The sequence below is a fragment of the Schistocerca piceifrons genome, chromosome X, assembly GCF_021461385.2.
Source record: "Schistocerca piceifrons isolate TAMUIC-IGC-003096 chromosome X, iqSchPice1.1, whole genome shotgun sequence".
Lineage (NCBI taxonomy): Eukaryota > Metazoa > Arthropoda > Insecta > Orthoptera > Acrididae > Schistocerca > Schistocerca piceifrons.
Genome location: NC_060149.1, coordinates 505476753 through 505765110, shown reverse-complemented (window position 1 = coordinate 505765110; position 288358 = coordinate 505476753). Strand labels below are relative to the sequence as shown.

The following is a 288358-nucleotide window of genomic DNA, read 5'->3' as shown; positions in this document are numbered from 1 at the left end:
TCTCTCTCTTCCCCCAATCTTCTCATTGCCACCTCATTTCTCACTTTGTCTACCCATTTTATCCCTTCCATCATCCTCCAAATCCACATCTCAAATGCTTCTATTCTTCTTTCTTCTACTTTCCTCAGAGTCCGTACCTCAGCTCTGTACAAAGCCATGCTCAATATCCAGCACTTTGCCAGTCTCTTTCTGAATTCCCTGACCATGCACCCACATACAAGTCTCCTCTTATTAAATGCCTCTTGGCAATTGCTATACATGTTTTCACCTCCTTACTGCATCCCATGTCTTCTGTAATTATGCCCTCTGAGATAATTGAAAGCACTAACTTGTTCTGTATCTTCCTGCCCTATCTTTATAGTAATCGTTTTCCTGCACTTATTGCTAAACATTTTGTCTTTTTCTTACTAATTCTCATTCTGAATTTCTCACAGGTCTCATTTAATTCTTTTAAAATTACAATCCTAGTCCTTTCACTCTCTGCCAATAACACCACATCATCCGCAAGTCATCCTCCCACCACCAACCTGCTCTCCTCTTTTTCGTCTCAAACATTTCTGAGTAATATACTACACATACATTTTACACAATACTGGGGAGAGACAGCAAGCTTGCCTCATTCTCCTTCCAAATGTTCTTTCCTATGTCATCTCACTCCCAATCTGCACTGGTATCGTCTGTTATAGGTATCGATATTTAATCAACCTTCTATCCCTCCAGTTGACTCCAGTCTTCCTTAATATGTAAATTAATTTATTCCACTGTACTCTATCAAAGGCTTTATCCAAGTCAATAAAAACAGTCTAAACTTCTCTTTCAATGTGTCTCTCAACTCTAATTCTCAACAGTCAAACTGCATCTCTTTTACCTTTCCTCTTCTAAATCCATACTGTTCCTCTGCAATACTTTTTGCCAGTCTACTGTGAAGTCTTCTGTTTATCACCATTAGAACTTTTGCTGCATGAGAAATCAAACTTATGGTTCTAAAAGCCTAACCTTTCTTGCCATTGCTTTTCTTCTCAGTTAGTATCATTAATGCCGAGATAAAGTCATCCGGCCATTTACCTTTTTCATTATCTTATTATCTATGTAAGTTAACTTTCTCACACCACTACTCCCAAGGCTCTTTATACAACTCTATTGGTAATCCACCAATTCCACTTGCTTTATGATTCTTTCTCTTTCTTAAAGCCCTTTCTACTTCTCCTTCCAAGAAACGGCATCATTTGTCCTGTTCTGTAACTCTCGTCTCTTCTTCTAACTCAATATTGTTTGGTTTTTCCATCAGCCTTATATATGCACTCTATGTATTCCTGGCACCTGCCCAACACTTCCTCTGGTTTATGATCCATTACACTGTAACTTATTTCTATTTGGATACTTGTCCTGCTTTTCTTTGCTTCAAAGACTAGGTCAGCAGCTAATCTATACATTACTTCATATCTTCCTCCCTTTTCTAGTTTCTCTATTTCTTTACATTCCTCTTTCATCCATGTCTTCTTGCCTCTTCTGTTTCTGTTCTTAATTCATTATTCCGCTTTCTGTAGATTCTTTTCCCTTCCTCAGTTCCTAATGCCTTACATCTTACCAAACAGTGTCTTAGTGAACTATTCCTTCCTTGTTCTTTTGAACTTCCACGCCTCTCTAACTACTTCTGCAGATTCCTTCAGGTGTTGTCTCCTCCTCTTCTATTTCTAACTTGCACTCTCTTCTTTGGATCCTCTATACCCTTTTGAGAAAAGTGTTTTCCAACTCAGCTCGCTTACCTTCTTCCTTCAGTCTTTCTCAGTTAAATTTCTCTCTTGGCTTTCCTCCTCTCATTCTCTTCAACTTTATTTGTAAGTCCATCACCACCAAGCTGTGGTCCAAATCTGTTGGCTCCTGGATATACTCTGACATATTTTATGCAGTTTTTGTACCTATATTGAATTATGATATAATCAATTTGGGATCTGACCTGCTTCACCCTAGATATCTACATACATCCTCATCTTCTATGATGTTCAAACATTGTGTGTCACAAGAGATAATTCTCTGTGGAAATTAACCAGCCATTCACCCCTCTCATTGCTGTTTCCCAATCCAAATCATCCAACCACATCCCCTTCTTTTCCGTGTCCTACAACTGCACTCAAATTTTGCATTAGGACGATGTAGGCATTAATTTTTTCATTATTCATAATTTCTTGAAGCTTTTCATTATATTTCTCTGCTTCTTCAATGTGTGGGCTTGTTGGTACATGTATTTGTATTAAAACAACATCGTTCTTGTCACATCATCATCATCATCATCATCATCATCATGTCCTTCATCTATGTACTCCACTTTCAATACATTTTTCATCTGCCATTTTCCTATCACAATTGCTACACCACAGCTGTCACTGTTCTCTCTGTTCGAGTAAATAATTTATACTCTCGACAACCCAATTCTCCTTTACATGGGCATCTCACTTCACATGCACCTGATACATCCAGTCTATTCTTCATTATTTTCTGTTTGACATTTTCCAGCTTATCGGTCTGAAATAGTGTGTTCCAACCCTTAAATTCTCTTTTCTCATCTTACAATGTTTACTTTTCCTTCTTCATCCTCCTCCAACGCTTCTGCATTTGATCTTGATATAATCTCCTCCCAGAGATACGACAATTATACAAATGAATATTACATGACAATATAACAATGGCTATGTAAAAAGAGACAGAAAAGCCATAGAAGATTGTGAAATAAACAAACCTGACATGAAGCCAGAGACTGCAGTAGGAAATGTGTCAGTGTGTCAGATCTGAAGAGATGATGGCCTTGGCCACACCACACACTGAACAAATAAACAAAGGAACTAAAAATAATGTTGAAGTTGGTTTGTTAGCTGGTTTGGGGGAACGAACCAAACACTGAGGTTATCAGTCCCATCGAATTAGGCAAGGATGGGGAACGAAGTCAGCCATGCCCTTTCGAAGGAACCATCCGGCATTTGCCTGAAGCAATTTAGAGAAATTACGGAAAACCTATATCAGGATGGCTGGATGCATGTTTGAACCATCATCCTCTTGAATGAGATTCCAGTGTGCTAACCACTGCACCACGTCACTCAGCTGTTGGATTAACAGATCAAAAAGAAAAGTCAATAATGGTGAAATTGATACATGATGCAACAAGAAAGCTAATATTCTGAAAAATTTGGAAATACCTAAATGTGGAAACACTATAAAAGATGCATCAGGAACTGTTATGTAAGTGAAGGTTCTGGATGTAAACGAAGCAAAACTGACGGAACTTGTGCAGCCAAGCGTTCTAAACCTACAGGCTATGAACACGCCTCTCCAAGGAAACAATCAATGAAGGGCAACAGGTAGATTCCACATTTCTAGATTTCCAGAAAGCATTTGACATGGTGCCCCACTGCATGCTGACAACGCAGGTACGAGCATATGCAATAAATTCACAGATATGCAAGTGACTCGAGGACTTCTTAAATAATAAAACCCCCGTATGTTGTCCTCGACATTCAGTGTTCATCAGAGAAATGTGTAGCGTCAAGTGTGCCCCTGGCAAGTGTGATAGGGCTGCTATTGTTCTCTATATACATAAATGATTTGGCGGACAAGGTGGGCAGCAATCTGCGATTGTTTACGGATGATGCCATGGTGTACAGTAAGGTGCCGAAGTTAAGTGACTGTAGGAAAATACAAGACAACTTACACAAAATTTCCAATTGGTGTGATGAATGGCAGCTAGATCTTAATTTGGAAAAATATAAGTTAATGCGGATGAGTAGGAAGAACAAACCTATAATGTTCAGATACAGTATTACTAGTGTCCTGCTTGACACAGTCAAGTCACTTAAATACCTGGGCGTAACGCTGCAAAGCGATATGAGGTGGAACGAGCATGTGAAAACTGTGGTAGGGTAGGTAAATTGTTGACTCCAGTTTATTGGGGTAATTTTAGGAAAGAGGAGGAGACTGCGTATAGGACGCTGGTGCGAACTATTTTTGAGTACTGCTTGAGTTTTTGGGATCTGTACCACATCGAATTGAAGGAAGACATCAATAAATTCAGAGGCGGCAGCTAGATTTGTCACCAGTAGGTTCGAACAACACGTAAGTGTTAAGCAGCTGCTTCAAGAACTCCTATGGGAAACCCTGGAGGGAAGGCGACATCCTTTCCAAGAAACACTATTGAGGAAATTTAGAGAACTGGCATTTGAAGCTGACTGTCTAACGTTCTACAGCTGCCAACACACATCGCACATAAGGACCACAAAGATACATGAAACTGGGGCTCATATGGAGGTGTACAGTCATTTTTCCCCTCAGTATTTGCAAGTGGAACAGGAGGCAAAATGACAAGTAGAGGTACATGGCACCTTCTGTCACGCACAGTACGGTGGCTTGTAGAGCATTTATGTAGATGTACAAAGTTGTAAGTGGAGATACAAGTATTAAATTCATAAGGAAATGTACTTTTGTACACAAAATACAAATATGGTCTGATTCCCACAATCAACAGACATAAAAAAACAGTGGTTAGTGAGATGTGATACAAAAAATTCTTATCACAGTCCTTGCTTACTAAAACTAAGCCAGCAGATACTAGACAGAGGCAAGTAATACATGCCTTCATGAATAATAAACACCTGCCTGTTTTAAATGACGCTTTCAATGGAGCAGCTGCCTTCGACGAGATAGCTGAGAACCTTTTGAAGTAATAACGTAAGATCTGGGTTTCAATAGCAGTTGGTGGTGTGATTTTGTGGTCATTGTTCAAAAATTTGTTGTACACATGAAAGTTTTTCCAATAAACAAGACCAAAATTACTGCGACATTATTCATCGTTATCACTTAACAAAATAGTGAATAACCAGCTTCGTAAAACCAAAGATAAATGATGTGTCTAAAGGTTAAGAAGAAGTTTGCTGTTTGTCCAATGAGTCGTTTTATTCAGTGCATAAAATTAGTGTTCAACTGTCATAAAAGTGGTGATGGTCATAGATAAGGTCAATATTCAATCACATTAATATTATGTGGGAAATTACTTCATGTACTCAGCAAGTGTGACTAGAAGTTTGAATCAGAATCAGTACTACACGTGGTTCAAAAGAAAAAGAAGTAAAAACTAATTTTATACACATAATATAAAATGAAATAAAAGTCAACAGATTCAAAGGAAAATACCAAAATTACAGTGGCAAAATTCTTTCACGAGGAGGAGGAGGAGGTGAGTACACTCCACTCCTAACAAATTAACTGCTACAGAATGAATTAAATGGGGCTGTTTAGAATTGCACATCACAATATTACAATGGCATCCAAATCAGTTTTTATCACTTTATGTACTATGGAATTAAATTGATTGGGTTGAGAATAAGTATTTACACTGAATCAACAGTAGAATAATTTTGACAGCTGGGTCAGTTCAAAAATTGCATATTCACATGCAGAAACACACCAATTTCTAATTCCGTACATTTCAGGCATCCTTCAATAACTCTAACTGAAGCAAGCTGTTAAATGAGCCCAGTACTACCTTACTCTAATGCCACTATGATCACTTTAAAAAAATATTTATGTGGTACATATCAGTTTCAATATATTGGCACATGTAGATATCACACATGAATTCATAGCTATACATAATCAATTTCTGTGTTGTTCTACTTATTTTCACTACTGTACAAGATGGAAAGAAAGACAACACTGTGATTCACCTAAAGAGCAAATGAAATGGCTGTGTATTTAACTCTGCCAGTTAAATAGACATTATCTACAAAATGAAAGAAGACGCAGTTTGTTAAACAAAGTTAATTTGCAATGATTAATACAATATGGAACTATTTTACAATTGCTTCATCCCTACACACTGTCAATTGTGTCATCATCATAAAATTTGTTCCTGTAACAAATCGTGTACCACTGTTTATAAACCAGTTCATTGCAAAATATTTTTCTCCTTCTGTATGAAAATATTTAATCAATTATATTATTCAATAAGTTATGCTCTAGAATACTTGCTCTCTCTCTCTCTCTCTCTCTCTCTCTCTCTCTCTCAGTTTCAATATATTGGCACATGTAGAAGATATCACACATGAATTCATAGCTATACATAATCAATTTCTCTCTCAGAGAGAGAGAGAGAGAGAGAGAGAGAGAGAGAGAGAGAGAGAGAGAGAGAGAGAGAGAGAGAGAGAGAGAGAGAGAGAGAGAGAACATGACGAATTTACTTCTTTACTGCCGGACTCATACCTATCATCAATGCTATCTTATATACAGGGTAAGTCAGGAGGAAAGGTAAATGCTTTGAGTACTGGGGATTCTGAACAAAAAATTTCACACGGACATACGCCCTATTCTGAATGGTTTCCTTTAATGTCAGTCTTTAACCATTTTCTTGAATAACTAATACCATGGCATCTAGCAAATGTGTGTCATAGTAAAAAATAAGATTAAATTTTCTGCAAAAAAAGGTCCTTTTTATTTATTTTTTCTCTAGGGCTAATAGTCTGTGTGATGAGAGCGAGAGAATAAGGAGAATCAATCTCAACGCACATGCACTGTACCTTAAGTAGTTTTTGTACGTCTATTTGAGGTACTATCCCAATCTGATAGCCACAAGTGTCCTATTTCAAATTCTTCATCTCAAATTCCCCTACATTACTGTGTTATATTTTTAACAATGACAATGTACTGAATAATGTAGAAAATAAACAACAATGTACATCAAATATGTTTTGTCTCTGAAACCATTCGCATTAGGGTGCATGTCCATATGAAGTTTCCGTTCAGGGCCACCAATACTATCACCCTTCAAAGCAAGTATCTTTCCTCCTCACTCACACCGTGTATAGTTTTCTTTGGGTGTGCTTTCTGTGAAGAACAATGCTTTTCTTGGAGTGCCTATTGTTGAAATATGCTGTGCATTTCTGTGGAATTAATTCTGGGGTATTATTCTGAGTTTTCCCTCAATTAACTGTTTTTATATATCCTTGCTGGACATGTATTTTTTTTTCTTTCTCTCTGAAGGGTATCCATTCTAACACACATGCTCACCAGGCTTACAAAGATATTTCTCTGACGTAAAAAATCCTAATGTGCACAATTCATGAACTATTCTAACCAAGAAGCTGCTATCTGTGCACTATGTACACCTTACCTATTTAGAGGGCCCTACAGTTCTCTAAACAGCACACCAGGTCGACAAATTTGCACTCAAGAGTGTCAGAGAATCAGCATAGCCTTTGCTTTAAGCCTTCTATGCAGATCCGAATCAGAGCCATCCACTTGGTCCAGGATACAGCACTACTAATTGTTAGCTAAACTACCAAACCCCACTGGTGATGGTAGTCGTCAACACTTCAGCCAGCTACTAATATGAACTAAAAATTACCTTAGAACACAGGCTCAGGAATCTTGGTAAAATCATACAACTAACATTTGTTGTTGAAGTATGCAGGAGCAGCCTGGTAACTAGTATCCCACGTTCACTATTAACCTGTTGATGTACAATCTGTGCATGGTTGCCACTGACACATGGACAATGGCAATCCAGATTTATGAGGCACACTTGGATGATGAAGCAGCATCAGTGCTGCCAGGTAACACCAATATAATGAGCTCGCCCCCATTACAATGTAGTGCAGCAATTTGTAGCCTATTAACTGTACCTACTGTAGCTGCTGAATTTATGTTGCTATCAATACAAGTAACTATGTCTGAGAGATTTAAAAGGTGTCTCATCTGATCTGAGACTGACTAGTACTGAATCACACAAAAAAGTGCTAACTTTACTACAGCTGGCTGAGGTTCCAAACACTATTAAGGTTTGCACACATGGCCCCATATGTCATGAAACACACGAATAAGTAAATATGCCAGGCTAAAGAAAAATCTTGAAGGAGTATGTAAATTAGATTGCATACAACTACCCTATGCAAAAAAGGTAACTATATGAGTGTCATGAACACGCACAGACAGCAACAAGAGATTAAAAAGCACCAATGAACAAATAAAAAAAGCTTGTAACTATTCACTTCACACACAATCATGTAATAAAGTGACTAAATGTATTGCTCTGCACATTTTAAGCACTATGACTATTATGACTGGGCACTTAGAGCTTGATTAATTTTCTTCCCTACACAATATCCACATGCATAACAATCCCCAGTTCAATAGATTTTGTTGTTCTGTCTTGCACTGTGCGTCTCTCGAAAGTTCCTTCTACACAGTCATCAGGCGGCAGAGAAATGACTAACCTAGGCATAGACAATATCAACTATTCTTTAAATTTTGAACATTCTTACTTTTTCTATATGAATCCATAAATGTTCATTTACAAGCTGTAAGTGCAATACAGCTGAACTGTTTTGATGTACTTATTTCCCAAAATGAAAACAAAATAATAATGAATATGTTTTTGCCTTATCCATTATCTCTAAACTATTTACAAAAGAAGGAAATCTACTACCTTAAAACTCAAAAGTGCCTAAGCACACAGCTACCATGTAATAAGTAAGTGTGGTATTTAAAAACTTTGTCTGTGACATGACAAAGCACAAGGATTTAGTTCAAAAATTTTTTGCTAATGTCAAACTCACCCTCTTATTCTTTATAAACCATATGAACAGTGCCATAGGTGCTGCAACCAATGCAAGGCCATAGAATGAAGACTTTGGTGTTGGGCGAAAATGTTCATATTGCGTAGCACGCATGGCCATAAATCTTTGCACTCCTGTATCCAGCTGAAAAAAAAAAAAAAACACATAGCAGAAATTCTTATAACTGGCAATCAAAGAACAGGAATAATAAGCATTTATTCAGTGCGTACAGAAGCTAAATGAGTCAAAATACTATAACAATACTGGTTTTTAAAACTCAACTCTACATTGTACGGAAATGTATTTTCTGAAATGTTCCTTTATCTTTGGAACAAGTAAACAATTAATAAAATTGGCAGCTTTTCTAATTAAGTGTCAATTTCCTGTATCAACACAGATCAGAAGATACTCCGTAAATGTTTAAAATATGCAAGAACACATGGTTTTCAGTAAGAAAACTACTTTCATTGACAAGAATGCTCACTCAGCAAAGGAATGGTTATCCATTCTTCACTCTTTAACTGGTGACCTATGTAAGACTTTCGACCACTGATTTTTGGCAGATGACACTTTTACAAAATTATATAATTCTTCTTAAGCGGCATTACACATGAAACAGAGGTGAAAATTACACTTCAATATATGACACGTCATCTCCTGCAGACTATTAGTTATCTTGAGAAAGAAGTGCCAAGTACAGGCAAGTTATTTTAGTCATTGTAATTTATTTAACTGGGCATACTTGATTAAACATTGTAATAATTATACCAACTCTCATTTTTCTATATAAAACTCTTTCATAGTGTAGGAGTGTTCTTTACATAAAATTTACCATACTATTTCTGCTCGTATGCCTAAGAGCGTCAGCTATTTGATACTCGCCAATAATCAATATCACGTTGTTCACTTCTTTGGCTTCACCTCTTGCTAAATTTCTCAGGTGCACTTTATGTGGATTACATTCTAATATGACCACATTAGAGTTATAAGGGTCCACCAAATTTGGATGAATTTCCAGTGCTGATAAACTGTCCGGACCATATTTTACCCTGGCATAGCGTTAAAATTTATCCATTTTAACAAAACACAAGCAGCATGACAACTTTAAAAAGTAGTATAAAAACCATTCTGCAAGTCACAGTGATACTTCTGATACTGTACAACACGTATCAAGGTGGCAAAATCAATGTCATTGATATACACACCATCAGTCAGGCAGAGTACTTTCATAACATTTCCTTCATTAAATACTGCACACAACTGTTAAGGGGAAGACTAGTCTTGCCACATATTATGTGAACAATAGACCTGTATGTGGAGTATTAGTCCAGTCAAAAACGGAAAATTAGGAAAAAAATTCGTTTAAGTGCAAATTTTTGTAGTCATAGGAGGGAATGCCATCAACAATATACCAAAAATCCTGACTGATGGGGTACAAGCATTGGGGTGTGTTTAAAGGTCACCTCCCCCCCCCCCCTCTCTCTCTCTCTCTCTCTCTCTCTCTCTCTCTCTCTCTCTCTCTCTCGCTCATTTATCTGCAACTTCTGTTCTGACAAAAATGTTTCCCAGCATAAAATTAAACTACATCAAATTTACTCCAAAAGTATGATTTTTCTCTGGGATTATTGAAGAGAATGTTTTAATGGCATAAAATTGATGTTAACTGTTAAATGATGTGGGTTAAGATCAAACATTAAATGTGCGTACCCCATCTCAGTGAAGTTGAATCATATTAAGGGATAAATTGTATTTAGGGGGCATGACAGGCTGGACAGTGATAGGGGTATTGCATTTGAAGAGACTTCTGTTAATACACAGACTAATAGCTTCTGGGATAGTGTAATAAAAGACACAACTGAGATAAAAACTTGTGACAACACCCTCAACAAAGATGGCAGCTTGCAGCTAAGCAAGGCTTGGAACCCGCCATTAGAAGGTTGAAGCAAATGCGTAACGAAAACATTACCTTACATGGCGCTGGAGCGAGTGCCAAAGACATTGCAAAAGGCAGCACCGCTATACAAGGATGGTAGCAGCAACCAAAAGACAGTCACCACTTGAGGTGGGTGGAAGCTGGAGAGAATTTTATCAACGGTTGAGAAGTGTTTAATTTGTAAGTAAGCTGTCGTCAGTGGCCTATGTAGTGTTGGTGGAAAAGGGACTGGATTATTAAATGTGGCCCCTAGTAGCTGGCTATCATTTTGTATTGTAAAGCAGTGTAAGTGTGTTTGTGTACTTGATGGTCAACTAATAAATTAGCAGAAATTTACTCCTTTTCTCTCACCATTAATTGTGTTACTGGTAGACTTCATAAATCTATTCCCTTCAGGAACTCCTAGTATATGTATTGTGGGCTGCACTGAGTGGAGCCCCTTACTGCCCAGCCACAGCTTATTCAGAAATGTGGATCTGAATCTGAGTGACGGAATGAGGCTGAACACATCCAAGTATAAAACATTAATCTTCTGCCAATGATTTACTTGACTTACGCTGAAATAGCTGAAATTCAATAACACCTACGTGACCTACTTCCACCACAGAATAAGCCAATTTAAGGCTCTGGGCCTCTTTGTATCTTCGGAGAACTGAGGCTTGGGTGATGCATTTGACATTTCATACGCTGTGGAAAGTATTCAAGCCAGTGGTAATGGAGACAATGAAATCAACATTGTTGAATACATTTTGACAGCATGCTACAAATGGATAGACTCTTTAGGGTGGTAGGCAGTTGACAGATACAGCTGCTAAGCTTTTTTTACATAACAGCTCACTTCACGACTGCAAATAAGTACCACTTAATAAACAAAAAAACAAAAAAAAAATCACCATAAACGTATGAGCTCACTGAAGTTATTTTATGCATTCACATAAAGGAATTGGACAGGAAATGCCAGTGAGGTATAGTCAGTCTGTAAACTGAAAAGAGAGCACTGCTTGTGGTGGTGGAAGAATACTACCGCTGCCACGCAGGATGACAAGTAATCAATTCCCCCTTTAGCAGCGTAAAACAGTAGGCAGAGATTTACATTGATTCTGTCACATGCTTTTCTTGTGTTAGTGTTATTAGTTACTCTTACCTGCATTGCATGTAGTGTTAATGCACTTTCTGGAAAATAAACACCCCCTATGCACATCTGTGTCCGCCCCTCGTGGTCTCGCGGTAGCGTTCTCGCTTCCCGAGCACGGGGTCCCGGGTTCAATTCCCGGCGGGGTCAGGAATTTTTCCTGCCTCGAGATGACTGGGTGTTGTTGTGTCGTCTTCATCATCATCATCATCATCATCATCATCATCATCATCATCATTCATTCCCATTACGGTCGGAGGAAGGCAACGGCAAACCACCTCCATTAGGACCTTGCCTAGTAAAGCGATGCGGGTCTCCCGCATCGTTCCCCTACGCTCTGTAAAGAAGCATGGGACTTCATTTTTATTTCATGCACGTCTGTACACTGTGTCCCAGCTGAGCTGCAAAAGTATTGGTGTAACTTTGTCAAACACCCTGTATTTACTGCCTGTGACAAGAGTCAGGCGGAGCGAGTGCAGATTCGCCTGCTCCTCTTCAGTTTGCAGTGTATTTGGGAAGTGCATGACCATTATCTGGCAACCTGACTTCCATCACACGTCTATACACATCACCCGCAGTTTGTCACACTTCCAAAACACCATTTATCCCATACGCGGTTCTACTGCACATAGATGGGGTACATACACATTTAATATTTGTTCTTAATCCACTTTGTTTAAGTTAACACTAATTTTATACCATTAAAACACTATCTTCAATTATCTGCAGTTTTTTTCCATTTTCCATCTCCTGCAACGTGGGAATTATTGGTCATAGAGAAAAATATGAATAGGACCTTTTTTGCAGTAAATCTAGCGTAGTTTAATTTTGTACTGGGAAATATTTTCGTTGGAGGTAGCGGTTTTAGAGTTATTCCAGAAAAACACAGTGTGACCTTCAAAATGCACCACCAACCCCACACTCACATCCCAGTCAGTCAGTATTTTTAGTGTATTGTTCATGGCAGACCGGCCTACCACTGTACAAATATTTGCGACTACACGAATGTGAGATTACACGAAGCTTGTACAGTACTACTGTATTACTTTATACCTTAGTTATTCACGTCTACACAAGGACGCAACTTTTAACACGAAGATTGTGTAAGCCCTGACTATGATGAAAGACGTGATTGTTGTTCCTTTAAACAACGGTTTTACCCGGGAAGGTAAAAAATTGCAAAGAAATCCGCATATTTTCTGCCAGTTTCAGTTGACTTTTAACACTACGTGATTACATGACGTAGAACAAAAGGTATGTGTCACTAACATTTGACGAAATGTTTTAGGTAATCTAGGCGAGTGAGAAAGACAAACTCTATGGGAGAAATAATGTTGGAATTAAAATATGGTAAAACACACATTTATGAAACTCTAAGGAACGACGATAGGATACGACATGAATGAATAAAGAAAGAAGAACAGGCAAAGAAAGGCGAAGACGTCGGGAAATGAAAGTAACGCGATAGCGTGGGAATGGTTCGTATGTGTGCGGGCGAGTTTATCTTTGCCTGGACCCATGTTGCAGAGTGTGACCTGAAAGCCGCTAACGAATACTGCACAACCCAATTGCGAATTATGACACGAAAGGTATGTTCAGTGTCGACGAAGCAGGACTGCTTTATCGCGCACTGCCTTCAAAATCTTTAGCAATTCGAGGTGAAAAGTGCAGCGGCGGAAAAATGTCAAAGTAAAGACTCACTATACTGCTGTGTAGAAGCATGTTTGGTGAAATGGAGAAGCCACTGGTGATTAGGAAGGCGGTAAAACCGTATTGTTTCAAAAATAAAGACTTCACTTTGCTTCCAGTCAGCTGGCGAAGCGATAAAAAGGCATGGATGGTCTTAGTAGCTGATCTCTTTCGAAGTCAAAATAAAAAAATAAAAATACAAAACACGAAAGCGCGAAGTTTTCCTTTCCCTAACCAATGCAGCTAGCCACCCGAAAGTCTACTTTTCAAACGTGAGACTGGCTGCTTCCCGCCAGGTTCAACCAGCCTCACACAACCCATCTTACAACTTACATATTCCAGTCACATTATGGGCGATTTTTGATGCAGTCTCTTATTCTTATAGTTAGTGTTACAGCCGAAAACGCATTTGCTCTTATACGATTAGTTTCTGTCCTGGATGCAGTAAACTGAACTGGCTTAGCAGTACGGGAAATAAAACCCAGAACTGAACTGTCACCAAGTGCCTCACAAAGGGGGGATTGGAAGTGATGAACAGGAAGCTTCTGTACTCATAGCTCAAGAAACTGCCGCAAAAATTGCTGAATTAATTCAAATGTAAAGCATTTCATGTAGTCCACATGACTACATTCGAGATGATGACTTTCTGTCAACTCACTGCACTTTTACTTCGGCAACATATCTAATGGAAATCTTCAACAAAGGGGATGATGAGGAGGAAAGAAAGGAAAAAAAGAAGAGAACCAAAATGGAATTCCCAGAAAAATTAATGCGCCTGAAGAAGCAATTGCATTCATGAACGATGTTATGCAAGTTTTGTCCCAAGCTGTTGGAACTAATGTATAGAACACAACATTCCGTAGAAAGAAAAGATTTTGAACAGGAAATTCGAACAGGTTTCCCCTCTTGATATGTGACGACGAAAGTCAAATGTAAGCCAAATTAACATGTGAATAATTTGTGTGTGCAACAATACAAGAATTTACAGATACACTAAAAATACACACACACCGTATTATATATCAATTAGTGTAATAGTCTAGTGTCCTATTGTACAGTGGACAGTAAATTTACGTCTACTCTACAGGAATAAAGGTACGTAAACACGTGCATAATTTCAAATTTATTCTTTTGTGCATCATACCGGACATATTTCATATTTCATGTATGTAGCGTAGTGCGTTTTGTGCAATCCGGAAACTTGTACAATTTGGAAAATCATTTTAGTCCCATGCGATTCCGTTTTGAACAAGTTTTACTGTACTAAATTTGTTGTCTTACGTGATTTTCTGAACGGGTAATTCTACATTCCAACAAAAATGTCTACGCTGATCACTTACTGAAGTCAAGTCATGAAATATTGGACGATAACAGTCTGTAATGATACTGACTAGTAGTAAGGGTACCAACAATCAGTCGCTGTGGAATCTCTAAACTATTATGCTGGTGCATACGTTCGCACCGTTTTTTCACAAGTTTAATAAGCACAAAAGATACACATCGCAGAGGCTTTAGTCATCAGTAATATATTCTCCTTGACTATTTAAAACAGTCCGCCAACGCAGGGGTAAATTTCCGATTTAGAAAGAGTGAGGTGAAGAACTCCTCGAGCCACTTTTGCAGAGTATTTTCATTCGGAAAGGAAGTTCCTTGAAGGTTGTCCGACAACGAGCGGAAAAAGTGAAGATCTGAAGGCGCAACATTAGGTGAATAAGGTGGGTGCGGAATGACTTCCCAACCTAACTCCTGTATATAGTTTTTTGTCGGTCTAGCAGAATGTGGGCGGACGTTATGTGGAGCAGCATCACTTCACGTAGTCTTTCTGGTAGTTTTTCTTGAACTGTGTCTACAAGACGTCTCATTTGCTGGCAATAAATGTCAGTAGTGGTGGTTACGCCTCGGGGGAAGCAATTCGTCGTACAGCACGCCGCCGCTGTTCCACCAGATACATATTATTATCTTTTGTGGGTGTGCGAAGGTCTTTGTACAGGGAGTCGCTGCTTTGTTTAGTTTCAATTATTCCTTTATGTTACCACAAAGACACCATTTCACGTCACCAGTAACGATGCAGGAAAGAAATAGTAGTAGTTGTTCACGATCCAATTGACGATGAGCAAGAAGATATGCACGTATTGCCATCACTGATTTTTATGATTTTGGCTTAGAGCATACAGCATCCATACACCTGATTTTTGGACCTTCCCCACTGCATGCAAAAGGTGGTAGAATGACCACAGGTCGTCACTTTTTCCAGTTCTCGAGTACACGAACATGGATCATTGTGGATTAATACGTTTAAATGATCTTCATCAAACCCTGCCTGAACGGGAAGGATCACTAACGTCAAAACGAACTGCAAGAAAAACCATTTTCTTGTGGTGCTCAGTCCAATGGCATTGTCCTCATACAGGGAGCAAATGTTTCTGGCTGCCTCCACTGAATTCAAACAGAAGAATGTATCGGAAATGTTCCGATTTCCCCATTTGGCACTCCATTTTCTAGCGTCCACAGCTCCACTCATTATCTCCAAATGACAAAAGACAACTTATAAACTCAACAGCAACAGTGAACTGCAAATAAAAAATTACAATGGATAAATAAACCCATAGCAACGGGAATACCAACATGCAAAACAAAAACGCTACGAACCTATGCGTCAACCTAATATTCCGTTATTCATCATGAAGCTAATAGTAAGAGTGCCCGGTCCCCCACAAAACCGCATGACCCCAACTGAGATCCTGGATACGCTTGTGAGTAGTGAAAGGATTTTAAGGTACAAATTATGTTCAGAAAAGGGGAGAAGTTCTGAAAATACATGCAGAAAGGTGCAAACAAAAGTGCTGATGAAATGACTTTATTTGGGCTTAAACCAGGTACATGAACTTTCCTGTACCATTTACATGGTTCCGTTATCCTGGATCACTCACATCATTTCAATGTTTATGACACGCGTAATTCGCTGGCGCTTTGAGCTCAACAGCTCCTTATATGCGGAGAAACTCTGCTACGCATGCACACAAACCAATGGAGCATATCTTGTCAGCACCCGTAAAGGAAGTTCAGTCATAGTTGCAAAGGCTTCCACATCTGGATTGTTATTCCAATTTAATTCGAATTTGTCCTTAGTATATCCATCAAGGATGTCTCAAACACTCGTCAATTTCTTCCACAGTTCCTCCTCCTCCATATCTTTTACCAAACTCTAAACCACACCATGCAAATATTTGGAGCAATACACTGCAAAAAGTCACAACTCTAGGTCTTTGTTGTTGACTAACTGTTGAGCCTGCTTGATAGCTGCTGCGTATATTGAGCCTAGAAATATAAAGTGTGTGATTTTACCGAACTTTTCGCACAAGAAATTTACCCCACCTTGTGACAACAGGGAACTGTAGAAGGTGGAGCCCTGACCCTTCTTTTATAAAAAACTTGGTGCGACTGGGAGCCTTTACCAGAATCTTCTTCAGAGCAACACTGAAGTCATTTACCCTGCAGTAATTCTCCCTGATACTTTCGCAAACACGGAGCAGACCAAGCGTGTCCCATCTGCGGCCCATGGGCCGCATGCGACGCCAAACCACGTATCAATTTGAAACTCCCGCCACACAATGCTATTCTCATTGGTCCATCTTTTGTTTTCTTCTCAGCGTTTATTGCTAGTGTTGCGTATATTATGTGCGGCCCAAAAATACTCATCTTCTTCGAATGTGGGCGAAGTAAGCTAGAAGGCTTCCCATCCCTGGTGTAGACCTTGTGCAATAAACGTCACATGATTCAAGTTGGGGTACATGCAATTCAATTGCTGGAAAGCCGGAAGCGTGTAGCGTGCTTGATTAATCACCACAAGCACGACTTTTTCGTCTTGTAAGCTCCCCGGCCACAGGTTCACATGAGTCGTAGAATGATTGCATTATCGTTCAGGTATTTGTTTTCTTCTCGAGTTGGTACATTTTAACAAGCATAAATGTTTTACCCATTACCAGATAATGGAAAAACCAACACATTCAAAATATGTCTTTGCAGCTCATCAGTAGTTTCAACTAAAACGAATTCCACTTCATGTTTGCCAACCCCCCCCCCCCCCTCCATATTTTCTCTAAAACGTTCTCATAAATTAGCTGTACGTAACTTTTTCTCAGCGTGCTCCAACCCGGTGTTGACCTTTGTGTGTACTTCTCAGGAAATGATTTGACTGCAGGATTGTTTACCTTATGGATTGTAATTCCTGACTGGATTAATGTCAAGGTAAGATCCGCACTAAGCTCATTCAATGACAGTTGCTTTTCAGATCCTGATGCCAAAGCGTGTCATAGTAGTTTCCTTAGGTTTCGACTTGCGAAGATCAATGTTCTTTAAATGTTTGTTGTTCTGGATGTGCTGGTTTAATCTGTTTCTTTGACGCTTGTCATCGATTGCAATATTTACCTCACAGACGACACATCGAAGAATGATGCAATCCGTTTCGATACACTGAGACCTGAATTCTTCTGAAAGTGCACACAATTTCTCCTTCACAAACTTCGGCATGATTTTGTTGTGAAAAATTCGTTCTGGTAAAACACATGGCCAACAAGATGACACACAGTCGACAGACAGGAACCGTTAAATTCATACCAGCGTTAACTGAATTTAGGTTTCAACTTGTGCAGCAAGACTGTCAACATTTTGATTTCACAGCTGCTGGTTGACCATTGATGCTGAGGTTGGCCATTGTGCTAGGGGTATAAATAAATGCTAGTGCTTTCCATAAATTATATTTTAATATTTATTGACCATTGTTGACTTCTGATTAAACAAAATCTTAAGATCCTGTCCTGTCCAGAAGAGACGAAAATTCTATCTAATCTATTAAAAACGCAGATAAAAATAGGGGAAAGGTGCTTAAGCTTGGAATAGAAGGGGAAAGGTGCAAAACTTAGTAACCTCGAAAAAAGTGCTTCTTTTGCATCACATCGTGTCCCCAAATTGACCTGTCTGTGCGAAAATAGCTATATTTTTGCAAGGGTGCTGCACCTTAAAATTGTTTTAGTGATGAGTGCGTGATATGTTACTACAGAAATTGAAAATCATTAATGTAGACCATCAAAGATCGTAATATGTCGTACCAAATAGGAGATACATTGTGCTTTAATAGATCAACAAGGTTTTGCTGTGTGATGACAAAGAGGCTGCGAAACATGTGCAACTTTGATCTCTCAATTGGATTATTGTGGTAACCAATGGATAAACAAATATACTGAGTACTTATATCGCTGTACTCTAGATAAATCATGAATCACTAAGTAATCAAATTACGATAGCTATGAATCATCGCCTGCGACTCACTGCTACTGTACAGATTATGTCTCTGAAGATAAAAGGGGAATCCCCCTAATATCATCTCGCATAAACCAAGCAGCAAGGAAATGGGGGAACCCCCGAGTTGACAAGTAACGCTATTAATATACTGTGAGCAGTGTCGCAACTGATATGCTCTCTTATCCGTCGGTCCGTAATGCGATCCCCTCAACTTTTTTGGTATTTATAATTTAAAGTTTTTCGGCTCAAGTAAATAATATCTGCACAACTAACACATTTATTTGGAATTTCTGTAGCATACGGTAATCTATATTCGAGGAAAATATCTTGCAAAGCTCTTAAGAATTCTGAACTGTTTAGCTATTGTTAGTCTCCTAGGTGCAGAGATTACATACATCCCTTCAATTTTGGGTAAGACAATCACACGAGGGGCATTCAGTAAGTAATGCAACTTATATTTTTCTGATAGCAGCTTGGTTTTATTCAGTATTCCAATAATCATATTATTCCCCACTCTTTTGGCTAGAAAACTATTTTTCCAACACAATCTCCGTTCAATGCGACGGCCTTACGCCACGTTACTGGGAGGGCCTGTAGGCCCGCATGGTACGACTCTACGGGTCTTGCTGCACCAATAACCTCTCCATCATCCACGTACTGCTTCCCGCGGAGTGCGTCCTTCATTGGGCCAAACAGATGGAAGGCGGAAGGTGCGAGATCCGGGCTGTAGGGTGGATGTGGAGGAACATTTCAATGAAGTTTTGTGAGCTCCCCTCGGGTGCGCAGCCTTGTGTGATGCCATGTGTTGTCATGAAGGAAGAGACATTCGTTTGCATTTTTGTGGCGACGAACTTGCTGAAGTCGTCTGCGCGACCTTCTTGCGATGATGACAGATGCATTGCTTTTCTTCTCTGCCAGGTCTCCGTACAAATTCCGCAAGCGCCTGTGAGTGTCCGTGATGCTCTGGTTTTCCGAGGACGACGTCCCACAAATTCCACCTTTTTCCGCCGAAATTGGCCGAGGAGAAAATGTGTTGAATTACTTATAGAACACCCCTCCTACATTGATGGCCAAGTTCGCTTCGCTGACTGAGACAAGTTAGACCTTAAGGGGGTTCAATATTTATTGCGCAACATTGAGCATTACGCAATAACATTGGGCGTCTGAGACCGGTATTGTCGGTTCGCAAAATTTAGTGAAAAAGACTGCAGAGTTTAAAAAAACACTGACGCTCGCTTAGGATATTGTATCGTGTAAGGCCGGTATTGGGCAGTAAAAGGCAGTTCCTGCCTACACCGAGAGAAATTCAATACGCTCCGATCGGTTTCTGCAAAAAACTAGACAAAATGAAAAGATCAGGAAACGGACTGGAAGATGTAAATAAATGCACCACTCGGTGCGCTGTGAAATGAAATTCCTAACTGATCAGGAAACGCCAGATACTACGTTGTCCACAATAGCAGAGCAAAATTAAGTACGAATCTTTGCTGCCGTGAATGATCTCCTGGCCCACTGAAATGGCCACTGGGAAGTTTTCAGACTTGTTTCGCCCGTTCTGCATAATTTCTGCTTGTGTTTTGCAAGGCAAGCAACTAAGTAGCAATGCATGCGAGGTACACATCGTCAAGCGCCGACATGTTCGCTATAAAGACAGACGTCTAACTGAAGCTCCATGGAAATGCTGCGCAACATTATTGTGTTGTTCTTGGCCTCACACACCCGCGCAATTTGTTAACAATACTATGTTGTGTTGTGTAGCACTAAGCCTGCATCAAATGAACAACATCCGGTGTTGATATAAATTAATACGAGACTCGCTTCGCAACACCGCTAACTCAGCTGTCGATACGGTTATGGCGCTTCGACAACAGATATTAATCGTACATACACGGTATTGTTGAAAGTTTCGTGTTGCTAAGATAGAAAAAAAGAAGCAGAAGGAGCACTTTTCAAACTTCGCCACAGCCGAAAAATATTTACTGTGGGAATCGTCTTTCAGCATAAGTGTTAGCAGTGGCATGCAATGTGGCTGGTTTATTTTGGTTCTTTGGTTTGTTTCAGTAGATGTTCTCTCGGTCTTACAAGGGAAACTCCCCGCCGCAGCCCCCTCACATTTAGTGGTAAAATGGCCCAGTGGATAGCCCGCCAAAAACTGAGCACAAATCAAACATGATAACAGGAAGACGGTGTAATGAACTGTGGGGAAAAAATAAGCAAAATAGAATTTGTGAACGGTCCAAGATCAACATGTGCAACACAGAGCGACATTGAATGACCGTGGCATCTTTGTCAAGTGGTGCTTGTGTTAAGACTGCGAAGGGGGAGATCTGGGTTCAAATCTCCCTCATGACTTTTTTTTCACGAATTTATGAACTGTCCGTGTGGTCATTGACGTGTCTCTTCTGCTTCTGTAGTGTTGGCAATTGTCATACTATACAATGGTTATAAAAAATGAGTCATGAGGTAAGGTTATATTACCGTCGCAAGTAAATGTGATTAATAGTGACATAGACCTCTCACAGAAATGAAAATAGCAGATAAACGGTTGTGAACTATGTAACAACGAAGGAATTCAGAGTCAAAACTTCCAAAACAGAACGCAAGAGGCATAATATGTGGTACTGGTGTACAATGAAGAGGTACGTACGTCTGGAGGTCCTTAGTTACACGTCGCTGTTGTGAACGGACGTTACACCACGATAAAGACACAAACTTGAATACAGCGAACAGACACGTCAATGACCGGACGTAAGGTTCATAATTTCGCGGGAAAAAAGATATTGGACATGAGGGAGATTTGAACCCAGATCTTCCCCTTCACAGTCCACCATCGTGATCACATAACCACAACTCTACGGTCGTACGAAGTCGCTCAATGTTGCACATATTAATCTTGGACCGTTCACTGCTTGTACTTTGCTTCTTTTTTTCTCAGTGCATTATATCATCTTTCAGTTTTCATGCTTGATATGTGGTCAGTTTTTGACTAGCGATGCAATGGGCCATCTTATCGCTAAATCTGAAAGGGGGGGGGGGGGGGGGGGGGTACGATGGGGAGTTTCCCTTGTTAGTTCTAATCATTGCACCATACTTTTGACCAAGTGAAAGGCCTGGAGCTGTCCAAATTAAAGTCTAATCACTCTGAGTTCGAACATTGTTTCTCTAAATTACTTAAAGCTAAAGTTCTTCAAGAGAGCCACTACACTTTCTTCTTCCGAAATGTCGAAACTTGGTTCTCTGCTGTGTTCCATATCCAAGAAACTACAAGTATAACAAAGAAAATCACAAAAAAAATTTATTACATAAGTTTTTGAAGACACTGATGTGTCTGTAGAACTTAAATTTGAAACACACAAGTTATTTGTGCTACAAGAGTGATTAAACTGTTGTACTAACTACAGAAGAGGATTTTGCAGTTTCTGGGCACGAGGTAATGTTATTGCCAGTCATGCACGACACTGATCGTGCTCAAAATTCCCTTAAAATCTATTGTATTATTGCGTAAGGTATCATTTTTCTCATCAATGTCCTAATAACTAATGTTCCAAAACAATGGCATTTTCACAGACGCCTATTCCGTACGTTTATTCTGAACAATAGCCAAGTGGCAACTAACTGAGGCTACTGGTACAGGTCCGGAGGTGTATTTTGATATCTCAGTTGGTGAGATCGCTATACGTGAAAGGCAGGGGTCCTGGTCCTAGTTCCGTCCCTGCACGATGCTTTAATCAGGCAGGAATTTTCTTAAATTATGCTGATCTTAAGAGAAACTGGATACACCATAGAGGTCTCATAATGAAAAGCATGACATCTGACACACATTAACTTAATCACAAAAGCAATTGTAGTACTTCAGACCACTGGAACTACATTACTAGGACAGAATCTCCGTATTTGTAAAACCACGGTGAAGAAGTACAGTAAGAACTTCTAATAGTTCCATTTGGTAGGAGGATAGCTGGGCTTGAAACATGAGAATTAAATGTCTCTGGTTAATTATTAACCATCCCATTATGTACACTCATGAGTGCAACAGTAAAAACCACACTGAAAATGATCAGCTGCAGAAATAGAGTACAGAAATATTATAGTTTCACGGGAATAATATATTTTTGGGTCACGCCTACATTTGACCACCATATATATGTTTATAACACTACAAACATAATATAGTTACAGTATTTAGAGAAACCCCAAATTCTTCAGAATAATTTAATGTTTAATGAAATATCACACTTTCTGTGTTAGCATCACGGGCTCAGTTTTTTGGGTTGTTAATGCTTTACAGCTTTGAGGCATTTTCGAGCAGTGGCATGCATGCGTTTAATCAGGTGTTCCAGTGCATTTTTTGCGGGCAAGAAGACGTGGTTGCGGTGGTATGGTACACGCAGCTTCCACAAAGCGTGAACAACTCGGTGGCTATTTGTGCGCTTCATGTAGCCTTTCTTAGCTCCAGTAACGTGTCATGCAACATTTATCGGCAATGTCTAGAGTATAGCCTTTGCATAAATTCCGATAAACGACTTTAGGCACTTTTTACGATAATACAATGTTCCACGCTCGGGCCCCTCGAGTTCTTTGGTGAAAAGTAAATGTTCATTTTAGATGCGTCAGCTATTATTTGAGGAGATGCACCATTCCACTACATTTTTAGCTTCTTAGGTTATAGAGTCGTCTGAGATTTGTGTGAGCTGTGGGATTAAGCTAGAGAAGGAAATACTTCGGCGTTCGCACTTGCCAAACTGCAAACATGTACGTTGTCTGATCGGTGAAATACGAGGTGGAATTCAAAATTTTCGGGACTGGTGCTGCCATCTGGAATGTAGGAGTAGTAGATCTTTGCACCGCTAGGTGGCGAGAGCTGCATATCTGACGAGCCAGTGTGCAGAGTGGCATTCTGCTGGGAGGACATGTTGCATGTCCACTGTGATTCCCGTAATTCTCTGTGTTTGGTGTGTAGCGATTTTAAGATGGGTCCGCGACCAGAACAAAGCCTGTGTATCAAATTCTGTGCGAATCTCGGGAAAAGTGCTACGGAGACCCTTGCAATGATTCAACAAGTGTTTGGGGGACAGAGCATGAGCCGTACGCGTGTGTCGAGTGGCATACTCGGTTCAGGGCCGAGCGTACAGACGTCGAAGATGATGCTCACGCTGCAAGGTCCGTTAGCCGCACAACGCCAGACATTGTAGACAAACTTCAACAACTGGATCGTGCGGATTGACGTCGAACCATTCGAGACCTTGCAGATGAAGTGGGTATTAGTTATGGGACATGTAAACGAATGCTGACTGATGAATTGGGCATGCATCGTGTCGCCGCAAAATTTGTCCCAAGGCTCTTGGCTGCCGATCAGAAGGAACAGCGTGTTGAAGTGTGCACGGACCTTCATCAGACCGCATCTGATGATCCAACTTTCTTGTTACGAGTTATCACCGGCTACGAGAGCTGGATTTACCGTTATGACCCAGAGACAAAGCAAAAATCGTCCCAGAGGAAGAGCCCAGGCTCTCCAAGACCCAAAAAAGCGAAACAGGTGAAGAGCAAAGTGAAGAGCATGATCATCGTTTTCTTTGTCCGCCCCCGGTAGCTGAGTGGTCAGCGCGACAGGATCCTAAGGGCCCGGATTCGATTCCTGGCTGGGTCGGAGATTTTCTCCGCTCAGAGAGTGGGTGTTGTGTTGTCCTAATCATCATCATTTCATCCCCATCGGCGCGCAAGTCGCCGAAGTGGCGTCAAATCAAAGGACTTGCACCAGGCGAACGGTGTACCCGACGGGAGGCCCTCGTCACACGACATTATTATTTATCGTTTTCTTTGATACCAATGGAATTGTGCACAAAGAATTCGTCCCACCCAACCAAAAAGTGAATTCCGCGGACTACTGTGACGTTTTACGATGGCTCCGTGAAAACGTGCGGCGGCGAACTTTGGCGTCAAGGGAACTGGCTGCTGCATCACGACAACGCGCCCTGTCACACGTCATTTTTCACCAGGACCTTTTTGGCAAGAAACAACATGGCAATTGTGCTCCACCCACCGTACTCGCCAGATTTGGCACCTTGCGACTTCGCGCTATTCCAAAAACTGAAAATCAAGTTGAAATGCCGTCGGTTCGACACACTGGAGAGGATTCAAGAAGTATCGCTGGCGGTGATAAACACCCTCAAAGAACAGGACTTCAAGAAAACGTTTGACCAGTGGCAGAAGCGCTGGGCCCGGTGTGTACGTGTGGATGGGAACTACTTAAAGGGTTATGGTAACCATTAGTCCAAAGGAGGTTTTCAACAAATGGCAGCACCAGTCCCGAAAATTTTGGATAGACCTCGTACGTGTCAAATGGGTAACTTACTGAATCAGCTGTTCCTCTACGGAAAGGGTGGGTTGTTATTTTTCAGAATATATACAGTCGTATGTTGCCATGACAGAATATCTGGAGTGTGCTGAAGGTAGCGTACCACATAAGTTTCATTAACTTCCCATAAATAACCGTAGTCGTTGAGAGTATCTATAGTTGGCAGCAATCTATCTGAGCAATGATACCCACACCATAACGCCTGCCATCATTTAGGATTTAAAATTTACTAAACCACAACATTCACCATAGTTTCGTTTGATGAAACTATTCAGTTGTCCAAGCTAAAGCGAGACGCTCATGTAGACCTGACCCATTTCCACTTATCAGGATAGTGCTCTTGCTCATGGCCGTGTAGCACCACTACCCTCAGATGGCTTTCGAGTCCAGCATGAAGGAATGCTTCACTGGGGAACATGTCATGTCTCTATGACGTTTTCATTGTAGTGCTACCAACCGAGAAACTGGTCGGTCCATCACTTCGGTCTGGTATTTCTGCAGCTCTCTCTCTCTCTCTCTCTCTCTCTCTCTCTCTCTCTCTCTCTCTCTCTCTGTGTGTGTGTGTGTGTGTGTGTGTGTGTGTGTGTGTGTGTGTGTGTGTGTGATGGGTTGCGCAGTGCATAATTCGATACCCTACTTTTTCTGTATAACTTGTGGCAAGTTCTCTACCATGGTGGTCACAAGAAATTCATGGCCATCAGAAACAGACGAGGAGTAACACAGTAAGAAGGACGCGTTTCTCCGCTAATAATCTAATTTTATGTAGACGTACTACGAGCAAAAGCACACAATTTCATCGGACAGCAGAAACAGAATTACAGGAACAGTATGTCGTTTCATTGAAGGTACATACAAAGGAATCCTACGTCTGAAGAAAACAGCGACGTACCATCGGACATTCCTAGCCGGAATACCTGGAATTTTAGACCGAGGAGTACGTCATACCAATCCTTGTGATGTAAGGGAATTACCGGGAACGTATTGTGATGAAATGTCAGCTTCAAACAGTTTTCACTTAGATTTTATTCTACATCGAATTTTAACCGAACGTAGTACTCTAGTCTTTTTAACACCCGGCAGATACAGTCCTGTAACACCACTTTCACAGGCTGATAATTCAACAGTACGCTACCATAATGCAAAGATACCTCCCCAGATTCAGATACCACACACATGTAAATGTTTCATCATCTAGTAACTATAACAAAGGATCCTAATGATGTTTAACGAAATGTGGCAAGAGGTAGTTTTCCCCCACTGAATGGACAAAGTACCTTTGGGCCACTGTTTAAACGTGGTAAAAAAATAAGTAAATAAAATATAGACGGTTACACAGACCGATAAGATTAACGGCGTGTCTATTCAGACACCTGAACCGGATGGCCAATCAGTCTTTGTTAGTGTCTGGGAAAAAGAAATTTCCTTTTACAGTTTCATATTCAGATTCTGACGATACAGATCCACAACAGGCTACCTTTCACGTCTTCGTCCGCTGTCGGAAAGACATTTGCTCTTCGTCGACACCCGATGGTGGTCTTCCTAGACTTAAAAATGTCATTCAATACCAAGTCACGTCGCCGCATCTTAGCTACGATAAATAGATGGGGCTTCCGAGGCAGTGTACCATTTTGACTTACACAAATTATTCCATCTGCATTTCCTAGTTACTTTTGGTACGGCCATTATTAATCAAGATTTACCGGAAAACGGGCTCCCACAGTGTTTAATCTTAAGCGCAGCCCCCTTTGCAACTGCCATAAACAAAATTGCAGCCGTTTAAGGATAAATTATATCCTCAGCCATACCTGCCAACGACTTTCGTTTTTACTGTAGTTCTGCAGTACAGTGCTCAGCATAACGTCTTCTTCAAACGGCCTTTCAGAAGATATTGGTATAGACGTAGTTTTTCGCCTATAGAATACCGAGTCATGCACGTCTGCAGAATTCGATCTGCTCACCCACACCCTTGGATAATCGGCATCTGGAAATATGCCGTTAAGAACTCATTAAGGGTATACGGGATGCCCTATACTTACAATGTTAAACTGTGCCAGAACGTGGGAACATTTTCTCACTAGTTACTGGGCCTATACTCTTCTTTCATAGCATGCGGACGTATGTTTCGCTTTTCTACTGAATTAACCATTTTCGAAAAAGAAAATTACCTTTCTGAATTTTATTTTTCCTAAATGTTAAAGTTACACTTTTTTTTAATTTGTGGTAAGTTCCTATGGGACCAAACTGCTGTCATCGGTCCCTAAGCTTACACATCTGCTGTCATCGGTCCCTAGGCTTACACACTTCTTAATCTAACTTAACGCTAAAGACAACACACACATACAACCATTTCCGAGGGACGACTCGAACCTCCGATGGGGGAAGCCGCGCGAACCGTGGCAAGGCGCTCATAAGACCGCGCGGCTAACCCGCGCGATTTACACAGATTACATTTTAACAAGTGTTTTAAAATACCATTCCTTAACCCAAAACGAATTCACAATTTTTTTAAATTCAAATATACTCGACGTTAAGGACAACTCCAGAAAATTTCATCTATCTTCTATAAATAGACTCTGAAAAAAATGTACCTTGTATACGAAAAAATTATAAGTTATGGGAAATGAGCTTCAAACTTTTTACTTCGGTGCATACCTGCTCCATAGCTAGTATCATCACAACTGTCCAACAGCTTCCTCTTGATGGTTCCCCTATGCTGTCTAGTCATCTCTGAATAGATTTTTACTGCATTATCTAAAGACCTGACCTGTTCCTTGTGCAAACAAAACATAGCTGGTGCAGCTCGTAGTCCTATGGAAAGTGCCACCTTCTGCAAGACTTTGCACTTCGTTGTACTGCCCTGATAGAATGAAGAAACAGCATCATAAACGCCAAAGTGAAGTGTGTTTATACCTGAAAACGTAATTTCGGGTATACTTATATGGATATGATGTCTGTTCTTTCGGATAGGTCCGAAAGAACAGACGCCATATCCATGTAAGTATATGGTTCTGGCAATACTGGCCATGACCTACCTCTTCTGTGCGGATGCACACATATTACCCGAACTCTTACGGGACTTGGTAAGAATGTCTTCCACGAGTAGTGAGTGTGTTGGGTTGGGACACTACGAATGTAATGTGTGGACATATAAGATGAGAATTTGGGTCTCGCGGGAGGCGTGCACGAGATAGTCCCTGCAGTCGCACTATCCTCTGTGCCCTCGGTGGCTCAGATGGATAGAGCGTCTGCCACGTAAGCAGGAGATCCCGGGTTCGAGTCCCGTTCGAGGCACACATTTTCACCTGTCCCCGTTGATATAAATCATCGCCCGTCAGCAGCTGAACGTATTATACATAATTCTAATTTCCACACACACACACACACACACACACACACACACACACACACACACAGATTTAGATTCAGATCCTCAATGTCTATGAATGCCTTGGTCACCGTCTCCAAAATAGTTTATACATCTAACGTTGTACCATTTTAATAATAAATACTTCCTACTCCAGAAACTTCGATACTACACTTGAACCATAATAATTTGCTTGAAAAATGGCATAGCGTGCCACACCGCATTCGAAAGGTTGGCTGTGACTATTGGCGGATCTACTACGATTAACTTAAAGAGTTTCAAAGTGAGTTGAGAAGACGCTGAATACGACGACGACCGTCCTGGGCGCCCCAGCACATCAATTTATAACACAGTGGCAAACGCAAAGAAAATGGTTCTGGAAATTCGCGAATCACTATCAGAGAGGTTGCTGATGCTGTCGGCTTATTCTCTGGCTCATGACAAGCGTTTTTCAGGTGTTTTGGGCATGCAAAGTGTAGCAGAAAAGTTTGTTCCGAAATTGGATTTCGACTAAAACGTCGTCGCGTAGACATCGCTCAAAAATTGCTGAATGAAATCGACAACGATCTAAAACTTCTAAAGGTTATAACACGTAGCGAAACAAAGGCCTATGGGTATGACATCGCCAAGGCACAATCTTCCCAATGGAAATTGGCTGAAGAGCCATGACTGAAAAAAATTCGACAAGTTCAATCACATGTGAAGGTTTTTCTCACTGTTTCCTTCGATTACTCTGGGACAGTGCGCCATGAGTTCCTGCCTTATGGTCTCATGGTCAATGAGGAATATTACCTGGAAGTTACGTGCCATTTGCGTGAAGCAATCCAAAGGAAACGACCAGAATTATGACACAAACACTCTTGGAAATTGCATCACGATAATGCTCCCGCTCACACATCAACGCTTGTTAGTGCTTTTTTGGCAGGAAACAAAACCGTTATGTTGCCTCAGCCACCGTATTCGCCAGACATGGCCACCTGCGACTTCTTTCCATTCCTGAGGCTGGAGAGAACCATGAAACGACGTTGTTTTGCCACCACTGATGACATAAAAACAGAATCGCTGAAGGAGATGGAACACCATAACGGAAAGTGAATTCCAGAAATGCTTCCAAAACTGAAAAAGGCTCTAGCACAATTGTATTATATCTGAGGGGGGTTACCATGAAGGGGACAGAGCTGATGTTGATGAATATAAAGATTCTGTAGGAGAAACAAAACTTTCCGTTACTTTTGATCACACCTCTATGTTTGTTTTCAGTGGAACTCCACATTTTCCACATTGTTTGCAGGACACATTGTTCACCGAAACATCTGATAGTACACAAACATTAATTATCTCATATTTTGTACTCCCAGCATTTAGTTGCTTGTATTGGTCTTAAATTGCAACTGTTTCTCTTTTTGAAGCACTTTTAGGTGTAGTAGCAGCCGCAACGTTGAATTTATGACTACTAGTGTAGAAGTTAAGACGCTGCTGCGATGTCAAGAACTGATGCAGATGATGAATCAAACGAATTCTGAGTACGCTTTACTTTCTTGCGCCAATGAACATGCTTTTAAATTACTTCAGACTAGATCTTGGCATGATAAAGGCAAGAAACTCAATGATTTCGCCAAATATGACGTTAACAACAAGCACATTGATTTATTCCTAAGGAAACAATATAAATTGCGCAAAATCGACTGTCAACTGTCTTGCAGTGTAGCAAGGCAGGCTATATCAAGGGAGATTTCTTGCCTCAAACATGGTGCGGATCATCATATGCCCCAATAAAACAAAATAAAATAAAAAAGATGTAAAATACTTCTATACGCTTAATCTCGGTATTTTATACACAGTTCTAAACGGGGGAATACAATTTCCCAAAAACCGATTTTCTCATTGAAAAATTCATTCCGTATACCCTTAATTAATTCTGCTGCTGAGATTTATTTTAGGCAATAAAATCCACATTATACGATACTTCCCCTGAACCCATATGTCTATCTCATCATGAGTCGTTCGACAAGACGGAGGACAGCAGCGGTTACACAAACAGATACAAATCCGGAGCTTATTTCCACGCGATAACTCTAGTGCCCACCCCCAGACGAAGGAGCTTCACCCATAGTGTATCCTCAGACCAACTGTACGAATCAACTTCTGGTGTAGCATTAATGATTGCACATGCCCTAAAATTAGTCGCCGTAGTACGCAGACCATCCATGAATGGGCAGCCATAAGTCTGGTGTCCCAAGGACGATGATAAATTTGCTTACGAATTTATCGGAAAAAGTTTATGAATAACACTTCCTTTCCACCATAATACAGTATGCACACGGCGTAATTTGTAGCGATCCACAGCACTCTCACACAAGTAAAACTTCATCCTGCCAAAAATATTCTCCTATTCTATGATAACCTCAGTTGTACAAAAGTGATTATTACTCTCCGACTCCACCATTCACGAGCTTTTACACGAGCTCCATATTACAGGAACCTCGGTGGTATTCATCTGGACACAGAGCAACATGTGCCTCGCAGGCAATGATCATGCTGTCACATTAGCTACGGAAGCCTCCACAATGGACCTGCTGCCAGTGTACACTGAAATGACAAGAGCCATGGGATAGCGATATACACATACACAGACGGCGGTAGTATTACGTACACAAGTTACAGAAGGGCAGTGCATTTATGGAGCTGCCATTTGTACTGAGGTGATTCATTAGAAAAGACTTCCGACGTGGTTATGTGGCCGCTATTAACAGACCCTGAACGCGGAAAGGTAGTTGGTGCTAGACGCATGGGACATCACCTCACCACAGACAACACAGTGGGCCGACGGCCTTCATTAACGGCCGAGAGCAACGGCGTTTGCTTAGAATGGTGAGTGCTGACAGACAAGAAACACCGCGTGAAATAACCACAGAAATCACTGTGGGACGTACGACGAACGTATCTGCTAGGAGAGTGCGGCGAAAAATCTCGTTAATAGGATATGGCAGCAGACGACCGACGCGAGTGCCTTTGCTAACCGCCCCAAAATACACGGAAATGGTTGGTTAGTTAGTTGCATTCCACAGTATAATTGTATATTATTATTATTATTATTTCTTTCTTGTCTCAGACGTTATGTCTGGTTAAAAATGGAAGGTGACGCGGACCTTGATCAAGCGTGACTTCCTTTTAACTGTACGGTATATGTTACATTGCATTTAGGAACTTTCGGGTAATTGAACAAGTGTCAATAATTACAGATTTCTGTAGTTGTACATATAAGTTTGGATGTAGCTGTACTGCATGGATGTACTGGTGGATATTGTGTGGTATGACTCCTGTAGTTGATAGTATAATTGGTATAATGTCAACTTTATCCTGATGCCACATGTCCTTGACTTCCTCAGCCAGTTGGATGTATTTTTCAATTTTTTCTCCTGTTTTCTTTTGTATATTTGTTGTATTGCGTATGGATATTTCGATTAGTTGTGTTAATTTCTTCTTTTTATTGGTGAGTATGATGTCAGGTTTGTTATGTGGTGTTGTTTTATCTGCTATAATGGTTCTGTTCCAGTATAATTTGTATTCATCGTTCTCCAGTACATTTTGTGGTGCATACTTGTATGTGGGAACATGTTGTTTTATAAGTTTATGTTGTAAGGCAAGCTGTTGATGTGTTATTTTTGCTACATTGTCATGTCTTCTGGGGTATTCTGTATTTGCTAGTATTGTACATCCGCTTGTGATGTGATCTACTGTTTCTATTTGTTGTTTGCAAAGTCTAAATTTATCTGTTGTGGTATTGGGATCTTTAATAATATGCTTGCTGTAATATCTGGTGTTTATTGTTTGATCCTGTATTGCAATCATGAATCCTTCCGTCTCACTGTATATATTGCCTTTTCTTAGCCATGTGTTGGATGCGTCTTGATCGATGTGTGGCTGTGTTAGATGATACGGATGCTTGCCATGTAGTGTTTTCTTTTTCCAATTTACTTTCTTCGTATCTGTTGATGTTATGTGATCTAAAGGGTTGTAGAAGTGGTTATGAAATTGCAGTGATGTAGCCGATGTATTTATATGAGTGATTGCTTTGTGTATTTTGCTAGTTTCTGCTCGTTCTATAAAGAATTTTCTTAAATTGTCTACCTGTCCACAATGTAGGTTTTTTATGTCGATAAATCCCCTTCCTCCTTCCTTTCTGCTTAATGTGAATCTTTCAGTTGCTGAATGTATGTGATGTATTCTATATTTGTGGCATTGCGATCGTGTAAGCGTATTGAGTGCTTCTAGGTCTGTGTTACTCCATTTCACTACTCCAAATGAGTAGGTCAATATTGGTATAGCATAAGTATTTATAGCTTTTGTCTTGTTTCTTGCTGTCAATTCTGTTTTCAGTATTTTTGTTAGTCTTTGTCTATATTTTTCTTTTAGTTCTTCTTTAATATTTGTATTATCTATTCCCATTTTTTGTCTGTATCCTAGATATTTATAGGCATCTGTTTTTTCCATCGCTTCTGTGCAGTCGCTGTGGTTATCCAATATGTAATCTTCTTGTTTAGTGTGTTTTCCCTTGACTATGCTATTTTTCTTACATTTGTCTGTTCCAAAAGCCATATTTATATCATTGCTGAATACTTCTGTTATCTTTAGTAATTAGTTGAGTTGTTGATTGGTTGCTGCCAGTAGTTTTAGATCATCCATGTATAGCAGATGTGTGATTTTGTGTGGGTATGTTCCAGTAATATTGTATCCATAATTTGTATTATTTAGCATGTTGGGTAGTGGGTTCAGAGCAAGGCAGAGCCAGAAAGGACTTAATGAGTCTCCTTGGTATATTCCACGCTTAATCTGTATTGGCTGTGATGTGATATTATCTGAATTTGTTTGGATATTAAGTGTGGTTTTCCAATTTTTCATAACTATGTTTAGGAACTGTATCAATTTAGGATCTACTTTGTATATTTCCAATATTTGTAGTAACCATGAGTGGGGTACACTATCAAAAGCTTTTTGGTAATCAATGTATGCATAGTGTAGGGACCTTTGTTTAGTTTTAGCTTGATATGTCACCTCTGCATCTATTATCAGTTGATCTTTACATCCTCGTGCTCCTTTGCAACAGCCTTTTTGTTCTTCATTTATAATTTTGTTCTGTGTTGTATGTGTCATTAATTTCTGTGTAAACTTACGTCAGAAGAAATCCGTTTTCTGTATTTTTCCGAGCACTTTTATGAAAAATGAGAACACAAACCGAAATAATTAGATACTACCGCCATCTTAAGCAAAGCTCCTTTGCAGAGCTTCATAATGGAGCCAGAATCATCATCATTATTATTATTATTATTATTATTATTATTATTTATTATTATTATTATTATTATTATTTTGTATGATAATTACTGAATGATCAGTTTATTTATTACAACAGTGACTATTTCAAAATTAATTATTTTAGTCCATAAAAAGAAGCCAAATGTACGAAACACATTTTGAAATGGATACATACTAGTGTATAAATCCTGCTTCTAAAATCTTTAAAAAATGACCTAAGAGCATTGGAGCACGAAGAAAACTTTTACTTCCGCCAGATATAAAGTTCACCTCTGAAAGGGTGAAAGACAGGCGCGAGAAATAGACTACGATGTGACGGTTTGTCTAGGAGGTACAGTCAACAGGCAACCATATCAAACAATAAACATTCTCGCGAAACAAAATATGGCTCTCCAATTCGCAGAATAAATTTTATGAGTACCTTCAGTGACTTGCGAAGGTTCAACTTCGACTAACATTCCAACAGCAGGTGCTGTTTCTTCTCCACCGGAGTACATGGACTGGATTGATTTACTCTACGGACGCTCCCACACCGATACAGAAAGGCACTGCTACCGTAGCACAATGTCAACAAGAAGTTCTACCAACACCATATCAAAATTTCCCAATTCCCTTCCCATTATTATTAATTCGAAATTAACGTTTTATAGCTATTATTGTTATTTTTATTTTTATTATTATTATTCAATGGATTTAAATACTATTCATTTAATGTAATTAAACGTTCATGATCTTGTTACGTTACCATTGTACTAACAAAAAATAAGATATAAAAAATAAAAACTACGATAGTTGGTGCAAAGGTCGAAACAACCCACAGCTCTTTAAATCAAAGTCTGGCCACCCCAGAAATGTTTTCACGGTGTCCCTAAATCACTTCCTGAGACTGCCAGGATACATTCACCAACACAACGTTTTAATCTTCTTAACGTTAGTATTCTTCCATGCCTATAGAATCTCAAAGCCTCTGGATTAATACTGCCACGACTATATTAAACCGTAGCACCACGCAATAATTTCGACATTTCATGACATAACGTCGCAATTTGGGAGGAGAAAAGGCCTATGTTAAATAGCGAGAACCACCTCTCTGCGTTATACCTAAAGAGTATAAGACAAGTAAGCTTACGTCAGAAGAAATCCGTTTTCTGTATTTTTCCGAGCACTTTTATGAAAAATGAGAACAGAAACCGAAATAATTCGATACTACCGCCATCTTAAGCAAAGCTCCTTTGCAGAGCTTCATAATGGAGCAAGAATCGTCAGTTGTCATTGACGCATGGTCCTCCTCAGCTGCACATTGATCTGAAGATGACTGAGGAGGTCGCAATTGGTAATCGAAAAGATAAAGGCGAATTTTTGTGGCAACAAAAATCATTTAACTATAAAAAATTCTCTGATGTCTTGCAACTTGTATATATGGCGGTTGGAACAGTCTGAAAAGCTTGTAAGGCTGTTGCAGGGTAGGTTGTGCTGAAAAATAATTGATGATAAAAAAAAATTGATTGGCTAACTTCAATGCTAATTAAATCGGAAACGGCACAACGTATCGAATTTTTTCCGAACAATTATTTCTCGGCACAATCAACCCCGCAACACACCCACAAGGTTTCCTGTCCGTTTCTGACCACCTGTAGGAGGTTCGCCTGCGGCTGCACGAGGCGGATCTGACGGGATGACGTAGCTGAACCTGCAGCGCCTCTATGAATGCAGTACTCAAGGATACCTTGACCTTGGCAACAGCTACCAACGGTAGCTTGGCTCAAAGGCTCACCGTGCCCTTCGGTGTGTTTCTCTTCAGCGCTCTCTCTCTCTCTCTCTCTCTCTCTCTCTCTCTCTCTCTGTGTGTGTGTGTGTGTGTGTGTGTGTGTGTGTGTGTGTGTGTGTGTGTGTGTGTGTGTGTGGGCGCAGGCGCGCGCGCGCCACAATAACATGGTCAAGAGAGTGATTTGAAGTCATAATCCTTATAAAACTGTGTTTTTTACAGTTGCTGCAAAAAGAAAATACAGCCAAAATTACTGAGGAATATGAGTGAGTCTGTGTATAGCGACAGTCTCTCACAAGCAGTTCAAATATCGCCAACAAATTATTGTAATGAACTATAAAGCAGAATGTGATGTAATTCCCATTTGTTTGCATAACACTCCAAACTGACCGCTTTTAACACAGATCCAGAGGCGCTCTATCGCGTGGGCGAAGTAGGTAGAGGCCTAGGGTAGCGAAATTGAAGGTGGTGGGGGCGCCAAATTTAGACAAGGTTCCAGAAAATTCCAACGAAATGAGTTATGTTCGATACGTTATTAGCGATTTAGCCACCAAGTCGGCATGCTCTCAGTATAAATGAAAGCCCTTGCGGCCACGTAAGCACCATCCACTAGCAGTTCCCATCGACACTGACTCAGGCCGGCCAACAATGTCCTCATCATAAACAGCTGCGATAAAATGACGAACTTCCGTTCTGCCTCGCACTAAGAACACCGCAACCCCCAAAGAAAATAAAAACGGGATAACCTACGTGTGAGAAAAGATTCTTACCCGTCCCTTCACGTCATACCTGCCTTGCCATAAATCGTTTTTCTGTTGATGAACGCGAAGTGTGTCCATTTAAACTAGTCGTTTAACACAAGCGGATGTGTTGTCACCGTCAGTCAGGCAGTGCCCTCGCTGACAGCCTTCATTTCCGTATAGTTTCGTATGCCTAAGCTACTTGAGTTCTGTACACTGTGAGCAATGGAAATAATTACGACAACGGAAGAGAAGTTGTGTCTTGTCAAAGATGGTCATAGCAACCGGCTGCACACAAAATATAACACCTAGTTGTGAGTGAATTTTGAACGGGTATGTGTCGAGGCCGTTTAAAAACTGGTAATGGCAGTATCATGGCTGAACAGCAACATTCTTGCCCACCTGACGAAGTAGATGTGCAGATTAACAAACGAATGCGTAACTGCAGAAAAGGGGTTCACGAAGAAAAGACAGTGCCTGTTTCCCAAATTTTTAACGAGGAATTTCAAGATCAGAGGGATAAAGGTTTAAATTTCGTCTCAAGTATGCCAAATGATGAAAACTCCAAGACTGCAGTGCGTAAAGCAACAAGGGAAGCTACTGGGACGACCCAGAACCCTGGCACTAGTTCGAAGATTCAAGTGAGCGAAGACATTTTGAAATCCAATTAAGGTAACACTTAAAAAAAACCGATAGGTCTGTTCCTCACAAAAGACTCGTGTGAAGAAGCGAAGAAAATCTCGTGTCAAAATGGAACTGTTCCTATGGACGGGAAATTTGACACTTGTTTGAAACAAAACAACTGTACGCCAGACATGTTGCTATTGGAAGCAGAGAAAAAGAGATGAAGGTATTAGCTGTTTTATTCGCTTTGCTCCACGACAAACGTCAAAATACATATCAAAGACTTTTTTCTGGATCGAAAAATACCTTGCCTGGCTGGATACCGCCATCTGCAGTGCTAGACTTTGAAATGGCTACAATTAAAGCCAAGCAATCAGTGTTCTTAGATATCGCCGTTTCCGGTTGCAATTTTCACTTGAACCAATTATTTGGAAGAAAATACAAGAACTGGGATTTCAATACAGTGGTAGAGAAGAAGTCAGATTGTTTTGCCGCATGTGTGCTGCACTGGCACATCTTTCCTCAAACAGTATCGATGAGGCTTGGATGCTAATAATGGGGGAAATGCCCAGTGGAGAAACGGTCATAAACTTGGCAGACAATATGGTTTATCAATGGACAGAAAATCCCAGTATACCAATTGAAACGTGGAATGTTTTTAACCAGTGGCACAGAACCATAAATGCTGTCGAAGGATGGCATATGAAACTAAATTCCACAATAAATCAAAATACATGCGAACAGATACTTTCTGATAAACAAGCTGAAGGAGCAAGCAGTAAAAAAGATGCAATTTGCCTGCCTTTTCAAGAAAGAATAAAAAGGTACATAGAGCTTAACAAAAAATTAAAAGAGGTAAGACGATGTAAAAACTCAGTTTAAAATCCCTGGCTATCTCACAAGAAGTTGAGTGAGAAATTAAAGTTCATGAAAAGTTATCATTTGCTAGAGTAATGTTGCAGAAAGGACAAAGGTAAATATAAAAAAATGAAAATAAAGGCAATAACGAACAAACATTTAAAGATAGCTATGCGCTATGTAATAGGTGCACAGCCAGTCATAAAAATGGCTCTGAGCACTTGGGACTTAACTTCTAAGGTCATCAGTCCCCTAGAACTTAGAACAACTTAAACCTAACTAACCTAAGGACATCACACACATCCATGCCCGAGGCAGGATTCGAACCTGCGACCGTAGCGGTCACGCGGTTCCAGACTGTAGCGCCTAGAACCGCACGGCCACACCGGCCGGCACAGCCAGTCATAAGTCTGGATAAAACGTAGAGGGATGTATGTCCCGCTAAAATATTTGTGATCGGAAACACCATGCTGACGTCACGGGTCGCAAAGTCCACGACACCGGTATACCGGAGACGTTCCACAGCGCTTCCGTTGTGGAATATTACTGGAGGCGAATTAGCGTACTGTTGTCCTGAAAGCTGTGTAGCCGCACCAGGAAAAAAACTGCACGTCAAGATTTAGCAAGACATTCTTTAGTTTCCACAACTATTAAAATATTAGCATATACCTACCAGAAAAAACTAGTTATGGTAATGACAAACAAACAGTAGCGCAAATGTTACTTGCGGTAACTTCGTATATACAAAAAATGAAAGGGCCAGACAACTAATAATCATTGACAGCTGTCTATTTTGCGACCTTTTTCAGTTATTATCGTGATGTTTGCTATTTCAAGCCGGCCGGTGTGGGCGAGCGGTTCTAGGCGCTTCAGTCTGGAACTAAGCAACCGCTACGGTCGCAGTTTCGAATCCTGCCTCGGGCATGGATCTGTGTGATGTCCTTAGGTTAGTTAGGTTTAAGTAGTTCTAAGTTCTAGGGGACTGATGACCTCAGATGTTGAGTCCCTTAGTGCTCAGAGCCATCTGATTTTTTTTTTTTTTTTGTTATTTCAAAGTACTCCAAATACCCCTCGTTTAAACAGCATTTATGATAACATGTAACTGCAATGTTCTTTGCAGCTATGAGTACCTTCATTCACGACCATTTACGCTAGATTTGACGGAGGGAGTACTGAAAACTAATGCCTTTTTAATTAAAACAAACTTTATTAACATTCTACATATTTATTCTTCTTGTCAACATATTTGCGGCCCTTTGCCGCTAGAAGGCTCTGAATTGTTGCGAGTAACACGCCGGTGTGTAACCTAACTATGACTGTGCAAGGTGTAATCTGTCCACACATCGAGCACCATCTCCTTCAGCAAGACAACGCCAGGTGAGACGCGAGCGCTGCGACATCTGCAACAACCCGACGCCTGGGGTTCACTGTCATCGATCATCCTCCGTATAGTCCCGACATGTCCCCATCTTATTTTCATCTATTTTCAAAACTTGGAAACACCTTCGAGGACGTCAATTTCATAGTGATGACGCGGTGCAAGGAGAGGTGAGGTTGTGGCTCTGTCAATAAAGTCAAACACTCCACAGTGGCGGTATCAACAAACTGGTTCCCTCGTCATGAGAAATGTGATAGTCGCCAGGGTAACTACGATGAGAAATAAATACGTAGACATTACAAATAACGACGTAGAATGTTAAGAACGTTTGTCTTATTGAAAAAGGTGTAAGAGTTTTCACACAAAAATTCGGAGCCATTAATTTTCAGTACGCTTTCGTAGAACTAGCCTTCGGATGGAATGAGAACGGCGAACTGAATGGAGATGAGCTACATCTTGACTTTGCGATTAATCTACAGCAATTTTATGTACTGCGGGAAAAGAATTCGTATCCCCGGCAGTCCTATACCCTGTCATCATATATTCATCTAAAGCTGCAGCACGAGAAATATCTACTGTGTTTTTCATATGGTTGAATAAAACCTCGATTCGTTCACCAACAGTAACCACGTTCGGCTAAGGCCAGGAATTTCTCATTGTCACTGGCTGCAGCATTCTAGCTTATCAAATCCTCTCTTTATCAGCCTGGATATTGTTACAGAAGGGCCGCACCGAGTCTGACGCAGAGGAAATTGACTGCAGACGCTGCCGGTTCCGACAGGCGATCTGCAGTGACTGCAAGACACCGCAAGAATCTGCAACGTAAATGTTAGATATGCCATGTCATACCATACGTGTGCGCACATCCTCACGACGACTCATCCTTTGACATTAGACTGCCCTAAACGATCTCTCAAGCTATGTAAAATGGATTTTCAATTTTATTATTAAAACAAGTCCTCCCTTTGCTTTTCACCACACATTATCTTCATCAGGCTGATTTCTAGGTACTTGGACCACACTATACTACACGGAGAAGTTGCAGAAGTAAATGCTGAAGCTACCGATTGCTTTGATTCAGTCATATTGTATTTTAGATAACTGACGTTACAACGCACAAGAAAATAACCACGAATTTCTGAGAAGTGATGCAAAACTCAAGGCTTCTAAAACTGCGACTGAGACAGACTAAGAAGCCTGTTCAATTTCTAGCACTTTCTGTAGTGTCTTATACTGAAGCTGCAAATAGCAAATTCTGCTCTAAATAAAGAAAATACCAATGAGGAAACCATGAAAGTTAATAACTGACTAAAATGGTTAATAATACCTACGACTTCTGCAAGCAATATTGATTACACTCTTAAATTGGCTAAAGTTCGTTTACTCCTACTTATTTCTACACACCTGCTCACCTAACAATAAAAGGTGAACAGATGACAAAGCATGTCAACTCATTTGACAGCTATCCCGTGCCATATAAAATAATCACTATTGTCTGTCTCTGAACTCCTGACCCAAAAGCGCTGCATCGCGCAGCAGAAACAAGTATCATAAAAGAAAAATATTTTATCCAACAATCGTTTAAAATCTCGGAAAAAGTTACATGCAGACAGAGAAAACATGAAGCACGCAAACACATAGGGCATAACACTCTGAGGTGACAAAAGTCATGGGATGGCGATAGGAACATATACAGATGGCGGAGTATCCCGTACACAAGGTATAAAAGGGCTGTGCATTGGCGGAGATATCATTAACACTCAGGTGATTCATATGAAAAGGCTTCCGACGTTATCATATGAACGCACGACAGAAATTAACAGACTCTGAACGTGGAATGGTAGTTGGAGCTAGACGCATGGAACATTGCACTTCGTAAATCGTTAGGGAATTTAATATTCCAAGATCCACAGTGTCAACACTGCACCTAGAATACCAAACTTCAGGCATTAACTCTAGTCACGGCCAACGCACTGGACGGACGGCCTTCATTAACTACCGAGATCAGTGGCCTTTGCGTAGAGTTTTCAATGCTAACAGACAAGCAACACTGCGTGAAATAACCACAGAAATCAATGTGAGACGTAAGGTGAACGTATTCGTTAGGACAGTGCGGCGAAATTTGGCGTTAATGGGCTACGGCAGCAAACGACCGAATGGAGTGCCTTTGTTAACAGCACGACATTCCCTGCAGCGCCTCTCCTGGGTTCGTAGCCATATCGGTTGCACCCTTAACGACTGCAAAACCGTGGCTTGGTCAGATGAGTCCCGATTTTAGTTGGTAACAGCTGATGGTTGGGTTCGAGTGTTTCGCAGACCCCACGAAGCCATGGACTCAAGTTGCCGACAAGGCACTGTGCAAGCTGTTGGTGGTTCCATAATCGTGTGGCTGTGTTTATTTGGAATCGACTGGATCCTCTGATCTAACTGACCCGATCATTGACTGGAAATGGTTACGTTCGGCTACTTTGAGACCATTGCCGTCATACATGGACTTCATGTTTCCAAACAACGACGTCATGTCGCCGGACCACAATTGTTCTCGCTTTGTTTGAATGATTTGGCCACCCAGATCGCCCGACATGAATCTCATCGAACACTTCTGGGACATAATCGAGAAGTGAGCTCGTGCGTAAAATCCTGTACCGGCAACACTTTCGCAATTATGGACGTCTATAGAGGCAGAATAGCTCAGTATTTCTGCAGCGGACCTCCAACGACTTGTTGAGTCCTTGCTACGTCGAGGTGCTGCACTATGCCGGGAAAAAGGAGGTCGGACACCATGTTAGGAGGTATCCCATGACTTCTGTCGCCTCAGTGCATTGACTACAATGGAGTGAAACAGTCATTACTCCACCTGAATGTTAACATTTGTGGAGGATTTTATCGTATTGTAATAGATTTAAGTAACATCGTTGCAAGCTGCACCACAAGGTCTACAATCTCTTGATTTTCTTGTAATATTTTATTCTTTTCCTTCCGTGATCATTTTTACTCTGGTGAAGGAACATTGGGGCATAAAATTCCGTGGGCAACGAGGTCATTACAGCGTGAGCACAAGAGAGGGTGGGAAAAGGATGAGGAAAAAACACGTCACGGCGCAGGAGGTAGCCGGTAGCCGGCAGAGAACCATAGTCCCTGCGAGAGGCCCGCATGGTGGACTGCCACACATTCGTATTCTCCTTAATGGCACGCAGTTTGTTGTGCGTACTGAGACTATGCCATTCCGTCTCCCAAAGCCGAAAAACCTGGCGACGTAAAAACGAACGCAGGTCAGTTATTGGAATGCCGATATGCATAATCGGTTTCCGTGTAGCCTGTCTGGCCAGTTTGTCAGCAAGTTCGTTGCCTGGGATTCCGACGTGTCCTGGGGTCCACACAAACACCACTGAACGATCGGAACGTTCCAGGGCATAGATGGAATCCAGGATGGTCGCTACCAAAGGGTGACGAGGGTAGCACTGATCGATAACTTGTGGCAGTGAAAACACTGCAGTCATCGGGCAAGGAATGCTGTTCAATATGTCCTCCATGGACATACACAAAGCCGACGTGACCATCAGCCAACGAGCAGTCAGTGTAAATCACTTCATGGCCTCGGTACATGTCGAGAATAAGAGATGAGGTGTCAGAGGAGAGCCGCGGGGTGAACTGAGTCCTTTGGACCATGTGAAAGGTCCAGGCGAAGCCGCGGCCTAGATGTACACCATGGAGGAGTTCGCGAATGAACCTCCAGTATAGGTGGTAAAGGCAAGGACTCTAGTTCGAATAGAAGGTATCGGACGCGAACTGCAATTGTTAGCCTTGACCTGGGCCGCCGATGCGGGAGATGAACCGCCGTGGATGGGAAAAGGAGACGGTAATTCGGATGCGACGGAGAACTACGAACGTGAGCAACGTAACTGGCGAGCAGTTGTGCGCACCTGACCTACAATGGAGGGACTCCAGCATCCGCCAGGACGCTGGTCACCGGACTCGCCCTAAAAGCTCCCGTCGCTATTCGAACGCCACAGTGGTGCACTGGGTCGAGTAAACGAAACGCTGAGGGCGCCGCCGAACCATAAACCAAACTCCCATAGTCAAGGCGGGATTGAACAAGGGCTCTGTATAGCTGCAGCAGCGTAGAGCTATCTGCACCCCAGTTGGTGTTGCTGAGGTAGCGGAGGGAATTGAGATGTTGCAAGCACTTCCGCTTAAGCTGTCGAAGTTTAGGAAGCAAAGTCAATTGGGCATAGAAAACCACTCCTAAAAATTGATACGTCTACACTATAGTGAGGGGATCGTCAGTAAGGTAAATTTCTGGTTCCGGATGAACGGTACGACGCCGACAGAAGTGCATAACACACGACTTTGCGGACGAAAACTAAAAGCCGTGGACTAGAAACAACGACTACGCCTTGTGGATGGCTCCCTGAAGGCGCCGCTCAGCAACAACAGTACTCGTGGAGTAGTACGAAATGCAGAAGTCGTCTGCATACAGAGAAGGTGAGACGGACGGCCCTACAGCTGCTGCTAGACCGTTAATGGTCACTAAAAATATACACTCAATATGGAGCCCTGCGGGACCCCATTCTCCTGGATATGGGGCGAACTATGGGAGGCACCAACTTGGACACGAAAGTACGAAGCGACAGGAAATTCTGGATAAAAAGCGGATGCAGGACTAAGAAACCCCACTCGTATAATGTGCCAAGAATATGATGTCACCAGGTGGTGTCATTTTTCGTAAATAATAAAAAAAGGCGACAAGGTGTTGGCGTCTGTAAAAGGCTGTTCAGACGGCAGACTCGGACCCAACCCAACCGCCGACACACCATACGTTCAAGCAGCTTACAAGGATCGTTGATGAGGCTGATGGGCCGAAAGCTATCCACATCAAGCGGGGCTTTGCCGGGTTTGAGCACTGATATGGTGGTGGTCTCCCGCCAGTGCGATGCAAAGGCGCCATCGCACCAGATCCGATTGTAGATGACTAGGATACGTCGCTTGTAGGCACATGAGAGATGTTTAATCATCTGACTGTGGATCCGATCGGGCCTAGGAGCTGTGTCGTGGCAATGTGCAAGCGCACTGAGGAGCTCCCACTCTAAATGGGGCGTTATAGGGTTCACTGTGGCGTGTAGTGAACGAGAGGACTTTCTTTTCCATTCGCCGTTTGAGAGTGCAGTGGTGGCAATTCCCCAACGGAGAGGCGCGAGCATAGTGCTCAGCAAAGTGCTCGGCCATTGCGTTTGCGTCGTTAGATAACACGCCATTTATGTTAACACTGGGACTGGTACCCAACAACTCGTTTGATCTTTGTCCAGACTTGGGAACGTGACGCATGGCACCCAATGGTCGACACGTACCTCTCGCAACACTCTTGTTTCCGCCTTTTGATAAGGTGGCGAACGCAGGCACGGAACCTTTTGAAGGCTATGAGGTGCTCCATGGAAGGGTGCCACTTATGCCGCTGTAGAGCCTCGCCGACGCTCCATAATTGCCTCAGCGACTTCCGGCGACCACCAAGGGACTGTCTTTCGCCGGGGGCACCCAAAAGAACAAGGGATCGCGTTTACTGCCGCAGAAACGATTGTTGTAGTTACCTGCTCAACCACCACATCGATGTCACCGTGTGGCGGAGATTAAACGGTGACATCAGAGGCTAAAGTTTCCCAGTCCGCCTTGTTTCAAGCCTATCTGGGCAGACGACCGTGGGCCTGACGCCAGGGCAGTGACAGGAAGATGGGGAAGTGGTCACTACCACACGGGTCGTCATGTGCTCTCTAGTAGATAGATGGGAGAAGGCCAGGACTGCAAACCGAGATATCAATGGCCGAATACGCGCCATGTGCCACACTGAAATGGGTGGGCCACCTGTATTTAAGAGGCAGAGGTCGAGTTGTGACAGTAAATTTTCGACATCTCTGCCTCGGCCAGTAAGAACTGTGCCACCCCACAAGGGGTCGGCGTTAAAATCTCTCAAAAGTGGGAAAGGTTTAGGGAGTCAATCAGTGCAGCCAATGCGTTCACGGGTATTGCACCATCTGGAGGAAGAGATACGTTGCAGACAGTTATTTCCTGCGTCGTCCTTATCCTGACAGTCACAGCTTCAAGAGTGGTTTGAAGGGGCACAGGTTCACTGCATACTGAGTTCAGGACAGACGCAAACTCCACCTGACACACTATTATAGTTGCTACGGTTCCTATAATATCCCTTATAGCCACCTAGGGCAGGGCTCCGCATTGCCGGAACCAGGTTTCCTGGTGGGCAATGCAGAAAGCAGGTGTACAGCTTAATAGCTGCCATGGCTCAGCCATGTGGTGGAAAAAACCGAGGCAATTCCACTGGAGGATAACGTTATCGTGAGGCTGGGAAGGCATGAAGCGCACAAGGAGGCAGGTTATGCCTCAGGGTCACCTGCTGCCTCCGACTGAGTATTTGTAGCCATTTCTATGGTGGATGAGGCATCAGTGAGATCCAGGTCCGCAGGGGACACTACGATCTTCACTGCATATTCAGATGCAGAACTGACAGGGAGTGGTGGTGTTGGGGCCACCAGAGGGTCCTGTTTCTTAGCAGACTACTACTTAGTTTCCTTGTTCTCTATCTTCTCTTTAGGGTCTTGCTGGGAAGATTTCTCCAAAGCAGCTTCAGACACGGAGGAAGACCGTGAAGCTCTTCGTCCAGCAGCTTTTGGCTCGTTGAGCCACTTGCAAGTGTCTGCCATAGCATTAGTGGAGACCTTGGAAGAGAGGGCCCCAAGGGACCCTTTCCACACGAGAGGAGCTGGAGGACGTTGTTGCTTCCCCGGCCTGGGGGAAGGGACCGATATCCCCCGTATTTGGGGAGCCTTGCTCCTGAAGTAGGTGCTTTGGGAGCAACAGAGGAAGATTTACCCCTACCCCCATTGGGCGGATGTATTCTGGTGGCTCAGAGGGTCCACTGTTCGTGGCACACAGTGAGGAACCACTGGCACTTGGGACAGCGATGGTGATGTAGCTGCAGCTTATGTTGACATCAACCGAATCTTTCGAATTTACGTTTAGCCTCTGTGTAAGTCAACTGGTCCAATGTCTTGTACTCCATGATTTTGCACTCCTTTTGGAGTACTGGGCAGTCTGGTGACCAGGAGGAATGATGTTCTCCACACTTGATGCAAGTGGGAGGTGGCGCACATGGAATATCTGGGTGCAGTGGATGTCCGCAGTCGCGACATGTGGCGCTGGAAGTGCAGCGGGAAGACATGTGCCCGAACTTCCAGAACTTAAAGCACTGCATATCGGGAGGGACGTATGGTTTAACGCCACAGCGGTAAACCATCACTGTGACCTTTTCAGGCAATGAATCACCCCCAAAGGCCAAGATGAAGGCACCAGTAGCAACCCTGTTGTCTTTGGGTCCCCTGTAAAAGTGCTGGATGAAATGAACACCCCGCCGTTTTAGATTGGCGCAGAGCTCGTAATCAGGCTGCAAGAGGAGGTCGCAGTGGAAAAGAATCCTCTGGACCATGCTGAGGCTTGTAAGGGGAGTGACGGAAACAGGAATATCACCCAACTTGTCACAAGCGAGTAACGCTCGGGATTGGGCTGGGGATGCTGTCTGGATCAAGACTACGCCATTTCGCATCTTGGACAGCGCTGTCACTTCTCCAAACTTATCCTCAATTGAGGCTTCGTCGGTATAAAAGTGTCCCCATCGGTTCTGATACAGACTACGAACCGAGGCGAATATGGGTCTTTCCGTTCTGTAGCTCTACATTCCTCCCAGAGTGTAGCAAGGGAGGGAAACGTTTTGGGGTCATACCCGTCGGCATTGTATTCTATCTTGCCCTTCTTAGACACTGCTGGTGCCGTACGGTCACCAGTAAGAGATAAGTTAGTCCGCTTCATTGCGGGTCATCCGCCCTGATGCCACCCACTCTGATCAGGGGCTCTCCCCACGGGCGCCACCCAGCCACAGCAAAGGCCAACTGGTATGATGACCGTTGCCAGGAATCCTGATGCCCCAGGAAGACAGGCATGTACTCGTTGGCATACGTGGGGAGTTTACAGCTCAGGCATCAGCAGTGCGATCCCTGTGTTGTCAGGGGGCTACCACCAGATGGATACATGACGGCCCCACCACAACAGACTGGCTACCGTGCTGGATATTGGGCAGAGAAATCCAATATTGTCATGGGGCGAAAGGGGACAGGAAACAACGGAAGAAGACGACATACCCCGGAAAGTGTCCTCGTCCAAATAGTTGAATCGCAGGTGGAGACGCAAAGCCATGACAAGAGATTCAGGAGATCGAATCTAAGGGTACTCGTGCACCACATAAGGTCCGCACTTTTGGAGAATTTTGAAAGTGGCAAGTCAAACCATGAAATGGAACTCATAGGGCCGAAAAGTGTGAGACTCCTTTTAGTTGCCTCTTACGACAGGCACGAATACCTCGGGCCTATTCAACCCCTGGAGCCGAAGGGGGGCAGGGGAACATGACTTTGCGCGTCTCCCATACTCCATTGAGCAATAATTTAGGACTGGGTAGGTTAACAAAATATACCTCTATCTTTCAGAAATTAAGTACACAACAAAACATCATTACACCTTCGATCGTTTACACAAAAAGAACTGAAATGTTCAACATGTGTCGGAAACAACGTGGAAACCATCATTCATCCCGTCATCCTGGGTGCTTTTCATTGGACTTTGATACCTTCAATGACGCGTATCCCCTTCTCGAGCTTTTATCACTGCCTGACATCTTCGCGGCATATTCTGTACAAGTCTACGGACGTTACCCTTTCGTATCCATTCCCATTCTTCGACGGCAGCCCATGTGAATTCTTAGAGAGTCTGTGGTGAAACAGGACGACCCACATTTATCAAGCGTGTCCCACATATGCACGATGAGGTTTAGGTCTCGCAAGACATCCCTGTTGACGCCCGCAACATAATCCCTGGCATTAGAAGGACTTCAGGCAGCCACCGTATTCAGCAGTTACCCCATGTCCGAACTGTACCTGTTCGATGCACTGTATGGCGGTAAGCCGACCACGGACGACGACAAGATCTGTATGGCTATAAACACTGAAGCCTGCCCACATCGTCACAGAACCTTGGCAATCAGTCAATTTCCTGGATTACAATTGGCAGGTACTGCTCACTACGGCGCTCCAAATTCGATCGCGGCTATCACCTTGCGTCAGAGGATATCTGGACTTGTCTGTGAATAACACGTTTCATCAATGACGAAGTTGCCAGGTGACATGGTAATGGCGGAACTGAACGCAAGCTGTAAGATGTGTGAAGTGTTGTTCTCGTAAAGGACGTGTGGGTCGTAAGGCCCCTCCTCGCAACCTGTTCATTGCCGTCTGATCGAACACAGCGGCTCCAGTGGCCCTGAGAGCATCTTGCAGAGCTCTGGCAGCATCTGTACGACGCCGCCAACATAGAGATGGCCAGATATCGGTCTTCAATGCGTCGACGGCCTTGTCCAACTCATCTTGTGTATGAGCTGTCTTTCAGTAGCGTGTCCACAACCTATGGTGACACATGGAGAGGCGTTGACGTCTGCAGCAACACGACCGAAAGTCCTTCCTTTCTGGATCGAAAGACCACCCTTGCAACTTGCACTGCATCGAGATGTCGTACTGCAATACAACGCCCATAAATGACAACTGCCATCTACGTAACTCAGTAGAAAACATTCGCACACCAGTACTCACTTTCTTCTGGGGTGTCACCTGACACTGTAATGGCGTACACAGGCAATATGGCAAATGATTTTAATTGTTGCCTGCACTGAAAGTAAAAGATCTCAAGCCATGCAGTAAGACCACAGGTACAGCTTGTATCAGAACACATTTAACATACCAGATTTTGATACACGTATTTCCCTAATTCTTCTGAACAGTGTATTCTTAAGATTTTATAACTGCTCGTGAGAGCAGTGCACCATTACTGAGAGAGGTCTACGAGACTGCACTCTCTGAATTGCAAGTGAGATGCACATTAATGATTTCCAGGCGTCTTCGACCTAGTTAAACAGAAAATGTACAAAAAAAGGAAATCGCACAATTACGTAATTAACTTCAAGTAAAGGCGTAGAGGAGATGTTGATAGAGAAATTTGTTGCTGACATGAAAATGAAACTTCTTGTTATCCCTCACTTCTTGTGTATAAATCCATAAAGCCTATCAGTCAGGTTTTGTGCAAGAATTGAGTGCGAACAAAACTAACATTTCCAGTGAGTAAGGTCAGAGTCCCTTTGTAGTCGATGAGTGCTATGACGAAGTCATAAAAAAAAAAAAAATAAATAAATGCCAGTGATAACTCTCGTCGGTGGATTACTGTTTCCGCAGCTTCACATCTGTCTACAGGAACCTCAAGACAAATTAGGAACAAGAATTAAAAAAAAAAAAGGACTTGAGCTGCAAAATTTTTTTGCAGTCGGCATACAAAAATCTGGAAAATAGGAGACAATAAGTTTAAATATTACATCTGAAACGTCTTCTTACCAGTTGCAGAAAATTATTCATTGCTTTTATTGGACGCTTGGCCTGGACATAGCCCATCTGTCTTTAGCTGCACCCCGAAAAGACAATATACAGTATTGCGGACTCAGGTGGAGTGTGATTCAGCCTCGCAATAAAGATATTTTTCAACAGTGTAAAGCATTTTTCAGCAAGTTGTCAGAAAATATAATTACCGATAGCTCTTTGTCATTTCCAGCTTATCAGCGGAACAGTATTCTTAAACTTCAGTCATTTGTACGTTGTCAGTATTTATCACCACGTTTTACGAATTTGATAAAGCATGTCTCGTCTGCAGCATATGCAGAATAATGGCCATGACCATTTCTTACTGACTGAGTTAAGTCGTCTGTAATGTAACATTATACAACTGATTTTATTTTCTCTATTAGTCACTTGTGTAACAACTACATCTGCAACAGTTTAGCTGTCGATATGACCTGCAAATATATCAAAAAATTAATGATTTGAGGGAATTTGTAACGATTTAAGTGCTTAAAATTCGTTTCTGCACTTTGGACTTGGCTCTACGTTCTCTTGTAACGGCTGCGTCTGCTTATTCGGCGACTCGTGCGCTAGGCACAGAAGGGTTGTACAAAACCACTGCTATAAACGATTCTTCGTACAGCAAAAATGAGTAGCTTTAACTTTTTTTTTAATACTGGCGGTGCGCCTTAGCAGGTACAGTTTTGACAGCGGTTTCTTTCAGGGTACTCTTCCTGTGTCAAAAATTACACGGTAGGGTTCGACATATCAGCTTGGATCATTCCCTTGTACGAAACCATTTCTCCTTGGACGGTTTAGGTAATGAGGTTTGGGGTTAACTTCCCATCGACGACACCATTACAGACGGAGCAAAAAAATACCATTAGTGGAGGAAAAAAAATCAAATGGCTCTGAGCACTATGGGACTCAACAGCTGAGGTCATCAGTCCCCTAGAACTTAGAACTACTTAAACCTAACTAACCTAAGGACATCACACAGATCCATGCCCGAGGCAGGATTCGAACCTGCGACAGTAGCGGTCGCGCGGTTCCAGACTGAAGTGCTTAGAACCGCTCGGCCACACCGGCCAGCCCATTAGTGAAGGATGCGAAGGAAATCTATCTTATCCTTTAAAACGAACCTTATTAGCAGCTGCATTTTTTGAGATTATTAATTATAGATACGTTAAATATTACGCCGCTTTCAAGCTTTGATTCCGCAGTAATGCCTTAATACACAATTCTTCGAGCACTGTACCTCCTCTACAGAGTAACACATTCTTACACACACTGTGTAACGAAAACTGTGCTGAATTAGTTTTTCCGGCCAGTCGGTTTCGCCTCCATTTTCTTCACTGGGCAGATACTCTACTCGCACTCGAGAGAGGCGAAGTTCAAATCTCCGCCGGGTCATCCAAAATAAGGTTTTCAGTGATTTCTGTAAATCGTTAAAGGCAACCTGCAGGACTTTCGGCTTGCAGCCGATACGACAGTCGTCAACGCAGGGATTGTAGAAGTTATACATCAGCTGACTGATTATTAATCCTAAAATGCAGGTTGTATTGTAAGAATTTTCACGGGACTTCACTCCCAGTGAGGAACGCAAATATACTGAAGAGCCAAAACGTTATGACCACGAAACTGAATGCCGTCTGGTGGCGTTATGAGCACGTGTCGCAATAAGGGAAGTAAGCTACTGTCTGTAAAAAGTGAAACACTCAGAATAAATGGTCTGCTACATGCCATTATATGAGGACGTGTAGAACAGCAGAACCATAATAAGTGATTTAAATGGCTGAGAGGTGGCGCGCACGTGGGTGGTACAGTGCTCTCTTTTGTGTACACGGAGAGGTCAGTGTTACGCAATGTTCAGTCGGTGCGAAGGCGTCATAAGATGTGGAAACGTGTAACCAAGTGTCAATATGCCTGGCCAATATCGCAAAGCGGAATATCGGCAGGCGAGTGCGTTCGAACAGGGCAGAATGATTGGTGTCCGGGAGGAGGCGGCTCAGTCGTTCTGTGATGTGCAGCTAGTACACGGCACGCTGCTTCATCAGAGGCGTATGTGAAACCAGTGGAGAGAAAAGGGCCGCACACAGCGCCAACAGGGTACTGGACGACACAATATGACAACGCGAGGTGACTGCCAACGCGTCCGCTTGGTTGTAACGACCCTACGGCAGACTGTGCCGTTAAGCCGTATAGGGGAAAAACGCAAAGTATGATGGGCTGAATGCCACTGCCTACAACACGTGATCTCACCTCCTACATCTTGAGGGCAATCCGAACAGCTAGATCAGGGACGTTTTACAACCCGAGGCACTATCCCTCCTATAGGCCATTCCACGTGCCGTATTTCATCACGACAACGCAAAGGTGTATGTGGTGAGGGATGTGCAAACCGCCTCCGAAGAACAATGGGTGCCACTGCTTGCCTAGCCTGCTTGTTTGCTTGACGTGTCGCCCATCGGACATGTCTAGGGTATGGTCGGTGTGCAACTTGTTCGTTCACGTCCTCCTGCAGCCACAGTTCATACAAACCGCGTGGCAGAGTATTCTCCAGCAGCAAATTCACGCACTCTTATTCCATGCCACGACTTCCAGCGGTGATGATTGCAGCACGTTGTGGCGCTACTCTGTACTGAATTTCCACAGCCATAGTGCATGTACATGTCTGTAATGCTAATTACTTGGGCAGTGTCATGTCCTTAATCGATGGAATAGATTTCATTATGATCGCATCTCTCAGTCTTCGTATTTCGCTTTTTCCAAACAGTAGTGTATGTAAGAGGAGCAGAGACGAATGGGGAAATAATTCTAGCAACGATACGGGCTGCAAATGGGAAAATTCACTTACAAGGAACGAACACCTCGGAAACGGCAAAGGTGGTCGGCCGTTCGAGTGCTACTGTCGTGATCATTTACGAAAAATCGTTGAAGGACGGGGAAACCAGGAGTAGGCGACAATGTGTTGGACGTCCATGCCTCATTACAGAACACGGAAATCAGATGCTTCCAAGCTCTGTAAACTAGGACAGGTGGAGTTCTATGGCAGGTATGACGACAGAGTACAATGGTGGTGCAGAAACAAGTGTTTCACAGCACACCATTAGCCGCACATTGTTGAGCATGAGGCTCTTTAGCAGACAACACTTTCGTGTTCCCATGTTGAGCCAACGACATCGTCTGTTGTAGTGCACTGATCATTCAGTATCGAGATTGAACCGTGGATCAATGGAAACCTGTAGTCTTGACGAGTCTTTTTCTTATTCCATCATGTCGATGATCTTGTCCGGAACAAGCACCCGCCAGGAACGCATGCCGGTGAAGGCAGTATTATACAACTGGGTGTGGGAGGGGTGTGGGGGGGGAGGCGACATTCGCTTAGTCTTCCACATCTGTTACAGTAATCGAAGGCGACAGCTGGGGTTTACGTGAACATTACTGCCGAGGATCTGTATCTCTTCATGCTTCATGTCTTGCCGACGGCGATGACATTTTCCGAAAGGATCGTGCTACCACCACCGGCCCGTTATCTACGGGAATTGCATGACCTATGGGTAGACACTGGTGCCAACATACATGTACCTCCGGAAACCTACCAAGGATTTATCGAACCCAAGCCATGCTGTATTGCGTCTCAAAGGGGAACCAACACGCTATTAAGCAGGTGGCCATACTGTTGTGGCTCATCGGTGTACTTTCTTGCACAATAACCACTAAGGCAAAAGAGACGTCTGTATCAGCACAAACCCATACAGATACATAGATCAACCAACGAGACAAGAATATGTACACGCAGTGTGACAATTCACTTCCATGAGCAGTCACTGGAATATGTCGAGAATTATTACCGATAGTTACAAATATTATTTCAACCGTACTCCGTATTCCGGTTCTCACTTCGAATGGCAAACTTCACAAAGTTGTCAATTGCAAGGTAACGACTTTTTCGTATGGGTAAACGGCTACGGTGCAAAAATGGGCGATCACGTGATACATCTTTGTGTGAGCGTACACCAAATCACCGTAACCGAGGTTTAAGAAACTACAAACGATTACAATTAGTTTTTCCGTGCTAAGTGTTTCTTATATTGTTTTGCACCAGATGTATGGATAGTGGTTGCAAAATTTTATTAGCGAGTTCCAAGAAACCGTACTTCAAATTCTGCTGCACATTGCACTTAACACATTATAAAGTTTTCTGGGAACCAATCACTGGCCCACGAAAACTGAGACTAGATTCAGGGAGATCCCATTTCCTCTTTTACTTTGGCAGGTCGGTTAGATGTTTGTGACAGGAGACAACGTTTATACCATATCTCGTCATAAACACATATTTCCAATTTTGTAGATTTTTAAAAAATATAGCCGATGTACGAATGAAAACCTTAAATTTTTTTTTAATATTATTTTTGTGCAGAAGTGGTACAACGCTGTATCACTTTTCAACATACTCTCCCCCACGCTCAATGCAAGTCCTCCAGCGCTTACGAAGTGCATAAATTCCTTTAGAAAAGAATTCTTTTGGTACTTCGCGCAACCACTCATGCACCGCGTGGCGTACCTCTTCATCAGAACGCAACTTCTTTCCTCCCATTGCGTCTGAGTGGTCCAAACATATGGAAATCTCTTGGGGCAAGGTCTGGTGAGTATGGTAGATGAGGAAGACACTCAAAATTCAAGTCTGTGATTGTTGCAACTGTTGAACGAACAGTGTGGGGCCTTGAATTGTCATGTTGCAAAAGGACACCTGCTGACAGCAACCGACGTGGCTTTGATTTGATTGCAGGCAGCAGATGATTTTTTACGACATCTGTGTATGATGCACTGGTGATAGTGCTCCCTCTAGACATGTAATGCTCCAAACTGACGCCTTTTTCGTCTCAAAAGAGAGTCATCATAACCTTCCATGCTGGTGGTTCTGTTCGAAATTTCTTTGGTTTTGGTAATGAATGGCGCCATTGTTTGCTCGCTCTCTTCGTTTCCGGTTGGTGAAAGTGAACCCAGGTTTCGTCCCCAGTAACGATTCTTGCAAGGAAGTCATCACCTTCTCGTTCAAAGCGCCGAAGTAGTGCTTCACAAGCATCAACACGTCGTTCTCTCATTTCAGGAGTCAGCTGCCGTGGCACCCATCTTGCAGACACTTTGTGAAACTGGAGCACATCATGCACAATGTGGTGTGCTGACCCATGACTAATCTGTAAACATGCTGCAATGTCATTCAACATCTTCCACTGAAGTCACGACATTTGCGAACTTCCTACTCCATTCGTAGACTTGCTGCTGTGGTAAATATGCATCACCGTACTGAACCTTCATTCGTCGATGAAATTCAATAGGTTTCACACCCTCACTACGCAAAAACCGAATAACAGAACGCTGTTCTTCCCTCGTGCAAGTCGCAAGTGGGGAGGCCATCTTTATACTGATACTGCGACGGTGTGTGTGCATCGGCACTATGCTACCACCTACAGGCCATTCTACACGCTGCTTGTAGCGCTTACGCCTTACAGGATAACGGCGCGAAATGTCGATTTGTTATTACAAATTTAAGGTTTTCATTTGACTCACCGTCGTATATAAGGCGGATAGTGATAAAGGGCGGTACACACCGTTTTAGATTAACAAATGCTTACTACTTCACCTTCTCCCGAAACGTTGTCTTTTCGTTAAGCTATCAGAATACTGACGCACACGCGTGTATGTTTAAAAGGTAGCAATGCTCGTTTGTATACAACCAACTCCTTCCAACATTAAAAACTATGCGACACCGAACATTCATGTGATTATTACACAAAGAAAATCATGACGCTGAATAACGGCCACTGCATCAGAAATGACAGATACTTAAAAATTCTATGGTTGCTTTCTGTTCCGGCAGTCCAAGACAATCACTGCTTTAACAGATAAGGCCCTGATATAAGTGATTTTTTCCAACAGTCGCCGTCTGATAGGCTAAAAAGCATTGCTTTTCAATACTGACGCATCTGCAGTGTACGGAGTGAGGACCAATCTGCGACTGTTTGGTGATGGCGCTGTTATAAGAGACTGTAGGATGATACAGGATGATAGATAATTCCTAGTTGGTGTGATGAACGGCAGCTTGCTCGAAATGTTGAAGACTGTACGTTAATGCAGATGAGTAGGTAAAATAATCCTATCTTTTGAATATAGTATTAGAGATGTGCTGCTTAACAGTCACATCGATTAAATATGTAGGCGTAACACTGCAAAGCGATATGAAACGGAGCGAGCACGTAGGGACAGCAGTATGGAAGGTGAACGGTCGACTCAGGTTTATTAGGTTAGGAGGTTTTAGGAACGTGTAGGACACCTATGAAGGAGATCGGGTACGGAACTATAGTGCGACCCATTCTTGTGTACTGTTCAAACGTTTGGGATCCCCATCAGGTCGGATTAAAGGAACAACGTCGACGCAATTCATAGGCTTAATGTTATATTTGTTACCTGTAAGTTCTAACAACACGCAGGTAATACGGGGATGTTTCATGACTCAAATGGGAATCCCTGGAGGTTAGACAACGTTCTTTTCGCGAAACACTATTGACAATACTTAGGGAACAGGCATTTGTAACTGACTACAGCACTATTTAACTGCCACCAAAGTACATTTCGCGTATGGGCCGCGCAGATAACGAAATTAGAGCTCGTTTTTAGGTATGTAGACAGCCTTTTTTTCTCGTGCCATTTGCAAGTGGAACAGGAAAGGAAATGGCTAGCTGTGGTACACGATAACCTCCGCCATACACCATACGGTGGCTTGTGGAGTATATATTTAGATGTACATTCTCTAGCAACTAGCAAATCACAGTCTTTTGCTTTCTCCTGGAACTAAACACACCGGCCGATGTGGTCGAGCGGTTCTAGGCGCTTCAGTCCCGAACCGCAATGCTGCTACGGTCGCAGGTTCGAATCCTGCCTCGGGCATGGATGTGTGTGATGTCCTTAGGTTAGTTAGGTTTAAGTAGTTCTAAGTCTAGGGGACTGATTACCTCAGATGTTAAATCCCATAGTGCTTAGAGCCATTTTTGGAACTAAACAGGATTTCTATTTGTTGCTTGTATACGTAGCTGACGTTCACAAAGATTCATTTACGCCAACTTCTGTGTTAAATGATATCGGTGTAGTCCCGTAAGAAAAAAAGAACACGAACTCTTGGTGCGCGAAGGCTGCATAAACGATTATCTGTCAGAAGCACGCTAGACTCGATAACACTGGTGACGTCGAAACAAGCGTTGTGCAACTTTACAATTAACACTCAGCGTCCAGGCGCAGCGGCTGTCCCGGATACAACAGGAATGAGACACAATGCCTCATATCCAGGACACTGCGGTTGCGGAATGTGTGTCGGATGCAAGCAAATCAAACTCAGCAGGTGCTTCGCAGGACAAGGGGCGAGGGAGGAAAACGCGGAGGGGACGGGTGTACACATCGATGTACATAAATACACTCCGCCAAACACTATTCAGTTTAAGGCGGAAGGTTCATGTAACTGTGTAAAAAGATATGAGAATTATTTGTAGGAACCAGGATTTCCATTTTGTAAACAGACCAACAGCAATGATACCAAGAAAGAACTGAAGTATGATTTATTATGAAACACTACAAATAACACCGACGGAAGTGCTAAGTTTGAAAAGTAACTAATCTTTTGTGAAGAGTGGCTTGGAGGGGAAAAAAAGTAAAGACGAAAAAATCTCTCTGCGACAATGGGCAGCTTAAGACCAGTCGTCCTATTAATTTCAACTCGTGTTCGCTAACTCAGTTTTTCTGTTATCGGATGGAGAAATAGGATAGTCATTTATTTTACTGAGAGCAAAAATAAAAAAAAGAGAGTAACACCTTCACAACCAGCGTGCATGAAATGAACAGTGACTTACAGAATAGGTAGTAGATGCAGTTGTAAATACAGTTTGTTTCAAGAAAGAAAACGACAAACAATTAAGTACAGTCTTCAGACTCTGGCTGAGTCTCTCTTGCCACAAGAAGTATGTCTCTACACCTACTATGTACAGTCAACCAGGAAACCTGAGAACGAACTTTCATACAGTTTATTATTCTGGGAAATAATTAGCCGACATTTTCATTACGTCGTCACCCATGTTTCACCTAGAGCGATTATAGAAATTACGAGAAAGTCCACATTACTGAGAAAATACTGGAAATTTAACTTGGGAACCCTTAGACAATGTGTTAAAAAATGACAGCCGGTATACTACTCCAGTACACAAAAAAATGTCCACTGTATATACGTATTTTTATTACATTAGCGCCTGTAGAAACCTGAGAGAGAATTTTTAAGAGCACATCCTAGAATGATGAAAAATCGTATAAATATGTACTGTACACTTCCATGTATTAACTACAAACTACATATCTACATAACACTAAGTGGAAAAGCTGTAATGTTCTCCTCGTGTTACAAGGCCCTTCCACCAGTTTTATCACTGCTACATCCTTATCAACAGTGATGCCATTGAGAAAACGCCTGCAGTATGTTTCGAACAAAGCGAACATTGAAACGTCAAAGGCTATCCTTTATCTTAGTACAAACAACGTCCTGAGGTCGTTGATGAAATAGACACTTAAGTTAGCTTAAGCTGCACTTCCATCACACAATTCTAAAGAGAACCAAAATCCATAAACTCACTAAACACTGTAAGTGCATTGAGGTGTGTGACTCTTCTCTATCTCCTACTCGTTCCTCAAAGAAGGACAACAAACGAGAACGGCTTTAAGCATATGTCGTCCAAAGCACCCGGAGTAGTCTACATAACCGGCTGACATTTCGAAACAGGAGTGCTGGCCATCGCACACAAATTCAAAGATCAAAATACATTATAACACCGATGCTCTCTCCTCTAAGCGACAACAATAAGAATCAGGAAATCCATAAAGCTTGCACAAGAAGCACAATTGTAACCGGCAGTCAATTAGTAACGTACATTAAGACTGAACTTAAATCTTGAGAATGTGAGGTATAAACTGTTCATGTTAGGCAGGGAGCAGCAGCGAGCACATTATTTAACAATGCAGTTTACATAGTTGGTGAGATTTGACGGTAACAAACCTCACTGTAAGGTCTAATCAATTCTGTACAAGTTAGCACCAGCCTAATGTCACAAAATGACACTGAAAGTAATATGAATAGCTGCCTTTGGCACGACATCTTTATCAGATACATACTCTTCACTAGGTTCCTCAATCCAAATGCGAGTTTGAAATGAATGAGAGCGAAACTGGGTCGTATAACATGTCTCGCAGACTTACGGAATGACGAGCATACAACATATTAAAAACTAATATGTCAACGCAACGGAGAAAATGGTTGTTGGACGCTTCTTTACAGGAAGAAGATCGTAAACCTGCAGTGGAGGTGGATAGATAACCTGCGAAAAGTATATATACACTGCTTTATAAAACTCAAAGTTCTAGCATAGTTTAATGCTTACGGAAACTGATGATGCGGATACAACTGAAATATGAAGAATTAAATACTTTTATATTACGACCAGTTACAGTCTTCTGGCCACATCACATATCATAAAACACTGAGGGCAGATTACTCGGAGATATAAAACCCATGGCGTCAACTAGCATGAAATCCATTATAAATTACTGTTGTCAAGTACATTTTATTACTGACAATGTAATATATTTTACTGTATTTCTTTGTTTTTACTACTATCGCCATGTAACCTGTATTAAACAACGTTTGATATCCGATGTTGGTCAGAAGCCAAACTGGTCGTAATAAAGAACAATTCATTATGAGCTCTTGGCGGTGAACTAAGACGTTTTTGAACATTTTGTGTAACTTGCTAACGGCTGCGAATCTTTTACATTATTTACGGGAATGAGATTAACAGCCAACCGGCAAATTATTAAGATCCCTATACGGCTCTCTTTCAGTTACGAACACACACACACACACACACACACACACACACGCACACACACACACACACACACACACGCACGCGCGCGCGCCTTTGAGTCACACGCCCGGGAAACCTATACATCAGAGGAACAAGCTATGTATCATAGGGCAGTGACCAATGCGGAAGCAAGTCGTGATGATTTCACAGCGCATGAGCGCAGAGAGCAGAGCAGCGAAAGTGAGATAGTGAGGTGGACTGTCTGCGACTAGTATTCTCAACACCTATTTGTTCTTATGTCCACAAATGACCATCACAAGCTGCGCCTCTTCTACCTACTTCAGGCGTACTGACAGTGAACTTATCTTCCACATCAACCAAGTCATGAGTCTCTTCCTGTAACAAATTCCACGGCTAGCGACAAGGAAACCACTACTCAGTGTTGGTTTTAATTGTTATCTGAGTAATCAAATCAAGTCTTGAAGGCTTATGATATCCCTGGAACTGCAACCTGCGGAGTATGAACAACGCTGTGTTTGATAATATCTACAGGAAAGACAAGATGAATCACTACAAAGCCCTTGTGTTTTACACAGCGCGAATCACGTTTACTTTTTTAGCTCTTCAACTTATAATGGACGTGTCTAATGTTAACGATGGTCCATGTTAGTATGTATATACCGCAAACCACAGAATAGTGGGTCGTGTGACTATTAGCAGCCGTCAGAAATGTCAAGGATTTTAGGCCATGTATTATTTATTTACATTTTACGTTCGTTTCCCGAGTGTACAAAAGAAAGTCTAGTAGAGCGCGCGATTAACAAACTGAAGAAAAGTGTGTAGTTTTACTTCTTGCTGGAGGTAATTTTGTTAGATAAAAACACATGTCGCAGCTAACTAAAAGAAAAGTCTGCAGTAGTACGTCTACATCAGCGTGACGCCAGTTCAATTTCTTACGGAAGTCAAAATGTGAATTCTGTTAAGAGGCGGTGCCTCTGAAACGCGATAACATTTGCTGCCCTACACAGGGTGTCTCTGACATGTTGCAATAAACTTCGGCGGGGTGTAGACGGTGTCTTTAAGAACAAATCGACGGCTGGAACCCGAGTCTGGGAACGTAACCAACGACGCTACAGAGCCTCGAAGTTATAGACGCCGGCGCCTGCCATCCCTTCGAGAACGTACGTGACTTGTACGCTGACGGACCGTAGGCGGAGCGTTTCGCAATGTTTGTCATTCAGTGGTCGCGACTGATTGCCGAGATCACCGGTGGAGAAGATGGAGCTAGCAACTGCGTAGACAGGTATTGTCACCTATGAATGCGATGCTATGTTGCATTGATGGATGACAGTTTCGGACACGAGTTCCATGTGAAGTTTATTTTTTCCCTACATACCGAAAAACATTGGAGATCTTAGAGGGTTCCGGAAAGAACATTAACTGCGGGTGGAAACCCTTGTACGAAATTTTCATCGGCCGAAGTAACAGAGCATCGCTTCCATACACGACAAGGCAATTCTACGCAGCAGCTAGCTCCATCTTCTCCACTGGCAATCGTGGCAATCCGTGGCGATCACTGAATAACAAACAACATAGCAAGACATTCCACCTACGATCCATGAGTGTACAAAACCACGTTTGTTGTGGAAACGAGTGATCTAATGGCAGGAACATGGGTTCCTATTCTCGCTTTGTTCTTCGAGACAGCATCTAGAACCCCTCCCTTTCGTTGCAACATTTCTCCGACACCCTGTATAATGTATTAGCGAACATGACAATGCTTAGCAATTGATAAATGAGAATTGCATACGCGTCCTAATCTCCTCCTCCCTCTCTGTCGTCCTCAGCCTCTCCTCTCTCCACATCCTTCTCCTTTTCTCTCTCCATCTCCTCGCCGCCGCCTCCCTTCTTTGTCCACCTCCTCTTCCCCCCCCCCCTCTCTGTGACCATGAACCTTGTTTATTGTTAGTGCAAAGGATACATTGATTGGGAATTGAAGTCGCTTAAAATAAACTGGCAAATCAGTGTGACAGTATTCGCATAGTTTTAATCTGCAAACTGGTAGGATTACAAAGTTTCGGATGATTCAGATTCCATAAAAATATTCTAATCATCACACCGATAAGCCATAAATACAATGTTCCTTTCTCTGTTAAAACCGACTGCGAGGAAGGAAACAAAACAGCAGATTGTAGCACGCACAATCTTTGATAAAATTATGTATAAGGCATAACTATAAATACACTGAAGAGCCAAAGAAACGGGTGCACCTGCCTAATATCATGTAGGGCCCCCCACGAGCAAGCAGAAGTGTCGCAACACGACGTGGCATGGACTGGACTAATGTCTGAAGTAATGCTGGAGGGAATTGACACCATGAATCCTGCAGGGCTGTCCATAAATCCGGAAGAGTATGAGGAGTGGAGATCTCTTCTGAACAGCACGATGCAACGCATCCCAGATATGTTCAATAATTTGCTGAAGGACTGCACTTCTGTCACGTTGAAAGATTCTCTTCAGTCGTCGTTGGTCCCGTTCTTGCAGGACCTTTTTCCGGCCGCAGCGATGTCGGAGATTTGATGTTTTAGCGGATTCCTGACATTCACGGTACACTTGTGAATGGTCGTACGGGAAAATCCCCACTTTATCGGTACCTAGGAGATGCTGTGTCCATCGCTCGTGCGCCGACTATAATACAACGTTCAAACTCACTTAAATCTTGATAACCTGCCACTGAAGCGGCAGTAACCGATTTAACAAGTGCGCCAGACACTTGTCTTATATCGGCGCTGCCGACCGCATTGCCGTATTCTCCGTTACGTGACCTTCCAGGGGGCGGGGATTCTTTTTTAAATTTAGACGCCTTAGAAAGTTATTTTAACGCCTTTTTTCGTCAGGGGTACCAGCACGGCGCACCAGTGCGCACCGTCACAAATCAAGCACTATGAGAGAAACAGTTCGTCTAATGGCTAAAAGGCCCTGGTACTGTAGTCGGAACTGATTGCTAGAAAGAAAACGAAACCGCACATTTTCACAGCAAAGCACAGCACAGCATTTTATTTCTCGCAGTCTGCTTTAACAGAAAACCAGTACATTGTTGCTAAAAAATTATTGCCTATGTCTGTACGAAAGTTAACAGTATCTTGTAAGAACTTAAAAGTAAATCGGTCAAGAACTTTTACTGATTTCTTGTAATAACATTGAACAACGACTTGTTTTTATCCAGTACGATACCGATTTCCACAGAAAATTGTTTCTTCTATTGCGTCTGACGTACAACAATAAGCGTGATAGCTTGGGAGAGAGCATTAGATTGGTCCTAACGAACCTTCACAAAATAACTAAGGTAGCTTTGTTGTGTGAGCCATGCCACTTGCACCGTGATTTAGGAAATTTATGGAAACCGTCGAACGGTAGGACCGGATGGGCATTCCAGTAAACTCAGACAAAATATTCAAAAATTTACTGCCGTATTACTTGAGAGGGCGTTATTTCACGTAAAATTCATACTTAAATATATGAGCGCTCGTAAGCGTGCAGCTAAGATTGTCGTGACCCGGTCAGGCACTTATCACGCCACGTGCAGAGGTTCCGCCACTGAACTTCACTGACCAGCAACTCAGGCTGTTTACGATTCTCTAAAGCAAGGATTCGCTCGTGGTCGTATCATGTCAAAACAGTAGTACATCAACTACGCCTTACACAGCAACAACAATTAATGTCGGTTCTTGTTTGTCTATGAGGAGAGTAAGATAGAAAGGAAATACAGTACACATAGAAAAGACATTAATACTCGCAGTGGGCGCTTTAAAAATGCGCTGGATTCCGGACGTGAACGCTAACAAGGAAGCAGCCGTGTGCCACTTTCCGAACAACTCGTCGTGGTCAACGGCTGTGCCATTGAAGCCTGAGCAAGTAGCCATTGTTTGCGTACGTGGAGCGACGGCTATCAGACACTGTCCATCAGCAACGGAAATTTTTCACCACTTTCGGAGAAGGGCCTGGTCCCGAAACAAGTCACGTAAATACTTCCTAAAACGCAAGCTACCATCAGTGAGGACGCTTGCTTGCAATGCAAGAGAGAATTAGATGATTTCAACAGATGTTAGCTTAAATGAGAAAATCTGAAATTCAAAATATCGTTCCTAATGACCTTGTTTTAATGCTACGTGCTGGAATAGCTGTCATCCCATTTACACGTCTCTACGGAGTGCCAGTGATAAGTAAACGAGGCTTGGTTTATGTCTTAGTTATAAGACATGTTTCCATCCCCGTTCTCAATTCAAATTAATATTGTAAAAGCCACTTTATTATTCATTGGAAGAGAGAAACTGTTACTAACGGCGAAGAGTCTATATGTAAAGCTCTTGTGCGACGAATAAAGGAAATAACAGAGTTGTTTAATATTTTGGCAACGCAAGACCTCTGCCAACTCAAATCGTTACTATCGATACGGAACTCGATCCCACGATCTCCGGCTTGGGCTTCAGCGACTCCATCCCATCCCACACACATCCAAGACAGGAAAAAGGCATTCTAATATCAGAACTCACCAACTTCCAAGCCCCATGACGCTTCGTGTAATTAAATGAAAAGTCAAGCTGTTAACAAGAACTTCACAAACTTGCCTCGATTAAAGTACCTAGCGTTGTTTGAGTAACTTACAATTCTTCTGAAACTTACTGGCAGATTAAAACTGTGTGCCCGACCGAGACTCGAACTCGGGACCCGCGAAAGGCAAAGGTCCCGAGTTCGAGTCTCGGTAGGGCACACAGTTCTAATCTGCCAGGAAATTTCATATCAGCGCACACTCCGCAGCAGAGTGAAAATCTCATTCTGGATACAATTCTTCTATTTGTCCCGAACTGTATAACTACAGAAATGAAGGGTTAACAGTCACTAAAATTTAGCTACCGATATCTACACCCACAAATGGTACATTAACTAACGTGATAGGCGAAACCAAAATGGTTCAAATGGCTCTGAGCACTATGGGACTTAACATCTGAGGTCATCAGTCCTCTAGACTTAGAACTACATAAACCTAACTAACCTAAGGACAACACACATCCATGCCCTAGGCAGGATTGGAACCTGCGACCGTAGCAGCGGCGCGGTTCCGGGCTGAAGCGCCTAGAACCGCTCGTCCACAGCGGCCGGCTAGGTGAAATCAAATGATAACCAACGAACCACAATTTTTTAAGTCTTCATGATTAAACTTTAACAAATCCTGTAACAGCAACTTTCCAGACACAAGGAATCGCGGACATGAGCGATGATCTGCTACTTTTAACTGGATTCGAAGGGTTTTACCAAAACAGAATGTCATGGCAACCCACGTGTCAATGCAGGCAAAATAAAGAACTGAGTTTGACAAACCACTGCCAGGTATAAGAGGAAAGATAAAATATTTTGTTTTGCAGTCCGCGTACGGGCGCTGAACACAGGAGCGCTTTGGTATTGCTTGCTATCGCCTTTCGGTGGTGTGACTAACATGAACCTTAAACTCCGCAGCTCATCCACAAACAAGGAAAACATCCTCCAAAATCTGTCACATGAGAGAGATAAACTAGCGCATTAGGCGCTACGTCAGAATACTCTTAACAATATATGCTTACACAATAGTTTCTTATTTGAGGGCACAACACGCTTTGTTTGTGACAGGAAGTGGCAGATGGCTACTATGTTTGCTATCAAACATACCAGACTGCTACTAATCAGAATGGAAAAGCTGTATCAGCGACTAAGACGGTTAAGGATACGAGTGACACAAACCAAATACTTTGGGAAAGACTGGCAATGTGACATAACATTCAAGATGCAAATGACAAAGCTACTGTTAACGCTAATGTCGCTGCAGATTCATGAGATCAAATCACGGATGATACGTCTCCTTCGAGCCTAGTAAATTTCGAAATATATAGTATGTATACTTCGAAAATACATGCGTCACTAACTTGCAGAAATAATACATGGACATGCAAAACTTAAGGACAAAAGTAACTTTCGCATTATGTTCAATATACCCTCGACAAGTATTTTCCGAGTAAGGTTTTAAGGGATGGGATCTACCATGGTTTAATAGCCATGTTAGAAAAGCGCTACGTAAACAAAGAGCACTTCATCTCAGATTCAAGAAAAGTAAAAACCTAGCAGGCAAACAAAAGCTGAACGAAGCGAAAATGAGCGTAAGAAAAGCAATGAGAGAAGCGTTCACTGATTTTGAAAGTAAGACGTTGTCAACCGACCTGAGTAATTACCCTAGGAGATTTTGGTCGTATGTAAAATCGGTTCAAAAATTGTTCATATGGCTGTAAGCACTATGGGACTTAACATCTGAGGCCATCAGTCCCCTAGACTTCAAACTACTTAACCTAAGGACATCACACACATCCACGCCCGAGGCAGGATTCGAACCTGCGACCGTAGCAGCAGCGCGATTCCGGACTGAAGCGCCTAGAACCGCTCGGTCACAACAGCCGGCGTAGAATCAGTAAGTAGGTCAAAATTATCTATTCATTCTCTCAGTGACCACACCGGCACCGAAACGGAAGATAACAGAGAGAAGGCCGAAATACTGAATTCGGTCTTCCGAAGTTGTTTCACCGCGGAAGATCGTAACATTGTCCCTCCTTTCAACCGTCGTGCAACGTCGAAATGGCAGATATTGAAATAACCGATCGCGGAATTGAAAAGCAGCTACAACCGCTTAATAGTGGAAAGGCTTCAGGACTAGTTGAGATACCTATAAGATTCTATAAAGATTATGCGAAATAACTTGCTGCCCTTCTAGCAATAATTTATCGTAGATCGCTTGAGCAAGGAAAATACCTAATGGCTGGAAAAAAGCGCAGGTTATTCCCGTTTTTAAGAAAGGCCGTAATATAGATCCACACAATTATAGACCTATATCGTTGACGTCAATCTGTTGTAGAATTATGGAACATGTTTTATGCTCACGAATTATGACGTTTTTGGAAAATGAAAATTTCCTGTATAAAAATCAACATGGATGCCGCAAACAGAGATCCTGCGAAACTCAGCTCGCTCTGTTCCTCCATGAGATCCACAGCGCAGTGGACAGCGGCGCTCAGGTCGATGTCGTGTTCCTTGATTTCAGTAAGGCATTTGACACCGCACCGCATTGCCGTTTAATGAAAAAATACGAGCTTACGGCGTATCGGAGCAGACCTCCGATTGCATTCAAGACTTTCTAGCAGATAGAACTCTACACGTACGTCGCTCTTAACGCAACTAAATCGGTAGATGTAAAGGTAATATCTGTAGTAAAACAGGGAAGTGTGACAGGACCGCTGCTGTTCATAATATATATAAATGATCTAGCAGAAAGCGTCGGATGCTCTTTAAGGCTATTCGCAGATGATGCAGTCGCTTATGCCGAAGTAGCAACGCCAGAAGATAGTAAAAATTTGCAGAACGACCTGTAGAGAATTGATGAATGGTGCAGACTCTGGCAGTTGACCCTGAACGTAAATAAATGTAACATATTGTGCATACATAGGAAAAGAAATCCACTACTGTACAACTACACTATTGATGACAAACAGTGGGAGACAGCGTATGTCGTAAAATATATAGGCGTAAATATCCAGAGCGACCTTAAGTGGAATGACCATATAAAACATAGTGGGAAAAGCAGACACCAGACTCCGATTCATCGGAAGAATCTTACGAAAATGTAACTCATCCACGAAAGAAATGGCTTATAAGGTGCTTGGTCGCCCGATTCTTGAGTACTGTTCATCTATCTGGGATTCCTATCAGGTAGGACTGATAGAGAAGATCCAACGAAGAGCGGCGCGTTTCGTCACGGGATCGTTTAGCTGGGGAGACAGTGTTACGGAGATGCTAAACAAACTCCACTGGAAAATGTTACGAGAGAGACGTTGTGCATCATGGAGAGATTTACTACTGAAGTTTCGAGAGAGCACTTTTCAGGAGTAGTCAGACAACATATTACTCCCCCCCCCCCCCCCCCGCCCCCCCATACATCTCGCGTATTGACCACGAGGAGAAAATAAGAGAAATTAGAGCCAATACAGAGGTTTACCGTCATTCTTCACACGCACTATTCGCGAGTGGAACAGGGTCGGAGGGGTCAGATAGTGGTACCCCTCCGCCACACACCATTAGGTGGCTTGCGGAGTATGATGTGGATGTAGATGTAGATGTTTCACTGCCAAGTAACATAGTTCAACGGAACTTGGCGCATACACAGAAAGAACAGCTACAATATAGTACAGAACGTAATTGACAGAAATATGGCCTACCGCCAGAACTCGTTACCAATATTGCGGCCAGCATGGAAAATGCTGCAGAGCATGCACTGCCGTCCGTCATCATCACACACCGTATTAAATAAGAATCATGTCCCGCGTTTATAAGGTCCAGGGTACCATCACGAATCGGGGTGACTTTAGTGTAAATATTGTCTTGAATAAAAATATAATTTCTGCTGTCCTCATTGCGCATTTCTTTCAGTTACAATCCCTACTATACTGTAGCAGTTCTTTTTATGTAAGGTCATTGTTTAGCAATGACACCATTGAAAGACTTTCGTAAGTTTTGCACACCCGTGTATATTACGCGTAAACAGGGGCACTGTTGTTTTTATGCCCCCCCAAAAAATTATAATCGTTCATATGCTTCATTACAAAATATCGCGCGCTAGATCTGCAAACGATCCGGGCATGGATGTGTGTGATGTCCTTAGGTTAGTTAGGTTTAAGTTGTTCCAAGTTCTAGGGGACTGATGACCTAAGATGTTGAGTCCCATAGTGCTCAGAGCCATTTGAACCATTTTTGAAAACGGTCAGCAGAACTTAGTTTAACATTTGTTTCCGTTTGTCAAATGATTACGGCTAAATTCATACAACTAATTTCTAAGGTTATGCCACGTTCATTGTCGGCTCTGTCCGTGGAACTGCAGTGCCTCATTACAGTGGCTGATCGTATGGGTGCCACTTTCTTTGAATCCATACAGACTGCTGCTATTAAATTTTCAGTTTCATCGCTCAACGTAGTATTTACCGTCGAGCAATGAAGTTTTCTTTTTCTAAAATGATCTACAACTTCCTTCCATGTATTTAGGTAACAGGAGGGAAAAAATGAATCTTTTTTTTTCTCTTTTACACTCTGAAGTCCTACGCATTGTGTCTTCTGATTACGAATTTGCCTCCTTCCAAGAGTCCAAATAAGGTTGCGATAATTAGTTATGGGTGATACGGTTGTAATCTGAGGGGGACACAAATTTGACCACTACAACTTAACACGAAGGAAAGTTGTCGCTCCTCTATCGAAAGTAAAAAAGGTTTTACTTCGTTAGATCTGACCAACACAATGTTCCAGACAGCCAGAATAGTATATACCATCCCTTTTTAAATTACAGTATACGGATTAATTTTCTTGCTTTGCTTCTTCTTACGAAGGGTATTATTGAAGATGGCGTCGTTTCTGTATTATAGGAACCAATATCAACCAAGTGGTTATCGACGTATCGTTGGATCTCCAATGATTCGTGTCTTTGTAAAACCTAATCTCTGTTTCTAGTATATTTCGTCGCCTTCCCCAACGGACTCCTAAGGGTAGCACAATTTCCCTGGCAGTCATAAATACTAGCTCTGTATGACAAAGATAGGACGTCTTCGCAGACTTCTTATTTCTTTATAATGACACATTATCAGACACGGCCGCCTGATACTTTTCGCTGTAGAGGAAGGCAGGAAAGGGGAGGGGAAGAAGAATGGTCAAAGAGAATAAGTATTTGAATCATGTTCACCTCCATAACGAACACTTCTATCCATTATGTGCACGTTATAATGTTACTCATCTTTCACCTGATGCGAGTACTTACGATTGAAAAAAAATTAATATGAAAAACAAGCTCTCGTATCTGCACGCAAAATATTTTCTGCGATCACTTTGTATGGATGAATTGTGAAACAACAAAAGGTGTAAATTTAGATTTGAACGCAGCGGTACTATGTCATGAGAAAGTATAGCCCAAAGTGCCTGGGGACCCTACTTAGATGTATTAATTTGTAGATGATAAGAACAGAACAGAAATCATATCAGCAAATAGTTAATTTACTCGTACTCTCCTATCTAATTGTTGGTAATAACAGTTATTTGCTCAAAAAGATCGCAACTAATGTTGTTTTACTGGTCTTCAGTCCGAAGACTGGTTTTGATGCAGCTCTTCATGCTAGTCTATGTTATGCTAGCCTTTGTGCAACTACTGCAACCACCATTCATCTGAACATGCTTACTGTAGTCAGGCCTGGGTCCCCCACCCACAAAGTTTACCTTCCACACTCGCCTCCATTACCAAAATGACGATTCCTGTAAGTCTTATCATGTGTAGCTAGGAATCGATACATTCTCTTAGTCAAGTTGTATCATGATTTTATTTTCTCTTCAGTTCAACTCAGTACTCCACATTAGTTATCCCATTGATCCATCCGATTTTCGACACTCTCCAATAGCATAAGGTTATAAAAGCTTCTATTCTCTTCCGTTCGAATACCATCAGAAAATACTTCCTAACATTTAAATTTATATTCCATTTTTAAAAGTCCCTCAGGCTCCCCTGGTTTATTTCGACTACATTACATTACCCTCATTTTACTGATGCTGATGTTCACCTTATATCTTCTCCCTGAACTTCAATTTGCCTTCCTTAGTTCTTCTTGGTTTCCTTTGCAGCATGCTCAATGTAAAGGTTGAATAACATTGCGGACAGGGGCGCGAGCGCGCGCTCTCGCTCTCTCTCGCAACCACTGCTTCCCTTTCATGTCCGAGTCTTATAAGTGCAGAGTGGTTTCTATGCAACTTACATATTATTTTCGCTCACTGTATTTCATCCTAGCTACCTTTATAATTTCGCAGAGTGCATTCCACTCAACACTGTCCAAACACTTTCTTTAAATCTATACATGCTATAAACATTGGTTTTCCTTTCTTCAAGGTCTTTTTTAAGGTACTTCGTATAATGAGCACTGCCTCGTGTGTTTCTATTACTTCTCTTCAACCTGATATTCCCTGAGATCGGCTTCAACCAGTTTTCTCCATTCTTCTGTAAATAATTCGTGTTAACATTTTGCAACTAATTAAACTGGTACCTTTTTAATATTCACACGTCAGCCTCTGCCCTCCTCGGAATCTGGATTATAGCATACATCTAAAAGTCAGAGTATTCCGCTCGTCTCGTATTTTTTGCACCAGGTGAACCAGTTTTTCCATTGTTGGTTCTCCCAAGCATACCAGTAATTCTGAGACAATTTCGTCTACTGCTGAGGCTTTGTTTCGACTTCTGTCGTTCAATGCTTTGCCACTTCACATATCATCTTCATTTGCTCCCCCTTTCTTTTCAATAACATTGTCTCAATTCCCCCGCCGGTTATATTTATCGGTGGAATTTCCTGTCAACACTTCACAACTAATGCGAAAGCCGCGAAAATAACAAGGAAACGGGATAATATCAGCACAATCAATAAATTAATCCATATCGCGCTCCATTACATCACACCCACTGCTCAGTTTCAGAGCAGAATGTAACGACAGACATTACACATTGAAACTCTTAAAGAAAGTTAAATTTGAACAATATAACTTTGGCGTTTATGTGCCGACCTCCGGAAAAACTTAAGCACAATTCCTAGATGTGAATAGCGACATGGGGGGGGGGGGGGGGGGGGGGGCAGCATGATTACAGTTCAACATTCTTGTTGATGTCTTATGTCACCTGACATTCTTCCTTCAGTCACCAGATGAGTCTATTACTCAATGAGAGAAATGTTGCCATGTACAATGCAGGTTTTCACATTTTGTTACTCCTGTGAAAGCATGTAAGTTATACAGACTGTGATTAAAATGCGTTTATTTACGAAAACTCATTGTTTGCTCACAGTTGGAGCATATATAGCATTTAGTAGAAGTGTGGGGAGGCACAGTCTTGCCGCATGGGGTAGCGGTGCGGTCTGAGGAGCCTTGTCACGGTCCGTGCTGCTGCCCCCATCGAAGGTTCGAGTCCTCCCTCGGGCATGGGTGCGCATGTTGTCCATAGCGTAAGCTAGTTTTAAGTTAAGAGTAAGTAGTGTGTAGGCTTAGGGCCCGATGACCTCAGCAGTTTGGTCTCGTAAGGCCTTACCACAAATTTCCAAAAAGCACAGTCTTGGCATGTGCTTCACCCAACATAGTCTCGATGCTATATGTGTTCCTCCACATTTACAACTGGACTGATATGTTGGTTTGTGACATGAAGCTTGATAGTTGTTCTAGGTTCTCATACATCTCATCTCATGATGATGTCACAATATACTTGAGTATGGTCTGTTTATGACAGAAACTGGTTGCTTAATAAAGTGACAAATGTAGCTGTTCGCAAACCATGATTTTTCAAAAATATTTCTGAGGCGTTGCTATCATTTATTTTCTTTAATAACGGCTATACATCACAATGCAGCAAGGTTATCACAGACGAAAGACTTGTTCTGTTATACACAGACTGACAAAGGAAAAACTCATTTCTGGCAAATGAATGAAGCACGCTCACATTCCCTTGAATCAAGATTACACGCAAAGACACACACATGAATACTCAGTCACTATCCTCACTGTCGCCAGAACTTGAACCTTCACCCTGATAAAGAATAGTATGCAACTTTTTCCAACATTCAATATCACTAAACAACATACTGGGGCATTACATTATTCTTGAGCCAGTTGACCTCCCTTTAATATTACTTGTTTGGAGGTACCAAGGATACGAAAGCACAAAGGACACTATGAGACTCCCAGTTCACTTGCAACATATAGATAAACTGGATTTCAGCAAACAATTATTTCAGCATTTATTACTGTCAAGCATGGAGACCCACCTATCAGTTGGTGTTACTAAGATTTCCTAAAGATCATCGTCCGAGGCAACCAAGTACATTACAGAGTTTGTAAAATTCAAAACCTCCATTAATGATGATTTGGCAGATAATATTAACATCACACACCTTGTGCACGATATGCTTAACAATTGTTAGTAATGGTGAGGAGGGGAGGGGGGGGGGGCGGGGGGAGCTGTGTTTGCTGCCGGACAGTGGCATGACTGTCTGTGACAAAAAAGCCAGAGGTGTCTTCAAAGCCCAAGGTTGGTTTAAACACTGCAGCACTTCATCAGTCCTCATTTCTCTGTAGGTGGTGGTCTCTTCTGGAACCAACAACAGATTTTGAATCCCAGCCGATAGTGCTCAAAGTTTCACACCCCCTTATAGATTGAGCCACCTGATCTAAAAGTAGTGAATTGTAAAGCTCTGACCACTGCAAAACTTACTGACAACAGGAGCAATGAGTTAAATCACATCATACAAATTCCTTAGAATAACAACACACAGACAAATTAAATAGAATGATCACAAAAATTTACTAGCCGCAGAATTAGGTTTACTTGACATAATACTGAGGAACTAGTGTTTAGGATATACATAATGCTCGAATAGTTCAGCACTTGCTCGCATATTAATCCCTTGCCTGTTGCAGAGCAAGGCTCCCAAATTGTCGTTCCATGACAAGTGAATAAATGCTCTGTGAAAAACTGTCAATACACGACATTTATTTTCAACATTTTGATGATTTCAATTATTTTTTTTAAATTTATTACGATTTATGTGTAATTTTGTTATGAGTTAAAATTGAAGTACTCACTGAATAAAACAAGTTTCTCTAGTTTTTTTTTTTTTTTAATTTAATTACCCTTCAAAACAAACAAGGTGTTCCATCACAATATCAGCATTCTCAAACTGACCTGTCATAGGAAAAGATTGGGAACCCCTGTAGTGTACGAGGGAGGGACGATGGTTAGTTGGGATTAAGGGACTAAACAGCAAGCTCACATGTCGCTCCATCAAGAGAGAGTTCATCTAGTATTAGTGATGTCAGGCAGAAATATAATGTAGTTGTGAAAGTATTAGGAGTGATAAAATCAAGGGCTTGAAAGTAGTATTGAAATCAGAGCTCTGAAATAATTAAAGAAAGAGGTAAAAATACACTGAAGCACCAAAGAAACTGGTATAGGTATGCATATTCAAATACAGCAATGTGTAAACAGGCAGAATACGGCGCTGCAGTCGGCAACACCTATATAAGACAAATGTCTGATGCAGTTGTTAGATCAGTTACTGCTGCTACAATGGCAGGTTATCAAGATTTAAGTGAGTTCGAACGTTGTGTTATAGTTGGCACATGAGCAATGGGACACAGCACCTCCGAAGTAGGGATGAAGTGGGGATTTTCCCATATAACCATTTCACAAGTGTACCGTGAATATCAGGAATCCAGTAAAATGTCAAATCTCCCACATGGCTGCGGCCGGAAAAAGATCCTGCAAGAAGGGGACCAACGAAGGCTGAAGAAAATCATTCAACATCACAGAAGAGCAACCCTTTCGCAAATTGCTGCAGATTTCAATGCTGGTCCATCAACAAGTATCAACATGCGAACCATTCAACGAAACATCAAGGACATGGGCTTTCGGAGCTGAAGACCCGCCATGTACCCTTAATGACTGCACGACAAAGCTTTGCACCTCGGCTGGGCCCATCACCACCGACACTGGACTGTTGATGACTGGAAACATGTTGGTTGGTTTAAAAGAGGGGGGGAGGGGGAGGGACCAAACTATGAGGTCATCTGCCCCTTGTTCCAAAGGAAACAATGCCACAAGAGTGAGAATAAGACAATGAGACAACACAAAACAGAATGAAAGGAAAAAATCGCAACAACGACTCAAGGGCAAGAAAACCACAAAGGCGCAAGAAACAGGTAGAAGAGGTTAAAACAAGAAAGCACGTTACCATGGCTGGCTGAGCGTGAGGATAAAAAGAAAAAGCCAGCTACTCTGCAACACATTAAAACCCCCACCCTGAAAGCACTAGGGTGGAGGGACAAGGACATGTGCTAAAACTTAGAGCAAATGATACAACTCATCCTGACGAATAAAACGTGAAACTAAAACTGATGTTGAGGCGTTGTCACCCAACACCAAAGGTAGGGTGCTAGGAAGGTTAAAAGTCCGCTGCAGAGTAGCTAAAAGTGGGCAGTCCAGCAAGAGATGAACGACTGTCACTTGTGAGCCACAGCAACACCGAGGTGGGTCCTTGCGACGGAGGAGGTAACCATGCATCAGCCACGTATGGCCAATACGGAGCCAAAAGGGAACCACAGAGTCCCTGCAAGAGGCGTACATGGAGGTCTTCCACACATCCATAGTTTCCTTAATAGCATGCAGCTTGTTGGGCGCACTGAGATTATGCCATTCCATATCCCAAAGCTGCAAAACCGTGGGGCATAATTCTGAACGCAGGTCAATTTCAGAGAAGGCGATCTCCATAAGCGGTTACTGCATAGCCTGACTGGTCAGCCTGGGATTCCGATGTGACCTGGGGTCCAGACAAACATCACTGAACAACTGGACCGTTCCAGAGCATAGATGGACTCCTGGATGGTCACTACCAAAGGATGATGTAGGTAGCACTGGTCAATAGCTTGTAACCTGCTCATGGAGTCAGTACACAGGAGAAATGACTCACCTCAACATGAGCGGATGGGCTTAAGTGGATGAGATATGGTCGCCAGCTCTGCAGTGAAAACACTGCAGCCATCTGGCAAGCAGTGCCGTTCTACATGTCCTCCGTGAACATAGGCAAAGCCAACGTGACCATCATCCATCGAGCCATCGGTGTAAAGCACTTCACTGCCCTGGTATGTGTCGAGAATCGAGAGGAAGTGACAACGGAGAGTTGCATTGTTAACCGAGTCATTAGGGCCATGTGAAAGATACAGGTGAAGCCACAGCCTACATGTACACCATGGAGGTGTTTGCGAATGAACCTGCAATTGACTCAGACTACTGGTAGGGCACCGTGAATCTTCATGAAGTGGCCAGCCACAGTCTTCACAGATCAGGTTGTGTGTACAGTGAGAACAAATGCTCAGAGTTCTGGCATTTAAAGCACCATATTGGGGGTGGGAAAATGTAGCTTCATATCAGTGGTAAACCACGACTTTGACCTTTTCTGGAAATTAATCTGCCTCAAATGTGTGGATGAATGTGTCAGTGTCAACTTTTTTGTTTGGTATGCCTCACATCGCACACAACATACAAAAAACATTCCTCGCCTCTACAAGTGTCTGGCTGGTTCTTTATATACCTGTAGCATCACATCCCAATGAAAATTAATTCCAGTACCACATTTAGGTTCTTATGGAGTTTTATGGTAACAAGTACATCACCAAATTATTTACAGGAGGGTAACGCCTAGAAATGAGTAGGAATTGCTGTCTTAACTGAGATGGAATCACTTCTTAATTTACTAAGGCAAGACATTTTGCCATACATCTTCTTCAAAGTCTGCACCTTCCTACAGCCATTCCATCTTGGCCATTTTGCACTATATCACCCTCACCTAATTCTGTTTTGCTTCATAATAAAAGAGAATAAGCAAAATAGTACTTTTTTTGTATAGTTAAGTGTAACTTCCCTACAGTAAGTATAATACTCCTCAAAACTAAGGATTGTAGTGTAGCTCTAACTGAGCTATTTCATTCACTCCCTTCAGTTTTCATTCAGAAGTCCTTAACTTCAGATCGGCAGTGAACCTACTAGATTCTGATACCTATTAACAATAGACCAAAACATGAGGTCACTAAGCACGCACACACACACACACACACACACACACACACACACACACACACACACACACACACACACGTTTCCCACAAAAATCTCTACACAAAATAGGGGACCCAAATAGATAGTTGCATAGCTACATGCAACCACCCCCCCCCCCCCCCACTCTACTCTAGCGCCGAAGATACAAACAACTCCACATACTCAGAACAATATGAGAACTGGAAGCTACAAAAAACTATCCTGCATTTGGTAATTCTGCATTTGATCAGTTTCAAAACATAACTAGTGCATGATAATTTTGTTTCAGGCTGACTGCTTGCATAAAACTTTGATAGTACCACGGACATGAGGAAACACATTCATTTATATTATCAAAATTACACTGCAAGGCTCAATTGCTGATATAGCTTTTGCGCTGATGCGGTAGTAGTAAACTCAAAGTTTGGTGGGCTGAAGCTCAATTGTAATAATAGAGCTGATATTCTGCGTATAGGAAACTGGATAGTAGATTTGCAGTGTGCATTTCATACTCGTCACACTCTGATAGCAGACAGGCAGGTTAAATCTCAAACATCCAGACACTGCTGCCACATTAGAAGGGCGTATGTCCATGACTGTATGAGGATGTTTTATGTGACAAGCAAAACTGGTCAGAATAAATAAAATGATGACACATTTGGCTGTGTTCTGTATATTAACAAATTTTAGTCCTATATGCAATAGCATTACACTTGGAATACATTATGCCAAGTTGGAGGAAAACTAAACAAAATCCACTTTTACTATGACCTCTTCTGATTTTTCAAAGAAGAATTGAAGTCCCAGATTGTGAAAATAATATACTGATATCCTTAATGAAAATATTTTTCAGGTTTGTCAGCTTAATGCTACACAAATTTGCAAGATGTTAAACCTTCCCTAGCATGAAACTTTTGTTATTTACATTATTCATAAATGACTAAGGGTCAACGGAAGCATCCAATTCCAACCATCTGCTTTGACCTGTGATGTAATGGTGATGTGGTGTGTGACGTCACTATGGAGCAGAGTTTTTTCGAGTTGGATATGTTTGTAGATATTGTGTAGTTGTATTTGATAGTGCCCTCTTGTGGTGGATATGGACATGCTGCGTTTAATGTGTGGTACCGGGTTCATTTGAGTTTAGGTCGTTTGTGTGACAACGTGGGTTGTGGAAGTGTTTTCGGTGAGTTATTAAGGGTTTTTGTGTGTGTGTGTGTGTGTGTGTGTGTGTGTGTGTGTGTGTGTGTGTGTTTGGCATTTTTGTTAGGTCTGATTAGTTCGGTAGTTCGGTATTTGTTCTGCGGAAAGAAGTCGAATTTTTTAATGATTTTTTGTTAGGTGTGGATATTACAGTGAAGTTCACAAGTGTATCATTATGTTCTGAGGTGAGTAATGATATGGTGTCTGTCATACAGATTCTGCAGATGTTTGGTCTTGTTGCTGAATATGTTAGGTCTCATATTTGTGGCAATAACATGAGGCTGACGTGAGTTCAAGGGACAGGTGGTGGTGGTGGTGGTTTTTTTTTTGTGTGTGTGTGTGTGTGTGTGTGTGTGTGTGTGTGTGCGCGCGCGCGTGTGTGCGTCCGTGTTTTGGTAGGTCAGTTGTGTTTTAACTGATGTAGTGAATATGGGGTATTTGTGTTTTTGAATTGTTGGTGGTTTGGTTCTCCTTTTCGGAGTTGTAGGTAATGGTTTTTGGTATCGATAGCTGCATTTGAGCTATATAGGTCAAGGGAAGTGCCTGATTCCTATGGTTTAGGATGGTGTGGTGTTCTTTTACTGCTGTATATTTAGCTTGTTCTTGCCCTAAACCTCCAATTTTCTGTGGTTGTCCTGTTAGTTTCATTCTATTTTTTGAGTGAGGCGTGTCATTTTTATTTTTGTTCATGTTCAGTGACGTGTGTATGTAGTGGCATTATTGTCATCATTTTGTATATACTGGAAGTAACCGTTTTGACATATTTATGATGTCATGGGTCAAAGCAGACGGGTGAATCTGACACTCCTGTAATCCCATGACTAAATACATGCAGAGCACAGTTTCTGTTTATATTAAATTACTTTTACTACAATCAGTTGCAATAAACAGAATTCTACCAGGTTTCTGCAAATTATAATATCTTCAGCATCCCCAAATTCTCCCATCTTTCCACTTGATTATCAATGTCCATCATTCATCAGAGAATCTATCACAATAGCTATACATCTGAAGGACAAATAAGATTTCACAGATAATTCCAATTCTCTCTTGTATCATAAGATAACTCGAATTAACCAGAATTAGTTATAGTATTTCTCAAATGAAGTGTGTCGCTGTGTCGCTGCAATAAAAATTATTTTACTGGCAATGATTTACTGAAAGTGTCCGTGGGTTTGTGTACTAGACAAGATAATTTTACTTATTGTTCTCTGAAGATGAATGATTAAAAAATACATGAAGTGAGATTTGTGAAAGATGACACACAATAAATCATGCCACCTTTCATATAAAACAGGAAAAGTGGATGTATTCTTGAAATAATGTGTGTTTGTTTTACAAAGATACACAACACCTAGCAGTAAGACTCCTCGTAGCTGTCCACTGGAACTCCAATTCCACAGTCTCTGAAGTTCAGAAATATAAAATATCTGAATTCAACTAGTAACATAGGACCATTAAAACTTATAATAGTATAACACCTAACTGAGCAGGAGTAGCAGGGCAACAAAGCAGCTCACTGAACCTTGAATGTGGAATCACTTGGGCTCTAGGTCTTTCAATACTCAACACACACCTGTTACTACACAACAGGCATACCTGTTTGATAAATTTTTATTAATGTAACATTAATGAAGTGGAAATAAGTGTGGAACAGACCTAGAACTGCTGGGCCCAAGACTAGATGGGAAGTTATCATAGTAGCTGCAGTGCCACAAATTCATATCCAAATTGACTGTTCCCATCTTTATTCTTAGACCAATACCTGTAGTACTGTAAGTACCATAAAGATGTTTTCCAACACTGATACAAAACTGGCAGTTGAATGTTAATTTTTCTTGTTCTGCTGGAAGCTTATTGAAAATTACACTGACATTACAGCACTTTTTTTTTTTTGTGCGATAAGTGAGAAAGTGCAATCCAACAGTCATGGCAAAATGTCCAACTTCAAAGATTGATGCACACGACAACCTTGTACTTACAAGGGAACCTCCCCATCGCACCCCCTCAGATTTAGTTATAAGTTGGCACAGTGGATAGGCCTTGAAAAACTGAACACAGATCGATCGAGAAAACAGGAAGAAGTTGTATGGAACTATGAAAAAATAAGCAAAATATACAAACTGGGTCGTCCATGTGCAATATAAGCAATATTAAGAGCAGTGCGCAACGAGGAGAGCCGTGGTCCCGTGGTTAGCGTGAACAGCTGCGGAACTAGAGGTCTTTGGTTCAAATCTTCCCTCGACCAAAAATTTTAACTTTTTATTTTCAGTTTATGTGACAAACCCTTATGTTTTCATCACTTTTTTTGGAGTGATTATTACATCCACAAGAAAACCTAAATCGGGCAAGGTAGAAGAATCTTTTTACCCATTCGCCAAGTGTACTAGTTAGGTGGGTCGACAACATATTCCTGTCATGTGACGCACATGCTGTCACCAGTGTCATATAGAATATATCAGACGTGTTTTCCTGTGGAGGAATCGGTTGACCTATGACCTTGCGATCAAATGTTTTCGGTTCCCATTGGAGACACACGTCCTTTCGTCAACTAATCGCACGGTTTTGCGGTGCTGTCGCAAAACACAGACACTAAACTTATTACAGTGAACAGAGACGTCAATGAATGAACGGACAGATCATAACTTTGCGAAAATAAAGAAAGCAAAATTTTCAGCCGAGGGCAGATTCGAACTAAAGACCTCTCGTTCCGCAACTGTTCACGCTAACCACGGGACCACGGCGCTCCTCGGCTCACAGTCACCTTAATATTGCCTATCTTAGGCATGGACGACCCAGTTTGTATATTTTGCTTTTTTCATGGTTCCACACAACTTCTTCCTGTTTTCTCGATTGATCTGTGTTCAGTTTTTCAAGGCCTATCCACTGTGCCAACTTATAACTAAATCTGAGGGGGGTGCGATGGGGATGTTCCCTTGTTAGTGATCTGAGGATATGAATTTAATTTGCTAAAAGTAGTTATCAATGAACTTATATATGCGATCATGCTAATAAAATGTTCCTACAAAAAGACAGCATTCGTAATTGAGTTGACAATGTCAGGTGTTTGTAAAAAGTTAATATTAACAGTTTTAAAACAACATTACCGTCTAAAACACTGTTAAACATGATGCTGCAAAATTCTAATCCAAAAACCAGTTCTACCCCCTAAACAGCTGTTTTAACACATCCTTTGAGAATAACCACATGATTTTTTCCTAAAAATCAAGTGTAAAAACAGAATACTGTTGCACATATTGAATATGTCTTTCAGTTACAACAACATACCGTCTTCACTGTCTTCCAAACTCCCACAGAAATCAATACTTTTCTCCCACAACTTTCCAGCTCCTAGCTAATTCCATTGCTGTCACATCCTATAAGAAATGCTAAGTTTAACAATCTAACTGCTATACAACACCAAATAACAACTAAACAAATTCTAATATATCTGTTACAAAAGAAAAAGGGGAAAATGTTTGCAAAATAAAACTAAACGAATCTGACCTCCACGATTACCATAAAGAAAACAGAACACTGTGGCTGTTCTCTAGGAGACATAATTGTCAGCATTCTGTAAGAATTTTACATTTTCATTTTCTATGTATACTCCTAACATACAGACACATTATGAGAAGTGCTGCCCTATTTTTGCCATCTCATAGTGTAAGTATGAAGCATATACATGAGATGTTATTCAAGCTCAAAATGTTTTAAATGACAATGAGGAGAAAATTTAGGTATTTGTGGATTTAAGTAAAACACTTATGTCCAATTATTTGTGTAGGCTGACATTATGAAATGCAGACCTTTCAAACCACAACAAGGCAATTCATTCATTCTCAAACCGAAGAGGCTTTTGTTATAGTCATCCCACGACTGGCGCAGTATATGCCCACTTTTACAACAGAGAAAAAAATTGCAGAAGAACAATTTGGGAATGACATTATGGAAACACATTAACCACTCCAAGAGTCACAAAATTAAATTAAAATTGTAAACTTTATTTTTAAAGAAAATAAATGAGAATTTAATTTTGTGATGCAGTGGGCTGCCTATTTTTTTTATGAAATAGAGGCTATTCATCTCTACTTTAAGTTCCTACAATGACCGGAGTTACGTTTCTGAAACCACAAATGCAATAAATCGTGAAGCAAATTGCATCATAACAAGTTGGTTTGTTGATTTAGGGGAGGGGACCAAACAGCGAGGGTATTGGTCCCATCAAATTAGGGAAGGATGAGGAAGGAAGTCAGCTATGTCCTTTCAAAGGAACCATCCAGGTATTTGCCTCAAACGATTTACAATTTAGGGAAATCTCGGAAAACCTAAATCAGGATGGCTGGATATGGATTTGAACCACTGTCCTCCTTAATTTGAGTCCAGTGTGCTAACCACTGCACCACCTCACTCAGTGCACTGTATTCTAAAGTCTCATGTTTCTCTCACATACTTCTGTACATGTATTTGAATATTTATTATACTTACAAATAAACAAGACAACTGGGATTGCAATGTCTTTGTCAGTTTTCCTGAAATAGAAAATATTCCAAACTCAAGCTGACAACATGAATATTTTCAACAAAAAAAGGGTGCTAAGGTTTCTGTCAGTCAACCCTTTATATGATTTAACATGAAAGTTGTCTCATTTCCACAACTCATATGACATAGGCCTACTGCAATTCTGAGATATTTCTGTTTTCTTTCCTCCACGGAAGTTGTCAAATTAGAATCTGTAAGAGTTACACAACACGAACGTTTGAGGAGTACGCCTACAGTGTGATTAATGTGTAGGCCTAACTAGGAACAATATGACACTTCTGCATAAGGGGCAATGAATTACGTATTGTATTGGACCGGACCGGACCGCGCCCCCCCCCCCCCCCACTCCCCCCTGCATTTTTGAATATAACGCTAATGGAAACATTAGGTTTCGCTACAGCTCAGTTTGTTAGCACAACCAGATTTCAGATTTCCTGCTGCCATATTCGTTGAATTCGCCAACTCTTGTCACCACAACACAGATTTCAAGGGGGCACTCTTTAATCAATTTTTTTTTTACCTTCATGATTGCAGTATGCCATGGAAACTAATATTCTTTATCTTCAAATGTGCACAACACACGAAGCATCCAACATAACCTCCTCCCCTGAGCAACGACGGACTTCTGTTCACCAACACCAATTGCAATAATAATTCCACAAGATGGGTTTGCACAACAAACGACTTTTGATTAAACCCTGTGCTGAAAATTCAAACTTAATTTTTGTTAAAAATCCTGGATCTTTTTGAGTGGCTTTGTAACCGTCAATTTAAATCCCAAACTGCATAACATTGTATTGGACAATACAAGATTACTGACTTAAGACAAATTATATTTTGTACTTAAATGCCTAACCAACAACTGCAAACAAAGTATCAATATACTTTAACACTTCAATGAATACGTGATAATAGTTTTTAACACGAACCTTACCGATAGGCTACATTGAGATTTCTACGTTACAGAAAACGTACCAGTACTCCTCCTTCTCCAGTTGCATGCCGATGTGGGTTCGTTGTTAATTTAATATACTCTTGGCGTAATAAGGCCCTTCTTTTTGCTGCCGCTTCAATTAGCTCACGATTTTCTCTTGAAACACCGAACTGTTGATCCGCCATTTCTTTTTACTAATAGCAAGCAAAGAGTTTTGCAATAGCGGACGATGCGTAGATAATATAATGAAGCGCAGTTTTTTGGAGACAAATGGCAAAGTATTTCTACTTCATTTCTCGCTGAATTACTTAACTTTCTCCAAATATTGTTTATTAATGAGAATACCTCTGTTTGTTGGTCAATATAAAAAACACTGGTCTAGTTTTGTATTTAAGTATTAAACTCGTACTATCCGTGTTTCACGAGTTTACAGCAAAAATCAGGTTCGATGGAATTATAACACGCTAAATTATGATATGACAACGCGAGCTTGAAAACTAGTTTTCCATCTGCTTAACCCTGATTGGCTGTTGGGCGGCATGGCAGTGGTGACAACGAAGAGTCCCGTGACTTCTGACATCGTGTGTATATATACAGCTGGTTCTGCCTTTGTGCTTTAGTTGGCTGATGGTTTCGTGCGGAAGTCAGTAGCTGTATTGAGAACTGTGAAGTTTTTCTATATATTTTTTGTCATTCCATTGTTGCCTTGTAAGTAATTCTCTGTTTTAAAATGTTTTTCTAGTTATAGTTAATGGAAGTGTTATACATGAAAGAGGGATTGTATTCAATCATTGTTTCGTTTTGCGTCAGAATTTCGAGGACGTTATTTTGTCGAACAAAAGGCTTGGAACCTTTTTGATATAATAACTTGTAGTAACTTCCAGTGCGTTGTTATTGTTAAATGCAGTAGTAACAAGAAAATTTCTTGTATTCAGGCCATGATGAAAGCGTACGTGATGCTATTATGTATTGTTGCGGGAGCGCAAGCAGTTGCGTTTTTCGATCTCTTTCTCGAAGAGTGGAATACTTTCAAGGTGAGGTTGGTTTAAAGGTAGATATAAAGTTATGTTACACATTTTCTGGAAATGAGGTAGGCCTACATAAAGATCATTGTTTCAGCTGAAACATGGAAAAAAGTACTTGAGTCCTATTGAAGAAAAATTCAGAATGAAAATTTTTATGGAAAACAAAAAAAGAATTGCCCAACACAATGCTGCGTTCGAACGAGGGGAAGTATCGTACCAGCTCGAGTTAAACAAGTTCGGTGATCTGGTAAGTTTGTTAATTATGAACACGGTTAAAAAAAAAAAATCCATTGCAGTGTGGTGACTGTTTGATGTGTTAACAGTTGGCCCATGAATTCGGTGCAACATACAACGGCTTTAATAAAACTCGTAACGCAAAATTAAGAGAATCTCTTGGTATAAGAGGATCCACTTTCATTCCACCTGCAAATGTAAATGTACCGCCCTACATGGACTGGAGGAAACATGGTGCAGTTACTGAAGTTAAAAATCAAGGATCATGTGGTTCCTGCTGGGCGTTCAGTTCGGTGAGTCTGAGATATATATATTACTTTGCAATGTGATTGTGACAAATATTACTAGAGTACTTCAGCTTTATATTTGGAAAAATGTGCCTAGTATTGTTTAACTTTTAATATCTTTCAGACATCATTCTAATTAGTGTATTTCTTTGTCATATAGACAGGTGCACTGGAAGGACAACATTTCAGGAAAGCAGGCTATCTGACTTCCCTGAGTGAACAAAACCTGATAGATTGTTCTCACAAATATGGAAATCAAGGCTGCAATGGTGGCTTGATGGATCAGGCATTTACTTACGTTAGAGATAACCGTGGAATTGATACAGAAGAATCGTATCCATACGAAGGTGATGTAAGTAATTGCTGCTGTTTTACGTGTTTATGAACAAGTTAGTGCATGAAATTTTGCTGTTAGCGTTTTGTTAATAAGCTAATATAGCAAACAAGTAGCAGTCACTGTTGTGATAAGTGTGTTGATTTTTCCATAATTGATTTTGACATGTTCCCTTCTTTCATTAAAGGATGACAAGTGTAGATTCAAACGCATTGATGTAGGAGCTGATGACACTGGCTTTGTAGATATTCCACAGGGTGATGAAGAGCAACTTAAAGTTGCTGTGGCTACAGTTGGTCCAATTTCTGTAGCTATTGATGCTGGTCATGATTCATTCCAATTTTATTCTAAAGGTATGCCTAGTGTTGTCACATTTCATGAAAACTTATTAGTTTGCAAATGCTGCTATAATGAATTTGTTTGCAGGAGTTTACTATGAGCCACAGTGCAGCTCTGAGAACCTTGACCATGGAGTGCTTGTTGTCGGTTATGGGACAACAGAGGATGGTGTTCAGTACTGGTTGGTGAAGAATTCTTGGGGACCAGAGTGGGGTGAAGATGGTTATATTAAAATGGCAAGAAACCGTGATAACAACTGTGGAATTGCAAGTTCTGCAAGCTACCCTCTTGTTTGAGAAACTGACAAAGTGGTACATGTGATTTGAATTTATTTAATGTGGCATCTTGGGAGGACAAGTAGAACAAACAATGTGAAACATATGTTTTTGAACAACTGAACTTGTGTTAAAGTATCATTGGATAGTTCTCGACTGAAGAGGGGTAATTATGCTGGAATACTGTGTAAAACTTGGGTATTGTGCCTGTTTGTCTAGTGAAAGCAATGGGTTCAGAGCAACATACTAAGTTTTTTACCTTTAGTGATAAATGATTTATTGTACAGTTTTCATAAAATAAAATTATTATCTTAAGTTGTGCCTCTTTCCTATAGTTTCACCCATTACCTCTGTCCTCACGAACTTTTGTGCTGAGCATGGCAATTGGTTTACACATATAATTACAAAAAATGGCTTACATAATAACTTCTCTGGAGTAAGAAATGACTGTACACAATAGAAATGCTTGGCAGGGTCAAAATGAATTTATAACAGTCTTTAATTTCTCCTTCGCTATTAATACAGAAGCGTTAACAGGAAATTTTTAAAAATAAGTGGCAGCTTTGTCTCAGTAAAAATTGGGAGTTCTGCCATATGCAAGAGTATTGCCATGTTACTTGGTTTTATTTGGAAGCTTCTATGAAAAATTTCAGCAGGTTAACATCTTGTGGAGGTTATATTGGCAGCTTAAGATGGTTACAAAGGAGAAATAATGGTTAATATTTTTGTTTACACATACAGCTAAAGAGACATGTCACAGATGTGAAGCACTAAATATTGTATGCTTTTTGTTATGTTGAAAATTCGGCCTAGGAAAATAATTTGAAAATATGTTAGGTATACAGTTACTCACTTGTTACAGTTTTTAATGATGTGATCTTGCTCCTCATGTTTTAAAATAGTTATTTCATTTGCTGTTGCAGTTTCTAGCAGCTACCAAAGCTTTTTATGTATTTTATTGAGGGGGGAAAAAACAAGGTTTTTGCATCAATTTCACCAAAAGATTATTTTTCCCAGTGATTCCCACTTGCTGGCCATAAAATGTTGTGACTGCTGTACATACTTAAACAAAAAAAGGGCTTTCAGGAAGCTGCAAAATTTTCTGATAAACATTGAATTATTCCACTTAATAGCATCAATGCTTGGGGGATCGAAAAATCAACATCTGTATATCTGCATGTTGGTGTTAACTGTGTTCAGGTTGTTGTATGTAGATTTAGAGGTTTCTGTTGGAATAACATATCTTCATTTCTGGCAGAGAGGAGGTACCAAATGTAATGTATTATTCAATGGTATTTACATGCCAAGTTACAATTGGTTGAATGCTGCACATGAATGATTGAATTTTTATGGAAACACATGTAAAGGAGGATCTCCACATTTCTTTCAGCTCTGACTATAGTATTTTTCTCTCCAAACTAAACTCAACTCTATGAAACACATCAAATTAACAGTGTAAGGAGAAGAAATATTGCTACTTACTGCAAAGATGGCACATTAGGTTACAAACAGGCACAACTAAATGACACACATCAGCTTTCAGCCACAGCCTTGTCAGAAAAAAATTGTTGCACTGATAGGCACAAAACAAGACTTCGAATGTTCACTAGCTTTCAGACTTAGAGTGTACAGATTTTAGCAATATTTTTAATTATCAAGACTGAAGATAAAGGAAAAGCTTTCATAAAAATGTAAGTTTAGGATCATGGCTAGAAACAAGTGTGACTGTCTTAATTATAAGAATAATATCCACAAACATAGAGATACAAGAGCTTGTTTACATTGCATATTTCCACCCTGTGATATCCTGTGGCATCATATTTTGGAGCAACCCTGTGCATTCACAAATAATATTTTAGCGCAGAAAAGGTTGGTCAAAGTAGTCCATGATGTCAGTTTGCCCCTAAATGTAGTTGTTGATACTTTTCTGAACAGACATAGATTGAGCAGGGTTCCATTTGGGACAGGATGTTGGTATGAGGGGAGGAAGAGGGCTGTAAAGCGATAAATATTTGTAAAGTGTAGCATAATTCTGGAAGTAAAACTGAGTGATATACACTAGGATGGACTAAATGGGGGGAAAAAAACATGAAGTAAACATGTGAAACAGTTGCAGGAAATGGAAAAATATTCACATGAGAAAGCTGTAAACGAATTTGTGGAAAATAATGTTAAGGTTTGGATAATAAAATGCAAGAGGAATTTGCACTGTGGGTTATAGGGTGGTTCTGTTGCATGCAGTTGTTTACACACCTGATCATAGTGCACAAGGAAAAAACTTGCCTTGTAATATTACATGAAATGTTGACAGGAACAATGTGTAGATGAAGGGTGGATGGATTTGGAGATAAAATGAGGTAACTGGCAATTTAGAAACTGTTGAAATGTGATCCACGGCTTGGGTAGGTATGCAGGCAGATAATATGTGCAGTCTAAGTGGCTGCAACCAGTGCTACAGAACATCATCATAGTCTAGCAATCCACAGCTGTAAGACAGATACTGATTAAATTGTCCTCTCTGTACACAAAAGCTCCATGATTGTCATGACAAAATACAGTGATTAGATGACAGAAGGTATCTGCCAGTGGACTGTCTCCTCCCCCTACAAGCACTGCAATACCGATCCCATCCCAGAAATTCAGCATAACCTTCAATCCCACTCAGATCCTTCGGCCCAACTCAGAACCTCTCGTCTGAATCCATCTCCCTCCCCAGACCAACTAACCCCCCCCCCCCCCCCCCCACACACACACACACACACTTCCTACAGGTTTCAAAAAACCAATAAATCTCATCATCTTGGCTTTGCAATTGTAGCTCCCACAGAAAGTATCTACACTTCCAGCCCACTGCTCGCAGCATTGTGTATCAAAGAAACAAAACACTTCCTTCACTGTGTCTCAACTATTCCCACGCCATTACTAACTTGACCCCTACTCAATTCTGTTGATGCCACTTCCTGTGCACCAACATCCCCAATATCCACTTCTTGTGTGCCACCATCCCCAATACCAATGGCCTTGTCACTATTGAATACTAATTCTCCAAATGTCCAAACGATTTCAAACCCACCACCCCATTCCTTATGTTTTGCACATCTACTTCTCATTTGGGTGCCTGCATAACAACATCCTACACCTACTGATTTGTGGCACATCTAAAGAATGCCTTTGTAGCCACCAAAACCCCTGTTTCAACATTTTCACTATCTGGACCTGGCCAAACCACACTGTCCTTTCCTGTTTGCTTTACTTGGACCTCCTCAGCTTGCTTTGGTTTTTTTGTCTCTTGGTTAAGGTAAAATACGCAGCACACACCTATGGTGATTAGGTTGCTAAACAAGTCATCTGGATTGGTGTGACACAACTGCAAAATTTACTAACTTCCTGGATGTTAAACTCCAATTCTAATGGCTCCATCCAAACCCCTGTCTATATCGAGCCCACCAACCATCAACAGTACATACATTTTGATGGATGCCATCCCTTCCACACTAAAATGTCTCTCCCATACAGTCTGATCACCAACAGCTGGCATGCTTGCAGCAGTATTCTTAAGGCTTTCATGGAGGTATTATCCCAAAAACCTACACTACACGCGGATTTCCCACGTGATATCCACATGTGCCCCAAATCCTCCAACCACCCACAGGGACAAGCTGCAAAGAAGCAGCCATCTCATTACCCAATATCATGCTGATCTGGAACAACTTAACCATATCCTTCACCAGGGTTTTGAATAATTATGAAGAACATTTTACCAACAACCTTTACACACCTCTCAAAGTGGTATACTGCTCTCCACTGAATCTATGTATATATGAGGGTGGTCCCATAAGTACCCAACCCAACAAAGAAAACACAAAAATTTTGGAAAAGAATATTTTTCATCATAATCTCCTTTTCCTCCCCCCATGAACCATGGACCTTGCCGTTGGTGGGGAGGCTTGCGTGCCTCAGCGATACAGATGGCCGTACCGTAGGTGCAACCACAATGGAGGGGTATCTGTTGAGAGGCCAGACAAACATGTGGTTCCTGAAGAGGGGCAGCAGCCTTTTCAGTAGTTGCAGGGGCAACAGTCTGGATGATTGACTGATCTGGCCTTGTAACATTAACCAAAACGGCCTTGCTGTGCTGGTACTGCGAACGGCTGAAAGCAAGGGGAAACTACAGCCGTATTTTTTCCCGAGGACATGCAGCTTTACTGTATGATTAAATGATGATGGCGTCCTCTTGGGTAAAATATTCCGGAGGTAAAATAGTCCCCCATTCGGATCTCCGGGCGGGGACTACTCAAGAGGGCGTCATTATCAGGAGAAAGAAAACTGGCGTTCTACGGATCGGAGTGTGGAATGTCAGATCCCTTAATCGGGCAGGTAGGTTAGAAAATTTAGAAAGGGAAATGGATAGGTTAAAGTTAGATATAGTGGGAATTAGTGAAGTTCGGTGGCAGGAGGAACAAGACTCTTGGTCAGGTGAATTACAGGGTTATAAATACAAAATCAAATAGGGGTAATGCAGGAGTAGGTTTAATAATGAATAAAAAAAATAGGAGTGTGGGTTAGCTACTACAAACAGCATAGTGAATGCATTATTGTGGCCAAGATAGACACAAAGCCCATGCCTACTACAGTAGTACAAGTTTATATGCCAACTAGCTCTGCAGATGATGAAGAAATAGATGAAATGTACGACGAGATAAAAGAAATTATTCAGGTAGTGAAGGGAGACGAAAATTTAATAGTCATGGGTGACTGGAATTTGACAGTAGGAAAAGGAAGAGAAGGAAACGTAGTAGGTGAATATGGATTGGGGGGGAAGAAATGAAAGAGGAAGCCGCCTGGTAGAATTTTGCACAGAGCATAACTTAATCATAGCTAACGCTTGGCTCAAGAATCATGAAAGAAGGTTATATACCTGGAAGAACCCTGGAGATACTAAAAGGTATCAGATAGATTATATAATGGTAAGACAGAGAGTTAGGAACCAGGTTTTAAATTGTAAGACATTTCCAGGGGCAGATGTGGATTCTGACCACAATCTATTGGTTATGATCTGCAGATTGAAACTGAAGAAACTGCAAAAAGGTGGGAATTTAAGGAGATGGGACCTGGATAAACTGAAAGAACCAGAGGTTGTACAGAGTTTCAGGGAGAGCATAAGGGAACAATTGACAGGAATGGGCGAAAGAAATACAGTAGAAGAAGAATGGGTAGCTCTGAGAGATGAAGTAGTGAAGGCAGCAGACGATCAAGTAGGTAAAAAGACGAGGGCTAATAGAAATCCTTGGGTAACAGAAGAAATATTGAATTTAATTGATGAAAGGAGAAAATATAAAAATGCAGTAAATGAAGCAGGCAAAAGGAATACAAACGTCTCAGAAATGATATTGACAGGAAGTGCAAAATGGCTAAGCAGGGATGGCTAGAGGACAAATGTAAGGATGTAGAGGCTTGTCTCACTAGGGGTAAGATAGATACTGCCTACAGGAAAATTAAAGAGACCTTTGGAGAGAAGAGAACCACTTGTATGAATATCAAGAGCTCAGATGGCAACCCAGTTCTAAGCAAAGAAGGGAAGGCAGAAAGGTGGAAGGAGTATATAGAGGGTTTATACAAGGGCAATGTACTTGAGGACAATATTATGGAAATGGAAGAGGATGTAGATGAAGATGAAATGGGAGATAAGATACTGCGTGAAGAGTTTGACAGAGCACTGAAAGACCTGAGTCGAAACAAGGCCCCGGGAGTAGACAACATTCCATTAGAACTACTGATGGCCTTGGGAGAGCCAGTCATGACAAAACTCTACCATCTGGTGAGCAAGATGTATGAGACAGGCGAAATACCCTCAGACTTCAAGAAGAATATAATAATTCCAATCCCAAAGAAAGCAGGTGTTGACAGATGTGAAAATTCCGAACTATCAGTTTAATAAGTCACAGCTGCAAAATACTAACGCGAATTCTTTACAGACGAATGGAAAAACTGGTAGAAGCGGACCTCGGGGAAGATCAGTTTGGATTCCGTAGAAATGTTGGAACACGTGAGGCAATACTAACCTTACGACTTATCTTAGAAGAAAGATTAAGAAAAGGGAAACCTATGTTTCTAGCATTTGTAGACTTAGAGAAAGCTTTTGACAATCTTAACTGGAATACTCTCTTTCAAATTCTGAAGGTGGCAGGGGTAAAATACAGGGAGCGAAAGGCTATTTACAATTTGTACATAAACCAGATGGCAGTTATAAAAGTAGAGGGGCATGAAAGGGAAGCAGTGGTTGGGAAAGGAGTGAGACAGGGTTGTAGCCTCTCCCCGATGTTATTCAATCTGTATATTGAGCAAGCAGTAAAGGAAACAAAAGAAAAATTCAGAGTAGGTATTAAAATTCATGGAGAAGAAGTATAAACTTTGAGGTTTGCCGATGACATTGTAATTCTGTCAGAGACAGCAAAGGACTTGGAAGAGCTGTTGAACGGAATGGACAGTGTCTTGAAAGGAGGATATAAGATGAACATCAACAAAAGCAAAACGAGGATAATGAAATGTAGTCAAATTAAATCGGGTGATGCTGAGGGAATTAGATTAGGAAATGAGACACTTAAAGTAGTAAAGGAGTTTTGCTATTTAGGGAGTAAAATAACTGATGATGGTCGAAGTAGAGAGGATATAAAATGTAGACTGGCAATGGCAAGGAAAGCGTTTCTGAAGAAGAGAAATTTGTTAACATCGAGTATAGATTTAAGTGTCAGAAAGTCGTTTCTGAGAGTATTTGTATGGAGTGTAGCCATGTATGGAAGTGAAACATGGACGATAACTAGTTTGGACAAGAAGAGAATAGAAGCTTTCGAAATGTGGTGCTACAGAAGAATGCTGAAGATAAGGTGGGTAGATCACGTAACTAATGAGGAGGTATTGAATAGGATTGGGGAGAAGAGAATTTTGTGGCACAACTTGACTAGAAGAAGGGATTGGTTGGTAGGACATGTTTTGAGGCATCAAGGAATCACAAATTTAGCATTGGAGGGCAGCGTGGAGTGTAAAAATCGTAGAGGGAGACCAAGAGATGAATACACTAAGCAGATTCAGAAGGATGTAGGTTGCAGTAAGTACTGGGAGATGAAGAAGCTTGCACAGGATAGAGTAGCATGGAGAGCTGCATCAAACCAGTCTCAGGACTGAAGACCACAACAACAACAACAATCTCCTTTCATCTCTATACACTTTTCCCAGTGATGTTCAATAAGTTTGATACCCTTTTTATATGGAGAACTGTCTAACTCCTCAAAATAGCCATTAACTGCCGACACATCTTCATTTGTTGAAAATCTTTGACCACTGAGCCATTTTTTTCAAGTTTGGGAACAGAAAATAATCTGAGGGACCTAAATCTGGCGAATAGAGTGCATGAGGTAGCAATTCAAACTTTAAATCATTAATTTTGGCCATTGCAATAACGGACTTGTGAGCTGGTGCATTGTCCTGAAGAAATAACACTTTCTTCTTGGCCAAATGTGGCTGTTTTTGCTTGATTTCTTCACCCAAGCGTTGCAATAAGTTCGCATAATACTCGCCATAGATAGCTTTCCTTTTTTCAAAGTATTCAATGAAAATTATCCCACACGCATCCCAAAACATGGATGCCATGACCTTGCCTGCAGATAAAATAGTCTTCGCCTTCTTTGGAGTCGGTTCTCCAATTTGTGTCCATTGTTTTGATTGTTTCTTTGTCTCAGAGGTGAAGTGGTGGACCCATGTTTCATCCATGGTTATGAAACAATGCAAAAAATCAGTTTTGTTGCTGCAAAACTTCACTAAACACTCAACTGAAACATCTTGACAACACTGTTTTTGCTCAAGTGTGAGCAAATGTGTCACAGACCTTGCACACAGTTTCCTCATGTCCAAATTTTCAGATAATATGCGATGTTCTGCACTTTTTCAAATGCCTACTATGTCTGCTAGTTCACACACTTCGTGAATTTTCTTCACCATTTGTGGAGTCATCACCTCATTTGGTCGACCACTGCGATGCTCATCTTGGCAGCTCGTATAGCCTTGTTTAAACTCAGCTACCCAATATTTTACTGATGTCAATGATGGAGCAGACTCTCCCAAAGTAGAATCTAGCTCAGCTTTCATATTGGTTGCTCTGAGGCCTTTTTTAAAAAAAAAAAAAAAATTAATTAAAAAAAAAAATTGCATCACATAACGATAACCAATTTTCTCCATTTTCATTGTTCACACACAACATTCAATATTAATGGCTACCAGACAAATACTAAACAATGTGCCATCTTCAAACTCGAAACATATGCTTCATAAATCATAATCTTTCTAATCCAGAGATATTTTTCAATAACTATTCCCATCTCTCGGTCAGGCTGGGTACTTGTGGGACCACCCTCATACTGCCTCAGCCTCAGGCTATGTCTACTTACAACCCCTTGCCAAAGGGTTCATACCCCTGTAGGAGATCCAGATGCAAGACATGCACTGAAATGCAATTAAAAGTATGACAAAAGTGTAGTTGGAGGTGCTCACTACATACCCAGTTGATATGTGAGGAAAATGTGTAGTTTTACCAGGTATTTATAGTATAATACAAACTAAACATGGATACAGGCGGACATTCATCGTAGTTAGCAGTCAATTTCTATAAAGAACAAATAGTTGAGTTGCAAGTTGGGCAGCGTTAGTTAACGGAACATTTTACCCTGTGATGTTATGAAGACAACGAAGTAGTTGATCATGTAATTTGATAAGCTCAACAGAAGCCAGTTTACACAGTTATTAAATAAATGGCATCTGGAGGTTGCAGCTTTTTTCAGAAATGTAACATCACTTTATTTGACAGGAAAAACATCTAACAAAAACAGAACATTGTAACATCTCAGTCATTATTAAACCTGGGTATAAGTCCATATAGCTTATATCATAAAATGTCAATGAAACTGCATGTATATAACTTTTCTTCTGACATCTTGACATTTGGGTCTGGCTAAGATAAAAAAGTAAACACAAGTTTCAGACTTCTTACGTAGTAACTCGTAATTTAAGAACAAAGTATTGTTGAATATGGAAACTGAAGAGTAATGGTATTTCATTAAATATGAGAGTCATCAAGAAAGTAATTTCCATTGATATCCACACACAGTACCAGAAGTTAAGTGCAACAGAGGCATATTTCTCTTTAATCTGTTGCAGTTACAGTACTGTGGACTTCTAATATACTCACTTGAAAACTGCACATTATGTGCTGTAATTGGATGTTGTGCATACATGGATGCAGATGATGGCATTGATTCACTGCCACCTGGTTCGTAAGCATGGAGCTTGTTTTGGAGAGGCCCTCTGATAAATATGGTAGTGTCATCTTCACGAGACCAAACATGAGTATCACATGAACCTTACTGACTGAAAGAAATACGACCGAGATTTTTTCAATGTGTATGCCACTTTTTGGCACAAGTTCTACATAAAAGGCTCTCAATATAGACTTCATATATGAAGAATCTACCAACTGCAACTATCAATAAGCAAGCTTCATCGCTGGGAACCACAAGTGCCAAGGTACATCTTGAGAATGGCAAAAAAATTGGAAACCTGGGCACAGACTTATGATCTGCATCAAATGCGTTATCCAAATCTGCCATCATCTTTGAACAGCAGTCTGTGGAAGAAAAGCTACAATGCATATCATATTTCTGTGTCATCCAAAGTTGCTGGAAGCTTTGTAAAGACAATTGGTAAACACATCCCATCTACTTTACATAGGCCTGGGATCTGCAAAGGGATGTCATGGTAGTGCCAGATGAGGTGCCTTCCATGCAAGGGTTTAATTTGCAGAAGACCAATTGGGAAGCTTCACAAGTGAGGTCAATATAGAGATTTATGAGACATTCATCAAATGCGGCCAGGGTGTTTCAAGAAGAACCATCCCAAGAGGTTGTAGAACAAGCTATATACTAGGACTGACTGGCAACATCAGACAGCTGATGAACCACTGCAAGAATCTTTTTGAGACAGACCTGTTACCTGATGACACTATCTACCTTGGTGAAGAATTGTTGCAAACCATCTCAACAAATCAATTACCTAGCTGGATCACGCTGGTAGAGAATCTTGACATGAAGATAAATAGTAGGTGGGCCTGGAACCTCCTGAAAAATGTTAATGGTGAGCCAGCAATATCCAAAAACTTGGCCACAACAACAGCAGACCAGATTTCAGCTCAATTACTCATAAATGGCAAGACTGCAGGCTGTAGAACACGGGAATAACTGGAATGAACCCCAAGATGTGAGAACCATCTCCTCAAAGAGCACTTGTGTTTGAATGAACTGGAATCTACCATCTCCTCTTTGAAATTGAATACAGCTCCTGGTATCAATGATCTCAGACTAGAAGAGATAAAAAAGTTTGGCCAGACCACACTGCAATGGTTGTTTAAGTTCATGAATGGGTGCGTAGATGAGCTTTATATCCCCAGGCCCTGGAGGAAGGCTCAAATGATTGCATTGTGTAAGCCTGTTAAGGAGCCAAACGACCCTAAAAACTTTCATCCATTACTATTGTGCAACACTTGAAAAATCTTTGAACATGGTATTCTTAACTTAATTAACAGCATCACTGAAGAAAAGTTCATTCCTCAACAAGTTGGGCTTCGATCTGGAGAATGGTGCTATGGTCGGATACTGAAATGCACTTAACAGATTGAGGATGGTTTCGGACAGGGTAAAATAACTGGAGTTTGTTGACTTAACAGCTGCCTACAACCACAGAAAGTAGTTGAAGAAAATTTACCAGCTCACCAGTGATTACCAACTAACATCCCGCAGAGGCACTCTCCTGCAGAGCAAAAGATTCCAGGTCTTTCTCCAGGGTGAGAAGAGCAGATGGCATATGGAATAAGTTCACAGATATGTGAGTGGCTCAAAGACTTCTTAAATAACAGAACTCAGTGTATCGCCCTCGATGGCGAGTGTTCATCAGAGACAAGGGTATTGGCAGGAGTGCCCCAGGGAAGTGTGATAGGACCACTATTGTTCTGTATACACACAAATGATTTAGTGGACAGGGTGGGCAGCAGTCTGCAGTTATTTGTTGATGATGCTGTGGTGTACGGTAAGGTGTCGAAGTTAAGTGACTGTAGGAAGATACAAGACAACAAAATTTCCAGTTGGTGTGATGAAGGGCAGCTAGCCCTGAATTTGGAAAAATGTAAGTTAATGTGGCTGAGTGGGAAGAACAAACCTGTTCTGATGTTCAGATACAGTATTAGTAGTGTCCAGCTTGACAGAGTCAAGTCATTTAAATATCTGAACGTGAGGTTGCAAAGTGATATGACATGGAACGAGCATGTGAAAACTGTGGTAGGGAAGGCTAATGGTTGACTTCAGTTTATTGGGAGATTTTTAGGAAAGAGTGGTTCATCTGTAAAGGAGACTGCATACAGTATGCTGGTGTGACCTATTCTTGAGTACTGCTTGAGTGTTTGGGATCTGTACCAGGTCAGATTAAAGGAAGAAATCAAAGTAATTCAGAGGTGAGATGCTACATTTGTTACCGGTAGGTTCAATCAACATGCAAATATTATGGAAATGGTTCATGAAATGAAATGGAAATTCCTGGAGAGAAGACAACATTCTTTTCATGAAACAATAATGAGAAAATTTAGAGAACCAGCATTTGAAGCAGATTGATTCCACTGCTGCCAGTGTAACATTTCACCTAAGGACCATGAAGATAAGACAGGAGAAATTAGGGCTTGTATGGAGGCATGGAACAGGAAAGGAAATGACTTGTAATGGTACAAAGTCCCTCCACCATACACCACATGATGGCTTGCAGATTATGTAGGTATTTATTGATCACCTCAATTGAGGTGCAAATGCAGCAAGCACAGTGACTGCTGATGAATTTGCATTGCGTACAGGGAATGGTGTGTTTAGTTAACTTGTTTATGTGTGTCTATTACTCAGTATTTATGTATACCTTACTTGCCTCCACAGCTGAAGTCACTAACATACACCTGTGCGGTGGTGTTTGACTCAGAGGTAAGCCGACTCAAATCCAGGTAATGGATAAAATATTCGCTGCCAGTATTTGGCTAGCAGAGGGAGGAGAAGTTGTGACATGAAGTTTCTGATCACCTGTCTTTGTCTAATGAAATGAGGGCATGTGACACTATTGATAGTGATCCATCCATTGGCTGGGGACATTAAAGTTGGTGGCCCCCTTGGTGCTTTTTGAAAGAAGTAGGCTACATGCAGAAACCAGGTTTCATCCTCTCCCTTCCCTTTATCCATAACAACATGAACCCAACACTGCACTCTACAAGCACTCATCACAGTTGTCCAGATGGCACAGTTACACACTTGACACTTCATAACAGGTCGGAGGAAGACAATGGCATACCACCTCCACTAGGAGCTGGCCACGAGCGGTGGTACAGGATTCCTGCATCTGGCCCCCCTATGCTCATTTTCTGAGTATGGGACTATTTATTATCATTGGGTATACTTTAGTTTTGTAGGAAATATACGATGAAATGTCCTTTAAGAACTGTTCAAAAACAAGGAGAACATTTTACTGTTTACATTTTTTGTATATTTCTTCAGCAAAGCAGAATGATTTCAGAGTCTTAACTAAAAAACTTTTCTTATCATGTTCTACTTCTTGCTGCTGCAACAGTTTAAGCAAAAAGGCAATATTAATTAGCCATTAAATAGATCAAATGCAACACCAGTATTTGATATTTATAACATTAGTTGTAATGAATCATAACCAGTATGTTATAAATTTACTATTACTGTTGAGACCTTTCTCATTGTGTGAAACATTGATCAGCCTGAACAGTGTAAACACTTCTGTGCTAAGTAGTGGGTGGAAGAATAAGTCTTATTTAAGTGACTTAGGCAAAATCAAATTATAATTGTCTGAGGGCTATGAACAGATTTCATGAAATGGGAAGGCTTATTTCATTTTAGTGTGCTGCAGTCGGTAGAATCTATCAAGAGCTGGTAAATGATAATGTAGCCATTATTAGATGCCATGGCACTAAATATCAATAGTTAATTAAAAGCTATGTTTCTTAGCAACTTGCCCACAATGTAGAGCAGAACAGCAGCAATTGGTGGTGCAAATGACAGTAGTGCACTATGATCAATTTTTTGCAGTATAACATTAATTTGATAAGCAAATGGGGTTCCACAACAAATCTGTATGTGTGTCATTGTTGACCAAATTGCGCTTTCATTGCTAACTTCCACAAGCATGGTAACATTGCAGTTTCCCTATATAAAAACAGAAAAATGTTGTGTAATCAAATATCTCATTTAATTCAAAAGAACATAGTGTTTTGCAGCCATTCTCAATGATGTTGAGTACTGAGACAATGTCATTTCTGAGAATCATCTGTTGTGGTCTTCTTCCAGCACATTGTCAAACTCTCACAAATTTAAGGATGGTATCTCCCATGCTCATTACTGTAAATGTTAATTGGCTGTTTGATGATGATACCATGACTGATGAAGCATTCAGCTGGGTATTAGTGGCTGGAAGGTGGGATGTGAGTGGCACCTTACATGTGTTTGTTGTTGTTGTGGTCTTCAGTCCCAGGACTGGTTTGATGCAGCTCTCCATGCTGCTCCAACCTGTGCAAACCTCTTTATCTCCATATAACTACTGCAATCTACAGCCTTCTAAATCTGTTTAGTGTATTCATCTCTTGGTCTCCCTCTACGATTTTTACCCTCCACACTTCCCTTCAATACTAAATTGGTGATCCCTTGATGCCTCAGAACATGTCCTACCAACCGGTCCTTTCTTCTAGTCAACTTGTGCCACAAATGCGTCTTCTCCCCAATTCTATTCAGTACCTCCTCATTAGTTACATGATCTACCCATCTAATCTTTAACATTCTTCTGTAGCACCACATTTTGAAGGCTTCTATTCTCTTCTTGTCTACACTGTTAATTGTCCATGTTCGACTTCCATACATGGCTACACTCCATACAAATACTTTCAGAAAAGGCTTCCTAACACTTAAGTCTATACTCAATGATAACAAATTTCTCTTCTTCAGAAATGCTTTCCTTAGCATGGCCAGTCTACATCTTATATTCTCTGTACTTCGACCATCATCAGTTTATTTTGCTCCTCAAACAGCAAAACTCATCTACTACTGTAAGTGTATCATTTCCTAGTCTAATTCCCTCAGCATCACCTCATTTAATTCAACTATGTTCTGTTATCCTCATTTTGCTTTTGTTGATGTTCATCTTATATCCTCCTTTCAAGACACTGTCCATTCTGTTCAGCTGCTCTCCCAGGACCTTTGCTGTCTCTGACAGAGTTACAATGTCATCAGCAAACCTCAACGTTTTTATTTCTTCTCCATGGATTTTAATTTGTACTCCAGATTTTTCTTTTGTTTCCTTTACTGCTTGCTCAATATACAGGTTGAATAACATCCGGGATAGGTTAAACCCTGTCTCACTCCCTTCTCAACCACTGCTTCCCTTTCATGTACCTCGACTTTTATAACTGCCATCTGGTTTCTGTAAAAATTGTAAATAGCTTTTCGCTCCCTATATTTTACACCTGCCACTTTCTGAATTTGAAAGAGAGTATTTCAGTCAATATTGTCAAAAGCTTTCTCTAAGTCTACAAATGCTAGAAATGTAGGTTTGCCTTTCCTTAACCTATCTTCTAAGATAAGTCATAGGGTAAGTATTGCCTCGAATGTTCCAACTGATCTTCCTCATGGTCAGCATCTACCAGTTTTTCAATTTGCACATAAAGAGTTAGTGTTAGTGCTTTGCAACCATGACTTATTAAACTGATAGTTCAGTAATTTTCGCACCTACGTTTGCCTATTCTGATGGTATCATCATAGTGCTGAGGGCAGGCAGTTATGCTGCTGGGAGCCTAAAGCCATCAATCCATTTAAAATATTCAGCCATTTAGCAACCTCGACTACATCTCTGACTCTCCATTTATATTGGTGTGGTGCTTTAGCTAAATTGTGAACAACAACCAAATGTTTCCCTATGCTCAGGTATGGCTGGCTTGCTAGGCTGCTTGTGATGCACATGTTGTTCTTGCTGTTTTAAATGTGCTTTAACTGCACCATCTCTCTACCCTATGCACAATTTTTATCACATTTGTACCTAATTTTGTACACCCAATCAGTCTGTAGCATTTCTTGTTGTGCTTAATTGGACTTACAATATCTTTTATTTTATGGTTGCTTGGGGAAAAAAAAAAAAAAAAAAAAGCATCAAACCCTTATTCCAGAGCATCTTCATGATGTAATCAGTCACATTCTTTATGTCTGGCAGAAACTCAAGTCATTATCATGCTGCATCCTCTTTGTGTTTCTTGCCTGTTACTTTCTTATGCTTCAAAGGTCTGTTTATGACTTTGGACTGTTTGTTACCAATGTTTTCCTTATATTACTGAATTCTTGTTATAAACTAACATTGTCACTGACAAAATACACTCTTGCTGTCAGTGTGCTGAGAGTTGCTTGTTTTTGTGCCGCATGGTTATGAAAATCTGGATATGGGTATCTCCTGGTATTTTTGGGTTTCCTATGTGCTTTGTGTGCTAATTTTCTGTTGGTTTGTAAACAAGGAAATGCAGGAATAACAAATAGTAGCCTGTCTTTCCACAGTGAAACTGATTTTATCATGGATACTGTTGGGATACTATAGTAAATCCTTTAGAATTTCCTCTCCATGTGGTCAGGTGACAAAAATAACATTCACATAACAGAGACAATGTGAGGGATTTATTGGTGTTCCTCCAAGAACCCTTCTTCCATCATCTCATTAAAAACATAAGCAGCCAAAAGATACAGAGGAGAACCCATACTTACTTCATATGTCTGTTTATAAAATTTGCATCATTGTTTGAAGCAGACAGACTGCAGGAAGTGTTTCACTAACTCTGCCATGTCTGGCTATGGTTTCTCCTCCAGTAGGTCTGAAACTTCTTGTGTTGTATCATTTGCAAATAATGATTTATGTCAATGTCAATAAAACTCACCAATATATCTGTTGAAGAACTCATTACCATCTGCAGAATTTGAGTGGTTGATAGGGATGTAAACAAGACAGAGAATGTTCCTAAGCCTTCAGACAATTTTTTTCAGAGATAACTGATAGAGAGTACACATACATGTACCTGCATGACTATATTGTTCTGGGTGATTACAGTGTACCAGCATTGCAACTGGTCTGGGATGAGTTGTTGTATTGGGTGAGGAGGAAAGGAAGGGGAGAGTGAGTCGGAGGGAAGCATGGCTAATGTCAGAGAGAGAGAGAGAGAGAGGCAACAAATACACAGGATACATGCCACAGGTGAGCTCACTGTGACAGAGGCAGGAGAATCTTGTGGGGTGTACAATGACATGCAGGAGTTGAGTGGGAGGAGTAGGACCTAAATACAACAGAGGAAACTGTGGAGAAGACAGTGTGAGTGTAGAATGAGTGAAGTGGGGAAGAGGTTATGGGGACGAGGATGGAGGTGGGTGTAGGACAGAGGCTAATGGTGATTGAAGCAAGGAGGATTGTGAGATCAAGGGATGTATTGTAAGGTCAGCTCTCTTCCACATACTTCAGAGAAATTGTATTGGGTGTGGGGAAGCCAGATGGCTTTGCTCATTGCTTCAGGTGAACCATTCACTGATTGCCAGACTGTATGAGAAAGACTTTTTGGTGTGGAAGGGATGGTGGTTATCAAAATGGAGGTGCTGTTGATTGTTAGTGAGCTTGATATGGACAGAGCCTTTTAAGGCCCCATCGGAGATGTGTTAGGTGGCAACACTTGCACAGAACACATGAATGGTCACACTAGTGTTCTATACTTTGTATCCTTTAGAGAGGAGATACACTTTCCTAAAATTGTCCCAATAAACTGAAGTCAACCACTCACCTTCTCTCCTAATGCCATTACGTTATCATTTCATTTTAAATCACTTTGCAGTGTTATGCCTAGATATTTAAATGACATGACTGTGTCAATCAGCACAATACCAATGCTGTATTCAGTCATTACAAGACAGTTTTTCCCCACTCACCAGCATTAACTTGAATTTTTCTACATTTAAAGTAAGCTATCATTCATCACACTAACTACAAATTTTGTAGGCTACTGCTCAGCCTGTCTGTAAAATCATCTATGTATACACAAAATAAGAACGGTCCTATCACACTACTATGGAGCACTCATGACAGTAACCTTGTCTCTGATGAACTCTCATTGCCGATAACAATTTTCACGTTCTATTACATAAGGAACTTTTGAACCACTCGCATATGTGGGAACTTAATCTGTATACTCAGACCTTCATTAAAAGTCTGCTGTGGGGTACCATGTTAGATGCTTTTGGAAATCTAGGGCTGCCTGTTGCTCTTCGTCCATGGTTCATAGGATAATGTGTGAGAAAATGGCAAGCTGAGTGTTGCATGTGTAATGCTTTCTAAATCTATGCTAATCTATGTCTTTTGGAAATTTATTACATTCAAACTCAGAATTGATGAACATAAGAGAGATGGGTTATATGAGAATCTCGGTTTTCTCACAAAAAGATCATGCAACATTCATCACACATTCATTCATGATTACAATGTAATTAAAGAAATAATAAAATGATACAACTCTTCACAGTACAGCAACAAATCAGTGGTGGATGACAAATATTATGAGGTACTGAAACACTGATTTGACATTGCCTTGTATGCATAGGTTGAACAAATCAAACAAGTCTAAACCAAAAATGTTAGCACTTGTTTCTAGAATATAGTAAATGGAATGAAACATGCTTTGTAACCTAATGATAAGGGAAACAGATGCACTCTGTCTAATTGAAATTTAACTTGTTTATTAACCACTCTTAACAGAGCAAAAAGTTTGTTCTTCTTTCTATGTACTACACCAGAAGATTTCTGCAAAACAGACAAGCCAGGCTTTGTTTGCACTGGCTTGGCTGTCAGAACATGAACTTGCTAAGAGCTACATTGTAATTGTGTGGTAGACTGGTACTGTGACTGGCAATGTTGTAAACAGACAATCTGGATATGACATTACTAACTACACTTGAAATGCTGTGCTTCATGACAAGGATAAGCTTTCCTATCACATGTGGAAAACCACTGAGGACATCACTTCCTCACCTTATTCTGAAGTGTGTACAAAATTACTGAATGGTTTATGTTTACTTTTAATCTGAGCCCTGTTTTTGTTCACTTTAACATTGACTGCAGATGGAGTGTCTTGTGCACTACAAACAAGAGAAATAGATGGAGCCTCAAAATGAACCTCAATTGTATCCACAATACCTTGGGACTCTATAACTGACGGAACTGTTTTCAGTTACAGATCTTGCAGTTTTAGGATAGCAACACATATGCATGCATCTCACACACTCTGCAGGATTGCATCATGTAGCATAACACCACTGTAACTTTGTCCACAAGAACACTTAAACCTCCAATGTCTTGTTAGCCTTTAAAGTACAGCAGTCCACTGTTTTAATAACTGTTCGTGGTGCTTCATAAGATAAAAAATTTTAAATCTTGCCTTGGTGACAAATTTGCACCTCATAATGCTCATCGATTTTCCCAACAAGTTCTCCGTAATCAACATCTTTCAGACAAGAGCTGGTAAACAACTTGGGACATTTAGTGCTGTGTGCAGGGCAGAGAGTTTCCAGTTGAGCACAGTATTCTGACTGTTCCTCTTCTTTGCAGTTAGACTGTGAAACTTTGGTGCACCCACTGGCTGTGGTGCTTTTTGTTATGACAGTAAGTTCATGATCTGTAGAACGCTGAGCAGTCTGCTGCACCTCAAATTGAATAACATGATTTAGTGATAGTTTCTGTGAGGGCTCAGGCATGGTTAAACATTTTATATGAGATACAATACACAAATATTATTGGTACTGAGACTAGCAGAAGACCAAGTACATCCACATAATCAGGTGAGATGGAAGTCTATTCAGACTTGAACATACATGAGAACATAAATTTTGCCATTTTTATGTATGCTACTCCAAGCCTATAAGGCAGTTCAACAGTTTTACTTCTGGAGGAGGTCAAGAGGGAGCTTCAATATATATATAAAATATTGGTTGAGTTTAGTAAAGCTATTTATCATAGAATACTTGGATGCAGTGCATGTCCACTTGAAGACAATATAGAGTTAGTACTGTCGCAAACACAATGATGACTCTTTATTACTTTGCATAGTATTGAATGGCAGTTGAATATCACATTAATTTAACTATAAACTTTGGTAAACAGTCCTGCATAATATAACAAATCATGTTCTGGAGACATACAATGCTTTGTTCACAAGTAAACTAACAGTCTAAATTTAAATTGCAATAAAGCAACATACAGTTTACACTATTCTGTTTCCACTGATATTAAACATTCTCATAATTGTGCTTTTCTAGCTCTGAACACAATAAAAGACACAGTCATGAGAAACCAACAAGGTCACGACATGAGAGCATAACCATAAGTAGGACAATACGGATTATTGAAATGTGCAAGACACATACAGACTTGTTGGTACATACGCTGCTATGGGACCTCACTCATCAGTCAACACCACAGAAAATATGCTTAAGGGATAGATACTGCAGTTCCTCTTCAACAATTTCATGTTGACAACTAGAAATCCCGTAAGTGATGAGATTGACTATAATGTTACCATAAGACCACTGAAGTCCCAAAGAGGAAACCTCGCTGCAATAGCCAACTATAAGAACATTAACATAAAAATATACAAGTAGGATAACAACATACCAAAAAAAGCTAGTGATTCTCACATCAATGATTATTTCCATCCTTACATTAACACTATTTCACACTTTCATAGAAACAGCAAGTATTTAAATGTGAGCAATTACACATATTTATTATGTCAGGGAAATATTAACTGTGCTTTTATTGTCAATGATTATAAACTCTTCAATACTGTAAAAACTATTGCTCAATAGCATGTTTTTTAATTCTCTTTTAAATATATGCGGTTTTGGTATTATTTTTAGTTCTTTGGGGAGAGCACTGTAGAGGATTTTGGGTTGGTATAGTACACTTTTGTGATACATAGCTGTTTTATGAATTTCTCTGTGGAAATCAATCCTATTCCTCATTTCGTAGTTGTGAAATTCTCTGTTTAATGTAGAAAATTCCTCATGTTCTTTTAAGAAACATATGCTTTCATATATGTATAAGGGTGGTAGTGTCATGATTTTTAATTCTTTGAAAGCATGCCTACAAGAGTCTCTATATCGTATACCTTTTATTATTCTGACTGCCTTCTTTTGTAGTCTAAATGAATGTTTTGTTATACTGTTGTTCCACCAAAACTGTACACCATATCTTAATAAACTGTGCATGAATGAGAAATAAACACATAACACTGTTTTAATATTAGTTAGTTAGTTGTTTGGGGATGGAGACCAGACAGCGTGGTCATCGGTCTCATCGGTTTTAGGGAAGGAAGTCGGCCGTGCCCTTTCAGAGGAACCATCCCGGCATTTGCCTGGAGTGATTTAGGAAAATCACGGAAAACCTAAATCAAGATGGCTGGACGCGGGATTGAACCGTCGTCCTCCCGAATGCGAGTCCAGTGTCTAGCCACTGCGCCACCTCGCTCGGTTTTTAATATTACATGAGCTTTTAAGCATTCTAAGTATATAGCATGTTTGACTTAATTTTTTGTTCAATGCTATTATATGCTTTTCCCATCTTACGTGTTCATCAAACCATACTCCCAAGAATTTTGTGTATGATGCTTGTTCAATCTTACACTTACCCAGTTCTACTGTAACGTTAGTTTTTATTTTATTTGTAATATGTCTGAACTTGATCCACATTGTTTTTTTGGCATTCACAATGAGTCTGTTTTCATTAAACCATTTGTTTGCTTTGTCTGTTGCTAATGTGACGTTTTCCTGTAAGTCAGCTTCACTATTTGCTTTAACAAACAAACTTGTATCGTCAGCAAACAGTACTGCCTCTGCTTCAGATAGTTGACTTGGTAGGTCATTGATAAATATTAAAAACAGTAATGGCCCTAATACAGATCCCTGGGGTACTTCATACAAAACTCTCTCGAATCTTGATGAATATGTCCTATCTACAGGGCTTATCTCCACCTTCTAATACCTGTCCGACAGATATGATTCAAACCATTTGTGGGCAACTCCATGTATCCCATAGGCATATAACTTCCTAAGCAGTAACTTATGGTCGATGACATCAAAGGCCTTTGATAAGTCTAAAAACAATCCACAATTTAATTCATTTCTATTTATGGAATTTAGAAAAAGTTGCAGAAAATTGAAGATAGCTGTTTCAGTTGATTTATTTTTACAGAAATAATTTTGCGCATTAACCAATATTCTATTCTTAATAAGAAATTTGTATAGTCTATGATACATTATCCTTTCTATTATTTTTGAGAAACCTGACAACATTGATAAAGGCCTAAAGTTACTAACATCATATTTATCACCGTTCTTGTAAAGTGGCTTTATAGTTGACATTTTAAGTTTTGATGGAAACATCCCTGTCTTAAAAGATTCATTTATAATTTCAGTGAGATGTGAGGCTACGTTTCTTGCACTTTGCTTAATGACTTTGTCAGGAATCCCATCACACCTACATGACATTTTATTTTTTAACTTATTTATAGCATTTAGTACCTCTGATTCAGTTACTCGATAAAGGAACATTGTCATGTCATTCATGGGGATTTTTACCTTGCTATTCGAATTGCATTTAGTTTTAATTAAATTAATGGCTATATTTGTGAAATGTTTGTTAAATATGTTGCCAATCTGAAGTGGGTCCTTAACAGTTTTACCCCCACTTTTAATGACAAAGCTGTTATCTTTTCTTTTGTGTCTACCTATATTTTTATTTATTACCTCCCAAGTTGACTTCATTTTGTTGTTACCTTTCTCAATATATGGATCATTATCAAGCTTCTTAGGTGCAATTATTACTTTCTTGTACAGGCTTCTATAACATTTCATATGTGCTCTCAGTGCTACATTCTTCCTGGCTGATTTATTTAACTTTCTGAGAGTGTCTGATGACTTTCCAATCCCCTTTGTAACCTGTGTTTTGGTTTTATGTTTAGTTTTGTCACTTTTTTTTTATAGGAAAGGCAACATTGAAGCAGTGTTTGTAGCTTTCAAGGAATGAGTCAAACTTTGTATTGACATCACCACTTGATTCACTACCCCAGTTGTTATTTTCCAGAATGTAATTAAAAATTCTTATGCTGTCATCATTTATAAATCTCCTTTCTCTGTAATTGTTATTGATAACAGGGTCCTTGTAAGATGTGACATTTAAACTCAATTTGATACCCTTGTGATCCGAGAAACCAGTGTCAGTTACTTCAGAGTTATATTCACACTTGTCCTTGTTTATAAATACTTGATCTATTATAGTTTCAGATATATTTCCACATCTAGTAACTTCATTTACAGTTGCCGTCATATTATGACACAAAAACAGATTGCACAGTTGCTGTTGTTTACTACAGTCATTCTTAAAGTTAACATTAAAATCACCAAGAACAATTACATTATGTGTAAGTTCATTCAGTAGTCCCTCAAGATTTTCCATAAAAATGGCAAAGTTGCCCAATGGTGATCATTACAAACACACAATAGTAATTTTTAATTTGGTTAGGTCACATACACTGTATTCAAAATCTTTGTCTATGCATTTTAATTTACATTTAATTTCTTTTGATTCTATCCCTGTCCTAACATAAACACATGTCCCACTCCCTTTATGGTTGATTCTACAAAATTTGCTAATCATTTCAAAATTTGGAATAATTATGCTAGATGCTTGCATTTCTTTTACCCAGTGCTCACTTATGCATAGTATGTTAATGTCTTTTAGATAGTCAGTTAATAGAACTTCTATTTCAGCTAATTTACTTTCTAGTCCCTGCACATTTTGGTATACAACTGTTAAAGTTTCATGTAGTGGATTTGCTGCACTATTTACCTTTGTACTCTCTTGTTGCTGACACTGTAAAGATTCTGCCTTTTCTTCTTCTTTGAATTGTGAAGAACCCATAAAAAATAGTCACTATGCACAGCAGCTCTTCTTATCCTGAGGCTCTTCCTTTGAGATGTCTGCAGAGCAGCTGATGAGTTTCTGGATCTAGTAGAATGGTTCTTGGCTGTTGGTGTGGTTGCAGTCCTAGTTACAGGTGAGCATGAGGCATTAAGTGTGTCGAATTTGCTGACAGCTTCATCCTTGGAGGTTTCAGGTGCACATGAGTTTACGCTAGGTTTGTAGGCTTTCTCATCTGAAGAAATTGTTTCCTCTTCAACTCTGCTGGATGTTCCTGACATTTTTGCTGGTACCCCATATTCTAACACTCCTTCAGATACTGGTACTGGTATGTTAGGTATCTCTCTCATCTTAGACATTTCCTTGCAAATTTCCATTTGCTCAGTTACTGCTATGGTGAAGATACCAGGCAGTTTGTGTTGATCATTGAGATTATTTATTGTTTTCACAATTTGAGCACAGACATACAGTTGTCCTGCTCTATTTAGGAGATCTCCACTGTTTATGAAATGTCGTTTTCTGAAATCTAGCTGGACAAATGTTGAATGTGGGTAGCACTTTGTTATTTTGTGAAGCAGTCTGTTAGTTTTTTTTTATTTCTTCATTAACACGAGATTTACTAAACAAAATTGTATGGAATGCTGGTTACCACCACACATACATTTTTGAGCTTTTTGAGTGTCTCTCTTAGCGCTCGTCTTGCTGATAATACATCATTGCAGCGGACGTCTACTCCGCTCCCTTGGATTAGAACACAATCATTTTTCTTTATCTTGATACATAGATTTTTGCAGTTATTGGCAATCTCTTTCAGTGGAGCATCAGGTTTTATTACGCTAGTAACACTGCATCCTGAGTTATATAGGGTTTCTGCCAGTCTTTTTCCGAGACTGTTGGCAAGTATATATACAGTAAAAGCATTATTTGTTGTGCTCAAGTCTTCCGAAGTTTTGCAATCTATTATATGATCATCTTTCTTTTCACAGTCTCTATATGTATTATATTATTAACAGATTTTAACATTTTGAACGCATTATGGGCTGAGTTGTTAAGCTTTCGCTCAAGGTTTTTGTTAACAGTTGCTTGTATGTTAGGTGTAATGAACTTTTTGGAGGCTTGTTTACTTTCAGTTCTCACGACACTTACTTCTTCCACTCTCTCGCCACAAGATTTTATTTCATTACATATTTCCAGAGCATTGTATCTGGACATGCCCAGATCCGAAGCTGTTTCTTGAGGAATATTGTATGAGGTTAATGACCAAAAGACTAGCCCCATACCACTAACAACTAAGTTGGAGGCATTGCCTTCTGCTGATAATAAGACACAATCAGTGGGCATTGCTTCTCCTGATCATGCAACAGTCTCTCCTCTGTCACATTCAAGTTGCCTGGAGAGGGGGAAACAAGGAGCTGTTAGTGATAGGCAGATCCAGTATTAGGAATGTGATTGTCCCTCTAAGAGAAATAGCATGATGTCAAGGAAATGGACTGAATGTCCACTTGGTGTGTATCCTGGAAGGAATTGTCTGCCTTGTGGGAGAGGTAATCCCAGGAGCAAATGAAAGCACAGGTAGCATTCAGCAGCATATCACTGTTCATGGTGGCATCAATAGTATACGTCACCTTGGTTCTGAAACCATCCTCAGTTCTATCCAGAGACTGGTGAGCATAGCCAGGACAGTAGGCCTCATTTGTGCAACCTCTCCACAGCTATCAACTTGCAGCTTCATTCTGAGGGCTGACTGGGGCACTCTGGTCTGTAGCTGAGTGGAAGGTCTAAACCAAAGGTTTTGCAATCTGTCTGATGAAATCATCAGTCATGGGTTCCTTGACCTAAGTGACATACTGGAGACTGGATAGGTCAGGCAGGCTCTGTACAGTGGAAATGGCCAGTCTGGTGGCACAGTACTAGTGGAATGCACATGAGTTTCTTTTTAGATTAGATAAAACTACAAGATCCCCAAAAGAGACTTGAGCATCACATCAGTCAATTATGTCAACAGATCAGATAGCAAATCCTGAAAGAGAGAATCTGACAAAACTAGTTGTTAACTGCCAGAGTACTTGCAGAAAATCTCAAAAGCTGACATATGTCATACAAAGCAGTCGCCTCCCCATCGTACTAGGAACAAAGAGATTGGTTAAACCTGAAGTGCAGAGTAGGGCAACTTTCAACATAATATGGAATGAATAAGGGAAAGAAGGAGTTATTATAACAATAAGCAGAAGCGCTAGATTTAGCAAGATCCAAAATAAATCTGACTGTGAACTAATATGGACAAGAGTAACCATGGTTGGTGGACTTAGACTAATAATTAAATGTTTCTTCTGACCACCTGATCCACACACATTGGTCATAAAGTCATTCAAAGCTGTTCTGCACTCAATAGCATGGAAATACATTGAGCACATAGTAGTAGTAGGTGGTGACTTTAACCTGCCCAGTACCAATTGGGAAAACTATGAATTCATAGTCAGCAGAAGGGACAAACAGTTATGTGAAGTAATACTGAATACATTGCCTGACATTTGTCTCAAATGACTAGTTTAACAATCCAAATGCAAATATTTCAGACTTCCATGATTTGATTTCAACAGGGAGATCTAAACAACAGTGTTCCTAGCCCACTATTGTCCACACCAAAACAGGGTATATTGTGCAGTTTCACTCCCTGTGGTTTGAGTGAAGCCAATCATCACCCCTAAAGAGTAATAGGAGACTCTTTACTAGTTCTTTATTAGGCACTTGTTCTTCAGCACTTGATGACCCAAATATTCTGTGTCTATTGACCTCCAATGCTTTGCATTGGAAGATTAGGTATGGAGCAGTTTCGTCACCCTTTGCCACACAGCCTACAAACAGGGGCTTCTTTCTCTACATACATCATGTGTAGATGTTTCTTAAAGTTCCTGTGGCCTGTCATTAGTCCTACTATGAGTGTAGTGAGCCTTTTGTTCAAGCCAGGATCACGGAACTTCTCTTAAAACATGTCTTTGGCATGTCTTTGCTTGTCATGTTTTAGATTTTGGATCATAGTCCAATATTCATTCTACATTCTGCCTTCTGATCCAGTTTCATAGTTCTGATTCAACCATCACCTTGGTGATCATCAGGACAGGTTCTGTTTGAATAAATGAAATTGTCACACCTGTCCTGGTCAGCCTACCAGCTTGTTCATTGCCACTAATACCTCACTGACCAGGGACCCAAAGCAGGTTTACCTTTTTGCTTTCCCCCAGTCTCACAAGGGCTTTGTGGCATTCTGAAATGAGCTTTGATCTCATTGCAGGGGCTCATAGAGATTTCAGAGCTCCTTGGCTGTCTGAATAAACCATTGTAGTATTTATGCCTGGAATACCACAGCCACATACTCTAGAGAGATTGCATTCTCTAGTGTAGGCTGTACCTCACATGCACCAGCTCCAGCACCTTCATCTCTTTTCAAGTCATCAGTAAACCAGACTATGTCTCCTACACAGTGTCATGCTTCAGTCTTCCACTGCTCCCTACATCCAGCTGTTACAGTGAACAGTTTATTGAAGCAGAGGGAAGTTATTGTATAATCAGCTGGCATTCCCATGACCATTCTTGTATTTACCACATTCCCTTTATTGGTACTAGGATTCAGGATATCCTAAATCTATCCAGTTAATTTCAATTTTTAGCCTATACACCCTGCTGCTGCCTCCATTTAAACCCACAGGTGTAATGGGCCATGTCGAGCATGGTTTCCATCCCACCAATGAGTGTGCTGCTAATTCCGCCTGTTATGTCTAAGCATGCCAGTCTCTGCTCCTTGCCAATCATCTTAGGAGCCACCTTCTGTTCTACTATGTTCCAGAATACTGTAGCCCCATAAATTCTCATAGGTCTTACTATAGTACATACTCTTGGGGTTTAGACCCCAGTTCTTTCCATAGGCTCTTCTAGTGCTCACAAGAATGCCTTTCACCTTGGAACATACATTCTTTATATGAGGTGTCCATGATTGTCTCACATCCAGTGTTACCCCTGTATACTTCACTACCTCCTCTACAGGTAGGGTTTCATCAAGAAGCTTAAGAGTCCACTACAAGTGGAGGATATGCTTCCTCATAAATGGTACTACAACACTTTTATTGGGGCTGACCCTTAGTTCCTGTTTCTTGTACCGGTTTTGCACAATGTTCAATGCACATTGTGCCACATTTCTAACAGTACTAGCAAATTTGCCAAGTATTACTATGACTAAGTCATCTGTGTATCCTTAGCAAAAGTAGCCTCTAATATTTCCCTCTTCAATAAGTTCATTCACCACTATGTTCCACAGTAGTGGGGACAAAATTTCTCCTTGCACACACTAGCTGGTGTTGGCGATAACCATTGTTTTCATTCATCGTGGGGCTTCTATCTTTCTTCTGCTCAGCATTGTCTTAATCCCCCTGCATATGGTGGTCTCAATGCCATATTCTTCTCCAGCTCTAACCATGAATTTTAAGGTCATATTGCTAAAAGTCCCATCAGTATCCAAAAAGATGCAGAGAACAATTTCCTGAAAGTGTAGTTCTTTTTCCACTTCCCAGAAAGTTGGCGAAATTTGTTTTCACTTGATTTGCATGGTTGATATGCTTGTTGGTTCACATGTAGAGGAACTTTAGTTAGCCACCTTCCCCTAACATGTGCATTAACCAGCATCTCTGATGTCTTTGAAAGAAAGGACAGACTGATTGGTTTTGTTATCCTTGGCCTTGGCATGTTCAATTTTCCTTGGGTTCAGAATGAATTGAACCATCACTGCCCTCCAACCATTAGGAATGATTCCTGCTGCTAGGGTTGATATGGGGGGAGGAGACCAAACTGCAAGGTCATCAGTCTCATCGGATTAGGGAAGGATGGGGAAGGCAGTCGGCCATGCACTTTCAAAGGAACCATCCTGGTATTTGCCTGAGGCAATTTAGGGAAATCATGGAAAACCTAAACCTAAATCAGGATGGCCGGATGCAGGATTGAACCATCATCCTCCCGAATGTGAGACCAATGTGCTGACCACTGCGCCACCTCGCTCGGTCCTGCTGCTAGGCTCTTTAACCTTATATAGGAATCTAATTAAACTCACCCCTGCTTGTTGCAGCAAGCTGAAAAGATTCTATTCTGGCCTGGTGACTTGAATGGTTGAAATGTTCCGACTGCCCACTGGATTTTTTTGAATTCATCACATTCTCTGTCAGATTCCCAGTTCTCCCTTTGGTTGCCTGTAAGCCAATGTCTCTTAGGGACTGAACCTTAGCCTGTGTTGTCTGCCAGAGTGCACTGAGATTGGTCTTGAGGAGCACACCAGCATCTCATTCACTGTCTTTGTATACTCACCATCTTCCTTCCATAGAGAACCTTGTGGATTAGTTGGTATTCTGGTGAGGATATTGTGAAGTCTAGTGCAAGTAGCTGTACGTTCCATTCCCCATAGAATATCTTCCAGGATCATAGTTGCACTTGCTTAATTGCAAGGTTGTATTTGACAAGGGTCTCCACATATTTTACCCATTGTCCTTCCCTGCTTGTAACATTGAACAGTGTTGTTACCTGCTACCCTGCAATTCCAGGTTATTGTTCCACCAAGGTAAATTCCTGTTTGTACACTTTTTGGTGGTTAGGTAGTTTTCTAAATCTGAGGTCATAATGGCAGACATCACTGCACCTGAAATTTCCTCAAAACCCCTACTGGACTCCTTATCAAAGTTCTGACTTCAGATAGGCCTGAGTTGAAATCTTTCTTCAGATAAGGATGGCTCCAGTGCCACTGCCATTGTTTGACATAGCCACCCATTAAAATGGACCAAAAGTTATGTCAGTTATTTCTTTCCTTCTTATGTTCCTGAAAATATGTTCTCTATCGATATTCAGGATGTCCAGATTACTCTAGAGTAATAATTGAAGAAGATACTTACCTCTGCTGTTGGTGTCACTGCTTCCCTGCAACAGGTTTTGGGCACTGGCATCACAACCAACCAGCAGTTATTCATTCTGTTGTGAGCAACTGTGTACCAGTCTCCTCACTTCCTGGGAAGGAGGTCTGCCATCCTTGTAAGGAAGGTGAGCTGAGGGCAATACAATTCCCTTTGTGTTTCCTTTCTTGCATTGTTTCATCCCAATGGTCACTAAGCTCTTGGAATAGAAGTCCACCTCTGACATGAATGAAATTCCATTGATAACGTAAATGAATGTTCTGGAGTTCCTTAGATTTCTAGTACAAATAAACTTACCTCCAGCCCCTCCAAGGCCTGAAAAGTCCTGTATAGATAGGATTCCTGGATCAGGGCCATGGCCATGTCCATGTTCTGTCTTCTCAGAAGATGACTCAGGGTGGCAGTTGCCCCTTTACTGCATTGCAGGTTTACCTGCAACATTTACAGTCTCCATCTCGCCTTCATGGTTGCTTCCAATATCATTGATTACCCTGAAGGTAACCTGTGGAAAACCAAATTATGATCTCAGGTTCTGTTCCTGCATTGCTCAGGGAATTTTCACTGCCTCCCATCACTTGGGTTTGGTCATCTGGTGCAATCATTTGACTGATTACCCTCTAATCCTCTCTCCCAAGACTTTCTTGTTCTCTGATCTTATTTTCTCAAACAGAATCTTTGAAGTTTTAGTACCCAAATTGATACCTTTGCAGTCTTGATGGGCTCAGCTGCAGTCTTGACCAGCAACTTCGCCTCCTCCAATGGAGGTGCCTTCTGTACCATCTCCTTAAGCCAATCCACTGTTCCCATCCCCCAATAGAGCACACTAGACCCTCCTGAGTTTGGGTTCTGGGCTAGTGGTCCCTTCAGTCTTCTCAAAGAGTGTCATCCAAACAGACTCTATCTGCTGCAAGGTGATGTTGACCGGTGGATATCCCTGTTGGTTAACTGCTATCCTGATAACCAAGACTGCAGTACTGTAGGTCTTTTCCCCTCTTTCCTGTCACAGCTTTTCCTGGATGTGATTATCCTGTGAAGTTGGAGTGTTAGACTCCTCCCTTGTTTGGTTGTTTCCTGTCTTGGAGGTTGAAGAGGTCTGTTTACCCCCTTCATTTTGAGACACTCTTTTTTGGAGGTCTTAGACTGAAGACCTTTCAGTTCCCTCAATTTTTGTGTAGGAAGCTTTTCTTTACATTCCTTATGTTTCTGTCCTTTGGTGAGTTTTCTCCTCTGAGTACCAACAAGGATTTAACTCTTGACCTGGTCCATCTTCTCAATGACAATTTCTACATCTTGAACTGGTCTGCCATCCAATCCAGTTGTGGAAACAGTTTCCATTGTTTACAACCCAGTGTTTGGATGTTTCAGTTCTCATCATGTCTCTCAGGGTTTTTCCCTTTGTTCCATGTTTTCCATTTTAGTTCTACAAGAATAGGGGTATATTCAGTCAACACCACAGAACCCCATGTGGTGCCAGGATAATTACTCAGGGAGTAGCCCTGTATTCCTGAGGTTCTGTTACTGACAAATCTTCCTCGCCCACTGGCATGGACCACAGCAGGCCCTGGGTTGGGTATCTGGTGAAGTGGGGTAGGACCATAGAATTGGATATGAGAGAGACAGGGTGTGGAGGGACACTCTTCATCTGGTTCCTCCACTGATGTCTGTCTGGTATTGGAGACCCTGCCAGTAGCTGCAATACTGCTGACATATTCCTCAGCTTCTTGTGAACATGCAAGCCTCTCTACTCACTCAGACAGTACTTCAGCAAGGTGGGCTCCCCTGGAGAGGTAGACCACCTTACTGATCACGGGTTTTGAATCCCAAGGGCCAGCAGGAGGAGTGTTTAGGCTTCTCAGGTCATCATTCCATGAAAGCCTCACAGAGAAGGAGCAGGAAGATCAGAAAAAGGAAGAAAAGATAAATTTCACTTTTGCACATGGAATGTGAGAACATTGTTAAATCTTGGAAAACTGGATAAGTCAAAAATACTATGACAAAGTGTCGACAGGATATTTTAGGTCTGTGTGCAACAACAACGATGGGAAATGGCAACTTTAGATCAAATTATTTCAGAATAATTCATAGCAGAAACCAGCAGCCATGGAAGAGTGGAGTACCTACTATATTAATGAAGGGATGGATACATAATGTTATGAACACCTATGTTGCAAGTGAAGTATTGTGAAGTATTGGAAGACACCTGGTGATGGCAGTAGATATATTATTGATTATATAATAATGAAGCAAAAATACAGGAACCAAGTAAAATTTGTTCACAGTTATCCTGGTGGTAATATAGAGAGTGACCATACCTTGTTGTGGCGAAGTGCAGTATCAGATTTAAGAACCACAGCTGATGTATCCAAAGAAATGGGAAATATATAAATTGATGAATGTAGAGATTGTGCAGGAATTCAAGCATGTGACAATGGAATCAGACAAGGAAGAGAGCAGTTGGGACGCTATTGAGTCCAATATAAGAAATGCAGCTACATATATATTAGGAAGGAATAAAGTTAGAACCTTGGAAGTCTTGGATGATCCCAGAAATATTGGAACTCATTGACAAAAGGAGCAGACTAAAATAAAAGAGCCCTGAAGATGATAACAATATGCCATTTAGAGAAAGAAAAGTGGCTAGGTAAAATTAGTAAAGAAACAGAAAATGATTTAAATACAGAAAAAAAGGATGAAGCTTATTCCAAGATTAAACTGTAAATTAGTGAAAGATAAAAATGGGAAGCTGTTGTTTGACATAGGAGATATAAGTGAGAGATGGAAATAGTATACTGAAGATCTGTATGGTGGTGCTGAAATTGGGAGCTAAGATGAGTATATTGAAGATGAAAAACTAATTGATGAAACAATAAGAGACCACTGATAACAAAGGACAGTTCTTCCTATTTTGATTAAATAGCTTAAAATCAGATGAACAACATATATAGATAACATTCCTGCAGAGCTCCTAAAAAACAGTGGTGAATGCATCAAAAGTAAATTGTTTCTTGTTGTTGTTGTTGTTGTTGTTGTTGTGGTCTTCAGTCCTGAGACTGGTTTGATGCAGCTCTCCATGCTACTCTATCCTGTGCAAACTGCTTCATCTCCCAGAACGTACTGCAGCCTACATCCTTCTGAAGCTGTTTAGTATATTCATCTCTTGGTCTCCCTCTACAATTTACCCTCCACGCTGCCCTCCGATACTAAATTGGTGATCCCTTGATGCCTCAGAACATGTCCTACCAACCAATCCCTTCTTCTAGTCAAGTTCTGCCACAAACTCCTCTTCTCCCCTATGCTATTCAATACCTCCTCATTAGTTATGTGATCTACCCATCAATCTTCAGCATTCTTCTGCAGTACCACATTTCGAAAGCTTCTATTCTCTTCTTGTCCGAACTATTGATCGTCCATGTTTCACTTCCACACATGGCTACACTCCATACAAATACTCTCAGAAATGACTTCCTGACACTTAAATCTATACTCCATATTAACAAATTTCTCTTCTTCAGAAACGCTTTCCTTGCCATTGCCAATCTATATTTTATTATCCTTTCTACTTCGACCATCATCAGTTATTTTGCTCCCCAAATAGCAAAACTCCTTTACTAGTTTAAGTGTCTCATTCCCTAATCTAATTCCCTCAGAATCACCCGAGTTAACTAGAGTACGTTCAATTATCCTTGTTTTGCTTTTGTTGATGTTCATTTTATTTCATCCTTTCAAGACACTGTCCATTCCGTTCAACTGCTCTTCCAAGTCCTGTCTCTGACAGAATTATAATGTATATCGGCGAACCTTAAAGTTTTTATTTCTTCTCCATGGATTTTAAATCATACTCCAAATTTTTCTTTTGTTTCCTTTACTGCTTGCTCAATATACAGATTGAATAACATTGGAGAGAGGCTACAACCCTGTCTCACTCCCTTCCCAACCACTGCTTCCCTTTCATGTCCCTCTACTCTTATAACTGCCATCTGGCTTCTGTACAAATAGTAAATAGCCTTTTGCTTCCTTTATTTTACCCCTGCCACCTTCAGAATTTGAAAGAGAGTATTCCAGTCAACATTGTCAAAAGCTTTCTCTAAGTCTACAAATGCCAGAAACATAGGTTTGCCTTTTCTTAATCTTGCTTCTAAGATAAGTCGTAGGGTCAGTATTGCCTCACGTGTTCCAATATTTCTACAGAATCCAAACTGATCTTCCCTGAGGTCAGCATGTACCATTTTTTCCAATCATCCGTAAAGAATTCGCATTAGTATTTTTCCGCCGTGACTTATTAAATTGATAGTTCGGTAATTTTCACATCTGTCAACACCTGCTTTCTTTGGGATTGGAATTGTTATATTCTTCTTGAAGTCTGAGGGTATTTCGCCTGTCTCACACATTTTGCTCACCAGATGGTAGAGTTTTGTCAGGACTGGCTCTCCCAAGGCTGTCAGTAGTTCTAATGGAATGTTCTCTACTCCCGGGGCCTTGTTTCGACTCAGGTCTTTCAGCACTCTGTCAAATTCTTCACGCAGTATCATATCTCCCATTTCATCTTCATCTACATCCTCTTCCATTTCCATAATATTGCCCTCAAGTACCTCGCCCTTGTATAGACCATCTATATACTCCTTCCACCTTTGTGCTTTCCCTTCTTTGCTTAGAACTGGGTTTCCATCAGAGCTTTTGATATTCATACAAGTGGTTCTCTTTTCTCCAAAGGTCTCTTAAATTTTCCTGTAGGCAGTATCTATCTTACCCCTAGTGAGATAAGCCTCTACATCCTTACATTTGTCCTCTAGCCATGCCTGCTTAGCCATTTTGCACTTCCTGTCACTCTCATTTTTGAGACGTTTGTATTCCTTTTTGCCTACTTCATTTACTGCATTTTTATATTTTCTCTTTCATCAGTTAGATTCAATATTTCTTCTGTCACCCAAGGATTTCTACCAGCCCTCATCTTTTTCCCTCCTTGATCCTCTGCTGCCTTCACTACTTAATCCCTCAAAGGTACCCATTCTTCTTCTACTGTCTTTCTTTCCCCCATTACGCTTTCCCTGAATCTCTGTACAACCTCTGGTTTAGTCAGTTTATCCAGGTCCCATCTCCTTAAATTCCCACCTTTTTGCAGTTTCTTCAGTTTTAATCCACAATTCATAACCAATAGATTGTGGTCAGAGTCCACATCTGCCCCTGGAAATGTCTTATAATTTAAAACCTGGTTCCTAAATCTCTTTCTTACCATTATAAAATCTATCTGAAACCTGTGAGTATCTCCAGGCTTCTTCCATGTATACAACCTTCTTTTATGATTCTTGAACCAAGTGTTAGCTATGATTAAGTTATGCTCTGTGCAAAATTCTACCAGGCGGCTTCCTCTTTAATTTCTTACCCCCAATTCATATTCACCTACTACGTTTCCTTCTCTTCCTTTTCCCACTGTCAAATTCCAGTCACCCATGACTATTAAATTTTCGTCTCCCTTCACTATCAGAATAATTTCTTTTATCTTATGATACATTTCTTCAATTTCTTCGTCATCTGCGGAGCTAGTTGGCATATAAACTTGTACTACTGTAGTAGGTGTGGGCTTTGTGTCTATCTTGGCCACAATAATGCATTCACTGTGCTGTTTGTAGTAGCTTACCCACACTCCTATTTTTAATTCATTATTAAACCTACTCCTGCATTACCCCTATTTGATTTTGTATTTATAGCCCAGTATTCACCTGACCAAAAGTCTTGTTCCTCCTGCCACCGAACTTCGCTAATTCCCCCTATATCTAACTTTAACCTATCCATTTCCCTTTTTAAATTTTCTAACCTACCTGCCCGATTAAGGGATCTGACATTCCATGCTCTGATCTGTAGAACGCCAGTTTTCTTTCTCCTGATAACGACATCCTCCTGAGTAGTCCCCGCCTGGAGATTCAAATGGGAGACTATTTTACCTCCGGAATATTTTACCCAAGAGGACGCCATCATTATTTAACCATACAGTAAAGCTGCATGCCCTCCAGAAAAATTACAGCTGTAGTTTCCCCTTGCTTTCAGCCGTTGGTAGTACCAGCACAGCAAGGCCGTTTTGGTTAGTGTTACAAGGCCAGCTCAGTCAATCATCCAGACTGTTGCCCCTGCAACTACTGAAAAGGCTGCTGCCCCTCTTCAGGAACCACACATTTGTCTGGCCTCTCAACAGATACCCCTCCATTGTGGTTGCACCTACAGTACGGCTATCTGTATCGCTGAGGCACGCAAGCCTCCCCACCAACGGCAAGGTCTTATGGTATGTAAATGTTATGAAGAGCATATCATACTATTTGACATCACAAAACATAGAACTATTGCATTACCAGGGCATATGCAAAGGACTGTACAAATTATAGAACACTAATCCTTCTGTCACAGTGCATAAAAATATTACTATCAGCATTTACAAAGAGGATTGAAAAACAGATAGGAAGTTAGCCAATGATTTTAGCTTCAGATTAGGGACAGGAATGAGGAAAACAGAGTATGCAGTACATCAAATTTTGGAAAGAAGATTAGAAGTAAACAGAAAAACATATATAGCATTTATTGACCTAGAAATGGCATTTAATATGGTTAGCTGGAACTAATGTTCAAAGCATTACTTGACAGGTGACCAATTTTGATTATACACCAAAATCAAAGTACTAAACAGGATATTAATGGTAGCAAGAAAGAGGCAAAAATCAGATGAGTGAGACAGGGGAGCTATCACCTTCATTATATGATGTGTTCCTTGAGGAGTCAATAACAATGAAAGAAAAGGTGACTGGAATCAAAATTAATGGTATGTATATTCACTGCGTCAGATTTGTTGATGGGATTGAATTAATGGCAGGCTCAGTGAAGGAACTAAATAAAATAAATTCTCATGGTCTTCCATCAACAGATAAAAAAACTAAAAATAAATATTAAAAAAAGAAAAGTTATGGTTTTAGACAAGAAAAGGGATGGAGGTGAGACTGACATAAGAGTAGGCAGTGAGCAACTCGTTTAGCAATGTGGAGAAAAATAATAGCTGTTTCAAGGAAATAAAAAGAATAGTATGGCCAAGAGCACCTTCCAAAATGAGAAGAACCTTCTGCTGAACAAGCACATCACCTTCTGTACTAAGGTAAGATTTGTAAAGAGCTTTGCATGGAGTGCCCTGACATAATGACACAAAACCTGGACATTAGCAAAGTAGGATTAAGCTTGCCTTGAAATTGTGGACACATGGTTCTGGAGGAGAATTGCAAGAACTTGCTGGATTGACAGAAAAATGAATTTGATAGCTCTACAAGAAACAGGAGAGAAGAAAGAGCTACTGAAAATTATAGGCTGATGCAAAACTCATTGGACACTTAATTAGGCATTATGATCGTTTACAAAATATTTTTGAAGGCAAGGCTGTAGGGAAGAAATGAGGTGATGACCAAGAACACTCTATTAAAAAATATGATCAGTGAGATGGGATGTTCTTCATACATGAAGGCAAAGGGTACAGCTGAAGAGAGGCTTCAAAGATAGGTTTTAATCTTTTGAAAGAAGAAGAGAGTTACAAGCTAGATCTTTTTGAGAGTGACACCAATGAGAGAGGGATAAGTGACTATGATGCTATTTTTACATCTACATCTAATGTCTACAAGTCACCTTATGGTACACGGTTGAGGGTACTTTGTGTTTCACTGTCGCTTCCCTCCTTCCCGTTAAGTCGCAAATGGTCCGTGAGTAGAAAATTGTCAACAAGCCTTTGTGTGAGCTAAAATCTCTCTACATGTATTTTGAGTTTATGGGCACTCAACAGTGAGGTTATCAGTCCCTTTACAAATATTTAAAAATACAAATGTGTATAAAATGGCTAAATATGTTATCACACAGTGAGGAACAAAGCTACAAAATGACACCAATCACTCATGTCCACCTCACACGTGTTGACCCACACAATCACTCTATCTCACATGCTTCACAGAGAAAGGATGCAAGGTGCTATATTTGGGGTTAAAATATAAATAAAATGACAGAGGAAATGTGACTGGTTGGCCACATACAAAAAACATGGTTGAGCCAATCACCATGTTAACACATTAAGAACATCTCCCCAAAATTTCAGGAAATGGGTTGACATATCACAAAACCCAAAAACTCTCACCAAATTTATCTGATCATCACTTACAATATAGGGCAGATCTGTTGGCAGATCTGCCATTTCCCTCTGGACTGAAAATAAAATGCAGTCTAATAAAATGTGTCACACAGTGATCTCTATGCCACAAGCACCACACACTGGAGAGAACTCTTAATGGAGCAAGAAGCCAGGCATCATAGAGCTATGGCCTCTGCAAAGACAAGTAAGGAGAACCTCATCCTGTTTGCATGGTTGGAAGCAGGTACACCACAGCTGCATTGTGGACTTTACTAGACAGAACTTATTGTCTGTCCCATCGATGCATGACTTTGTACTGCAAATGCAAGGCAATAGCACGCAGGGGGATGGTACACTGAGCTAACTGATGATCTTGACATGCCTCCCTGGCTGCTGCATCTGCCCTTCCATTCCACATAATGCCAATGTGATCTGGCATCCAGCAGAAAGACACCTCCTTCCCAAGCCTTTGTAGTCAGAGGAGGGCACCATGGATACTCTGGACTACTTATCTGCTGGGTACAAGTGGTTGTAGAGAGAGAGAGAGAGAGAGAGAGGGCACTCTTGGAATTGGAACAGACATGAAATTTAGCACCTGTACCACATCTCATCTGCTCCAGTTCCCTCAAGATTGCATATAATTTGAGGACCTGATCAGGAAAAACAACAGAGCAGCCAGTGGAGTCCCCCTGTTTAGACCCATCCATAAATACAGCTGCAGAGTTGTGGTGCTCAGTTAAAATTTCATAAAACAATATAGTAAAAACATGCACAGGAGTGCAACCTCTTCTGTATTGTACTAATAGATAACTCTGGGCATCTGCAGTAACCAGGGTGGCAGACCATTAAAACCCTAGATTTGGAGTTGAACTTGCTCTACACCAAGTGATGCCAGTTCTCACTTTGTGCAGATTCCAAATGGTCTCATTGACTGTGGATGATGCGTAAAGAGGCATTCTGTAACTGGATGAGCAATGGTATGACATGCTGGTGAAATGGGAGTAGCAAAGAACTTACACGCCTGATGTACCATGAGGAGTTGCCGCCAGATGATGAGTGGTACTTCTCTAGTCTCAGCACAGAGGCTGGATATTGGGCTGGTCCTGTAAGCACCCATGGAAAGTGTAATCCCCTCATGATGAATATTGTCAATAATCCTCAAATAAGAAGACCTCACTGATCCATAGTTTAGCCACAATCACACGAAATCTCTATGAAATTGGAGTGTACACAGTATGTCTACTCCCCAGGACTTGTGGCTAAGAAACTTCAAGATCCTCAATGTCTTCTGGGCCCTTGTCTTTGGGTCCTTTAGGTGTGGTACCCGTGACAGTTTGGAGTAAAAAATTAGGCCCAGAAACCTCACAGTCTTTAAAAGGGATCATGGTGTCCCTCACGTGCAAGTCAGATAAATTAAAAATATGATGAGAACAATTAAAATGAACACACACACACAAACACACACACACACACACACACACACACACACACATAGAGAGAGAGAGAGAGAGAGAGAGAGAGAGAGAGCGAGAGAGCTGCAGAAAACTGAAAATCATTCTCTTCAGCCCACTTCTCTAGCCTCTGCATTGTAAGTTGCAACCGATGAATTGCTGTTGCAGTACTTGAAGAGGAACAAAAAACTGCAAAATCATCCAAAAATAAGGATCACTTTAGAGGACTCCTTACTATAAATGTGATACTGTTTATAACTATGACAAAGATGATAACACGTAAAACACTGCACTGAGGAACACCATTTTCCTGCTCAAAACAATCTGATAGCACATCACTAACTCAGGACGTAAAAAGTGCTTATATAGGGAGGGCCATATGAAGATGGGGAGGCAGCCATGACAGCCCCATTGATGGACCTGCCCTAGGATACAGTGTCTCAAAGTAGCCTTGTACACTTGACTGATGTCAAATAATATACCGATACACTGATGTTTATGTAGGAAAGCTTGCTGGATAGATTGTTAACAGTGGATCGAAATCTCCTGAATCTCCACTGAGAGCAGCTAAGGAGTTGCCTGGTCTCTAACATCCAGACTAGATGACAGTTAACCATTAACTCCATGGAATTTCCAACACAGCTCGTTACGGCAATGCTCTGGTAACTACTGGGACACATTGGGTCCTTTTCTGGTTTGAGAGGGCCAATGGCCTTTGTAGTTTGGTCCCTTGAACCCCCACAAACCAACCAACCAACCAACCTGGTTTGAGGAGATGCATCAAAATTGCCTTTCTCCATGATTTGGAAAAGTGACCTGTCTGCCACATCAAATTAAAACATTCGAAGAGAAATTCCTTTGACACTGATGGCAAATGCCAAAGCATGCTGTACTGGATTTGGTCATGATCGGGTGTAGTATCACAAGCCTCAGACAGTGTAAAATCCAGCTACCACAAGGGGAAAGGGCAGTTGTAAGACTCAGAATTGTTGGATCTGAAGTCCAACTGGTCTCTCTCTCTATGGTCACATGGTAGTGGCAGAACTCTGGATCCTGGCTGGCATGGTCAGCAGTCATTACAAAATGTGCTGTCACTGTCTGGGGCTGGCCGGTGTGGCCGAGTGGTTCTAGGCGCTACAGTGTGGAACCGCGCAACTGCTACAGTCGCAGGTTCAAATCCTGCCTCGGGCATGGATGTGTGTGATGTCCTTAGGTTAGTTGGGTTTAAGTAGTTCTAAGTTCTAGGGGACTGATGACCTTAGATGTTAAGTCCCATAGTGCTCAGAGCCATTTCAACCATTGTCTGGGTAATGTCTCTCGGCATTGTTTGGAAACACCCTTGTTTCAGTACTGCTGTTATCGGTAAACAACTGTGTTTATTGAAATCTTCCTGATGGCTTCCCATAGAGCAAATGAAACAGTTAACAGCATTTAGGAACACTTGCCATGAGCTTTCCCTGCTCTCCTTGATGTTCCACTGTAGTATAAGAGCCATGACATTTCACCCTGTCTTTCGACTGAGGAGGGGAGCCTGCAATGAATGAAGGCTCAGTCTTGGAGCAAGATGATTGCCCCTGTCTGACATCAAGATCCATCGGCTCTGAAGATGAATCATGAGAGACATAAGAGAGGATGACATTGACATTATTAGACTGTTTACAACCCAACTCCATCAGTTATTGACACTTTGCCTTAGATTTTTTGGCCTACAACTGTGGCTGTAGTAGTGGCAGTACTGGACAGTGGACCAGACTGAATCTTTGGAGGAGCAAGGAGTTCCCCAGTGTTGGCAACCACAGCCTTTTCTGATGTTTTGAGGGAGGGGGGATACTGGCTTGGAAATAACTGCAGCAGCACAAAAGCATTGACAAACACAGGTACTAGTGATGACACTAGCAACCTACATTTGTTTAGCAGCATTGATTTTCTGGACTGGCTGTTGAAGAGTTCAGCAAAGGAGGTAGTGAATGTGGAGCATTGCATGGCTTTCTAGATCCTTTTGGCCTCACCATATGGGATTCACTTCAGTGTTTTAATCCCTGTATCAGCCTTTTCTCAAGGAATACACTGCAGTCCCTACTCCAGATGTGGTGATCTCCAGAGCAATTTTCACACTTCAGAGGAGATGAATGACTAATTTCTTTGCGGGCAGCCTTACCACATTTGCCACAAGTGGCTTCTCCCTAACAACCAAGCCTAATGTACCCAAAGTGCTGGCATTTATTTATTTATTTATTTATCTTACAGCTCGAAACATGTATTTACATGCATGGGCAATGTTATAATAATTACATTTAGATTATTGATACACAATATAAATAGATTACATGCTACTAAGTAAAATATCATTTAAGTATATTTAACATAGCATTCCTGAGGTCAAATCATGTCAGCACCATACTGTATGGGCACTTCAATACAAGCCATTTTTTTAACTCGTTTTTAAAAATTCTACCAGAAAGCTGTTTCAGGTTGTTTGGCAGAGAATTATAAAATATTGCTCCCTTAATGAATGGGGTATTTGTTGTTAGACTCAATCGTCTGCACACCATATGAAAGTCTGATTTTTGTCTTGTACTGTAATCATGGATTTCCATATTCCTGTTTGTCACTTTTTTGTCTTTTTTCACTAATAATATTGATTGAAACATATATACTGCATAGATAGTCATAATATTAAAATTAATAAACAGGTTTTTACATGAAGTTTTGCCATAGTTCTTATTACTCTTTTCTGCAATACAAATACCCTTTTTATATTGTATTGGCTACACCCACCCCACAATACAATTCCATAAGATAGATGGGGATACACCAACCCAAAATACACTATTTTTATTGCTTCGATATCTAAATATTGAACTAATCTCCTTAGTAAATACAGACTAGATGTTATTTTACCACAGACATGATCTATTTGCTGATTCCACGAAAGTCTGTCATCTATATATATCCCCATAAATTTACATTCTGAACAGGTATTTTCCTGAATGTCCTCATTTAGAACAGTATTTTTATTTGAACTACTTGTCTTAAAATAAATTAAATTAGTTTTGTTAGTATTTACCCTCAGGTTTTCTTTTTCAAAATGTGTTTCGGCTTTTTCAACAAAATTCTGTACCACTGAATTTAGGTCATCATTACTACGTGCCCAGAAAACCCCAGAGGTGTCATCAGCATACATAGTAATACGATGACTGGTGTCTAATACTTTTGGGAAATCATTCACGTAGCAAATAAACAAGAAGGGGCCCAAGATAGAGCCTTGTGGCACACCAAAATTTATATTCCTTATCTTTGATCTTCTTTTTGCAATTACCTCTTCATTATCATACACAACTTCTGTGCATTGTTGTCTACCTTTAAGGTAAGATTCTATTAAAAGCAACAGTTTCCCACTGACACCATTATAAGCAAGTTTACTTAAAAGAGCGCCATGATGGACTCTGTCAAACGCTTTGGAAAGATCTAAAAACACTCCTGCTGTTTCGTAACCCTCATTTATTTTCTCCATCTGACAGTGTACAAACTGTACTGCTGCAGATATGGTGCTCCGACCACTTCTAAAGCCGTGTTGGAAATCTCCTATTAAGTTATTCATATTATAGTGCTCGATTAGGATTTCTAGCATTATTTTTTCAATTAATTTACCAAATACTGAGGTTAAGGCAACTGGTCTGTAGTTCTGTGGTTGTTTTGTTTCCCCTTTTTTATATAAAGATTTAACTATAGCAAGTTTCAGTTTCTTTGGAAACACACCTTCTTCAAGTACACAATTTATTAGATTGACTAATGGTCTGGCTAACTCACCCTTGCATTTTTTCAGTAGAAAAGGAGAGAATTCATCCCATCCAGCTGATCTTTTATTTTTTAGGTTGTCAATTAGCTCTGTTACGTCCTTGATGGTTACTGTAGGTAGCATACAAGAGTCCCGTTCCTTTTCCTTATAATATTTAAACTGCCTCTCCTTTCATGCAAGTACCATTTTCAATAGCATCTATAAAGTAATCATTAAATATATCACTAACTATATAAGGATCAGAAAAATTACCATTATGTATACTTAACTCTATATTATTAATTTTAGTTTTTGTATCAGTGATCCTCATATAATTAACTACTGCCCAGCACGACTTTGAGACACAGTCAGAATTTCGGATCTGTTTACTAATATGTTCTACTTTCCTTCTCCTTACTTCCTTCCGATACTCATATTTATATTTTTTATAATCCTTTTTAAATGAATCAAGACTGGTTTGTCTGTGTAGCTTATACATATACTCCATTCCTTCTTTGAGTCTTTTCGTTTTTTCATCCAGTTTTACATGTTTGTCTACTGGAGGTTTATTTTTATTTACATTGATCTTCTTTGCCGGGATAGTAATATCAATATGTCTAGTTAAAATTTTTACAAATACTTCCCATTTGCTGTCAACTCCCCTTTCTCTATAAACTGATTCCCAAGATTCTTGACCCAAAGTTTTCCTTAGCAAGGTGATGTTGTATTCAGAAAATAATCTTCTATTCTCATATTTTTTGTTTTGTTTAAGTTTATTAAGACAACCAATCACTAATAATTGCCCTAGATGATCAGATATGTGCCCGTTTACAGTCTGTGCCGACACAACATTTTCATAATTGGTCATTACATGATCTATGGAACTGCTGCTTGACTCAGTTATTCTAGTGGGCACATGACCAGGTAGATCTTTAATATCATAGGATCATATGCAGTCTTGTAAACCTTTGCATTCCTGGCTGTTGCTTAGTGTGTTTATATTAAAGTCTCCTAACATTATAATATTTACTGTATTTCCACCCTTGCTTAGCTTCCCCAATACACTATCCAGTGCTTCCAGGAAAACCTCGAGATTACCAGAAGGGGCTCGATATATACCTACCACAATAAGTGGGACGGATACAATCATTAACTTAATTATCACTGCTTCAAAGCACATTGGGTTGGGGACATTAGACTGCATACTGAGGAGAAGGAAACCTGCCTCAACATGCTCTGGAAGTTCATGCTGTTGAAAGTCAGTATAACTGAGTCTGATTTTATCAGAACACCAGCCATCCTTTTCATGATGTTTAGCACATCAATAGTGGCTTTCTGGGTCCACTCAGATTTTAGTTCTTTGCAAATATCCACTACTTCCCTGCTAGTCACAACACCTTTGCTGTACTTCAAGGTTTTGTGCAGTCCAGTGTTGACTGGATACTCCCCAATGCATTGAGTTTTCTGGAGGTTATTTACTTGTTAGGAACTAGCCTTCTTCCAAAAGGTGTCCCAAGTCACAAGCACATGACAGATTTCAAAGTTCCAGCTATACCCGCTAAACTGTTTCAGATGTACAAGGGTGAAATTTTCTCAAAGCTCCCCTTTCTCTTTAATTATTAGAAACAGACTCTGACTGCCAGCATTCCCTGGAGGACTGGCTAGATGAGACCTCTTGTTAGGTTGGATGTCGGTACCTACCAGTGGCCCACCCATTCTGCTAGGAGGAGGAGGAGGAGGAGGAAATTTCGAGGATTCCATCTTGGTCCCCCAAGCAGCTAGGGAAACAAGGGTCCACTCAGAACCTTGTTTGCCTGAGCAAATATTATACAACTGAGGTGTGGCAGTTTCCTTGGATATTACCCACTAACGACTGCTCCACCTCAACAGCCATGCATCTCACAGCATGCAGCACAGCTTGACACTGAGGGTTTTTCTGTAGAGGTTTTTACCATCCTCATGATCCATGATGATGGCGTCCTCTTGGGTAAAATATTCCGGAGGTAAAATAGTCCCCCATTCGGATCTCCGGGCGGGGACTAATCAAGAGGACGTCGTTATCAGGAGAAAGAAAACTGGCGTTCTACGGATCGGAGCGTGGAATGTCAGATCCCTTAATCGGGCAGGTAGGTTAGAAAATTTAAAAAGGGAAATGGATAGGTAAAAGTTAGATATAGTGGGAATTAGTGAAGTTCGGTGGCAGGAGGAACAAGACTTCTGGTCAGGTGATTACAGGGTTATAAATACAAAATCAAATAGGGGTAATGCAGGAGTAGGTTTAATAATGAATAAAAAAAATAGGAGTGCGGGTTAGCTACTACAAACAGCAGAGTGAACGCATTATTGTGGCCAAGATAGACACAAAGCCCATGCCTACTACAGTAGTACAAGTTTATATGCCAACTAGCTCTGCAGATGATGAAGAAATTGATGAAATGTATGACGAGATAAAAGAAATTATTCAAATAGTGAAGGGAGACGAAAATTTAATAGTCATGGGTGACTGGAATTCGTCAGTAGGAAAAGGGAGAGGAGGAAACATAGTAGGTGAATATGGATTGGGGGGAAGAAATGAAAGAGGAAGCCGCCTGGTAGAATTTTGCACAGAGCATAACTTAATCATAGCTAACACTTGGTTCAAGAATCATGAAAGAAGGTTGTATACCTGGAAGAATCCTGGAGATACTAAAAGGTATCAGATAGATTACATAATGGTAAAACAGAGATTTAGGAACCAGGTTTTAAATTGTAAGACATTTCCAGGGGCAGATGTGGATTCTGACCACAATCTATTGGTTATGAGCTGCAGATTGAAACTGAAGAAACTGCAAAAAGGTGGGAATTTAAGGAGATGGGACCTGGATAAACTGAAAGAACCAGAGGTTGTACAGAGTTTCAGAGAGAGCGTAAGGGAACAATTGACAGGAATGGGGGAAAGAAATACAGTAGAAGAAGAATGGGTAGCTCTGAGGGATGAATATGTGAAGGCAGCAGAGGATCAAGTAGGTAAAAAGACGAGGGCTAATAGAAATCCTTGGGTAACAGAAGAAATATTGAATTTAATTGATGAAAGGAGAAAATATAAAAATGCAGTAAATGAAGCAGGCAAAAAGGAATACAAACGTCTCAAAAATGAGATCGACAGGAAGTGCAAAATGGCTAAGCAGGGATGGCTAGAGGACAAATGTAAGGATGTAGAGGCTTGTCTCACTAGGGGTAAGATAGATACTGCCTACAGGAAAATTAAAGAGACCTTTGGAGAGAAGAGAACCACTTGTATGAATATCAAGAGCTCAGTTGGCAACCCAGTTCTAAGCAAAGAAGGGAAGGCAGAAAGGTGGAAGGAGTATATAGAGGGTTTATACAAGGGCGATGTACCTGAGGACAATATTATGGAAATGGAAGAGGATGTAGATGAAGACGAAATGGGAGATAAGATACTGCGTGAAGAGTTTGACAGAGCACTGAAAGACCTGAGTCGAAACAAGGCCCCGGGAGTAGACAACATTCCATTAGAACTACTGATGGCCTTGGGAGAGCCAGTCATGACAAAACTCTACCATCTGGTGAGCAAGATGTATGAGACAGGTGAAATACCCTCAGACTTCAAGAAGAATATAATAATTCCACCCCAAAGAAAGCAGGTGTTGACAGATGTGAAAATTACCGAACTATCAGTTTAATAAGTCACAGCTGCAAAATACTAACGCGAATTCTTTACAGATGAATGGAAAAACTGGTAGAAGCGAACCTCGGGGAAGATCAGTTTGGATTCCGTAGAAATGTTGGAACACGTGAGGCAATACTAACCTTACGACTTATCTTAGAAGAAAGATTAAGAAAAGGCAAACCTATGTTTCTAGCATTTGTAGACTTAGAGAAAGCTTTTGGCAACGTTAACTGGAATACTCTCTTTCAAATTCTGAAGGTGGCAGGGGTAAAATACAGGGAGTGAAAGGCTATTTACAATTTGTACATAAACCAGATGGCAGTTATAAGAGTAGAGGGGCATGAAAGGGAAGCAGTGGTTGGGAAAGGAGTGAGACAGGGTTGTAGCCTCTCCCCGATGTTATTCAATCTGTATATTGAGCAAGCAGTAAAGGAAACAAAAGAAAAATTTGGAGTAGGTATTAAAATTCATGGAGAAGAAGTAAAAACTTTGAGGTTCGCCGATGACATTGTAATTCTGTCAGAGACAGCAATGGACTTGGAAGAGCAGTTGAACGGAATGGACAGTGTCTTGAAAGGAGGATATAAGATGAACATCAACAAAAGCAAAACGAGGATAATGGAATGTAGTCAAATTAAATCGGGTGATGCTGAAGGGATTAGATTAGGAAATGAGACACTTAAAGTAGTAAAGGAATTTTGCTATTTAGGGAGTAAAATAACTGATGATGGTCGAAGTAGAGAGGATATAAAATGTAGACTGGCAATGGCAAGGAAATCGTTTCTGAAGAAGAGAAATTTGTTAACATCGAGTATAGATTTAAGTGTCAGGAAGTCGTTTCTGAAAGTATTTGTATGGATTGTAGCCATGTATGGAAGTGAAACATGGATGATAACCAGTTTGGACAAGAAGAGAATAGAAGCTTTTGAAATGTGGTGCTACAGAAGAATGCTGAAGATAAGGTGGGTAGATCATATAACTAATGAGGAGGTATTGAATAGGATTGGGGAGAAGAGAATTTTGTGGCACAACTTGACTAGAAGAAGGGATCGGTTGGTAGGACATGTTTTGAGTCATCAAGGGATCACAAATTTAGCATTGGAGGGCAGCTTGGAGGGTAAAAATCGTAGAGGGAGACCAAGAGATGAATACACTAAGCAGATTCAGAAGGATGTAGGTTGCAGTAAGTACTGGGAGATGAAGAAGCTTGCACAGGATAGAGTAGCATGGAGGGCTCCATCAAACCAGTCTCAGGACTGAAGACCACAACAACAACAATGATCCAGGCAATCAAGCCAAGATCCCCATTGCCTGTGGCATACAATGTTCCACCACCATGCCATATGGAGGTCATTGAAGATGCTTAGAACTTACGGTGACAGAGGACTGGCGGCATTTACCAGACCCAGCTCAATAACCCCAGGATTGCTAAGCCCATACCCTGCAAATGAATGCTGAGCCCCAGAGGGCTCTCTGATTTTACCTTCATGGTCTTTTTGTGAAATATACATGGGAGAAAGCAAGTTCGTTGACTCTTCTAGGATCATATGCAGTTGGAATTCTAACAGTAAACCACATCATGATTCTCAGTGCCTCTCCTGAAGTGTCTGCCACTGGACATAGATGAACACCTCCATGATGCTTTTACATTTACTAAATGAACCTATAATGAAATGCACTGCTGTTTTCACAATCTTATCTATTTCCCTATTGATCCTATATGGTATGGATCCCAGACTGATGAGCAATATTCAAGTATTGGTTGAATGAGATTTTTGAAAGCTACCTCCTTTGTTGGTTGTCAGGATTCTTCCAATGAATTTCAGCCTGGAATCTGCCATACCTCTGATAAGTTTTATATGGTCATTCCACTTTAAATCACTACATACACATACTTGGAAATATTTAATGGATCTTATTGCTTCCAGCAATTGTCTTATAACTGCATATTTATACAATAATGGGTCTTTCTGCCTATTTATGCACAATATTTTTAATTAGTTTATATTGAGGGTAAACTGCCAATCCTTGCATGAAGCTTCAATCCGTTGCAGGTCATCCTGAACTTCATTAGAATTTTCTAGCATTGTGACCTGTGCTGTATACAACAGCACCATCCACAAAAAACCTCATGGAATTTTCGATGTTATCCATTACTAGATCATTCGTATACAAGGTGATACAGTCAAGCTGTTCACCCAAATATTTTCAGAACCATTTAAGATATCATAATTATGAGAAATTTCTCAGTAAACAACATATAGTCTCTTTTCATACCTATAATAATTACAGAGACATTGGTATTAATTTCATTTTTTCAAATGGAACTATAAATAATTTCTGTTGTTGGTATCGTTCTTCCAAAAAGATACAAATTTAATGGTGTTTCCCTCTTCAAAATTTGAGCACTAGTTTCAGAATGATTGCAATATTTAGAACTTAGGATTGCTATCTTATGTGGAAATTCATGATTTTATACCCAAATAAGGAAATGCGTTAAGTCAGAAGAGGAGGAAATGGAGTGCTCCACCACTGTGATATTGGTATAAAAAGGACACAAAGGAAATGCAGTTTTCATTCACTCTGTATTGTTCATATGTGACAAATACTAGTTACTCTGAAAAAAATAAATATCTTCCTCAAATCAAGAGAAAATAGAAATGCTACTTCTTTAAAGAAAATGCAGAAGGACTGCAAAGGCAAGACTGAGTTGTACGCAAAAAGGTATCCTTACAGTGTCTAACAAGAATGACAATTCAGCAAATGTGCATAAATTGTTATTGTACTGGTACTGGAGTACTACACAGATTGTAAGAAGGAAGCTTGCAATAAGAGGAGCAAAGAAAATATGTGTTCTGGCAGCTGTTGCTGATAATACACAGTCATGTTAGCTGCAGAGAAAGCATTAGTGCCACTGGAATAAGTCAGCCTAATGTTGTTTCTATACTAACAGCCTCCATCTGTATTGTGTCATTTCATCAGCAGATTAACCAGTGGGACTGCAGAAATAACATGCAATTCTGTCACTCAATTCTGGTGCAACATCAGGACAATAGGTTCTTCCTTCAAAGAATTCTCTTCACCGGTGGCTCATTGTAAGAAATATGGATTATTGGGTCGCTGTTGGTGAGGGTATATTGGATACTATGTAATTGGTCCTTACTTCATTGAAGAAACATGAATGGGAAAAGATACAAACAATTTCTTATGTAAGTGCTACTGGCTCTCCGAGAGTAAGTGCCACTTGAAATATGTAGATGTATGTGATACCAGCATGACAGGTGCCCAGCTCACTACTCATATATGGCTAGAAAGTGTTCACCCAGCTCTTTTGCTGGACAGTACATGAAGGTTTATTGGTTGGGCTGTGCATTCATCAACTGGATGTCACTGTACTATTTTTGATGGAGAAATGCAAACATGACATCTACATACAAGTTATGATGATCCAAGAGGATTTAAAACATCAAATTGTTGCAGCATGTGCAGTGATGTTGAAGGAATCTCTACAGTCTGTCCAGAAGTCCTCACGGCAGTGACAGCAAACTTATATTGTAGTAGACCGTAGGCATTTTGAACAGTTGAAGACATAAATGGAATTTTAAGGAAGTGTTTATTGTCACATTTTTTGTGTTATTCGCCTATTGTTGCTATTACTGATGTAATTTAGCAATTTCAGTGTGTATCATGACATTAAACTCATGATGCAAAGTTATTATTTAGCAGTCTTTATACATCAATTCCCCATTTTACAAATCCCATCAATTTTTGACATGTACACTATTTGATCAAAAGTATCCGGACACCTAGCTGAAAGTGACTTACAAGTTCGTGACACCCTACATCGGTAATGCTGGAACTCAGTATGGTGTTGGTTCACCCTTAGACTTGATGACAGCTTCTTCACTTGCAGGCATATGTTCAGTTAGGTGCTGGAAGGTTTCTTGGGGAATGGCAGCCAATTCTTCATACAGTGCTGCACTGAGAAGTATCGATGTTGGTCGTTGAGGCCTGGCACAAAGTTGGCGTTCCAAAACATCCCAAAGGTGTTCTATAGGATTAAGATCAGGACTCTGTGCAGGCCAGTCCATTACAGGGATGTTATTGTTGTGTAACCACTCTGCCACAGGCCTAGCATTATGAACAGGTGCTCAACTGTGTTGAAAGATGTAATCGCCATCCCAAACTGCTCCTCAAGAGGGCGAAGCAAGAAGGTGCTTAAAACGTCAGTGTAGGCCAGTGCTGTGATAGTGCCATGCAAAACAACAAGGGGTGCAAGCACCCTCCCTGAAAAATATGAGCCCACCATAACACCACCGCCTCTGAATTTTGCTGTTGGCACTACACATGCTGGCAGATGACATTTACCAGGCATTCGCCATACCCATACCCTGCCATTGGATCACCACATTGTGTACCATGACTTGTCACTCCACACAATGTTTTTCCACTGTTCAATTGTCCAATGTTTATGCACCTTACACCAAGCAAGGCATTGTTTCCATTTACCAGAGTGATGTGCGGCTTATGAACAGCCACTTGACCATGAAATCCAAATTTTCTCACCTCCTACCTAACTGTCATAGTACTTGGAGTGGATCCTGATGCAGTTTGGAATTCCTATGTGATGGTCTGGATAGATGTCTGCCTATTACATATTACGATCCTCTTCAACTGCCCGCAGTCTCTGTCAATCAATAGATGAGGTTGGCCTGTCTGCTTTCGTGCTGTACACTTCATTATCACATCAGAAACAGTGGACCTATGGATGTTTAGAGTGTGGAAATCTCGTGTACATACTTATGACACAAGTGACACACAATCACCTGACCACATTCGAATGCCATGAGTTCCACAGAGTGCCCCATTCTGCTCTCTCACGAAGTCTAATGACTACTGAGGTCGCTGATATGGAGTACCTGGCAGTAGGTGGCAGCATAATGCACCTAATATTAAAAACGTATGCTTTTGGGGGTGTCTGGATACTGTTGCTCACATAGTGTACCTTTCTTCCAAGGCTCTGGCAGAAACAAAAGCAGAATTGTTACCATAGTTAACTAGCGAATCATCCTTAGATGCCACATCCTTACTTTCAGTCAGTGTGTCATTCCAACCACGAGTAACCAAGTATCACTAGTATCAGTTTTAAATGTAATTCTTCTTCACTATTCCCCTTTTGTAAGTAGACTCTCTTAGCCACATCAAGCTGGACTGCACCATCAGCATGACACAACAGTTCTGTATAATGACACAAACTTCTGCATCAGGCAGCAATCAGTTTCATGTTCAAAACATTTAAACCATAAGTTATAAATATTGTAATTAAAACTAATAATGTGATTTGGTAGTGTGAAACACAGTTAAATTCATCTCTCTCATAACTATGATATTAGCAGCAGAAATTACGAAAGCTCCATTCAAAAAAGTTAAATGTTATCGCTATGATTAATAGAGATACTAGAATGATGATAAGTGCATTACTGCAATTAAATAATCATTTTCCCACATACAGGCTTTTATTTTATTCTCACAATTATCAATGTTAAAAGCTACATGCAGCTACACTGATTTTTAATAACTTTTGTGAGCATATTGCAAGACATTTTATTATATGAGAGCAGATTCACATACCTAGTCATTCTATGCATTCCTTTTTTGGTAACATATTCTAATTCTTTTTGCTATCCATGGTATTTTGGATGTTGCATTGGTGCAACATTTTATGATAAGAGGTACTATGTTGTCTATTAAAGCTAATTGAGCAATTCTGGTCTAAAGGTCTACTTACAAATGTGTAACCATCCAGAATGACTATTTCCCTCTATAGCAGTATTTGATAAGTTTGGAAACTTCCTGGCAGGTTATGGCTGTGTGACAGACCAGGGCTCAAACGGGGAAAATTGCTTTTGCAGACAATGCTTGTAATGACTGAACTGTCCAGGCACAAATCATTACTTGACATCACAGTTTTACTTCTGCCAGTACCTCTTTTCCACCTTCCAAATTTCACACATCCTCCCTGCATAGTTTACTGGGCAAGCACACTTGGAAGAAAGGATATTGCAGTGATAGAATTGTGCCCAGATAGCTCAGCCAGTAAGCATATTTCCTGCAAATGGCAAGGTTCCACATGTGAATCAAGCTGCTCAGGCACACAGTTCTAATCTGTCAGGAAGTTTCAAAAAGGCGCACAATGGTGTTGCAGAGGGTGTGGCCGAGCCATTTCTTCACAGCATCCTTTCTTCCAGGAGTGCTAGTCCACCATGGTATGCAAGAGAGCTTCTGTGAAGTGAATGAAGGTAGGAGAGAGGTACTGGTGAAAGTATAGCTCTGAGGGCAGTTTGAGAGTCAGACCCATGCAGCATGGTCAGTAAGAGCACTCTCAGTCAAAGGCAAGATTCTGGGCTCATGGCCTGGTTTGGCACACAGTATTAACATGTCAGCTGCTGGATGGCTGCTAGTGGGCACAGCAGAACCACACGCCTGACATTGTGTGGCTGCCAGTGACCACAGCAGGACCTCACGCCTAAAGCCGTGTGCCTCTCGTGGCCTGATGGTGAAGCATCTGTCACTAAGCCTGTGGCAGTAAACATGTCAAGCTGCTGGGACTTTTTGATGTATTCCTTAATAGGTAGATTTTTTTCAATCAAAGGAACACTTAGTGTGCTAAGAAAATTTACGACTGAGGTCAAATTATGAGACACACTTTTATGTGACATTGTTTTGATCCTAATACTTGAAGGCAATATGGAAAACAAGTTATTGTTTTCAGAATCTTCTCATAGGCCTAAAAAAATTACTGTGATCCTTAGTTCTGTATTACAGTTTATTTCACATATAAAACTACCATTTTTAGGATTACCTCTGCAATAGTATGATGTGGATCAACTGAACCACTGACAGCTGTTGTCAGGTTTTTCCTGCGACGTACCAATGTTGTAGCTTGTGAAATCGTACATACACAAATGGAAAGAGAACAGAACAATGACAATATTTTTTTCGTCTATATCATTTTTTGGAATATAGGTTGTGGTGATAGTCTGGCTGTAGTGCAGTGAGAGGTATAGATTAGGCCAAAAGGTGACAATTTAGTTGTGACATGGTGAACTGACGAATGTGAACATGAAATCCTCATTGTGGTGAAATCGTTATCTGTAATGCAGTCCAAGTACTAGGTTAGGTTGACAGGTGACAGTCGTCCATAGCTGCAAAAGTGTTGCTGGTGCAGGATTTTGTGCATGAACTGATCTTTCAATTCTGTCCCATAAATGTTTGATAGGATTCATGTCGGCTGATCTGTGTGACCAAATCATTCACTTGAACTGTTTAGACTGTTCTTCAAACCAATCATGATCTCAATTACAGCCCAAAGACATGGCACACTGTCACCCATAAAAATTTCATTGCTGTTTGGGAACATGAAATCATTGAATGGCTGCAGATGGTCTCCAAGTAGCTGAACATAACCATTTCCAGTAAATGATCAGTTCTGTTGGACCAGAGGACACAGTCTATTCGATGTAAACACACCATTATGGCACCACGACGACCACCTTGTTGACAACTTGGGTGGGTCCATGACTTTGTGGGGTCTGCGCCACACTTGAACTCTACCGTCAGCTCTCACCAACAGAAATTGGGACTAATCTGACCAGGCCTTCATCTTACATTCATTTAGGGTCCAACTAACATGGTCATGGGCCTAGGAGAGGTGCTGCAGGTGATGTCATGCTGTTAACAAAGGCACTTGCATCAATCGTCTTCTGCCATAGACCATTAATGTCAAATTTTGATGCACTGTCCTAATGGATATGTTTGTCATAAGTTGTACATTTATTTCTGCTGTTATTTTATGCAGTGATGGTTGTCTGTTATCACTCACAACTCTACATAAACACCACTGTTCATGGTGGTTGTGAGAAGACTGTAGGCCACTGCATTGTCTGTGGTGAGAGGTAATGCCTGAAATTTCTCGGCACAGTCTAGACACTGGGAATCTCAGAATACTGAATTCCCTAACAATTTCCAAACTGGAATGTCCCATGCATCTAGCCCCAACGACCACTCCACATTCTAAGTCTGTTAATTCCCGTTGTGTGGCGTTAATTCCGGTTGTGTGGTTGTAATCACCTGGGAAACCTTTTCACATGAATCACCTGAGTACAAATGACAACTTGATCAATGTACTGCCCTTTTATACCATTGTACACAATATATCACCATCTGTGTATGTGCATATCGCTAGCCCACAACTTTTGTCACCTCAGTGTGTAGTCATAGAGTACCACATTTTTTTGTTTTGTGAAATTCACAGTTTTACGTTTCTGTTCATTTAAAACAAGTTGCCAATCTTTGCATCACTTTCAAATTTTATCAGATCTGACTGAATATTTATGCAGCTCCAGTACTTCTCTAGAGGTAATTACATAATCTGCAAAAAGTCTGAGGTTACTGTTATATTGTCTGCAAGGTCATTAATATGAGGCAAACCCAAAGTCACTTCAACATCTGACAATGGCTCTCCATCCAAGATGGATGCTGTGTCCTCGCTACCAAAAACTTCTCAATCCAGTTATAGATTTTGCTTGATATCCCACATGATCCTACTTCTGGTAATAAGATTAGATGTGGCGCTGAGTCAAACACTTTCCGGAAATAAAGAAGTACTGTATCTACAAGACTGCCTTGATCTAAAGCTTTGAGTACATCGTGTGAGAAAAGTGCAATTTGGGTTTCATATGATCAATGTTTTCCAGAATCCATGCTGGTTAGCATGAAGGCCATTCTGTTCATGATACCTCATTCTGTTTGAGCTCATAGTATGTTCTAAGATTATACAACAAATTGATGTCATGGATATTGGATGGCAGTTTTGTGGGTCACTTCTACAACCTTTCTTTTAAATGGGTGTGACCTGTGGTTTCTTCCAATTACTGAGCATAGTTTTTTGTTTGAGGTATCTATGACAGATTAAAGTTAGGAGAGTGGCTAACTCAACCCCAAATTCAGTATTGAATCAGGGCTCTGCAGTTTTATTCAGTTTTAACGATTTCAGCTGTTTCTCAACAACACTGCAAACAGTTATTTTCACTCATCTTTTCAGTGGTCCAAGGATTAAATTGGGACAGTTCTCCTGAGTTTTCATTGGTAAAGGCACATTTTGAAAAGGGAGTTAAGCATTACAGCTTTTGCTTTGCTACACTCAATTTCAGTTCCTGTCTCATTCACGAGAGACTGGACACTAACTTTGATGCCAGTAACAGCCTTTATATATGACCAGAATTTCTTTGGCTTTTGTGAAAGATCATTTGACAATATTCTGCTATGACAGTCACTGAAGGCTTCATATGCATTGTTTTCTTGACAACCAAACATATTTCATTCAGCATCTCTCTATCTGTGGCCCTATGCTTTGTTTTACACCTATTTGCATTAGTTTCTGTTTCTTTGCAGTGACTGTATACCATGGACTGTCCCACCCATTATGAACTGTTCTATTGGGTACTTATCTATCCAGTGCATGGTCAACTATTCTTTTAATCTTGAGTCATAGTTCGTCTACATGCTCCTACCCTGTGCTGAAAATTTCAAGTTCCTCACTGAGGTATAACAGTACTGTTTTTTGTCCAGTTGCTGAACATATATATATCTTTATGCTTGTGTTAGTTGTACTTTGGTAATCATTTTAGCCAGAACTGTATCATGATCACTTATACCATTTTTGGTGTGGACATCCTCAAAGAGGTCAAGTCTATTTATTGCCATTATATCTAATATATTTCCATCATGAGCGGTGTTCCAAACTATCTGTTCTTGGTAGTTTTCAGAGAAGGCATTTAGTCATGTTTAACAAGATGTCTTGTCACACTCACTACTAACAAAACTGTAAATTTTCAATTGATTGTTGGATGATTGAAAGTCTCGACTGATTATTACAGTATGATGGGGAACTTATGTACAAGTGAACTGAGGTTTTCTCTTCAGTTTTCAGTGACATTTGGAGGTAAGTCTGGTGGGTGATAGAAGGATCCAATTACCATTTTATGCCCACCATTGATAGTGAGTCTTGCCTAAACAATCTCACATGCAACTTCAATTTCTATCTCAGTGGATTTTAGTTTCTTGTCTCCTCAGACAAATACACCAACCACCATTTCCTATTAGCTGATCCTTTTGATAAACACTTAAATTTTCCCCCAAAATCTCACTGCTATCAATTTGCGATTTCAACCAGCTTTCTGTCCCTAGTACTATGTGAGATTCACTGCTTTTCAGGAGCACTTCAAACTCTGGTACTTTGTTGTGAATGCTTTGGCAGTTAATTACTTCCATTTTAATACTATTGCCAGTAGGAGGCATTCTTTTGAACCGTACACTTATACTTCTGGGTCTCCTACAGTTATTGTTATCTGGAGTGGATGGAGATAATCTAAAAAACTTGTATGCACTGCATACCCAGTCACCTACCTGGTAGAAGCCTCTGATGTGTAGTGCACATCTGACCCATTTAGGGGGACCGACCAGTTCTCAACCCTACGGCACATGTCCAGGGAGTTGCAGCAATGCTTGCCGCAGAACCCTCAAAGTCTCTGGTTCAGCCCTTCCACTTGACTCAGAACCAGGGAGCCAGTTCTGGAGAAAATGTTCCCAATTGTGAGATTCATTGAAACTCTGTGCACAAGGCTTGTCTTCTCGGCCTTCTCTGCCAGTAGCTGGAATGACCCAAGTATGATCTCAGAGCCTAGACAAAAGGCATCATTTGTTCCAGTGTGTGCCACAATTTGCAGTTGGTTGCACAGTTCCCTCAATGACTGTCGGAACAGATTAGATTAGATTAGATTGTATTTATTTTCATTCCAATTGATCCGTAGTGAGGAGGTCCTCCAGGATGTAGAATGTGCCAGAAAAACAATAATACATGAAAAATATTTACAACTAAAACAAATAAGCTAATATACCTTCCACAGGTCTCAAGTGAAATGATCGTCATTTTTTAAACACTGTATGAAAGGATCATTTTACAACACTCATTTACTAAGATCACATTGATGCACTGAATTTAAAATTAAAAAAAAAAGTTTTTTTATTTGTAAGGTAGCAAACATATAACAGAACTACTACAACACTTAGTTGTTAAGCTTTTTATGGCTGCTGGCAAGTTATTGAGAATGTGTGTTCCTGAATAATGCACACCTTTTTGTACAAGAGTAAGTGACTTTACATCCTTGTGAAGATTGTTCTTACTTCTAGTATTGATTCCATGAACTGAGCTGTTGGTTTGAAAAAGTGATATATTTTTAATGACAAATTTCATTAAGGAATAAATAAATATATTGGGAAGCAGTAGTTAGTATCCCTAGTTCCCTAAACAGGCCTCTGCAGAATGTTCTTGAGTTCACACCACATATAACTCTTACTGCACATTTTTGTGCCCATAAAACTTTCGCTTGGCTTGATGAATTATCCCAAAAAATAATCCCATATGACATTATGGAGTGAAAGTAAGCATAGTACGGCAGCTTTTTCATTTTTGTATCCCCTATGTCTGACAGAATTTGCATTGCAAATAGAGATTTGTTTAGACACTTCAACAGTTCTGTGGTGTGCTCCTCCCAGTTGAATTTATTATCAAGCTGTAATCCCAAGAATTTAACACTGTCCGCTTCTTCTATCTGCTTGTCATTATATGTTAGGCATATACTTGTGGGACACTCCTTAGAAGTTCTGAACTGTATGTAGTGTGTTTTTCAAAGTTTAGTGACAAAGAATTGGCTAGGAACCAGTGATTAATATCCACAAATATTTTATCAGGTGGTCTTTCTAAGACTACACTTGATTTGATATTTATTGCAATGTTTGTATCGTCGGCAAACAAAACAAACTTGGCATCTGGTAATGTTACTGATGAAAGGTCATTGATATACACAAGAAAATATAAAGGCCCTAAGATGGAACCTTGTGTGACCCCACATGTAATTAGTTCCCAGTTGGATGATGCCTGATAGCTTAATACATATCTCTTTTCTAGTAACACCCTTTGTTGCCTGCCAGAGATATAAGATTTGAACCATTTTGCAGCGTTTCCTGTTGCACCATAATATTCTAATCTACTTAAATGGATATTGTGATCAACAGATCACCAAATATACCAGTTGTCTGTAATTTTTTGTCTAATGAATTAAGTACATATTCACTGTAAGTGTAGTTAGCCTTCTCAATATCAGTATCCTTTAGAAATCCGAACTGTGATTTTGACAGTTTGTTATTTGTAATAAGATGGTTATAAAGCTGCTTATACATTACCTTTTCTAAAATTTTTGAGAATGCTGGCAAAAGTGAAATTCGACAGAAATTCGATGCTATTTCTTTATCTTCCTTCTTAAACAGTGGCTTAGCTTCAGCATATTCAACTATTCAGGAAATATTCCACTGGTAAACAATTGGTTACACATATGATTTTATGATAGACATTACTTCTGTTGGGGTAGTGAGGGTCAAATTCATATAATGGAAATTACTTGAAATGTCTCGTCTGAGGTATCCCATGGTAGCACCTACAGAACCTGACAACCCCATCTTTTCAGTAACAGTTATAAAATGTTTGTTAAAAAGTTCTGGAACACTATACACATCTGTCACCAATGTATCATTTACTCTTAATGCTATTTGCCCCTCTTCATGTCTGGTTCTACCAGTCTCTTCCTTCACTATATCCCATATTGTCTTTATTTTGTTATCTGATATGACTATCTCTTCCTTGTAATATATTTTCTTTACAGTCTTTGATATTTTGCAGTATTTCTTATAATGTGCTGTAGCATCAACAGCAGAACTGTTACGGATTGACAGATACAGTTTTCTTTTTCTTTTAAAAGATACCACTATTCCTTGAGTAATCCATGGCTTCTTTGTAGACTTTGCTCTAACCTTGGTTAGTTTTGGGGGAAAACAGTGTTCAAATAAGGTAAGCACTCAGTTAGCAAAAGTTTTAAATTTTCCATTCATGCCATGAACATTGTAAACATCACTCCAGTGAATGTCTCTGAGAAGTGTCCTAAAATAATCAATATTTGGCTTATTGATTAACCTCTTGAGTTCAGATTTAACAGATTTTATATCCTGTTCAGCATTAAAATTTAACAGAAGGAACTGCATGTCGTGGTCTGAGAGGCCATTGACTATTGGTTTTGTAATATAATTTTGTTCATTGGACTTTTCTATAAAGATATTATCAATGGCTGTTTGTGAGCAATTGGCTACCTTAGTTGGGAACTTAACAGTGGGAATTAAGTTGAATGATAGTGTTACTAATTCAAATAAGTTCTTATTGGGAGAGTCCTTAAGGAAATCTACATTGAAGTCACCAGCAGCCACTATTTCTTTGTTTTTGGTTGTTAAATGGGCCAGTACAACCTCAAGGTGGTTCATGAACAGATTAAAGTTAACTACAGGTGCTCAATACACACTTAATATTATGAAGGATTTTTTATGAAATTCTACTTCTGTCGCACATGCTTCCATATGCTGTTCTAGGCCAAATTTATGAATGTCTATGTTCTTAAATTTATGACAGTTCCTGATGAATGTGGCAACTCCTCCTTCCTCCATTTCTGCTCTACAAAAGTGAGACGTTAACCTAAATCCTGTGACACTTAAAAGTTCTATACCAGTGGTCACATGATGTTTAGAGAGGCAGATTATGTCAACTGGGTTTGAGGACTCTAATTCATCTATGCAAATAATTAATTCATTAATTTTATTTCTCAGTCCTAGAATATTTTGATGCAATAAAGATAGCTGACATTCCACATTGACTGAGTTAAAATTGAGTAGAGTTGAAATTTCTGCTAATTGTTGAAAATTCTTAACCAACAGCTGTTTATGCTGATGTAATAACCTAGAATTATGTTTTTTGGTTTCTTTCTCTAACCAAAAGTTTGTCTAAATCCTAACCTCTCTTAAAACTTGGTTTCTTTCTGTTCTCCCTACCCTAAAATAGGGTCTTTTCTGAACCCTATAACCACTGGTATTTTGTCACTCATGACAGTGTCTCCCCCCTTTAAAACTTTCCTGCAATTTTCCTAGCCAGTTTACCCTTCCCTTTCCTGTTGAGGTGAAGGCCATGCCTAGTATAATCCCACCTACTGAGAGACTCAACAGGAACCACAGCAATGCTTGACCCTGCACCCAACATAAGCAGCCATTCCAACTCCAAATTAACTCTCCTGACAGAAGAGTTCAAAGGAGATCGGGCATGGTGCCCAAGAACAGACATAAACTCAACACTAGTATGCTTCGATACTGATGCAATCTTTGCCATGTCACACACTGTACTGTACCCAGGATCTCTGTCAATACTGTTACGTGGCCCACCCACTATAACCACAGTGTATTCCTTAGTGAAATCTTTGCGAAGTGATCCTAAATCCTCTGGCCTCTGCTCCATACCAGCACTATGTTTAAAAAAAAAATTGGTGACCTGGTATTCTGAGCCTAGTTCATCCTGCAAAGGTTGGCCAACACCTCTTCCATGGGAACTACCTAACAACACTACTTTCTTTCTCTTTATTGATTTCCCTACATTCTTGCTTTTCAATTTGCTGCTGAAAGTTTGTTGTGCCCCATCTACAACTGCAATTGCTTGAGGCTCACCAGCTTCTAACTGAAGCAACAGGTCAAATCTATTTTCCACATTCACCACAAAGCTGTCAGACAAAGTTCTAGGCCTGTTCCTCCTGTTGCCTGTTGCCACTTCCCACCACTCTTTACCCTTCTCCCTCCTTAACCAGTCAAGATCTCCCCTGGCCTTGTCTAACTCAGGCTGAAGGGCGGAAATCTCCCCCTCCTGTTCTAGTATCTTCCTATCTCTACTAAATGTCGTACAAAACCACTGATGAGTCTCATTTACTCATCTACTCCCACACCACTACTGTCACCCACATGGAAAAAACTACAGCACCCGTCACACCAAAGCCCCAACCTAACACTTCTACAGCAAGTCAAGCACTTTTCACTCATGATAAACGTAATAGTTTATTGAGAATAAGTCAGTTAAATTACAGATAAACACGAAAATATGATTCCACAAATTTGGCCTATACACAACTGTATGTAAACCTAAACAACAGTGCAAAGTTTCTGAAACAACAACTTAAACTTTACGCTACTTTCTGGAAATGTAAATTAAATAATGAAGAGGTACACAACAGTTAAATTGCTGGAGAGAGCAAAGAATAATTTAACAAAATTCTATAGATTTGCTGGGGCAAGACTGTAAACAGAAAATACGACTATAAACTGAATGTACGATCATTTCGCGTTTTGTGCTATATTACGTAAAGAAAAATGAAAGCTTTAATGGTATGCTTAAAAAGCACACTAATACACCTATTTACCATGTAACAACAATTGAGAAGGGAAGTTGCTACTCACCATGTAGCTCAGATGCTGAGTCACGATTGGTGCCACAAAAGATTTATACAATTGTAGCTTTCGACCATTAAGGCCTTCGTCAGCACACATACCCATGCAAATGCAACTTGCACACACATCTGCACCCTCAGACAACTGAAACCACACTCATGTAATCAGTACTAAACTAAATGTTGTTATAATCTAAAATGACATCTTTACGAGAACATCAAAACTCGCTATAGTCGCCTGGCTGCAGGGTTGCCTCTTTTACACGTTTAATGAGATCCCCAGGCATACTTGCTGCCATTTCTCTAAGGGGTAAAATTCGCTGTACATTTGAACTGCCGATTATTGAGAGATCCCTACCCTTTTGCATTGGCCTCCTCTTGATGTGGGACCAAGCAGGTTCCTCCAAAACAGGTGAAGTGAGTCCCACTGGCTCAGTTTCAGTTTCAGTGAAAAACAGCCCCTTCAACTTATTGGTTATGGGATTGGTATAACATTCCAATTCCTCCCTGGCCCCTGTTTACTCAGTAAAGGACGACTACATCTACCATTGACATGCCAAGAGGATGAACAATGACATATCCTGTTCTTCTGGCAGAGGAGAGAGGATCCATAGGAGAGGATAGTGCTCGAGGTATCTTTGGTACTGTGGATACATGAGTCTTGGGAGCTCTTCCAATACACTGATCTGCAGCATCTGCCAACCATTTGACAGCAATTAGGGTGATTTTCAGTTGCTTATGAACATCAGCTAACTCAGCCCATGTTCAAGAACAACATTCCCAATGACAATGAACACACAACTTTAAACTAAACTTGCTGACTATTTTTCAATCTGCTGAGTTAAGAAATTACTAATAACCTTTCAGAATTGAAGCAAATACACAAAATGAGACTTCTATTAAGGCAACAGAATAACCTGTAGTAAAAATTACTAGTTACCTAAAACTATTTGATGTTAATTATAGTTGCAACAAACTCAAAAATAGAGTTAATTTGTGATAAATATACATATTGTGTACTTCTCTTGAAAGGGAAAACTAAATGTAACACAATATGTTAATTACAATATCTGCAACAGTAACTAAATCACAAATGCCGATTTAATACTATGAATCAGTTTATGCACATGATGATGGTTACTTCTGAAAATTCTCAGAAATGTACATTTATTTGCATTGACACACACTGAAGTTTGGGGTGACGTATTCTTTGGCCTTAACTGTGTGTCACAAATGCTGATTTGCTATGAAATAGGTTATAAGATGATTAGTAGTTATCTTAATTTGTTCCTTTGTTTGACACCTCTATTTTTACTTTGTCTTCGAAAGATGTTCACAGAAGGATACAGTATTATGCAGTGGCGGCTTGTAGGTACACTTTCTCAGTGTTCACAAATTTTTAAATTCAGATAAATATGAGACTGCAAAATTAACAGCATCTGCTGTATAACAGTTATGCTTATCAACATATTTATATCAATAATAATAATAATAATAATAATAATAATAATAATGCATAATTTGTTCGAAAAAAGGAAGAATTGTTCTTGTGGAACTTTTTTGTTTTGTATATAATTAAGTAGTTCATGGCAAGAACGAAATAATGTTTAAGTTTTCGCTACCCTCCGTTTCACATTTTTGTGTTTGTGGGAGTTTCGTGCATTTTTTATTTTTTTGGATAAATGTACAAGATCCCCAATTCATGTATTAGTTAACAAATTAACTTCCAGGCTGAAAAACAGGCCTTCTTACGTTGCACCCACAAGAACAATGTACGCTTATTAGACACTTCTTTGTTAAATGTTCACTTGTAGTCACGCTTATTTGATTTCGTCACTTTCTCAGACAATGGATCTGGTTTGGGAGGCCCTACTTCCTTTGTGGCTAACTTTTCCTGGTAATTTTCTTTTCTGTTAACGCTTAATACAAGTTGAACAGAGTTCATGTTGACACCGCACAGAAAAGCTGATTCCTGCACAGTAAGCAACCAACCCCAAACACAAACTGCCGTTTGCGGATATTATTAAATTCAAGTAGAACTATTCTCCAAAAAGATCACTTGACTAGGATACAAATGAGGTACTGAGAGCTGTATGGGCCGAAAGCACGCTGTCTTCAATGCCAGACAAACCAGTGAGACAGCTTTTCATGAATGTTCAGATATATGTACAATGTGGGCCTAAAGTATAGATAAACTTGATCCACCCTAATATCAACAGATGCCACAAGCATGAATGAATGCTATAGTCTCACAATTGACGATGGAGTGCTTTACGGTTCTCAGCGTGTAAAGTGGATTACTGTGTGATAAAATCATAAACTTAATGTACTATATATCTCACTAAGAACCCCACGAAGTAGGCTTCTCTATCGGTATAACTGTAATATATACTGATGTCTGATCTAATTTTACTATACAGTGAGTGACTTGGCATATCTGTAAAGTGGGCTACAACCTAGCGGGATTTATCCCAAGCGAATGTGGGTAAAAAGTGTGTTGCACTGTGCTACCACCTGGTGGCACTGATGTAAATTCATAGTTAAGTGGTAAGGGCTACCAGTGCATGCCGTGAACTGTGCAGATTCTTTATCAAATCCGTATGTATTTGGCCTGTAAGGCAATCACGTCGTGCCAGTTGAGCATGTGCAGAAGCTCCTTAAAGCATGCTCAAGTGAAGGTGTGCTCACGACCCTGATGCCAAGTTTCACCGAGTCTGGAGGAACAATATAGCGCAGCGCGGTAGATTTAGTGCTGTGCATTTCCGATTACCGCATCTACATTACACTGAACAGCATTCGAAGTAAAATACATGATAAATCCACAAGGTGTCAAAAGTTAGGGTGTTCACATGTTCTTGTGCTCTTACACAATAGTTGCCACTGGTATTAAGTGTTATATGATATTCTAATTTATTTATGCAGATAACAAATATGACACTGGTGTGAGTTAATAATTTCTACCTATCAGCTTTTACACATTACAAAATTAGAAATTCTTCTACGGAATAGGAGGAGTTCTCAAGAAGAAACTTCTTCAGCTTGTTTTCAAATTTAACTTTGCCATCTGTCCGACATTTATATAATTGGATAGGTGATAGAAATTTTGATAGTAGCATTGTGCACACCTTTTTGTGCCAAAGACAACCTTTACCCTTTATAGGGCAAAAACTGAAAATGTATTTTTTCTCCCTCTTTACACTTCTAACAGGTCTTTATGGTCTCCACAAACAAAAAAAAAAAAGTTGTTATAATTTTTTTTCAACATTTTAGATTGACTAATATGGTGGTACATATGTGTACCAGTGCCCTATATTGATGAATACAATCTGTAAATGGGCAGTGGTACATATAGTTACCTGTAGGAGTAAGATACAAAACAGGTTTCAATAAACATAGTTTTATTCATATATGTGCATTATCTTACATTATAAATTTCCAAGAAAGGTTTCAAACAATAATTTGCAGAAACTATAACAATAAACTTGAATTATTTTTGCACTGATTTGTGAAAAGGTGCAAAACACCCTTTACAAAGCACTACTTTGCAAGTATTGCACCACAGTGTATTACGTTTTTGAATTTTCTTTGTACTACAGTAAGCACACCGTTGTCTGCTACCAACTTCAGACAAATGGGTGCCAATATTAGCAAAATGAACAGCATTCACAACAGTCTTCCTACCACTAGGAAGTTTTCTTTGGGAGACGGATGAATTTCGTGGTGAATACCCACTTTTCATTCAGGACGTAAAATCTGCAAGTAGCTCATTTTCCAACTGTGAAAGAAATTCTAGTTGAGTCATCCACACTTTCTTATCCTGCAGTCTACAATTCTCTCATTAAATAATGTAGCTGTTAACAATAGTAGCATCAAACAGGTAATAAAATATTCTCATCCACCACCTTCCAGCTCACACTGTATACGGCCATATATTGGTCGAATTTATCGACACCACCCATATACATATTATAGGATGCCATTGCAATGGGATACGAAACTCTCTCTTTCACACCGTGATGATTGGTACGCTGCACAGTTGTCTCGTCAGAGGGATTGTGCATTGAACTTGCTACACATACTGCCTTATCCCCCTGTCCATCCACTTGCATACTAATGTCACCTGACTGAGTGAAATCACTTTCGGATTGTTTGAGTAAATGGTTTTCCTTCAGCAATTATTTTGGAAAATATTTGCTATTCGACCTAATTGTCCCACAGGAGAAAAGGTTCTTCGCCAACAGACATTTTAGAAGGGGAAGAAATGTAAAAAAATTATCAAAATATATACAATATCCCAAATTTTGAAATGGGTCTGCTAGATCAAGAACCACTCTTTCACCTAAGCCAATAGTAATTTCCCCAGAGTCCGTTGTACCAGTGTATACCGAAAATCCCATCATATAACCTGAAGCTGTGCATGCAGCTTCCCACACTTTGAAACCCCTCTTTATAGGTTTCATAGGCATGTGTTGCTTTAGGGTACTTCTTTCTTTGAACCTGATCATGCTTTCGTCTATAGAAATGTTTGTTCTGAACCTTGGAATGATTTCTGTAAAAAGCTTATTAGGGGCCTTACTTTGAACAATTTATCAAATTGTGGTGTGTTACGAGCTGGAGCTTTCGAATTATCGTTTAGATGACTACATCGAATAAGTTTCAAAAAATGTTTCACTGATATCACACTGGCTACTCTTTCCACGTGAAAATTTGGATCATTTGACCAATAGAGCCTCATGCTTGGAAACTGATGAAAGCCCATTATTACAAGAATGCCACAGAAAGCTTTCATCTCTTCTGTTGTAGTACTGAGATTTGTACTCACTGTTTGGCTGGCATAGAGATTGGATTGTTCCACGATAACTTTCCAAACATCAGATGTAAAAAAAGACAAAAATATTTCACCCGGTGTTTTATTATCTGTGTTTACTTTTGGACCATAAGGTTCGTGAAATTGTATGCTACTAAATTTAGTAGGCAAAGATATATGCTTGGACCAAAAGAACAGTTTGTCAGTATTTTCATCAGAATCTGAGTCTGAATCAGAGCTGGGAAAATTGTTATTCTGAAAACCTCGAATTTCTTCCTGACCTCCTAACTCATCTCGAAAAAATAATTGGGATCAGTAACTGAATCATCTGATGAGATATCGTCATCACTTTCATTTACAATTTCTGTGAAGTTTGATAGACATGCAGATGTTCTGTGTTGCTGTGAATGCCCAGCTGTTGTGGATGGAGATGCTAACGTGCGGGTTTTGCATGGTGATCCATGCACTGTCACTGGCAGTAAATCTTCGGCTTCATCATCGCCTCCCTCTTCTGAGTCGTAAACTTGATCATCGGTAAATGAACTGAGGAGATCTTCCACTTCTTTATCCTTAAGTCCTTTCATTATCTGAAAAGATTGTAAAGCCATTTGTTATTACACTGTATTGTTGATAATACCAAATATTATCAAGTGTCAAACTCTTTGACGTAATTGTTTATCAAACTGTATAACCTGAAATAAATAGTTTGAAAGATAATTGACAAGACGAAACAAAAATAAAGTAAAAATTGTAGCGGACACATGCTTCTGAGATTTTGAATTTTTTGAATTGAATTTTATTTGATCCTGTAAGATTACATCGTGTACAGTAAATGTACGTGTAATATAGGACATGCCAAAGTATTAAAATTCTTTATCAATTATTTTTCTACACCTTTAGCTTACATTTTTACATCACTGATAATGAGTAACAATATATACAAATTTAATGGCGTAAGTATTCTGCAACACTGTAAAACTCTTTTTCAATGAGATAGTCTTTAAGTTTCTTTGTAAATTCATTGTGAAGTACACTATCTTGCAGGGTTTTGGGCAGACTTGTTAGTAGTCTGATACCAGAGTACTGGGGTCCTTTTTCTAGCATTGCCAGTCGATGGGGTAGGCTCCGTACTTCATTCTTCTTTCTTGTATTGTGGGTGTGTACACTAGCATTTGTAATCCAGTCCTCACTACCTTTTGTGATGTACATTATTGTTTTGTATATATATAATGATGAAAAAGTTAAGATACCTAAATTCTTGAAACAGTTTCTGCATGTTTCAGAGGTCTTTCTTCTTAAAATGGTCCTAATTGCTTTTTTTTGTAATGTGAACACTCGTTTTGTCTCTTGTTTGTTTGAGTTTCCCCACACCGTCACTCCATACTGTAAGTATGGTTCGAAAAGTCCATGATACACTGTACACAGAAGGTTCTTGTCTGAATACTGTGATAGCTGCATCATTAAGAATATGACAGAGCTCAGTTTCTTACAGACATTATTAATATGTTTTTTCCATTTCAGTTCATTATCCACAAGAATACCTAAGAATCTAGCAGATTCTACTTCTTCCAGCCTTGTTCCGTCAACCTCTAAATCCATGTCTACAGCCTTTTCCTTGTTTTTAAACACTGCATACATAGTCTTTTTTAGATTTATAACCAGTTCATTTTCCAACAGCCATTGAGCTGTGACATTTGCAGATATGTATGCTCTTCTCTCAAGCTGTTCCATATTTTGGTCACTATTTAGTATTGTCATGTCATCAGCATACAATATTTTCTTTTCTTCCTCCTCAACACCTATATCATTAACAAATACATTAAATAACAATGGCCCCATTACCGAACCCTGCGGCACTCCATATTTGATGGATTTGGTTTCTGATTGGTACGAGTTTCCTAATTATACATACTGCTTGCGGTTGCACAAGTATGATTTTATCCATTCACCTGGTTGCCCCGGAATGCCATAGTTGCTTAATTTTTGTATCAGCATTTCATGGTCAATGGTGTCAAATGCCTTTGAAAGATCCAGAAACATTGCAGAGACAACCTTTTCCTCATCTAAGGACTGTAAAATGTATTCTGTTAGACTGACAATTGCTGATTCTGTAGATTTACCCTTTCTGAAACCATGTTGTGAGGTCATGAGAATGTTATGTTTGTCCAAATAGTTAACTAATCTGGTATACATAAGCATTTCTAGGATTTTTGAGAAACCTGATATCAGTGAAACTGGTCTGTAGTTGTTGGGATCAACCTTACGCCCTTTCTTGTACACTGGCACTACCTTCGTTATCTTCAGTTTTTCTGGAAAAATTGCATCTCTGAAAGAACAGTTTGCTATGTTCAGCAGTGGTGTTATTATCTCCTCACATACCAGCTTTATTACATGATTTGATATTTCATCATCACCAGCTGATTTCTTGGACTTCAGTTTCTGTATAGTTTTCCGCAATTCATCTTCCGTGACTGGTCTTAAGAACATAGTACTGCATGATCTTTTTGGTACCTTAATACCCTTCTGTTTTTGACTATTTCTTTCCAATTTTAGGTTTTCTACTACACTGATATAGTTATTATTCAGTATGTTTGCTATTTCCATACCATCTGTGACCACTGTGTTGTCTACTTTCATTGACCTAATACCGTCTTCTTTGTTTGACCCGTCTTTTTCCTTTCTTTCAGCATTGATTGCATTCCAAGCTGCCTTTGCCTTGTTTTTTGAGTTCACTATAGTGGTGTCAATTGCTCTTGCTTTCGCTTCTCTTATTGTTTTTCTATACTTCTTTTTTAACATTTTATAGTTTTCAGCTTCGCCCATCCGTCTCACGTCCTGAAGCTTCCTTCGCTGTTCTAGTATGGTGCGAAATTTTCGTAGTGTTATTGAAACTGTTTCAGTATTATCCTTCAGGAAACATATTCCTAACAATTGATTATCAAAGTACAAAGCCAAAACTCTATAACTCTCAGCAATATGTGAAATTTCATTCAAACTAAAAGCAGAAATGGTAAAAAATGCAAGTAAAAAGCCCCCACTTTCATGTACCTCGTTGTGATACGAACTTATTTTTCTTGAAAAATTATCAAATAGTCGAAAATTACGGTCATAAGCCAACTTATTTTACTGTCACATTATTATATTGTACTTACAGATGCTGAACTGCAATCACTCTTCTTGTTTTTGCCAGAATTTTCACAAAAGTTGCAAAGCAGCAGTGGAAGTAACGGCCAGTGGTACACATGTGTACCGATCAAAGACATCAGTCATTGTGCTACCTATAATATCGTTTCCAAGAGCACTTAATGTTGTCGAATTGATACTATATTGTGTTTAGAAGGTGCTGAGTAAGCGGTACACTGTTGTACCACAAACGTTCAGGAAATAGAATTTTTTTAAAGAAAGGTGGTACATTATTGTACCATGCCATATAAAGGATTAATGTAGAAAAATGGATGTCATTTTTTTCTTCTGGTATTGTATTTATATACATTACTGTTCCTTTTGAACTGCAGTGAATTAGTTATAAGAAAATTCATGAGGGAATTAATACATAAATATACTGTCAGGCAGTAGTCAAACAACCTAACTCCTTGAACAAATGTCTACAAGATGACCACAGGTGAGCAACACAAAATATTATTACAGCACTTTTTTGAGAACTGCACACTTCCTTTCTTAAAGTTGAGTGAGTTACCCCAGAACATTATTCCACCTGACATTATAGAATGAAAATAAGTAAAATATGTCAAATTATTGATTCATCCCTTCTCAAGATGTGCAATGATTTAGAGGGCAAATGTGGCTGAACTAAGTGGTTTTAGGAGTTCCAAAACATGGTGTTTTTTTTTTTTCTTTTTTCAATTTAAATTCCCATCAATATGGACAGCTAAAAGCTTTGACATATCCGCCCTGGATATTTCTTCACCATGTGTTACACTTATCATTGTTGTAGTACCTATAGATAGATCAGCAGGACTTAATATGTTTTTGTCTTTATGAAACTGCGAGTAGGCCATTTGTAGAAAACCTGCCTAGTACAGTGCAACTAAATGAAGTGACTTTAAAAAGAAAACTGACACCATTAGCCATGGCTATTTTTCCATATGCCATTGTTGTCCCCACTCCTCTTCCTGAGCAACAACGTTTTCAATCTTGTTTATGTTACTATCGAGTGCTCAACACATCATCTATGCAGTGTGTTGTTGCCTTTACCCCTTTCTTAATGAAAACAACAAAACGAATTTTCATCTCCCTTCTACTTTTATTGTTAAAAGACATAAAAAGGTTGCAATAAATACAAGACGATTTAGCTAAGCTTTAAAACGCAGTAAAAGATAAAACACAATCAAAAACATATTTTTGTGAATGTGGAATTACTGGTGTAATGAAGACACAATGAAACAAATTCTACCCTATGAACATAACTGGCAGCACAATGTATTTAGTTGCCAATAAATGTATGTCTTAATTAACTCGTACTTTGAAACCTTTAAATTTGTGTTTGCTATTTTCAGTTTACTGTTAGAGGTGAAGAACATTACTTTATTGGAAATGTGACTAAGTAGAATGTAGTGATATTTCTGAGCACTTTGCCTGTAAAATGCAATTCAAATACACAAGAAAACAGTAGTATTACAAAGAATAGAAAATTTTATTAACATACAATTTGTTAAAAATCATTACATTTTTCAGTTTGCTACATAAAATTTCATATACAACCATTTAAAATGAACACTTATATAAAAGTGAGTTATTAATATTCTGTGTGCATTATACAACAGAATTTCATGTAGTTTACTGATAGCTGCAACAAAATCATTTGCTATACATTTTAAAACTTTTGGATCACTTATTCCTGTCTGCTTAGACTATGTATAAATATGAAAGTAAGGCACACTTTTCTTTACATGAAAAAGTTCTAGCAGAATTTCTGCTATGTCAAAATACTAACAGACATAAAAGAGAATCAATTTGTCAAATCCCACTGGATAAATCTAGCATATGTGACATCAGTAATAATCATATGAGTTTTGCAATTACACACTGTTACCGTCTCACAGATCATTAAATTAAGACCCAGCCATCACAGACACATTCAAACACACAAACTGGTACAGGAATTGCTTGACATCCAACAATGCATATTCAAATACTGAGAATGGACAGATCGATCCAAACTGTTACAGGAATTACTTGTCATAAACTATGCATATTCAAATACTGAGAATGGACGGATTGATCCAGTATTTTACTTTGAACCTTTATAATCTCAATAATTACATTACAAATGTATCATTTTCTACTGCTGCTAAAAACATGTTTGTACTGTTTTTATCTTAATAAAATGATAGACAGACTATTTTATGTTTTATTAAATATAGCGAGTAATATTGCCACATTTAGTTGTAAATAACATCCAAAACAAAGTACACTGTGTATCACAAAACTGCAATATATTTATCTCAAATAGTATCTTATTTTTATAATACGGGTGCATAAAAATCTTAGTCACCTGTGGTGGCAGGAGAACACACACAAAGATGTCGAAACAGCAGTGGCTCCATCTTCTGGCAGAAGAGTTGAAGGAGGAAGAAGAAAGATAAAGAAAAGGACTAGTGAGATTTAGGAAATGAGAGGAGATATGGACAATTCATAAATCAGGGGAGACTTACTGGATGGGATGAGAGGGAAAGACAGTTTGTTGATGGCTGCACCAGATGAGATTTGAAAAAATGAGAACTTAAAAGTGGAAGACAGGGTAACAAGTAATATAGTAATTACTGAAAAAAAAAACACCATGAAAGAGTTGATAAGAGCCCAGTTCAAGTTATCAGTTACAATGAATGGGCACAGACAGTTGGCATATACTGGCAACACACAATATTCTGTTGCAGAGCACACACGTGACATTTGTGACCGCAGAGCCCGTTTCACTACATGTACCATCTGGATTCTCCCTCCTGACACTAGCTGCTCAAAATTCCACAGGTGGGACTGGCTTTACAACATGTGCTCGGATTTCACCACCCATCTGCCTCAAAATTGATGTGAATTTCTGTGGTAATAGTATTTGTTTTGAGTAACTATTCCTTTTCTTCACTCCCGTTTATTTTTATATATTCTTTATTTTATGAGTTGCCTATTTATCCCCACCCTTCTCAACTACCTACATGTATAATGCACTTACCTTTCTGCTTTTATTGACTCTCACTTACCTTTCTGCTTTTATTGACTCTCATGATCTTTTTTTTTCAGTAATATCTATCTTGTTTATTATTCTATCTTTCATCTTTAAGTCCCTAGGTTTTTAAATTTCATTTGGTGCACGCACTAACTACCAGTCTTTTTTTCTCATCCTGTCCAAGTAAGCTCCTCTCAACTGGGGTTCAGGGTGACTTTTCCATAACTCTTCCCATTTACTAAATCTCAACAGTCCTCCTCCTTCATCCCTCTTCTTTTCCCTTCAATCCTTCTGAAACAAGATGGCACTACTGGCTCCAAAAGCTCATTCATTTCCACATCTTTTAAGCATTTTCTCCTGCCATCACTTGGTGTTTATGATTATTTGCACCAAATATTTGTTAATAATTAAAACACACTCCTCTGTTTTCAGTTAAAACTGTGTATTCAAATTCACAATCAGATCTCACTTCTCATATCTGCTTGATAGAGCTGCCATAGTGCCATGGAGAACCAATTGGCACATACTGCGTACGAAACTATTTTAATAATTTAGGTGACATTGCACAGTCACAAAATAATAAAGATTAGAACTGTGGCACAAGGGCGAGAGGAAGATTATTATTTTACACTTTTTCTGAATTACCCTGCAATCCTATGGAAGCTTTTAGTGGGTTGGAGAAGTACAATAGATTAAAAAAGGCAAGATACAAAAATGTTCCCACTAAATGAATACAAACTTTCCTTGGGGGGGGGAGTGAGTTCAAACATCAAAGAAAAATATAATATTTTATATACAGATAAAGATAGCATTAAGAAATATACATAACATGGTAAATGGTTAAAGTAATTAATGGAACTTAAAAATCAGCTATTACTGGTTTATACCCTCACTAAATTATATTTAATGTAGATATAAATATAATTTACTCATGTACTCATAAATGGTCATCATGCAACCAAACAGTCACTGAAAAATGTGTCTTTTCGTAAATCAACTGACATGTTCCACAGCATTTCATGATATTGCAAATACATTTAATGGGACCTGGAAATATCTATGCAGCTCTGTATTTATCACAAACATTTCTGAGATTGATGGAACACATAGTTAATGCTTTTTTATTTTCATCATCCTCATATTTTTTGAAATCTTAAAACTCAATACTGCCAATCACAAATTCATTATAAATTATGTTCCTAATGATGCATAACACATCCCACGATAGTATTAAATGGTAACAATATGACTTAACTATTGCTTATGATACAAGAAACACATATTTAATTGATTTCACTGTCAAAAAGTTAAAAAAAAATATCAGGCACAATATTCCAATGCACATTTAAATAGGTCTTACCAGCAACCGCCAGCAAATAATTAAGTACAAATTTCATGAATTGAGGCTACTGTCAAAATTCAGACACATTACACACTATAAATATGTGTGATCTAGGTTTACTTGGCTAACCTTGAGAAAAACTAAGGAACTTGTGTAGACAGCAACAGGTACACAATTCTCACAAACTTTAAACCTTGTATTAATTTTCTTAAATAGCATTTCCACTGCTATTTTTCCGTTTTAAAAGCAGAATTTTACTTATAACAACACTGTACTGCCTACAGCATTTCTTGTATTCAAACTGTGGTAGCAGTATAACACACATGATTCAATTTTACTGGCTGAATGTTTAAGAAGGTTGTGCCCCCCACAGTACTGGGTAAATACCATATTCATATTATAATTGTATCAACATTAACTGATGTGTGTATAATTGTGGACTACAAAAGGCAGGATTATTTAAATATGTTTAATTAATACCTACTGTGGACATTCCAGTTCATTACTCTGAAACACTGGTAATTAAAATAAACCATTTGGGTGATAACCTTATTTAAAAACAATGACTTTACAGCATGTCTCCACATTGTTAAACTTGTTGACTGCTGCATGCACAATGCAATGCACTGCAATGACAGGACATTAGGCACAAGACTGCTGTGGCGGCCATCATCCTCCTAACAGTCAACGCGTTAATTAAATTTAATCAGTATCGTGAACCTGATGTGAAAATTCAGGTTAATTTCTCCGAAACACTGGTGATTAAAATGCACCAGTGGATTGATAACCCTATTCAAAACCAATGACTTCTAGGCATGTCTCCTTAACCCTCAACTCCTAAGGAAGATTTGAATAATGAGATTCATTGTCATATAGATAATTAAGTTCATGTCAGTTTACACATGGGACTCTTTTACATTAGTTCTAGATTTATACTGCTTAAGATAAGTATTCATATTCAAACTATTTAAAGGATGAAAAGTAGCTGCAAAGGTCACTCTCCTTGTACTGGAAGTATTGTGTGAAGGAGGAAGTAATTATCTCCAGTTCAGGTAATTTTCCCTGGGGGACAAGGTACTAATTTTTAATCTGAATGTTTAAAACTGTGGCATTTGGATTAGTGTGGTTAAAAACCTTTAATTAACTTAAGGAAAATTTTATGCTTTGGGTAAATTACTTCAGAATGATAAAGACATGTAGTTACAATTGTCAGTGAGCAGCACTGAAATCTTATTAAAGTTTAGTTTCAATTCTATGATTTAAAATTAAGTCCACATATTACTGAAAATGCATGCAAACATTAGAATTGGTTGAAAAGAAGGGATGAGTGGAGCAGGGGCATGGCATTAAATCAACTATGGCATGAGATGCATGATAAGCATGTTTTTATCATACAAAAATGATCTTGATGGTTGCTTCTTAGCAATTACACACTGTGGACACTGCATCAACATGATCCAGTATAAAGCTGATCTGACGTAGGACAGAATTGGAGGAAGGGGTGGGGGGAAAACAAATCTAGTATAGGTTGTTGTACTTTTATCCATATGAGGAATTACACAACTTAAATTTGATTTACATATGCTAAATTTGCTTCCTCAAGAATACCTATAACAGTCACAATCAGTTCATTTCCGTGGCCTTTAATGAATAATCAAAAATTTTCTGTTGTTGTTACATTTGTGTACCAACACATCTTGGAAAATCTGGAAGTACACAGGTAACAAGGACAGCCCTTTTTATTTACATACATGTTGAAGTAACTTTCATTCTTTTTCTCCTGCCTTTTTTTAAAGGAATACTTTACTCTTTGCACAGAAATTTGGAAAGAATGTGAAAAGTCATACTTGAGATGATACATCAATGTTTCTACTGAAATTTTTTTTACAGAAACAGCTGGCAAATATGCTACGTGTGAGACAAAATGTTGCAGAAACAAACATATCCACGATAACACAGTACAAGAGAACTGATGACACACGATTTAGGGAGACTTTGGCCTCATTTCATGTATTTACAGATTTTTTTATAAGGAAAGTCTCACAGACCTTCTCTGCCTTGTTGTATGCTGTACATTTTAAGACCATTACTGCATTAATATTATGGTGCATAAGAATCTGTGAATATTTAAAGTACAGAAAAAAATTGTCATCTGTATACTATCACTTGGCAAAATAATTTTTTCATACTTTGAATTGCTTGTGTCCACATTATGTGGAAATATTACATGCAAATACGAAACTCACATTACTGAGAGAATCAGTACATGACTTCTCTTGCAAACATAAATCTAACCACTTACTATTAAAACAGCAGTGATGATAAGTGTATCTTTTCATCAAAATGCAATTACAAAAGATGATATAAGTGATAATGACTCCCCCTCTGCAGACAATGACTCCCCCTCTGCATGGCATTTCACCTTTAACAGCAACTAGATACACAGTTTCTGTTTTGGGACCAAATTGCAAACAAGATCACTTAATATACAACAGGCTTTAACTGTTACAAAGTTGTCCACGGCTTTTATGTTACTGTATAGATTAATTAAGTAAAAACCACTTCTAAGCGTAACATGTCTCAATATAAAAACATTTCATCTGTCATAAATATGTAAAAACTGATATTTTCACAGGACACATTTAATCAAATACAAAATATGTCACATTATCGGCTAAAAAAGAACAACATGCCCATGAGCACAAAATCTACCACATCCTTCCTGCAAACAGGTCCAACAAGAACACTCAACATTTACGGCAGTCAAAGAATCATCCTGAGCCTGATTAATGAACATAAAAGACCCATTAATATGCAAATAATCTCATTCTGTAGTGAATATGCATGGTTGCCAAACCTAAAAATTTGAATGTAGTTGTCTCTCTTCAACCAGGGGTTGCTACCATCGTCGAAGTGCATTGGACACTGATCACCTATTGAGAGAAACAACTGTCATTAAATATTAAAATTTTCAACATCAAAAAGCTGTAATTAATTATACTGAAGAACACAGGGAACCTCATTAACTGAGAAGAGATTTTTTTTACTTCATATATCTTCTCATTTCAATCTGCAATAGTCAAAAGTAAGAATGTTAATAAAAGTTCTGTGAATTTGTTGGTGACAAAATTACAACACAGATGTTACATAAATAAGCCAGAGTTTCTAAAATATTAGGAATTAATTTTAAATCTGTCAAAATATTTTTTCTTGAACAGTTCTAAATTATGAGGGATGTCGGCCTCATTAAGTAATCATTTATTATTTGATAGAATTCCTGAACCAGTCCTAGTTAAACTATGAATTTTATGTTAATCAAGTGAAAAATTAACTTAAGACTTACACGGTATAGCAAAAATATGTAGTGTGGTGTATAACAAGGAGGTAATGATGTTCTTATTTCAACTGCACAGATTTTCATACTATACTCAAGTGATCGACATACCATGCCTCTCTGAACACCATGTAACCACAGGGATAGAGAAGTGAAAAATAAGGGACTAGAGACCAGCATCATTTTCATACAGAGTGAAAATGGAATGTGGAGGAGTTGCAACATATATAAAAGTTAGACACAAAGTCAAAAATATTGAAACAAACAGTTATTGTGCATATCAGAACCTAGAAACATATGCTTTTGAGTTGTTACTTCACAATATTTTTCTTGTAATTGTACCAGTCTGTAGATCCCCTTCAGTACACTTTCAGATATTGATGAGAAATTCGGGTGATGCATTATTGATTTACCTGTCACAAGAATAAACAGTGGTTTGCGAAGATTTAATAGTCGATTTTTAAAAGATTCTCATGGGAAAAATGAACTCGAACCGTTATTTGGCTGTTTCAATCTGATTTCAGTGGTAAATTTTCCATTTCGCATGCAGCAAGATAGCAGGACCCTGACAGATAAAAATTTTATAGACAGTTCCGAAACAATTAATGTATACCAAATTATAGTGGCCTATCTGATCATGATGCACAATTAATGGAAATAAACAATGCAGCACATTACAGCTCCGAGACATTTTCATACAAAGCAGTGAAGCTTCTTAATGAGAACAGAGTACAATGTTTTAAGAATAAGTCAAAAAAGAGGTGGTCTGGGATGAGGATTTTATAGAAAGGGATCCTACTGTGAAATTCAATATATTCCATAGCAAATTTAAGTCAAAATTTCAAAACAGCTTTCCTGAAAAGTTATCCAGAAAGTACATTAAAAAAAGTAAGCCCTGGATAATTACAGGGATTAAAATTTCATGTGAGAGAAAAAGGGAAATTATATAGAGGGGATAATAAGCCAAGATTCAACATATAGTATAACATTAAAACTATATGGGATACAGTCAAATGGGAGACAGGACAACCAGGCACTGTATAAGTTAAGATAACAATTAAACTAAATGGTGATTTTATGACTGGTAACTCACAAGTTGTGAGGATTTTTAACACTGAATGTGTCAGCAAAAATAGGATTACATATTTCTGTTGACGAAGCAAGAGAACGTATTCAAAACATCATTCCGCAATATTTTATGCAACTCGAAGTAGCACCAACATCTTTTGCTGAAATTATAAAAATTCTACAAAACAAAAGTTTATATGCTGTTGACAGAATAAAGGGAATTTTTCCAGATCATCAGTCTGATGCTGCTTACAGTGCCGGCTGAACACGCGACCCTTAGCGGCGCGTCTTAATCAAGTTGTGCATTCCTAGGAAAGTTTTATAATCTACAAATATATCTTTATCGTTAACGTGAGCACTGTTGCTCTAAACCATTTTTTTACTTCTGATGAAGGCTGCCTTAGAGCAGTTGAAACCTAGGTAAAGTTGAAAATTTTTTTACCTGTGCAACCGAAGAGCTGTATTTTCAAGTAATATTATAAATTTCGTCTATGGTTGCTGCATTATTGGCCATGTTCAAAATTGTTTTCCACATATATAAAAATAGACAATTGTTAAACCTCTTTATAAGAAATGTGACAAGAAAGACTTAAATAATTCTCATCCAGTTTCCTTACTGACATCTTTTCCCAAAATATTCGAAAAAGTTAGGCACTGAAGAGTAGTCTCACATTTAAGTAGAAAAAATTGACTTAACATATCGCAGTTTGGAGTCCACAAGGGTTGCTTGACCAGGAATGCTATTTATACATTCACTCAGCAAATATTACAAGCCTTAAATAATAAAATTTCACCAGGTGGTAATTTTTGTGCTCTTTCCAAGGCGTTTAATTGTGTACATCATGTTACTCTCATATAAAAACTTCTGTTACATGGGACTGATGGCTTTACACAAATGGTTTCAGTAAGATTTAACAAACAAAATGCAAACAAGTTATGCTGAATAATTAATACAATGTTGAAAGGAGAGATAATTTTAGTGACTGGGAGAGAAATCATGAAGGGGGTCCCACAAGTTTCAATTTTAGGTCTACCACTATTCCTTATGCATGTGGATGACCCACCACCTAACATTCATCATCAAACATAACTGGTACTTTTAGCAGATGATACTTGCATTATAATAAAGCCCATTAGTGAGAAAGCAACAGAAGAGACAGTTAATGATATTTTTCAATGAATTTTTAAGTGGTTCTCTGAAAATGGACACGCTGCTAATTTTGAGAAAACACACTGTATTCAGTTCTGTGCAAAAAATAGAGTTGTACAGAGAACTGATGTAGCATATGAACAGGAGTCTGTAAACAGGGTAGAATGCTTCAAATTTTTGGGTGTACATAGGGCTGATAATGAAGTGGAAGAAGTACATTAATGAGCTGCTCTAAAAATTAAGTTCAGCTACTTTTGCTCTTCATATAATTGATGATCTTAGAATCATCATCATATTGACATATTTTGCATATTTCCACTTAATAATGTCTCAAGGAATGATTTTCTGGGGTAATGACAGGTTTCCACATGCAACAAAAATAATGCCACTTGGCCACCACTCGTATGGCATCACTGAAGTTGTGTGTGGAAACACCAAAATTCCCATGGAGCCATTCGAGTGACACCACTTTCAGCCATGCTACAAAAGTTGAAGTCGCTGTAACTTTGTGATGTCACTTTCCTTCCCCCACTGACGTTTAGTGTCAGAAGCAAAATAAACAGCTGCCACCTTGATGTCAAGGCTTCTGAAACTATTGCCATATCTGATGTTCTTCATATTTATTACTGTGTATTATGAAAATATGCTGTTTCAGTAATTAACCACATTAAAGATCTCTCCAAAATGAGTCACTTTAACTATGGTTCGTAGTGCTACAGTGGCAAGAAGTGCAACTTCAGTATGTAAAAATCTTCATGCGCAAATAATGGTTAATTTACACGATGAAGGTATATGATGTTTTCAATATATGATGCACAGATAAGAGTTGTGTGTGTAAGCAAGTATTATTGAGGATACTGAAATGTGGTTTGTAGCTATACAGCAGCTTACCGAAGTCTTCAAATGGTGAAAATTAATGTAGTGCTGCCAGTATATAAAGATTCTGTTATACTGACACGCACCTGCAATGCTCTCAAATGCTTGCCCAGTGGATCTGAGAAAGAAAGTTTAGTATCTGCACAGTTGAGACAACACTGCTGCATAATAGTGTTGGTGCGGGTACTTCAAGGGTCGACGGTGGCTGGATAACTGGGGAAAAGAAGCTTGTGAGAGGAAATGAAAACCTGCAATGCCAATCAATCTATGGGAAGCGGAAAGTGTGAAACCCCCTAGAGATCTGCATGGGGACAAACTCAGTATGTGGCTGGTGCAGGCAGCAGATGACTTAGTACTCAAGTAAAACACATGACACAAAGTACAATGCTAGGTCTGTGATGGTTGAATTTATTGTGAGCACTGGCCTGCTTTCCTCGTCGTGGGTCATAGATAAACACTTCTGTCAGCAGATCTCTCCATCCTATGCATTGCATGTGCCCTCGATGACAAGTTTCCACACTATTCTGCTGTATTACCCATGCCAGTTCATCTGTCTCTGTCACAACGTCCGCTGGAGGGGGAACGTAAGGAAGTAACAATGTTTCTGGTAGCAGTAAAATTTTAGATTGAGTACAGTTCTTAATAAAGGAAATCAACTTTATTAGTGTCCTCTAGTGCATCTGCCCGATGAATAACCCTAAAATTTGGTACAGAATAACTTTAATATTTCATTATATTTAATTGATGTGGGGTGCAAAATTGAAAATATTATATTTCAAATGAGTCTTCAGGGCATTGTAAATGGCACCCCAAACATCACAAAAGAACACTGAAAACTTTAGTTTTGTGGATGTGGTAAAATACTGGAGAGATGACAGGTAACTGCCAGATACGGTTGGCAGGTTCTCAAACTAAAAATTAAAGAGATTTTGCAAATGACAACCAAAATAGTGCCACTGTGGCATTATCAGCATGTTTTACTTTAGAGGCCATTGCATGCAACTGTATAAAAAGTGTACACAATCTTGAAACATTTACATATTGAAACTCCTTTTACAAAACCGGATGAAAATTGGCGAGACTTCATCACTGCACGTAGTACTTAAAAATAATTAATCGAAACAACTTTCATAGCATTATAGCACCTTTCATATTTACTATTATATGTAATTACACCACCTTTCATAGCACTATTCATATTTACAAAAATATTTAACTAGAACAACTTTCATATGGTCATAGCTCTTTTCATAATTACCATTTGCTTTGTACTCATTAAAAAATGTGACATTTTTTACAAGTTTGAAAAACTCTCGGCAAAAAAGTTGAAATTTGTATGCTTGCTAACATGAAAAAGAGAGAATTCAAAGACGATCAACTGGAAATAGCAACTGTTGATTTAGGAATGATAATTTTGGAATGATACGGAAATGTTAGCATAAATAAATAAAACTTTATGAAACACATGGGGAAACATGAAGAAGTGTGTCAAGTATGTGAGATGGGTAAAACACAGGAAAACACATAAAATACGAGAGACCTGCCAGAAATATGGGAGCCAGGACAAAATGTGGGTAAAATACATGACACCCCACAAAATACAGGAGACCTGAAAACCCTACCGCCAGATGTTGAATATCAAAGTGTTACTTGTAGCTTCACTTGAGCAATTACTGCATCTTGTAATGCAATCAAGTCCATAACATAATAAGAAATGAATGAAAACAGTGGGTATCTATCTTTGCAGTTTGACAAGAATAATTTCAATACATACACATTCATAAAAGTGAGTTACTCCTTATTTAAATATTTATATTCTGCACATTTAAATCAATGTTGAAGCACTTCACTTGAATTCACGTAAATCTATTTTATTAATTGTTTCAAAGTTGTATCAATGATTATCATCAACAGTGTTATGAACTCTTTGACCTCTACCTGAAAGCACTGTTCTTGTTTGTTGAGAGGGAGGTACAGAGACTTGGCCGGAATGTTGTGGAATGGATGCTCTTGGCAGAAGAGTTGTTGCAAAGAGACTTGATGCTGTTCTGTAGTACTGCTGAGGGCAGAAGTATTGTATGCTATTAATGCTGAGAGTGGAAATACTGAAGCATATATCTGTTTCAAAATTCAGAAACTGCATTTATCAGAAAAACCATTGGAAGTTACCTGAATAACAACCTTTGACCATTTAATATTTCTTGTTACAAGTACGAGTTGTGATCACCGACATGCTCCATGGAAGACAACGAGGTCAACAACAAACGAACAAGGTAAGTACTAATTTAGAACTGTAGATGTGATTTGAGACTCAAAGCAAACTAACTACAAAATAATGGTCAACATCTTGTTTGAAGATAGATCGTGGAAAAGGCAGCATTGAAGAACACATTATAACCTCTAATACGAGTATCAGATTTTTAAATGGAGCTCAATATGCAGAGCAATGGTTACCTGAAATTTACTTCTGATATCTGAAAGTGGTTCAATAATGGATTTTTGTTTACAAGTGCAACTTCAGTTATAAGTGTATTTGATGCCCCTGTGTTATTTATGCAGAAAACCCACCTTGAAATTTCAACATCTTGTTTGAAGATGAATCATTGGGAAGGCAGCATTGAGGAACTCATTACAACCTCTAATACGAGTATCAGATTTTTTTAATGGAGCTCAATATGCAAATCAATGGTTATCTGAAATTTACTTTTGATATCTGAAAGCGGTTAAAGAATGGATTTTTATTTACAAGTGCAATTTCAGTTATAAGTGTATTTGATGCCTGTGTTACTTCTGCGTAAAACCCACCTTGAAATTCAAAGGACCCCTTCTCTCCTTCTCACTGGATTCTTGATTCAATTCTAAAATTATAACCTGAATGAAAAATACCAATGTTAATTCGAATAATCTCAGCTGATGCCATATTGAAAGCTGTACAACTAGAATTTTTACGGGAGCATACAGAAACAGCAGCACATGGTGCCACTGTTATATCTACAATCGTGCGACTTTCTGTGACATCATTGTAGTTGCATGCGGAAACCCGGCTTAATGCATCACTTACAAAATATTGACTGCGCAAAAGTGAGCAATAAGAATAATATGTGATGTTCACCCATGGGTATCAAGAAAGCCTCTTTTAAGACTTAGGCCTTTTAACTGCACCATCACAATACATACATACACTAATGAAACTCGTCTTAAATATTCCATCACAATTTGAGAACAAAGTGATGTCCATACCTCTGACACTAGGATAATCATTTGCCCAATAACTTAAATTGTCTGACAGGTAGCAAAGAAAGTTTCAAATCTAATCTAAATAGTTGCACCTGGACAACTCCTCCTATTTTGGGGACAAAGTTTTATTTAAAAAATGACAAAAACAAGTTTTTAAGTGTAGTTGCATGAGTAGGATCAAAAATTATATGTTCAGCAATGTTAACACTAATAACATGGGCATTTCCAGCACACTGACTCACTCCACATAATTTCGATAAAAGTATCACTCAAATGATGGGAACACATAACCAACCAGTGGCAGCCAATGACCATGTGGTAATGTGCTACATCACACTGTAAATATAGCACTAAAATTATTCCATTTCTCTTTGAATGTAAGCTAGAAATCACACTAAAATTAAGCCATTTCTCTTCAAATGTGAGCCTGAAATTATGTTACAATTACACCAATTCTCTTCGAAAGCTCGCTGGTATGCAAATAATGGGAAAGCCATGATGGAATAACAACAATATTATGGAAAGGATAGGTTGCAGCTCACCATATAAAGGAGACATGAGTCCCAGACAGGCACAACAGAAAGACTGCTATACATTTAAGCTCATGGACAAAATATCTTCTAAAGCAAAAAACACGCACATTCACACAAGAACAACTTGCACACACATGACCATTGTCTCTGGCTGCTGAGGCCAAACTGTGCACACCAACTGAGAATGGTGGAAAGAGCAATCTGTGAGAGATGGAGGAAAGGAGGAAGTTGGATGAGGGTGGCAGGGATGGGAAAGGGTATCAGGATGGGCGAGTGGGGGTGTGGGGCAAAGTGTCTTGCTGCTTGTGGAAGCATGCAGGAACACGGTCAGGTCAGGATAGGGCCATTCAGTGGAGTTGGGAGGTTTGGGGTGAGAGTAAGCAGAAAACAAGAGAAGTACAGAGCGGAAAAAGATTAGTGAGTATGTTGGTGGAACAGAAGACTGCATAGTGTTGAAATGGGAGCAGGGGAGGAGATGTATGGATGAAGGACAGGGACCACTGAAGGTTGAGGCCAGAGCGGTTACAGGAACGTAGGATACATTGCAGTGATATTTCCTACCAGCACAATTCAGAAAAGCTGGTGTTGGTAGGAAGGGTCCATATGGCAAAGGTTGTGAAGCAGTCAATGAAGTGAAGCACACTGTGTTGCACAGCATGTTCAGCAACTGTGTAGTCCAGTTGTCTCTTGGCCACAGTTTGCTGGTCACCATTCATGTGGATAGATACTCCAAAGTAGAAAGCAGCATAGTGGTGGCAGGTTAGTTTGTAGATAACATGACTGCTTTCACAGGAAGCCCTGCCTTTGATGGGATAAGTGAAGTGATACCTGTGACTGGACTGTTATAGGTGGTGGTGGGGATGGTGGTGGTGGTGGTGGTGGTGGGAGGATGTATGGGACAGGTTTTGCATCTAGGTGCATTGTAGAGATATGAGCCATAACGCAAAGGGGTTGGGATTAGAGGTGGACAAAGATATTGTGTAGCCTCAGTGAGTGGAGAAACACCACTGTGGGAGGGATTGGGAGGATAGTGGGTAGGATATTCCTCATTTCACGGCACTGTGAGAGGCAGTTGAAACCCCCTTATGTAATTCAGTTGCAGTCCTGTGTGGCACCAGTCATGAGGGAAGTGCTCCCTTGTGGCTGGACAATGGGAATGTGGGAGGTGGGAGGTTACTGGAGAGACAAGCCAAGAGAGATCTTCTGCACAACACTGGAAGGGGTAATTTTGGTCTGTGAAGGACTCAGTGAGGCCTTCGGTATATTTGTAGGAGGACTGCCCGCCACTACAGATTCCGACGGCCACAGATGGCTAGGCTGTATGGAAGAGACTTCTTGGTATGGAACGAGTGGAAGCTGTTGAGTGGACATTTTGCTGGTGGTTCGTAGGTCTGATATTGATGGAAGTACTGACGTAATCTTTGAGGTCAACATCGAGGAAGGTGACTTCTTTGAGTTGAGTATGTCCAAGTGAAGTGAATGGGAGAGAAAGTGTTGAGGTTCTAGAGGATATCATCAGCCCAGATCCTGAAGATGTCATCAATGAATCTCAACCAGGTGATAAGTTTGGGATTCTGAGCATTTAGGATTCCTCTGGATGGCCGATGAAAAGGTTTGCATAAGATGGTGCCATGTGGGTGTCTATTACTGTACCATAGATTTGTTTGTACATAATGCCTTCAAAGATGAAATAACTGTGGGTGAGGATATAGTTGGCCATGGTGGGCAGGAAGGAGCTTGTAGGTTTGGAGTCAGTTGGGCGATGGAAAAGGTACTGTTCAATAGTGGCAAGGCCATGGGCATTAAGGGTGTTAGTGTAGAGCAGGCTCTTCCAAACTGTGCCCCTGGGGCACTAGTGCCCGCGATCACCCTCGGCCAGTGCCCCGGGCGAATTCATATGTTGTTGCAGTGGCCGAGCCGTGTCGCTTAGCTGGCCGAGCAGACCGCCCGCCGAGCCTCGCCATGCAGCTGTACACAAATATTGCAATAGATAAAAATTTATTTTGCGACCACACATCGGTGTCCTTTTCAGCGGAACTGCGGGAAAACATATCTAAAACCAATCTTTTTTGTTAGTTTTTTATTTGAGTTTCAATGAATGAAACAATTAACTGTTAAAGTGATAAAAGAGTTTTAAAAACAGGATTGTACAAAATTAATTGCATGTTCTTTTTTGGGGTGGTACGAGCAGGAAGTTTGTGGGCAAGTTACAAATGATTGCTGAGAATTGGGAAAGCAGGGAAACCCTTTGCTACTGGAAATCTCATCAAGGATTGCCTGGTCGACTCGGCGGCTTATATTTGTCCACCAGACCTCACGATAAATTTTAAAAAATAGCTCTTTCGCCTCAAAATGTTGCTCACAGAGTCGAATATATGGTCTCAGATATGGAGCAGGAATTAATGGAGTGAGCGGCAAACTTCATTTCACTTTCTATTGCTCTTGACGAGTCCGCAGACGTTGCGGACATATCCCAGCTCGTCATATTCATATTCATTCGAGGTGTCGACGACAATCTTCGTGTCACCGAAGAATTTCTCGATCTTATACAATTAAAAGACACAACCATGGGTTTGGATACTTTTCTAGCCGTGGAAAACGTGTTAGAGTCAATGGGTTTGAAATGGGAACGCCTGACCAGTGTAACAAGGGATGGAGCCCTGCGCTACGAGGGATACGCACTGGATTTCTGAGTTACGTGAGGCCAAAAATGGCTGAAGTTGGCTGTTCCTTATTCGCGGCAGTCCATTGTCTGATACACCAGGAGGCACTTTGTGCGAAGATTGTCAACATAAAAAAATGTTATAGACACAGTTCTTCAAACGGTTAATTATCTTCGCTCACATGGACTCACAAATTGCCAATTTAAAGAATTTCTGGCTGAGATCGAAGAGGAATACCCGGACATCCCCTACCACACCGAAGTAAGATGGCTGAGCAGAGGAAATGTGCTTCATCAGTTTTTCACCTTGAGGGGCGAAATAGATACCTTTTTGGAAATGAAAGGGTGTCCAAAAGAATTACTTTGTGATCCTAAGCGGGTGGTGAATTTGGCTTTTTTGAGTGACCTTACTGGTCATTTAAATACTTTGAACATTTCACTCCAACGCAAAAATCATTATGTTGTTGATTTAGTGCAGACAATTCAAGCATTTAAAAAAAAAAACTTATTTGTGGGAAAAACGATTGCGCGAGAAGAATTGCGGACACTTTCCTGCACTAGACAGCGTTAAAGAAGATGTGGAGTTTTCAGATTATGTTGCAATCATTTGCGAATTACAAGAACGGTTTGAAAACAGATTTTTGGAGATAAGTGAGCTTCAATCGGCCTTAGATATATTGGTTCGCCTGTTTTCCCTTCAGCATAGGACGTCTCACAAGTGCTTCAACTAGAGCTGATTGACCTGCAGTGCAATATCCGCCTAAAGGAACTCTTTCTCATGTGTAAAACTTTGGATGACTTTTACAGCTGTCTTCCACGAGAGAAATATCCTCTTTTGCACAAGCACGCGGCCAAAGTTCTCTCAATGTTTGGTTCCACGTATATCTGTGAGCGCTTTTTCTCTCTTTTAAAGCTTGCTAAAACTAAGAACCGTTCATTACTTGGCGATAAAAATTTGATTAATTCTTTGAGGTTATCAGTCTCAGGGAATATTGTACTGAACATTGACAAAACCGTTTCCTCGAAAAAGAAAAAAGTGTAAAATGTTAATTGTCGTCTTTAACAATGTTGACTGTAAGAATTAAAGAGCTTTATAACCTTAATTCTATTTTTTAATAAGTTTTCAAACTTGGTCGGTTAAAATTATTATGTACAAAACAGCAAACTAAGGATCAGATTTCTAAACTCTGAAAAGGGATACAAAGAGATGTAGCCCGAAGCATAACAAAAAATATTTACTTGTAACTGCTAACAGTAAGAATGAGACACTACATCCCTTACATAAAGTTATTTCTAAAATAGAATATTTATGACTCTAATTCATTTAAGAAACTGATATAATTTTCAGAAGACGCCTATTGTACATATGACGAGTGTGCCTGTGCAATACTAATAGAATGAAGCTGTGGGTCAGAAAACAACTAGGATGTTCTTCGATTCTTGTTTTGGATATTGTTTTCTATAGCTTTGCATAGCAATTCTGCCACACGAACACTAGTTGTTACCTAAACGGTAAATGGTTTGCTTGTTTTACCGCTCATCGGCCTCTTTTACAGAGGTGCACTTCCTCTGTTATTTTATTTGCGTTATATCTGACAGCGGGACAGTCCAGCGCAGAGCAGTGGTGTGCGATCTCTCTCTCTCTCTCTCTCTCTCTCTCTCTCTCACTCCTATGGCGACACTAGTGACACACGGTCATGGACAGGGTGCTGAACTACATTGCCTTGCACCCGCCGGGCGCAATTCTTGGATGAACCTGGTGTAGAGGGAGGTGGCTTCAATAGTGATGAGCAGAGTGCCATACACTAAAGGAACAGGGACTGTGGAGAGTTGGTGTCCTTTGTTCCACATCCACTATCCCCTGTGATACTCATTTTTGTTGAAGTTCTACGATGTCTATGCCCATAATATCATGGTATCCTTGCTAAAGGTTGAGGGAGTTATGCAACTCTATTACATCATAGTCAACCAATTTTTCTGACTTCCTAAGAAGTTTCATTTGCTTTGCCCTGTTAGTCTCAACGAATAAGAAACCATTTCATAACTGCTTAACACACTTTAATGTACCAGCAAGCCTTCCTAAGCCTTTCTTTATAAATAATGTTTCGACATTCCCTCCTTCCTCTTGATGATACAAACACATTGTGATTTACAACTCCTTAAGTTCCATTACTACCTGCAATTTGATTATCAGGACGACTAGGCTCCCTTATTTGTTTGGATTAGTAGTTGTGAGTACTCCCAAATGGCACATCCATCACACTGGGAATTACCGCCGCACTGTGTTCGCTGAAGCATGCCCAGAGCTTACAGTGACAGAGGGCTTGTGGCACTTGCCGGTATCCAGCTTAGGAACCATGGGGTCACCAAGAGCATACCCAGAAACAAATGCTGAACCACTGAGGATGACATAGTAGGATTGCTAGATGGGTGCTGTATCTGCAGCAGTTTGCAATGGAGATAAGGTATGCAAGAAGTGATGAGAACATAAAAGCAGATGCTTCAATGTAATTGGATAGACAAAAAATCTACTCACCATGCAGTGGCAGGAGGATGCACATATAAAGGTACAGAAATTTGCAAGCTCTCGGGGAGACTTTGGAAAAGTCTCCTAGAATGAAGGGTCACGGGCAACTTTTCCAAACTCTCCCTATTTCTTAAATATCACTAGTCCTTTCCCTTCACCCCTCCTCCTTCCCCTTCAACCCTTCTGCCAGAAGAAGGAACCACTAGCTCCAAAAGCTTGCAAATTTACATATCTTTATATGTACGTTCTCCTGTTGCCCCTGGGCGAGTTGATTTTTTTATTTATCCAAATACATCATATTTCAAAAACTGATTGTTTTCATTGATGTAGCGGATGCTTTGCCTCAGATGCTAAGACCGAATGGAGATGATAGAGAGGGAGTAACGTATGTGACAGGAATAAAAATACTATACTTTGAAAAGGTTAAATATGAGAGTAGGATTAAGATGATTTGCCACAGTATTAAGCATGAGCTAAATACAGATGAAAACTTGAAGTTGTTCAAGCATTATCTGAACTCAAAAAGATTTTCCAAGGTTTAAGTCTACTGTAAACAACACAAGGGTGTTCTTTTTAGAAGGAAGGCCGATAATGTGGAAGACCAGAGACGATGCTTCCTGGACCAGATGGTAGATAAATTGATTGACTTAGAGCATAAATCTATGGACATTTTGGGGCACATAGGTGTACTGCCAAGTTTCAAGAAAGTTTCATATTTAACAACATGAGGAGGGGGGGGGGGGGGGGGGGGGTAGGCAAGTGTTTCACAGCTGTGATACAAGCCAGAAAGTGAAGGCAACTACCATGCCAACTGAAGGTTTGAGACAAAGTGCACTGACTGCTAGACCTAAAAAGCTAATAGCAGTAGATTTGTTTGGTCCTTTGCTGGTGTCAAGAGGAGGATGTAGTTATACTTTTGTGGCCTTAGACACATTTTCAAAATTTGTCAAATTCTATCAGTCCAAGAGAGCAAACACAAGGATTCTTTCTGATGTATTGAAAAATGATTACATACCACAACTGAGTAAATCAGAAGCCTTACTATGTCTAAGGTTTTCAAACAGTGCATGGAGAGGAATGATATAATGCACATTTAAATTTTGGCTTATTTCCCAAAAGATAACATGAGCAAGAGAGTTATGAGTGACTTGAGTATGTTGTGCAGGACCTACTGCCATAAAAAAACATACTTCATGGGCCAGCTATGTACCTACATTTGAGACAATAATAAAGAATGTACGGCATGAGGCCACAGGGTTTGCTCCTTGAGAGCCCATGCTGGGTGTTAAATCTTGTAATTTCATATATGAAGAAACTGAGTTCCCAATTATTCAACAGCTAACTTCTAAGGAGAGAGAGAAGAGTGTGAAGAAACAAATTGGAAAAAAGGCACAAGAAATAAATACATTGTATGAGAATGGGTTGAAACCTGCTGTATTTGAAACTGGGTACCCAGTTTTGGTTAAGGCCAAGGAACACTCACATAAAATTGTTGTGTACGACTTTGTACACAATGGTAATAAGGAGAGATGGACTACAGAGTGGTGTGGCAACTGTTGTCGTAGGAAAGCTAGACAGGATTAGAAATTATTAATGAACAAGATAACACAACAAACAGACAATTTACTTAACTTTTATTTCTCCAAGCTTATGAAGACTCATTACAAATAATGCAACAAGAAACAGAGTCCAGCTACCTCAATGTCAACAAGGATAAAGCACGAACGAAGGTGTCGTAGCATAGAGGTTCCAAGTGCAAGTGAGCTGAGTGGCTGCTGTCGGCTGTCCTATATTGCGACGGCATAAGGTGCTCATAGCACAGAGCTGTTGGAGGTGTGGCTCAGCAGACATGCACCACTGGGTCCATCAGATCCTACGTGACCACTATCAGTGTCAGATGGAAACTTGCCATTCCATTACCAACTCTAGAATGGCAGTAGGGTGGTATAAATATGTGATACCACAAAAACATGACTCCGAAATATAGAAATTTTGGTGTGTGTACCATGGGCCATTTAAAGTAATGCAGAAACCGCATGAAAATGCATATTTGGTGTCATAACAAAAATCCAAGGAGTTACGTTTGGGGAACATCGTAAATCTAAAGTCATATATAAATAGAGGAATTATATCATACAGAATGTTCAAAATATTATGCTGATGTAACAAGAGAAATGGGTTATTCAAATGGCAACTGAGACAACCCCCTTTCTTCTTTTTTTTTAAAATAAAATCGTCATAACTTCTGAATGGCTTGTGTTGGGGTGTTCAAATTGCATGGTTGATCAAGGGGCTTGATGGGAATTAGTATGCGCGTGCGCACGGACGGTTTAGCGACAAAGCCAACTTTCCTTTAGATAAGTTCATCAATAAAAACTGGTGCATTTGGCGGACTGAGAATCCACATTTCATGATCGAGAAGTCTCTTCACCCTCAACAGGTGCTTGTGTGGTGTGCAATGTCCAGTCACAGAATAATTGGTGCAATATTCCTTGATGACATGGTGACTATCGAATGTTATGTGATGGTTTCATCTCCATTATCCAAAAGTGACCCCGATTTCAACAAGATGTGGTTCATGCAAGACAGAGCTTGACCCCATCGAAGCAAGAGATTGTTTGATGTTCTGGATGAGAATATGTATTTCTTTGCTTATACATTAATAAAGTGTGTTGACTACAAAGTACAAAGAGAAAGCTTATTTGTGCATAATGCAACACAGAAGGTGCCAAGGACTGTCCAGGAAGAGGAATTTATGGTAACTGGTGATGTCAGTCAATGAGCGATATAGGAGTTAGGGTAATTTGTTTGGAATTTTTTCCTTTGTGCACTGGAAAAAGGATTTGGGGGGGGGGGGGGGGGGGGAGGGTTGGTTGTACCTCAGTGTGGAAATTGGTAAAGACAAGATAAAAGAAGTAAATAGTTAGACTCAGCAGAGAGAGGAGGTAATATTAGGGCAAATAGTTGTGGATCATTAGAGATATGATTTGGACGGTATGAATTTGACTGGTTACAGCATGTGGTGTACGGGGGTTCCTTTGGAGAACAACTTGGAAAATCCTTGCAAGAATGTATTGTTTGGGAAATATAACAACTTCCAATATTAATCTTTCTGCACACACACACTACGGCAAACATTCAATCTTGCAATAAAGGTGAACTGAAATAGTAGTGTAAAAAAGGGGTAAGATAGCTTCAGTTACAACTGGCTGGATGACAAAAGCAAGACCATGGCAAAATTCAGCAAATTAATTGTAGATAGTCCTTTATGCAGATGATCAATTAGAAAATGTCAAACAAAGTGATCGACAACATTATTGTTAAATTGGGCCTTTGTGAAAATTGTAAAAAATCATTCATAGAAAAACTTCATGCCGAATTTCCATTTTTTCAAAACATTGTTTCCTTAAACACTCACCGTAATCAAACTATGATGCCAGTTTCTGACACGCCATTGTTTTAAAACAATATGACATGACAAATTTTAAATCCATTTTCATTTTCAAGAGATTTCAGGGCACTCTTAAGTCCTGTAGCCCATTTTGGAGGTAGAAAGAACAAACTTCATAACATTTTCAGATTACAGTTTTTATAAAGACAAACTCATTTTAACAACATTGTGTCTTCTTATTGCAACAACTCTCATTTTAGCAGGAAGGAAGAAAGATTATGGTTTCCTGTCCTGTCATCGATGAAGGTATTGCAAATGGAACTCTGGCTCACATAGGACACAGATAGGGAATGAAATCACACTCTAGTTGATGTAGGGACACTATCATTAACGGTGAGAACAATAGGAACTAATTATATGAGCTACAAAATGGCTGATACCAGAAAAGGAAGGAAGGGAGGGAGGGAGGGATGTCACACACTGAAAATGACAGCTATATACCAAAAGGCTATGTAACAGCACAACTTTAGGTTCTGCTTTGTGTGCTAGTGACTGAAAAGCATATTATAGGTACACTAATGCTTCTACCAACGATCACAATGGCATGAAAATAGTGTAGATGCAGACTTCTTGCCTCACGTCCCTCCCACTCTCACTAATCTCTCAACGTTCCTACCATTTATAAAAGGTGTACAACTTTGCTTCTGCCATTTTTCCCCAACATTTGAGGCTTTAATGAAACAAATTGGTTACACATGTATCATTCAAAGTCTTTTCCATCACTGGCCACTACTTTCTCCCATCTTTCAGGCAGTGTACGAATCCCGCATCAAAAAAATTGTTCATCTTTTGAAATGATCCATGAATCGATCCAATTTGTGACTTCTTCATGGGATCAGAAGTATTGGTCAGCCAGGTCATGCGCCATTGATCTAAACAGGTGATAGTCAGAGGGAGCAATGTCTGGAGAATACAGTGGGTGGGATAGGACTTCCCATTTTAACATTTCCAAGTATGTTTTGACCTCTTTTGCAACATGGGGGTCAAGCTTTGTAGTGCTGCAAAATCACTTTATCATGCCTCTCACTGTATTGTGGCTGTTTGTCTTTTAATGCTCTGCTCAAACGCGTTAACTGCTTTTGATAACGAGCGCCTGTGATTGTTTCACTTGGTTTTAACACCTCATAGTACATGACGCCGAGCTTGCTGTGTCACTCCCGTGAATCGTGCCAATTCTTCTTGAGTCTTCACTTAGCAATGTCTCCAAATCTGCATCTTTGACAACATTCTCTCTTCCACCACTATGCATGTCTATGATGTTAAAATCACTGCTCTTGAAGCGTTGAAACCACTCACAACACATTCTTTCACTAACAGCATCCTTACCATACATACTTGAGAGCATTCACTGAGACTCAGCCACTGTTTTCTTCATATTGAAACAAAACACCTCCCCCAAATGACAAGAATTAGGCTCGTAAACTGACATTTTCAATGAAGAACAACTTTATGATACACACAAATCGACTAATGTTTGAATGAGGTTATGTTGACCGAGGTCGAAGCTAACTGCATGACATCTGCGATCTGTTTCTTTTTACCGCTACTTACCATTGTCGCCACCTTTCGGCAAATGGAAGAAGCAAAGTTGTACATCTTGTAAGTTAACAAACACTAGCATAATCAATGTTCTGAGGTAGAGGCATACATTAGTATTCCATCTGTAGATAGAAATTATAAGCAACAGAAATGAATCTAGTACAGAAGAATGAACAATAAGTTAGAGGACGTACACAATCAAATTTGCTTCACGTAGTTCACTTAAAGGATCTTAAATAAGTGACAAAAAATGAAGTTATCTTACGTTCTCTTTCATATTCTTGCATCTCTAAAGCCACTGCTGCACCTTCGGTGAAGTTCCAACTAGTAACATCCTGCTTCAAGTCACAGTAAGGACCTATTGCTTGGGACATCAGAACTCTGTTAAGGTCAGCTCTTTGGTATACCTGCAAGAAATATCATTTACTAAAAAATTAATGATGTCTATATACTAAATGTGATTTCTTTTGATAAACTGAAATAACTTCATTATTTTAATGTTAACAATAGGTAAAAAATCCTCTAAAATGAATGAGCAACAAAAATAATAGTAGAATTTAGTCTTGTGCAACGCATATGGCATAGAAATTTTCACCTGCTGTAATTTATAGTTTTGAAACTGGCAATTATTCTTAAATCTTAACTACCCACTTAGCACCAGATTTTCGTGGCCAGCTAGGTTTTTATGGTCAGCATTACTCCCTCTGGAGTTAGACATTTGGTGGTGGTTAGTATGTCTGGTGTCAAAGGCAATGGATGTTCCAAAACATCATTAGATAACAATCCATGAAGTGGACAAACACGCAAACTTCAACTACCATTTCATAATGGTACATACAATGTATGTCTGCTAAAATTAGTATATTACAATCATCACATAATTATTAAAATTGCAGTACCAGATTTTTCTTATGTAGATAAAGCTGAGACTTTCGTTATCTGAGCTGTTCTGACTCGTTTGTTTTCCACCTCTAATGCCATGGGGGTCGACTGCTAGGGAGATACACCGGAGTAGATCCGCCGTGCAGGATATCTGTGCAGGCGTCCCTCCAGTGCCACCTGCGATCAGCTTGACTACGACCACCTATTTACTTACAAGAGTGCCACTGACTCTCATACCGTCTTTGCTCACTGTACTGTATTCAGACCACTTCTCTACATACTGTAATGTTGGCTGATACACTGGACTATTCTTGTGGTTTGCTTTAAAGCTTGAACTATCAAATATATTGGCTGATGAATCTGCTGTGCTATTTTTATGTTCTTAGTTACAATATAAGTGCTGACGATCGTTGTCGAACCTCATGCTACATCTGGTGAACATGGAACCTACACCCCAGCAGCCACCGTCGCTGGCTACTTTTCAGGCAGACTTCATCATTGAACCAGCTCAGCTAGGTTTGGATGAAATGTGTGCTCTATTAAACACTCAATTTTGCAGACACCGTCACGTTATGTTGCGCCGAGTGGAACTCTATCACTGTCAAAAACAGCACACTCATACTGTGCTTGGGCAGCTGAACTACAGGGATTCATTGGAAAATGCAGTTTTATTACCCCCACAGCTAATGAATCTTATGTGGAAGTCATGATTAGATATACTATTATTAAAGCAGCCCCCAACATGCAAGTGCGTCAAAAGGCATTACAGTTCAATGACCTCACTTTGGGGGATGTATTACAATCGACTCAATAACTGGGAAGTCTCCCAGGGAGTTGGCTGCCATTTGGAATCTTGGGCAGATGTGGTGGCAGTAGTATCTGACCAGGGTACTGAGAGAAACTTGGCTGACATGGAGGAAGTAGCAGCCATAGACCGTAAACACACCCAGGCTCCATTCCTGCCTCACAAACGCGGAACACAATTGCAGTCCCGCAACAGGTATTTGCTTCTGCCGTGCTTTGACTGTTATCATATGCAGTCCTGGGATAACTGCCCTGACAGGTGGGCACAATGTTTTACTTGCAATAAAGATGGACATCTCCTCACTGTTAGAACCATAAGGTTGCTAATGTAATTGTCACAGACTGTGTAAAGCAACAGTGATGTCGTAGAAATTGCTCATTATGTTGGCAATGTACAACAGGGAGATTCAACTACAGGCAGACATCAAAGCATCAGCTTCTTCCCTGAACTTCCCTATGTACCTCCAGCTCGATGCTTGACAGCTAGGACAAACTTCTTACCACAGCCCTAACATAATAATATAACGCTGACGGCTCTGAGCAACCGATTACTTATGCTTCAAAGACACTCAACATCACTCAGAATTATTCCCAGACTGAAAAATGAAGCCCTTGCACACTGCAAACACAGTGAACGTTTTCGGTTTAGATGCTTTTTCCGCTTTTGGTTTTGCCACTGATGACTCGGTGACCCTCATCTCCAAACAATTCTCTTTTAAGGAACTGGAAGACATTTTTCAGTAGTGCCCAGACATTTTTCCTGGGAACCTCAGGAAGGCTACAAAGTTCATGGCACATATAACACTGAAAAACTCGGAGTGACCTCTTTTCTTCGGTGCACAGCCCATACCCTGGATGATGCAATAAAATATGAGCTGGACAAGTTGATGGCCTTGGATGCCACTGAACCTATTTCTGTCAGTGAGTGGGCAATGCCGCTGGTGATCAAGAATTCACCAGTGGGAAAACTTTGAATTATATGGTGATTTTATGATTACAGTAAATTCATAGCTGGAAACAGACACTTATCTGATTCCCAAACCAGAAGAACTTTTCACCTCACTCTCGGATGGACAGAATTTTTCAAAAATAACCCTGGCTGAAGATTCTTTGCAGGTGAAATTTGATGAATCATAAACGGTATTGATCACAAACACACCACACAGCCTTTACAAGTTTAAACATCTAGTTTTTGATGTCGCTGGTGTACTGAATCTATTTCAACAGTTCCTTGAGTAACTGCTTACGGATATTCCGGGCTGCATTAGTTACTTAAATGGCATTGTAGTCACTAGGGCCACAACAAAGGAACATTTACAAAACCTGAGCAAACTGTTGCACATGCTGCAGGCCACTGGCCTCAAATGTAATCAGCAAAAATCAAAGTTTTTTCAACCATCGGTGTAATATCTCTCTCATGTCGTTTCTCACAATGGACTGCAGCCTACAAAGAAACATGTGGAAGCTATCAAAGCTCTCCTCTGCCCCTCAAACTTAAACGAGCTTGAATCTTTTCTCTGAAAGATAGCTTATTACAGTAAATTCATTCACATTTTCTCCAATGATTGCTAACCACCTAAGCACTGTGTGGAAGAATGTTATCTCTCTTTCCTGGTCAAAGGATTATGAATGGGCACACCAGAGACTCGAACAGGTCTTAATCTCCATGCCTTACCTTGCGACTTTACAGTCGGTGAAGCAGTCTGTAGTGGCAGCTGACATATCGGAAAGGGCTTCAGGTGAAGCCGTAACATAATGTAATGCTGACGGCTCTGAGCAACCAATTACTTATGCTTCAAAGACACTCAACACCACTCAGAATTATTCCCAGACTGAAAAACGAAGCCCTTGCAATCCAATTTCCATTAACGTTCCATGTATCTTTCTACAGAACCAAGCTACACTTAATCACTGACGATAAACCATTAATATCACTCTTTGGCCCAGTCATTAAGCTGCTCAATTGCACAACCCATCAGCTCCACTGATGGGTTTTATTTCTCAGCAGAGATACCTATGAGATACACTTCCAAAATACTACTCAGAACAGATGCCTTCTCATCCTCTCAATGGGTCCCAATCCAGCGTTCAACCCAGCACACCATGGAACACTTTCCCATAACCATGTCTTGCGTTGCAGGCAGCATGAGCAACGATAAGATATTATAACAAGCAAACTGCCACATCCAGCACTAACGCACAGACTGGATACCCAGTTGGAACTCTCACCATGGCTGCCAGCCTTGCATGTTCTTACACTTGCTACTGCCAACTCTGACCATGCTGCCTGCTCCACCCTCTCCATAGTTCATGCCTGATACCGAAGAGTGGGTGTGCAGTTTTGGGCGTCAGGAAAAATGGATCCTGACGGTCATCAAGCATCAACAAGGCCACTGGATATTCACATTGGATGTGGGTGGTAGAATGGTGACCCATCATCAAAACCAACTCTGCTTGTGGCAGGGTGAACAACCTCCTCTGTTCCCAGTCACATCTCTGGATGGCCACCTCAGTGATGCAGTGTGCCATTCCTCTCTTTCCCAGTCTCTGTCTTTTCTCAGTCAAGTTTTAGAACCTGTGCTTCCTCCTCCTCCACAACCTGACCCATCGCCCCAGCTGAACACTTATTAGTCTCCTTTTCTAGGCCACCCAATGAACACCAAACTCTGCTGAACCCTCTCCTGTAAATGCCGTCAAACCTTACCAAGCAGCACCTCCGATGCAGCCTCCCTTGCCCTCTGGACGTGGATATGGAATGCCCTCTGGCAACCACTCCACATTGCCATGACCCAGGACCCCTGCATGTGCTGACCGGGACTGGTAAAGCCTATGAGCCCTTCTGATGATGCCATGGACATCACACTTGTCCACCGCAACCCTGGGCTTTCAGCCAGTTGTGGGGCCACTCCATAAGCATTGCTCTTTGCCCCCTGTATATGGGGAGAACTGTGGTAAACCAAAGGAGTATAATCCCCTTCAGTGGAAACTAAATTCATCAATACCACAGTCACCGGCTGGTCGCAGTTACAACTAGTCTGTTTTCAGCCTTGAATGCCATGGGGGTCGCCTGCCAGAGAGGCATACTGCAGCAAATCCATTGCACAGGATGTATGCGCAGGCACATCTCTAGCGCCACCTGTGCCTGGCTATTTATGTTACTGACGCTGGTCACACTCTCTCACTCGGTCTTCACTCATCACACTGTGTTCCAAACACAGCAATCTCCACTGGTACACACAAACCAAGTGTTTTCTTCCTCCTTTCAATACATAAGTGATCCCACAATATACTCGAAAAATACACTCTAAGAAGAATAAGAAGAAAAAAATCATTGCACCACAAAAGAATTATCTGAATGGGATGGAAATAGGTGGATGTGATGCACATGTAATAAAAAATAAATGATTACAATTTCACAAAAATTGGATGATTTCTTCAAGAGAAAGAGCTTCAGAAACTGGGCAAGTCAGTAACATGTTGATCCACCACTGGTCCTTAGCAAATAGTTATTCGGCTTGACATTGAGTGAGAGAGTTGTTGGATGTCCTCCTGAGGGATATGCCATATTCTGTCCAGATGGCAAATCAGAGTGTCAAAATGCTAAGGTGCAGGAGGTCCCTGCCCATAATGCTCCAAACATTCTCAATTCAGGAGAGATCCAGTGATCTTACTGGCCAACGTAGCATTTGGCAAGCATGAAGACAAGCAGTGGAAGGCACTATCTTGCTGAAATGTAAGCCTAGAATGGCAGGCTATGAAGAGCAACATAATGGGGTGCAGAATATCATCAATGTACTTCTGTGTGATAAGGGTGCTGCAGATAACGACCAAAGGAGTCTTGCTATGAAATGAAATAGCACCCCAGACCCTCACGCCTGGCTGGTGAGTCGTACGGCGGTTGACAAGTTGGTATCCCCCCGCTGTCCGGGGTGTCTCCAGACACATTTTCAGCCTGGAATCTCATTGACTGGAGTGGAGTAGAACTGCCTTCAGTGATGAATCCTGCTTTGAATTCAGTTCTGATGATCAGCGAAGCCTTGTCTGGAGATGCCACAGACAGCGGTGGCACCACAATGCTGTATTAGAGGTCCTGCCATGAGGACACAGGTTGTCTGTGATGTATTGTACCATCAGAGTTCCCTCAGTCACTATAAGCCATGACTCGATGTCATAACTGATGACTCCCCACATGAAGACACCAGAAGTAACACCACTGAGCCTCTCCAAAACATTGGAAGAATAGGACCTGTGCCCAGGTCACCATCAGACTTACTACGGTCCTCCTGTGTAGTGCAGAACAGTGAGTAATCTTAGAACACAATGTAGCATAATCCATCAGCATTCCACACTTCCTGGTCACGGCACCACTCCAAACGCAGGTTTGTGCTTTGGTGTTAATGGAAGCCTGAGCACTGAGTGGTAATTCCCTAGTCCAGTTGCTGACAGTCTCCTATCAATGATGCGGGATGACACAGAATGTTGCAGGGAGTGCATTACTTGTTTTTGGATGGCTGGCACAGATGTTACAAGATTACAAAGTGCCTGATGCACAATATGGTGATCTTTTTGGTAGTCGGATGTGGTCGACTGGAACCTTGATGATGAGACTGCCTGCTCTCACATTCCCTTGTATTTCTGCATTTGGCCACTGTCACATCTGAATGTCCCATAAATCTGAATATTGCACAGTTCCATTAGCCATCCAAATGGAGACCCATAGTGAGGCCCCCTTTCAAATTCTGTCAAGTGCTGATAATGCCGTCTCATACGGGTACACAGCATCTCCATATTCTTCACAGGGATCTCACCAACTGATGCAGTTCATGCCCCTTAAATAATCTATTGGGCCTGGTAACAAAACTAAACGCGAATAAAACTAATGTAATCTGGTGGCCACTCTACCTGCCATGCAAGCTGGTGGCCAATATACCTGTCATGCAAGCTGGTGCCAATATACCTGTCACAGAGGAACTGGCGGCAGTGTATTTGAAACCTCAATTTTTTGGAGCTGTTCAAAGATACTATGTTACACGAGACATCATAGGCATTTTCAAGGCTGGAAAGAAAGATCTGTAAAGTGTTGTCCAAGTTAAACAGCTTTCAGCTAGTTTACAAAAGGGAGGATGACACGGTTTGAATCTGCACTAGAAGCAAATACAGAATTTCCTGGACTCAAAGACAACTGCGTGTTATTGCTAACCATGAGCTGCAAGCTATTTGTTGTATAACTAGTGAGAGCAACAATATGATAGATAATGCCACGTTTATTCCTCCGTGTTGACAAAACTAAAGTCCAAGGTAGCTCAGTGTATAACTGGTGGAAGGTTGTTGAAAGCTGAAGCCTGGCTTCCTATAGCGATGGCTTTTTTTAACAATCCACCACTGTCTATGCAATATTCTCATATGTTTCTGGAGATGTCTCTGTTTCAATAAAGATGTTATTGGTGATTCCAGTCTCCCAGAATTACTAGTGATGGCTAACGGAACTCTTGCCGAGACTTTGTAAATGATAAAATGGTTCAAATGGCTCTGAGCACTATGGGACTTAACTGAGGTCATCAGTCGCCTAGAACTTGGAACTAATTAAACCGAACTAACCTAAGGACATCACACACATCCATGCCCGAAGCAGGACTTGAACCTGCGACCGTAGCGGTCGCTCGGGTCCAGACTGCAGCGCCTAGAACCACATGGCCACTCCGGCCGGCTTTGTGAATGATTTATACAATGTATCCAGTGTCGAATGCTAGTGTTATGATCAACTATATATCACCCAGTTTTCTATGGCTATTGTGCATTTTTGTAGTTTCATTTTGAGAATGGCTGTCTGAGAAATAGTGGTAAACAGGCACATAACTACAGAATGTTACCTGCTTTCAAATGAGTATGTGCGATGGGGCTGATGGAGACCTGTAGATCGGGGGGAGGGGGAGGAACACAAAGTTAATGGTGGAGAATCATCATGTAGCTGAATATGACTTCCAGTGTCACCATGACAAATCTTCCCTGACAAAATACATTCAACAAGTTAATATCTGGAATAGGTCATTATGATTGGATATTCACATGATCACTTGATAAAGGTCACATTTTTCATACTCAACTTTTACATCTACAGTGGAAAAGAAAAACTTTTGACAGTGAAAATGCTTAAAGTATTTGAGATTATTACCTTACTTCAAGCTCAACAAATCCAGCCTACATATAACTGAACAGCGATGACGCGTTAATGGTTACCGTAACTAGCTTTTCTGGCAAATGTATCATTCACTTACCTTGTAACACTATGTACTGCCAATTTAAGGTTCTGTTATGTAAGTATGCATAATAGTGATAACTACAGCCACAAAATTCTTTTGTGTAGGATTAGTCATTCAGTTTCTTCACTTTGGTGGTCAGTTGTTAGCTATAATGACGCTATTCAACCAACAAGGTTCCTGGAAGTGGTAAGTTCCTATGGGTCCAAACTGCTGAGATCCTCGGTCCCTAGGCTTACACACTACTTAATCGAACTTAAACTAACTTACACTAAGGACAACACATACACCCTTGCCTGAGGGAGGACTCGAACCTCCGACGTGTGAGGGGGGCCGCGTAGGGCGCCTCAGACAGCGCGGCTACCCCATGCGGCCAAGGTTTCTGGAAAACAGTATTTTATTGAAACCCTTCTGGAACCCCTTCGGAGAGTTCTAGTTTTCCTATTTGCAGATTGGCATTAGTATGTTAGTCCTTTAAGAAATTATGGCATACAATCAGAACAACTGGAATCATTCTGTAGAAACGGTTCTCATGCAAAATATCAGATGTTGTCATAAAATTCCCCACAATATTTCATCGGCACAACTGACCGACATCTTCAGGTGTGACAAACACAATGCTGAGCAGTGAATGAAGCCTCCTATTTATGCAAGTCAAAGCAGAAAATGTGCAGGCATGAAGGCACCAAATTCGTTGGTCAATAGCGAAGATTTCCTGGATGGTAATGGGAAGGATAGCTAAGCCACCTGTCCGACAATGAAGCAAGAGCTTCAGTGCATGCACACAGGGACACTGCTGAGGATATGAGGAAGGAGATGTGTCATGCCCTGACACTGGCCCAGTACCAAAAAACGATATGTCAGCTGGAAGGATGTCAGTGCTTTGATCTCTATGTAAGGATTCTGATATAGTGATCTTACCTGTGGTTAAATGTAACTCAACTGTCATTCTGTGCATATCGATGCTCTGGGTAGTTTTAATTAAAGTGCAGCTACTCATGGAAGTCCAGTGCGGGCTGTAATTATTGTATGGGAGTGAAACTTGGTAGATATGTTAATGTAGAACCAATTTATGGGAGACAAAAAATCAGTGGCAATTTTGGTCACTAGGTGCAAATCTAGCACTGTACACTGTTTGTTTGACAGTGTGACATCCACACTGTCATTTGACAAGCCATAACGTGAGTGAACAGTACGGCTATTGAGAAGAGAGACCGTGCGCTGTTAGTGAAACACTTGTATGTGAACGGCAGCAATTACAGTGCTGCACAGAGAGATTACCGTTGATTGAAAGAAGAGAGGTCAGATGTCGTCAAATGATTTAAAGAAGATGATAACGAAATTAAAAAACACGGGTGAGCTTGGTGTGGCACCTGGAAAAGTACCTGCTACTGTAACTGGCCATGCAGCATGTCCCTCGCGTAGACATAGCACTCGCGCAGTTTCATGAGAATTGTCCATCCCATGGTCAACAGTACAGCAAGTTTTTTGGCTATCTTACACCAGTACCCATACAAGATAAAGATGGTGCAGCAACTGGCCCTCATGATCTGCAGCAACATTGCCGGCCGCGGTGGCCAAACGGTTCTAGGCGCTTCAGTTCGGAACCGCACGACTGCTACGGTCGCAGGTTTGAATCCTGCCTTGGGCATGGATGTGTGTGATGTCATTAGGTTAGTTAGGTTTAAGTAGTTCTAAGTTCTAGGGGACTGATGACCTCAGATGTTATGTCCCATAGTGCTCAGAGCCATTTGAAACTTTGCAGCAACATTCTAAATTTGCTCTTTAGTTTCTGGCATGGATTGAGCTTGAAGATATGTGGCTGGGCTATATTTTATTGTGTGACAAGGTACATTTTGCACTACAGGGTGCAGTGAATATCCAGTACTGTTGAATTTTGTGTACTGTGGATTCACAAGCACCTTTATTCTCGACCCACTCTTCTTTGAAGAGAATACATCAAGAGGGTCTGTCAGGTGTACCATGATGTCTGCACGTTATTGAGGTCTCCTTGCACAGCATGTGACTTCTGCTTTGGAAGAATGCGACTATGTAAATACCACTGTTCTCATCCAAGACTGTTAGCAATAAAATTAATATTATGCCTTTCTCACTTTTCTGACCTTTCCTGCCCACATCCCATTCGTAATCCAGTACATTATGGAAACATTTCCATATGTTTTTCTGGCATTCACGGCACCAAATTTGCACCTGCTGTCCAAAATTGTAACTAATTTTTTTCCAGCATAAATTTGTTCCACATTAACTCATTAGAATAACTACCAAGTTTTGCTGCCATACGATAATTACAGCTCACGCTGGACCTCCGTGAGTAACTGCACTTTAATTATAACCACATGGTACACAAGAAAGATGAATCAACTATTGGACGACTCTGCCTATAGCATTCAAAACAAGACTGTCCAGCCAAAATACAACAAAAACTTTAAAGCTCTAAAGAACAGCACAATCTCTGATGATGTGGCAAAGAGACTTTGTACACAGGTACCCATTCCTCCCAGGTTATACAGATTGCCTAAGATTCATAAGGACAATGTTAGAGTGGTACCATGACCAGGCAGCATAGTGTGCTGATGAACTGCATTACATAGTGTTCAATGATGAATCACCGTTCTGCACTATCCGGATGAGCATATTCAACAAGTACAGCAATAGACTGGAGGAGAGGTCCCATTCTTCCAATGTTTTAAAGAGGCACAGTGCTTTACTCCTGGCAATATGGTGTAGAGAGCCATCCGGTATGACTTCACATCATGACTAGTAATGACAGAGAGAACTCATGACAGCGCATTGGTACGTCATGTACGTCCTATGTCCTTATGTGTTACTTCTCATGCGACAATCTCGTGGTGCCATTGTTCAACAGAATGATGATCGTCCACACATTGCACATGTCTCCACAAACTGTCTGTGGGTTGTTGAGGTACTCTTGTAGCCAGCAAGATTCCCAGATCTGTGCCCGATAGAATGTGTGGGACCAACTTGGAAGCCAACTCCATCCCAGAGCCAGTACTCAAGGGTATCAATGACCAATTACAACAGTAATGTGGCAGCTTGCCTCAGGACAGACCATAATGGCCCTATGATACCCTTACCAACAAAATCATTGCATGCATCCAGGCCAGAGGGGGTGCAACATCATATTGACAAATGAGTTCATACCACCAAATTCTTTGTAAATTAGACTTAATTTTGTAATCACTTAAATAACACCACATACCCTGTCAAGTTTCATTTCGTTACCTCCTGCCCTTATGGTTCTTTTTCCTTTTTCTTTTTTCTCTTTTCAGGCAGTGTAAATGTCTCATATACAGTACCGTTGGTTGAAATTTTAAGACTGAGAAGGATACGTACTATTGAAATGAATTAATACCACAGATAAGGCATATGGCAATACACAAATAATTAAGACCGACAAACTACACATCACAGAATATTCTTCATGGTGTGAAGCCCTCACATGTTACAATCTGGACCTCTAAACATCGTGGCATGGAATCAAAGAGGATATTGTTTGTATCTCCATCCTTGTGCCAGGAGGTCTGGGGGACTACGGTCATTCACTATTCTAAGAAAATGCACTTTGTACGCAATAAATGACAACATAAGGACGGCTGTATATGTTTCATTTTCAAAGAGGGTATGTTCTGGGTGAATCTTGCTCTTCACATTATTTTCTGAGAGTTAATAAGGCAGAAACTATGGTAGCTGATGGACCACAATGTACAAGTTACTGACCAATCGTATCTCAAAATTATATACGGGGCTAACATCAGTTTCAGGAAAACTGTGGTACTTCTGGCAGGAGCAGAAAAACTGGTCCAAGGTGTAACATCAGACAGAGGAAGTGAGTTGATTATACAGGAAATGCAATACATCTGTGCCAACTCTGTAACTGCCTATGCCGCATGTGTAAGGCTTGCTACTTGACTGCCTGGAAGAGGGTTCTCCAGAATGCCTGGTGGTTACACGACAAGTTATGAATCTGACTGAACATTCCAGCAACTGGATCCCAACATATGTGAGGCACAGAGCCTATAAAACTTTTAAGAATGTGTTTATATGGGACTCACTATCTATCATTCTGGCTTAACTCTTTAATTGGAAATAAAAATGAAAGCCCATATTATACCCACAAATTTCTTGCTGAAATCACTTATCTTCATTTTTGAAAACTAAAATTGAAACTTTGTCTATTTTGGAATGTGGATTACTGCTGAAAAATCATCAGCCACTACTGTATGAATTCTTGTGATCAGGGAGACAACACTCTCCCGTGTCTGTTTTCTCATGGTGTAATTGTTTGAGGAGTGGAGAGATTATCTGAAAATGCATAGTTTGTTTTATTGCTTCAGTGAACAAATTCACTGACAAGGTTGAAACCTGGGAGAATATTTACCCAAACAATGCAATTGAGAATGAGAGTTATGAAATAGTTGGCTTTACTGTGTATAAGTTGCACTATAATTGTAATGCTTTTCTTTTTAAGAAAGTAGTGCAAGGTATGGTATCTTATATCATAGAATGTATCCAACCACTTTTCATAACACAAGCGGGTGTGTGGCGTACTTTGTACACATCTGTTGCCACTTGCAAGTGTTACCCCCACAGTAATGACCAACTTGAGGCATTTAACAGTGCAGTTGCATCAGATACTTGCCAACTGCTTATTTGATTGCTAATTACCTCACAGATAACTGCCTCATTTTGAGATTGTGCTGCTAACCTGGAATCTGGGTCATTTTCTTGCATAGATCATAATTTTCTTCTCACCTAGCTTGCTGTTTATTTTATATTACTGCTGCTCTCTTGGACGTATGACAAAACACCTTATCACTGTGTTAGCTGAAGCAATAATGAAGGAATAGGTATGGGCTCACAATTGTAAAAACAACAATGGAATGGCCCAAGACAATGTTAATTTGTGATTGGTACACTTTATACACAAGCGTGCTTGCTAGTGGGTTAAAAGAAAGAAATTAACTTTAATTTTGCCTCAAATTTTATGGACTGGAACAAGGAAGGTCATTCAACACACAAAATTCAACTGATCTTCCTTTTAAATTGTGAGCTATCTATCCTAACAGACCACTGAACACGGTGCTGGCTCACTAGCTCAGCAGTATTGTGGCCACCATCTATTGTTTCCCACCTGGAGGACTAGTACACACTATTTGTGTACTTCCTTCTCTTTAAAGAAATTGCAAACAGCCAGATCAAAAATCAGCAAGGAAATCCTAAAAGAAAGGAAAAAAAAAGAAAAAAAACTCTGCACTGTAGTTATTCTCACAAACCAATCCTGTTTCAGTATCCTGTAGATCTGAAGGCATTCGGCACATTAAAAAAAAAACTCGGAGGCTACTGTGAAGGCAGAATAATGCAATTGAGATAGGTCCTGTCTCCTGATACTACTGCTCATCAGTTCTTGGTTAACTGAAAAACCGAGAGTCACATAACAGTAACATAAGGGAACAATGAATAGATACTGAGACAGTTGGAATCCCCATGGAAGAATTTGACAATCATTAAAAAGTCTAAAACCGCTAAAGTAACAGTTTTAGACGATATTAGAGTGGAACAGATTAAACATTTGCGCAACTTTGCAAGTTCATTGCATCTGTTGGTTTTCCTATGTTTATTTGTCCCTAAATGGTGAACATACCCCTAATCCTTATTTTCTTATTACTGTAGCTCGTGGTTATGATGGCCTGAGTGAATCCTGGTGCACTAAAGTGTGCAGTCTCACTACACAAGGGAATTATGTCATTATGATAGACCTGCAAGACAACGATAAAAATGCCACCACCTTTATACTATCAGCTCTGTAGCAACCTGACTATATTCCATTAAGTTCCAAATTCTTTCAACTGAACGGGATAAATACTGCAATATCGTCAAACTTTTCAGCCAAGAAAAATTCTGAGGACCAATGTTCAAAAAAAGGAAGATCCATAACTCACAGAAAATTAAACACATCAGTTCTCACAGAAATACAATAGTTATTTAACAACACTTGATTTTGAACTACAAAATGACGTATTAGTCGTCAGTACCAGAAGTTACAGTTGTAAAGTAAACAACACTCGCCTTTAAAATTCAGTGCTGATGAATCTCTACACCCACCCACATGAACATAATTTAAGAGTTATTGTAATCTGACCATACCTGAAATATAACTTGTCCAGTCCCCAAAGATCATAAATGTCTGTCTTGCGAAACCAATATGCAACTGAAATTAATTAATGTCATGCAGCTGTCTGGCTGCTAAGACCTCTCCTATAGCCTTGACGTGTGTGTGTGTGTGTGTGGGGGGGGGGGGGGGGCAGAGAGAGAGAGAGAGAGAGAGAGAGAGAGAGAGAGAGAGAGAGAGAGAGAGAGAGAGAGAGGGGGGGGGGGAGGGGGGGAGAGAGGGGGGGGAGGGGGGGGAGGGGGGGGGAGAGAGAGAGAGAGAGAGAGAGAAGGGAGGAGGTGGTATTGACGTTGGCTTCATAATTTTAGGAATCATTCTCCAAGAATTTCTTTTAGTAGTTGCATATACCGTATTTACTCGAATCTAAGCCGCATTTTTTTCCGGTTTTTGTAATCCAAAAAGCCGGCTGCAGCTTAGAAAAGCAAGAAGTTCTGAAAAATGTTGGTAGGTGCCGCCACAACTAACTTCTGCCGTCGAATATATGTAGCGACACAGGCATGCTTTGTAGGCACAAATATAAATACTGGTGCCAAAACCTCTGCATCAGTAAATAAATTTAAAAAAAGGTGGAAGACGAGATTTTTTTTCTCCGCCCCTAGTTTCGACCACTGCATTTTTATACATTATCCAACGAAGTAAATACAAATTCCGTATTGTTCATCTTCGAATGTAGCAGAATTTCAATGTACTATGAAAATCCGACTGGCAAGACTGTTTGGGCTGTTTGTCAATATGGCCAACTCTACTTTCTGAATTTTTTCCTACCTGTGAGAAGAGATGGTTGCTAATAGGAACCTGATAAAATTTGAATCACATGCAGTATTCGCTTCACTATGAGAATAATACGAATATCAACATTTTGCCATGTATTCTTTCGTGTTTGCTGCTATCTCATTTAAATCCGGTTTGCCTAATAAACTACGAAACTCGAGTGAGACAACAGCAAATGCGGAAGAATATACGTATCGTGTCATGTTTATATTCATATTATACTTATGCCTAATAGTGATACAGTCGGAAATGAAGCACGGCAACTGACTAGATTTTTAATTCTAAGATGACTAATTTCTGTGAACAATTTGATGTACTAAAGAAGCGGCCGCAAAGATGTTCGAACGGAGAAACATTTTCGCCTAACTCTCGTTCAGAACATGTTCTATCATACACCGTCTATTATTTGGTTCTTGTTGATCATTATCAAAGAAAGCAGCTGTGTAAGTAACAACAAGTAGCAGTCTCTTGCCATTGTTTCGCTAATGAGACGATTCCTCTCTACTTGTTTTAATTGTAAGCAGCGGTAGCGCGCACAAAAGCAAGCCATGCCGCGAGCGGCGACAGGCCGTAAACACGCACTAATCAGAATGCAACAAACAATGCATGACACAGTACAGTAATGCATTTTCTGCTTAGAGTGACGTAAACACCTATAACAAAGAAAATGGCACTTACCAGATCAAAGCAAAATAAGCAATCGATTCAAACCAGATGAAGCACGTGAAAAAGGAAGGGTACCCGTATAAATACGGACAGAGCGCCTGACGCTTAGCAATGGCTACCTGGTAAAGCTTAACTGCTAATCTTACGACTCGAACCAAACTACTGTAGCTGTATCGTCATTCATTCGACCTAAATTGTGTGTCATATTACGATGGACCAACTTTGTTTCGATTTGGAGGTGCGGCCTAAAACTTTTCTCTCCCCTTGAATTTCGAGTCTCAAATTTCAGGTGCAGCTTAGATTCGGGAATTTTTTTTTCTTTATTTAGAGTCTCATTTTTCACGTGCGGCTTAGATTCGAGTGCGGCTTAGATTCGAGGAAATACGGTACTTTGTCTGATGTACGACAGGCCATCTTTCACAGCTTTCTGAAGAAGGAAAATATATGAATTACAGTACAGCTGATATGCAGTATGGCCAGCTATTTCATTATCCTCACACTTGATTGCATACTTTGGGTAAACATTCACCTAAAAATTTCAATGTTATCTTAATTCTAGTGAATTTGTTTGTTGAAATGATAAAACTATTCATTTTCAGATCAGCAACCCACTCCCCAAACCACTATGGCATGAGGAAAAAGATGCTGTATAGTGTTTTCCTTTATCACAATAGTCCATACACTAGCAGCAGGTAATTTTTTGGTATTAATCTGCATTCAAAAATGTGCAAAGTTATAATTTCAGTTTGCAAAAGATGAAGATAAGTGATTTTAACAAGAAACATGTAGGTATAATTGAATTTTAATTTTCACTCTGGAGTGCCTTCTTATAGCCAATAAAGTAAGCAATCCTTACACATGGGGCATACGCAGTTCCAGAGTGGGTATCAGATATCTTGCAGTTCCCATAACAATGACATACTTTCTCTGTCTGGCTTTGTATATCTTGAACCAGTTTTCCTTCTCTTACTGCCAAATACTCTGAATTTTCTGCTGTTTTGTATATGGTGACCCAATTTTTGGCATTTCAGTGTACATATCCTTTGCAGTTCTCCTGTACAGAGCTAACATTGTGGATAAGATGTGTGGTCCTGTAACCAATCAGTGTTGCATGTGAACACCTCTTTCTACTGGTTCCACACACCCATCACCTTTATAGCAGCATGACATGTACAAATTCAGCTGCCACAGTACATAAAATATTTCTTGGGGCCCCCAACATTCTTCCCCATTAACTGTGACTCACAGGTTAACATTGGTCTTTTGATATCAATGATAAATACTTCCACTTTCAAGTTTATAGTTTTGATGGCTCTTCACTGCCAAAGTTAGCTGCAACACAACATTTATGGTTACACAAGAGAGGAGGATCTGCCACATACAGCCATGTCAGGTGCCTGCAGTCATAATCTCTTATTGCTGGTTCACCAGTCTACAAATGCTCTGAGTTAGATTTCATGTGCACCATTACTCTTTGGCATTAACTCACACAGGTAACCGTGTGCATTAACACACCACTTCTGGGATTCTGGGAGGCCTACCGGCCGAGGACTGAATTCACACAGTGGATTAAAGAAGAGGTCCATGCACTGACCAAGCTGGATGTGGTTTTTAGGTGGTTTCCCACAAGTGAAAAGTTGAATAGCAGGCTGGTATGCCTGTCCCAAAATACTCGCACTTTGACATGGGGTAATACTAGACATAAACAGGTGGGGAACACAAATTCTGTCCTCTAGAGGGAGGGGCAGGTGGGAGGAGAGAGACAGCATGAGGGAGCGACAGGTATGGTATCCAGCCACCACCTACCACTTACGCTGCCATATCCAGATTAACAAGTCGACCCTACGTACACGTGAGATAATGTCAGAAAATAAGATGGAGCTTCATAGGCTTTCCAATTTTTACAAATGTTAGTAAGAAATCTGACATATGCTTACATTAAGACTGAATGAGGTAGTGAAGTGGTTAGCACACTGGACTTGCATCTGGGAGGATGATGGTTCAAATCTGCGTCCAGCCATCCAGATTTAGGTTTACATGATTTCCCTAAATTGCTCACGGCAAATGCTGGAGTGGTTCCTTTGAAAGCACACAGCTGATTTCCTTCTCCATCCTTCCCTAATCTGACCTTGTGCTTCATGTCTAATGACCGCATTGCTGACAGGACGTTAAACACTGATCTCCTCCTCCTCCTGCTTATGTTAAGAGGTAAAAGAGGTGCAACTGCTTACACACGGTGTGTAGTTCTTATAAACACACTCAGTCGCACATTACCTGTACAATTTATTAAAAATGTTTCTTTTATGATCTTTAACTTCACTGTTACTTTGTTTGTTTCCTTCTCCAAATTAAAATCCTCTACACAATTAGATAACATGACACTGTGAATTAGATAGTGCAGATTGTGCTGGAAACCTGTAGAATACAAGCACTTGATTGCATACAGACTATCACTCACAATATAGTGAACATATTAAGCAGTGGTTGGGAATACAAACAGTAACACACTAGCTCTTGCCCAGGAAGGGCTGGAAGGACACAGTTGTGTCCATACATGTATTTTATGTACTATGAAGAAGCCCATAAGCTATGTTCAAGTTCTTGTGTATGAGCCTACTGGTCACTTTATGTCTCAATATTTGGAAAGTTGTTATTTTTACACATTCCATTACTTCATGTATATTAAAAATGAAACTGACAACAGAAGTGATGAAGTAATCTTCCAGCTTGAGTATCTTTGGGTAACCTTACACATCATACACTTAATTCAATATAATCAGACCACAGTTCAAAGATGGATTTCCTTAGCAATTAGACTCAAGTTTTATCATGTCATTCTATACTGGTGCTCGTAAAACACCATTAACAGTCTGCTTCTGGCAGTTTGTCACAGACTTCTTTCCTAGACAATCTTTCCAAGTATTATTTGTTTTGTATGGTTCCATGTTAGCCACAGTGTTGTCACACATACTGAGATCACTTACAACTGTCAAAATTACAGATATTTTTTAAGGCAATACATACCCAACAACGATACTTGCTGTACGGATCCAGTTCATCATATGTTATAAGATATGATTTCAGATTCTCTTTCCAGAATCCAATACATTTCATCTTGTAATCAGGGTCACCTATACAAACACACAATTTTAATTATTGGTATGTACACAGTATAAAATTTATGTCTACAATACAATCTGATGCTACAGTTCTGACGATTATTTCTCAGAACAATTCAAGTTCTACAATATTGGCTTATCCTTTTCCATTTAATTACAACATGCAATTTGATTTCAACAACAAATCAGACCTTATGAGGCACACTGGTGTTTATACACTACAGAGGTACCTTGTAGCACATAACAGAAAAGAAAGATGGGGAACAATGATGATGTCCAAATCAGCTGTGAATGAACAATCTAATATAAACACAAACACAGCTACACTAGAAATTTCTGGAAAACAAAATGTGTAATACAGTTGCAATAGGATGGAAGAGGGAAAAAAGAACTTTAAATGACAGTTTCTTCAAAGACTAATATTAACTCTTCAGACAAAAAGACCGGATAAGGGAAGGGTAAAAATGTGCAGGTGTGTTGGCAGATGATGGCACACAATAAGGGTGAGGAAGTGGGAATAGGGAGGTGGTAGGACAGAGGGGGCAGAAACTGTTGAGTGGAGGGTGTGCAGACAGTATGTTACTGTAGGTTGAGGCCAGGATAATTTTGGGAGTGGAGAACATGTTGTAAGGCTAACTCCTATTTGTGCAGTTCAGAAAAGGTAGTAGTGGAGTGGAGGATCCAGATGCAACCACTGAAATCAAGCATGTTATGTTCAGCTGCATGTTATGTTCAGCTGCATGTTGTGCTGCAGGGTGATTTACTTTGGTCTTGGCCACAGTTTTGTGCTGTCCATTCACCCTGATGAACAGCTGGATCCCTACTCACTGTTGACACCACTTCCCTGTACACCAATATCCCCCACGCCAATGGTCTTGCCACTATTGAGCACTACCTTTTCCCGACTCCAAACCCACTATCTGACTCCTCATACACTTTACGAACTTTATCCAAACACACAGATACTTCTCCTTTGAAGGGAAGGTATACAAACTAATCCGCAGCACCATGGCCACCTGCATGGTACCCTCCAATGCCAGCCTGTTAATGGGCCATTTACACGAAAACTTCCTAGTCCTGCAAATTTCCCAACCTCTAGCCTGCTTCAGGTTCAATGACAGGGTGTATACATGGACAAGAAAAAAGAATTCCCAGATTTTCCCCAGATTTCCAGGTTAAAAAAGCACTTTTCCCCTCATATGAAAATACACTTCTTACATGGTGAAAAATGCACTTTTTCATGTCTACATCTACTTTCCCTCGGAGCTGTAAAAATACCAATCCTTTGAAAGGTAAAAATTTTATACACCAGTTTAGAACTCTCCAGTTCTTCAGAAAAAAAACCCTGGCAAAGTTTTGGAAACATCTCTGATATGCAGCAACATTTACACTGCGTATTTTCGTATTCCTGTTATGAAAGTATAGATTCGAATTCCATCAAACACAGCACGTTAGTTTATGAAGCATTGAAATCGAGATTGAAATGCGCTTTTGTAAGCCAATCATAGCTCATGTCTACATCTACATCTACATCTACATCCATACTCCGCAAGCCACCTGACGGTGTGTGGCGGAGGGTACCCTGAGTACCTTTATCGGTTCTCCCTTCTGTTCCAGTCTCGTATGGTTCGTGGAAAGAAGGATTGTCGGTATGCTTCTGTGTGGGCTCTAATCTCTCTGATTTTATCCTCATGGTCTCTTCACGAGATATACGTAGGAGGGAGCAATATACTGCTTGACTCTTCGGTGAAGGTATGTTCTCGAAACTTTAACAAAAGCCCGTACCGAGCTACTGAGAGGCTCTCCTGCAGAGTCTTCCACTGGAGTGTGTCTATCATCTTCGTAACGCTTTCGCGATTACTAAATGATCTTGTAACGAAGCGTGCTGCTCTCCGTTGGATCTTCTCTCTCTCTTCTATCAACTCTATCTCGTACGGATCCCACACTGCTGAGCAGTATTCAAGCAGTGGGCAAACAAGCGTACTGTAACCTACTTCCTTTGTTTTCGGATTGGATTTTCTTAGGATTCTTCCAATGAATCTCAGTCTGGCATCTGCTTTACCGACGATCAACTTTATATGATCATTCCATTTTAAATCACTCCTAATGCGTACTCCCAGATAATTTATGGAATTAACTGTTTCCAGTTGCTGAACTGCTATTTTGTAGCTAAATGATAAGCGATCTATCTTTCTATGTATTCGCAGCACATTACACTTGTCTACATTGAGATTCAATTGCCATTCCCTGCACCATGCGTCAATTCGCTGCAGATCCTCCTGCATTTCAGTACAATTTTCCATTGTTACAACCTCTCGATACACCACAGCATCATCTGCAAAAAGCCTCAATGAACTTCCGATGTCATCCACAAGGTCATTTATGTATATTGTGAATAGCAACGGTCCTATGACACTCCCCTGCGGCACACCTGAAATCACTCTTACTTCGGAAGACTTCTCTCCATTGAGAATGACATGCTGCGTTCTGTTATCTAGGAACTCTTCAATCCAATCACACAATTGATCTGATAGTCCATATGCTCTTACTTTGTTCATTAAATGACTGTGGGGAACTGTATCGAACACCTTGCGGAAGTCAAGAAACACGGCATCTACCTGTGAACCCATGTCTATGGCCCTCTGAGTCTCGTGGACGAATAACGCGAGCTGGGTTTCACACGACCGTCTTTTTTGAAGCCCATGCTGATTCCTACAGGGTAGATTTCTAGTCTCCAGAAAAGTCATTATACTCTAACATAATACGTGTTACAAAATTCTACAACTGATCGACGCTAGAGATATAGGTCTATAGTTCTGCACATCTGTTCGATGTCCCTTCTTGAAAACGGGGATGACCTGTGCCCTTTCCAATCCTTTGGAACGCTACGCTCTTCTAGAGACCTATGGTACACCGCTGCAAGAAGGGGGGCCAAGTTCCCTCGTGTACTCTGTGTAAAACCGAACTGGTATCCCATCAGGTCCTGCGGCCTTTCCTCTTTTGAGCAATTTTAATTGTTTCTCTATCCCTCTGTCGTCTATTTCGATATCTACCATTTTGTCATCTGTACGACAATCTAGAGAAGGAACTACAGTGCAGTCTTCCTCTGTGAAACAGCTTTGGAAAAACACATTTAGTATTTCGGCCTTTAGTCTGTCATCCTCTGTTTCAGTACCATTTTGGTCACAGAGTGTCTGGACATTTTGTTTTGATCCGCCTACCGCTTTGACGTAAGACCAAAATTTCTTAGGATTTTCTGCCAAGTCAGTACATAGAACTTTACTTTAGAATTCATTGAACGCCTCTCGCATAGCCCTCCTCACACTACATTTCGCTTCGCGTAATTTTTGTTTGTCTGCAAGGCTTTGGCTATGTTTATGTTTGCTGTGAAGTCCCCTTTGCTTCCGCAGCAGTTTTCTAACTCGGTTATTGTACCACGGAGGCTCTTTTCCATCTCTTACATTCTTGCTTGGCACATACTCATCTAACGCATATTGTACGATGGTTTTGAACTTTGTCCACTGATCCTCAACACTATCTGTACTTGAGACAAAACTTTTGTGTTGAGCCGTCAGGTACTCTGTGATCTGCTTTTTGTCACTTTTGCTAAACAGAAAAATCTTCCTACCTTTTTTAATATTTCTATTTACGGCTGAAATCATCGATGCCGTAACCGCTTTATGATCGCTGATTCCCTGTTCTGCGTTCACGTGATGTCGCGAGCCAATGGCAGGAGCATAGCACACATGATGATGTCGGCTAATAGCAACATCACTGTTAAGTAGCATCAATGCACAGATAGGAAAAGTTAATGGTTTAAATAAATGTACATAGTGTAGCTACACAAAAAGCTAAGCTTTCACATGTAACATTGGTCTGTTTGCATGTGTTACACTTCAAGATTTATCACACAAATGTGCCAGTAAAATTTTAAATAATGACATTAATGTCTGGTCTTCTGGGCTCAAAATTCTTCCTAAGTGATTAGTCCCCAATGTGTTAAGTTTTAAATGATAGTCAAATGTTCTGTGATTTAAGATATCATGGCCTCAGCCTCCAGTATCCTACTGTCCCCACACCCTCCACTCAAGTTTTTACCCCTGTCCTGTCACTTCCTCCCTATTTATGTCCCTTCACCCTCACTGTGTGCTGGCCCTTCCCTGCTCCTCTCCTTTTTCACTCCCCTTCCCCATCCAAACTAAGTGTCCTACAGCCTCCCGATGTTGTGCATGGTGGCAGTCTTGTCATGCCACCTTCTGGTCCCTGCACACTCTGCCGGACAGTCCTCTTCTCTCCACCCACCCGTACCCTGCTATCCCTTCTGCCCTCTCCAGATTTCTGTTTTCGTTTCATGTGACAGTTGTGTTCTGGTCCAAGCAGCCAGACATGGCAGTTGTGTTTGTGAAGTGTGCTTGTTTGTTTGAGTGAATGTGTGTGTATTTTCTGTTCTGAAGAAGGCTTTGGACAAAAGCTAAACGTGTAAAAGTCTTTTCATTGTGCCCATCTGCAACTCAATGTGTCATCTTTATGGAGAGTATCAATCTATCATTTTCCTTTCCCTTTTAGTGTTGATATTCCAATCTGGAGTTTCCATTATTTAAAACTGTGATTTTGTTATATTGGTACACGTTAAATAATGTAAGTCAAGTATAGACATTGTCTGCAAAATAAGCATCTTAAAGCTTCTTGAAGTAGTCACACTGTGGCTGTTTCAGCCTTAACAACAAACTATAATACCGGTTCATCATAAAATTATTTACTTTGCACAGTTTATAAATGGGGCAGGGCAAATTCATCAACTGTTGATGAATTTTTATAAGTAGTTTGTGCCTTTATGTAAATATTTACGGAATGGGTGCCTAATTCAAATGTGGACACAATTCTCTTGAAGATGATCTACATGAAGGATGTCACAATGCTGCAGCCACAGACAAAACATCAAGAAAATGCACGACTTTCTGAGATAGTATACAAAAACAAGAGGGAAAAATCTTCCCAGAGAGTCTGTTGCTGTTAAATATTTCATCCAGACTGTCAACACCTTAAAACTCAACTGTATCAGTCTAGCATCCATCACTGGAAATACATTTAGGAGGTAAATACGTCATTCCTGTGACAAAGAACTAAAGAACCATAGCTGCAACAAAAGAAAAACAATGCAGGTGTATACAAAGCTGAATGTTTGGATTGTGACACCTACACTGTTTAAACAGGTTTACCACTTGATATCAGGCTTAAAGAGCATATTCCAACACTTAACAGTAGGTATGCATTCACACAAAACCCAGAACGCAGTAGACAACATGAAGAGTTTTTCTGGTAACCTATGGCACTTTCTGAAAGTTGAAAGTGGAGACAGGTGTTACAACATGATAAAAACTTGACAATAATGTTGGTATCTACATTACATAATCAAATAACAATATAAATATCTTCAAGTAGTCACAGTCTTGCACACATTACATGGTAACCTTTCATAATGCGAACTGACAGAGACACTAAAGTAGAAAACAATGTGCTCAATGATCTTATACAGCAAGGAAGCTAGCAACAAATCCTTTCAAACTGTCGATATTTTATTCAGTTTTGTCAGACATGGTACGACAGCTGAACTTTAGCTGACTGTCTCGTACTAGTAGTGTAATCCTCCTGTGTGTGCCATGGAATTGTAAAGTTAGAGGTGTTCTTGTATTTCAATGCATACTTTCTTTGCATTGTTTGCATATTGTTGCAATAAAAAAAATGCTCAATCAAAAGAAAGCACTTTTGGAGGGGGTGAAAAAGCCAAATGGAAACTGAATAATGGAAAGTCTAGGGCAGAATAAAGACAGTATTATGAAAAGGTTAGATTGCTACTCATGCTATAGAGGAAATGCCGAGTCACAGACAGGCACAATGAAAAGGCTACTATACATTTAAGCTTTCGACCAAAAGGCTTTCTTCTGAAGTAGAATACACCGATGTGCTTGTGGATGTGTGCGCGGGCGTGCGCAACCACTGTCCCTGGCTGCTGTAGCCAAACTATGGACTGCAGATGTGCCCGATGGGCGCAGCAGTCCGGTGTTGATTGTGGGGCATACAAGCAGCTGGGGGGTGGGGATGCAGAAGCATAGCAGGGTAGGGGTCAGAGAAAATGTGTACTGCATGTGGGAGCATGCAGTGACATGGTAGAACAGGGTAGGGCTACAGGGTGTAGTCGGGACCTTTTGTGTATGTGTGGGGGGGAAGGGTGGGGACACCGAAGGGATCTGTGAGGGCGAGAAGCAGAGAAGGGAGAAGGGCTAGTGGATGCACTGGCAGAAAAGAAGGCTGCGTAGTGCTGGTGTAGGAGCAGGGAAAGGGATAGATGGGTGAAGAACAGGATCTAGCGAAGGCTGATGCCAGGATATACTGCAGAGAGAGTTCCCAGCTGGTGTCAATAGAGAGGATCCAGATGGCACAGACTGTCAAGTAGTCACTGAAGTGAAGCACCTCATTGGGCAACATGTTCAGCAAGGGGTTGGTCCTGCTGCCTCTTGGCCGCAGTTTGGCAGTTGCCATTTATGCAGACAGACAGCTTGCTTGTTGTCATGCTCACTTAGAAAGCAGCACACTGGTTGCAGCTTAGTTTGTTGATCATGTGGTTGCTTTGTTAGGTAGCTCTACTCCTGATGGGATAGGAGATGCCTGTGACCGGAGTGAAGTATATAATGGTGGGAGGATGTATGGGACAGGTCTTGCATCTAGGTCTATTCAAGGATATGAGACATGAAGTGAGGAATTGGGAGCAGGGGTGCAGTGAGGATGGACAAGGATATTGCATAGGTTTGGTGGGTGGGAGAATACTACTGTTAGAGGGGTGGGAACACAGAGGGTATGATATTCCTCATTTAAGGGCATGACGAGAGGTTGTCAAACCCTTTGCAAAGAATGTGATTCAGTTGCTCCAGTACTGGCTGGTACTCAGTCACATGATGAGCCCCCACAAGAGGAGCCCTCATTTGTTGCTGGATGGAGGGAGGGGGGTGGGGTGGGAGGCATAGGATATGCTAGTGACTGAAGAGACGAAGCACAGGAGATCTGGTTCTGTACGAGGTTGAGAGGGTAATTTCAGTCTGTGGCCTCCGTCAGACCATTGGTATGTTTTGAGATGAACTGTTTGTCCCTACAGCTGTGACTGCCATGGGGGCTAGGCCGTATGGAAGATACTTCTTGGTATGGAATTGGTAGCAGTTGTCGAAGTGGAGATATTGCTGGTGGCTGATAGGTTTGACATGGACGGAGGTACTGATGCAGCCATCCTTGAGGGGGAGGTCAACATCGAGGAAGGTAGCTTGTCACACCAACCATCCTCCGCCCTCCGCCCCCCCTCCCCTCCCCCCGAGTTTCCACAGTTCCTGTCGCTTCACCACACGGCACCCTGCTAATCGTTGTTGGTGCCCCCACAGCATGTGGCTAGGGTGTCTTGTCCCTTGGTTCAGATCATGAAGATTTCATCAATGAATCTGAACCAGGTGAGAGGTTTGGGATTCTGGGCAGTTGAGGAGGATTCCTCTAGATAGCCCATGAAAAGGTTGGCACAGGATGATGCCATGTGGGTGCCCACTTCTATACTTGGACTTATTTGTAGGTGACATCTTCAATGGAGACAGTCTTCAGGTTTGGAGACAGTCAGGCACTGGGGAAGGTAGTGTTGGTTGGTTGATTTGGGAGAGGAGACCAAACAGTGAGGTCATTGGTCTCGTCTGACGGGGAAGGAAATCGGCCATGCCCTTTCAAAGGAACCATCCCGGCATTTGCCTGAAGTGATTTGCGAAAACCACGGAAACCTAAATCAAGTTGGCCACACACAGGTTTGAATCATCGTGTCCAACAGCGGCAATGCCACGGGTACTGGTGATTAATGTGGAGGGAGGTGGTGTCAAGTGATCAGCATGGTGTCGTGAGGTAAAGGAACAGGAACTGCGGAGAGATGGTGAAGGAAATGGTTCCTGTTAACAGGCCATCTTCCTCGATGTTGAGCACCTCAAGGATAGCCACATCAGTACCTCTGTCCATATCAAACCTACCAACCACTAGCAATACCTTCACTTTGACAGCTGCCACTCATTCCATACCATAAAGTCCCTTCTACACAGCCTAGCTACCTGTGGTTGTTGCACCTGTGGGACAAGCAGTTCCCCTCCAAATGCACCAAGGGTCTCTATCACTGATCTGGGTATGGAGTCCTTACAAGAGAATCAGGCAGTTATGGAATTAGGATGTGTAGAATGTGCATTATCAAAAGGTCCCTGATACAAATTTTGCTTGAGGAACTAATGCCTCAGGAACAACTTCTGGTGAACTGTTTAAAACTGTGTATCGAATCAGAAGAAATGACAGTGGGATCATGTCAACGTTATGATAAAAAAAAGATGAATACCTGTCACATGGTTGGACCACAATGCAAGACGAAATATGGTGGAAAATTCATGAGGTGGATGCAATATCCCCCCCCCCCCCCCCCCACACACACACACACACACACACACAGACTGTCGGAACTGGGAGCAGTTAAGGTCTTTCAGTATAACTTTGCTGTGACGGAGCACACCACATTTTTCATGCACCTGTATACCATGTCACTGGCATACAAGTAGAAAGCAGAAAGGGCAGGACGAAAATCTCAGTAATGCTAGATCAAGGTGTCACTGAACCAGTAGTTTCTTAGTTCAATAACTCTATGCAAGTGGTGGAGAAGTGAGATGGCACGATTCGTTTGGTACTGACTCGCATCTAATTATAATACCAGAGGCTGATAGGCCAGAAAACTTGGAGGAGTTGCTCCAGAAGGTTCACAGAGTACAAATTTTTTCATGTCTTGACCTACAATAAAGTTACTGGCAGATCAAATTGGAGCCCTCCTTTAATCAGTACATGGATTTTCTGGTACCAAGTGATGCATTGCGTGAATGGCATCTTAATTGCTGAGAACTCATGGAGCAACTCTTGTTAAGGTCTTTGCTCAGCACCATATGCAGTCACTGTAAAAATTGAGAAGACTTGTTTCAGAGCAGCTCAAGTTAAATTTCTGGATCATATAATTTTGAAGTTTGGAATCGCACCTGACCTGTTGAAAATAGAGGTGATAGGACAGTACTTGACAACAAAGACTAGGAAGTAATTATGTGGTTATGTTGGGCTCATAGATTTGTACAAGAGATTCATTAGTATTTAAACGCTGTAAACTCCAAGATTCCATGAGGTGACTTGGGAAACATCTCTCTGGTTGCGGGATGAAGCAGCAGAACATGAATTCCAGGCTTTGAAGAGGACACTCATGGTAGTTCCTATACTTGCTCACCCTTAATGATCATGGGATTTCTGTATGATTAATGACAGTGCAAAGTCTAGGTAAGCCATAGGCCTGTATCAAGAATTTGAAGAGGAAGGACAGGTGGTGGCGACAGAACTGCATTTGGGAGCCATGTCTTGTCTAAATGTGAGAAGAATTACTCAGTTATCAAGCCTGAAACAATTGCCATAGTGTGGGGCTTTAAAAAGTTTCACTTCTTTTTGTATGGAAGAAGAACCTGCATCTTGATCTAGCATACAGCACTACAGCTTTTGTTAACTGCCAAGTTGACTAACAGACGGTTACTCTGATGGGTATTGTACCTGAAAGAATTCACCTCCACAATCACACTCTTACTGGGCTCAGTTAATGTCATAGCTGGTGAAATATCTTGCTGTCCTATTGTACATTGTCTGAAACAATAGACGAAGAACTAGAGGAAAACCATAACAGCCTCTTCTGCATGAAGGAAGCAGTGTTCGACAACTTCATTTCAGTGGCATTGAATGACATAGGAAGGAAGCAAGACTACGGTCTGGACCTTCATGAATTAAAAAGAAAAGTGCGCAACAGTGTACAGCCAGCAATTCCACAATTTCAGATGTGTAATTTATTAACTATGGTTTCTGTCAGTTGCAAATAAAATTTTTATTAGTGACTAGTTTTGAACTTTCCATTCATTCTAAAATTATTACCTATATTAGAAGATGCAATGTTATTAACAAAACATGAAATACAATGGCAGAAACCTCAATTAGTTAATTACAAATATAATGAGTTCACCAATTTAGTATTGGAGGGCAGCGTGGAGGGTAAAAATTGTAGAGGGAGACCAAGAGATGAATACACCAAGCAGATTCAGAAGGATGTAGGTTGCAGTAGGTACTGGGAGATGAAGAAGCTTGCACAGGATAGAGTAGCATGGAGAGCTGCATCAAACCAGTCTCAGGACTGAAGACCACAACAACATGAGTTGCTGATCCTGATACCAACAATGATGAGATTACATAATTTCATCTCTTGCAGAAGGCAGTTCTATTTCATCAGAAAAGCATAGATGATTTGCTCTGGTTATTATGCATATCCAACAACCTCTTCAGTCAGGTTATTATGCATACCCGACCACCACTTTAATAAGTTAATTTGGTATACTCATTTCAGCCTTGCCTATTTTGAACCTCGAAAATGATTCTTGAAGTTGCATTCCACAGTCATTTTAATAACATGGAATGCAGGATCTGGAAAGTACTGTTGGTCTGCAGACCTTGTCAGAATGAAAAGCCACCTGCGACTTAGCATCAGATGCCCCTGGTTTCGACTGTGCCAGAGAGACTGTGTCAACTGGGGGCCACCGATCTCCTACACCCGTTACCGAGGTTGAGAAGCGTTTTCCATTACGTTCTTGTCACGTTGGAGCTGACCTCAAAATTCGTAAACTTGGTTCCATTGCGTAAGGCTACAGTGTAGATGTTGTTGGAAAAGCATAGATGCTTTGGTCTTTTTACTATGCAGGGATTTCTGAAACAGGTGGGGAGAGTCGAGAAATCGTTCTCAGATAATGGTCCACAGTTTTGCTCTTTAGAATGGAAGACAATGCTGCAGAATTGTAGAATAAGACCAGTTATTTATTTTCATTTTTAAATCTGACAGTAAGAATTTTGTGCAAACTGTGTAGCCTTTACTGCCTGTGTTGTGAAAAACATGCTTCATGGAACATCTTCCTACATAGCTCCCAGGATGTAATGAATAACCCTCATAGCTCTACTGTACTTGTATTGATAACCATTCTCAAAAATCAAATGGCAGAGAAGAGAGTTTGGCAGCTGGTAGAATTTCTGCCCAATCAGCATTGCCGACATAAGGAGATAATTTCCATTCCAGCGAAGCAAAGAGGCTGGCGAATACAAAAAGGAGTGAGCTGATATGAAGGAAAATTTGATGCTAAGAAATTGGTCAAAAGTTGCTCATTAAGTCACATGGGCTATCAAAAAACAAAAGGCATTGTGCCACAAGCTTCCCCTCTATATTATGGATGTGTCTACTTACGGAGAATCGTGGATGCTAACATGGTAGAGGTGGCATCACTGAAGTCACAGAAACCTTGTGGGACACATAATGTACGTAATTTTAAACCTTTCACTGAATAAAAATATAGGAATGAGACAAGATGCATGAAAAGTCTAGTTTAGTAGCATAATTAGGTTATTGGGGACAAACTGATTTCAGTATGAGAAAGGTTCTGGTCTCAAGTTCATAGTTACTGGCAAATTTTAAGTATTCCATAGGAAAGAAGGTGCATACCTTCTGTTGGTCATGTAGAATGATAAACTATGAGTGCGATGTTGGGTCACTTTCAGTTTCTGTTGTCCACCAAGAAAGCCAAGAGAATTTTTGACCCAGAGTTCTACTTTCCAGTGAATTAAGGCATCTGCTGGTGGCATTGTCTACCTTGTGAGGTGTTAACTGTGTAGTCAAGTTGAGATATTAGTAAAGTAGCATGAGACACGGACTATGTTATTTTGCGAATCTTGTCAGAGTAGTGACGATTCCTTGGAGGAGGTGATAAGTATGTGTGTTCGTAAGATAAGCTGAGTAAAATCTGAGTGTTAGTTGTTTCCTGAAGGCCAGAGTCTAGTCTTTGTTGGCATGCTGGAATTTTGGTTGCTTCAGTTTTGTTTTGTGATGTCTGCGGTGTAGTAGAAAGTGTGTATTAGGTTGCAGAGGAGAGAGATGGGATGAATAGTGGTTAGTGGGAAATTTAATAAGAACTGATAAGTCCATGTTGCGAGTATGTGAGGGCCCTGTGAAATGGATGATTTTTTTTTTTTTTTTTTTTTTATGGTTTAATTGTAGTCATAGGGGATGCAGAATGATGATTAGTGAGAAAGTTCCTTGCATCATGATGATGTGGAATGAGTCACAGATGAGAAAGAGGGTAACTCAAGTACAGTTTGTGGCATCCAGCAGCTATTAACATACACAAGTGATTGGTATGTAGCAAATTGACTAACGCCGTATGTTCTGTCCTGCTGTTTGAAGTAGGTTTGAGACGATCACCAGGCTGAAGCAGAAGAGTGGATAATGCGAAAACCATGCCTTGAGAACAGAAGTGCACTATCAGCTATGATAGACGGTGAACTTGATCCATCCAAGCTTAACCGAAACTAGTGATAAGGGGTTTTACATGACTCAGATGGATTGTAAGGAGTAAAATGAATGTATGTCAAATCACATTTACATTTTGTTCTTGTTGTGGAATAAAGTAGTTGTAACTGTCATCCGCTGAAGGATAATTAAAAATTAATGCAGCAGAATTTGCTCCATGTCATTGTTTCTGCACTGATTGTTGTTGGTTGTGTGTGTTGTGTTGTACAAGATCTCTGACATGATGGGACTATGTGATGAAGCAGCGAGTGTATGACGACTTTGGGAGGTGACAAGAATGCCATCTGAAGCAGTCTACGTGGGCTTCCTTTTGTACCTTAAGCATAATGGACAGCATGAGGTTTGTTTCGATAGGTATAAATACTTTGGGATACTTCAAACATATTGTCACCATCCATGTGCGGTGTCCTTAAGGAAATGTCGGAACTATGCTGAATGGAGAGTGGGGACCTGGAACACAGAGCTGAGCAGTGATCACATGATCTACTTGCATCAACTGGACTACTCCGAGGCCTCAGTCCCCCCCCCCCCCCATGACGTACGATGATCTTCCAAGAATTACACTACGAGTAGGCCATGGTACTCACTGTAACTGTGCTCTGGAGTAGCAACCACATCTTTCTTCTCTGTAAGTGAAGCCTTACTATGATTAATATAAGTGTGACATCATTGGCACAAATTTTCCCCAGATTGGAAGGTTATGAAACATGTCAGGATACAGCCAGCCAGTCAGTTTCATTTTTGTTAAAAGCATTAGCTACTCATTCATGAGATGTAGAGATCTTTTTTCTTTTGTGTAAGTAAAATGCAGGTTTTGATATGTAAATTAATCATTAAGATGATTATGGAGGTTACAATTTCCCTATGGAACAAAATATTTTCCATTAATTGCATATGGGTTTGCACGTGGGGCTAGCTAGTGCTTTTTCTTAGTCTTGGTGCAGCCCTCCACTGGCCATTGGCAGCAAAACGATCCTGTACTGCAGAGAGTGAGGACACAGCACATACCTGGACCCTGGCAAGTCACTAGCAGGGTAAATGATTCATCCTCTGCCACCTCCCAATACTGAGCACATTCTGTGGACACTGACCACTCACCTCACTACTGCATGTAGCGTCATGCACAGACCATGTCCAGAGATCCTTGGCAATTGTCTCGGGTGCTGATAATATCTTGCAGAGGCTGTAGCAAGGCAACCACATGCACATTAGACACGGTTTGGAATATGACAATATTGCGGCTGGAGGAGGTCCAATGAGCAAAGAGGAGGCTTCTGTAAATTTATGCAGCAGTTTGGCCTGCACATAAGATTGTGTGGGGGACGTGAAATGCTATCTCACACATTAGGCCCACTCCTGAATTTCACTGCCATGTAACTCTGCCACCTAAATATGCAGGTAATTGACCTCAGGTTTTAGCATGAGAAATTGAAGCACTCACTGATAGAACGACACCCTAAAAATTAGTCAAAAGTGGGAGAACAGACATCAACTTTGGTATGGGCAGAAGCTAGCATTCTCTTACACTGACCAGGCCTTCACAAATTTTCCCAGGTGTACGTCTAACAGCAAATTATTGTAAATTTGTGTAACCTGAAAAGTTAAGAGATTGGCTCAAATAATAACAAACTTTTTGGAAGAGAGAGGAAAATGTTTGCTACATGGCCTCTCACTGGCAATGTTTCTAATATTCTGTCTGACTAGACAACCAGTGATTTTTGGCGGTTTTTCCACAGAGAGCTCAGAGAAGTGTAGTCATTAAAGTATTCTCTGTCAGGACTTGGGACCACTCAATAGCAGTTCTCTTCATATACACAGGGATCGAGGCAAGCCATTCACCCTCTGCGCAGGATGCAGGCAGCACTTGCCGTGCAGGTGCCTTCTGCCACTGCTGAAGTCACAGCTCATCTTTTCGTCTCTTAAAGTTGGTAACTTCTGGCAGCAAAGTGAGGCGAGATGTTAGTGTTGAGAATGGATAAGGAACATTTTCAGTTAAAACATGGAGGATTTCACTTTAAATCATGCTTTGGCAGTTGATGGTTTAACCATGACTCAGCTGTTTGGCTTATTGCATATATTTTCCTTACCCCACCAGAATGACACTTATCACAATGTCTGATAAGAGTTAGTTACCAGGCTATTTTCTTCCTTTCCCCATGAACTTTGCTGTCCAGTTTCTGGTAACTGTTTAACTACTAGATTTTCATATTAAAATTGCTACTCATCTTCAGTGTGTGAGAGAGTTAACTATATTGGTTTTTTAATACCTGTGCTGTTCCTCGTGAAGAATATTTTGTAATAAAAATGGTCTAAATTACTACTCTTTCAATTCAGTATTTAGAGATGAACCATTTGATCACTATTAACTTCTACAAGAACCACAACAAAGATTCACTTGTCAGGATGCCCCTTCTCTTTCCATTTCCACTGTACACAGTTTATTAAATACATCTGAATTGTGTGAATTGTGGGAGAGGAGGTGGTGTGATCCACTTTTCAAACAGGGTCACTTGATTCAGATAAAAGCAATGTTTATGTGTAGACATAGCCCAGTGGCATCTTGCAGTTTCCAGCACACATCAGGGTGGCTACGCACCAAAACTTGGAAAAAAAAATTCCCTGAGAATTCCAGTTGTGAGGAGGAAGACGATGTCAAGGAGCCCCTGATGAAATTAATGGTGAGCAGGGGGGATGGGGACAACATGCTGCAATAATGACTTTTCTTTCCTCTCAGCTATGTGTCAGCCATAAGCCCATTAGCTTAATCACAGTTTTTAAACACTGATAATTTATGTGGAATAATACTTAATTAGCACACTTTGAGATATTAAGTATTTTAAAATTTGTGATTTATAAAACTCACGAAAATTCATTTTCAATGCTAGGTTAAAAATGCAGAATACCCTGAGATTTTATCAAATTCCTGAAATTCCTCGAGATTTCCCCAATTTTTCCAGTACAATGTAATTCCCTGAGAATTTAAGGTTTTCCAAAAGAATCGCCACCCTACTCATAAGGTGTCTGAGGTGGTATGTACACCATGGTGGATGTTTTCTCTTTACTCTTAACCAGTTTCTCTTTTCATAGGAGTGCATTTATTGTGCAAATTATTGAGTGTATCAGTGAAATTAGATACTTCATCATTTACATCAGAGTCACTTCCTGCCTTTGTCTGCCAACAAATATATATACTTCCTCTGCAAGCACAGACATATTTATACACTTAAAATCTCTGAAAGTTGCCATTTGTGGTTTGTTTTTTTGGGCACTGCAATGAGTAGGTCATGAACATTAGATCATGAGCAGACAAACAAGGTGCACAGATCTGATCCATGTGACTTACGCTACTGGGAGTTTAGGTTACGAAAATATCGAAAAAGTATGTGTCTGCTGTACGCTGAGAAAGCCCAAGTGCAGCCACTGTAAGGTTTGATCAGGAAAGTATGTGCATGAGTTTTGATATGAAAGTGCTGTTGTTCAGAAAATATATGTTCATATCTCCAGCTACAATTAAGTGTGTGTTCATACAAAGAACAAGACCTGAGAGTATAGATTCAAATTCTGTTGGTGGTGGTATGCTGTTGCCTCTTTCTCAACTATGAACTGACTTTCCTAGCCAGTTACGGGGGAACTAGAGTTAAATGTGGATTCCGAACCACAGTACAAATCAGCATTTTTCACATCTGCTAACATTGCCACAGGTGAAAGAAGTGAGAAGTAACAGATAAAAATCTTACAACTGATCAGGGATTGAACCTGACATCCTTAGATTTTTAGTCTGCCTCTTGACCACTGAGCAGCCGAAGGCAACCTAGGGAATGGCAACTACTTGAGGTAGAATGAAAGGATGATGGTAAAAGAACTTCCAATTCAGAAAATGAATACTTACTGTATATATCAACAGGTCTTCCCAAATGATCCACACTAAGGCAGTAAGTTTCATCAATTGCAATTTCTTTCTGTTCAATGCCACACACAGAGAAGTCTGATATATTCTGTTTGCAATAGATATTAGGTCTTGGTGACAGTGTAACACCTCCAAGAATACGGGTTTCGAATGGAACATCCCCACGCTGTGTGAAATTAAATTTTCCTGCCACAGGACACTGAACAGGTACTGGTCTCTTTGCTGCAACAAAATATTATGAATAGCATGTCACACAAATCAGAAGCAATGGTAAATTTAAAACTGTATGAAATCATAAAAAATCCCTGAAATTTTGTTGTTATATGTTACTAAATCAACATTCTTACTGCTGAAAGCAATTATCTTCTATAGGCACTACATTCTGGATTTGACTTTCCATCAATATCCTGCCTTTCTTAATGTGTTTCATTCACAACCTACCACTATAAAATTGAAATCTAACCCCCCAAACACACTTGGTAATTGCTCACACATGTGTGGAAATGTGAAGGCACAGAATTTACTGAAGTTGTTCACTCAAATACTACAACTAATTCACAATCCTTAATCTGACTTGGAGTTCATAAATGATGCAAAGAATTCACTTATGACTTTGAAGGACTTATATTTCATTGTATACAAGGTGGTGCTAGTAAACATGTAATCAAAACATTTAGGTCTGTTCAAAAAATCGCAGAACTTTGTCAACAACATTTTTCTACACTTACATTTTACTCATTGTGTATGGTCTGCTTTGAAATACTCTCCTGCACAATTTTATGACAAGGAAAGTTGCTACACATCACATAGCAGAGATGCTGAGTCACAGATAGGCACAACAAAAAGGCTGTTGTTGTTGTTGTTGTGGTCTTCAGTCGTGAGACTGGTTTGATGCAGCTCTCCATGCTACTCTATCCTGCGCAAGCTTCTTCATCTCCCAGTACCTACTGCAACCTACATCTTCCTGAATCTGCTTGGTGTATTCATCTCTTGGTCTCCCTCTATGATTTTTACCCACCACGCTGCCCTCCAATACTAAATTGCCGATCCCTTGATGCCTCAGAACAAGTCCTACCAACCGATCCCTTCTTCTAGTCAAGTTGTGCCACAAACTCCTATTCTCCCCTATTCTATTCAATACCTCCTCATTAGTTACGTGATCTACCCATCTAATCTTTAGCATTCTTCTGTAGCACCACATTTCGAAAGCTTCTATTCTCTTCTTGTCTAAACTATTTATCGTCCATGTTTCACTTCCATACATGGCTACACTCCATACAAATACTTTCAGAAACGACTTCCTGAAATTTAAATCTATACTCGATGTTAACAAATTTATCTTCTTCAGAAACGATTTCCTTGCCATTGCCAGTCTACATTTTATATCCTCTCTACTTCGACCATCATCAGTTATTTTGCTCCCCAAATAGCAAAACTCCTTTACTACTTTAAATGTCTCATTTCCTAATCTAATACCCTCAGCATCACCCAACTTAATTCGACTACATTCCATTATCCTCGTTTTGCTTTTGTTGATGTTCATCTTATATCCTCCCTTCAAGACACTATCCATTCCGTTCAACTGCTCTTCCAAGTCCTTTGCTGTCTCTGACAGAATTACAATGTCATCGGCGAACCTCAAAGTTTTTATTTCTTCTCCATGGATTTTAATACCTACTCCGAATTTTTCTTTTGTTTCCTTCACTGCTTGCTCAATATACAGATTGAATAACATTGGAGAGAGGCTACAACCCTGTCTCACTCCCTTCCCAACCACTGCTTCCCTTTCATGCCCCTCTACTCTTATAACTGCCATTTGGTTTCTATACAAATTGTAAATAACCTTTCGCTCCCTGTATTTTACCCCAGCCACCTTCAGAATTTGAAAGAGAGTATTCCAGTCAACATTGTCAAAAGCTTTCTCTAAGTCTACAAATGCTAGAAACGTAGGTTTGCCTTTCCTTAATCTAGCTTCTAAGATAAGCCGTAGGGTCAGTATTGCCTCACGTATTCCAATATTTCTACGGAATCCAAACTGATCTTCCCCAAGGTCGGCTTCTACTAGTTTTTCCATTCATCTGTAAAGAATTCGCATTACTATTTTGCACCCGTGACTTATTAAACTGATAGTTCGGTAATTTTCACATCTGTCAACACCTGCTTTCTTTGGGATTGGAATTATTATATTCTTCCTGAAGTCTGAGGGTATTTCGCCTGTCTCATACATCTTGCTCACCAGATGGTAGAGTTTTGTCAGGACTGGCTCTCCCAAGGCCGTCAGTAGTTCTAATGGAATGTTGTCTACTCCCGGGGCTTTCTTTCGACTCAGGTCTTTCAGTGCTCTGTCAAACTCTTCATGCAGTATCGTATCTCCCATTTCATCTTCATCTACATCCTCTCCCATTTCCATAATATTGTCCTTAAGTACATCACCCTTGTATAGACCCTCTATATACTCCTTCCAACTGGGTTTCCATCTGAGCTCTTGATATTCATACAAGTGGTTCTCTTCTCTCCAAAGGTCTCTTTAATTTTCCTGTAGGCAGTATCTATTTTACCCCTAGTGACATAAGCCTCTACATCCTTACATTTATCCTCTAGCCATCCCTGCTTAGACATTTTGCACTTCCTGTCGATCTCATTTTTGAGACGTTTGTATTCCTTTTTGCCTGCTTCATTTACTGCATTTTTATATTTTCTCCTTTCATCAATTAAATTCAATATTTCTTCTGTTACCCAAGGATTTCTACTAGCCCTCGTCTCTTTACCTACTTGATCCTCTGTTGCCTTCACTACTTCTTCCCTCAAAGCTACCCATTCTTCTTCTACTGTATTTCTTTCCCCCATTCCTGCCATTTGTTCCCTTACGCTCTCTCTGAAACTCTGTACAACCTCTGGTTTAGTCAGCTTATCCAGGTCCCATCTCCTTAAATTCCCACCTTTTTGCACTTTCTTCGGTTGTAATCTACAGTTCATAACCAATAGATTGTGGTCAGAGTCCACATCTGCCCCTGGAAATGTCTTACAATTTAAAACCTGGTTCCTAAATCTCTGTCTTACCATTATATAATCTATCTGATACCTTTTAGTATCTCCAGGGTTCTTCCAGGTATACAACCTTCTTTCATGATTCTTAAACCAAGTGTTAGCTATGATTAAGTTATGCTCTGCACAAAATTCTACCAGGCGGCTTCCTCTTTCATTTCTTAGCCCCAATCCATATTCACCTACTACGTTTCCTTCCCTCCCTTTGCCTACTACCGAATTCCAGTCACCCATGACTATTAAATTTTCATCTCCCTTCACTATCTGAATAATTTCTTTTATTTCGTCATACATTTCTTCAATTTCTTCGTCATCTGCAGAGCTAGTTGGCATATAAACCTGTACTACTGTCGTAGGCATGGGCTTCGTGTCTATCTTGGCCACAATAATGCGTTCACTATGCTGTTTGTAGTAGCTTACCCGCATTCCTATTTTTTTTATTCATTATTAAACCTACTCCTGCATTACCCCTATTTGACTTTGTATTTATAACCCTGTATTCGCCGGACCAAAAGTCTTGTTCCTCCTGCCACCGAACTTCACTAATTCCCACTATATCTAACTTTAACCTATCCATTTCTCTTTTTAAATTTTCTAAAAGGCTATCACAAATAAAGCTTTCAGCCAGTACAGCCTCTGTTGAAAATAGACACCACACACACACACACACACACACACACACACACACACACACACACACACACACACACACACGACTCACACGCACATGACTGCAGTCTCAGGCAACTGAGGCCACACTGTGAGTAGCAGTACCAGTGCACGATGGGAGTGGCGACTGGGTGGTGTTAAGGAGGAGGCTGCGGAGCCGAGGGGGAGGAAGAGTAAGGTAGGGGTGGTGGACAGCGGAGTGCTGCAGGTTAGACAGAGGATAGGTGAGACATGGAGAGAGTGGGGGATGGGGTTAGTGGAAAAGAAGAGAAGTAAAAAGACTGTGTGCAATGGTGGAATGAGGGCTGTGTAGTGCTGGAATGGGAACAGGGGAGGGGCTGGATGGGTGAGGACAATGACTAACAAAGGTTGACACTAGGAGGGTTATGGAAATGTAAGATTTATTGCAGGGAAAGTTCCCACCTGCGCAGTTCAGAAAAGTTGGTGTTGGTGGGAAGGATCTATATGGCACAGGCTGTGAAGCAGTCATTAAAATAAAGGATGTCATGTTTGGCAGCATGCTCAACAACAGGGTGGTCCACTTGTTTCTTAACCAGTTTGATGGTGGTCACTCATGCGGACAGACAGCTTGTTGGTTGTCACACCCACATAGAATGCAGCACAGTGGTTGCAACTTACCTTGTAGATTACATGACTCGTTTCTCAGGTAGCCCTGCCTATCATGGGATAGGTGATGTTTGTGACCGGACTGGAGTAGGTGGTGGTGTGAGGATTTACGGGACAGGTCTTGCATCTAGGTCTATTGTAGGGGCATGAGCCATGAGGTAAGGGGTTAGGAGCATGGGTTGTGTAAGGATGGACAAGTATATTGAACAGGTTCGATGGATGGCAGACTACCGCTGTGGGAGGGGTGGGAAGAGGATAGTGGGCAGGACATTTCTCATTTCAGGGCAGGACAAGAGGTAGTTGAAACCCTGGAGGAGAATGTAATTCAGTTGCTCCAGTCCTGGTTGGTACTGAGTTACGAGGGGAATGCTCCTCTGTGGCCGGACAGTGTGACTTTGGGAGGTGATGGAAGACTGGAAAGATAAAGCACGGGAGATTTGTTTTTGTGCCAGGTTGGGAGGATAATTATGGTTTGCGAAGGATTCAGTGAGACCCTCAGTATATTTCAGGAGAGACTGCTCGTCACTGCAGATGCGATGACCATGGGTGGCTGGCCTGTGTGAACGGGACTTATTGATATAGAATGGGTGGCAGCTGTCAAAGTGATGGTGTCGCTGGTGCATAGTAGGTTTGATATGAATGGAGGTACAGATGTAGCCATCTTTGAGGTGGAGGTCTAGGAAAGTGGCTTGTTGAGTTGACCTGCACCGCGAAGATGGCTACATCAGTACCTCCATCCATATCAGACCTAGTAAGTATCAGCAATATCTCCAATTCGACAGCTGCCACCTGTTCCATATCAAGAAGTCCCTTCCGTACAGCCTAGCCACTCATGGCCATCGCATCTGCAGTGACGAGCGGTCTCTCGAAATGTACCTAGGGTCTCACTGAAGCCTTCACAGACCAGAATTATCCTCCCAACCTTGCACAAAAACAAATCTCCCTTGCCTTATCTTTCCAGTCTCCCATCACCTCCCAAAGTCTCACCCTCTAGCCACAGAGGAGCATTCCCCTCGTAACTCAGTACCAACCAGGACTGGAGCAACTGAATTACATTCTCCTCCAGGGTTTCGAATGCATCTTGCCTTGCCCTGAAATGAGAAATGTCCTGCCCACTATCATTTCCATCCCTCCCATAACGGTAGCCTGCCATCCAGTGAACCTGCACAATATCCTTCTCCATCCCTACACAACACCTGCTTCCAACCCCTCATGGCTCGTACTCCTGTAATAGACCTAGATACAAGACCTGTCCCATACATCCTCCCACCACCACCTACTTTAGTCCACTCACAAACATTACCTATCCCATCAAAGGCAGGGCTACATGTGAAACCAGTCTTGTGATCTACAAGGTAAGCTGCAACCACTATGCTGCATTCTATGTGGGTGTGACAACCAACAAGCTGTCTGTCCGCATGAGTGACCATCACCAAACTGGTTAAGAAACAAGTGGACCACCATGTTGCTGAGCATGCTGCCAAACATGACATCCTTTATTTTAATGACCGCTTTAAAGCCTGTGCCATATGGACCCTTCCCACCAACATCAACTTTTCTGAATTGCACAGGTGGGAACATTCCCTGCAATAAATCGGACATTCCCATAACACTCCTGGTGTCAACCTTTGTTAGTCATTGTCTTCACCCATCCAGCCCATTCCCATTCCAGCACTACACAGCCCTCATTCCACCATAGTACCGAGTCTTTTTACGTCTCTCCTTTTCCACTAACCCCACCCCCCTCCCTCCCCACATCTTGTCTATCCTCATTTTCGTTCTTTCAACAGGGTTTTAACTTTAGAAATAAAAAAATTCTGCAAGGGCCAGGCCTGGAGAGTATGGAGGATGTGCCACACAGTGATTTTGTCTTTTTGGTGATAGTCACACACCAACAAGGATGAATGTGAGAGTATGTTATGATGCAAGAGCCACGAATTGTCTCACTACATTTCAGGCGATTTCCTTCTCACATTTTCTCACAGGTGTCCCAACAAGTCCTGATAGTACCATCAATTCACAGTTTGTCTCTGTGGTACAAATTCATGATGAACTAATCCTTCAAAGTCAAAGAAAACTATCAGCTTGTCTTTGACACTTCACTTGGGCTGATGAACTTTTTTTTGTCTTTGAGAACCTTTTCCAGCCCATTGTGAAGACTGAACCTTGGTCTCAACATCATAACTGTAGATCCGTGTGTCATCACCAGTTATGATTCTCTTAAGGAACACCTAGTTCTCATTTGCAAAATTCAAAAGCTCTTCACTGATTGTGAGACGAAGGTCTTTCCGGTCTTGGCTCATGAGCCATGGGACAAACTTGCTGGTAATAGGAGCATTCCAAGATGCTGTGTCAGGATCTCATGGCATGACCCAAATGAAATGTTTTATTCCTCTGCAACCTCTTTGACTGGCAATCTTTGATTTGCATGCACAGTTTCAATGACATTTCTGATACAAGCATCATTGGCAGACATCGAAGGGCATCCTGAATGAAGGTCATCATCCATCCAGCTATTTTTAAACTGTGTGAACCATTAATAACACTGAGTACGGCTTAATCACTTATCATCATAGGCTTCCTGCATCATTTGGTGTACCTCTGTAAAGGTTTTCTTGAGTTTCATACAAAATTTAATGCAGACACATTGCCCCTCTAACTCTGCCACCTCAAGATTTGCAAACTGTGCGACACAACATTCTACTCAATACAGCACTGGACAATATCTAAGACATATGACAATGAAACTTCCAGCAGTTACATACTAAACACAGGCGTGTGCAGGGATCCTAACTGCATTTCGCTCCCACACATGATTGGTGCAAAACTGTGAATATTCCGGAATCTTTTGAACAGACCTCGTACACTCCACAAGAGCAAAGGCAGAAAAAATAAGAAAAGATCTGCTTCTTTGGGGATGCCGTCTGTCTTCTGGGACAAATAAAACTGTTTTTAAGAACTAATCCAGATCTTAACATCCTTCCTGCCAGGAAAGATTCCACCACAGTGGTCTGGAATCATAGTAACTATGTGACAAGTCCTCCGCCAACTTTCTGACACCTTCCCCAAACTCCACAAATCCCTCACCACAGGTCTCCCCACTGGTTGTCCCATTGTGGCTGGACAGAATGCTACCACAGAACAAATATCTTGTCTTTGTTGACCAGCACCTCCAAGTTACTGTCTGTAACCTCCAATCCTACACTCAAGACTCTACTCACTTCCATCACCGCCTCTCCACTGTTCCCGACGCTTTTCCACCAGACTCCTTGTGGTCACTGGATACGACATCCTTGTACACCAACATCCCCCATGCCAATGGCCATGAGGCCATCGAACACTACTTTCACGGAGTCCTGATACCAAACTCACCACCTCTTTCCTAATCCTCCTAGCCAAAAACATTCTGACCCACAATTATTTCATTTTCGAAGGCCAAATCTAAAAACAAATCTGTGGTACTGTCATGGGTACTCGCATGGCACCATTCTATGTCACCTTATTTATGGGCCTTCTGGAGGAATCCTTTCTATCCAGTAAACACCTAAAACCTCTTGTCTGGATTAGATTCATGGATGACATTTTCCTGGCCTGGACTCATGGCAAGGTCAACCTTCACTCCATCCTCCATAACCACAACACCTACTTACAAATCCACTTCACACGGTCATTCTCAACTCAACAAGCCACATTCCTAGATGTTGATCTTCACCTCTCAGTTGGGTCCATAAATACGCCTGTTCGCGTCAAATGCACCTACATTATATCTACTTTGACAGCTATAGCTTGTTCCGTGTCGAAACATCTCTTCCTAACAGCTTCACCACTCATGGACACTGCATCTGCAGTAGAAAGCAGGACTTGTCAAAATATACTGATAACCTCAGCAGAGCCTCTACTGACAAACAATTTCCTACTCAGCTCATCCATAACATATCTCCTATGCCATCTAGTCTTCTGACACCATTAAACCTTTTAACCAGCCACTGACTATCACCCCACTAATGGCCCAGTATCACCACAGTCATGAAAAGCTCAACTGCATCTTTCACCAGGTCTCTGATGACTTCTTGTCATGTCCTGAGATGAGGGGTATTTTATCCAAAATCCTACCCACATTGCACAATGTAGTACTCTGCCAACCACCCAACCTACAGACTATTCCTGTTCATCCTATTTCCAATGCTGCACCCCATGGCTCATTCTCTTATGGTTGGTATAGGTGCAGGATCTGTCCTATACATCCACCCAACACCTCCTACAGCATGATATTGCAGTGTTGTTGTAGTCTTCAGTCCAGAGACTGGTTTGATGTAGCTCTCCGTGCTACTCTATCCTGTGCAAGCTTCTTCATCTCCCAGTACCTACTGCAACCTACATCCTTCTGAATCTGCTTAGTGTATTCATTTCTTGGTCTCCCTCTATGATTTTTACCCTCCACGCTGCTCTCCAATGCTAAATTGGTGATCCCTTGATGCCTCATAATATGACCTACCAACTGATCCATTCTTCTAGTCAAGTTGTGCCACAAATTTCTCTTCTCCCCAATTCTGTTCAATACCTCCTCATTAGTTATATGATCTACCCATCTAATTTTCAGCATTCTTCTGTAGCATCACATTTTGAAAGCTTCTATTCTCTTCTTGTCTAAACCACTTATCGTCCACTTTTCACTTCCATACATGGCTACACTCCATACAAATACTTTCAGAAACGACTTCCAGGCATTTAAATCTAAATTCGATGTTAACAAATTTCTCTTCTTCAGAAACGCTTTCCTTACCATTCCCAGTCTACATTTTATATCCTCTCTACTTCGACCATTGTGAGTTATTTTGTTCCTCAAATAGCAAAACTCATTTCCTAATCTAATTCCCGCAGCATCACCCAATTTAATTCGACTACATTCCATTACCCTCTTTTTGCTTTTGTTGATGTTCATCTTATATCCTCCTTTCAAGACACTGTCCATTCTGTTCAGCTGCTCTTCCAGGTCCTTTGCTGTCTCTGACAGAATTACAATGTCATCGGCGAACCTCAAAGTTTTTATTTCTTCTCCATGGATTTTAATACCTACTCCGAATTTTTCTTTTGTTTCCTTTACTGCTTGCTCAATATACAGATTGAATAACATCCGGGATAGGCTACAACCCTGTCTCACTCCCTTCCCGACCACTGCTTCCCTTTCATGCCCCTTGACTCTTGTAACTGCCATCTGGTTTCTGTACAAATTATAAATAGCCTTTCGCTCCCTGTATTTTACCCCTGCCACCTTCAGATTATGAATGAGAGTATTCCAATCAACATTGTCAAAAGCTTTCTCTAAGTCTACAAATGCTAGAAACATAGGGTTGCCCTTCCTTAATCTATTCTCTAAGGTAAGTCGTAGGGTCAGTATTTGTTATTCTGAATTACAACACAATGTTCCTTCAGAAATGTATGTATGTATGTATGTACAAAGGAACAGGCACTGCGGCAACTACAGCCATTATGAAAAACATAAAATGTATTCACAGTTGCAAATATGGGCAACCATTAGCTGTATAATGGAACAATGACAACAAAAATTTGTGCTGTACCAGGACTCGAACCAGGATTTCCCGCTTATCGTGAGCAGTCACCTTATCATTTGGCTAACTGAGCATGACTCAAGGCCAGACCCAAACTTCCATATTCTGTCAACCATGTGTCTACACCCTGTACTTTTGACATCCATTTTACTTGAAAGTCACTTGCCTGGTGTCAGTGGATAATTACAATACTCCAGCGCCCGTGTAGTTCTGAATTACAATGCGATGATCCTTTTTCAATAATCTATAACCAGTCTCACTGTGGCTATGGGAGCCTGCATTTGGGTGTCTGTGGGGTTGTGTGCACTTTCACGAGAAAAAATGCAACAGCTTGAAAGCTGGCATAATAGTGTTTCCTGTTATGTGTTTCTATGCTCCACACATCAGTCACTACAGGTGAGTGGTTGCCATTCTCTCTCTCTCTCTCTCTCTCTCTCTCTCTCTCTCTCTCTCTCCCTCCCCCCCCCTCCCCTCTCTCTCTCTCTCTCTCTCTCTCTCTCTCTCTCTCTCTCTCTCTCTCTGTGTGTGTGTGTGTGTGTGTGTGTGTGTGTGTGTGTGTGTGTGTGTGTGTGTGTGTCTAAAAAATCTGCTATACAGGGATTACTCATTAGGCAATTACTTTCAGAGAAGTAATTCTGAAACTTTTGCCTCAGAAATTTGCTACATAAACATTTTAAAACTAGAAATGAGAAATACATTCACATGAATGACAAGAACTTCCTATAACAACAATCAAACACCTATTTTTTGCATCAAGATAGAAGTTAAATGTGACTTACATAAATAAAGATCATATTTCCAGGCTTCCTTATTTTTGAACTGAACCCAAGAACAGACTGTATGGAAATCATCTTTTATAACTGCTATACCACGGCGATATCTGATGATATTATGGTGCTGGGGCACAAAATCAAAACACACATAATCTTTCTGACTGGAAAAAAAGAAAAAGGTGCATGAATGAATACAAAGAATGTGTTAAACTTACAACACTAATACTTCAGCTTACCTTGCTTCTGTCCTTAACAGAACTACTATTTATAAGAGTGTAACACAGAATGACACCAATGTGTCTACAGTGAGGCAGAATATTTCTTAAGTAAGTATAAATAAGATGAGACTTTGTAACCATATTCTGCCTCACTGTAGACACATTTCAATGGAATAATGGATTACAGAAAACTTATTTGTGATCTGGAAAATAAAGCTTTTTATCACTACTTTACATTTTCCTTGGCATTCACAATGAGGTAATAAACCAGGTTTATATCTGTTGATTTAAAATTTGATATTGTTTGAAACAAAAATTAACAAACTCTTTGTTTTGTTCGAGAATGAAGATGACCACGGCTTCTTGAAACATTACACGTAAAACTGGCTGTGGTTGGAGTTAGATGCGTTGTTTGGGGGAAGAACCAAACAGCGAGGTCATCGGTCTCATCAGATCAGGGAAGGATGGGGAAGGAAGTCGGCCGTGCCCTTTCAAAGGAACCATCCCGTCATCTGCCTGGAGCGATTTAGGGAAATCACGGAAAACCTAAATCAGGATGGCCGGACGCGGGATTGAACCGTCGTCCTCCCGGTTGGAGTTAGAAAGTATATCATTTACCATCCCATAGACGAAGAGGTCATTGGAGATGAAGCGCATATAGCAAGAAAATAGATTATGACCTTTCAAAGGAACCATCCTTGCATATGTATTAAGTAAATTAGGGAAGCTTCGCGAAACATAAATCTGCATGGCTGGACAAGGATTCTTTTTGAAGCACTGCCCTTTAAAATATGCATTCAACACCTAATGACTGTGCCACCTCTCCTAGTGTAGATGGTTGTGATGGGTGTCCGAAGAGAGAACAGATGAAGACCTGGTAAGGCATTATCAACCAAGTCCTGAAACTAACTGACTGTGTTCAAGGTGTACAGAAGCCCAATTAAAAATGGAGACAATAGCAGTAGAATCTGTACTACTGTGGGGTAGAGATATTATCATACAGAATGCTTTGATTTAATATGAAATGAAATGATCGTATGGCATTGATGGCCAAGAGTCCCCACCTGGGGAAGTTTGGACGCCGAGTTGCAAGTCTTTTCAGTTGAAGGCACATTGGCTGATCACGTGTCAATGATGTGGACGACATAACGCCCAGTCCCCGGGTGGAGATAATCTCCGACCCAGCCAGGAATTGAAGCCAAGCCTGCTGCATGGCAGTCAGACATCATGACCTCTCAGCTTAGAAGGTGGATGATGTAATATGACTACCAGCAATGTAGCATATAAAAAATGAACACACACAAAGACAACTTAAAGAACAAGTACTTGAGGTAGAAAGAAGGATGAGGAGTTAAAGAACTTCCAATTCAGGAAATTAATGCTTCACTACACTATCTACATTTACACAATATGGGACAATCTGTGTTCATTAATTTTAACACTAATCAAGTACATACATGCTAGCTTGTTCCACATCATTTTGATAAAAGAATCATTCCAATAATCTATAGAAAATTCACCTAATTAATGAACTACATAAGTTATGGCTCTGGTATTATATTTTGCTGTTTCTGTTAAATGGAAAAGGTTAACTCGGCTGTGTGCTCACACCCACAACTTTTTAAAATAATTACTGAATCAAGGACAAAATCATCTGAAACTAAAGCTGACATGGAAGCATATGATTCTTCAAACATAGCATTAACCTTCATGCTGCTGCATGTGCAAACTTCACAAGAGGCTCAGGCAGTCCTGAACAGCAGGGCATGTGGTTACATGGTTTACCAACTGGATTTCTGATCATCTCTAACACCTACTCGTTTTTTGCATGGTTATTTACCACAGATCACAATCTCAATGAACTTGAATGTAATACGACAAGTCAACCAAAGATGCACACTTCTTAACAAAATATGACTACTTACTTCTATTCAATGAGTCTCCTATAATTTAGCCATACTTGTTAAGTAGTAACAATTTCAAATGGTTCAAATGGCTCTGAGCACTATGGGACTTAACATCTATGGTCATCAGTCCCCTAGAACTTAGAACTACTTAAACCTAACTAACCTAAGGACAGCACACAACACCCAGCCATCACGAAGCAGAGAAAATCCCTGACCCCGCTGGGAATCGAACCCGGGAACCCGGGCGTGGGAAGCGAGAACGCTACCGCACGACCACGAGATGCGGGCAGTAACAATTTCAACCAGCACTTGAAAACACTTCTGTAATCTGTCAGACATTTTATTTTCATGAGTAGATTGTGAAAGAGTTTAACGGATGTCTATTTCACTTTTTCGTGTGTCCAGCATTTCATTCCTTTCCACATCAAAGTTAATTTCATTACAGAGTGGTGAAGATAATTTCTTCTTCTAGGACTGCATATGTGAATGTATCAGTACTACTACAAAACTTGTGACAACAACAATGGAAAACATTCAAAATATATTAACTTACTCATTTCTGTGTCCCTAAAGTTGTCAATTACTCTTACGAGCGAAGTAGCAGAACTAAAACTTTTTACTACATTGCTTGTCTAGCAGTTTTCATCAATATGCACTCCCATGAACTTAAAACTATCTACTATGTCGTTTGTATCCTACTGATGTACTGGATTGACTGGAACACAGAATATTTTTGGCAGTAATAAAACAATTTTCATTGACAAAATTCAAAACTAACTTATATGCGATCAACCAGTCATATCTTTCAAAAAAGCCAATTTACTCTTTTTCTTTTGATGTTTTTTATTTAACTTCAACAATACTTATATCATCTGCAAAAAAAGGACTAATTCTGCCTCTGTGTTCAAATAAAACAAGGGGTGTGTGTGTGTGTGTGTGTGTGTGTGTGTGTGTGTGTGTGTGTGTGTGGGGAAGGGGGGGGGGTTGGTTCAAGCATGCGTGTGCGTGTGTGCCATGCCTTATCTATTTGATTTATTGCTTTTACTTTACCATAACTGATATTCCCAAAACTTCACCCTTTTCTCATGTTTAAACCACGTAACTCATTTTGCAGCATCAGAAAAAAATAATCAGGTTAATCAGGTAACTGTCGAGAAATGCTAAAAATTTCACATTCATCCACAAACTCAAATGAGTATGGTACTCCATGTATTATCTATTGTAACTGCAACATATTTATTAACAACACAATGACTGACACTTTTTGCAAATCAAGGACACATGCTATTGTAAAAAAAATGTTCATTTACATACATACTCAATAAATTACTGTACTGTAGATATTCAAGTGTCCTTCTTAGGGGACACGGTCTTAATGTAGCACTGTCTGTGTGAGTGAGGTGGTTTGCATGCTCTGGATCCGAAGGCCTATGCCGGCGGTAGCAAAGCTACCAGCAGGGTCACCCATGCTGGATAGGCCGAAAGGGAGGAGCCAGACCAAGTGTGTCCCACAACGACCTATTGAAAACTTGTCTCTTATCCTTTTCCTATCCCTAGCCCATCCTTTTTCTTTACCTTTTCATTTCCCCCACTTAACCGATGCTGGCGGTTAAACCACATATAGGGGTGTGGAGAAAATGAAAAACTCATATGCAGAACATCTGGTAAATTGTCAGTGCCTGGGCGATAAGGTCGCAGCCCCTCCAAGGCAATCGGAAGCGGTGGGCTAATCACCTACCCTTCTTAAATAACCTGATTACTGAAACTGAGACAAGAATAAAAAACTGGATGGATAAACTGGTGATGACCTTTGGCATGAAAAGGAAAACGAAAATTGGCTTTTGGAATATATGAACCTTGAGGGAGAGTCAAGCTGAAACAAGTGACCAGGGAAATGAATAAGTATAAGCTTGATATCCTAAGATTGAGTGAATTGAGGTGGCCGGAGTTTGCTGAAATGCAGACATTGGATGAAATTCTGTTTTTATACTCAGGATCTGAAGAGGAAGAGGAACACTGGGATGGAGTTGGGATATTGTTGACCAAGACATCAAAGAAGAGCCTTCTAGAATGGAGACTTGTGTCCAGTAGGATTATGACTGCCAGATTTAAGACGAAGACCCAGAATGTGATGCTTTTCGAATGCTATGCCCCCACAGACATCAGAGATTGAGAAGGAAGAGGAGTTCTATTAATTGCTGCAAGAGACTGTAAGTAAAGGAGTAAGAAAGATATCCTCATTGTTATTGGAGACATAAATGCCACGGTGGGAGATATCAGTGACGGGTTGGAACAGATAATCAGGGTAAATTATTTGGGTGAAACGAATGATAATGGGGAAAGATTTAGTGACTTCTGTGCAAGCCATGACCTTGTAATAGGAGGGACCTTGTTTTCTCACTGGAGATGTCATAAGATAACATGGGTATCCCCATATCATATTACAGAAAATCAAACTGACCACATCACATTATCCAGGAAGTTCAGGAGGAGCCTGGAAAATGTGCAGAATGGAAGAGGAGCAGACGCAAGTAGCGAGCACCATCTTGTCACTGCCAGTTTCTGAATGGAGATTGTGGCTCCCAGAAAGATATTAGAGCCAAGAAATAGAAGATTTGACATAGGTAAACTGAAAGATCCACAGATAGTGGAGGGGTTCCAGCTGGAATTCCGGAATGGATTCCAGGTGCTGGAACTGGAGATGACTGAGGATAAGGACATGGAGGAAATGTGGATGGAAGTTAAGAATACTTTTGTGCAAGTGAGTGAGAGACAACTGGGCTTTAAAAATCGCCTGTGGAGAGATTGGATGTCTGAACATACCTGGAGGAAGATCACCCGTAGAAAGCAGGCCAAGGGAAGAGTAAACCAGAGCAGGACCAGGCAACAATAAGCACAGACACAAGCTGATTATAGAGCAGCAGAGAAGTGAAAAGGAGTGTGAGAAGAGACCACAGAAGGTGGATAGATGAACAGGCTGACAGAGCAGAACAGGCAGCATGGAGGGGGGATGTGAAATAACTATATGATATCGTTAAGATGCTCTCAAAGAAAAGCTTCCAGAGGAGAAAGGGGAGATAGTAACTACATATGAAAAACAATCACGTAGGTGGATGGGACACTTTAACGAAGTTCTAAATGGAGACCTTGGCGGTGAGGTAGAAGAACAAGAACAATGATCCTGCTCCCAGCACTGGTGTAAATGCACCCACGAAAGCATCAGACAGTGCTGAAGCAGATCAAGAATGGGAAGGCACCAGGACCAGATAATATAGCACCGAGATGCTGGAAATAGACTTGGACACCACTGTCGAGTTATTGCACATCTTATTAGATAAGATACGGAGAGAGGAGAAACTGCCAACAGATTGGAAATGAGGTATTATCGTGAAAATACCCAAAAAAGGTGATGTTAATAACTGCAATAAATGGCGAGGCAGTACCCTATTGTCAGTGCCAAGTAAGGTACTTTCAAGGATCATTTTAAATTGCATTAAGGATTCTATGAAAGCACAGCTAAGGATAGAGCAGGCAGGTTTTAGAAAACATCGAAGCTGTGTGGACCTTATCAATACTCTCAGAATTATTCTGTAACAAAGTGCAGAGAGGCAACACACCCTCTAGCTTACCTTCATTGACTTTGCAAAGGCTTTTGACTCTGTCAATTGAAGAGTCATGTGGGATACACTTGCAAAATATGGCATTCCAATGAAGATTATTATTATCATCAAGGAAATGTATAAAGACTATGAATGCCAAGCACTACATAATGGGGAACTAACAGAGGCTTTCCAAGTTAATTTGGGAGTACGACAATGGCGTATTCTTTCACCAACACTATTTCTTTTGGTGTTGGACCATGTGATGAAGAGAGTGATGGGGGGACGGAGGGGAGGTGTGCAATGGCAGATGCAGTATAGGCTCAAAGATCTAGATTTCACAGACGACATCTGCTTAATGGCACAATGATATCAAGACATTGAAGAGAAACTGGCCGCGTTACAGTGAGAGGCAGAAGTTGCAGGCCTCGAGATAAATGTTTACAAAACCAAAAAAATGCAGATAAATTCGACCATCACGACTAGACTAACCATTAATGGAGAGGACGTAGAATAGGTCCAATATTTCCTTTATCGGAAGCATAGTCACGACTACTGGAGGCACTGAGGACAACATCTACAGTCCCATCCGCAAAGCAAATGATGCATTTGTACAACTGTACCCTGTTTGAGAAATAGAAACATCTCAAAGAAGGCCAAATTCAGGCTTTTCAGTAGTAATGTGAAGGCTGTTCTGTTGTATGGTTGCGAAACTTGGAAGGTAAGCACATAAAAAACCAGCTCCAAGTTTTTATCAACCACTGTCTCCAGCATGTGTTAAATGTGAGATGGCCAGATATGATGACAAATGAAGATCTTTGGAGGAATACAAATCAGCAACCAATCAATAAACAAATCAAGGAAAGAAAATGGAAAAGGATTGGGCGTACATTGAGGAAACCAGATGGAGCTGCTGAAAGGATGGTGTTGGACTGAAACCCTCAAGGAGTTTGAAAACGTGGTCGTCCCAAACAGACCTGGAAAAGGACGATCGAGAGAGAAGCTGCAGTGGATGGGAAAAACCTGGAGTAAAGTGAAGAGTCTTGCTAGAAATCGTACCAGGTGGAAGAATTTCATCACAGACCTACGTTCTAGAGGGAACGACAGGGACTAAGTCAAGATAGTCAAGTGTACTTCAGATTGCTATTTATCACTCCCTTTCCTACTCTACTTTTGAATGGAGTGTGTGAAAATTAGTATATCCACTGATCCATACAGTCTGCCTATCTCTCTTAAAGAAGAAGACTGGAATTCAATGGCCTGTCAACAGTGACATGTGCTGCGAGCATGGCAAGAGTTACATGGGTGAGTCTACACGTACGGTTCCCAATCACTGCGTTGGGCATCATTGTTACCTTAAATACAGCCATTTGGATAAATCAGTGGTGGGGGAGTACAGCCTGTTAAATAAGCACAAGATCTTGCTTGAACAAATGAGAGTACTGACTCACTTTTTGAACCACTGAGACACTGTGAACAGAGATGACGTTGAAATCAGTCTTTGTGAAAACAACTTCATTAGACACATTGGCTATGCACTTACCAATGCATGGAAGCATGCACTCGACAAGGAGAAAACACAGAGGAATACTTCCCACAGTTCACTGCCTGATTCAATGGATGGCGCTGCAAAACTAGATAGACAGTAAATGCAAAAACTCTGTGGTGTAGAGTGGGCCACCTCTATATGCCCAATCAGGATGTACTCCAGGCAATCGTATGCCGTTCTGGGGGGTATAAAGGAGGGAACCTAGCCAGCTCACAACAGTCAGTTTTAGTCCGTGACAAAGATGATGGTGGATATCACTGAAAGCTCGGAATTTTATCTGAATTTGACATGGCATGTGAAGCAAGAAATTTTTATGGAAGTTTAGGATGGCATAAAATTTTTAAAGTAATATACATTTTAAAGTAATATACATTCTTCCAGTAGTTTACACTTTGACAGTTAGTTTGCTTTGATGGAAGTGGCTGTTTCGATGAGGAGGGTCCCATTACACAAATCATGAACTGGTTTTATTATTCCTTTTAGGCCTCATAGTCATTTACGTTTGTACAAGCGGAAAAAGTTCCCACTCCTTTCATTTCAACACACATTTTATCACATGAGTTGTATTGAGTTGCATCATGTTATGTTCTCATTTACAACAGTTTCCTCATGAAAACTAGCCATCCCAGACCATTTGGTTGACTGGGAGGGAGCACCCTGGTTTCCCACTTTTCTTTCTTTCTTTCTTTCTTTTTTTTTTTACTTAAAAAAAGGAGAACGTGTTATAGTTTTCATCCTGGTTTAATGAAAACATGAGGCAATAGGAAAAAGATGGCCAATTTGAACAGAGTCCAGGATACCTTACCAAGGAAAATACGCATAGGGTGCAACAGATGCCTGCTACAAACTACTCTGTGCTCCAAGCATCCAGAGGTGTGGTAATACATCTTGCAAAAAGGACATCATGTACAGCTGTATGATAATCTTTAATGAGACATGACTTGTTTCATGGCCTACAGCTACATCCTCAGGTGGACACCCAAACAGAAAAAATCTGAAGGATTATCCATATGGTCCAGTGGACCCATGTCATAACATTACTATCACAAAACCCTAATAATGACAATCACTGAACACACAATACTTTAAGTCATTCAAGACACTGATGTAAGAAAGAAGGGATCCCCAACCTTCACTGGTAAAAAGGAGTTGCACGTCAAAAGTAGTCAGTTATAAAAGGGGCCAAACGGTGCATACATCATTCTCCATAAAAATGAGGAAGAACTGACAACCAATAATAAAAAAATATCGAACAGAGGAACCCTGGACAATAACCCATTGCAAACCGACGGTTTAAATACTTACAAATTATCCTGCACATCCTAGTGACAGCCCTCGCATACAGTTATCAACACACCAGTCTCACTGAGCATACAACAAAGCATTGGCACCCAGAGCATAGCACTTATGTCATGGCTGGCACTAAGAGTGCCACGAGCAATAGTTTAACCTCATCCCCTATACTTATACACAACCATACACTAAAACATAAAAGGGTCATTCAATAAGCAATGCCCCATTTTTTTTTTTTTTTTAAAGCCATTAATATACACAGACAAACGTCCTTGTTGGTGCTTCATATTTGATGTTTACTCTGCGTGGCAGTGTAGTTTCGAACCATTCTGGCAGATGGCAGGGCCATAGTACAGCATCAAAATGGTGCCTATATAGGACTCACGTTATAAGCAGCATGCTGTTATTGAATTCTTGTGTGCAGAAAAAGAAACCCTGGTCAACACCCATAAATGTATGTGCAGTGTATGATGATGCTGCCGTTGATAGGAGAGTAGCTGGGTGACGGGTAAAGAACGTTGCAACCTCAGGAAATGCAGAAAAAGAACTCCATGATCAGCTACGCTCTGGACGTCCTGTCACAGCCACTTCTCCAGACATCCTGAATCTTGCAGATGCCGTTATTCGTGTCGACCAGCGCATAACAACTTGACAATTGGCTCTACAGTTGTTGCTCAGAATTGGAAGTGTCTGCAATGATGGAGACTCTCGGATATTCAAAGAAGTGCTCACGATGGGTTCCATGAATGCTCACAGCAGATGTCACCCTCAGACTTCCATCTCTTTGGGCTACTTAAAGATTCTGTATGAGGAAAACACTTTGAAGATGACAAGAGCGTCAATCATGTAGTGAAAACATGGCTACGCCTAAGGGACAAGAGCTTTTACCAGCAGGCAATACATGTTCTTCCACAACATTGGCGTACGGCCATAGAGAGTGATGGGCACTACGTAGAAAGATAGGACATGGACATGACATGTTTAGTATTCTGTCACCAAATTCTGACAATAAATATGATTTCTGAGGAAAAAATTTTGGGCATTGCTTATTGAATGATCCTCGTACATGGCCCCAGACACAAGAGCATAGAAAAGAGAGCAAAAAAATTACATGTATTACCCCCCCCCCCCTTTTATCACTGTAGGTAAGATGATGATATAAACGCAATGCAAATTTACATTCAACACGTGGAACAGTTTGGTATGGGCTACTGCTCAGGCTCTCCCAATTCCATCTCTTTTATTACTGGTTGCTATAGACAATGAAACCAGTCATGTGCCATTAAAGATTATTGTACAGCTGTAGGTGGTGTTCTTTTGTCTAGATAAATGCTTGCTAATTAGTGTTTCACCACAACAGCCATATTCCACAGTCATGTAAGTGGTTGAGTGAAAGAGTAGGTGTTCAAGCAAGCACACTCACTCTCACTCACAGAACATATAGTATTAGAGAACAGTGTATGTTGACCAGCCCTCTATTCGGTAACGTACTTGCTTTATTTATCAAACAGATATACTACAGTGCCAAAAGCTTTTTTCCTGACTCAGTTTATTATTTCATCATAACTAAAGTGGAATCTTGGTAGCACACTTTTGAAAGGACTACAGACTTTGATCATCACAAACAAGAAATTGTACTATCGAAGAATATCTAATTTGGTAGTGATTCCATTTTCTTGTCTGTGAAAATGCAGAATTAAGGGTATCATATTTGGAGTAATATGGGACCTCACAATGCTGTACTTCCTGACATGCTATCTCAATAAATTATACTTCAAAATGTGCCTTTCCCATAACACATTTGGAGTATCACACCCAGAAACACTCAAAATTGTGTGTTAGTATACAAGACGCAAAAAGTGTTCACTATGGAGATACTGGCTCAACCCAACATATTGGACGAGTGCACATCTATCATAAGCCAATTAGAATGCAGGAAAGTCATGTGATGTGAGTGTGTAACTTCTAGTGCTCTAAATACATTGGGAGGGGGGGGGGGCAGATGAACATTTACACCTGGAAAGATGACATCGATTTTGATCTGATGACAGCATATGCCATCTGGGGGATAGAACATGTACTGCTAACAGTTTCAACTTCATCAGTCAACAAACAGCATACTGGCATACCATCCAGAGTGTCGCCTATGTCTACATGTTAATAGGGAATGTTCACAGCCAGAAGTCTCTGTATGATGCTAATGTGTAAAGCAAGCAGGCAAACACATGCCACAGAGATGCACTTGTGCTTCCTACAGCCACATATGCGAGTTTGAAAGGGGTCAAACTGTGGCCTTCTGAGTGGTGGGCTGGTCCTTTTGGAGAATCGACATACAAGAGGACGTGCAGCGAATATTGTGCAACAAAGCTAGTATCAGTCATCACGTGAACAGTCTTATATCTGTAAACGATGTTCTGGACGTTCACGCAACGCACCCACCCACCAGGACTGCCATACTGTAAGGACAGCAGTGGCAGTTCATACATCTACCACAGCACAGGTAAGAGGGCTTGTGAACACAGACATGTCAACACGAACTGTTGTGAAGCAGTTATTAGCAGTGGGACTACGGGTAAGCACACCTATAGCTTGTCTTCCACTCATGTCACAGCATCAACATACACAGCTTGACTGGTACTGTTGGTGTTTCTGGATGAGGCACTAACCAGCAAAGCGCTGGTACACGCAGAATGCTGTTAGACCCTTTCTTGCAACAGGAAGGTGATGTGATATTCCAACAGCATAATGCTCACGCACACACTGCCCATGAAACTCAATGTGCTCTGCAAGACGTGCAGCAACTTTCCTGGCCAGCATGATCTCCGGACTTGTCTCCAATCCAGCACATGTGGGATATGATGGGGCGAGAAGTGACTCGTGCGACTCGTTAACCAACAACTCTTACAACTATGTGAACAGGTCGAGCAGGCATGGCATAACATATCCCAGGACAGTATTCGTCATCTGTATGATTGACTGGGTGCCAGAGTCAGTGCCTACACCCGGCTAAGTCACATACTAATATGGGTGTTTCAGCATGGGTCGATACCTGGTACCTCAGAACTGCCTGTGTTACTGATCTGTAAATGTAATCATTTCATGTACTCCATATGCACTGTTGCAACAATAAATCTTGAGTGAATTGGACACCTATAAAAGGGTGTACTAATTTTTTCCAGCAGCGTGTGTGTGTACCTGGCATGTGATGCAGAAAAAATAAAACATGCTAAAATTGCAATTTTTTATCACACCTCTCAAAACAACCCAACATAGTTAATCTAGTATCTCTCCATTACTGAATCATAATGGTTAACTGAATAGGGATTGTTATTTCAATGAACTACCGATATGTCATACATCTTGTTTCTCTAACTACATTATAATTTGCTGCCACTGTTCAGCTGCAATTCCTTCATTTTTGGTGAGAGATCCACTGTATGTATCTGACGAAAACTAGCCTTCTTGAAGCTGTTTGAGACTGTGTTTTCTCCCATGTGGAATCCAGGCACTACTTGAAAAATACATAGCATCCAAAATCATAACCTTTCTCATCACAGCATCAAGACAGGCCAGCCACTTCTGTGCAAGAAACTTCTTGCATTTTTGTTTCAGGCATTTCATAATGCATTGGTCAGGTGTCTGAAAGTGGCTTGTACAGCTGGGAGGAAAAAACACTACATTTATATTATGTACACATGATGGATCTTGAGGATGCAACACATGCATGTCAATAAACAGGACGATTTTCTAATTTCTAACACCCAACCTTGCATGGCAGGCACACAAGATTTGTTCAAATATAGCTGTTGTTATCCACGTGTTTGCATTAGACGTATATTTACACAGAAATGTCCGCACATTTTTTAAGCATTGTGGACACTCTGCCTTTCCAATTATTAGTGGCACCACCTTTTCTATTCCACTTTCATTACAACATAACAAAACAGTTAGCCTCTTTTTACTTAATTTTCTGGTGTGTCATTTTTCTCCTCTGAACTCGAGGGTTTTATCGGGCAATAGATAAAAAAGAAGCCCACTTCATCAGCATTAAAAACACCATTGGGACTCTACGTTTCTACAACTGATGGAAGAATATTTTTTCATGACTGAATAGTGTCAATTTTTATGCTTCCAGCCCCACCTCAAACACATTTATATGCCAAATTACGTCCATTCTTGAACCTTTAGATCCAACCACTGGATGCTTAGAAATCTGCAAGTCCCAACTTTAATGCCAAATATATTGACTTAGCCATAAACCATAGTAAACATCAGCTGGAGTATTTGAAGCACAAGCTTGTTTCACTCACTCCAGGAACACATTTTCCACTTATGGAAAGTGACCATCACATACTCGTGTCCATTTGCTGTTGTCTTCTTCCAAACATGCTGCTTCAATTATTTTTCATTTACTCACTGGTGTATTTAACGTTGATGGAGGGATATTCAGCTTTCGTATGACATGTGAATTTTTGTCCACTTCCTGAATAATGTTCTACTTTTCTTTGTTAACAGTCTCACTGTCTTATTATCCATGACATACTGGTACATCATTTAACACAATAACTACCATGGACTGAGAATCAGTCAAATGCTAAATATGAACAAAGAACAGCAGTGACTGAGTTATGCATGATTCAGTTTATTGTTTGGCCACTACAGAAGTTGGAGCTACTGAGAAACTATACAATTTACTTCCACGCATCACTTCTACCATAGCAAATGATCTATATGACTTCTATAATTGCTGGCACTAAAGAGCACTATCTCCCTGCACACTTTGGCACCCCGTGGCCGCAAACATCCTACTTCCACCAGTCTCAGAACTCTTGGCAGCAAACACTGCAGTGGCCAAACAACACCAATACAACCAAATCTAAAGGTGCTAAGTGGGCAAGGAGAATGTACAGACTAGTCATTTAACACCCATTTAAAGCAACTGGAACTGGCTCTTCCAAAAGTGGACTTACTATGCGGGAAAACATGGTAGTAACGAACGTACTTACAAGATTCTATTGTAGTTAGGTTCAACATTGTGGTCATTTTAAAGTGATACAGATGTACATGCATGAGTAATTTTTGTAATGAAACAAACCATCTCGTGCAAATATGTGACCAACACTCAACTGGACTAACCACATCAGTCAACCATACAGGCAAACAGAATCAGAACAAGTACCATGAGTATGGCACTTGCGTGTTAGATAAAGGTGAAATAAATGTTACAATATTCACTTCTTCAGAAAAACATAGGAACAGGTAGAATTGTTCATGCTGTACCTCCACCCTTTTAACTGGAGTGCATGTCATATATGTATGACTTGAAAATGTTAACAAGGCTGATACTAACTATTTGTGACACAATAATAAACTAGCAACCTATGTAGCAGTAGAAATGATTGTATCCTTTGCCAGATTGTTGAAGGTTGTGGAACACAGCAAAACTAAATTTATACAACCAAAATGACTCTAATAATGTCTTTCATCAATTCTGAACCAAAGATAAATCACTCTTATTTCAGCTCCATGAACAAGTACAGTTAAGTTCACAAACCCATCAACACAGTTTGCTAAAAATCAACACTATACAAAGAAGAGAAGCCTATCAATTCAACAGACAACTGCTCCACTCTGTCATCTAGGGAGTAAATAATTTTTGCGGATGTGAAGCAATAAAACTATTATTATTTTTATGTTGGAAAAAGCTAAACTATACATGGTAATAACAAGTGTTAAACTTACCAGCCATCAACAGTGAGCCTCGCCATCATGTAACGAGTGCCCCTCTGTTCACGGCAAGTATATATTGTACGCCGAAATCTTCCCTCATCCGGAAACCAAGTTTCTACAATATGAGTTTCATTAATCATTATGTCTGCATCTATATTCGCAGTATTTATCCATTCACCAGAGAAATTCTGAGGTAGTCTGCACCCTGGTTCCACCACTTCAGCCTTTACTGTTGAGTAATAGCTATGTTAGTAACAACATATGGAAAGTATATAGTTCTGAAATATTTATTCAAATCAGAATTATTAAATTTTGTGGAAATATTAACTACGGCTAATCAAAAAATTCTTAAGCTTACAGCATTGCCAGAAATCTGAACATAAAATCTGTGTGTGAGTACAAAAAAAAACAATAATGATATTTTGACAGTACTGATAGAAAAATGCCATGAGTCACATTATGGAATAAGTGGTGAGACGTTCAGGTAACAACCCCCCCCCCCCCCCCCCCCCCCTTCTACTACGAGTTCTAGGAAGCAGAAGGTTGCTTTACACCCCAACATAACAGTCAATGACATACATTCAACAAATATTATGATTTCCATTCTACAGTTCGATTTTATTATAACGATTTTTTTTTTGATAAGTTTCTATGACAGACTGTTGTTGGCACCGAGTTCCTACTGAATAAATATCAATTAAAGTACAAGCAGCTGCCAGGATAGGAATAGTTGTATTATGGAGTGTAATGACTTTGCAAGGTCATACAAACTCAGAATACTGCCTTAGGGGAACACACTGGCAGTCTTGTAAATGTGAGTTATTGGTTAAATTTTTCTGCCTCAGGTCACACAAATGGCATCAAATTACTGATTTCAAATTCTTAGCAATTCATAATCAGTTAAGTTCAATACATTACACAGTAACTTGTCAAAGTACAGATGAACAGGCCCAATGAGGTAATACCTTTGTGACATATTAACACTGATTAACCACTATCTATGATTGACTGTTTTACAGCAGTGAAAGTAATTAAGGCACACAATAGTATGTGGTACTTGTACACGAAGCTGGCTACACATAGGTACACTTGCATTTGAAACATCTTTAGTTTGTGGAAATTTATCATAAACTGCAGTGTACGTTGTAAGGACTGCAGGAGTAACTGAAGTGATGACATCACACTTGGCAACAGTGATAAACACTACTTCGCAGTGACTGAAATTGCCAAACACTCTCTATACTTTGCAGCTTCTCTCCCTCCTCATACAAATCACTGGCCTTGAGAGGCTGCATACATTAACACACTAATGTGTTTTAAAAGTTTTACATCACTGTTGTCTGCCATTAATGAACAATCTTCCACAGTGTAAGGATTTTTTTTTTGTCACTCACTAACTGCATGATACTGTTATTTTCAAAGCAGGACAATAAAGAATTTTCCATCTTTGAACTAACTCATATTTTGCCAAAGAAGCAATGTGACTGAACTGTAGAAACCTATTAGGCACTCAACAACATTAACAACAAAAAAGTTCCAATATTTTACTCTCATTGTGGAACTGGCAGCAGTAACTAGACTGGTGCAGTATGCTTACTACCTGAGCCCCCACCTTATTCTGTTACTCGCTCCTGTGAACGTGAGCGCGTTATGCAGATCTTGTTGTGACTCTCATCCAACTAGAAAAGTCTTTACTGAGTTTAATGAAGGCGATGTTGGCCCGATATATTCGACGATGCCCTTTGGCTACACTGACTAAAGGATTCTTCTAAGAAATAGCAAATTAATATAACCTGAAGATGCTTAAAAAAGGCGAAACACATAGTTAAAAAATAAAAAACTAAAATTGCAACCAAGACTGTTTTTAACCAATACTATCCTTAATTGTTACTTCTGGAATCAGCTAATTTTCCAAATACCAAACTCCCTTTTTTAAATAATGCAGCCCTACCCACCAAAATGCCCCTCATTATTATTCTGAGAACACGAACACACACACACTCTTACCTGCTGTAACACGGAGTCTCTCTGGACTCTTCTCCACTGTCTTCAGAGTGTTACACTCCGCTGTAATTGACACACCAATATATAGATCATCATCCCTATTTTTTAGGAAACACCTGTACTTCTCATCTTTCCTGGATTCTTTGGTATTAGCCACTGCAAAGAAGTGGTTTTTGTCCACAAACCAGTCACCTAAACAACTGTACTCAACAACTGAAACAAAAGAAGAAGACCGTTAAGAACAAAATGAGTGAAGCTGCAAAGTCAAGAGCATACCTTTTAAAAAGGCCCTCTCAAAAGTTAACTTTAAACCCTTTTGTGAATGAATACAAACATTATTAAGTATGCACTCTATACTTAAAAATCAGTGTGATGATATTACACTTCAACCAAAACATGGTTTGAATGATTCCAACAATGACAGAGGATTATTATTTAAATACAGAAATGTAGACCTACACCAGCAGGAACTTCCTCTTCAATACTTTGTTTAAAATAAAATATCAACACAATTGCAATTAAAATAAATGTGTTTGTTGACTAGCCCATTTTATTGAGTTCAGTATAAAATAACTTAGTCAAATGAGTCCAAATACACTGTATTTGCTACTAGTGGAGTTCTCAAGGTATATCAGATTATTTTTGTGGAAATTCTCTAAGGACTAAAGTGATAATGACTTACATAAAACAGAACTCAAAGACCTAGATTTTTAACCTGCACACCTGCCTGGTGTCAACAATCACAGGAGCATTCATAAACATAATATTAGAAGGAGAAATGATTTACACCACAAAAAGTGCGCCCTGTCTCCAACTTACATTCCTATCTTATAAATGACTCCTGCATATTGTGAGTATGTGTTACACCCCCCCCCCCCCCCCCCCACACACACACACACACACACACACACACACACACGGCACTCAACTGATCCATCACATCTGACTGATACCACAAATCGAAGCTGCATAGGTATTAACAAAATTCTCCAAAGTGCTATTTAGATATCATGCCAATCTTTCTGATGGCCTAATTGAGCATGTGGTCATATTTCTGCTGATTCTACACTGGGATGTTATAACACTTGATGCTGCTAGCTGGCATGACATAGGTCTCACATTTGATAAACACTTCCTGTCATTACTTGTTATTTAGCATTTGAGAGTCCATGAAGATACCAGAAACATATTACAGAAAAGTTTGAATCATTTGAGGTTTTGTATACACTTTAGTAATGTCCAATGTGAAAGTAACTTAGCTCTGTCTGTGCTTTTTGTGTGGAGGTTGTGTAGCACACCTCCAATTAATATTATTGTGTTTGCTTTCACTGACAAGCTCCTGTCACAATATGACAGCTGTGAAAAGTAACATAATGAGCAGCTGTGGTAGATTTGGGCCATTGGTATGCAGTGTGAACTGATGCTATGCTGCTCTCTCAGTGTGGTGTTTTGTCAGTATTCCTTCAGCTCTGCGTGTAGTAATAGCTAGCTGCAGTGGTAGCAGGTTGGGTCCATGCAGTGTCAGGTCCATACAGCAGGAAGGGGTGGCACCATGTTGATGTTGGAGTGGCAATCTCAATCAGTTACTTGGGACATTGCATTGTGACCAAACCGCCAGTAATGGTTAAATGCTGCAGGATGACCAGGCGCCAGCCGGTCACACGTCTTACAATGGTTTACAGAAACTATTGTCCCTTATTACTCGAGGCATGCCACAACCATGCAGGTTTAAATAATGTTGGCACACATGGCACTGACTGGCAGTCTTTGCTACTGTCTCTTCACATTGCACCATATGTGGCAGTAATTGCTATTAAAATATATAGAACACATTATGACAATTGTTCTTATTTTACACAATATGCTTTATTGTCTGAATCACATTACAGTTCTTAACTATTACTAAGCTCCAGATGAAAGTGGTGCTGAAAAAGAAGAATGAAATGAAATGAGGAAAATAAAGCTTGGTTGTGTGTGTGTGTGTGTGTGTGTGTGTGTGTGTGTGTGTGTGTGTGTGTGTGTGTGTGTGTGTGTGTGTGTGCGCGCGCATGCACGTGGAAGGGGTGGGGGATTAGTTCAAAATATGTACTACAGGGAAAAAGGAAGCTACCAATAACAACAAAAAGTAAATGAAATTAGTATAACAACACTCATGGTTCTTCTATATTATCTGTATTTGGTAAGGAGACAATCGGGCAATTCCATATCCAGAGGCACTACGCCACTCCCAGCACTCTGAGTCAGACCCTGAAGCCTTGGCCTCCTCCTCACACTTTGCCACATCAACTTTCAGGTTGTTTATTATTCTGCAAATTGTGTGTCATACACTGCATGAGCTTGTGGTCCCCTCCGTTGTTTCACACTTCAAACCCAGGTGGTGCAACGTCTTTCGTTCATCTGTTGGTGGCACACAGTGCACAAATTTTAGTCCTGGAATGTATGTGCAAAAACTGAGGTCATGTCCCTTCCAAATAAAGTTCTGAGATCAGAAGACCAGTGCTAAAGCATAATTTCTATTTTCTTACACTTTGCTCTGTGGGCCTTAAGTGTCACAGTCCTGTTTGTATGACTTCATACAAGCTATAACGTCTTAAATAAACTCTCTCCGCATTGTCTGTGATGGTCTGATCAACACACCGAATCATGCATCTGTCACTGTCCCTTTAATTGAATCTGCTAAGGTGATCTGAGTATGATCCATTATCAAGAGAATCAGAGCCATCGTAGACGAAGGATAAACAGTGCTTTATACACAAATCCCACTTAATCATATGTAATTGTGTGCTTACATTCCATACTTTATTTTACAAGGACGTCTGGGTTAGGATTTTATGTCCCAAAACTTGTCATGCCATGAAAAAACATCTATATGAAGTAGTTGTGGAGCAAAATTTCATATCCAAAAAATATCTGTACAATTTAACAATCATGGCTTTTCTACTGTTGTTGCATTTTTAAAATAATAATAATAATCTCTGTCTCCTTGGTATCCCATATTGAATGATACCCTCAATTCACAGACAGATTATGCATGGCAAAATTTGGTCTTTACAGTAGTTCCAACTCATGATTGTCAAGATTTGAAGCTTTTCCTTTCTTTCATTTTATAAAGCCTAAAGGATCTCCTCTTAGTAAAAGCACTACTGTGTTGTTTTTGTATGGCTGCTTCATCTCTCTCTCTCTCTCTCTCTCTCTCTCTCTCTCTCTCTCTCTCTCCCTCCTTAATTATCTTGATCATATATAGGAATTAAAAGAGTCCAGCAGGCATTCAGCTGGGTTCTCCTATAGTTTTATAAGTGCTTCTCTCTCTTCGAATAGTATGTAATCTGATGATCTCCAAGAAAACTTTATGTTGTAATCCTCCTGGGTTTCTATTGAACTGTGGACTCGTGCACCTGAACCACAGTTCAAATCTAGTTTCAATACTGCCCCCCCCCCCTCCCCCCGCCCAAAAAAAACCTCCAAATTTGAAGGAATATGATTTGGTTCAAATGGCTCTGAGCACTATGGAACTTAACTTCTAAGGTCATCAGTCCCCTAGAACTTAGAACTACTTAAACCTAACTAACCTAAGGACATCACACGCAACCATGCCCAAGGCAGGATTCGAACCTGCGACCGTAGCGGTCGCGCGGTTCCAGACTGTAGCGCCTTTAACTGCTTGGCCACCCCGGCCGGCGAATATGATTTATCCCGAGAATCTACTACAAATTCCATCTATGATGAAAATGGAACCAGGCTGAACCCTGCCATAGAATGTTGGCTGTACTGTCACAATCTTTTTTTTTTCTTTTTTTTTTTCAAATCTTGTTTGTTTCTTGTGGTTCCCACTGTCATTATATACAAAACACTGACTCATTCAAAGAAAGAAATGCAGTTACAAACACCTGTTCTCAGCATTTCACGAAACCATGGAAATTCTACGAGGGTCACTCCAAAAGAAATGCACACTATTTTTTTTTTTTTAAATCCATCTTTTATTCTACATGTTTTAAAGTTTTACAGTGTGTAGATACATCCTTTAGGAACAATATTTTCATTTGTCCACATAATTTCAATCCCTCTCAACTGCCTTACGCCATCTTGGAACCAGCGCCTGTATACCTGCACGATAAAATTCTGGACCAACCTGTTGGAGCCACTGTTTGGCAGCGTGCACAAGCAAGTCATCATCTTCAAACCTTGTTCCACGAAGAGAGTCTTTCAGTTTCCCAAAGAGATGATAGTCACATGAAGCCAGGTCAGGAGTGTAAGACGGGTGGTTCAGTGTTGTCCATCCGAGTTTTGTGATCGCTTCCATGGTTTTTTGACTGACCTGTGGTCGTGCATTGTCGCGCAACAGCAAAACATCCTGCTTTTGCCGATGTGGTTGAACACGACTCAGTTGAGCTTGAAGTTTCTTCAGTGTCGTCACATAGGCATCAGAATTTATGGTGGTTCCACTTGGCATGATGTCCACAAGCAAGAGTCCTTCGGAACTGAAAAACACCGTAGCCAAAACTTTTCCAGCAGAAGGTGTGGTTTCAAAATTTTTTTTTCTTGGGTGAATTTGCATGATGCCACTCCACTGATTGCCTCTTCGTCTCTGGTGAAAAATGAAGAAGCCATGTTTCATCACTTGTCACAATTCTTCCAAGAAATTCATCTCCACCATTATCGTACTGTTCCAAAAGTTCGCTGCATACCGTTCTTCTTGTTTCTTTGTGAGCCACTGTCAACATCCTAGGAACCCACCTGGCACAAACCTTTTTTAATGCCAACACTTTCAGTATTCTGCAAATACTTCCTTTCCCTATCCCAATGTAGCGTGACAATTCGTTCACTATGATGTGTCTGTCAGCATTCACCAATTCATTAACTCTCTGCACATTGGAGTGTGTGCGGTATGTGGCCTGCTGCTCTGCGAGGACAATCCTCAATATTGCCATGCCCGCTTTCATCATGTAACCTGCTTGCCCACCGACTAACTGTACTGCGATCGACAGCAGCATCTCCATACACCTTTTTCAACCTCTTGTGGATGTTTCCCACGGTCTCGTTTTCACAGCACAGGAATTCTATGACAGCACGTTGCTTCTGACGAACGTCAAGTGTAGCAGCCATCTTGAAGACATGCTGTGACGGTGCTACTCACGGGAACAGGTTGAACTAAGTTTGCAAAAAACCGGGAAGGATGTATCTGCACACTGTAAAACTTTCACACATGCAGAATGAAAACTGTATTTTTACAAAAATAGTGTGCATTTCTTTTGGAGTGACCCTTGTAAACTCACATAGGTTCAATAGCTTTTAATCACCTTCCTCATTTTATGGTAACATATTATACCAGCAGAAATGAAAACCAGGTATTTCAGAAGTACAAACCTCCATCAAAAGTCTGTTCCATGCCAGGACATTTCTTATAAGTTATATTAAATTTCTGATTTGTGATGAGAAACTGTGTTCCAGCAGTTTGACAGGAACGAATCTGAGCATCTGGATGATCGCATTCTCCAGTGAAACGAAAGCGATTCTGAAAACAGTGAACAAAATTGTACTTCAATCATCTTAATACAAATTTTAAACAACTGCATGTAATTTAGAGCGTATTTCCAAAACTGACACATCCTACTTGCTTTACAAAATGTCTGCCAATTTCTGAAACATGATAGCATGTTTCCATAATGTAACATCCAAGAAGTGAAAGACAACATTCCAGGTAAAAATCAAACAATAGAAGATCCAGGATGGAACGTAGCAAAGTTACGAAAAGGAAAATTACTACTCACCGTATAGTGGAGACACTGAGTCGCAGATAGGCACAACAAAAAGACTGTCACAAATAAGCTTTTGGCCAACAAGGCCTCTGTTGAAAATACACACACACACATACACGACTAAGGACTCTGGCAGTGGAAGTGTGGCTTCAGCTGCCAGAGATTGCTTCATGTGTTGTGTGTGCGAGGTGTGTTTGTGCAAGCACGCATACGCAGGGGTGTGTGTGTGTGTGTGTGTGTGTGTGTGTGTGTGTGTGTGTGTGTGTGTGGTTTTTGTCTATTTTTGACAAAGGCTTTGTTGGCTCAAAGTTTATTTGTGACACTCTTTTTGTTGTGCCTATCTGTGACTCAGCATTTCCGCTATATGGTGAGTAGCAACTTTCCTTTCCAAAATATTGTCACATTGCAGGTAACATATATTGTTGTACAAGGGCTAATGGTTGTTAATATTCCAAGTTGTCTGTGATGTGTGTGTTATTGGTTTCAGAATTTTATTATACGCTATACAAGACCCACAACTGTAACATAAATTAAACAATTTATGAAGTCCATGTACATATTCCCTATAGCAACACAAATGCTGAGAAAACTGCTCAATGTTGGCGCAATATTATATTCAGATAAAATATCTGAATGGGTATTTGTCAGATAGTCATTACAATACTGTTTCAAATGGCAAAATAATAATACTATTGGCTCTGGAGAGCAAAACACTTCTTTCTTGAACATGTGTGCACTGCCACCCCCTCCCCTACACACACACACACACACACACACACACACACACACACACACACACACACACTCTCTCTTTATGTATTTTTTTACTGTAACATTAAAAGAACTTTTGCACAAAGAACTATTGACACCTAGAAAATAAATTTGCTGAGATGCTAATTAGAAGCACTGTTGAGGGATGAGCCTATTCAGTCATCAACTTGCAGTGGAGAAAAAAATCTTAGGGGAAAAGTGCCTTAAATGACATAGTTGGGTAAAATGACACAGTGGCTGCTTCTCTCATATAGCTCTAGTGACGTCTGTTTTGAACATCCTAACATATTCAAATGTTGACTCATCTGATACCCTGTAAATGGCAGATGTGTATATCAAACATTCTGTATGCCAATGAACAAAAAGTGGAAAGAAGGTTGGCTGAATTTATTTTGTTAGCCTTTTATACTGAGGTGACAAAAGTCATATGATAGTGATCTGCACACTTACAGATGGCAGTCATATTGCATACACAAGATATAAAAGGGCAGCCATTTGTACTCAGGTGAATCATGTGAAATGGTTTATGACGCAATTATGGTCGCATGATGGGAAATAACATACTTTTAGTGTGGAATAGTAGTTGGAGCTAGATGCATGGGATATTCCATTTTGGAAATTATCACTGTGTCAAGAGTGTGCCAAGTATACCAAACTTCAGGCATTACCTCTCACCACGGACAATGCCATAACTAATGGCTTTCACTTAATCACCAAGAGCAGTGGCGTTTGCACAGAGTTGTCACTGCTAACAGACAAGCAACACTGCATGAAATAACTGCAGATATCAATGTGGGACATACAACAAACATATCCATTGGGACAGTATGCCAAAATCTGTCATTAATGGGCTATGGCAGCAGATGACTGGTGCAAATATCTTTGCCAACAGCACAACAGTCCTTGCAGTGCCTCTCCTGGGCTCATGACAAGCCACACATGAAAAATGAGACTCTAAATCAAGGAAAAAATTTTTTCCAAATCTAAGCCACTCCTGAAATTTGAGACTCGAAATTCAAGGTGAGAGAAAAGTTTTAGACCACCCCTCCAAATCGAAACAAAGTTGGTCCATTGTAACATGAAACACAATTGAGGTCGAATAGATGAAGATACAGATACAGTAGTTTGGTTCAAGCCGTAAGCTTAACAGTTAAGCTTTACCAAGTAGCCATTGCTATGTGCCAGGCACTCTGTCCGTATTTATATGGGTACCATTCCTTTTTCGCGTGCTTCGTCTGGTCTGAATCGATTGCTTATTTTGCTTTGATCTGATAAGTGCCTTTCTCTTTGTTATAGGTGTTTACATCACTCTAAGCTGAAAATGCATTATTTTACTGTGTCATGCATTGTTTGTCGCATTCTGAGTGTTTATGACCTGTCGCCGCTCGTGGCACAGCTTGCTTTTGTGTGCGCTACCGCGGCTTATAACAAAATATTAAAAAACAGAGGAATTGTCTCATAAGCGAAACAATGGCAAGAGACTGCTATTTGTTGTTACACTGCTCCTTTTTTTTTTTATAATGATCAACAAGAACCAAATAATAGACTGTGTATGAGGTAAGATGTTCTGAACGAGAGTTTAGCGAAAATTTTTCTCCGTTTGAAAATCTTTGCAGATGCCTCTTTAGTACATTACATTCTGCACAGGAATTAGAGTCATCTTAGATTTAAAAATCTAGTCAGTTGCAGTGCTTCATTTCTGACTGTATCACTATCCAGCATAAGAATAATACGAATATGAACATGACACAATATGTATATTCTTCCAAGTTTGCTGTTGTCTCACTCTAGTTTCGTAGTTTATTAGGCAGATAGGATTTAAATGAGATAGCAGCAAACACAAAAGAATACATGGCATAATGTTTACATTCTTCTACCTTTTCTTTTAATTTATTTACTGACGCAGAGGTTTTGGCGCCAGTATTTTTCTTTGTGCCTGCAAAGCATGTCTGTGTAGCGCTACATATATTCGATGGCAGAAGTTAGTTGTGGCAGCACCTACCAACATTTTTTCAGAACTTCTGCTTACTTTGCACTCGATTCTAAGCCGCAGTCAGTTTTTTGGATTACAAAAACTGGTAAAAAAGTGCAGCTTAGATTCGAGTAAATACGGTAGATGACTCCTGATTTCAGTTGGTAAGAGCTGATGGTAGGGTTCGATTGTGGCACAGGCCCCACAAAGTCATGGACCAAGTTGTCAATGAGGTGGTGGTTGTGGCACCATAATGGTGTATTTACATCAAATATACTGTGTCCTCTTGTCCAACAGAACCAATCACTGACAGGAAATGGTTATGTTTGTCTACTCAGAGACCATCTGCAGCCACTCATGGACTTCATATTCCCATACAACATTGGAATTTTTATGGAAGACAATGCACCATGTCATTGGGCCACAATTGTTCATGACTGCAATTTGGCGTAGCACGTGTGTTTTGCTGTAATATCTGTATTTTGGTATAAATTGGTGAAAATAAATTACTTGGTGTTCTGAAGAACTTTCTGGACAATTTGAGCAAATAATTTGGCGATCCAGGTCCCTCAATATCAACCCTATCGAACACTTATGGGACATAATCAAGATGTCAGTTTGTACACAAAATCCTGCACAGGCAAAACTTTTGCAATTATGGACAGCTATAGAGGCAGTATGGCGCAATATTTCTGCAGGAGACTTCCAATGACTTGTTGAGTCCATGCCACATTGAGTTGCTGCGCTACACTGGGCAAAAAGAATGTCCAAAATGATATTAGGAGGTATCACATGACTTTTGTAACCTCAGTGTAGATACAACTTCACATTTGGTGTTAGGTTCCTTTTATTTCAAATATATCAAATAGCACTAGCCATTTGTTAACGCATTTACTAGTATTATTATTCATTTCATCACTTTATTTTTCTTTGCTTAACCTATCATTTTGTAACAAACTGCATTGTTGGATAAAATGGCTGACCATGAGTAAGGATAAAATGATATAGTGTGTCACTTTAGCCTGAGAAATTGATCTAATAAAAATTCATTTCAGTAGCATTACTAATATCATAACCATAGAGCTTGTCACCCAATTCTCACCAAACACACTTTTCCCCAGATGATTGGGATGTACATTAGAAAGACTACACACCAGTCATGGGATGAAGAAGCCATGCAAAGGGCCATTAACACAGTAAACAAGAGGGAAATGGGCTGTTCAAGAGCAGCCAAACTATTTGGTGTATTGCAAGTAACTTATAAGGCATGTCACAAATTGAAACAAACAAATTATGGGTGTTAACAAAGGATTAGGCAGGTTTCAATCTACATTTGACCAGGGATTAGAGCAGGAAATAGTCTGTCATTTAAAGCTGTTCTGAGTCTTGTCTTCAATACTTTGAAAATGGCTGCAATGTTTACAGGATAGTAGACAAATAAGACAGCCAACCTGTTGCAATAAATGGTGGTTTTCAATTAACTTTAATCATGGTTTCAACAGATTTAAACCCATTTTCTTCAGGAGGACAAGAAACAAACTTCAAACTTCACATTAGCAAACAGTCAGTTAGTAAAGTGATCTAACATCTCCACATGAAATGTGTTGGCAACGATCTGTACATCCATTTGTAAAAGTTAAGCCCCTAAAATCAAGGGCTTGTCACATCAATAAAATCAATCATAAAATGCCAGACCATGTTAAGAGTTGGCATGTAGATGTGAGAAGCCCTTGATTTCAGGGTAAAGAGCACCTATGGGAATTCTAGGTACGGCACAAGAAAGCGACGAATGACGAGGAATTTTTCTCAAGTGGCTGAATAATTTCATTAGTTTCATTAAGGCAATCAAAGATGATAAAGTGTTGCTAATTGCTGATGGCCACTCAAGTCACAAATATGATAAGGTGCACGAATGTGCCAAAGAAAATGAAGTTTTTCTATTTTGCCTACCACCCCACTGAACTCACCTATTTCAATTGTTTCTTGGCCCATGAAGACCTATTATAAACAAAAAGCTTCAAAGTGGCTGAAAAGAAACCGGGGACGAATAGTAAATCAGTGCCAAGTGAGATCTTTGTCAATGCAAATGATGAAGCAGTATGTGTGGCTAATGCGAAGAGTGGATTTACTAAGGCAGGCCTTTGGTTATTAAACATGGTTGCTACTGAAGAACATCTGTTTGTACTGGCTCAGACAACAGCTTTAAGCATGTACAGTCTTAAAAAAATTCACCTGCAGCTAGACATGATAAAGAATGTCAAGAGGACAGTCTTCCTGGATGTTCACATGCTTTATGGGATATTTCATCACTGAAGAGGAATCTGCTCCCCCAACCAACTTCCAGAGTCCTAAAAGAGATAGCCCTAAAAGACTTGAGATATCAACTGATGAAATGTTTCCAGTTCAATTAAAAAAGGACCTGCTGATGCCACTGACTGTATTTTCACTCTCTTTAACGAACTTCACGAGAAAATATCCTTTACCAGTGAACTCGAAAAAAAAAAGGCCCGTCAATTGAATTTTCTTGACTTGACGCTTACAGTAGAAGAAAATAAAATCTCATTTAATGTTTTTCGTAAAGAAACATATACCAATCAGATCGTACCTGCATCTTCCATGCGCCCACAATCTCATAAAAATGCTTTCTTTCACTCTGCTATTCACAGAGCTACTTCTATCTCACTCTTAAAAGAAAAATTCGATGAAAAAATTAATTTAATCAAAACAGTAGCAGTTAATAATGAATACGAACCTGTCACAGTGGATGACATCCTTAAAAAGAAAACTGTTAAAAGAGTTACTACACTCAGCAACTCATCATTGAACGCAACATAAAGAAGTTTTTTTCTATTCCTTTTTTGGGGACCATTTCCTATCAGATACAACACCTTCTTCGTAATAAAAACAACTGTAGTGTTGTCTTTTCAACCAATAAAACTTTGAAGAAAATTGAAACTATGATGTCTGTAAGATTTTCTGTGACACCTGCTCTTCTTACAAAATAGTACAAACAGGACGTGCCTTTACAGTCAGATACAAAGAACATCTTTTAAGAAAAAATGGCACTAGCACCCAAAATTTGTCTTTTGCCGACCACCTTCTGATTACAGGTCACACGCCTAAAGCTGTTCACGATATCAACATTTTGCACACCGGGACGAAAGGGCGTAGATTAGATATTTTCAAAGAATTAGAAGTTTTTAAACTTCCTTATCGAAATGATGGCCTCATTCTTAATCAGCAGCTACAATTAAGTAATAAAAGCTTCTTCAACAGTATAAGGCCGTTACTTGATATTTGATTTCGTTTTCCCTCGTGCAGTTACCTGTTTTTTCTATCTAAGTCAGCCCATAATTTTTTGTTTATTAAATAGTTTATATTGACTGCATTTCATGTTATATTGTTATTCAACACGCTGAGTTATTCAGCTCCCTTTGTACTCCTACAATGGAGTTTTCAGCCTTAAAACTGTACTTCTAAGCTCTTACGTAGACAAAACGTTACCAGATAAAATGTTGCCTTTTACTTCAGGTACTAAATAATGTTCATCATAATATTCAACTGTCTATATTTTGAATGTTAAGTAGCCTGTTTGTATTTGCGGCTACTAGATGGCACTCTTGGTGTAATGTTCACCTGCCTGCAATTGCTAACGTGAGCGCCTCAGCCTGATGCTACCTGTAGCGCGACATGTGTGAGCAGCCCATAGCAGCTTCCCTTTCACCTATTTCAAAATTTTGTGACTACAGCTTTATTGCTTGATATTTATTTTATATGTGACATGTAATACTGTTTCTTTCTTGTACTGTTAGCCAGTACTTACACTTATATAAAAAAAAATTTCCCGTATTTATAGGCCAGTTTGAATGTTTTACTTCTGATGAAGGTACTCATAGTAGTGTCAAAACCTACATCAAAATGACTTAATTTTTGTGACTGAGGGCTGTTATTGCTTTAATTTTACTTTGTTAATGGTCGCTGACCACGCAGCCTTGTTTAAAACTTTATGTTTCCAGTTCCTTCAGCAGGATCATGCTCATCAAGGAAATACAAAACAACTCGGGCTGCTTCAAACCTTCTGGACATCAGTCCCAACATCAAGCTTCTAGAAGAGAAAGTGCACCAGAAAAAATTTGCTGAGGAATGCTGGTCAACTAGACAAGCTCATAAAAGAATAGAGCTCGGCAGTGCAGAAGCCTATACCTCAGATCCCAGCGCAAATGGAGATGACAATGTTTGTATACACTTCAATGATATATTCTGCCATTCAAAGACAGAGGAATCACAGATTAAGTGTGCTCGATGTAAGATGTGGGCTCACAGTGAGTGTTCTGATGTCTCAGCAAGGGTTAAGAACTTTGTGTGCGATCTATGTAAGCCATAGAAACATGTACAAGGATATGTATTAAACTTTCAAAGAGTGTGCTGCTTAGTGTATTCACTTTTTTATGCAATTTGTGAACTGTGTCACCCACACAGTAAGTATAAAATGACACACTGGCATAATTTCTTTCTTTAACGTTTTTTTAATAGTGTAGTTTCATGTTATCATGTCCAGGTTTTAGTAAGTCGTGCAATAAAAATAATGCTGACATTTTTAGAAGAAAAAGCAAAAAATAAAAAAATAGTATGTCATTTTAAATGCTTTTGCCCTGTACCTTATGATTTTTGTCTGTATTTCCAATATGAAAATATATTTATGTCTTCAAGATCAACGTACAATATTTGAATGAATTACCCTGTTGCTTTTCAAAATTACAGTTTGGTAGTTTTGGTACAGTACATAAATTACGCAGTAAATGGTAAGATTACACTGTTGGTAGGGGAAGAAATGTAAATGAATGTATGCAAGAGAAACTTGGGGTTGATGACTTCTCTTTATTTCTTTATTTGTTTGTTTTTCACATAATTAGAACCACACATTACTCAGTGTTAGTTCATCATGCATCTGATATCCTTATGACACATAAATTGCATTTTACAAGCAAAAAAAAAAAAAAAAAAAAAAAAAAAAAAAAAAAAAAAAAAAAAAAAAAAAAAAAAAAAAACTGCTGATTGCGCAACTTCTGCACTTTTATGTAACAAAAAGCAATTACTTTTGATTCAAGTACAGTTTAGAAGCAGAAGTGAAAAAAATTGTATAATTATTATTTTTATTTTGGACTCAGTGGAATGCTCATCATGATCAAAGGTAAGAGTTTCCTGTTATTATTGCTAAGTGTGAAAGTTTTTTTTTTTATGAATAACAAAAACATGTTTTACGGAAGCTCAATGAAGTATTGAAGTAATGTTAGATTATTATTGTTGCTATTATTATTATTATTATTATTATTATTATTATTATTGCTGCAACATCACCCTGTTTCACATAATAAATCAACAATTTTTTAATAAAACCTAAATTAAACATTGACAATTTCAATTTTGCTATAAATACTGTTTATTTTTAAGTAACAGACAGGAGGATAACTATGTAGAACAAAAATGTTCCATAGGTTATGTGGCCCTTTATATACCCTCACTCACTTTCTAAACGGTTCACCACTTCTGATTTCTAGGGGGATCTACTAAAACACTGATCACATGGTTTTGATAGTAATTGACCAAAGCTACTAGGAAAACCACTCTAGTCTATGTTTATTTCTAATAGCCTTAAGTTACATTTCAGGAGAGATTGGTCACCTAGCACAAGTTCTTCTATTTGATGTCACTTTGGTGACTTGTGTCAATGTTGTTGTTGTTGATGATGATGATGATGATGATGATGATAAGAACACAAACACCTGTCCCCGAACAAGGAAAATCTTTGACCCAGCCATGAATCGAACCTGTGACCTCAGGATCTAGAGGCAACAATGCCAACCACAAGCTGTGTAGCGTTAACAATTAATATTCACAGACTTGAGTCATATCATCACAGGAGAATTATTAGACCTGGTTCTGATCAAAGGCTCAACGTCATCACAACATACACTTGTCTGTGTGCTGGAGAGTTCAAAAGTTGATTTGGAATAATGTAATCTCACTGATTTCTTTGCAATTTAATAGTTACTCGCAATTGAATTCATTGACTTTATGGCAGCATGTGCACACATATGATGAGAAACACAAGCTATAACCATTCAAGAAACTCAAATAAAATACGGTGCTCCTCCTTCATGTTTACACTACCAGTCTATCATCTATTTACAGTTATTTACAATCTCCCTGTACTAATTTAAATCACAACCAGGCAACATTTCTAACAGTTTTTAATTGAACACATCACCATTTGATTGTATTGTTGTTTATTTAATTATGATCCATATTTCTGTCTTTCATGCCATTTTCAAGTGATTGAATTTATATCATTAATATATATTGGAGGACATCAAGCTCAAAATTGGCCACAGATTAAGAAAAGTATTTGTTCCCCACGAAATGCCAGATGTAAAATAATCATCTTTTAAAGAGATCAGTAAATAATAGTGGGAGCATGTCATATTTAATTAAAAAGGTTTACTTTGGTATATAGAAGATCAGCACAGATCATTACGACTCAAGTGGAAGCATGTCATATTTAATAAAAACAGGTTTACTTTGGTATGTAAAACATGAGCACGTATGACATGCTCCCACTATTATTTACTGATTTTTTACAAGATGATGATTTTACATCTGGCATTTTGTGGGGGGTGACTATTTTTCTTAATTTACGGACAATTTTGAGCTTGATATCCTGCAATATATATTAATGACAAACTAGATGGCATGAAAGGATAAAATCTGGGTCATAATTAAATAAACAACAATACAGTCAAATGGCGATGTATTCATTTAAAAATTACTGTACGACTTGCTCAGAAACATCAAGAACTGTGTCTCAGAGTTTTATAAGTACCATCAACCTCATCACAAATATCAGTGTTTGTTTATTTAAAACTGGAACACCTTGAGGATTTTTTCCTTCACTAACGGGAGATCATCACTCATCTACAGGCTGCTGTCTAGGGCTGCAGTGCAGGCAGAGAATCTGGAGCGTCACACAGGCACCTCAGGTGTCTATTGTACCACTACAGGCTCTGTTACCAAGGCACCTTACACTGTACCTGCGGTGGGAGATCCAAACTCACTGCAAAGCAAGTAATGGGTTTTAACACGGTCACATTGCTCCAGTGTTTGACACATTATGGAGCCCGTTAGGGAAATAAGTGTCCAGAGCTGGAAATACGTCCCATGTGCACTCAGTATGTCTGTCAGAGGGCCTCATCCAAGATGTGGAGGAGGCCCTGCCTGACATTACAGAGAGTGCAGTGTACAGTCATCCCCAAGTTGTGGCTCATGTGGGCACAAATGACATGTCACTCAGACTCTTGAGGCCATCCTCAGTTTGTACAGGCAGCTGGTGGAAGTGATGAATCCTCATGACCTTGTGTTGTGGTGCAAGATGAGCTTGCGATTTGTGGTATCATGCCCAGAATTGATCGGGGTCGTTTGGTCCTGAGTTGAGTGGAGGGTCTCCATCAGAGACTCCATCGATTCTGTGACAAAGTTTTTACCCACCATCCAAGACTGTGACAGTCTTGGCTGCAAATTTCTGAAGCTAAGTTATGGGGTTGGAGATTGTATGATTCCCGTTGATACTGTAATGGATCTGGGAGATGTTATTTTTTTACCGTATTTGTCGATACCGAATTGTAAATGTTTTCTTGTATTTTTGTCAGAATTTATTATAATTTGTCTTATTATATGTTAATTTACTTCTGTTTTTGAGAGTAAAAGCATATTGATTACTATTAGAAAATGTATCGAAGAATAGCAAAGAGACTGATAACAAGTGGAAACTTGTGAATTGTGTAAAATATCTTTGATGTTGGAGTCGTGTTTGCCTATAGTCAGTCGGCAGCTAACTCTTGGTGTGTGTTGACGGAAGAACAATGTGAAGGTCGCAGTCATAAATAATTTTGAATTATGTTACTATTATTTTTGTATTAACTAAAAAGAAGAAACTACATTTGAAGAAACTGTATTTGAAACACAAAAGTGAAACACGTTGAACCATGTCATTTCTGCAGCTGACATAGATGCATTGTGGAATCATACTTAGACAACTGAAGCCAAGACTAATATCGCCTTGCAAACGTCTAACGGAAAAGGTACTGTCACGAAATATGGCAAATTTAAGTAAATAAAAAATAGTGACCATATTTTCAACTTGTGTCTTAGACGGGAATCCATATTTCAACTGGGGGCTCAGCCGGGATAGTGTGTTCACGAGATCTTCAACAGTGCTACGAGGAAGAAAATTTGTGTGTGTTAATACCAGTTTTTTCAGAATGTGTGTTACAGTGTTTGTGTTCATCGGGAAGTAAAAGTTTTGGAGAAGAAATGCTTCGGCAAAAAAAATATAATTTTCGACAGAAGAAAATACTTCAAGAATTTTGGTCAACAATCACACGGATGGAAAACGTGGTTTTGCAACAGTAGAAGAGTGTTCCAGATAAGTCACGAAACCCTCGTATTTTGTTAAAACAATATTTTTATCTTGTTTTGTATTGTTGTGTATAAATTTCTGTTCTTCACAATGACTTATGAGATTTTCGAGAGTATTGTGCCTAAAGTAGAAAGTAGTAATTTAATAGACTTCGAACATCAGGACAGGTCAAATGAAACAGAAAGAACCGATCAATTTGATTTAAAAAGTTTTCTTGTAAATTTCACGAAAGAAATTAAACAATCAGTTGACGACAATAAGACTTACTGGGATGAAAAAATTGATAACATTTTGTTGCAAGTCCAAGCAGTCAATACCCAAGTGGGTGAGCTTTCGAACAGAGTTTGCAGTGTTGAGGAAAAAATTGAATCTGTGGAAGCAAAAGTAAATGAAATTGATGTTAAATTGAGCGGTGAAATTAATACTGTAGAAAATGAGTTACTGGTAGATAGGGAAAGAAATTTAATTGATTTTAATGAGATAAAAGGGGAAATTAAAAATTTGGATGAGAATACAAAAGTTTTAGTAAAAAATGTAGAACAAAAAACTGACAATCGTTTCATTACTCTAGAAGAAAAAGTAGACTGCAATGATTTAGAAAACAAAAAATCTGTCAAAGAACTTAGCGAAAAAACTGAGAGTTTTGACATTGAATTTCAAAGCAAAAATCACAATGTCAACACATGTAATCTTGTATCTAATATTCCAGTGAAGCACTTTTCAGTAGATGGACCCTTACATCCCGTTGATTTTATGCAGTATTGTAAGGATTGTTTTTTACCTCACTCACCAGATGAAATAAAAATTAAATTTGTGAAAAAATTCTTGGAAGGGGAAGCTTTGACTTGGGCAAACCAGATTGTAACTTTGGGGATGACCTTTTCAGAATTTGAATCAAAATTTCTTGAAAAATTTTGGGATGATCTTAAACAAACTAGAATCAAAAGTGAATTTTTGAATGGGCGAAACTATAGAGAATCAGATGGGAACATGAAACAATTTTGCAAAAGTGAACTTCAAAAACTTATTCATTTAACAAAACCTTTGGATGACTTGATCAAAATTGATACCTTAAAGAGAAGATTGCCATCAGAAATGCAGTTGAGTTTAGTTCATTGTCCTGATAGTAATGTAGAGCAGTTTCTCAATTATATTGAAAAGTTGGATAGCGTAACAACAAGAACACACAGTGGGTTTACTCAGAAAGGTAATGGTCAAAATTGGGGAAATGATAACTTTCAAAAAAGGGAACAAAACAATTATCATGGTGTCAGTCAAAATTCAGGGGGATATAACAATCTTGAAAAGAAGGACCATAATTTTCGCGTTAATAATCAACAAAATAGAGAACACTTTAGGGATCAAAATCACAGAAATTTTGATAGAGGTCAGTACAACAGAAACTACCAACAATCAGGTAATGTTTGGCATAGGAATGGGATCAGAAATGTTGATCAGAGACATTGTCAGAACCACAATCAGCAGTTCAAACAGGAACCGGAAATAAAAAACGAGTAGACGCCCTCTTGAAGGTCCGCAAGGTTGAGGCAGAAGGTAAGCATGATGAAAGGACCAATGGATGTGACTATCATAAACCCAAACAGGATAGTTCCAAACCTAAGCTATCACATGAGGTCATTAGTTGTTACTTATTGAAGAAATTTCAAGAGGAAAATAATGATGATAAAGATAACATTTTCAGTACACAAGAACACACAGTAGATAAAAGTAATTGTGATTCATTTAATTTAACAGTTTTACACTTGGGCAGAAAAGAACAACACTTTGTCAGATGATGTAATTTGTAGTAGTTCAGAGATGTGTGTGAATGAAAGAGAGAATGCATGCTGTGAGAATGAAAATGTTGGTGAAAGGGATCTGGTAACTTTAGAAAGGGGAAATAATATTTTGGGGGATAATTTGAATGTGTATGACCTGAATATGTGTAATGATAATGATGTTGTTGATAAAGTTGATAATGATGGTAATGGTATTGATGATGATGTTGAGGAAAGGTATTTCATTAGTTTAAATAGGGAGTTGGGTATACACATGGTTGAAAATGGATTAAATAGTGAGAATATTATAGAAATTCCCAGGGATGTTACCAGGATGAATAAAGCTCACAAGTTGGATGTATGTGAAAGTGTGAATTTTGATGTTGGTGGTAAAGAATCTGACTACACAAATAACGATGACACATGTATAACTTCTAACCTAAGTGAAACTTTTACAGATACTAATGATACACACACATTTCTTATGAATATATGGCTGAACAGTGAAACTATTTCTTTTGACAAGAACTTTAGAAAGATGCTTATTAATGTATGTGAAACTGTATGTCCTGAGTGGTGGAAAAAGATGAGATATTTTATTTTTGAAAAGCTGAAGGATAAGTACTTCAATAGTATACAATGTGATTTGGATGAAAATTCTTGGCTATTTGACATAATAGAGAGTACTAATGACAATTTTGTGTCTTGTGCAAATTTTATAACTGTGACAAATAATACATGTAATGATATACCATATGATTCTGATAAGTATAGGTTTGGGGAAATTGAAAGTGATTTATTACATGAGGATACAGGTTCTGAGAAAAGTGATCAATTTTGCAGTCCTTATATAAAAGTTCAAATTGGGTCATGGATTGGTAAATGTTTAATTGATACAGGAAGTGAGATCTCGGGAATATCTGAAAGGTTAACCAAGAAATTGAAAGTGGGGAAAGATTATGTTGAAATGCCAGTTGTTGGGGTAAAGATAAAAGGTGCTACTGGGAAGAGCAGTAAATTGGTAAAAAGCCAGGCTTTAGTGACATTTTTAATTGAAGGCAAGTTGTTCACACATGGATGTTTTGTAATTCAGGAATTTAATGAGGATTTTCTTTTGGGTATGAATTGGATAGTAAAAGTAAATACAGCATTTGATTGGGTTGGAAGAAAACTTTTGATAGAAACTAGTGAAAGGGAATACATTCAGACAAATTTTGTGAACACACTTGGTGATCAGAGTCATGGAAATTTTGACAGTATCAATTTACTAAAAGAAAATAGATTGGAGAATATTGAAACTCATAGATTTGATACTGATGAAGTTGAATTTGGGAATTTAGTAAATTTGAAAATTTCAGAAACGCTAAATTTATCTGGGGAGCAAAAACAACAGTTAGAAAATCTGCTGTGGGAATATAGTGATGTTTTCAGTGACATACCTGGAAGGGTACAGGGTTATCAGTGTGAGCTTCAGGTAAAACCTCATGAACCATTTTTCATAAAACCATACAGTATTGCAATATCAAAAAGACCTGCTGTTGAGGAAGAGCTGAAAAAGATGGAAGGATGTAATATAATAGAAAGGAGTATCAGTGCATATAGTAATCCTCTAGTAGTAGTTTCGAAAAAAGATGGTGGAGTAAGATTGGTTTTGGACTCTAGACACTTAAACAAAATTTTGTTCAGACAGACAGACCATCCTGAAAATATTGATGAGTTACTCTACAAATTTACAGATATAAAATATATGTCAAGTTTGGATCTAACTTCGGGTTTTCATCAGGTACCACTTTCGGTTAATTCTAGAAAATATACTGCTTTCTTGTACAATGGTAAGAGTTACCAATATTGTGTTGTGCCATTTGGGTTAAATTCTTCTGTTTCCGAATTTATAAGAGCTTTGGATCATGTACTGGGGCAAGAACTTGCGTCTAAACTGATAATTTATGTAGATGACATTTTGGTTACAGGGCAAAATTGGGAGGAACATTTTTTGATTTTGAAGTCAGTTTGTGAAAAACTTAGAAAAGGGGGGATGACATTGAAATTAGAGAAATGTAAATTTGCAGTTTCTGAATTAAAACTTTTGGGTCATGTTGTCACAGACAAGGGAATTTTGTCAGATCCAGAAAAAATTAAAGCAATTTCAGAAATTCCTATTCCTAAGATCAAAAAACAATTAAAGTCGTCCTTTGGGTTATGTGGTTATTACCGAAAACATATAAGTGATCAGAGTCTGAATGCACCATGTTTAAGTCAATTACTTAAGAAAAACACTGTTTGGGTTTGGGATAAAAGTTTGATAAAATTAAGCAAGAGTTGAAGAAGCAACACTTATTACACAGACCTGATTTTAATTTACCATTTTGTTTGAACACTGATAGCAGTAATTATGGGCTTGGAGCAGAGTTATTTCAAGAAAGAGTAGAGAATGGAGTTAAGATACATTGTACCATAGCATTTGCAAGCAGAATGTTGCTCAAGCATGAGAAAAATTATACAGTCACAGAGAAGGAACTTTTGGCAATTCATTGGGCTTTTACAAAATTTAGAATTTACCTTATTGGACATAAAACCATAGTATTTTCGGATCACAAAGCTTTGAGTTACTTACAAGAGTGCAAATTATACCACAGTAGATTGACCAGATGGGCAATTTTTCTGCAACAGTTTGACTTTGAAATCAAACACATAAAAGGTTCTGAGAATGTAGTAGCTGATTCACTTTCAAGGTTACCAATTGGGGGAGAAAAGGAGATTTTTGAACAAGAGGAGGAAAAGCAATTTAAAATTAGATACTTGAAAGGGGTGGAAAATGAAAAAAAATTAGAGCTATGTGTAACAAAATTAGAAAAAATCAAAATTTAGATCAGAGTTGTAAATTAATCAAAGAATGTTTAGGCAAGAAGGGGTATGAGAAATTTGATAAATTTTACAAATTACATAAGGGGATTTTATTTCAGAGAACAGATGTAGATTCTGATAATTGGAAACTGTGTTGGCCGGAGGCAGATGCTGATAAGCTGATCATTTACATACATGAAAGTTTTGGTCATTGTGGGATACAGAAGTGCATTCAAAAGATACAAGAAAATGTTTATTTTTACAATATTGGAAAGAAGGTAAGAAAAGAATTGGCAATCTGTGACAAATGTCAGAGAGTTAAAGTGAGCAATCAAAGATGTGGTGGAGAGATGCAAAACATTATTCCGGAAAAACCTTTAGATCTTATCGCAGTGGACTTATATGGAATGTTACCAAAGAGTAAAGGTGGTCATTGTTACATATTTGTTATGGTAGATGTATTTTCAAAATTAATTAAACTATATCCAGTGAAAAAAGCTACTAGCCATGAAATTATAATAAAAATTGAAAGAGATTATTTCGCACAGGTGGGTAAACCAAAAGCTATACTATCAGATAATGGTTCACCTCTAAAATTTGGAAAAAGTTTATTGAAAGATCAAAATTGAAGCATATACTTATATCTGTTTATTCTCTGTCCACCAATCCTGCAGAAAGATATATGAGTGAAATTGGGAGACTTTGTAGAACCTATTGTAGCCATAAACATCCAACCTGGTTTGAGCACATTCGAAATTTTGAAGATATTATGAATAGCCTACAACATAGTTCCACAGGATTTTCACTGTATGAGATTATGTTTAATACTAGACCTCCAAATCTTATATCAGAACTTACTGAATTTCCTAAATGTACACCTTTAACTATGCAAGAGAGAGAAGATATTGTCAGGGAAACTATGAGGAAACAAGGGGAAAAGAGGAATAAAAGACATAACAATAGGGTAAGATTAACCACTTTTAAAATTGGGGATCTTGTTCTGGTCAAATCTCATGAAAGATCAAAAATGTTAACTTCAGAAATTAAAAAATTCTTTGATATCTATATTGGGCCTTTTGAAGTCATAGAAAATCCACACCCTAATGCTTATCGTTTGGTGTATCCTAAGTCAAAGAAATTATTTGGTCTCAGGAATGTTGTCTCTTTAAAACTGTATAAACAGAAATCATAATTTCAAAATTTAAATAACCTATTATCATCTAAAACAAAAGTCCTCCACTGGAATATGCTTGTTAGAACAAAACTGCCTGTACAACCAAGTGTGTATATTTGCATGTATAAATTAATAATTTGAAGTCACATGTTAATTGAAACTGATGAAAAAACACTGTTGTAACAAAGAATGAGAGAAAGATTTATTTTTACTTTTTTTTAAAAAAAGTCTCTATAGTGAGCATTTCTGAATTTTTCTAATTTTTGGAAGCTAAGTCTTCCCTGTGGGTGAAGGCATGCATGTGAGGACATGCATGCAAAGGTATAAGTTTCAAAACCAATTTTAGATAAAGCCTCATGATATATGAGCAGTTTATTGTTGTTTATACTGATGTTGTGGGGAGCAAAAGTACTCTTCACAAGAATGTGACTTGTAGTAATATTGTAGTAGAGAGGAAAGTGTACATAAATAATTGCAAAAAATTTAGATAAAACTGATGTATCTTTAGCTGTACTAAAAGAAGAAAATCATAAGGAAAAAAAATACAAAACAAAAAAACATGAGTAAAAAAAATTTAAAAAGAAAATCATAAGCAAAAAAAATATATATATACAAAAGAAAAAAAACACTACACTATATATGTCCAGTATCATTTTTACTGTTACAATATGTAAGCATAATGAAATTAACATTAATATAAAAAAAATTAATTAAATCTTATTCTAGGAAATGAGTTTTACCTTCCTATTATTTTCAATCTGTATGTTAGAATATTTCTCATGTATGTTTTATACCATGTACACTCCTGGAAATGGAAAAAAGAACACATTGACACCAGTGTGTCAGACCCACCATACTTGCTCCGGACACTGCGAGAGGGCTGTACAAGCAATGATCACACGCACGGCACAGCGGACACACCAGGAACCGCGGTGTTGGCCGTCGAATGGCCCTAGCTACGCAGCATTTGTGCACCGCCGCCGTCAGTGTCAGCCAGTTTGCCGTGGCATACGGAGCTCCATCGCAGTCTTTAACATTGGTAGCATGCCGCGACAGTGTGGACGTGAACCGTATGTGCAGTTGACGGACTTTGAGCGAGGGCGTATAGTGGGCATGCGGGAGGCCGGGTGGACGTACCGCCGAATTGCTCAACACGTGGGGCGTGAGGTCTCCACAGTACATCGATGTTGTCACCAGTGGTCGGCGGAAGGTGCACGTGCCCGTCGACCTGGAACCGGACCGCAGCGACGCACGGATGCACGCCAAGACCGTAGGATCCTACGCAGTGCCGTAGGGGACCGCACCGCCACTTCCCAGCAAATTAGGGACACTGTTGCTCCTGGGGTATCGGCGAGGACCATTTGCAACCGTCTCCATGAAGCTGGGCTACGGTCCCGCACACCGTTAGGCCGTCTTCCACTCACGCCCCAACATCGTGCAGCCTGCCTCCAGTGGTGTCGCGACAGGCGTGAATGGAGGGACGAATGGAGACGTGTCGTCTTCAGCGATGAGAGTCGCTTCTGCCGTGGTGCCAATGATGGTCGTATGCGTGTTTGGCGCCGTGCAGGTGAGCGCCACAATCAGTACTGCATACGACCGAGGCACACAGGGCCAACACCCGGCATCATGGTGTGGGGAGCGATCTCCTACACTGGCCGTACACCACTGGTGATCGTCGAGGGGACACTGAATAGTGCACGGTACATCCAAACCGTCATCGAATCCAACGTTCTACCATTCCTAGACCGGCAAGGGAACTTGCCGTTCCAACAGGACAATGCACATCCGCATGTATCCCGTGCCACCCAACGTGCTCTAGAAGGTGTAAGTCAACTACCCTGGCCAGCAAGATCTCCAGATCTGTCCCCCATTGAGCATGTTTGGGACTGGATGAAGCGTCGTCTCACGCGGTCTGCACGTCCAGCACGAACGCTGGTCCAACTGAGGCGCCAGGTGGAAATGGCATGGCAAGCCGTTCCACAGGACTACATCCAGCATCTCTACGATCGTCTCCATGGTAGAATAGCAGCCTGCATTGCTGCGAAAGGTGGATATACACTGTACTAGTGCCGACATTGTGCATGCTCTGTTGCCTGTGTCTATGTGCCTGTGGTTCCGTCAGTGTGATCATGTGATGTATCTGACCCCAGGAATGTGTCAATAAAGTTTCCCCTTCCTGGGACAATGAATTCACGGTGTTCTTATTTCAATTTCCAGGAGTGTATATTTGTCATGTCAAATAATTTCTTTACTTGAATTTTTTTTTGTGTATGAGGTTGATGGGGAAGTATCATTGCAACAACAGCCAGTAATAAGTCCACAGATTCAAAGAGTCCAAATTTGGAAGAGGTTATCAGACTGCATCATTAGTGTATTAATTGTGTAATACAGATCCATCACTGAGTGTGATCGGGATTTTGTTGTATATGTCCATAACAACAAAAGCCCTGGGGAGCAGTTGTAATGGATCTGGGAGATGTTATTTTTTTGCCGTATTTGTCGATACCGAATTGTAAATGTTTTCTTATATTTTTGTCAGAATTTATTATAATTTGTCTTATTATATGTTAATTTACTTCTGTTTTTGAGAGTAAAGGCATATTGATTACTATTAGAAAATGTATCGAAGAATAGCAAAGAGACTGATAACAAGTGGAAACTTGTGAATTGTGTAAAATATCTTTGACGTTGAAGTTGTGTTTGACTATAGTCAGTCGGCAGCTAACTCTTGGTGTGTGTTGACGGAAGAATAATGTGAAGGTCGCAGTCATAAATAATTTTGAATTATGTTACTATTATTTTTGTATTAACTAAAAAGAAGAAACTACATTTGAAGAAACTGTATTTGAAACACCAAAATGAGAGAAACACGTTGAACCACGTCATTTCTGCAGCTGACATAGATGCATTGTGGAATCATACTTAGACAACTGAAGCCAAGACTAATATCGCCTTGCAAACGTCTAACGGAAAAGGTACTGTCACGAAATATGGCAAATTTAAGTAAATAAAAAATAGTGACCATATTTTCAACTTGTGTCTTAGCCGGGAAGCCATATTTCAATACGTACAGGGATGCCCTACACAGAGGAAGCAACTATTCAGATAACAGAGTACTAGTGGAGTGCACTAGATGATTGTTCGAGGTCCTCTGATGACCACTAACCAGTCAAAGTCGATACGTGCAGATCGAAATCAGATGGTTTACAAAGTAATGACACTCTGAATGTCAAAATTTGAACAAATACCTGCCAATGCAATCGTAACAAAGTCCATGAATTTACCACCCTCCAGAAAAGTTGTCACACTCACATTATACTCTGAACTGAGAGGTGGGTGAAACGAAGTAGAAAGCTGTGAAATATTTAATGAGGCATCAAAAATGTATCAAAAAGACAAGCTGGATGCCATATACAAGGGAGAGTGTTCACTGCAGTTGACAAAAATATTATGCTTATCAAGGTCAAAACTAAGTCTGACTGTGAAGTTATCAAGGCTCGAATAACCATCCTAGGTGAACTCAAGTTAATCATAGGATGTTTTCACCCACCATCCAATATGCAGTATCAGCTGTAAAATCATTTAAAGAAATCCTACACTCAGTAGCACGGTATTACGCCAATCACGCAATATTACTTGGAGGCAACTTGAACCTACTGACAAGGAACCCCTTAAGTACAAGGACATGAAAGGCCAATGATGTTTACGCCATTCAACACTCCAGATATTGTCTAGCATGCAGCTAGCATACTGGCTGCAAATGGCAACAGGGGTGGGACTGAAGGTAACCATGGTGAGCACAGAATGAGGCAAAGGAGCGTAGTTGAACTGCTTAGTTCAAATGGCTCTGAGCACTATGGAACTTAACAGCTGTGGTCATCAGTCCCCTAGAACTTAGAATTACTTGAACCTAACTAACCTAAGGACATACACAAATCCATGCCCGAAGCAGGATTCAAACCTGCGACTGTAGCAGTCGCCAGTTCCAGACTGAGCGCCTAGAACCGCTCGGCCACCACGGCCAGCGAACTGCTTAGTCAATGAGTAACTCACAAGATCGCTACAGTGATAGTGGTTTTGATACGAAGAAGAGCAATGGCAACAATAAACAAAGCAAACACTACATAATATCTACAACAACAGTTGACATTTCATCTGAAAGGAACCCACGGAATTTCGTATAGTGAGAAAGAAGTGGCAGATGAAACATTAGTATTTCTGCAGGATGAGTCAGTGGGAGGTACAGTGTCATACACGTTCGACTGTGCGAACAATGTACATGGGGGCTACAATGATGACAATATGTTTTTAAGTGAAAGTGAAACTGAAACAGGTGTCATACGATGCAGTTCATCACCCTTATTGGACAGGGAGCCACAAATCCCATTTCCAGTGAAATGTAGTGAAGGACAATCATTGCCCAAAGAGTGGGTACTAAACATAACCATGTACTTCAAAGATTATCTGCAGTGTAGTAAAAAAAAACAATTATGAACTGATGTTGAATAAGTCTGCAGCAACATGACCATGTAGGGCATAAGAAAAACTATGTATATTCAAGGGATGACAAAGTGCACTTGTTACAAAAACTGGTGTTTGTATGTTTCAAGGAAGCTCCATACAGTTTACAGGATATGGACGATAGTGACATACCACACTATGCACATCAAATTGTGCATGACATAGGTTACAGTGATTTCAAGGGAAGCTCGTACAACTTAAAACACTGCTACAAAATGGAAGCCTTAACATAACAAAATTTCAAACAAAATATCAACTTGATGATGCACAGAAAACTGCAGAATCGGCCAGAAAATTTGCAAATGAGATAAACACACTTATCCTATTGTTGAGCAAGAGATTTTTGTTCAACTCCGCCCAATCGGGACTTAAAGAGGAAATGCATATGAAAGGAGCCCTGAAAATTACAGACACTAGGATAGTTGTATCAAGATCAACTAACATCAATGCCATAACGGATTCATATACAATTATGCTGACTGTTAATCTAGATGGTACACTGGCTGGAAAGTTATTTATTGTGCCATGAGAAGTTGGAGGTGCCTTGCCTCCCTACGATTCATTCTCGTGTGCGTGATCTTACACAGGCAGGAGGGTATATTTACGTCACAGCAAGCAGGAGAGGGAATATGAGGGCAAGAGAACTACAACTATGGTATGAGCACTGCTTTTGGCCAACAGGTGGTCAAAAAACTTGCTTTTTCTTGATTATTGGTCTGCGTATAAAAATCATACTCTTTTAGAGCAAACTTTCTCTTCCGAAAAGTGTGTGACATTGAAATTCATACCACCTGAAACTACTGGACAAATTCTTGCTCTGGGTGTTTGTTTTATCTGTGCCTATAAAACATATTATTGCACTATACTCAGCTATGCCTTGAAGGATAGCCAGTTTCTGAGAAGCTCCAAGACAGACTGTTTTGCATTTGGTTGCATGCCATCACATTCCATCAGTTTTCATCTTCCTGCTGCAACAATATGTTTCTATATGCATTCTTCAGGAGAGGATGCCTAGCTGAACATCCTCCACAGTTTGAAACTCCTGAGAAGTGCGTTTTTTATCTTCATGATGCGAACCTTTGCGATCACTGTGGTGCAACACTTTTCATTCGGTGTTCATGGTGCAAGTTAATGGTTTGTTCTGAACATTTCTTGGATATCAACGATGTCCATTTTTGTGAAGTGTAATACACACATACCATAGAAGGTTGATCTCTGCACCTCCTGGACGCTCATTTTCTGTTGCCCTCCAGATGCACATGGTGAGTCATTAACAGCTAATATTTTTCCTCTCATAACTGTTAACACAACACTTTCAAATGAGCGTTACTAAAGATTGTACGACTGTACTTGCAACCTCACACTCAAGGGGTTCCTTGTGTGTGTAGACTGAAACATCTATGGATTCATTGCAGATGCACAGACAGTCTTGTGAAGCTATTCTGAACACATTTTCCAGAAACTGTTTTGAGAAGGTACTTTGACAACCCACAAACAATGGAAATATTTTGGAACTTGCAGCAACAAACAGGACTGACTTCTGACTTTATTGACAGTGTCGGTATATAGGTAGGAATTAGTGATCACAATATAAAAACAATGGTTACTGAAGATAACAAATCTATCAAGATTTGATACAATTGAAATTCCACCCATCTCTCCCTCTGAGATTAGGAAGATAATAAACTATCTCAAGAATAAAAGCTCACATGGAATTGATGGTATTTCCAGCAGGATAATAAAAGCTTGTTCCCAAGAAATAAGTGGAACTCTAAGCCACATATGTAATAGCTCTCTGAAGCAGGGTATTTTCCCAGATGGACTGAAGTATGCCATTGTTAAACCACTGCATAAAAAAGGGGATATGTCTGATGTCAACAACTACTGCCCGATCTCTCTTCTGACTGCTTTATCCAAAATTCTTGAAAAAGAAATGTATTGTAGAGTAGCTTCACACTTTTGTAAAAATAAAGTTTTAACAAAATGTAAGTTTGGTTTCCAGAAGAGTTTTTCCAATGGAAAATGCTATATATACTTTCACTAGTGAAATATTAAATGCTCTGAGTAACCGGAAGACACGCATTGGGATTTTTTGTGATCTATCAAAGGCTTTTGATTGTGTAAATCATGGCATACTTCTAGATAAGCTCAAGTACTGTGGTATGAATGGGACAGTACTCAAATGGTTTAAATTATACCCAACTAGAATTGTGCAGAAAGTTGAAATAAGCAGTTCACATAATATGCAAAAAACTGGTGATTTCTCAAACTGGGGAACAATCAAGAATGGGGTGCCGCAAGGTTCGGTCTTGGGTCCACTGCTGTTCTTAATATACAGGGTGTTACAAAAAGGTACGGCCAAACTTTCAGGAAATATCCCTCACACACAAATAAAGAAAAGATGTTATGTGGACAGGTGTCCGGAAACGCTTAATTTCCATGTTAGAGCTCATTTTAGTTTCGTCAGTATGTACTGTACTTCCTCGATTCACCGCCTGTTGGCCCAATTGAAGGAAGGTAATGTTGACTTCGGTGCTTGTGTTGACATGCGACTCATTGCTCTACAGCACATCAGTACGTAGCATCAACAGGTTAGTGTTCATCACGAATGTGGTTTTGCAGTCAGTGCAATGTTTAGAAATGCGGATTTGGCAGATGCCCATTTGATGTATGGATTAGCAAGGGCCAATAGCCGTGGCGCGGTACGTTTGTATCAAGACAGATTTCCAGAACGAAGGTGTCCCGACAGGAAGACGTTCGAAGCAATTGATCGGCGTCTTAGGGAGCACGGAACATTCCAGCCTATGACTCGTGACTGGGGAAGACCTAGAACAATGAGGACACCTGCAATGGACGAGGCAATTCTTCGTGCAGTTGATGATAACCCTAATGTCAGCGTCAGAGAAGTTGCTGCTGTACAAGGTAATGTTGACCATGTCACTGTATGGAGAGTGCTACGGGAGAGCCAGTTGTTCCCGTACCATGTACAGCATGTGCAGGCACTATCAGCAGCTGACTGGCCTCCACGGGTACACTTCTGTGAATTCCATGCGACGGAGGGTGGATGCATGTATCCTCACTAACGGAGGACATTTTGAACATTTCCTGTAACAAAGTGTTTGAAGTCACGCTGGTACATTCTGTTGCTGTGTGTTTCCATTCCATAATTAATGTGATTTGAAGAGAAGTAATAAAATGAGCTCTAACATGGAAAGTAAGTGTTTCTGGACCCTAATGTCAGCGTCAGAGAAGTTGCTGCTGTACAAGGTAATGTTGACCACGTCATTGTATGGAGAGTGCTACAGGAGAACCAGCTGTTCCCGTACCATGTACAGCATGTGCAGGCACTATCAGCAGCTGACTGGCCTCCACGGGTACACTTCTGCGAATGGTTCATCCAACAATGTGTCAATCCTCATTTCAGTGCAAATGTTCTCTTTACGGATGAGGCTTCATTCCAACGTGATCAAATTGTAAATTTTCACAATCAACATGTGTGGGCTGACGAGAATCGGCACGCAATTGTGTAATCACGTCGTCAACACAAATTTTCTGCGAACTTTTGGGAAGGCATTGTTGGTGATGTCTTGATTGGGCCCCATGTTCTTCCACCTACACTCAATGGAGCATGTTATCATGATTTCATATGGGATACTCTACCTGTGCTGCTAGAACATGTGCCTTTACAAGTACGACGCAACATGTGGTTCATGCATGATGGAGCTCCTGTACATTTCAGTTGAAGTGTTCGTACGCTGCTCAACAACAGATTCGGTGACCGATGGATTGGTAGAGGCGGACCAATTCCATGGCCTCCACGCTCTCCTGACCTCAACCCTCTTGACTTTCATTTATGGGGGCATTTGAAAGCTCTTGTCTACGCAACCCCGGTACCAAATGTAGAGACTCTTCGTGCTCATATTGTGGACGGCTGTGATACAATACGCCATTCACCAGGGCTGCATCAGCGCATCAGGGATCCCATGCGACGGAGGGTGGATGCATGTATCCTCGCTAACGGAGGGCATGTATCCTCGCTAACGGAGGACATTTTGAACATTTCCTGTAACAAAGTGTTTGAAGTCACATTGGTACATTCTGTTGCTGTGCGTTTCCATTCCATGATTAATGTGATTTGAAGAGAAGTAATAAAATGAGCTCTAACATGGAAAGTAAGCGTTTCCGAACACATGTCCACATAACATATTTTCTTTCTTTGTGTGTGAGGAATGTTTCCTGGAAGTCTGGCCGTACCTTATTGTAACACCCTGTATATTAATAACTTGCCATTCTATATTCACGAAGATGCAAAGCTGGTACTTTTTGCCAATGATACAAGTATAGCTATCACACCCAACAGACAAGAATTAACTACTGAAATTGTAAATGATGTTTTTCAGAAAATCATAAAGTGGTTCTCTGCAAATGGGCTCTCATTAAACTTTTACAAAACACAGTATATACAGTCCCACACAGTAAATGGAATGACACCATTAATAAATATAGACTTCGATCAGAAATCAGTAGCTAAGGTAGAATATTCAAAATTTCTAGGTGTATGTGTTGATGAGGGGTTGAATTGGAAAAAACACACTTAGGATCTGCTGAAACGTTTGAGTTCAGCTACTTATGCTATCAGGGTGATTGCAAATTTTGGCGATGTACATCTCAGTAAATTAGCTTACCACGCCTATTTTCATGCTCTGCTTTCATATGGCATCATAATATGGGGTAACTCATCACTGAGTAAAAGAGTATTCATTGCACAAAAGCGTGTAATCAGGATAATTGCTGGAGCTCATCCAAGATCATCCTGCAGACACTTATTTAAAGAGGTAGAGATCTTCACTGTAGCCTCACAATATATATATTCACTTACAAAATTTGTTATTAACAATCCGAACGAATTCAAAAGTAATAGCAGTGTACATGGCTACAATACTAGTCAAGGTTAAATCTAACTTTGGCTCAGAAGAGGTCTGACAGATAGCCATATAGTATTTAAAAAGAAATTAAAAGAATTTCTTAATGGCAACTCCTCCTACTCATTAGATGAATTTTTGGATATAGTAAGTGGGTAATTTCCCCAACGCCCACAAAAAAAGAGTCATGTAATACTTTGTGTAATGTAATATCTTGTATAGACACCTCTTATTAACCTGACACGTTCCACATCATTACGAAGTGTCGTATTCATGATCTATGGAACAAGTACTAATCTAATCTATAGAAGAGTATTAATGCCGGAAAGATCAGATAAACAGTTGTTGTCATCCTAGTTAGGCCATGAATTGACAAAATTTAAACTGACTGTAAATTGCACTCTGGAGAGGTACATCCTGACTAAGTGGATTAAGGACAGAAAAGACTCACCATGGTTTAATAACAGAAGTCAGAAAATGATGTAAAAGCAGACTTGCACTCTTAGTTCAAAAAAGAAGGTGGAAATGTTGACAGGCATAAATTTGTAGAAATTCATGTGTATATACAAATACTGGTGCATGAAGCATTCAACTTCCACCATCATACCTTAGCAAAATATTCTGTTGAGATACTGAGAAAATTCTGAATCTACGTAAAATCACGAAGTGGGTCAAAGGCTTCTATATAGTCACTCATTGACAAGTCTGGTGTTGCAATAGAAGACAGCAAAAGTAATGCTCAAGGTTTTAGATTTTGTGTTTAAGAAATCATGCAGGAGGATTGTCTAGACATACCTTCACCTGTCCGTCGCACAGAAGGGGGCACAGAAATAGGCACTGCTGGTGCTGAGAAGCAACTGAAAGAATTGAAAACAAACAAGTCACCAGGTCCCAATGGAATACCAGTTCCATTTTACACCCAGTACTCTTCAGCACTAAGCCCTAACTTAGTTTACATTCATCGTGAAACTATCATGACCTGGGGACACACACACACACACACACACACACACACACACACACACACACACACACACACACACACACAGAGATACCTCCCATATAAAAGTAGGGTAAAAGAATGGATCCATAAAATCATATGACCATGTCCTTAACATTGGTTTGCTGCAGACTTCTTGAACATATTCTCAGTTCGAATATAATACATTTCCACGAGATGAAAACCTTGTCCATGAATCAGCATGATTTTAGAAAGCATTGCTCATGCGGAATTCAGCTTGCCTTTTCTCACATTATAGCCCGCAAACCAAGGCTGAAGGGGAGCAGGCAGATTCTATACTTCAAGATTTCTGGAAAGCATTACAGACTGTTAACAAAGGTCTGAGCATTCAGAACAGGTTCCCTGACATGTGGGTGAGTCAAAGGCTGTTTAAGTAATAAAATCAAGTATGTTGTCCTTGAATGCTGGTGTTCATCAGTGACAGAGGTGTCATACAGACAGATCCCAGGAAGTGTGATAGGACAGTTCTTGTTCTGTATATACATAAATGATATGACAGATTGGCTTGGCACCAGTCTGTGACTGTTTGCTGATAAAATTGTAGTATATGGGAAGAAAATACTGAATGACTGCAGAAAGGTACAGGATGACTTAGACGAAATTTCAATTTGATGTTGTGAATGGCAGCCAGCTTTAAATGTAGAAAAACGTAAGTTAATACAGATGACTAAAAAATCCTGTACTGTTCAAATACAGCATTAGTAATGTGGTGCCTGACCCAGTCATGATGATTAAATATTTAGATGTAATGCTGGAAAACTGGGAAATATGAAGTTGGCGGATAAAACTCTATCTCTATTCCAGGTTAAAATAGTTTAATGATGAAACTACCAAACTTTTGAAAAACTCAAAGATAAATACTTTACGCAGAGGTGAAGGAAACAGTGAAACACACTGTGTTGCATCTTCAAACTAAGGCAGCAAAAAGAAAGCCGAAGTCTTAAATTTTTTGTTTGAGAAATCATTCATGCTGGAGGATTGTACATCAAACAAACATACAGAGTCCCGTATGGAGCCCATTGTAATAGGCATCCCTGATGTACAGAAGCAACTGAAAGAGTTGAAAACAAGGAAGTCGCCAGGTCTGGATTGAATCCCAATTTTCAGTTTTACAGAAAGTACTCTACAGCACTGACCCCTTACTTATTGCATATCTCTCCCCCCAGCAGAAAGCCCAAGCGACTACAAAAAGGTGCTGTTGACTCTTGCATAAAAGAAAGGTAAAAGAGCACACCAACAAAATTAAAGACCAGTACCCCTAACATCGTTTTCCTGCAGAATTCTTGAAAATACTCTCAATTCGAATATAATAAATTTCCTTGAGATGGAAAAGCTTCTGGCCACAACCAGAACAGACTTAGAAAGCATTGCTTGTACAAAACGCAGCTTGCCCTTTTCTTGCGAGATATCCTATGAAACACGAATGAAGAGCAACAGGCAGATTCCATATTCTTATATTTTCAGGAAACATTAACGTGGTGCCTCACTGCAGACTTAATGAAGGTATGAGCATATGGAAAAGGTTCCCAGGTAATCAAGTGGTTCTCTTTGTTAGTATCGACAGGGACTGTGATTGCTGTGTGCAGATGTGAGCAAAGTTGGTATCACTTTGCTCTCAGCTCTAAGCTGTGATGGTTTTGGTTACACAGCTTGAGGCTGCAATGGATGGGCATCACTGCTGTGGGCTGGCCGTGGGGATCCAATGGACAATCATCATTACTCACGAGTCTGCCAATCAGTTAGCACAGGTGTCCAGTCCAGTTACAGCTTGCTTTAAGGTTAATCCCTCCACATTGGTCGTGTGGGAGGCCATCTAGGGCCATGGCAGGTGACGAAAGCCTATCCAGGGTGCCAAACTTAAGGTCTCCCCAGTTAGTCTGACAAACAGATTCCGGGTACTGTCTGTGGCTGACACTGTTCCTCAGCCAGATGCAGTCGCTTACCCTGTTTCACAGAAAACCTCTCAGCCTGCAAGATACAGGCAATCACAGAGGGAGGGATTATTGGTAGGTGTGTTATGAAGACCCTTAGGGACATATCTGCCAAAGAGGGGAAGAAGGCCTATGTGCACTCCATGTGCATAACAGATGTGGAATAGGTCCTTCCAGATGCCATGAAGAGCACAGGGTGCAGTCAACTGCAGGTGGTGGCTAACGTCGGTATCAATGATGTGAGTCACTTTGGACCGGAAGAGATTCTCTCTGGTTTCAAGCCGCTACTGTAAGTAGTAAAGACTGCCAGTGTTGCTTGCAAGATGAAATCAGAGCTCACCATTTGCAATATACTTGACAGGACCAATTGTGGATCTCACGTACAGAACCAAGTGGAGGGTCTGAAACTGAGGCTCAGACAGTTGTGTGTCCATGTAGGCTGCAGATTCCTCAACTTGTGCCATAAGGTGGTGGGGTTTCAGGTTCACTTAATATGTCACGAGTCCCTTACATGCAGGAGGCTACATGCGTAGCAGGGGCTGTGTGGCGTGGACTGGGTGCTTTTTTAGGTTAGAGGGCTTTGGGGAACCACAGAAGGATTAAGCCTCAAAGGGTTTGGTTGAACACAGCAAGAACATGCATCCAGGAACCACTGGAATAACAGTTGTAAATTACTGTAGCTGTGTTGGGAAAGCACCAGAGCTCAAAGCACTAATATAAAGCACTGATGCTCAAATTGTTATAGGCACCGAAATCAGGCTAAAGACAGAGATACGTTAAGTGGAAATTTTTGCGAAGGACATAACGGTATTCAGAAAGAATAGGCTAAATACAGTTCGAGGTGGAATGTTTGTTGCTGTTAGTAGTAGTAGTAGTAGTAATAGTAGTTTATCTTGTAGCAAAATTCAAGTAGACAGTTCCTCTGAGTTAGTGTGGGCAAAGGCCATTCTTGGGAACCAAAATAAAATATAACTGGATCCTTTTACCTATCTCCTAACTCAGATGTTACAATTGCTGAAAACTTCAAAGAAAACTAGAGTCTAATTTCAAACACATACCCGCCTCATACAATTGTAGCTGGTAGTGACTTCAATTTATCCCTTATATGTTGGTGAAAATACATGTTTAAATCCGGAGGTATGCATAAAACATCAACTCTAATCGTGCTAAATGCACGCTCTGAAAATTATTTCGAGCAGTTAGTTCATGAGTCCACTCTAAAAGTAAACGGTTGTGAAAACACACTTGACTTCTTAGCAACAAATAATCCTGAACTAATAATGAACATCAAAACAGCTACAGGGATTTGTGAACACACGGTGGCTGTAGCAGGACTGAATCCCGTAACTCCCAAATCCTCCAAAAATAAATGAGAAGTATACCTACTCAAACAAGTAGATAAAAATTAGTTTGAGGCCTTCCTGAGAGACCATCTCCACTCCTTCCAAATTAACAATGTAGGAGGTTCATTTAAAAACTTCCAGAATGTTCTTAATTTTGCCCCAATGGTGTGCTGGAGCGAAATGTGGTTAGCATCGCTAAACACACCTGTGTTTAATGTGAAATTGCCAGAAGTTTCATTGTTGTATGTCAGTTAGTTATTGTTCAGTGCTTTATTGAGTGGAATCTTGTGTCACACAGTTTGCAAATTTCGAGACGGCATAGTTAGAGGAGCAATGGGTCTGGATTAAATTTTGCATGGAACTCAAGAAAACCTTTACAGAGACACACTAAATAATGCAGGAAGCCTGCAGTGATGAGTGATTAAGCCATACTTGGTGTTATAAATGGTTCAAACGGCTTAAAAATGGCTGTACGAAAGTTACAAATGACCCTCATTCAGGGGGCCCTTGGACAACGACCGATGACGTTCATGTCAGGAATGTCAACGAAACTGTGGTTGCCAGTCAACAAATGAATGTCCAAGAGAATGCAGAAGAGTGTAACATTTCAGTAGGATAACGTCATGAAATCCTAATACAGCATCTTGGAACGCATAGTTGGTGCATGGCTATCACCCAAAAAACGAAATCATTGTGCTGCCTCATCCTCCATACTCTCCAGACCTGGCCCCAGCAGACTTTTTTGTTATTTCCAAAGTTGAAAATACTGTTGAAAGAATGGATATTTGCAACAATAGACGAGCTAAAAGAAAATTAGCAGATGATGCTTCATGCAACCCAACAAGAGGCATACCAAGACTGCTTCTGGAAGTGGGAATGGCACTGAGAGCGGTGTGTCAATTGTGGAGGAGAGTATTTCGAAGGAGACAACATACAGTAAGTAAAAGGTAAGCATAGAAAAATTTTGTGCACAATGTTCCAATTCTTTTTGAACAGACTTCGTAAATGTAGACCAGATGTTGCTTGAATTCAAGATAGTGTACTGACAGCAATTGAGAGATTTATACCAAATAAATTAACAAATGATGCGAGTTGATCCCCCTTGATACACAAAATGGGCCAGAACAGTGATGGAGGAAAAAACCACGCCAAATTTAAACAAATGCAAAATCCCCAAGACTGACAAACTTTTACAGAAGCTCAAAATTTACAATGGACTTCAATTAGAGAAGCTTATAATAGCTTTCACAAAGAAAGTTTGTCTTGAAACCTGGCGGAAAATCCAAAGATACTCTGGTTATATGTAAAGTATGCTAGGGATAAGAGACAATCAATGCCTTCTATGAGTGACAGCAATGGAAATACTAACGATGACAGTGGAGTTACTTAACACAACCTTCCGAAATTCCTTCACCAAAGATGATGAAGCAAATATTCCATAATTTGATTCAAGATATCCTTGGAGTAGTGAAGCAACTTCAATCATTTAATAACAGCAAGTCTTCGAGTCCAGACTGTATAGCAATTAGGTTCCTTTTAGAGTATGCTGATGTAATAGCTCCATATTTAACAATCATGTACAACTGCTGGTTCGACAAAAGATCCATACACAAAGACTGGAAAATTGCACAGGTCCCCCCCCCCCCAAATATTCAAGAAAGGCAATAAGAGTAATCCAATAAATTACAGGCCCATATCATTAACGCCAATATGTAGCAGAATTTTTGAGACATATATTGTGTCTGAACAATAGTGGCCAATAAATCAAATATTGCTACAATTTTCACACCATCAGGAATGTCAAGAAAGCAGTAGTGTTGGAAATTAACCCACTCTTCAAACAACTGTGAGAGAAGAAGTCGCATCCATCCTATTAAACATGAACTTATCTTTCACTGTTTTAATCTAATATTTCATCATAGTTCTTTAATGGTATATTTATCCAGTTCAAGCAGTTTTAGTCAAATACTGTTTGTGTGTAAGAATTTACTTGAACAGGGATTTGGCAAAGGTGGTTGTTTGTGTAACATTGGAGTGGAGAAGTACATGGAGAAACTATTATATATTGCCTGTATACACTGTCAGCATTAATTACCTTTGGAATGATGAGTGAGTTCACAAAGAAAAGTGCCTGAACAAAAGTGTTTGCCGATGAAAAAGTTTAAGAATCCACATCAATATGATATATATTAATCCTATGATTACTATCTAATAATAGTATAATGATCTTTTTGTTCATGTTTGCTTTCAAAATAATGTTTCAAAAAAGCAATTCAGCAAATCGCAACTGAGCGAATACAAGTTTGTTCTTTTTGACCCATACACATTCGGGTGAAGTTTCACCATTGACATACTGATGTTATACATAAGTAACATAATACAGGAACATCCTTATTAGTTACAGATGACAGACAGCTATGCAGACATCAGTATGTGTTATTAAGAAAATAAAATTAAATCACTGATGACACCAAAACTTCAGCGAAATATGTATAGGTAAAAAAAGAAGGAAATTGTGTGGTAAAAGTGCACTTATGGTACACTGCAGGTTTTCCATTGTGTGTTGTAGTTAGTAACTGTTGACCCTATGAATGACAGGAATTAAACGTTATGAATTGCGAGTCAGTCACCACTAGCCTATCAGAATGCTCGTCATAATTTCCTATGGCTCATAAATAAAGTTAGTTTTTATTTTATTCTGTTAGGTTCGAATTTAACCACATTCTTGGAATTTTCAATAAAATCATAAATAAGCAGGTTACTGCAACGATGGATGTATATCTTGGGCTATGCTACACATGAATCCATTGTGGCAATTGTATTTTCATGCTGAGATTTGTTGGCTTTCCCAGCTCCCGACATATCCTAGACCCCAGGCTATATGTACTGGTCAGTCTGTCAGCAGTTATAGTTTTCTTCTGGTCTCATAGAAAACAAATCAAAGCAGAAATTCTGCTGGCAGAAATCATTCTGCAATTATCAATGGCAACTGGATACTATAAACCAATTGGCTACAACAGATGAAAACAAATTGCCAATATCAACACCCAGGGAAGAGCCTGTTACAATGTAACCACACTTTGGTCAATTGTCTTTGCTCAATGTGAAAACCTTTATTCAAAATAATATTATAATCACAAAACATCCTTTAGAGCAGCCCTATCAATTTGATCAAATTTTATCCTATGAAGCATGGCAAAAAAAAAGTGGGGGGAGGGGGTCAAAATAAACTGGGCACGATCTAATGATGACATTTTACAGTGGCTTCAACAAACTTCAGACATAGCAGCAATGTGTAACTACAGAAAGAGGAAGACAGGACAGATTTCAGGCTATGAAATGAAGTTTTGTAGAGCAGTTATATTCATCAATGAGTAAGAAATAGTCACTTACAGCAGCATCACAGCTGCACGAAAGACGGTGGGTTACAGAAATGATTTGTTGAGCTATGTAAAGAGTATACAATGCAATATTGTCAAAAAGAAAGTTCCATTAGCACCCAGGAGGAAGAAGAAATGTCAGACCAAATAGCAGATGGACCCAAAACACACATAACTGAAACAGCCACTGCTTGGTGGAAGACAAAGAAATACAATAACGACATTATTCTTTTGAGTACATAATTATCAATAACAATAATCAAGAGGTTAATATGGAGAGCTGCATCAACCAGTCTGCAGGCTGAAGAAAACAACATGTATTGTTATTTACTTACTTACTCATTACCATTAAATAAATGTTTAGTGAGTATCCATTAACGTTAGTGGCCATAAGCAAGAAACCTTGAATAAATTAACCTTCAGGTTGATAACAGCCATTCTTTTTTAAGCAAACTTTCCAATACTACTACGGACCAATCTCAGAACAATGCACGTGAACACACTGGCTAAAGTCTACATCAGGGCCAGCGACAGTCACAGCGGTGCTAATCTTCTGCTCATATGTTGGCAACGCGTAAGTTTCACATAGCCAATAGTATGACTGAGATAACCAAGAAGAGGTGAGAAGTGAGGCAATGTGTTTCTACCAGAAAAATTGAAAACAATGTCTTGTTTGATGTTTTTCTGTTTATTTGTGTGCGTTCAGAGAAATATTTTGTGACTATGGCTGTGAGTGCTATAAAGTCGACTGATTTAAATGATTTAGTTCTGCACAGCAACGTCATCCGTTGGAGCATGTCTCATGGATTAATTACAGAGAGACAAAAATGTATCAAATGTGATGGTAAAATGACAACGCAATTGATCTGCACAAAAACAATGAGTAAGTGGGTCAATGTTTTTTAATTAAATCATGGGAGAAGGTATGCCGATTGATGTTTATCCGTAAAAGAGCAGCACATTCAATATATTAATAAACATTGGTCCACCTACCTTCTGCCATGATTTAATTAGAAAACACTGATCCACTTAGTCAGTGTGCTCATGCAGACCGATTGTGTAGAAACACAGAGCAGATACATATTTCACTGTTTTTTCAAATATATCATTGGTTATGATGATTTCCTTGGTTTCCAAATACTATCACAGTGTAAACAACTGTCATTTAGACAAGGAGCAATTGCATTTATAATCCTTGTTTACAACAATGTTTCACCCTTTATGTATTACTTCGAAACAAGTCGTCTGCCTGCTGCTCTCTCAATGGCTGCATAACACAAACAGCCACACACTTTCTTTTGTTCACATCAAGTGCTGACAACATTCCTGCACGAAACACATAAGTACGCCACTGGACCTATTCTAGACTTTTACCAACACATTTCTCCTCCACTGTGATCATGACATTTCACCTCAGACCACCATTATAAAAGACAGATTGATATTTCATTTTAGATAATTAATTAAACAAAATAACACAGACCAACAAAGCATATGCTACTTGTCCTTTTCTATATTAATGACTTCAATGACAACTGATGATATCAGCCTTCACTTACTTCAAACTGCTCAGATATTGTTACAGTTAGTATTAATTTGGATATTATGATTAATTCAGTCTCTTGTCACCAATTTTATGGTGTGATAATTCTCACAATACTGTTACTTCTGTAACTATATAGCAAGATTGTATGTGGTAATATAATATTTAGCTTTCCCACATTAGGTGTCTATAAATGGACAGTATGTAACCATATTTAAATACAGCATTATAGGCTAGAGACTATTTCACCAAAATATTTTCAGGTTGAAAGTCTACATTCCCATGAATCAATTTTTGTTTAATGAAGAAACAAGTTTGGTTTCACTAGTTTTCATGGCCGGGAATGATATTCTAATTTTCTCCACATTTATTAGTGATTATTACAATTCCAATTAGAACTGAAAACATGACGAATACGAACCTGATGATTTTGTTAGTGTTCATAAAATAAAGTTAAAATTTAATACATTGTAGTCACCATTACTGCAAAAAATTATACTGTTTTATCATAAACTTCAGACACAATGAGAAAGCTCATACTACATATAAAATCTGCAGGATTACATTGTTATGGCTTATTAAAGTGGATAAAGAGGAATATTGGATACAAGTCATCGGCTTTGACCAGTAATGTAGGAAACACACAACAAAAACTGTATACAATATGGGACTATAATCAGTAGTAACTTTTTCAAATGGTCTAAGCTACCAATCAGTCTGCCACTACATCCAGGATATTTTAATTTCACATTTGTTCAATCTGCCAACTCAAAGCCAAAATGTCACCACTTTACAACTCAACCTAGTCCTTGGGAAAAGCTACACCTCAGTCTGTCACCACAAGCCCCCCCCCCCCCCCATCCCCACCACATTTGTTGTCTTCACCAAGTAACAACTGGCCTGCTGTGAATACACACACGAAAAGAGGACATCACAGCAGCTGTTAATATTATGTCAGTGGTCAAAACCAATAACTTTATGAACTATTCCTCTTGATCCATTAAACCTAGTCAGATGTCAACACAGAATAATATGCTTAATTCCACAGTATTCCTAATCTTGACTAGGAACTTTGAGGTACTCACAAAATGAAGCAAAAATGACAAACAGAGTCACACAAGAAAATTTTGTGTCAGAATAATATGTAGTGGCTGCTGATCATTCTACTGCAGGAGTTTTTCAGTCTGACTGATAAAACTAATGATATTACAGAAACAGATTCACCACCATTTTGTGACATGCTATGTCACTATGTGATAAAGTCAAGTATGTGAGAAATATTTACAGGAACATGCTTCAAACCGTTGCCCTGGAATATAATAACAATAGATTTTGGTTGCAACACTACATGATGTTTCAAACTGGATGTTGTTCACACTACTGTTATAGTAACCTGAAGCATGACACTATAGGTACTATTAAGCATTGAAGTTAGTGTTAAAAAATGGAAAAACAAAGGCTGAATATTCAGCACTTTTTTAAATTTTTTGCAAGGAAACAACAAAGTTTGTTCAAATATGGATCTATGTTTGTATTCTTAAAAAATTACAAACCAACCTCTACTTTTTTTGTGCATGACCATTTCACAAGCACGTTTCACTGTATTTTATTGACAATCATGCAGTGTGTAACAGATCAAGAGCCTGAGAATCCACAGAGAATAACAAAGATTCTGTATGTCACTGAAGGTAGCCACAATTAGCAACATTAAAATTTAACGTGCATCTTGACCTTACCATACACAACTCCACCAATGTTACCAATGCAGAAGCTCAGATATGTGTAACAAAAATGACTTAGTACATTTTTTTTTGTCAGCTGCCCCTCCCCAAAACAAATCTTTTCACAATTCACTGACTCTTTCTCTGAATTCAAATAACCTAAGACTTCCTAATTTCTCAAGACAAGTTGCCACATTGTATTAAATGAAAAAAATAGTGGAGAAGAACTTAAATGCCAATTAAATAGACAACTATAAAAAGAAATACCGACCTGGTATGCAAACTGCCACACTCCTTCTAAACTGGACCGACAATTAACAGGCACATAATTTTCTGAGAAAAGTGTTATCAGCTGTTGATCCGAATGTAAACCTCTGCAAACTCTCTCAACTGTTGGTTCTTCATTTGCTCCAATTGTGACACAGGGTGCTGCATAAACACAGGATTGTGTAAGATTTTGCACTTGCTACAAATACAATCATAACCTGAATTCTCTGCATGGTACTGCAATCTTGTTACATCGCACATAACCTTTTTTCCCCAAATGTATTGGAAAATATTTAAGCAATCTGATGGTACAACTGCTATTAATATGCTGTAAGTGTATATAAACATCTCCAAGTCCGGATCTACGTAAATAATATTTTCCTTTTAGAAAGCTATTTGCACATAACTGTATTACACCACTAAAAAGTATATATCCAATCTTACAAAATAATTGTTGCATTACTTTAGTGTACTACTTTCTCACTACACAAGAGAACACAGCAAACTACCAAACATACAAGAAATAACAATAACATAAAAAAAAACATTTTTCAGGTCTGACTTTCTACTTTATAACCAAAAACTGGCAAAGGGGTTGCATAATTAAGTAATGCTGTACCTGATGATAATCTCCCAGAGTACATTCTTATGCACAGTTTTTAAATACTGTTATGTAGCTTTTACCATTGCTGAACACTGTTCCTGGTACACACTTCTCAGGGTTAACCATGGCTAAACCAGGAACAAAAAATTAGACTGACAACTTCACAAGGCCACAACTACTGATCTGTTAAGCTGCAGTCATACAGAGTTAAGAAAAGGCAACTGATACATCAGAACTAAGCACAACTGTTAACTCAAAGTAAAGAACAGCATTCATGCTGCACTCAGTTCGACAATAAATGCCCAAATCATATCTATTATATGGGCACAAACAATGTATTTCCAAACCACGTAAGTCTTACACATCAGCTAGAGTCAACTGACAATCAGTAATTACAATTCAATTTATACAATCTAAAACATTTGATCACGTGTTTCGCATATCTGTACGGTTGGAACTGATATCCCATCCAAGTGCTTTTAAGTGATTTCTTAAATCAAATGTCGAGAAGTTTTTACGGGTATGATTTATTAGGATTTGTTTCTGTTGTATTGAGAATCACATCAAATCTAAGCGCACTTACTCTCTATTTTCTCTAGAACGTTCACTGTCCGTACAATGAGCTTCACACAATTATAACAAGTTAACGTATCTTCCTGGAAAACAAACGTGTAGTTGACATGGTATTCTTCTTTCATTGCGAGGCAGCGCCCCTTCCTCGACATTGAATCTCCGTTGATCTCCGTAATGGTACTCTTCCCATTTTCCCAAGAAAACCATGAATCTTGAATAACGGGTGGAATTGTACAATTGGCTGAAACTGCAATTCGGAAATGATTGGTGACTCATATGCATATTCCTTAATGAAAGAGAAACACAAAACCATAACTTAAAATTTTGTAAACAAACAAAATAATTTGGCACACTCACTCAATGCTATATGCAAAAGGACTATGGACAACATAAACATAAGTTTAAAGCGCATTTTTGGAATTACAAATTTGTCCACGCCCATACCCTAACAACTTAAACACAACACAGCAACTGACGCTTGAACGTCAAAGACGTTACATCAAAGACATTATACATTTTCAGAGCTTCTATGGTTAGAAACGAAAAGGACGAAGGTAGATCGTACGTTAATTATGATTAATATACTTTATGTCAAATTATTGAAGTTCACTAGCGTAATCAAGAGCATATGAAACTTTTAAACTATTAAATAATAAAAACGCTAAATTCAGTTAAGAGTAGCTGTCAAGACCTGAAGAACTTTACTGAAACAAGTCCGGTTATAGTTGCCACCGGTGCTACCAGACAGTCAAAGCAGGAATACTGTCAGTGTCAGATTCGAATAGTGATGGGCTAAACTGCGATTTTCTGATAGCAGTGATTTCTGTGAATGCTACTTTTCAGTATCTGTTATTCTTAACTGTGATTTGTTGCAGTTACGGAATCCAGATCTTGTATCCCTTGTATCCCAACGCACTCTACCCTTGCTATTTCTGCGACTTCTGCAATCTCTGTGACTCCTGCGATTTCAGCGACTTATCACCGTTTGAAAAGTTACACTTGTTTACAAAGAAAATTGCATCTCAACAAAACTGTCATTAGTAAGTATGTTTTACAATTGTTCTTCCGTTGGCTTTACTTTTGTATTAAAGAAACAATTGTCAAAATATTAATAATGTAATTAATATGTACCGTAATAGTTCGTGTTTAGAAAACGAATTCTAACGTATTGGTATGTTCACAGGTACACGAACTACGTCTTTAGACTGGCTTAGTCAGACGAGAAGTTAGTTTCTAAGTGTTTCGATGACCTTAATTTGTAGAAAAATAAGGAATTAAAGACTTCAAATCAACCTGACGAAAACAAATAAATCTACCAATAACTCTTAAATGAGATCGTTCTTGCAAGTGTGAAACATCCCCCACTGAGTGGCTTTCATTACAGCAAATATTAGTAATACTACTCTGTCAGTTACATTGCTTGTAATTAGTGACAGCAAAATTGTTTAATGATCCTTGTGATTTTGCAGACGCAGTTCCGACTTTGATTTCTGCTGTACGTATCTATCCACATCAAGGATCTTGGGAGAGAATCGTGAAGATTCAAGACAGCTCTTAGAGGATTTGCAGTTTAAAAGTGCCATAATTATGAAATAAGTGTTCAGAATGAGTGATTGAACTGTGTTTAATTGAAGTTGTTATGTGATTTGAAAGGAATCATAAATGTTAAATACAGTGAGTAAATAATGAAAATCTCATTTTACACATGTTAAGCCATCCTATACCCGTAAATTTTCCGCCATGCATTTTGAGGCTGTTGATATGAAAGTGGGAAGTACAGATCTTGCAGTTAAATCAGGAATAGTTTAAGTGCAGTACTTGAAGGTAACCCAGAAAAAGCTTACTTACGTAGGTGGTTGTAGTGATGGCAAAAAGTTCTTGTGTGTGCAGTTGCCATGTAGAACACCAGGTGTAAAATTTTTCTCCAGACTCTTGAACTGTGTCAGAACAAAGGTGAAGCACTCATATAACTCAACACTATTTTTTTTGATTTCATTACACTTTTACAGATGTCTGAGTTCTGCTGTATTGACATTGTAAAGTCCTGTGGGCATGTGGAGTATTAACCAAAATTGTCATATTGAAAGCAGGATGAAACA

At 40.0% G+C, this 288358-nt stretch overlaps 3 protein-coding genes and 1 non-coding gene across 5 annotated transcripts in view; 2 read left to right on the top strand and 2 right to left on the bottom strand.

The window, feature by feature from the left end:
• Positions 1-83357, bottom strand: part of LOC124721267 — a 90269-nt gene extending 6912 nt beyond the window's left edge. The window contains exons 1-2 of the mRNA XM_047246150.1: positions 82885-83357; positions 8598-8741 (exon numbers count right to left, since the gene is read on the bottom strand). Of these exons, the coding sequence (XP_047102106.1) occupies positions 8598-8741; positions 82885-83028 (288 nt within the window). The 5' untranslated portion in view covers positions 83029-83357. The remainder of the gene's footprint in view (positions 1-8597; positions 8742-82884) is intronic.
• On the top strand, positions 28224-28298 carry Trnat-cgu. The gene has a single exon. It is a non-coding gene; the product is annotated as a tRNA-Thr (tRNA).
• A 33-nt stretch (positions 83358-83390) lies between the features above and the next one.
• Positions 83391-85652, top strand: LOC124721266 (cathepsin L). The gene is made up of 7 exons (XM_047246149.1): positions 83391-83551; positions 83779-83877; positions 83963-84115; positions 84192-84395; positions 84550-84741; positions 84911-85076; positions 85150-85652. Exons 2-7 carry the CDS (start codon positions 83782-83784, stop codon positions 85356-85358), a joined length of 1020 nt encoding a protein of 339 aa, XP_047102105.1. The 5' UTR covers positions 83391-83551; positions 83779-83781; the 3' UTR covers positions 85359-85652.
• Positions 85653-152155: 66503 nt separating this feature from the next.
• On the bottom strand, positions 152156-286745 carry LOC124721218. 2 transcript variants are annotated; one of them, XM_047246070.1, is made up of 11 exons: positions 286617-286745; positions 286270-286506; positions 285087-285244; positions 247030-247177; positions 241669-241878; positions 239674-239890; positions 225372-225526; positions 214664-214903; positions 198202-198308; positions 179852-179993; positions 152156-152270 (listed from the first exon to the last, which is right to left on the bottom strand). In XM_047246070.1, the coding sequence occupies exons 1-11, from the start codon at positions 286699-286701 to the stop codon at positions 152254-152256; spliced, it is 1716 nt and encodes a 571-aa protein (XP_047102026.1). In that variant the 5' UTR covers positions 286702-286745; the 3' UTR covers positions 152156-152253. The 2 variants fall into 2 exon arrangements, with proteins under 2 accessions (XP_047102026.1, XP_047102025.1); XM_047246069.1 differs by lacking the exon at positions 152156-152270 and adding an exon at positions 157860-162142.
• Between the last annotated feature and the right edge of the window lie 1613 nt (positions 286746-288358).

What these genes read in the sequence shown, in the direction of transcription:
- LOC124721266 (XM_047246149.1), top strand. Translation starts at nt 83,782, where the DNA reads ATGATGAAAGCGTACGTGATGCTATTATGTATTGTTGCGGGAGCGCAA. An exon ending in CCTGCTGGGCGTTCAGTTCG is followed by an intron (nt 84,396 to 84,549) that starts GTGAGTCTGAGA and finishes TTTGTCATATAG; the next exon opens with ACAGGTGCACTGGAAGGACA. An exon ending in ATTCCAATTTTATTCTAAAG is followed by an intron (nt 85,077 to 85,149) that starts GTATGCCTAGTG and finishes ATTTGTTTGCAG; the next exon opens with GAGTTTACTATGAGCCACAG.
- LOC124721218 (XM_047246069.1), bottom strand. Translation starts at nt 286,701, where the DNA reads ATGGGCGTGGACAAATTTGTAATTCCAAAAATGCGCTTTAAACTTATG. An exon ending in CCTTTTGCATATAGCATTGA is followed by an intron (nt 286,507 to 286,616) that starts GTGAGTGTGCCA and finishes TCCGAATTGCAG; the next exon opens with TTTCAGCCAATTGTACAATT. An exon ending in GAAATATGATCTTTATTTAT is followed by an intron (nt 214,904 to 225,371) that starts GTAAGTCACATT and finishes ATTTTGTTGCAG; the next exon opens with CAAAGAGACCAGTACCTGTT.